Source organism: Musca domestica, unplaced genomic scaffold (genome assembly GCF_030504385.1).
Source record: "Musca domestica strain aabys unplaced genomic scaffold, Musca_domestica.polishedcontigs.V.1.1 55, whole genome shotgun sequence".
In the NCBI taxonomy this organism is placed as follows: Eukaryota; Metazoa; Arthropoda; class Insecta; order Diptera; family Muscidae; genus Musca; species Musca domestica.
The window spans coordinates 4209067-4492488 of record NW_026712355.1 but is presented as its reverse complement, the minus strand read 5'-3'; the positions used below and the strand labels follow the sequence as shown (position 1 = coordinate 4492488).

The following is a 283422-nucleotide window of genomic DNA, read 5'->3' as shown; positions in this document are numbered from 1 at the left end:
AAGAGAATTTTTGGGACTCGAGTGTTTTAGTCTTGGAAGAAATTGATAATCCCATAAAGACTAGAGACCTGCTAAGAATTATAACCTGGACAACAGGATGCCAAATCAAATGAATATTGCAAACTTTTATTTTTACTCCTAGTAGTATTGGCAAGGATACTGAAGTCTTACATAAGTATTAAGGCAAGGGCTTACTCCAAAGGTTCCTACGGAAAATGATAGGAAAGATTGTTATGACTAGAGGCCTTAATCAGTACGTAATTGCGACAATACTTGACATGTACCAGAAGAAGTGCACCAATATATCCCGTCTTCACACCAGACCTTGTGCTAATAAAAATAATTTGAAGAGAACCGGATATTTATTTTGGATTTTATGATGGTTTTGGTTATTAAAAATTGTAAACCTCTTCGGAAGGAATTGTCCAATCTTCACCATCTTCTTTTTGTGTTGATGGAAATATTGAGATGTGCCAAGTCTGAATGGAATTGGATGTTAATTTCGCGTTTTATGAGCTTCGAGGATACTCAAAAATGTCGACCCTTTGGCGGGGAGGTACCAGGAAGAGTGGGCCGATATATTCCATCTGTACATCAGACCTTGAATAAATAAAAATGTTATAATGTAGGTAATTAAAAGACAATCGAACTCTCACATCACATTTTATAAAATTAATAATTCTTCCAAATGTTGACCCTTTGTGGCGGAGATACTTGATGAAGTGGACCGATATTTTCCATTTTCGCACCTGACCTAGAACTGATGGAAATATTTGGATTTGCAGAGTTAGAGCAAAATCAGATTTTGAAAATTTCTACTTATTGTGGGGGAGGCACCAGTAGCAGTGCATCGATATTGCCCATTTTCGAACTCGATGTAAGTTTGATAATAATATTACGGTGTACCTAGTTTGGGCCAAATCGTATACGAACTTACGGACACCCCTAAATCGACTCCAAAGCGTATTTGTCCTGAATCGGATTTGGTCCACAGAGAACTAGGGTCTAAAATCGTTCTCTCGATAAGGCACGTTTTGGTCCTATCAAATGATATATACCCTCTCAAATGATATAGACCATCTCTTTGGCTGAGGGTATAAAAAACTTCGAATTGCCCCCCACCTACTCCTTAACACCTATCTACATTCCAAATTTTGTCTATGTATTTTCTGAAGTAGGAAAAACTTAGACCTATTTATTTTTACACCACACTGTGGTCATGAGGATTTTTTTGTAACATAGAGAAGGAAGCGAATTGGACCCATAGTTTCTTTTGTCCGTCCGTCTGTCCATGTATTTTTGTTAACAAAAATTTATTGCTCGATTAAGATGAAACTTTGCACAAAACATTTCTTTGGTCCAAGGACGAATCCTATTGAAATTGGAGATAATCGGTGAAAATTAACATAAATTTCCCATATATATCATCGGCCGATTTGCCTTTTATTGTGCACCAAATATGTAATATTAGCCCAAATTGGATGGAATTTGGCACATTTAACGACGTTGAGCACAGAAACAGGTGTTCCAAAATTTGTGGAAATTAGTTATTAAATTCGGTTGTTCAATTTTTCCTCCATAGCCGTAATATGCACTCCGTAACAACGATTTTCGGAGAAATATTTTAAATGTAGCTCAGAAATACCTTTGCCAAATTTTATTGAGATCGGTTCAGATTTGGATATAGCACCCTTATATACCTTCATTCGATTCCAAGTTTATTGTGAACAAATGGTTAATAAAAGCCCGAATTGAATGGATTTTGGAAAATACCAACGAATTTAGACGGTAGTGTATGTGATTTGGTGAATATCGGTTATGATATAGCTATAGGTCCCACATATAAGTTTCATCCGATTTTGTATTATACTCCTTCACAACCGTAATATACTCTGCACAACAACGATATTTGGTGCCAACTACCAGATACAGCATAGAAATGTGTCGCTTCAGATTTGGATATAGCTCTCATATATATCTTCATCCGATTTCACGTATAATATCAGCTCAAATATGATGGATTTTGATGTCTATCGGTTTAGGTACAAATTCCTCCGTCAAATTTAGTAGAATACGATAGAAGCCTGCCATACATTAGTGCCTTTTAGCTTTAAATTATAACTGTTTTAACGATCATAGTTGGTACGTTTTAATTCTCATAAATTCCTCAAAAAATGTATTCGTTATATGTAGCTTTAATGGTGTGGGGTAGCAAAGGGGTATAGGGTATCATAAAGTCGGTCGCGCCCGACTTTGTAGTTTCTTAGTTTCAAAATGATCGCTATCGAATTTCATATAGAAATAAGAAATCGGAGATGACAAACATTATCGTTTGGTTCAAATAGAAGTTTTGGCGGTTCAAGCTAATTTTCCTGATCGAAACCCCACATTTAGAAATTGCTTCTATTATTTTTATACCCTCCACCATTCTTTGTCGTTCCGTTTGTAACTCCTCGAAATATTAATAATAGACCCTACAAAGTATATATATATATTCTGGATCAGCGTAAAATTCTATGTCGATTTAGCGATTTCCGTCTATCTGTCCGTCTGTGGAAATCACTCTAGCTTCCGAACGAAAGGAAGTAGGTTGATAAAATTTTACTTAAATGTATATTAGATCTGCAGATCTGGGCCATGTAGATCCACGTTTTTGGTGTGGCCCCCATATAATGATACCTCCCTATTTTCGGTATTTTGGTGATTTAAGCGACATTATTCACCGGAATTTTTTCAAATTTGGTATTTGAAGTTCGTAATGGACTCTACAGTCTATGACAGAAAATTGCCTGTGCAGTTCGAAGTCTTCGTATAGTCCTTATATAACGGTATCTCCCGATATTCGGTATTTTGATTATTTTAACGACTTCCTTTGCCGGAATTATTTCAAATTTGGTACTGGAAGTTCGTAATGGATACTACAGTCTAAGACAGAAAATTGTCTGTACAGGTCAACGTCTTCGTGTAGACCCCATATAACGGTACCTCCCGATATTCTGTATTTTGATTATTTTAGAGACATTTTTCACCCGAATTATTTCAAATTTGGTAGTTGAAGTTCGTATTGGCCACTGCAACCTATGACAGAAAATTGTCTGTGCAGGTCCACGTTTGGTATAGCTATAGCTACATTATTCACCGATTTTTTTCGTTCTAAATGGTGGAGGGTATTCAAAGTTCTTGCCGGCCGAATTTACAGCTTTTTTACTTGTTAATATTTGATATGATTCTGATGCTTATGTATATCACTGATAAAATATTTATTTATTTGAATTTGCCATTATATGCACCTTTTCCAAACAAAATTTCCCACAACACTTCATATCATTTGGAAGGCATTCAGATTCTATATGAATTTGGCCTATAGATAAAATTGCAATCATAATGCCCACATGTATTTCGATACAAAAGTAATAAAAACATTTTTTTATTTTCCAAAATAACAAACGTAACAACAACAACATATTTTATGACTGTTTTTTTATTTTTAGTATTATTTTGAATATTTAAATCTATGCTGCGTGCCGATCATTATCATCAGTTGGTCGTGAGTGTTCGAATGGGAGTGGGTGGGTGTTTCTGAATTTTCCCTAGACCAAATTAATAACAAAAACAACAATAATAATAATGTTTCCAAGTGCAAGCAATATTTTTTTTTTTTTTTTTTTTTTTTTAAGTGTTTGTTTTCTCTTTCGAGACGAGCTTACTGATCTGAAATTTGCAGTGAAAAGGAAAGCCAGATAGACACTATCACACACTCACCACTATGCGACGCGTTTCGCCGTTGGTTAAGCGGCTCATCAGGCATATTTGATGTGGATGATGGCTTACAAGGGCCGTTCTCTGGAAAGTAGTATATATTTCGAACTTATTGCAAATTAGCATATGCGAATTATACACTAGAAATTCTCCAGGTTCGACTCAAGTTCTATTGGCAGATCTTTTTCACAGCAACGTTTTGTTTTTTTTTTTTGTAGTGATGGATTTTTTGTCCACAACAACTACATTGCTTCCAATGCATACACTTGTTTTAGTGCTGCTTTAGGAAGACGGGTTAATGGCTCTGAACGTAGAGACGGCAACTTCCTTAATAAGGCAAAACTCAAAAATTCAGCCGAGCCTAGCTGTGGGATTTGAACCGCGGACCTCTGTGTGCAGCCAACTAGAAGTTGCCGTCTCTACGTTCAGAGCCATTAACCCGTCTTCCTAAAGCAGCACTAAAACAAGTGTATGCATTGGAAGCAATGTAGTTGTTGTGGACAAAAAATCCATCACTACAAAAACAAAACTTTGCTGTGAAAAAGATCTGCCAATAGAACTTGAGTCGAACCTGGAGAGTTTCTAGTGTATAATTCGCATATGCTAATTTGCAATAAGTTCGAAATATATACTACTTTCCAGAGAACGGCCCTTGTAAGCCATCATCCACACCAAATATGCCTGATGAGCCGCTTAACCAACGGCGAAACGCGTCGCATAGTGGTGAGTGTGTGATAGTGTCTATCTGGCTTTCCTTTTCACTGCAAATTTCAGATCATTAAGCTCGTCTCGAAAGAGAAAACAAACACTTAAATCATAAAACACATGATCTTCGCCTTAATAAGGCAAAACTCAATATTTTTTTTTGTTTTAAAAACACACAAAAAAGTTTATGTTCTTTTACATTTGGTGGAAAAGTTTGTCAATAAATAATAGCTAATGGGCAAGAGCAAATGTGTCTTATTGCCTCCAAGTGTGATTGATTATTGGCAAAAAGTTTAGTATGGACTTTGGACAATTTATTGAGATACATTGGAAGTTTTTTTTTTTCAAACAGTGATGAGTCAGATGATTAGCGTATTCGGGGACGATATTGTTCTGACTTTTTTTTTAATATTTATCCAAACGTATAAAGTGTAACTATATTATTAATTATCTAATAATATTAATAATAATTTTCAAATACCCGCATTCATTTTTGCATACCAATTAATATTCTTTTTGAAAGCCAGACATGAGTGCAGTGACTGCTCAATTAACATTGTTGTAGAAATATTAAAACACAATGTTGTGGATTTTATTTAAAAAAAAGAAACAATTATATATGTGGTACGGACCATGGTATATCCCATTGTCGCAATAATCGAGTTTTTCAAACCGTCTGTAAAAAAGTGAAAGACATTTTTTCGTGATGACATTGAATTCAGAATAAAGTTATAAAGAATACTCTTTTAAACCTTTTCTAAACCTTGTGAAGAAAAATCGACTAGAATTAATGCCAAAAAAGAGTGTTTATGGGCAATCGACAATGTGCATTTTAAGAAAAAGGATTAATGGTGCCTGGCTAAAATCTTTGTGAATATTCCTTGTGCAGATTTTAAATATAAAAAATCGTGTAAAAATGCGCATATTATGTTGTTCCTACGAAAATTGTTTTTTTTCTTATTATACATATTTGCGGATTATCAAATATTATGAAGTAAAATGTAAAATATAATAAATATAAAATATAACCCAATTTCACAAAAATAATGCACATCGCTGAGTTCAATCCAACTAGTACCTCCAACACAAACAGTTCAATATTCCAAAATTTACAAATCATATAAAAAAAAAAACAAGTAAAAAGTCGAACTTTGAATACTCTCCACCATTTGGAACGAATTTGGCAATTTTTAAATATAAAAAAAAAATAAATAAATAAAAAAGCCTTAAAAATACCGAATGTAGCCGTTATATTAGGGTCTATACGACGACGTGGACCTGCATTGGCATCTTTTGTTATAAGCCATAACAATATTCAAATGCGAAACTTGAAAAAAATCGGTGAAGAATGTTGCTAAAATCACCAAAGTACCGAATATCGGGAGGTACCGTTATAGTAGTACCCATTACGAACTTCAAATACCAAATTTGAAACACTTCCGGTGAATAAAACAACCAAAATATCAATTATCGGGAGGTATAAATGGGCAATACCAAAACCTGGACCTACATCACCCATTTTCAATACCGAAAGTCCTGCAGACATAATACACATTTGAGTAAAATTTCATCAACCTTCTTCATTTCGTTCGGAAACTAGAGTGATTTCCAGAGACGGACATCGCTGAATCGACATAGAATTTTATGCTGATGAAGAATATATATACTTTGTGGGATATAAAATGTATATTTCGAAGTGTTACAAACGGAATGACAAGCTTAATATACCGTCCATACTATGGTGGAGGATATAAAAAAAAATTGAAACATTTTGTTAATAAGTAAAAAATAAGCTAAGTTCGGCCGGGCTGAACTTGTAATACCCTTCACCATTTGGAAGGAACTTGAAAAATTTCAAAAAAAGGCTGAAAACTACCACTTAGTTGAAAACCATTAAATGGGGACCATACGAAGACGTTACGAAATTTTTGGTAAGGGGCTGTAGTACCCATTACGAACTTCAAATATGAACTTTGAAATAATTCTGGTAAATAAGGTCGAAAATCCCGAATACCGGGATGTACCATTATATGGGGGCTATACGAAGACGTGGACCTGCATACGAAATTTTTTGTCATAGGTAGTAGTATCTATTAAAATCTTCCAAACCGAAGTTTGGAACTATTCCGGTGAATAATGTTGCTGAAATCATCAAAATACCGAATATCGGGAGGTACCGTTATATGGGGGCTATACGAAGACGCATACAAAAATGTTTGTTATAGGCTGTAATACCCATTGCGAACTTCAAATACGAAGTTTGAAGTAACTCCGATAAATAATGTGGCTATAATCATGAGAATACCGAATATCGGGAGGTACCGTTATGTGGCGGCTATACGAAAACGTGGACCGACATGGCCCATTTACTTAACCTGCATATTTCGGGGAGTTAAAAACGGAATGACAAAGCTAATATACTCTCCATAGAATGGTGGAGGGTATAAAAATCATAAAAATACGAATATAGGGAGTTATCGTTATATTGGTGGCTATGCGAAGACTTGGACTTGCATAACCAATTTTTTTCACAGGCTATAGTACCCATTAGGAACTTCAAATACGAAACTTGAAACAATTTCAGTGGATTTCATGAAGATAGGGAGGTACTATTATGTGGGGGCTATACGAAGACATGGGCATGAATAGGCAATTTTCTGTCACAGGTTGTAGAACCCATTACGAGGTTCAAATATGAAACTTGAAACCATTTCGGTGAATTATGTAGCTAAAATCAATAAAATGAGGTATCAATATTTGGGGCTATACAAAGACCTGGGACTGGATTCTTGTTCTATGAAAATTTGAAATGAAAAAGAATTTCCTTTATACTTTTTTCATTTGAAATTTCTTTTCTTTATAAAAGTTTTCACTTCACATTTTCATAGAACGAGAATTGAGGCCCTGAACCTAAATAAGCAATTTTCTGTCACAGGCTGCAGTAGCCGTTAAGAACTGCAAACACGAAATTTGTAACCATTCCGGTGAATAATGTCGCTAAAACCATGAAAATATCCTATATAGAGAGAACAGTTTTATGGGGGCTATACCAAAACGTGGACCTACATAGCTCATTTTAAATATTAAAAGTCCTGCAGAAAAACACACATCTTAGTAAAATTTTGTCAACCTATTTTAATTTGTTCGGAAGCTAGATTTATTTCCGGATAGACAGAAAGACTATTTCATTCATGTATATTTCAAGGAGTTACAAACTGAATGACAAACTATGGTGGAGGGTATAACCATAATAAAAATTCACTCCATACATAGTTCATTTTTATACCCTCAGCCAAACTAAACTTGGTACGTCGTAATATTATTATCAAACATAGATTAAATTCGAAGATGGGCAATATTAGTCCACTCCTTCTGGTATATTTTACTGCTCTAACTTTTCAAAACCTAATAGCTGCATCAAGTACCTTCCCCACAAAGGGTTAACACTTTGAATATTTATAACTCTTATAAAATGTGATGCAAGATACCAATGGTCTTATTACACGCAGTACAATTTTTTTATTAACCCAAGGTTTGGTGTGAAGATGGAATATATCGGTCACTTCTTCTTGTACCTCCCCCACAAAGGATACAAATTTTGAATATCCAAAAAGTTCATTAAACGGAAAGTTAAAGTGATTCGCACATCTTATTATTTCTATCAATACAAGATCTGTTATAAAGATGGTAAAAATTGGACCGAAAAATGGCTCCTGAGCTGAACATATCGTAATATTCCATTCGGCAAATATTGAAAAATGTTTCCAGGCTACACATGAACAGCGACCATAATGCCTAATTTCAGATTTCAAGCACTACCTGTTCACCCAATACCAAATAAACTACTTTTCGTGCACATGTTGTACACATTTCCAAAATCAGCTCTTTATCACAACAGAGACCCCAATACAACATTTTGAAATTTCAGCTTAATCGGTTCACCTTAATACCAATTGTTACAAATTTATTGCCATTTAGTACAGTTCGCATTTTAGCATTTTAGAAGTTTAGTACCATTTAAGAACTTTTTGTAACTTTTAAGTTTTCATTTCCAAGAACTCTTTAGTACTTCATCCGGGACTCTCATTCCAAATTTTAGAACTTTAGCTCATTCCGTATGTCCAATATAAAGTATTGAATTTTTAGTACATTTTAGTACTTTTCATACCCTTTTAGTGCGAATTTCCAAAAACCAAGCTTAATCGACCGCCTACGCACCCCTGTGCAAAATTTCTAAGTCAGTCAGTCACATAGAAAACGAAATTTGTTCCCGATTTCTCTCAATCTTGAACATCTCAGTATTTCTACCGAATATTAATCATTTTTCTGCTTCCTCCCCTATTTAAGTTAAGTATTGAATATTCAAGAATCTCATATATTGTGAATAAGATCTCCGAATCGATTCAATAATATTAGGTCCGTTAATACAAGGTCCGATTAGTACCATCTTACTCCAAAATTTTAAAGAAATTGGATTTTAAGAGATTTTGCTTAGAATATATCTAAGATTTACTGGTCAAAAAAAAAAAAAAAAAAAAAAAATGTGCAATTTCAAAATATAAATAAAGAAATAAATTAAACTATAAATAAATAATGAATTACAAAAAAATAATTAAAAAGTTCAATAGGCAATTCAGCCGAATTTGTGTTTACATAAAACATTTACTTCCCTTTACAGAAGACAGTCAAATTAAAATTAAATTCCCGCCATCAGTAAATCCTATGAAATTTTTTGTGAACAAATCATAAATTGCCGACAAGCACTATGGCCAGTGCCATCACCTTACTACCCTCTTCCTCGTCTGCAAAACAAAATGTAGCCGATATAACTTCTTCCCTACGCCACTTCGGCATCGTTGATTATTGTGTTTTTGTCCTGATGTTAATTATTTGTTCCGCCATTGGATTCTATTTTGGTTTCATCGAAAAGAAACAGAAAAACAGAGGCCAATGGAATGTTGGCGATGAACAGCCCCGAGACTCAGAGGCCTTGGATTATTTGGTCGGTGGTCGAAGAATGAAGGTTTTTCCGGTTTCGATGTCACTGATAGCCAGGTTAGTATTGAGGACATAAGAAGTTTCATTTTAATCTATCAGAAAATAAGAGAAGTCCTTGTGTATTTCAAGTCATCACAAGTCATAATACATCCTCACAGAGATCTTAATAAACCAGGCAAGGCTTGATTATCAATTAGCCAAGGTTTGATAAAACAATTCTATTTAAGGCTAGTTTCACATCAAGTTAGATCCACATTTTAAATGATATTTTCAAACTAATATGTGTATTTTCATAGCATACTTTTCAGAGCTTTCGATAACTTTTAAACTTAAAAGAAACTATATAATCAAGTTTTAAATATATTTATTTTCAGTAGCTTTAAAACGTTAGGTAGCGCCTAAAAGTATGTTACATTAAGCTCAAGATTCATTCGAAAAAAACTCTACACATATGATCTGTTAAGAACCACCTGGAATCTTTTGCAATTTTTTCGATATCATAAAGGAAAAGTCGGTTAGCGTAGTAAACAGTTTTACATTCTCGTTCCAGTTTTGTTTCGGGCATAGCCCTCTTGGGTACCTCAACCGAAATCTATGTTTATGGTACACAATATGCCTTTATTGTGATTGCAATGGCCTTAGCTGGCCTTATTTCATGGTTTGTCTTCTTGCCAGTCCTCTGTAATCTTCAATTGACTTCCACCTATGAGGTAAATGTATTTTTTTTTTTCAATTCGAGATTTTCTTCAAAACTATTTTTCCTTTGAATGCTTTTTTCAGTACTTTGAAATGCGTTTCGGCAAAGGAATGCGTTTGTTCGGTTCAATTCTATTTTCATTGGGTATGGTAAGTATCGACTTGGAGTAGCAAATTCTTCCTCTTTCCACATTTTTCTTTTGTCTTTTTTGGATTTTTTTACAAAACCATGCCAATCAATCTTTTTCTATTTCCATGATGTTGATGCTCTTTTTGGGTTCACATATCTTCATATATCTGTTTAGGTTGCATGGTTACCTATGGTCATTTATGTTCCAGCATTGGCTTTCAACCAAGGTAATATAACATTTCTGGCTTATCGATTTTGGAATTTTGTCTTTATTCACTTGTTTGAAATATATACCCATGACTTTTGGAAAATTCTTAAATATTTAGCTCCCTATAGATTCCATAATTCTGTTCTTCATTTTAGTAACTGGAGTCAATGTCCATATTATAACGCCGGTAGTATGCTTGGTCTGCATATTTTATACATGTGTGGTAAGTTTTGAAACGTAAATTGTACAATTCTCGGGGAAAAGAGAAGTGGGGATAGTGTGAATTACGAAATCGAGAGAGAGAGAGAGAGAGAGGGAGAGAGAGATGTATATTTGGGGATAGCAAATAATAACCATAATTTTTGAAAAAAGTGTACCTTCTCTCGGATCGAACTTTTAATGCCCTCCCTTTTTGGAAGAAATATGCACATTTTCAAAAAAAAAAAAAAAAAAAAAACCGTAAAGAAAGTTTTAAAGTCGGGCGGGCCGACTTTATGATACCCTACACCACTTTGCTAACTTAGTAGAGCTCCACATAACAATTACAAGTTTTTATGGGAGAATTCAATCTTACACGCTATGATTATAATTGTAATTTAAAACTCAAAGGACTAAATATGCCGACGCATTGGTATCTTTTCTATTCGGACTTGTATTACCCATTTGATATATATGGGAGCTATATCCAAATCGGAACGGATCTCGATAAAATTTGGCAAAGATATTTCTGAGCTGTATTTGATGTATTTTCCTGAATATCGTCGTTACGGAGTTCATATTACAGCTGTGGGTAACAAATATAACAAATCGGATGAACAGTATATATGGGAGCTATTGCTATATCTAAACCGTTCTTCACCAAATTTGACATACTAGCTTCTAGACTCAATTCAGTCGTAAGTGCTAAATTCCATCCCATTTGGACAAATATTAGACGTTTGGTGCACAATAAAAGGTAAATCGGACGGAGTTATATATGGGAGATATATCCAAATCCGAACCGATCTCGATAAAATTTAGCAAAGGTATTTCTGATATGCATTTGATATATTTCCCCAAATATTGTTGTTACAGAGTGCATATTACGGCTGCGAAGGACAAAAATAACCAATCGGATGAACAATATATGTGGGAGCTATAGCTATATCTGAACCGATTTCAGGCCTAATTTGGTTGTATGTGCGAAATTTTATACTATTCGTGCTGTGTTACAGGTTTGGTGTACAGTAAAAGGCAAATCGGACGAAGATATATATGGGAGCTATATCTAAATTTTTACCGATTATCTCCAATTTCAATAGGGTTCGTCCCTGGGCCAAACAAATGATTTGTGCAAAATTTCATCTGGATCGGGTAATAAATGCGAACTGTTGTTGTAGTTCACAAAAATACATGGACAGACGGACGGACATGCATAAGTCGACTCAGAATGTGATTCTGTGTAGATCTATAGGAACTATGGGTATATCTCGTTTCCTTTGGCTGTTACAAACAAATTCACAAAAACATAATACCCTGACCACCTTGTGGTGTAGGGTATAAAAATCCGTTGAAAAATACTGCAAAATACTGGTGCTTATACGAAGAAGAGAACCTGTAAATGCCATTTTTGTCACAGGCCATAACGATATTCAAATACGAAATTTGAAGTAATTCCGGTAAATAATGTCGCGAAAGTCATCAAAATACCGAATATTGGGAGATACCGTTATGTGGGGGCTATTGGAACCTAGGACCTAGATAAATATGACATAAATATTGCGACGTGCCAAGTTTGGTCTATATTGGTTACTTCCTTCAATTTATATGAGATATGTGATAATTTTTAGAAAATGTTAAAATATGCGTGAGGTACCAGATATAATCGACCGAAATATTCCATTTTCATCCTTCATATACTGCAGATAAAAATATCGGTATGGGCAAAATTACAAGAAAATCGAGAAGTTTTATCCAATATTATGCGAAATCATAAATTCCAGGCTTCTGGTTGAGAGAAATATTTAGCTATACCAAATGTTCCGAAAGTTGAGGCAGATAAAGGTATTGAAAATTGTGACCCTTTGTGGATGAGGTGCCAGAAGCGGTTCGCAGATATATATTATCTTTACAACAGATCTTGTATTAGTGAAAACGTTTGTGGGTGTGAAATTTGAAGAGAGTGGGATGCTTATTTCACCTTCTTTGAGCGGTTTGTTTCTCAAAATCTTGAACCCTATGTGGTGGAGGTACCAGGAGAAATAGTCCAATCTCTACCACCTTTATAACAGATCTTGTGTTGATGGAAATATTGAGATGTACTGGGAACTAGATGCTTGTTTTATAATCGTTTTGGTTAATCACAACTTTGAACCTTTGTGGGAGATACCAGAAAAAATGGTCCGATTTCTACCATCTTTAAAACAGACCTTGAGTTGGTGGAAATATTGAGATGCGCCAAGTCTGAATGGAATCGAATGTAAACTTTGTGTTTTATGAGCTTCATTAATATTCAAAATTTTGCCCCTTTGCTGTGGAGGTACCAGAAGGAGTTTCGCGTTTTATGATCTTCACGGATATTTAAAATTTTGACCCTTTGTGTAGCAGGTACCTGACGGAGTGAACCGATATATCCCATTTTACACCGGACCTTGGGTTAATAAAAATATTTTAATGTGTGAAGTATGAAAATAACCGAAAGCTTATTTCAGATTTTATATCCATTGTGGAGGAGTTCTGGTACCTCCGATGGTTCAGAATGGTCCGACCTCTACCATTTTTATAACAGATAGAAAAATTGAAATGTGCCAAGTCTGAATGGAATCGGATGTTAATTTCGCGTTTTCAAAACTTTGACTCTTTGTGGGGGAGGTAGCAGAAAGAGTGGATCGATATATTCCATCTTCACACCAGACCTTGTTTTTATAAAATTATTGTGATGTGTGTAATTTGAAGATATAGGGGTTATACTTATTCAAAATGTTGACCTTTTGTAGGGGAGATACTTGATGGAGTAGACCGATATTGTCCATTTTCAGACCTCGCCTAGCATTGATGGAAATATTAGGATTTGTAAAGTTGGAGCAAAATCGGGTTATCCTTTTTCTTTCTGTGCTCTAAAATATTTATTTGAAAATGTTGACCTTTCGTGGAGAGATGGACAGAAGGAGTAGACCGATGTAGCCCATCTCCGAACTCGATCTGTTTTATTATAATATTACAATGTACCAAGTTTGGAACAAATGGGATACTTCCTTCGAGAGTTATTGTGCTCACCAGCCAGTCAGACAGACAGACGGACGGCCGGACATCGCTAGATCGACTCCAAATGTCCTAAATCGGATTTGGTCCAAAGAAAGGCTGAACTCCGTCGGAAGTGCCAACATTCAGTCGATTTGGGCTGATGTTAGCCATTTGGCACACAAGAAATCTGAAATTTGATAAAGGTATATGGTAGCTATATCCAAATTTGAACCGATCTTGACAAAATATTAAACACGTATCTCTGAGCTGTATCTGATATCTGGTACCAAAGTTGCTTTTGCTGTGGAGTGCATATTACGCATGTGAGGGAATTTAACACCAAATCGGATAAAACATATATATGGGATCTATCGCTATATCTGAACTGATTTTCACTAATAATTTGAAGAACTTGTTTTTAGGCTGAATTCCGTCGGAAGTGCCAAAATGCAGTCAATTTGGACATATATTGGCCATTTGGTGAACAATTAACTCGAAATCGGTTGAAAATATATATGGGAGCTATATCTAAGTTTGAACAAATCTTGAACCATCTATGAAACACTTATTTCTGAGCTGTATCTGATATCTGGTAGCAAAGATCATTGTTGCAGAGTGTATCGAATAATACATATATATGAGAGCTATAGCTATATCTGAACCGCTTTTCACCAAACTTGAAGTACTTGCTTCTATACTGAATTCGATCGCATGTGTCTATATTCTAAACTAAACCGATTTCAATAAAATTTGACAGAGGTCTTTTCTGATGTCCGGTACCAAATACCATTCTTCTCTGTAGTGCATATTACGCAGGTGAGGGATTTGAACCCCCAAATCGGATGAAAAATATATATGGGAGCTATGGGTATATCTGAACCATATTTGATTTACTTGCTTCTAAACTGAATTCGGTTGGGTGTGCCGAATTTCAGGTCATTTGGACTGATATTGGCCATTTGGTGAACAATTAACCCGAAATTGTTTGAAGATATACTTTGAGCTATATCTAAATTTGAACAGACTCTCACCAATTTCAATAGGCTTCGTCCTTGTACCAAGCAATTGATTTATAGAAAATTTCATCTCAATCGGATAATAAATGTGATCTGCATTACGGACGGACGGACGGATAGACGGACTGCAATACATAAATCGACTCAGAAAGTGATTCTATGAATATTATCTGTGTGGAGATAACTGTGAGTCTACCTCGCTTCCTTTTCCATGTTACAAACCAATGTACAAAGACAAACCAGGTCTAGGGTATAAAAAGAAAAATTTTATGGTGTCCTACATTTAAGGAAAGCAGGTGTGTAGTACTCATTCTCTAAAGAAAGCAAGATCTTTTTAGTAACCTTTTTAAAACATTTTACTTTTTAAAGGAAGGGAACGCCTTTATAACCTCCCTCGAATGAAGTGAATTTAAGAATAATTTCTAAAAATTGAATCAGATATTTTTTAGAAAATCAACTTTTAGGTGTTTTAAGTATATTTCGTCGAGGGAGAGTGCTAATTGGTAGCATTCCTCAAAGGATGTGGTCTTGAGTATCAGTTATCAGAGAAGAAGAGAAGAACCATGACTCAGAGACTTTAGACTTGGTTCAAAAATTCACGTTTATGGCCATTTAAGGGCCTTTCAATATTCTTAAAGACATATGTTTAAAGCTCTCATTTTCCAAAAATCTTTAAATAATCCACATTTGTGGTCATGAAGTGGGATATCTAAAAAATTCTAAAATAGATTTTTAAATTTCCTCAAAATATCCTGGAAAATCCACATTTGAGAGTGTGTTGCTCAAAATATCTTAGAAATCGAAGCTCATAGCTCTGAATGTGTTTACTTAAATAGTCCTCCAACTATGCTTAAAAAATCCTCGTTTGCAGATTCCTTCCAGTTATCCATTAAAAAACACCCGTTTGTAGCTCTAAACATGAGAAAAATCCTTTAACATCCAGGTAAGTGGGCCTGAAGTAGGTCCTCTCAATATCGTCAAGAAATCTACGTTTATGACTCGGAATGTGTTTTCTCAAAAAATGTCCTCCAATTATCGTTACCAAAGGACTGTGGTCCACATGAAGGTGGGTTCATTAAAAATTCTAAAAATTTTGAATTTATACGTCTGAATGTGTGTATTCCAAATGGGTTTCAAATATCCTAAAAAATCGAGGTTTGTAGTCCAAAAAGTGTGTCCTCGAAAAATCAGCGTTTGTACCTCCTTGAAAAATCCGTGTCTCCAGCTCTCAATGTGAGACATAAATTTTTTTTCACGTTCACGTTTATGTTCTAAATTTCATACCATTACCCCTGGATCCTCAAAATGTCTGCTTTTAATTTACTTTGCTCTACCTCTCCGTATTTTTTACCTTCTTTCTTTTTCTGCATTTTCTTCAATTTCAGGGTGGTCTAAAAGCAGTCATTTGGACAGATGTCATACAAACGGTTATTATGGTGGGTGCCATTATCTTTGTGATTGTCAAGGGGACAATAGATGTGGGCGGCTTTGGAGTGGTGTGGGAACGTAATTCGGCTACGGGAAGAATTGAAATTCCTGAGTATGACTAATCCCTCAAAAGTTTATAAAACTTCCTTTTAATTAATTTTATTTTTTTTTATAAATTTTATTTCAGACTTACCCTGGATCCCACGGTACGCATCTCCATGTTTTCGATATTATTCGGTTCCACTCTCTGGTATACCCAGGTGAATTGTGCCAGCCAGCATATTGTACAACGTTATCTTTCGCTGCCATCACTGAAGGATGCCAAGGTAGCCTGTGTTTACTTTACCCTGGGAATTGTTATCATCAATATCCTGACCATGTATAATGGTCTTGTGATGTTTGCCAATTATCATGACTGTGATCCGTTGAGCACAAAATTGGCCAAAAACAAGGATCAAATGGTCCCGTTGATGATAATGGAAACCTTGAGATTTTTACCCGGAATGGCTGGTCTCTTTGTGGCGGCAGTTTTTAGTGCGGCGCTCAGTTCCATGTCGACGGTTTTGAATTCATTGGCTGCCGTTTGCTTGGAGGATTATATAAAGCCATTTGTAAAGACACCTTTGAGTGAAAGGCAAACGGCTTGGATAATGCGTTCCACGGTGGTGGCAATTGGTCTGCTAAGCGTGGCCTTGGTTTTGGTGATCGAGTTTATGGGTCATGCGGTGTTACAATTGAATACCACATTGACTTCGGTTACTGGCGGCCCATTGTTGAGTTTGTTTTTAATGGGTCTGCTAATGCCCTGGATTAATTCGAAGGTGACAAAAATATTATTAAAAATGTTTTTGAAATTATTTTCAAAATTTGATTTAAATATTTTTTTTGTGGATTTTTTGTAGAGTGCCATAAGTGGTTGTGTGGTATCATTTGTTACCATGACCTGGATATGTGTTAAATGCCAAATGGCCTTGGCCTCGAAAGAGTTGGTTTATCCTGAGAAACCCTTTTCAACGGAAGGATGTTCCTATGATTTTGAGCCACAAATGACACCAGCCAATTCCACCATTCATGATGCCAGGTAAGGAAGTGGATTTTTGGGGAGCAAGTTCTTTATACCAAAGGGCCTGATAGGGAGCCATAAGCTGTGGGTTAGTTTGGGCACCATGTTAAAGGTATGTCTAAGCTGACTTTAAATTTACTTTTTCGACAAGAAACCTGTAAGGAAAGCTTCGTCGGGCGTCGTCGACTATATGATATCCTACACCTGTTTAGTAGAGTTCCCGTAACAAAAGAGGTATATATTGGAAATTTTTGCGAAGTGGTCATACCAACCATGAAACTTTTTTTTGTGAATGCATATCATGGCTTTAGAGCAGTTACAATTTGAGAACTATATCCAACTCTGAATCGATTTACAATAAATTTGAGGGAGGTCTTTGTGCCTCTAGTTCCGAATTACATTGCTGGACAAATTTGGTTGAATATAAAACAAGTAAAAAAGAAGCTAATTTCGGCCGGGCCGTACATTTAATACCCTCCACCGTTTGGAAAGAACTTGGAATTAAAAAAAAATCCGGAAACTTCCACTTAATTGAAAACCGGTATATGGGGACCATACGAATGTTTTTGTAATATGCGGCAGCATCCATTACGAACTGCAAATACGAAATTTGAAACAGTTCCAGTGAATAATGTCGCTAAAATCATTAAAATATCGAATATAGGGAGGTACCGTAATATGGGGGCTTTACGAAGACATGGATCTGCACATGAAATTTTTTGCCATAGGTTGTAGTACCCATTAATATCTTCCAAAACGAAGTTTGAAATAGTTTCAGTGAATAATGTCGCTAAAATCATTAAAATATCGAATATCGGGAGGTACCGTTATATGGCGGCTATAAGAAAAGGGGGACCGACATGGCCCACTTACCAACTTAACCTGCTTACTGGTAAATGTATTCAAAATTGTAGCATCCTGTCTTAATTCATTCGAAAGATTACAACAGACATACGACAGGCATCGCTAGATCGTCTTCGAATTTTACGTTGATCCAGAATATATATACTTTGTAGGGTCTATTATGAATATTTCGAGGAGTTACAAAAGCTAATGTACCCTCCATAGAATGGTGGAGGGTATAAAAATCTATCCAATTTGGGCTGATCGGATGAAGATTTATATTGAAGGTATATAAAAATCTAAACCGATCTCTATACAATTTGGCAGAGGTATTTTCGTGCTGTATCTGATGTCGGGAATCAAATATTATTGTTGTGTAGTGCGTATTATGCATGTGAGGGACCTTAAAACCAAATTGATGACACATATATATTGGAGCTCTATGCATATATGCACCGATTTTCACCGATATTTGAAGTACTTGCTTCTGGGCTGAATTCCGTCGGAAGTGCCAAAATTCAGTCCATCTGGGCTGATATTAGCTATTTGGTGTACAAGTAAACCTCAAGTCGGATAAAAATATATATGGAAGCTATATCCAAATCTGAACCGATTTCAATAAAATTTGACAGAGGTATTTTGGAGCAGTATCTGATGTTCGGTACCAAATATCATTCTTCTTTGAAGTGCATATTACGCAGGTTAGGGATTGATCGCCCAAATCGGATGAAACATATGTATATATGGGAGCTATAGCTATATCTGAACCAAATTTGATTTACTTGCTTCTAGACTGAATCCGATCGGGTGTGCCGAATTTCAGGTCATTTCGATTGATATTGTCCATTTGGTTCACAATTAACCCGAATTCGGTTGAAGATATATATGGGAGCTTCATCTTAATATGAACCGATTCTCTCCGGTTTCAATAGGGTTCATCCTTGGGCCACACAAATATCTCAATCAGATAATAAATGCGACCTGCATTTCGTTCACAAAAATACGTGGACAGACGGACGGAGACTGACATGCATAAATCGACTCATAAAGTGATTCTATGAAAATCCTCAAAAGTATCAATGGGTCTATCTCGCTTCCTTCAAAGGCATAATACCCTTCCACTATATGGTGCAGGGTATAAAAAAATTAAACAAATGATTGCTTGGAGATACCTTCTTAATTCTACCATGATGCCAACATTAATGCTCCGTTGCAGAAACTGTAAGAATCTACTAGTTTTGTATTTTTTTCCGATTTCATAAAGGGAAAATCAGTTATCGTAGCTAAAAAGGGTATATATCAGGGCAGTTCCAGAACCTGCAAAAATCTCATAGTTTTGCTATTTTTTCAATATCATAAAGGGAAAATCGGTGTTCATTGTAAAAACTTTTACATTCTTGCAGTTCTGGAACAGACCAATCACTTGATACGGCCAAAACGTACTAGTCGAAATAACGGCTTTAGACCCTAGGTCTCTTTGGACCACATCCGTTACATGACATTTGCAGTCGATCTAGCCATGTCCTTCCGTCTCGAAGGGAGTATCCGATTTGGTCCAAACTTGGTACATCGTTATATTTTTGTCAAACTTAGATCGAGTTCGGAGATGGGCAATATCGGTTCACTCCTTCTGTTACCTCGCCCACAAAATGTCAATATTTTCAAAGGAAATAATTTACTACACAGAAAGAGGAACGATAATCCGATTTTGCTCCAAGTTTACAAATCCAAATATTTGCGTCAGTGCTAGGTCAGGTGCGAAAATGGACAATATCGGTCCTCTCTATCATGTACCTCCCCCACAAAGCTTCAAAATTTTTAATAAAACGCAAAATAAACATCCGATTCCATTAAGACTTGACACACCTGAGTATTTCTATCAACACAGGATTTGTTATAAAGGTGGTAGAGATCGGACCATTCCATCTGGCACCTCCCCCACAAAGGGTCAAAGTTTTGAATAACCAAAACATTTATAAAATACGAAATAAGCATCACGTTTTCTTTATATTTCACATATTTCTTTATTTCTACTAACACAAGATCTGTTGTGAATACGGGATATATCATTCCTCTTCTTCTGGTACCTCACCTACAAAGGGTCAACATTTTGAATATCCATGAAGCTCATAAAACGCGAAATTAACATCCGATTCCATTCAGACTTGGCACATCTCACTATTTCCATCCACCTGAGATCTGTTATAAAGATGGTAGAGTTCGGACCATTTCTTTTAAGCCTGCCCCACATAGGATCAAGATTTTGAAAAACAAAATGCTTAAAGAAAGCGAAATATGCATTCAAAACTCTTTTAATTTCACACATACAAACATTTTTGCTAACACGAGATCTGTTGTGAAGATGATATATATCTGTGAACCCCTTCTGGTACCTCACTCATAAAGGAACCCACTTCATAGAGGGGCAAGTGTTTAAATAATCATAACAGAAGTCAAAGTATGTTTAAATAATCGAACAATGGCTGAGGGAATACGTTTGTCGGCAGAACCGATTGATTCTTTATACCCTACGCCACAAGGTGTTCAGGGTATTATGTCTTTGTGCATTTGTTTGTAACAGGCAAAAGGAAACGAGATAGACCCATAGTTCCTTTTGATGATCTGCATAGAATCACTTTCTGAGTTGATTTATGCATGTCAGTCCGTCCGTCTGTCCTTGTACTCTTGTGAACAAAATGCGACCTTTATTATCCGATTGAGATGAAATTTTTCAAACAACATTTGTTTGGCTCTTAGTCCGATTTGCCTTTTATTGTGCACCAAACGTATAATATCAGCCCGAATAGTACGGAATTTCGCACATACAATCAAATAAGGCCTGAAAATAAGTATGCCAAATTTGATAGAAATCGGTTCAGATATAGCGGTAGCTTCCATATATATTTTTCATCCGACTTGTTATTTTTGTCCTCCGCAGCCGTAATATGCACTCTGTAACAACTATATTTGGGGAAATATATCAAATACAGATCAGAAAAATAACTTTGATAAATTTTATCGAGGTAGGTTCAGATTTGGATATATCTCCCATATATATCTTCGTCCGAATTACTTTTGATTGTGCACCAAACGTCTAATATTTGTCCAAATTGGATGAAATTTGGCACTTACGACCGAATTGAGTCTAGAAGCTACTGTTCATCTGATTTGCCATATTTGTTACCCACAGCCGTAATATGCACTCCGTAACATCAATATTCAGGGAAATATGTGAAATACAGCTCAGAAATATCTTTATTAGCTCCCATATATATCTTTATTTGATTTCAAATTAATTGTTCGCCAAATGGGCAAGTCCGAATTTAAAAGATACAAATGCTCCGGCATATTTAGCCCTTTGAACTTTAAATTCTAATTATAATCATAGCGTGTATGATTGAATTCTCCCACAAAAACTTTTAATTGTTATGCGCAGCTCTACTAAATTAGCAAAGTGATGTAGGGTATCATAAAGTCGGCCTCGCCCGACTTTAAGACTTTCTTTACTGGTTTTTATCTATAATTTTACAAGGTACAATATACCTTAAGTCTACGGATCCCAAGGAATCTTGATCCAAAAAATCTAAAATAAAAATGTGAAATGGGTGTGTTACTTGCTCCCTCTATTTCGTCTATTTTTCGTTGTAAACTTTCAAAACACCGATAGTCTACTGAACTTTTCCCATTCTCATTTTCTCATTTGGTGTTGCCCAGTGTAATATTCATTGTCTATATTCTTAATCTATGAAATGTTCTTAATTGTTTTTTACTTTTTTATTTTAATTTCCAGTTCCAAAACCTTTGCCCAGTACATTTATCAAATGTCATTTTTCTTTTATGCCGCCTTTGGTTGTCTCGTTTCCATTGTGGTTGCCCAGTTGTCAACATTTATTTTTGGTCGTAACAATCCTTCGGCTATGAATTGCCAACTTTTCCCACCGTTCATAAGGAGATTTATTAAAAGGAGAAGCAATGTGGATGTGGAGGATGAAGAGGAGAAGATGACACTGGCCATGGTATCAGCTGAGCAGATGAAGATAAGCTAGCCGAGTTCAATGGAGAAATGGGTTGCATCATTGATAAAAATAGGAAAATATCAAGACTGTTTAAGTTAAGGAATGCTAAAATTAAATAAAAGTAATTAAAAAATAAAATTAAAAAATAAAATAAATTTTGTTTGGCGTATAGAAGGTTTAAAAATAATCCATTATTTCCCCTACCTAAGGGTAATGGAAAATATAGGTTGTTTATATTACCTTGTAATGAATTATTCGTATCATTTTGATCCGCCTTTGTATCAGCCATCTAAAGTAATCGATTAAATGCTGCAATATTTGAATATGTTATGACTGTTTATTGTGAGGCAAAATTATTCAGAATTTATTATGTATTAAAAATCAGCTACTATTCTTAATTTCTTCATTACCCCCTTCATCTTTTTCCTCAAATTCTTGGTGTTGTTCATTATTCTCCGCCTTAGCTGCACGCTTCTTGCAAACTTCACATTCCCGTTTATCCAATGGTGGACGACAGTCACACCAATAGATTTTATTTAACAGGATACGTTTCGGCCGATCTCTTATTTCATAATTCGGCACGAACTTCTCACAACAGCAGCAACAAGGCGAATTGCAGCACGGACAACAAGGGGTGCCTGTGGGATCCATGATAAGGCGGAAGATGTTTTTTTTTTTGTAATACCTCAAATTTCTCACTTGGTGGCCATCAAATTTTGTTCTTCGAAAATTAAATTGTATTTAGCGTTTAATTTACAACATATTTGTTGATAATTTTGAAAAGGTTTCGAAATAGTTTTGAGGTTTAGCGATTTGTTTAAAAAAAAACAAAATGAAAATTTTATGAATTTTTTTTTTTTTTTTGACGTGACATGGTATGCCAATTTAATTAGGAATAGCTTACATATCATAGCTCTGTTTCAGACCCTGCAAGAATCTACTGTTTTTGCAATTTTTCTCAATTTCATGATGGGAAAATCGTTTATCGTAGTAAATTTTTTTACGTTTTTGCATTTCTGGAACGGGCCACATGTTGGAAACACAGACTGCCTATTGGAGAGTGAAATGTAAGAAAAATGCTAAACTTGTCGAATATATAAAAATAGGTTTTATACCATAATTGATGATATTTTTGTGTGGTATATATTAAGTTTACACACATGGTACAATGAAGAGAAGGTAGGCCAACTTTGAAAAAATTGCAAATATAGAGGTCTTCCTGTTTGGCTGGTAGTGTCAGAATTAGTATCAAAACAATAAAAAATCAAACAACTTGTTGCAATTGATTTGAATAAATAATTGAAAACCACGAAAACTGAATGAAAGGTCAAAATTACTTTTCAAAATCATGTTCTATATATCTCTAAAGGTTCATTTCGCTACAAAAACTGTAGATTCTGTCGATGCATACGTTGAAATAAACATTTTGAAAACTCCGAATTTTAATATTTTCTGAACAATTTTTTTGTTATTGAAAAGAAAACACATACATAGACAAATAAAGTTGACATATTAAGCCAAGAAAATAAAAAAATTAAAGTCATATGTTATCATAGCCCTACCTTGATTTTATTGTACCATGTGTGGTATATATTAACCATGGTAGAATTACAAGGTAGCCCTATCAGGCCAGCTGGTGGCAACTTGATATGCCAAACAAATTGTTGTAATTTGAATTCGCCACAAATATGCACATAAAGAAATTTTTGAGCGATTTGAAAATTTAGATAAGGCAACTGAGAGATAATCGAGAAAATTGGTGTAAGTCTGCCTTTTTACGCTCTATGAGATCAGAGCACGGATAATGTTAAACATTTTCCATGATTCTGCTGAAAATACGACTAAAACGTTAGCTGAAACGTAGCTACACCAAAATGACCCTTAGTTTACATTATTTTAAGACATGTGAATCTAACTCCCAGATGTCCTCATAAAACAATAAACATTATTTGGCTTGAATATTTTAAATAAATGACCGGAGTGAAATCGAAGTACGATTTTATTTAGGATTCCATATCCATTAGCCACACACAAGCGTCAATGTATACACCACATTTTAAGACATAGCCTGTTTCTACTAATACAAAGACCCTAGAATCCCGGATAGAATTCAATAATCTCCAAAGACTTTCTTTGCATTTTTATGTGAATCGCACAAATCGAGTTGAGTAGTTTGCCAAAATTGTGATTGCACCAAATATGCCTTATTTGGAGGGTAACTAGCCGCAATTAAAATTGAATTTGTCCGGGCGGCCAGAATTTTGTCACAAAACCAAATTTCACAACACACATCACAACGACCGTAGATAACTGATCTGCAAGAGAGATATGTAAAATAAGTTTACAATGAACTTATGATCCATGCACATTAGTACCTGGGAAAGTCGAAGAACATTTTACCAATGGTACAATGATATCAAGGTAGGGTAGAACTACCATATGATTTAAATTTTTTCATTTTCTTGGCCTAATATGTCATCTTTATTTGTTTTTTCAATTATTTATTCAAAATCAATGCAACAAGTTGTTTGATTTTTTATTGTTTTGATACTAATTCTGACATTACAAGCCAAACAGGAAGACCTCTATACTTGCAATTTTTTCTAAGTTGACCTACCTTCTCTTCATTGTACCATGCCCATTTCCTATCGGATCCAAAAATATGATATAAATATTGCGACAGATGTGCCAAGTCAAATATTAGGATGTGTGAAATTTGAAGACAATCGGACTTTTACATCACATTTAATGAGATTGTAATTATTCAAAATTTTGACCATTTGTGGGGAAGGTACTTGATGTAGTGGGCCGATATTGTCCATTTTCACACCTGATCTAGTACTGACGCAAATATTAGGATTTGGAAAGTTAGAGCAAAATCGGATTATCTTTTCTCTTTCTGTGCAAAAAATATATTTTGAGCCGAAAATATATAGGAGTGAGCCGATTTTGCCCATCTCCGAACTCGATCTAAGTTTGACAAAAATATTACGATGTACCCAATTTGGACCAAATCGGATAATCCCTTCGAGAGTTATCGTGCGCACCAGCCAGACAGACAGACGGACGGACGGACGGGCGGACATCGCTAGATCGACTCCAAATGTTCTGAAACGGATGTGGTCCAAAGAGACCTCGGGTCTAAAACCGTTATTTCGACTAAGCACATTTTGGCTGTATCAAATGATATATACCCTCTATAGCCACATGGCTGAGGGTATAAAAATAGGTTTTATACCATTATTGATGATATTTTTGTGTGGTATATATAAGGTTTACACATCTTTTTTGTTCGGAAGCTCATAATGAAATTTGATTCGGAATATTTCACTATTTCACACATTTCCCAAAAATGAAATATTAAGGGAGATTTTGACTTTGAATGGAAGCGCATTAAATGTGCAGTAAGAACGTAAACACACAGATTTCACTTGTGATACATTAAATTCTTAAAACTACAGGGTGAGATAAAACAAGTTAAAAAACAGTAAGTTCGGCCGGGCCGAATTTTCTGTCAAAGGCTGTAGTATCCATTTCGAACTTCAAATGCCAAATTTGAAACAATTTCGGTGAATAATGTCGCTAAAATCATAAAAATACCGAATATCGGGAGATATCGTTATATGGGGGCTATATGATAACGTGGACCTACATGGCCCATTTACGGACTTAACCTGCCTATTGGCAAAATATACATGTGTGCGAAATTTTAGCCTTCTATCTCAATTCGTTGGAAAGATAGCGTGATTACAACAGACAGACAGACGGACAGACAGACGGACGGATATGGCTAAATTGTCTTAGAATTTTACGCTGATCAAGAATATATATACTTTGTTGGGTCTAAAATGATTATTTCGATGAGTTACAAACGGAATGACGAACTTAATATACCCTCCATTCTATGTATGGTGGAGGGTATAAAAATGGTGAGGATCGAGATTTTGCCGCTTCTATTCTGGTTATTTTCCGACATATACTTTCATGCGCCGATACAAATGCCTTAAGGTGTGGGTACATAAGCAGCTTGAAGTCTTCGCATATTTTGTGGCATATCATAAAGCCGCACTCGAATTCTGCCACTGTTTCGCCTTATAATTTGATATTAATATGCCTAACCATACCTAACCTTCATAATCTGCTAAATTTTTCCCCATTTTTCTGGACAAGCTTTAGTTTGACCACAGCTTTCTTCTTAACATCCTAACTTATTTAGGATGTTGACTGACCTGAGACCCTATTCTGTCGGAGTTAAGGTGGGAATACATAAAGCGCATATTTGGCTGGCTTAAGTCTTTGGCTTGCTTTTTCGTAGAGGAACAAAGGAATTGAAGGTGGACTTAGTTTGATTTTGGCCCTAGGTCCATTTTTATTTCCGAAAAAGCCAGCTGATGACTTAAGCCAGCCAAACTAATGCTTTATGTATTCCCACCTTCAACTCACTCTAGTCGAGCACATCTAAACCTTTCTCTTCGAAATTTAACCTGAAATTTTTTTTTTCAATTCCAGTGTACGAAAAAGTCATTATGTTTTTTAAATTAATCAAAATTATTAGTAATGTTTTGAAAAAATAAAAAAATAAAAAATAAGAAGAAAATAGTTAAAATTTAAAAAAAAATAAAGTTAACTTCTTGCGGTAATGGTTAATTTAGCAATGCCATTTCTGTCACCAAAACGTTCGAGAAGCTGTCCGCCACGCCTCAGTTGCAGGGAGCTGCAATGGGTGAAAATGGGTTATCAATTGGGTCATCCCGTAATACCTCAACCACCTGAACCTATGATGGACTGTTGCTGGGATGCCGATAATTTCGAAGGATCCTTTCAACCCTATCGAGAATGGCATCGTCCAACCCGGGATAAGGAACACTTGTGGCCCCAACCAAGTGTGTGGTGTAACTGTCGTCCACCAAGAGAGAAAAAACTTTGTGATATCTGTTTGAAGGCTCAAGAAAGGTTCGAAAATACAAGTGGAGAGGCTGGGGATAAAAGGAAAGGACATTTCAACAATGCAGACAGGGAATTAAGGAAAAGAATTCAAATTTCTTCCAAAGAAGAAAATGAAGATGAGGAGGATATATTTCAGGATATTGATGATGAGGAAAATCTTAATTCGAATAATCCTCAGAATGGAGGTGCATCTGATATTAATGGCGCCAAGAAATCCCAGAAAGAAATTTTGATAATTTATCCCAAGGACTCGTTTTATGAATCTGTGGAACGGACCAATCAATGTGGTTCTAACATCATTAAAATCCACACTTTTGTTAATTATGAGCCATCGTCCTGGGGAGAGCTCAAGCTCAACAAGGAAAGTCCTTTGATGAACCCATGTCCGTGCTCTTCAAATTTCTCTAGGGAGGAGCTGGAGAATCAAAGAGAGGATCTCATTTCGGTTGTTTCCTATGATGGAAAGGCTAAATTCTGTCTAGAGCCAGGAAGGCGTAGTGCAATAAACATATCAAGCCAAGGATCCTTTGCGACCGCTACGACAAAATGTGAGGATGAACATTTTATTTACGGTTCTGACCCTACGCATCAAAATCAGCCTTGTCCGGTACAAAAATGCCCTATTGATTCATGTGGTCTGGAGTCCTCACAGTTTCCTTCGAGACTCTTATGTGACTGTCAGGCTCCCCTCTCGAATTGTTGCCACAAAGAAACCCAGACCATTTGGAAAATTCTTGATCCCCAATTTCGCCGAACCTGTTATTGTTGTAACAACAAAGGAGAGGAAAGATCTACAACTCAAAATCGTATTAGACCCGAAACCACCACTCCTCCTCAAGTTCTTCCAAAAATGTCGAATCAATCTAAAATATCAAAACTTGACAGTTATTGTCGGGAGAGGGAGATTTGGGAAAATCCCTTCAAGGAGGGTGTAGCTTCAAGGGATCATGGGGATAAATCTCAAACCCAAATACAAAATCATAACAAATTTCAGAATCTCTCCAAGGTGCCAAATTTTGATGTACAGAAATCAAGAATCCCCAACGAGAATTTCAAACTTCTTTCAGCCAACAGTCTTCAAATGCCTCAAAGTGACACCCCGAAATCGCGGGATTTTCTCAAGCTCTATCGGTCCTATCAAAATCCAAGTTGTCCCCCCAGTGTTAATTTTCAATTTTCCATGAAACCTCGCCTAATATCCAACACAAAAAACCATTTAACTCCATCATCGCCATCAAAAGTAGTAGAACAATGCACCAAAAATCTGGATTTTTCTGAATGCAATCACATCCCCCGAAAATCCTCCCATGTCACTCGAAGATCTCAAAAGTATGAAACACCCTATACTACCAATGACCCCAACTTTGATGATAATAATAGAGAAATTTCTTTTCGTTCAAAACAAGATTCAAAAAACCTCATCAACAGCACAGGCATTGCTCATGTCGACCACACCTCCAGTAAAGATTCCCAGAAGTCCTTTCTCGACTGTCTCAAATCCCAACCTCTTTTAACAAAAATCCGAAGCTTCTTACAAGACTCTTTGGAAAAGTTCATTTGCTGCTGTTCACAAGCCTTTAATATTCACAACAACTATTTAAAGGCCTGTGATGAAGAAGTTCGAAGTGATGTCATTCCGAAATCCTTACACCTGCAAGGAACCACAATCAATTCCACAAGTACCGATGATGATCCCCGGTCACGCTCAACATCTACTGTGGGCAATTCTAGGTATTTGGAAGATTTTTGTTCAAGTGAGAAATTTATGACATGTTGTAAATTCCGAAATGACTCCACCTCCACGGTGCGCCAAAAGTCTTCAACGAAATCAAGACTAAATCAGTCTTCAAGTCCAGTGATCTGTTGCCAATGCTGTTGCAAGAAATCGGAAAATATCAGATCAAGGCATAATAGCACAAATATATGTCGTCAGTCCAATGAAACTAATTCTAACGAGAATCAAATCAAACAAAAATCGGAAGAGGATTTTCCGGGTTCTAATATGGCACGGAATTCGCAGGATGCTACCAATATCACATCAAATTTCAAGGAACTTAAATGTTTACTGGAACCAAATGAAAAATCGTATGCTCATGAAAATGGTAAGCTCATTTAAAAGACTAGCTGTATTTGTATAAACTACACCTCGGAAAGGAGGGTATATTAAATTTGTCATTCCGTTTGTAACATCCCTAAATATTCGTCGTAGACCCCATAAGGTATATATAATTCATAATCAGCATAAAAATCTAAGTCGATTTAACGAAGTCCGTCTGTCCGTCTGTCCGTCGGTCTGTCAGTCTGTCCTTATGTCTATTGAAATCACGATACAGCCCACATTATTTGACATAGAGCGTCAAAATTTAGCAAACCAATTTGTATTGTATCTGGGATGGTTGGTATTGAAAATGAGATATATCGGTCCACGTTTTAGTATAGTCCCCATATAACAGTACCTCCCGATTTTGGGTATTTTGATGATTTTTGCCACATTTTTTCACGGATTTGTCTGAAAATTGGTATTTGTAGGTTATAAGGGGTTTTAGCTCGGGTGGCGAAATATTGTATGTATGGCTCCACGCTTTGGTATAGCCCCCATATAACGGTACCTCCCGATTTTTGGTATTTTGATGATTTTTGCCATATTTTTTCGCGGATTTGTCTAAAAATTGGTCATCGTGGGTTCTAGCTCCGGTGGCAAGAACATTGCATGTATAGGTCCACGTTTTGGTATAGCCCCCATAATACGGTACCTCCCGATATTCCATATTTTGATAAAAAAAAATGGTATTCCCAGTTCATAATGGGTTCTATCCAGGTGGCAAAACATTGAATATTTAGTTCTACGTTTTCCTAAAGAGCACATATAACTATACCCACCGATATTCGGTATTTTGATAATCCTAGTCACATTTACCTACGAAATTGTTTCAAATTTCGTATTTTAGAAGATTTGATAGATGACAATCCACGAAGTATAAAATTGCCTATAGAGGTTCTCGTTATACCCTACACCACATAGTGGTAAGGGTATTGTGTCTTTGTGCATTTGTTTGTAACATGAAGAAGGAAGCGAGTTACTTTTGAGGGTCTCCATAGAATCACTTTCTGAGTTGATTTATGCATGTCAGTCCGTCCGTCAGTCCGTCTGTCCGTCTGTGCGTCTGTCCATATATTTTTGTGAACAAAATGCAGGTCGCATTTATTATCCGATTGAGATGAAAAATTCCAAACAACATTTGTTTGGCCCAAGGACGAACCCTATTGAAATTGGAGATAATCGGTCAAAATTTAGATATTGCTCCCATATATATCTTCGTCCGATTTGCCTTTTATTGTGCACCAAACGTGTAATATCAGCCCGAATAGTATAGAATTTTGCACATACAACCAAATTAGGCCTAAAAATAAGTATGCCAAATTTGATCGAAATCGGTTCACATATATGTAGCTATAGCTCCCATATATATTGTTCATCCGATTTGATGCTTTTGTCCTCCGCAGCCGTAATATGCACTCTGTAACAACAATATTTGAGGAAATATATCAAATGCAGCTCAGAAATACCTTTGCTAAATTTTATCGAGATCGGTTCAGATTTGTATATAGCTCCCATATATAACTTCGTCCGATTTACCTTTTATTGTGCACCAAACGTCTAATATTTGCCTAAATGGGATGCAATTTGGTACATACGACCGAATTGAGTCTAGAAGCTAGTAAGTCAAATTTGGTGAAGATCGGTTCAGATATAGCTATAGCTTCCATATATATTATTCATCCGATTTGTTATATTTGTCACCCACAGCCGTAATATGCACTCCGTAACAACGATATTCAGGGAAATATATCAAATTAGGCCTGAAAATAAGTATGCCAAATTTGATCGAAATCGGTTCAGATATAGCTATAGCTCCCATATATATGGTTCATCCTATTTGTTATTTTTGTCCTCCGCAGCCGTATTATGCACTCTGTAACAACAATATTTGAGGAAATATATCAAATGCAGATCAGAAATATCTTTGCTAAATTTTATCGAGATCGTTTCAGATTTGGATATAGCTCCCATATATATTTTTATCCGATTTCAAATTAATTGTGCACCAAATGGGCAATACAATTCCGAATTTAAAAGATACAAATGCTTCGGCATATTTAGTCCTTTGAACTTTAAATTATAATTATAATCATAGCGTGTATGATTGAATTCTCCCATAAAAACTTTTAATTGTTATGCGGAGCTCTACTAAATTAGCAAAGTGGTGTAGGGTATCATAAAGTCGGCCCCGTCCGACTTTAAGACTTTCTCTACTGGTTTTACTTTTTCTTTTTTACCCCCCATTATATATAGCATGGAGGGTATATTAAGTTCTGTTTGTAACTCATTGAAATAATAATATTAGACCCTACAAAGTATGTATATTCTTGATCGGCGTAAAATTCTAAGAAGTTTAGCCCTATCCGTCCGTCCGTCTGTCCGTCGATTGTAATCACACTACAGTCAAAACAAATTAAGATAGGAAGCTAAAATTTTGCACAAATCTGTCTTTCGTCTGCAGGCAGGTCAAGTTCGAAGATGGGCTATATCAATCCACGATATCGTATAGGCCCGACATTCAGTATTTTGATGATTTTAGGCACATTTTTCAACGGAATTTTCTGAAAATTCACCAAAGGAGTTCTTTGTGAGTACTTTATCCCCTGAAAAAGAACATTATCTATGGGTCCACGATATAATTTCGTATATAAACTTCGGAACAGTTACTACAGCCTATAACACAAATTACTTAACCAGGACCATTTCTTCGTATAGCTTCATATAACGGTTTTCATTTGAACGGTATTTTCCGACAGATTTTTTTTGAAAATTTTCAAGTTTCTTCCAAATGGTAGATGGTATAAAAAGTTCGGCCGAACTTAGAACTTACCTTAACTTACATTATGGTTATTCAAAATAATTTATTTAATAATTAATAATTTATTATTTTAATAATATTTAATAATTTATTTTTTAAAATAATTTTATCCCCATCTATTCTAATATAACACTGATATACAGGGTGAGATGAAAAATTTCAACCAATTTCAGACTGCTGTCATGTCTAAGCCACTCGTCCGACAGCTTATAAAATTATTCCGGTGACAGCTCATTATATTGTTTACAAGCGTACAAAAGAATTTTGGTGAGAATTTTCCAGAAAAAAAAGTTATTCGTTATGGAACTCAAGCGCGATAGTGTGATTTCTTTATATTTGGCTGGAAAACCACAAGTGGCTATCGTTAGGGAACTCCAGCATTTAAATGTGAATAAATCTTTTGTGTCTCGCTCCATCGCTCGATTCCGTGGTACTGGTAGCGTGGCCCGTCGTCAAGGAAGTTGACGGAAGAAAACAGCAACATCAACAGAAATAGTTCGAAAAGTAAAGAAGCGTCTTGATCGAAACCCGCGTCGCAGTGGCCGAAAAATGGCTCGTGAGCAGAACATATCGCAATATTACATTCGCCAAATATTGAAAAATGAGCTCGGGGTAAAACCATTGAAATTACAAAAAGTGCAAGAACTTACACCGCAACAAAAAGAAACCAGTAAAGAAAGTCTTAAAGTCGGGCGGGGCCGACTTTATGATTCCCTACACCACTTTGCTAATTTAGTAGAGCTACACATAACAATTAAAAGTTTTTATGGGAGAATTCAATCATACACGCTATGATTATAATTATAACTTAAAGTTCAAAAGACTAAATATGCCGAAGCATATGTATCTTTTAAATTCGGAATTGTACTGCCATTTGGATAAAGATATATATGGGAGCTATATCCAAATCTGAACCGATCTCGATAAAATTTGGCAAAGATATTTCTGAGCTGTATTTGATATATTTCCCTGAATATCGTTGTTACGGAGTGCATATTACGGCGGCAGTGGACAAAAATAACAAATCGGATGAACAATATATATGGGAGCTATAGCTATATCTGAACCGATTTCCATCAAATTTGGCATACTAGCTTCTAGACTCAATTCGGTCGTAAGTGCCAAATTCCATCCCATTTGGACAAATATTAGACGTTTGGTGCACAATAAAAAGTAAATCGGACGAAGTTATATATGAGAGCTATATCCAAATCTGAACCGATCTCGATAAAATTTAGCAAATGTATTTCTGAGCTGTATTTGATATATTTCCCCAAATATTGTTGTTGCAGAGTGCATATTACGGCGGCGGTGGACAAAAATAGCAAATCGGATGAACAATATATATGGGAGCTATAGCTTTATCTGAACCGATTTCGATCAAATTTGGCATACATATTTTCAGGCCTAATTTGGGTGTATATGCAAAATTCCATAAAATTCGGGCTGATATTACACGTTTGGTGCACAATAAAAGGCAAATCGGACGAAAATATATATGGGAGCTATATCTAAATTTTGACCGATTATCTCCAATTTCAATAGGGTTCGTCCTTGGGCCAAACAAATGATCTGTGCAAAATTTCATCTGGATCGGGCAATAAATACGACCTGTACTTTGTTTACAAAAATACATGGACAGACGGACGGACGGACGGACGGACGGACGGTCAGACGGACGGACGGACGGACGGACATGCATAAATCGACTCAGAATGTGATTCTATGCAGATCATCAAAAGGAACTATGGGTCTATCTCGTTTCCTTCTGCCTGTTACAAACAAATGCACAAAGACATAATACCCTGACCACCTTGTGGTGTAGGGTATAAATAGACTCAAAAGAGCTAAAGAGTTGCTTCGCTCGGCCGAAAATGGTGAACTGCCGAATTTGGTTTTCTCCGTCTCCGATGAGAAAACATTCGTTGTCCAGCAGTTTGTAAACAAACAAAATGATCGTGTTTACTTGCCAAAGAGGTCAGCTGGAAATGTGCACCTTCGGTTGGCCACCAGAACTCAAGCGCCGGCCATTGTGATGGTGTGGGCCACTATAACAGCCGATGGTCGCTCTTCGCTCGAATTAATCGAGCGTCCCATCAGAATAAATGCCGAATATTATCGCGAAAATATTCTGGAGGGTGCATTAAAGCCTTGGGCACGCAAACATTTTGGCCGCAGACCTTGGACATTCCAACAGGACTCATCACGCTCCACCCAAAAATGGTTACTAAATGAGGTTCCTCGCTTCATTTCCAACGCACAATGGCCACCAAAATCTCCGTTTACCAATCCGTTGGACTATTGTGTCTGGAGTATTTTGGAAATCAAGCTTGGCACTAAAAATACCAAAGTGTAGATCACCTCAAGCAAGCGCTTCGCCGGGAATGGGCCAAAATACCGCAGAGCAACATTCGGGCAGTGTGTGATTTTTTCATTGGCCGTTTGAAGGCCATAATTCGTGCCAAAGGTGATCAATTCGAACAAATCTAAACTTATTCCAAAATTTGAAGCTATTTCCGATTTTTTTTGCTTTCAATCAATGAAATTTAAAAAAATTGTAAAAATTATGGTGTTTGACTTTGTTGCAGTTTTTTTTATCTCACCCTGTATAGTTTTGAATATAAGAATATACTCCCCGTTTTTAAAGAATATTTTTAAAATGTATTTTTGTACGAAAAATATGACAGGACCATCTGAGTAGAAACCTTGTAGTGCTCACGAATATTTTGAAGGATGCCCTAACCATACTTTTACGTACATTTTTAAGGGCCTCCTGAGTGAATATTATGGTTTTTTTAGGAATAACATTTCTTGGCAGAAAATAGAGGATTATTTTTAAGAACTTTATGCCATTTAAAATGTCGATTTTCCATTTCCATTTTTACTAACAGTTTTTTTCGAGTGTAGAAAAATTGTTTTGACATTTAATAAATATTTTGAAAATTTACAAATTCTTCATTTCTCTCTTTTATCGAAATTCTCCCGCCTTCAAATCGGAACCGCAAAAGTCAGGATCGACAAGAATTATCCTTGTGCCAACGAAACCAAATTCCAACCGCAACCAAACGAAGGCTTTGCCAGCAAATGTATTCCGATTATGGTGGGAATCGGTCATTCTGCAGTTCTCCTGAATGTTATGACTTCACTGGTGGCAATGATGTGGTGAATGCTACAAATGTGCCCTGTGCGCATGGTCAGTGTGCCACAACATGTGATGCCTGCAATGAGGCGGTTCATGAAGCTCCATCTTTCATTAAATTCTCCAATATGCCATTACCCATGGCTTCGCCACCAACTCCAACTTCGTCCAGTACCAAACTGCAAAAGAAATCTTCGAAGAAGAATGAGAAAATTTCCATGAGCTGTGAGGTCAAGGAGGCAAATGTGGGATGTAAAGTCAATGCAAAGGAACTACGAACGAAAAAAGATGTGACCAAGGGTAAAGGGGCGTGTGAAGGATCATCGAGGTTGGAAAATGCTAATACTTCGAAGAAGAAAATAAATAGTGATATCGGATCCAGCAAATGTGATGGGAAATTGCATAGGACCCAGTGTGGCTCCGATCATGATGTTGGAGGAACAATGTCGAAAACTTCATGTTCCTCCAATAAAATGGATCGGGGTCCGGACAAGTTGGCTAAAAGAAAAGAGAAACCGAGTAACATGAAAAATGGAGTGAAGTGTGATGCGAAACCTTCCGATATGGATGTTAGAGGAACCATTTCGAAATCCTCGTGTTCCTCCAACAAAATGGATGGTAAACTCAATTCCAAATTTCAGACTCAGAATTTGTCGGAATCAAATAAATGTGGTGGCAAATCTCACAGCGCTAAGAGCGGCGCACCACTTGAGATTAAGGAACGTCCCTCCAAAAGTTCCTGCACCTCGAAGAAACTGGATGAAAATATTGATCCGAATGATGAGATTTTTGACCTCATCACAGATGATAATGTCGTTGTACGCTGCCAATGTAAATGTAATGACCATAACTGTCCAAATATGGATCATTCCAAGGAAGGCAGATCATCTTCGCTTCGGAATAGAAATCAGCCAAAATGTTGTCCAGCTTCGGGTCCAAAATGTGAAAATGACAAGCCTCAAAAAACTGGGCCGAAAAATATTAACGAAAGAAAGCAAAATTCCCCGTTACTTTCAAAACGAACCACTCCAATCGGAGGCACCTCTCCCAGTTGCTCCCACAAACCTTCTGCCAATCTACGAAATACTCATCTCTTGGATTCCATTGAGGAGGAGTATGATTCCACTGAACCCTGCTCAAAATCTTGTTCTACAGCAAAGGCCAAACTCCAATCGAGGGAAACTGCTTGTCAACAGATTCCAATAAATTCCGCCAGGTCCAAGTTCAATTCCAATGGCTGTAAACCATTTGCTGATAATGCTCACACCTCGAGGTCTCATAAGCCCCTCGAAGAATCTTGTATCGATTTTTTAAACATCATCTCAGATAATGTTATGGAATCGGTAGAGAATTCTTTGAACGAGGTGTTGTGTGAATTTTCCCAGCGAATCTCTGAGAAAATCGAGCTAATGCGGGAGAAATTGGAAAGAAATGAATCGATGATGTCGGGGTTGTATTGCGCCATAATGGAAAGTGAGTATTTGGTATTGAAATTGAATTCTTGATTAAAATTGGAAGGAGGCTGTGTACGGTGGATGTACCAATGGCGAAGTACCGAAAAGTACTAAATGGTAGTTGATTTGAAAAAAATCTTCATTTGGAGGAACCGATAGATAGAGCTAGAATACGGAAATTTTAAATTACGATTGAAATGTAGGATTCTAGGTATTTAGATAGTTTTGTGCTACATGGTACTAATTGGGTACAATTTGTGTTTGGACGAATCGAGAATGGTAAATGGTGGAATCCTGAAATTTTGTTTTGGATTTCTGTGGGAGTATATGATTGGGGTATGTGGGAAGCTTTGGAAATTCGTACTTATGTGTACTAAATTCGGTACAATATAGATTTGTGTGAACCGATGGGGCAGGACGAAACGGGTCACTCTTTGTCCAAAGTGGTCAGATAAAGCTGGATTTTTGGAAATCCGTATTATAAACGGTCTAAAAAGTAATAAAAGGTACTAAATATGGTACCCTTTGAATTTAAGGAAGCAGTAGAGCTAGAACGCTTAAATTTGGAATGAGGGTCACTGATGGAGTGTATGTTAGATGTACCAAAAGAGTGTCGGAAATTTGTACTATAAGTGTACGAAAAGTACTACATTTGTTACCAATACGTATCATGTGAAAGGTTAGAGGAAGAAAATTGAACTTTGGATTCTGAATCGATGTTGAGGAGGAGTTGAGGATGTAGGGAAGTTGTTTTGGACGTGTGTGAGTACACCAATACCACTCATGTATACCAAAAATACTAAACGGTACTAAATTTAGTACAATCTGAAATCGGAGGAACGGATGGAGCTGGAATCCTAAAATTTGAAATTATCATTACTGGCGAAGAGTAGGATTGGGATATGGAAGAGGTTTTCAAAATTTGTAGTTATATGTACGAAAAGTACTAAATGATACAAAATTTGGTACAACTTCGATTTAGGTGAACCGATAGAGTTGAAATCTTGAAATTTAGAAATTTTAGAACTGAAGTATGTAGGTAGTTTTGGAAATTCGTACTTGTGTAGTAAATTTTACTAAATTTGGACAATTTAAATATTGGACAATTTATGTATAAGAGTGCGGTGTGTACAAAATTGTGTAAATTCGTACTTATGTGTAGAAAAATGGTACTACATTTGGTACAATTTAAATTTTGGGAGAACTGGAAGAGATGGACTCCTGAAATTTGGATATAATGTTACTACTGCATTGTTGGACGGAGGAATGTAGGTAATTTATTTGTACTTATCTGTACTAAATGGTACTAAATTTGATACAATTTTCATTTTGGGAGAATATATAGAGTTTGAATCTTGAAATTTGGAAATAAGATTGCTATTGCATTTTAGGATTGGGGTGTAATAGAAATTTTGGAAATTTATACGTTTGTACGCTAAATGGTAATGAATTCAGTTCAATTTAAAATTAGGCAGAATCGATAGAGTTGGAATCCTGAAACTTGAAAATAAAACCAGTAAAGAAAGTCTTAAAGTAAAGCGGGGCGACTTTATGATACCCTACACCACTTTGCTAATTTAGCTGAGCTGCAATTAAAAGTTTTTATGGGAAATTCAATCATACACGCTATGATTATAATTATAATTTAAAGTTCAAAGGGCTAAATATGCCGATGCATTTGTATCTTTTAAATTCGGACTTGTGTTGCCCATTTGGTGCACAATTAATTTAAAATCGAATGAAAATATATATGGGAGCTATATCAAATCTGAACCGATCTCGATAAAATTTGGCCAAGATATTCCTGAGCTGTATTTGATATAGTTCCCTGAATATCGTTGTTACGGAGTGCATATTACGGCTGTGGGTAACAAATATAACAAATCGAATGAACAGTATATATGGGAGCTATAGCTATATCTGAACCGATCTTCACCAAATTGACATACTAGCTTTTAGACTCAATTCGGTCGTAAGTGCCAAATTTCATCTCATTTGGGCAAATATTAGACGTTTGGTGCACAATAAAAGGTAAATCGGACGAAGTTATATATGGGAGCTATATCCAAATCTGAACCGATCTCGATAAAATTTAGCAAATGTATTTCTGAGCTGTATTTGATATATGTCCCTAAATATTGTTGTTACAGAGTGCATATTACGTCTGCGGAGGACAAAAATAACAAATCGGTTGAACAATATATATGGGAGCTATAGCTATATCTTAACCGATTTCGATCAAATTTGGCATACTTATTTTCAGGTCCAATCTGATCGTACGTGCAAAAGTCCATATTATTCGGATTGATATTACACGTTTGGTGTACAATAAAAAGCAAATCGGACGAAGATATATATGGGAGCTATATCGGATTATCAGACGGTTTATCTCCAATTTCAATAGGGTTCGTCCTTGGGCCAAACAAATGATTTGTGCAAAATTTCATCTGGATAGGGCAATAAATGCGAACTGTACTTTGTTTACAAAAATGCATGGACAGACGGACGGACGGACAGTCGGGCGGACATGCATAAATCGACTCAGAATGTGATTCTATGCAGATGATCAAAAGGAACTATGGGTCTATCTCGTTTCCTTTTGCCTGTTACAAACAAATGCACAAAGACATAATACCCTGACAACCTTGTGGTGTAGGGTATAATTACTATTATATTGTAGGCTTGAGGTATGTAAGTAGTTTTGGAAATTCGAACTTATGTGTACTAAATTTGAGAGTTGGAATCCTGAAATCTGGAAATAAGATTGCTATTGCATTTTATGGTTGGGGGGGGGGGGGGGGGGGGGGGGGGTATGAAGGAAGTTTCGAAAATCGTTACATATGTGTACAATATGGTACAACATTTGGAACAATTGGGACCTGGAATCCTGGAATTCCAAATAAAGATTACTGTTGGAGTGTAGGATTGTGTGTAGAATTTGTATTTGAATGAACCACGGGGGGTGGAGTTCTGAAAATTTGAATTGGATTTATTGTGGGAGTATATGATTGGGGTAAAATTTGGATTTGGATGGATTTGGGTAAAACTATGGGGTTGCAATCCTGAAATTGTGAAATAAGATATTTATTGGATTGCGAAACGGCTGGAGCTAGAATCCTGAAATTTTGCAAGCGGGTCAATATTGGTGGGGGAGATAAGGATATGTTTTTTTCAAATTCGGATTAAAAGTTTTAAAATGTATAAGTATATATAAGTTGGGATTGCAAATACGCTCTTCAAGCGTTCGAAAGGTACTAAATGGTACTTGAACTCTGAAATTTGGCACTGAGATTTAGAGGCGGTTCTTGGAAATACGTACTGAAAAGTACTAAATTGTACTTAAATTGGTATTTGTGTAAGGGATTGACTTGGAAGTAAAAAAAAAAAAAAATTGTTACGAGGATAAATGGTTATCCTCGTAGCAATTTTTTTGTTACTTCCCAGTCAATGCGGTTTGATTGACTCATAGCGGGGAATTTGGAAATACGTACTTAAAGGTACGAAAAGTACTCAACATTATTATCTTTGGTATTTGGAGAAGCATGGAGCTAGAAATCTGAAATTTGGAATGAGAGTCGTTGATGTTGTATAGAACAGACAAACTAAAGGGTTTTTCGAAATTCTAACCATACGTGTATCAAAAGTACTAAAATGCACTAAATTCAGTACTATTTGGAATAATGTGAACGGATAGTGGTAAAATCCTGAAATGTTCATATGCAGCCTACATATATGGAGGTCGTTTCGGAAATATGTATTATAATTGTACGAAAAGTACTAAATGGTACTAACTTTGGAATGGGGTGAAGGAATTGAGAAAAAAGTCAGAAATTTGATGTTCAGATGGTACTATGTTTGATTTGTACGAAAAGTACCAAGTGGTGCTAAATTTGGTACCATTTGGATTTATGTGAACGAATAGTGGAAAATTCTTGAAATTTGTTACTAGAATCAATTTTCGGAAATGGGTTTGATGTAAGGAGTTGAGGTCTGGAAATGTGTACTAAGGGTATAAATTGTATTAAATTGTACTAAATTTGGTACAATTCCGTTTTGGATGAACGGAAGAAAATGGTTATTTAAAATCTTGATATTTTTTTTTTGTGATGGTTTTGCAGATGTATACTACAAATGTACGAAAAGTACTAAATAGAACTATATTTCATACAATTTGGTATTGGGTGAACAGATAGAGCTTGAAATCTGAAATTGGGTAATAGGATCGCCATTCACGTGTAGCCGGAACATGTGGAGGTGCTTTCGGAAAAGTGCAATATAATGGCACGAAAAGTACTGAATGGTACTGAAGTTGGTATTGGGTGAAGGAATATGGATAAAATTCGGAAATTTGATATTGATTGTATCTGTGTTTGAGATTTGGCAGTGGTTTGAAAATGGATCCTAAATTTGTACGTAAAGTGCTAAAGAGTACTAAATTTGGTTTTGTGTGAAGGGATAGAGCTGAATAGAATCCCGAGATTTGATATTTAGATCACAGTTAGTATCTGGAATTGAGATTTGGCGGTGGCTTGGAAATGTGTAGTTTAATTGTACGAAAAGTACTAAATGGTACTTAATTCTGCATTGATTGAGAAAATAGAGTTTAAATCCTAAAATTTGGTATTGAGATCTCTGTTAGTATTTGGAATTGAGATTTGGTGGTGGCTTGGAAATAGGTTTTATATTTGTACGAAAAGTACTAAATGGTACTTAATTCGGTGTTGTGTGAGGGGATATGGCTGGAATCGTCAAATTTAATATTCAGGTCTATGTTGGTATCTGGAATTGAGACATGGAGGTGGTTTTGGAAAAGTATGCTTTAATTGTACGAAAAGTACTAAATGGTACTAAATTTGGTATTGGGTGATGGAATAGAATTAAAATATTAAAATTTGATTTTGAGGTCTGTGTTAGTATCTGGAATTGAGTTTTGTCGTTGGCTTGAAAATAGGTCCTGTATTTCTACGAAAAGTACTAAATGGTACTAAATTTGGTATTGGGTCAAGTGATAGGGCTCGAATACTCAAATTTGATTAAGAGGTCTCTTTCAAATTGAGATATGGAGTTTTGGATTGAGATATGGTTTTGAAAATGTGTAGTTTAATTGTACGAAAAGTACTAAATGGTACTTAATTCGGGATTGAGTGAGGGGATAAGGCTGGAATCTTAAAATTTGATATTGAGGTCGGTATCTGGAATTGTGAAATGGAGCTGGTTTGGAAATGTGTGCTGTAATTGTACAAAAAGTTCGGAATTTGGTGTTGGGTGATGGAATGGAGCTGATAGTCTGAAATTTTATATGGATGTCATTTTTGGTATTTGTGGTTGAGAGAAGGAGGTGGTTTTTAATATGCGTACTATAATTGTACTAAATGGTACTAAATTTTGGTAATGGGGCAAAAGAGCTGAAATCCTGAAATTTAATATTTAGGTCACTGTTGGTATTTGATGTTGGGAAGAATTATATATGTGGTCTATTGTGAAATGGTTTTACTAATATCCTCCTCGATTAATTTCAAAATAAAAGATTTTAAAGATTTCTTGGCTAAAAAGGTAAACATTTTCCTAATATTCTTTCTGAAAAAGAAAGTACCTTAAGAGTCTAAAAATTTATGAATGAAGTTTTGATTAAATATTTTGTCAACCTGAATAAAGTGTGATTTTTGAGTATCCAAATGACCTAAAACGAACTCTTGGGATGAATCTGAAATATTAAGGTGAATTCTTTGCTGACGAAGTAGCGGGCACTTGCTAGAGTGATATAAACGGATGAAGTCCTGAAATGTTTTTAATCTCTCTTCAGAATTGAATGTTTTTGGAGGGTAGAAGGCGCATAGTCAATTGGGCGCCACTTACAATTGATCCACTTTTATTTTTATTTGGCCTATTTGCTACAAAGAAATTGAATTGATCATCCATTTTTGTGCAAATCCTAATATTTGTATTGACATATAGACAATATCGGGTCATTCCTTCAATTCGAAGGGGCAACATTTGGGATAATGATTATTACTCTTATAAAAAATGATTCTTTCCAAACCATTGTCATTTTATAACCATTTTTTTTTAAATTATCTCATTTTCATTAGTTTTTTTGCCGTTTAAATATTTGCTTCAAAATTCCTACACAATCACATTGAATTCGTTTAAATTATCCATTAAATATCCATAGAGATTTCACTCGAATAAAAAAAATAAAACAACCAAAAATCATTTTAAAAATTATCAATTTTGTTTGAATTTACTTTCCGCAGAATTTGGCCAACAAAACGATGACATGTGCTGTCAATTTCGTGCATTATTGGAATTTCTGATGGAAAATGAAGCAAAAAAAGTACAACAAGGACGACATGGCAGCAGCGATGGTGGATGCTCGAACAAGGAATGCCAATGCGATTTATACACGGATAGATTGTTCTCAGGAAATGATAATTCGGCAAAAGCTAACAACAGATATCGTAGTGTGCCATTTCGATTTTCGGAAAATGAAAAAATTCCACAAAGTGCCTCTAATGCAATCAATGAAAATCGATATCACAAATGTTGCGGCTCTTGTCAAGGTCATGTGCCGCAGGATAATTCCGCGAATAATAGTCAAAGTGGCGGTAATTGGTATTCGAGACAAAGGCAATGTAAACGAAGTATGGGTGGTGGTGGAAATTCGAATGAATCTCATTGCCCTGGAAGAGATCATTGTAAATGTGATGAAAAGCATTTAATCGATTGGCATAATCCACAAATTTATGATGCCATTGTGAAGAGACAAACGACAACGCAGTTAAGTTATCAGCTTCCGTATCGCCTGGAATCTTCAAATTCTTTAGAAAGGAACACTGCAAAAAGAGATCATAGAAATTACGGTGGAATACATAACTTTAAAGATGGCAGGAAAGACAACTTCTTATGTAAATCTAATGAGGACCAGGAAACAAGTGGCTATATCAGCGAACCAGAAGATAATTCGGAAAATCCAATGAATGATTCGACTTAATGCTGTTATCTACAACAATAATAACCAAATTTGTAGTATCTCGAATGTCTGACACAGATAAGATGAACAAAAATTGCCAAAGTGGTTAACAATTGCTGTTTGAGGGTTAATATTAATGATTCATTTCAATAATTCCACTTGATAATGAAGCAAAATACAAAAGAGCAAATTTAAAGCATACTTTTAGGCGCTATATGAAAATGTATTTTACTTGCTTTTATTTTGATGTTAAGAGAACGAAAGACATTGAATTTGGAGAATCACAGAAAATTCTTTAAGGATTTTAGTTCCTTAGAATAACAATGATCCTTCGAATATGTCAGAAAGGACAAAGGAAATGTCTCTGAAAGTTCAATCCGGTTTTATACCCTCCACCATAAAATGGATTTAGATCTAAACAACTATTCCTAGGAAATAAAGTAATGTTTATACCCTTCACCATACTATATGTCATTCCGTCTGCAAATACTTCGAAATATTTGTCGGAGACCCCTAAAAGTATATATATATTCCTGATCCGAATGAAATTATAATGCGATTTAGCAATGTCCGCTTGTCTGTCATTATTTTATCTAAAGCTTTGAAATTTGATGCAAAGGTTTAGATTTTATGCAGGCTGATTGGTATTTAAAATCGACTTTTTTGGTCCACATTTAGGTATAGATCCAATACGGCAGTACCTTCCGATTGTCCGTATTTTGAAGGTTTCTGCCACAATTTCCAACCAAATTAGATGAAACTAGGCAATTGGGGTTCTGGGGACGTCTGTTCTTTCCTTGCAAAAAATGTTCGCAACAGTCGGACTAATTGGTATAGCCACCATACAAGGGTACCTCTAGATTTGCGGAATTTTGAAGGCGTCTGACACAATTTCCAACTAAATTTGGTGAAACTTCACATTTGGGGTTCTTGAGAGGTCTGTTCTTTCCTTGCAAAAACAACTTCGCAAAAGTTCGACTAATTGGTATAGCCAACATACAAGGGTACCTCACGATTTTCCGTATTTTAAAGGTTTCTGCAACAATTTCCAAACAAATTAGGTGAAACTTCACATTTGGTGTTCTTGGGAGTTCCGTTCTTTCCTTGCAAAAAATGTTTGATTCAGGACCACAAATGGGTATAGCCTCCATGCTACAATACTTCCCGATGTTCCGTATTTTGAAGGTTTCTTCCACAAATTCCAACCGAATTAGAAGAAAATAGGCAATTGGGATTCTTGGGAGGTCTGTTCTTTCCTTGCAAAAACAACTTCACAACAGTTCGACTAATTGGTATAGCCAACATACAAGAGTACCTCCCGATTTTCCGTATTTTGACGGTTTCTGCAACGATTTCCAAATAAATAAGGTGAAACTTGAGAATTAGGGTTCTCGGCAGGTCTATTCTCTACTTGCATTAAATAGTCTCTACAGGCCCTCTAAGTGGTATAGACACCATTCAAGGGTACTTCCCGATTTTCAATATTTTGAAGTCGTCTGCCACATTATCCAACCAAGTTAACTGAAACTTCACATTTGGGGTTCTTGAGAGGTATGTTCTTTTCTTGCAAAAGCAACTTACCAACAATTTGACTAATTGGTATAGCCACCATACAAGGGTACCTCCCGATTTGCGGAATTTTGAAGGCGTCTGCCACAATTTCCAACTAAATTTGGAGAAACTTGACAATTGGGGTTCTCGGTAGGTTTTTTCTCTCCTTCCGAAAAATGTTCGATTCAGATCCACTCATTGGTATAGCCCCCATATAACGGTATCTCCCGATTTTCAGTATTTTAAAGGTTTCTTCAACAATTTCCGATAAAATTAGATGAAACTGGACAATTTGGAGTTCTCGGTAGGTTTGTTCTCTCCTGGCAACAAATGTTCGTTCAGTTTCATTATTTGGTATACCCCTCATAGAACGGTACCTCCCGATTTTCCGTATTTTGGAGGTTTCTTCCACAATTGCCAACCAAAACAGCTGAAACTTGACAATGGGGGTCCTCGGTAGATCTGTTCCCTTCTTGTAAGAAATGTTCAATTTTGGTCCACTAATTGGTATAGCCCCCATATAAAGGTACCTCCCGATGTTCGGTGTTTTGAAGGTTTTCTCTAAAATTTCCAACCAAATCAACTAAAACTTTTCATTTGGAGTTCTTACAGGTCTGCTCTTTATCTCTCTCTTTCTATTTAATTTTTCGATTCAGATTCACTAATTGGTATCCCCCGTATCTCCAGATTTTCGGTACCTCCTGTTTCTGCCACAGTTTCCTTCTCTGTATATCTGACTTGTCTTTTTTATATCTGTATTTCATTTAAAATTTAAAAATTTCGTTCTCGTTGGCACACCCTTTTATGTGGGTGCTATACTCTTATTTGGATCGATTATCCGTCTGATTTTTGGAAAATTGCATCTATACTCTTATTTGGACCGATTATCCGTCTGATTTTTGGAAAATTGCATCTCAATCCGACAATAAATGCAATCTGTTCTTTGTTTGTTACAAAAATGCATGGACGGACTTGCATAAATCGACGAAGAATGTGTTTCTATGGAGATCATTAAAAGGAACTAAGGGTCTATTTCGGTCCCTTCTGTGTGTAACAAACAAATAAACAAAGCCACGATAGCCTGTACCACAGTGTGGAGCGCCTAAAACTACGCCATAAAAAATGCAAACTAAATATGTGAAAAACTCACTTTACACATGACTCTAACGCCATGTGTGGACACTAGCCTGTGTAGACCTGAGTCTGCAATGAATTTCTTTGAGCAACACATTCGTTCTTGGAAAAACTCGGAATGCCATCTTGCTTATTTCAAAAAGACCTTGATCAGTACTCAAATGTTATTGGCTATTAGCTTAAGAATGTCAAGCAAACAACATAAAGGTTATCTGCGGATTGTGTCCTTCTGAACATAACATTGTGAGACCGGAAATAATAATATTGTTCTCACAATATGAGAATTTTTAAATATTTTAAAAAATCTAAAGAAAATGCTATCAGAATTCAAGATTTTAAATAATGTTGTGGGAGGTAATAGAAGGAGGGGATCGATATTCCGTCTTAACAGCAGAAATTAGGTCAATAAAAATATTGTATTGTGTAATTTGTAGACAGTCGGGCTCGTACATCACATTTTATTAAAATTTAAACGTTCCAAATTTTGACCCTTTGTGGGGGAGCTACTTGATGGAGTGGACTGATTTTGTCCATTTTCGCACCTGATCTAGCACTGATGCAATTATTAGGATTTGCAAAGTTGAATCAAATGCGGATTATTCTTTCTCTTTATGTACAGTCATTTTTTTTAATATTTCGACCTTTTGTGGGGGAGGTACCAGAAGGAGTGAACCGAAATTGCCAATCTCCGAACTCGATCTAAGTTTGATAATAATATTACGATGTACCAAGTTTGGACCAAATCGGACCAAACATTCGACCTACGTCCTATTGAGTTTTCAGCGTATTTAGCTATTATTTGTGATCACTTTTTTCAGAGTGAATTAATGAAAACTTTAAAATGGCCATAACTCCTTAAATATTGAGTTTTCAGCGTTTTTAGCTATTATTTGTGATCACTTTTTTAAGCACGAATTAATGAAAACTTTAAAATTGCCATAACTCCTTAAATATTGAGTTTTCAGCGTTTTTAGCTATTATTTCTGATCATTTTTTTAGGAGTGAATTAATGATAACTTTAAAATGGCCATAACTCCTTAAATATTGAGTTTTCTGCGTTTTTAGCTATTATTTGTGATCACTTTTTTAAGAGTGAATTAATGAAAACTTTAAAATGACCATAACTCCTTAAATATTGAGTTTTCAGCGTTTTTAGCTATTATTTGTGATTACTTTTTTATTGATATTGAGCTTTCAGCGTTTTTAGCTATTATTTGTGATCACTTTTTTAAGCACGAATTAATGAAAACTTTAAAATGGCCATAACTCCTTAAATATTGAGTTTTCAGCGTTTTTAGCTATTATTTGTGATCACTTTTTTATTGATATTGAGCTTTCAGCGTTTTTAGCTATTATTTGTGATCACTTTTTTAAGCACGAATTAATGAAAACTTTAAAATGACCATAACTCCTTAAATATTGAGTTTTCAGCGTTTTTAGCTATTATTTGTGATCACTTTTTTAAGCACGAATTAATGAAAACTTTAAAATGGCCATAACTCCTTAAATATTGAGTTTTCAGCGTTTTTAGCTATTATTTGTGATCACTTTTTTAAGAGTGAATTAATGAAAACTTTAAAATGGCCATAACTCCTTACATATTGAGTTTTCAGCGTTTTTAGCTATTATTTGTGATCACTTTTTTAAGACTGAATTAATGAAAACTTTAAAATGGCCATAACTCCCTAAATATTGAGTTTTCAGCGTTTTTAGCTATTATTTGTGATCACTTTTTTAGGAGTGAATTAACGAAAACTTTAAAATGGCCATAACTCCTTAAATATTGAGTTTTCAGCGTTTTTAGCTATTATTTGTGATCGCTTTTTTAGGAGTGAATTAACGAAAACTTTAAAATGGCCATAACTCCTTAAATATTGAGTTTTCAGCGTTTTTAGCTTTTATTTGTGATCACTTTTTTAAGAGTGAATTAATAAAAACTTTAAAATGGCCATAACTCCTTAAATATTGAGTTTTCAGCGTTTTTAGCTATTATTTGTGATCACTTTTTTAGGAGTGAATTAACGAAAACTTTAAAATGGCCATAACTCCTTAAATATTGAGTTTTCAGCGTTTTTAGCTTTTATTTGTGATCACTTTTTTAAGAGTGAATTAATAAAAACTTTAAAATGGCCATAACTCCTTAAATATTGAGTTTTCAGCGTTTTTAGCTATTATTTGTGATCACTTTTTTAAGAGTGAATTTATGAAAACTTTAAAATGGCCATAACTCCTTACATATTGAGTTTTCAGCGTTTTTAGCTATTATTTGTGATCACTTTTTTAAGAGTGAATTAATAAAAACTTTAAAATGGCCATAACTCCTTAAATATTGAGTTTTCAGCGTTTTTAGCTATTATTTGTGATCACTTTTTTAAGAGTGAATTAATGAAAACTTTAAAATGGCCATAACTCCTTAAATATTGAGTTTTCAGCGTTTTTAGCTATTATTTGTGATCACTTTTTTAAGAGTGAATTAATAAAAACTTTAAAATGGCCATAACTCCTTAAATATTGAGTTTTCAGCGTTTTTAGCTATTATTTGTGATCACTTTTTTAAGAGTGAATTAATGAAAACTTTAAAATGGCCATAACTCCTTAAATATTGAGTTTTCAGCGTTTTTAGCTATTATTTGTGATCACTTTTTTAAGAGTGAATTAATGAAAACTTTAAAATGGCCATAACTCCTTAAATATTGAGTTTTCAGCGTTTTTAGCTATTATTTGTGATCACTTTTTTAAGAGTGAATTAATGAAAACTTTAAAATGGCCATAACTCCTTAAATATTGAGTTTTCAGCGTTTTTAGCTATTATTTGTGATCACTTTTTTAAGAGTGAATTAATAAAAACTTTAAAATGGCCATAACTCCTTAAATATTGAGTTTTCAGCGTTTTTAGCTATTATTTGTGATCACTTTTTTAAGAGTGAATTAATAAAAACTTTAAAATGGCCATAACTCCTTAAATATTGAGTTTTCAGCGTTTTTAGCTATTATTTGTGATCACTTTTTTAAGAGTGAATTAATGAAAACTTTAAAATGGCCATAACTCCTTAAATATTGAGTTTTCAGCGTTTTTAGCTATTATTTGTGATCACTTTTTTAAGAGTGAATTAATGAAAACTTTAAAATGGCCATAACTCCTTAAATATTGAGTTTTCAGCGTTTTTAGCTATTATTTGTGATCACTTTTTTAAGAGTGAATTAATGAAAACTTTAAAATGGCCATAACTCCTTAAATATTGAGTTTTCAGCGTTTTTAGCTATTATTTGTGATCACTTTTTTAAGAGTGAATTAATGAAAACTTTAAAATGGCCATAACTCCTTAAATATTGAGTTTTCAGCGTTTTTAGCTATTATTTGTGATCACTTTTTTAAGAGTGAATTAATAAAAACTTTAAAATGGCCATAACTCCTTAAATATTGAGTTTTCAGCGTTTTTAGCTATTATTTGTGATCACTTTTTTAAGAGTGAATTAATAAAAACTTTAAAATGGCCATAACTCCTTAAATATTGAGTTTTCAGCGTTTTTAGCTATTATTTGTGATCACTTTTTTAAGAGTGAATTAATGAAAACTTTAAAATGGCCATAACTCCTTAAATATTGAGTTTTCAGCGTTTTTAGCTATTATTTGTGATCACTTTTTTAAGAGTGAATTAATGAAAACTTTAAAATGGCCATAACTCCTTAAATATTGAGTTTTCAGCGTTTTTAGCTATTATTTGTGATCACTTTTTTAAGAGTGAATTAATGAAAACTTTAAAATGGCCATAACTCCTTAAATATTGAGTTTTCAGCGTTTTTAGCTATTATTTGTGATCACTTTTTTAAGAGTGAATTAATAAAAACTTTAAAATGGCCATAACTCCTTAAATATTGAGTTTTCAGCGTTTTTAGCTATTATTTGTGATCACTTTTTTAAGAGTGAATTAATAAAAACTTTAAAATGGCCATAACTCCTTAAATATTGAGTTTTCAGCGTTTTTAGCTATTATTTGTGATCACTTTTTTAAGAGTGAATTAATGAAAACTTTAAAATGGCCATAACTCCTTACATATTGAGTTTTCAGCGTTTTTAGCTATTATTTGTGATCACTTTTTTAGGAGTGAATTAACGAAAACTTTAAAATGGCCATAACTCCTTAAATATTGAGTTTTCAGCGTTTTTAGCTATTATTTGTGATCACTTTTTTAAGAGTGAATTAATGAAAACTTTAAAATGGCCATAACTCCTTAAATATTGAGTTTTCAGCGTTTTTAGCTATTATTTGTGATCACTTTTTTAAGAGTGAATTAATGAAAACTTTAAAATGGCCATAACTCCTTAAATATTGAGTTTTCAGCGTTTTTAGCTATTATTTGTGATCACTTTTTAAGAGTGAATTAATAAAAACTTTAAAATGGCCATAACTCCTTAAATATTGAGTTTTCAGCGTTTTTAGCTATTATTTGTGATCACTTTTTTAAGAGTGAATTAATAAAAACTTTAAAATGGCCATAACTCCTTAAATATTGAGTTTTCAGCGTTTTTAGCTATTATTTGTGATCACTTTTTTAAGAGTGAATTAATAAAAACTTTAAAATGGCCATAACTCCTTAAATATTGAGTTTTCAGCGTTTTTAGCTATTATTTGTGATCACTTTTTTAGGAGTGAATTAACGAAAACTTTAAAATGGCCATAACTCCTTAAATATTGAGTTTTCAGCGTTTTTAGCTATTATTTGTGATCACTTTTTTAAGAGTGAATTAATAAAAACTTTAAAATGGCCATAACTCCTTAAATATTGAGTTTTCAGCGTTTTTAGCTATTATTTGTGATCACTTTTTTAAGAGTGAATTAATAAAAACTTTAAAATGGCCATAACTCCTTAAATATTGAGTTTTCAGCGTTTTTAGCTATTATTTGTGATCACTTTTTTAGGAGTGAATTAACGAAAACTTTAAAATGGCCATAACTCCTTAAATATTGAGTTTTCAGCGTTTTTAGCTATTATTTGTGATCACTTTTTTAAGAGTGAATTAATAAAAACTTTAAAATGGCCATAACTCCTTAAATATTGAGTTTTCAGCGTTTTTAGCTATTATTTGTGATCACTTTTTTAAGAGTGAATTAATAAAAACTTTAAAATGGCCATAACTCCTTAAATATTGAGTTTTCAGCGTTTTTAGCTATTATTTGTGATCACTTTTTTAGGAGTGAATTAACGAAAACTTTAAAATGGCCATAACTCCTTAAATATTGAGTTTTCAGCGTTTTTAGCTATTATTTGTGATCTCTTTTTTAAGAGTGAATTAATAAAAACTTTAAAATGGCCATAACTCCTTAAATATTGAGTTTTCAGCGTTTTTAGCTATTATTTGTGATCACTTTTTTAAGAGTGAATTAATAAAAACTTTAAAATGGCCATAACTCCTTAAATATTGAGTTTTCAGCGTTTTTAGCTATTATTTGTGATCACTTTTTTAGGAGTGAATTAACGAAAACTTTAAAATGGCCATAACTCCTTAAATATTGAGTTTTCAGCGTTTTTAGCTATTATTTGTGATCACTTTTTTAAGAGTGAATTAATAAAAACTTTAAAATGGCCATAACTCCTTAAATATTGAGTTTTCAGCGTTTTTAGCTATTATTTGTGATCACTTTTTTAAGAGTGAATTAATAAAAACTTTAAAATGGCCATAACTCCTTAAATATTGAGTTTTCAGCGTTTTTAGCTATTATTTGTGATCACTTTTTTAGGAGTGAATTAACGAAAACTTTAAAATGGCCATAACTCCTTAAATATTGAGTTTTCAGCGTTTTTAGCTATTATTTGTGATCACTTTTTTAAGAGTGAATTAATGAAAACTTTAAAATGGCCATAACTCCTTAAATATTGAGTTTTCAGCGTTTTTAGCTATTATTTGTGATCACTTTTTTAAGAGTGAATTAATGAAAACTTTAAAATGGCCATAACTCCTTAAATATTGAGTTTTCAGCGTTTTTAGCTATTATTTGTGATCACTTTTTTAAGAGTGAATTAATGAAAACTTTAAAATGGCCATAACTCCTTAAATATTGAGTTTTCAGCGTTTTTAGCTATTATTTGTGATCACTTTTTTAAGAGTGAATTAATGAAAACTTTAAAATGGCCATAACTCCTTAAATATTGAGTTTTCAGCGTTTTTAGCTATTATTTGTGATCACTTTTTTAAGAGTGAATTAATGAACTTAAATGGCCATAACCTAATTGAGTTTTCAGCGTTTTTAGCTATTATTTGTGATCACTTTTTTAAGAGTGAATTAATGAAAACTTTTAAAATGGCCATAACTCCTTAAATATTGAGTTTTCAGCGTTTTTAGCTATTATTTGTGATCACTTTTTTAAGAGTGAATTAATGAAAACTTTAAAATGGCCATAACTCCTTAAATATTGAGTTTTACAGCGTTTTTAGCTATTATTTGTGATCACTTTTTTAAGAGTGAATTAATGAAAACTTTAAAATGGCCATAACTCCTTAAATATTGAGTTTTCAGCGTTTTTAGCTATTATTTGTGATCACTTTTTTAAGAGTGAATTAATGAAAACTTTAAAATGGCCATAACTCCTTACATATTGAGTTTTCAGCGTTTTTAGCTATTATTTGTGATCACTTTTTTAGGAGTGAATTAACGAAAACTTTAAAATGGCCATAACTCCTTAAATATTGAGTTTTCAGCGTTTTTAGCTATTATTTGTGATCACTTTTTTAAGAGTGAATTAATAAAAACTTTAAAATGGCCATAACTCCTTAAATATTGAGTTTTCAGCGTTTTTAGCTATTATTTGTGATCACTTTTTTAAGAGTGAATTAATGAAAACTTTAAAATGGCCATAACTCCTTAAATATTGAGTTTTCAGCGTTTTTAGCTATTATTTGTGATCACTTTTTTAAGAGTGAATTAATAAAAACTTTAAAATGGCCATAACTCCTTAAATATTGAGTTTTCAGCGTTTTTAGCTATTATTTGTGATCACTTTTTTAGGAGTGAATTAACGAGAACTTTAAAATGGCCATAACTCCTTAAATATTGAGTTTTCAGCGTTTTTAGCTATTATTTGTGATCACTTTTTTAAGAGTGAATTAATGAAAACTTTAAAATGGCCATAACTCCTTAAATATTGAGTTTTCAGCGTTTTTAGCTATTATTTGTGATCACTTTTTTAAGAGTGAATTAATGAAAACTTTAAAATGGCCATAACTCCTTAAATATTGAGTTTTCAGCGTTTTTAGCTATTATTTGTGATCACTTTTTTAAGAGTGAATTAATAAAAACTTTAAAATGGCCATAACTCCTTAAATATTGAGTTTTCAGCGTTTTTAGCTATTATTTGTGATCACTTTTTTAGGAGTGAATTAACGAAAACTTTAAAATGGCCATAACTCCTTAAATATTGAGTTTTCAGCGTTTTTAGCTATTATTTGTGATCACTTTTTTAAGAGTGAATTAATGAAAACTTTAAAATGGCCATAACTCCTTAAATATTGAGTTTTCAGCGTTTTTAGCTATTATTTGTGATCACTTTTTAAGAGTGAATTAATGAAAACTTTAAAATGGCCATAACTCCTTAAATATTGAGTTTTCAGCGTTTTTAGCTATTATTTGTGATCACTTTTTTAAGAGTGAATTAATGAAAACTTTAAAATGGCCATAACTCCTTAAATATTGAGTTTTCAGCGTTTTTAGCTATTATTTGTGATCACTTTTTTAAGAGTGAATTAATGAAAACTTTAAAATGGCCATAACTCCTTAAATATTGAGTTTTCAGCGTTTTTAGCTATTATTTGTGATCACTTTTTTAAGAGTGAATTAATGAAAACTTTAAAATGGCCATAACTCCTTACATATTGAGTTTTCAGCGTTTTTAGCTATTATTTGTGATCACTTTTTTAGGAGTGAATTAACGAAAACTTTAAAATGGCCATAACTCCTTAAATATTGAGTTTTCAGCGTTTTTAGCTATTATTTGTGATCACTTTTTTAAGAGTGAATTAATGAAAACTTTAAAATGGCCATAACTCCTTAAATATTGAGTTTTCAGCGTTTTTAGCTATTATTTGTGATCACTTTTTTAAGAGTGAATTAATGAAAACTTTAAAATGGCCATAACTCCTTAAATATTGAGTTTTCAGCGTTTTTAGCTATTATTTGTGATCACTTTTTTAAGAGTGAATTAATGAAAACTTTAAAATGGCCATAACTCCTTAAATATTGAGTTTTCAGCGTTTTTAGCTATTATTTGTGATCACTTTTTAAGAGTGAATTAATGAAAACTTTAAAATGGCCATAACTCCTTAAATATTGAGTTTTCAGCGTTTTTAGCTATTATTTGTGATCACTTTTTTAAGAGTGAATTAATGAAAACTTTAAAATGGCCATAACTCCTTAAATATTGAGTTTTCAGCGTTTTTAGCTATTATTTGTGATCACTTTTTTAAGAGTGAATTAATGAAAACTTTAAAATGGCCATAACTCCTTAAATATTGAGTTTTCAGCGTTTTTAGCTATTATTTGTGATCACTTTTTTAAGAGTGAATTAATGAAAACTTTAAAATGGCCATAACTCCTTAAATATTGAGTTTTCAGCGTTTTTAGCTATTATTTGTGATCACTTTTTTAAGAGTGAATTAATGAAAACTTTAAAATGGCCATAACTCCTTAAATATTGAGTTTTCAGCGTTTTTAGCTATTATTTGTGATCACTTTTTTAAGAGTGAATTAATGAAACTTTAAAATGGCCATAACTCCTTAAATATTGAGTTTTCATGCGTTTTTAGCTATTATTTGTGATCACTTTTTTAAGAGTGAATTAATGAAAACTTTAAAATGGCCATAACTCCTTAAATATTGAGTTTTCAGCGTTTTTAGCTATTATTTGTGATCACTTTTTTAAGAGTGAATTAATAAAAACTTTAAAATGGCCATAACTCCTTAAATATTGAGTTTTCAGCGTTTTTAGCTATTATTTGTGATCACTTTTTTAAGAGTGAATTAATAAAACTTTAAAATGGCCATAACTCCTTAAATATTGAGTTTTCAGCGTTTTTAGCTATTATTTGTGATCACTTTTTAAGAGTGAATTATTGAAAACTTTAAAATGGCCATAACTCCTTACATATTGAGTTTTCAGCGTTTTTAGCTATTATTTGTGATCACTTTTTTAGGAGTGAATTAACGAAAACTTTAAAATGGCCATAACTCCTTAAATATTGAGTTTTCAGCGTTTTTAGCTATTATTTGTGATCACTTTTTTAGGAGTGAATTAACGAAAACTTTAAAATGGCCATAACTCCTTAAATATTGAGTTTTCAGCGTTTTTAGCTATTATTTGTGATCACTTTTTTAAGAGTGAATTAATGAAAACTTTAAAATGGCCATAACTATTGCATATTGAGTTTTCAGCGTTTTTAGCTATTATTTGTGATCACTTTTTTAGGAGTGAATTAACGAAAACTTTAAAATGGCCATAACTCCTTAAATATTGAGTTTTCAGCGTTTTTAGCTATTATTTGTGATCACTTTTTTAAGAGTGAATTATTGAAAACTTTAAAATGGCCATAACTCCTTAAATATTGAGTTTTCAGCGTTTTTAGCTATTATTTGTGATCACTTTTTTAAGAGTGAATTAATGAAAACTTTAAAATGGCCATAACTCCTTAAATATTGAGTTTTCAGCGTTTTTAGCTATTATTTGTGATCACTTTTTTAGGAGTGAATTAACGAAAACTTTAAAATGGCCATAACTCCTTAAATATTGAGTTTTCAGCGTTTTTAGCTATTATTTGTGATCACTTTTTTAAGAGTGAATTAATGAAAACTTTAAAATGGCCATAACTCCTTAAATATTGAGTTTTCAGCGTTTTTAGCTATTATTTGTGATCACTTTTTTAGGAGTGAATTAACGAAAACTTTAAAATGGCCATAACTCCTTAAATATTGAGTTTTCAGCGTTTTTAGCTATTATTTGTGATCACTTTTTGAAGAGTAAATTAATGAAAGCTTTAAAATGGCCATAACTCCTTAAATATTGAGTTTTCAGCGTTTTTAGCTATTATTTGTGATCACTTTTTTAAGAGTGAATTAATGAAAACTTTAAAATGGCCATAACTCCTTAAATATTGAGTTTTCAGCGTTTTTAGCTATTATTTGTGATCACTTTTTTAAGAGTGAATTAATGAAAACTTTAAAATGGCCATAACTCCTTAAATATTGAGTTTTCAGCGTTTTTAGCTATTATTTGTGATCACTTTTTTAAGAGTGAATTAATAAAAACTTTAAAATGGCCATAACTCCTTAAATATTGAGTTTTCAGCGTTTTTAGCTATTATTTGTGATCACTTTTTTAAGAGTGAATTAATGAAAACTTTAAAATGGCCATAACTCCTTACATATTGAGTTTTCAGCGTTTTTAGCTATTATTTGTGATCACTTTTTTAAGAGTGAATTAATAAAAACTTTAAAATGGCCATAACTCCTTAAATATAGAGTTTTCAGCGTTTTTAGCTATTATTTGTGATCACTTTTATAAGAGTGAATTAATTAAAACTTTAAAATGGCCATAACTCCTTAAATATTGCGTTTTCAGCGTTTTTAGCTATTATTTGTGATCACTTTTTTAAGAGTGAATTAATGAAAACTTTAAAATGGCCATAACTCCTTACATATTGAGTTTTCAGCGTTTTTAGCTATTTTTTGTGATCACTTTTTTAGGAGTGAATTAACGAAAACTTTAAAATGGCCATAACTCCTTAAATATTGAGTTTTCAGCGTTTTTAGCTATTATTTGTGATCACTTTTTTAAGAGTGAATTAATGAAAACTTTAAAATGGCCATAACTCCTTAAATATTGAGTTTTCAGCGTTTTTAGCTATTATTTGTGATCACTTTTTTAAGAGTGAATTAATAAAAACTTTAAAATGGCCATAACTCCTTAAATATTGAGTTTTCAGCGTTTTTAGCTATTATTTGTGATCACTTTTTTAAGAGTGAATTAATGAAAACTTTAAAATGGCCATAACTATTTGCATATTGAGTTTTCAGCGTTTTTAGCTATTATTTGTGATCACTTTTTTAGGAGTGAATTAACGAAAACTTTAAAATGGCCATAACTCCTTAAATATTGAGTTTTCAGCGTTTTTAGCTATTATTTGTGACCACTTTTTTAAGAGTGAATTAATGAAAACTTTAAAATGGCCATAACTCCTTAAATATTGAGTTTTCAGCGTTTTTAGCTATTATTTGTGATCACTTTTTTAAGAGTGAATTAATAAAACTTTAAAATGGCCATAACTCCTTAAATATTGAGTTTTCAGCGTTTTTAGCTATTATTTGTGATCACTTTTTTAAGAGTGAATTAATAAAACTTTAAAATGGCCATAACTCCTTAAATATTGAGTTTTCAGCGTTTTTAGCTATTATTTGTGATCACTTTTTTAAGAGTGAATTAATGAAAACTTTAAAATGGCCATAACTCCTTAAATATTGAGTTTTCAGCGTTTTTAGCTATTATTTGTGATCACTTTTTAAGAGTGAATTAATGAAAACTTTAAAATGGCCATAACTCCTTAAATATTGAGTTTTCAGCGTTTTTAGCTATTATTTGTGATCACTTTTTTAAGAGTGAATTAATGAAAACTTTAAAATGGCCATAACTCCTTAAATATTGAGTTTTCAGCGTTTTTAGCTATTATTTGTGATCACTTTTTTAAGAGTGAATTAATGAAAACTTTAAAATGGCCATAACTCCTTAAATATTGAGTTTTCAGCGTTTTTAGCTATTATTTGTGATCACTTTTTTAAGAGTGAATTAATGAAAACTTTAAAATGGCCATAACTCCTTAAATATTGAGTTTTCAGCGTTTTTAGCTATTATTTGTGATCACTTTTTTAAGAGTGAATTAATAAAAACTTTAAAATGGCCATAACTCCTTAAATATTGAGTTTTCAGCGTTTTTAGCTATTATTTATGATCACTTTTTTAAGAGTGAATTAATGAAAACTTTAAAATGGCCATAACTCCTTAAATATTGAGTTTTCAGCGTTTTTAGCTATTATTTGTGATCACTTTTATAAGAGTGAATTAATTAAAACTTTAAAATGGCCATAACTCCTTAAATATTGAGTTTTCAGCGTTTTTAGCTATTATTTGTGATCACTTTTTTAAGAGTGAATTAATGAAAACTTTAAAATGGCCATAACTCCTTACATATTGAGTTTTCAGCGTTTTTAGCTATTTTTTGTGATCACTTTTTTAGGAGTGAATTAACGAAAACTTTAAAATGGCCATAACTCCTTAAATATTGAGTTTTCAGCGTTTTTAGCTATTATTTGTGATCACTTTTTTAAGAGTGAATTAATGAAAACTTTAAAATGGCCATAACTCCTTAAATATTGAGTTTTCAGCGTTTTTAGCTATTATTTGTGATCACTTTTTTAAGAGTGAATTAATAAAAACTTTAAAATGGCCATAACTCCTTAAATATTGAGTTTTCAGCGTTTTTAGCTATTATTTGTGATCACTTTTTTAAGAGTGAATTAATGAAAACTTTAAAATGGCCATAACTATTTGCATATTGAGTTTTCAGCGTTTTTAGCTATTATTTGTGATCACTTTTTTAGGAGTGAATTAACGAAAACTTTAAAATGGCCATAACTCCTTAAATATTGAGTTTTCAGCGTTTTTAGCTATTATTTGTGACCACTTTTTAAAAATGAATTAATGAAAACTTTAAAATGGCCATAACTCCTTAAATATTGAGTTTTCAGCGTTTTTAGCTATTATTTGTGATCACTTTTTTAAGAGTGAATTAATAAAAACTTTAAAATGGCCATAACTCCTTAAATATTGAGTTTTCAGCGTTTTTAGCTATTATTTGTGATCACTTTTTTAAGAGTGAATTAATAAAAACTTTAAAATGGCCATAACTCCTTAAATATTGAGTTTTCAGCGTTTTTAGCTATTATTTGTGATCACTTTTTTAAGAGTGAATTAATGAAAACTTTAAAATGGCCATAACTCCTTAAATATTGAGTTTTCAGCGTTTTTAGCTATTATTTGTGATCACTTTTTTAAGAGTGAATTAATGAAAACTTTAAAATGGCCATAACTCCTTAAATATTGAGTTTTCAGCGTTTTTAGCTATTATTTGTGATCACTTTTTTAAGAGTGAATTAATGAAAACTTTAAAATGGCCATAACTCCTTAAATATTGAGTTTTCAGCGTTTTTAGCTATTATTTGTGATCACTTTTTTAAGAGTGAATTAATGAAAACTTTAAAATGGCCATAACTCCTTAAATATTGAGTTTTCAGCGTTTTTAGCTATTATTTGTGATCACTTTTTTAAGAGTGAATTAATGAAAACTTTAAAATGGCCATAACTCCTTAAATATTGAGTTTTCAGCGTTTTTAGCTATTATTTGTGATCACTTTTTTAAGAGTGAATTAATGAAAACTTTAAAATGGCCATAACTCCTTAAATATTGAGTTTTCAGCGTTTTTAGCTATTATTTGTGATCACTTTTTTAAGAGTGAATTAATAAAAACTTTAAAATGGCCATAACTCCTTAAATATTGAGTTTTCAGCGTTTTTAGCTATTATTTATGATCACTTTTTTAAGAGTGAATTAATGAAAACTTTAAAATGGCCATAACTCCTTAAATATTGAGTTTTCAGCGTTTTTAGCTTTTATTTGTGATCACTTTTTTAAGAGTGAATTGATGAAAACTTTAAAATGGCCATAACTCCTTAAATATTGAGTTTTTAGCGTTTTTAGCTATTATTTGTGATCACTTTTTTAAGAGTGAATTAATAAAAACTTTAAAATGGCCATAACTCCTTAAATATTGAGTTTTCAGCGTTTTTAGCTATTATTTGTGATCACTTTTTAAGAGTGAATTAATAAAAACTTTAAAATGGCCATAACTCCTTAAATATTGAGTTTTCAGCGTTTTTAGCTATTATTTGTGATCACTTTTTTAAGAGTGAATTAATAAAAACTTTAAAATGGCCATAACTCCTTAAATATTGAGTTTTCAGCGTTTTTAGCTATTATTTGTGATCACTTTTTTAAGAGTGAATTAATGAAAACTTTAAAATGGCCATAACTCCTTAAATATTGAGTTTTCAGCGTTTTTAGCTATTATTTGTGATCACTTTTTTAAGAGTGAATTAATGAAAACTTTAAAATGGCCATAACTCCTTAAATATTGAGTTTTCAGCGTTTTTAGCTATTATTTGTGATCACTTTTTTAAGAGTGAATTAATGAAAACTTTAAAATGGCCATAACTCCTTAAATATTGAGTTTTCAGCGTTTTTAGCTATTATTTGTGATCACTTTTTTAAGAGTGAATTAATGAAAACTTTAAAATGGCCATAACTCCTTAAATATTGAGTTTTCAGCGTTTTTAGCTATTATTTGTGATCACTTTTTTAAGAGTGAATTAATAAAAACTTTAAAATGGCCATAACTCCTTAAATATTGAGTTTTCAGCGTTTTTAGCTATTATTTGTGATCACTTTTTTAAGAGTGAATTAATGAAAACTTTAAAATGGCCATAACTCCTTAAATATTGAGTTTTCAGCGTTTTTAGCTTTTATTTGTGATCACTTTTTTAAGAGTGAATTAATGAAAACTTTAAAATGGCCATAACTCCTTAAATATTGAGTTTTTAGCGTTTTTAGCTATTATTTGTGATCACTTTTTTAAGAGTGAATTAATAAAAACTTTAAAATGGCCATAACTCCTTAAATATTGAGTTTTCAGCGTTTTTAGCTATTATTTGTGATCACTTTTTTAAGAGTGAATTAATGAAAACTTTAAAATGGCCATAACTCCTTAAATATTGAGTTTTCAGCGTTTTTAGCTATTATTTGTGATCACTTTTTTAAGAGTGAATTAATGAAAACTTTAAAATGGCCATAACTCCTTAAATATTGAGTTTTCAGCGTTTTTAGCTATTATTTGTGATCACTTTTTTAAGAGTGAATTAATGAAAACTTTAAAATGGCCATAACTCCTTAAATATTGAGTTTTCAGCGTTTTTAGCTATTATTTGTGATCACTTTTTTAAGAGTGAATTAATAAAAACTTTAAAATGGCCATAACTCCTTAAATATTGAGTTTTCAGCGTTTTTAGCTATTATTTGTGATCACTTTTTTAAGAGTGAATTAATGAAAACTTTAAAATGGCCATAACTCCTTAAATATTGAGTTTTCAGCGTTTTTAGCTTTTATTTGTGATCACTTTTTTAAGAGTGAATTAATGAAAACTTTAAAATGGCCATAACTCCTTAAATATTGAGTTTTCAGCGTTTTTAGCTTTTATTTGTGATCACTTTTTTAAGAGTGAATTAATGAAAACTTTAAAATGGCCATAACTCCTTAAATATTGAGTTTTCAGCGTTTTTAGCTATTATTTGTGATCACTTTTTTAAGAGTGAATTAATGAAAACTTTAAAATGGCCATAACTCCTTAAATATTGAGTTTTCAGCGTTTTTAGCTTTTATTTGTGATCACTTTTTTAAGAGTGAATTAATGAAAACTTTAAAATGGCCATAACTCCTTAAATATTGAGTTTTCAGCGTTTTTAGCTTTTATTTGTGATCACTTTTTTAAGAGTGAATTAATGAAAACTTTAAAATGGCCATAACTCCTTAAATATTGAGTTTTCAGCTATTATTTGTGATCACTTTTTTAAGAGTGAATTAATGAAAACTTTAAAATGGCCATAACTCCTTAAATATTGAGTTTTCAGCGTTTTTAGCTTTTATTTGTGATCACTTTTTTAAGAGTGAATTAATGAAAACTTTAAAATGGCCATAACTCCTTAAATATTGAGTTTTCAGCGTTTTTAGCTATTATTTGTGATCACTTTTTTAAGAGTGAATTAATGAAAACTTTAAAATGGCCATAACTCCTTAAATATTGAGTTTTCAGCGTTTTTAGCTTTTATTTGTGATCACTTTTTTAAGAGTGAATTAATGAAAACTTTAAAATGGCCATAACTCCTTAAATATTGAGTTTTCAGCGTTTTTAGCTATTATTTGTGATCACTTTTTTAGGAGTGAATTAACGAAAACTTTAAAATGGCCATAACTCCTTAAATATTGAGTTTTCAGCGTTTTTAGCTATTATTTGTGATCACTTTTTTAAGAGTGAATTAATGAAAACTTTAAAATGGCCATAACTTCTTAAATATTGAGTTTTCAGCGTTTTTAGCTATTATTTGTGATCACTTTTTTAAGAGTGAATTAATGAAAACTTTAAAATGGCCATAACTCCTTAAATATTGAGTTTTCAGCGTTTTTAGCTATTATTTGTGATCACTTTTTTAGGAGTGAATTAACGAAAACTTTAAAATGGCCATAACTCCTTAAATATTGAGTTTTCAGCGTTTTTAGCTATTATTTGTGATCACTTTTTTAAGAGTGAATTAATGAAAACTTTAAAATGGCCATAACTCCTTAAATATTGAGTTTTCAGCGTTTTTAGCTATTATTTGTGATCACTTTTTTAAGAGTGAATTAATGAAAACTTTAAAATGGCCATAACTCCTTAAATATTGAGTTTTCAGCGTTTTTAGCTTTTATTTGTGATCACTTTTTTAAGAGTGAATTAATGAAAACTTTAAAATGGCCATAACTCCTTAAATATTGAGTTTTCAGCGTTTTTAGCTATTATTTGTGATCACTTTTTTAGGAGTGAATTAACGAAAACTTTAAAATGGCCATAACTCCTTAAATATTGAGTTTTCAGCGTTTTTAGCTATTATTTGTGATCACTTTTTTAAGAGTGAATTAATGAAAACTTTAAAATGGCCATAACTTCTTAAATATTGAGTTTTCAGCGTTTTTAGCTATTATTTGTGATCACTTTTTTAAGAGTGAATTAATGAAAACTTTAAAATGGCCATAACTCCTTAAATATTGAGTTTTCAGCGTTTTTAGCTATTATTTGTGATCACTTTTTTAAGAGTGAATTAATGAAAACTTTAAAATGGCCATAACTCCTTAAATATTGAGTTTTCAGCGTTTTTAGCTTTTATTTGTGATCACTTTTTTAAGAGTGAATTAATGAAAACTTTAAAATGGCCATAACTCCTTAAATATTGAGTTTTCAGCGTTTTTAGCTATTATTTGTGATCACTTTTTTAAGAGTGAATTAATGAAAACTTTAAAATGGCCATAACTCCTTAAATATTGAGTTTTCAGCGTTTTTAGCTTTTATTTGTGATCACTTTTTTAAGAGTGAATTAATGAAAACTTTAAAATGGCCATAACTCCTTAAATATTGAGTTTTCAGCGTTTTTAGCTATTATTTGTGATCACTTTTTTAAGAGTGAATTAATGAAAACTTTAAAATGGCCATAACTCCTTAAATATTGAGTTTTCAGCGTTTTTAGCTTTTATTTGTGATCACTTTTTTAAGAGTGAATTAATGAAAACTTTAAAATGGCCATAACTCCTTAAATATTGAGTTTTCAGCGTTTTTAGCTATTATTTGTGATCACTTTTTTAGGAGTGAATTAACGAAAACTTTAAAATGGCCATAACTCCTTAAATATTGAGTTTTCAGCGTTTTTAGCTATTATTTGTGATCACTTTTTTAAGAGTGAATTAATGAAAACTTTAAAATGGCCATAACTTCTTAAATATTGAGTTTTCAGCGTTTTTAGCTATTATTTGTGATCACTTTTTTAAGAGTGAATTAATGAAAACTTTAAAATGGCCATAACTCCTTAAATATTGAGTTTTCAGCGTTTTTAGCTATTATTTGTGATCACTTTTTTAAGAGTGAATTAATGAAAACTTTAAAATGGCCATAACTCCTTAAATATTGAGTTTTCAGCGTTTTTAGCTTTTATTTGTGATCACTTTTTTAAGAGTGAATTAATGAAAACTTTAAAATGGCCATAACTCCTTAAATATTGAGTTTTCAGCGTTTTTAGCTATTATTTGTGATCACTTTTTTAAGAGTGAAGTAATGAAAACTTTAAAATGGCCATAACTCCTTAAATATTGAGTTTTCAGCGTTTTTAGCTTTTATTTGTGATCACTTTTTTAAGAGTGAATTAATGAAAACTTTAAAATGGCCATAACTCCTTAAATATTGAGTTTTCAGCGTTTTTAGCTATTATTTGTGATCACTTTTTTAAGAGTGAATTAATGAAAACTTTAAAATGGCCATAACTCCTTAAATATTGAGTTTTCAGCGTTTTTAGCTTTTATTTGTGATCACTTTTTTAAGAGTGAATTAATGAAAACTTTAAAATGGCCATAACTCCTTAAATATTGAGTTTTCAGCGTTTTTAGCTATTATTTGTGATCACTTTTTTAAGAGTGAATTAATGAAAACTTTAAAATGGCCATAACTCCTTACATATTGAGTTTTCAGCGTTTTTAGCTATTATTTGTGATCACTTTTTTAGGAGTGAATTAACGAAAACTTTAAAATGGCCATAACTCCTTAAATATTGAGTTTTCAGCGTTTTTAGCTATTATTTGTGATCACTTTTTTAAGAGTGAATTAATGAAAACTTTAAAATGGCCATAACTCCTTAAATATTGAGTTTTCAGCGTTTTTAGCTATTATTTGTGATCACTTTTTTAAGAGTGAATTAATAAAAACTTTAAAATGGCCATAACTCCTTAAATATTGAGTTTTCAGCGTTTTTAGCTATTATTTGTGATCACTTTTTTAAGAGTGAATTAATGAAAACTTTAAAATGGCCATAACTCCTTAAATATTGAGTTTTCAGCGTTTTTAGCTATTATTTGTGATCACTTTTTTAAGAGTGAATTAATGAAAACTTTAAAATGGCCATAACTCCTTAAATATTGAGTTTTCAGCGTTTTTAGCTATTATTTGTGATCACTTTTTTAAGAGTGAATTAATAAAAACTTTAAAATGGCCATAACTCCTTAAATATTGAGTTTTCAGCGTTTTTAGCTATTATTTGTGATCACTTTTTTAAGAGTGAATTAATGAAAACTTTAAAATGGCCATAACTCCTTAAATATTGAGTTTTCAGCGTTTTTAGCTTTTATTTGTGATCACTTTTTTAAGAGTGAATTAATGAAAACTTTAAAATGGCCATAACTCCTTAAATATTGAGTTTTCAGCGTTTTTAGCTATTATTTGTGATCACGTTTTTAAGAGTGAATTAATGAAAACTTTAAAATGGCCATAACTCCTTAAATATTGAGTTTTCAGCGTTTTTAGCTTTTATTTGTGATCACTTTTTTAAGAGTGAATTAATGAAAACTTTAAAATGGCCATATCTCCTTAAATATTGAGTTTTCAGCGTTTTTAGCTATTATTTGTGATCACTTTTTTAAGAGTGAATTAATGAAAACTTTAAAATGGCCATAACTCCTTAAATATTGAGTTTTCAGCGTTTTTAGCTTTTATTTGTGATCACTTTTTTAAGAGTGAATTAATGAAAACTTCAAAATGGCCATAACTCCTTAAATATTGAGTTTTCAGCGTTTTTAGCTATTATTTGTGATCACTTTTTTAAGAGTGAATTAATGAAAACTTTAAAATGGCCATAACTCCTTAAATATTGAGTTTTCAGCGTTTTTAGCTTTTATTTGTGATCACTTTTTTAAGAGTGAATTAATGAAAACTTTAAAATGGCCATAACTCCTTAAATATTGAGTTTTCAGCGTTTTTAGCTATTATTTGTGATCACTTTTTTAAGAGTGAATTAATGAAAACTTTAAAATGGCCATAACTCCTTAAATATTGAGTTTTCAGCGTTTTTAGCTTTTATTTGTGATCACTTTTTTAAGAGTGAATTAATGAAAACTTTAAAATGGCCATAACTCCTTAAATATTGAGTTTTCAGCGTTTTTAGCTATTATTTGTGATCACTTTTTTAAGAGTGAATTAATGAAAACTTTAAAATGGCCATAACTCCTTAAATATTGAGTTTTCAGCGTTTTTAGCTTTTATTTGTGATCACTTTTTTAAGAGTGAATTAATGAAAACTTTAAAATGGCCATAACTCCTTAAATATTGAGTTTTCAGCGTTTTTAGCTATTATTTGTGATCACTTTTTTAGGAGTGAATTAACGAAAACTTTAAAATGGCCATAACTCCTTAAATATTGAGTTTTCAGCGTTTTTAGCTATTATTTGTGATCACTTTTTTAAGAGTGAATTAATGAAAACTTTAAAATGGCCATAACTTCTTAAATATTGAGTTTTCAGCGTTTTTAGCTATTATTTGTGATCACTTTTTTAAGAGTGAATTAATGAAAACTTTAAAATGGCCATAACTCCTTAAATATTGAGTTTTCAGCGTTTTTAGCTATTATTTGTGATCACTTTTTTAAGAGTGAATTAATGAAAACTTTAAAATGGCCATAACTCCTTAAATATTGAGTTTTCAGCGTTTTTAGCTTTTATTTGTGATCACTTTTTTAAGAGTGAATTAATGAAAACTTTAAAATGGCCATAACTCCTTAAATATTGAGTTTTCAGCGTTTTTAGCTATTATTTGTGATCACTTTTTTAAGAGTGAATTAATGAAAACTTTAAAATGGCCATAACTCCTTACATATTGAGTTTTCAGCGTTTTTAGCTATTATTTGTGATCACTTTTTTAGGAGTGAATTAACGAAAACTTTAAAATGGCCATAACTCCTTAAATATTGAGTTTTCAGCGTTTTTAGCTATTATTTGTGATCACTTTTTTAAGAGTGAATTAATGAAAACTTTAAAATGGCCATAACTCCTTAAATATTGAGTTTTCAGCGTTTTTAGCTATTATTTGTGATCACTTTTTTAAGAGTGAATTAATAAAAACTTTAAAATGGCCATAACTCCTTAAATATTGAGTTTTCAGCGTTTTTAGCTATTATTTGTGATCACTTTTTTAAGAGTGAATTAATGAAAACTTTAAAATGGCCATAACTCCTTAAATATTGAGTTTTCAGCGTTTTTAGCTATTATTTGTGATCACTTTTTTAAGAGTGAATTAATAAAAACTTTAAAATGGCCATAACTCCTTAAATATTGAGTTTTCAGCGTTTTTAGCTATTATTTGTGATCACTTTTTTAAGAGTGAATTAATTAAAACTTTAAAATGGCCATAACTCCTTACATATTGAGTTTTCAGCGTTTTTAGCTATTATTTGTGATCACTTTTTTAGGAGTGAATTAACGAAAACTTTAAAATGGCCATAACTCCTTAAATATTGAGTTTTCAGCGTTTTTAGCTATTATTTGTGATCACTTTTTTAAGAGTGAATTAATGAAAACTTTAAAATGGCCATAACTCCTTAAATATTGAGTTTTCAGCGTTTTTAGCTATTATTTGTGATCACTTTTTTAAGAGTGAATTAATGAAAACTTTAAAATGGCCATAACTCCTTAAATATTGAGTTTTCAGCGTTTTTAGCTATTATTTGTGATCACTTTTTTAAGAGTGAATTAATGAAAACTTTAAAATGGCCATAACTCCTTAAATATTTAGTTTTCAGCGTTTTTAGCTATTATTTGTGATCACTTTTTATACCCTCAGCCATATGGCTACAGAGGGTATATATCATTTGATACGGTCAAAACGTGCCTAGCCGAAATAACGGTTTTAGACCCTAGGTCTCTTTGGACCAAATCCGTTTCAGAACATTTGGAGTCGATCTAGCGATGTCCGTCCGTCCGTCTGTCTGTCTGTCTGTCTGTCTGGCTGGCTGGTGCGCACGATAACTCTCGAAGGGAGTATCCAATTTGGTCCAAACTTGGTACATCGTAATATTTTTGTCAAACTTAGATCGAGTTCGGAGATGGGCAATATCGGTCCGCTCCTTCTGGTACCTCCCCCACAAAAGTTCGAAATTTTCAAAAAATGTATTTTTTGCACAGAAAGATAAATTATAGTCCGATTTTGCTCCAACTTTGCAAATCCTAATATTAGCGTCAGTGTGAGGTCGGGTGTGAAAATGGAAAATATCGGACCACTCCATCAAGTACCTCCCCCACAAATGGTAAAAATTTTCAATAATTACAACTCTCATAGAATGTGATGTAAGTGTCCGATTGTCTTAAAATTTTGCACATCCCAATATTTATATTAACCCAAGGTCTGGTGATAAGATGGAATATATCGGTCCACTCCTTCTGGTACATCCCCCACAAAAGGTCGAAATTTTCAAAAAAAAATATTTTTTTTTTGCACAGAAAGAGAAAGAATAATCCGATTTTGGTCCAACTTTGCAAATCCTAATATTTGCATCATTGCTAGGTCTGGTGCGAAAATGGAGAATATCGGTTCACTCATTCTGGTACCTCCCCCACAAAGGGTCAAAACTTTAAATAATCACAACTCTCATAAAATGTGATGTAAGAGTCTGATTGTCTTGAAATTTCACACATCCCAATATTTATATTAACCCAAGATCTGATGTTAAGATGGAATATATCGGTCCACTCCTTCTGGTACCTCCCCCACAAAAAGTCGAAATTTTCAAAAAAAAATATTTTTTTTTGCACAGAAAGAGAAAGAATAATCCGATTATTCTCCAACTTTGCAAATCCTAATATTTGCATCATTGCTAGGTCTGGTGCGAAAATGGAGAATATCGGTTCACTCCTTCAAGTACCTCCCCCACAAATGGTCAAAATTTTGAATAATTACAACTCTCATAAAATGTGATGTATGAGTCCGATTGTCTTCGAATGGCGCACATCCCACTATTTATATTAACCCAAGCTCTGGTGTTAAGATGAAGTATATCGGTCCACATCTTATGGTACCTCCCCCACAAATGGTCGAAATTTTGAGATATATATTTTCTGCACAGAAAGGATGCAATAATCTAATTTTGAAAAACATAACGCTCAAAGAAAGCGAAATAAGGATTAAACTCTTTTCAAATTTCACACATACAAATTATTTTTGCTAACACCAGATCTGTTTTGAAGATGATCCTATATATCTGCGAACACCTTCTGGTACCTCACCCACAAAGGGACACATTTTTCAATATTTTTATCTGTCATAAATTGCGAAACAACTCAGTGATTCTTTACAATTGCTATATCCATCTGCTATAATAATATTTATATAGGTCCTATACGAAATTGACAATATTGACCCATTCTTTAAAAACCCACTCCATAGAGGGTGAAGAGGGCTGAGGGTATACATCTGTCGGCAAAGCCGACCGATACTTTTTTACTTGTTTAAGAGTGAATTAATGAAAACTTTAAAATGGCCATAACTCCTTAAATATTGAGTTTTCAGCGTTTTTAGCTATTATTTGTGATCACTTTTTTAAGAGTGAATTAATAAAAACTTTAAAATGGCCATAACTCCTTACATATTGAGTTTTCAGCGTTTTTAGCTATTATTTGTGATCACTTTTTTAAGAGTGAATTAATGAAAACTTTAAAATGGCCATAACTCCTTAAATATTGAGTTTTCAGCGTTTTTAGCTATTATTTGTGATCACTTTTTTAAGAGTGAATTAATGAAAACTTTAAAATGGCCATAACTCCTTAAATATTGAGTTTTCAGCGTTTTTAGCTATTATTTGTGATCACTTTTTTAAGAGTGAATTAATGAAAACTTTAAAATGGCCATAACTCCTTAAATATTGAGTTTTCAGCGTTTTTAGCTATTATTTGTGATCACTTTTTTAAGAGTGAATTAATGAAAACTTTAAAATGGCCATAACTCCTTACATATTGAGTTTTCAGTGTTTTTAGCTATTATTTGTGATCACTTTTTTAAGAGTGAATTAATGAAAACTTTAAAATGGCCATAACTCTTTAAATATTGAGTTTTCAGCGTTTTTAGCTATTATTTGTGATCACTTTTTTAAGAGTGAATTAATGAAAACTTTAAAATGGCCATAACTCTTTAAATATTGAGTTTTCAGCGTTTTTAGCTATTATTTGTGATCACTTTTTTAAGAGTGAAATAATGAAAACTTTAAAATGGCCATAACTCCTTAAATATTGAGTTTTCAGCGTTTTTAGCTATTATTTGTGATCACATTTTTAAGAGTGAATTAATGAAAAATTTAAAATGGCCATAACTCTTTAAATATTGAGTTTTCAGCGTTTTTAGCTATTATTTGTGATCACTTTTTTAAGAGTGAAATAATGAAAACTTTAAAATGGCCATAACTCCTTAAATATTGAGTTTTCAGCGTTTTTAGCTATTATTTGTGATCACTTTTTTAAGAGTGAATTAATGAAAACTTTAAAATGGCCATAACTCTTTAAATATTGAGTTTTCAGCGTTTTTAGCTGTTATTTGTGATCACTTTTTTAAGAGTGAATTAATGAAAACTTTAAAATGGCCATAACTCTTTAAATATTGAGTTTTCAGCGTTTTTAGCTATTATTTGTGATCACTTTTTTAAGAGTGAAATAATGAAAACTTAAAAATGGCCATAACTCCTTAAATATTGAGTTTTCAGCGTTTTTAGCTATTATTTGTGATCACTTTTTTAAGAGTGAATTAATGAAAACTTTAAAATGGCCATAACTCTTTAAATATTGAGTTTTCAGCGTTTTTAGCTATTATTTGTGATCACTTTTTTAAGAGTGAATTAATGAAAACTTTAAAATGGCCATAACTCCTTAAATATTGAGTTTTCAGCGTTTTTAGCTATTATTTGTGATCACTTTTTTAGGAGTGAATTAACGAAAACTTTAAAATGGCCGTAACTCCTTAAATATTGAGTTTTCAGCGTTTTTAGCTATTATTTGTGATCACTTTTTTAAGAGTGAATTAATGAAAACTTTAAAATGGCCATTGTTTTTAACTTTACCTTTGACCTTTTTTCCTTTTTTTTGTATAATTTATTAGATATTTAATTTGTAATTGTATTTCATGTGTTGTTTTATTGTAATTCAAATCTTTGTTGTTTGTGTGTATGTACAAATGTTTGATTCGTTTAATGTATAATTTTGTTTGTTGTAACTTAATTTGTTTAATTTAGAATTTGTTTTATGTTAATTGTGTACAATGTTGTAATTCAATTTTTTTGGTGTTTGTACAGTGTTAATGTTGTTCTTTATAATGTAATGCTGTGTAATGTAATTTTAAATTTAATTTTTAACTAGTTTGCTTCACGATTCGATTTGATGATTTTCGCGGGCACTTGACGATTCACGGGGCACTCGATTTGTATGTTGTCGCTCTCAAGATGTTTGACGAACTGACCGGGAATATTCTGGCTTTGGGCTGCCAGAGCTGTTGAATATTCCAGGATTTATTGGAAAGTGCTTGGCTAGCGGCAGCACGTATGCATGTATTTGTTAATATGCACCAATGTACATATTGTGTACCGCTAGCCGAAAAATTTAAAATTCAAACGCACAGTAGCGACCAAAAGTATGGTCACTGACCATACATTCTCCGCCCCCATGACTCCGTGCTAATATGCGTCTTTTCACATCGATGGCATGTTCCTAATTGGTCCAGCGATGACATATCCCAGGTTAGTGTTGTACGCCTGAACATCACCCACTCCAGCCGCGGTACATCCATCTTTTCTTATGGCAGAATACGTGTCTGCGCCTAATTCCAAGTCTATGGGTACATTGCTTCTAGGGTCTGGGTCCGCAAGTGCTTGCTCTGTAAAATATGAGGTTGGGTCATCTAGTATGGGGTCTGAATAAATTCGTCTCGGCAGCTCATCTGTCACAAGAGCATTGACCTTCAGCGCCCATGTTGAATTAGATCGCCGGCTCATTATTTTGAAGGTCGTAAAACGACGATCTTGGTATAAAAATGACCTCAGACCCATCCGTTGGAAGGTAGAGTACCCTATGCGGGACATTACAGCTGATTTACTCAGCAACGCCCGTATCGTATAGTGGGTGTCTATATCTTCGGTGGTAACTCGCAGCATGACAGTGGGTACAAAGACGAGATCCCACGAAAAAGGCGGCTCGTTTATTTGAGCGGGCTGTAGGCTATCCTCGAGCTGTGGCGCCCCATGTAGCATGGTGTGGTGTCGATAATCGCATCGTCGGCAACCCGTAATGCATGGACAATCGGGGGCCAAATGCGATCGTGCCAGACAGTTTCGACAGTATCCCCGCCGCTCAGTGGTTTCGTATCTCTGATACGGAGTTTGGTCTTTAAACCGCTGGCACGAGCTCAGAGCATGGTCCTGCTGACACAGTCCGCAGGAGTATTGCCAATGGCCTGGCCGTGCTCCTCTAGCTCTGGGGGCTGGTCTATTTTCAGAACGGCTACGGTGACTGCGATCAGGACTCGGGCGGCGTTCGAAGTGTCGGGCTGGGTTGCTTCTATTGGGTACTGGTGCTGGTTCGCGGGCTGGGTGGGCTTCTGGTGGATGTGGGTTGCGGTCGGGGCGTTGCGGGCTTCTTTCTGAAATTAAGCGACGGGATTCTCTCCTTTCAGGGCGTCTTGGGCTCTCTTCGTCTCTCCAATTCTGGACTGATAAATATGCTGCCATCTGTGAAAAAGAGAAGAAGGAGTACTAATTCTTTTGAAAGGAGGGGTCCGACTAATTAGTCGGAAAATAACTTGACAACCTTCGTTATGGGTCGGCTGATGTTGCCACCAGCAGTTTTTATGTCTACTACTCTAACATTTTGATCTGTTCCCTGATGGGTCTTGATAATTCTCCCGAGTTTCCACTCATTTGGTGCCAAACGTTCGTCTTTAATCACAACTAAGTCACCTTCTTTAAGGTTATCCTTTTGATATTTCCATTTCGTACGTCGATGAAGCTCATGTAAATATTCAACCTTCCATCGATTACACAAATATTGGGAGATTATTTTTAACCTTTTCCATCTATTAACCAGACTAATATCTTGATCAGAAACGTCGGGTTCGGGCGGAGCTAAAATCGCGGTACCGATTAAGAAATGGCCTGGGATTAAAGGCGCCAAATCGTTAGGATCTTCGCTAGCTGGGCTCAAGGGTCTAGAGTTAAGACATGCCTCTATGCGGGTTAAAATTGTAGTGAATTCTTCGAAAGTAAAGTTCATTTTTGGCATGCTTTTTCTTAAATGATTTTTAAAGGATTTAACCCCGGCCTCCCACAAGCCACCCATGTGCGGAGCGCCAGGCGGGATAAATTTCCAACTAATATTTTGATGAAAATTGTTTTGAACTGTACTATTTTGTATATTTTTCATGAAGGCTAGTCGATCCCGCTTTAACAGATCAACTGCTCCCACAAAATTGGTCCCGTTATCGGAGTAGATACACGACGGACAGCCCCGTCGGCTAATAAATCTAGAAAAAGCGGCAAGAAAGGCATATGTCGACAAGTCACTTGTGGGTTCCAAATGAATGGCTTTGGTAGCGAAGCAAACAAACAAACAGACATAACCTCTCGTAATGAAGCAGGCTCTGCCAGAATAACTTTTAATATTGAAGGGTCCCGCAAAATCTACGACTGTATTCATAAAGGGTCTTGCCAAGAGAGTTCGTTCAGGAGGTAGTGATGACATTATTTGATTCTGTGTGCGTTTCTTGTAAATTAAGCATATTTTGCAATTACGTATTGTTTGTTTAACCAACGATTTTAGTCCGAATATCCAGAACTCGGACCTTAATAATCTGGTCACCAACTGATTACCGCCGTGCAATGTGATCTTGTGAGCAAAATCTACTAATAGTTTGCTTAATATTGCTCCATGTGGGAGTATTATTGGATGCCGTTCATTGTAAGTTAGCGCAGGCGATTGTACTAATCGGCCATTAGATCTCATGATCCCTTTTGAGTCCAAAAAAGGATTGAGTGTCAGTAATGAACTAGAAGACGATATTCGAACTTTCCTTCCAAGTGATTCATAGTCGGCTGCGTAAAAGAATTTCTGGGTATGAATTATGCAAGCACGTTTACCATCCTGAATTTCTTCAGCGGTGAGTTCCATTGAAGAGGTTCTAAGATTTCGTCTATTTATTCCAGTGTTTTTCCAAAATCTTAACGCATATGCATATGATCTGTAAACCCTTGTCAAAGATGAGTAATTTTTTAGAGGGTCACTTTCTTCTTCGAATAGAGTCAGTGCTTTTAGTGTTTTTGCTTCTAAGTTTGTATCATCGGGAATTTTATGTGCTGGCCAACGAACTTTAGGAATTTTGAGCCATTGCGGTCCATGCCACCAGAGTGTGTTGTTTATAAGTTCGCTGGGTGGGCATCCGCGACTGGCAATGTCTGCGGGGTTATCCTCAGAGTCTACGTGATTCCATTGTTCGGCTCCACTATTTTCTAAGATATCAGATGTACGATTTCCCACAAAGGCTGACCAATGGCAAGGTGGTTTTTTCAACCAAGCCAGCACGATTGTTGAGTCTGTCCAGTAATGAACCGAAAAGTTTGATATCTGGAGATTGTTCAATATTGTTGATGCTAACTTCGCCAATAGGACGGCTCCACAAAGTTCTAATCTGGGAAGTGAAATTTTTTTGATTGGAGCAACTCTTGTTTTTGCAGTAAGCAATGACGTTTTGATTTCGTTGTCTTCATTCTGTAGTCGGATATATAATGCTGCTGCATATGCTTTTTCCGAGGCATCGCAGAATCCATGAATTTCTACAACACTATTTTTGGAGTAATTTATCCACCTTGGGACTTTTAAATGCTTAATATCTGCGCTATGTTTAACAAAGTTTTGCCAGTTCAGAAGTGTCATTGTTTTCAGAGTGTCATCCCAGTTTATCTTATCAAGCCAAATCTGTTGCATAACTAGTTTGGCGGTTACTACAACGGGAGCAAGCCACCCACATGGGTCGAATAATTTGGCAATTGTTGAGAGAACTTCCCTTTTTGTATAAGCTCTTTTAATGTCCATTGAGGGTGGAGTGAAATTGAAAAAGTCTCCAGCAATGTTCCAACGTATTCCAAGTGTTTTTGTCGAGGCGTCATCGGAAATATCCAGAGAATTCACTGGGCTAAGCTTTTCTTTGGGCAGGTCATTTATTAATTTTGGATCATTAGCAGTCCACTTCATTAGCTCAAATCCAGCGGATTCCATAGCAGCTGCTAATTCCTTGCGAGATTTTATGGTCTCTTCGATCGAATGACCTCCCGCTAAGACGTCATCAACATAAAGGTTTTCCAAAATTACTTTCGATGCTAGTGGATAAGTGTCTTTTATGTCTTCAGCTAATTGAATGAGAGTTCGAAGAGCCAGGAAAGGTGCACAATTAACCCCAAATGTTACCGTTAACAATTCATAATCTTGTATAGGGTCAGACGAAGATTTTCTGAATAATATTCGTTGAAACTTTGTTTGACTAGGGTCCAATAAAATTTGCCTGTACATCTTTGTAACGTCAGCATTATAAACGTGTCTGAAAAATCTCCACTTTAGTACTTGTAATACAATATCTTGCTGTAAAACCGGACCTGCATATAGGTTGTCATTGAGACTTCGCTTGTTTGACGTTGGACTTGATGCATTGAAAACAACTCGTAATTTTGATGTAATCTTTTCAGGTCTTATGACTGCGTGGTGTGGCAGATAATAGTTTGGAGTCTTGTTTATGTCATTTGAAGATATTTTTCTCATATGCCCGAGTTCTAGATATTCAAGGATCGTGCTATCGTATAATTCCTTTATCTCCGGACTTTTCATAAGCTTTCTTTCCATTCTATAAAATTGGGCTAAAGCAATATTTCTTGATTCTCCAATTTCTTCGCATTTTTTGAATGGGAGGGTCACAATATATCGCCCTTCTGAATTCCTTTTGGTAGTTTTCAAGTAATTTTGTTCACATAATACGTCTTCATCTGATCTCAAAACCTGTTTTGGGGTCTCTTCCACCTCCCAAAAACGTGTTAATATTTTTTCCATCGATGTAGTATTGCAAAGTGATATTTGTCTCTTCTTTTGTGATTCATCCTGTAAGGGTCCGCCAATTATCCATCCAAACACAGTTTTTTGAGCTAATAAGGTACCAATCGATTTCATAGGTGTTCCAACTGTAAAGATGAGTGGGCCTATGTCCATCCCTATTAGGAGATCAACTGGTTGGCTGATGTAGAACTTCGGGTCGGCTAATTCCAAGTTCGTAGCGTCATGCATCTGTGTTCTTTCAAGGGTATATGATGGCAAGTTTGACGGAAGTGATTTCAAAACAGGTGCCCAAACTTCTAACTTGAAATTTGTGTCAAGTCTGGAACGTAATTTAAATACGCAAGCTTTAGCCGAAGTTTCAGAAATGAGTCGATTAATTCCTGTAACATGCACTAGGTTTCGTTTAGTGGGCAACCTTAAACGATTCTTTAATTTCTCAGTAACAAAGGTAGATTGTGATCCAGAGTCGATTATAGCTCGTGCGTCGTAATAATGACCATTCGCTTCGATTTGAACCATGGCTGTAAAAAGTAGGGTGTCTCCTGGACGAGGATTAACTTTACCGTCATCCTGTAGTGTCAAAGTTGTTATATTCGCTGTTTCTTCATTTGATGTGGACTGTATTAGTGTTGTGAGAGCGGCAGCACTGGTGCTAGGGCGTGCTTCCTCTTGTGTTGTAGTTCCCTTATGTAACATAGTATGGTGCTTCAAATTACATGTTCTGCATCCAAAACGACTTTTGCAATCTTTCACGCCATGGTTAGACGATAAACAATTGTAGCACAGGTGTGCCATTTTGACCACATGAATCCGGTCATTTACGTTTTTAGCGATAAATTGTGGACAATCTCGTATGAAATGATTAGATTTGCAAATTTGGCACGTATTTTGGTACTGAGTCTGGGATTGCTGCTGAATGTTTGCATTTTTACCCTTGTAATTTTGGGCTTTCTGGTTAATATTCGCTTGAAAACTGCTTGTAAATCTCATTTTCTTTGTATAATCGTTTCTGCTCTGAGTCTGCTGATTTGGTTTTGACAAGTTTGGTTTTATGTTCCCTACTGATTCAAGCGTTTTGAATTTGTGGGTCAAAAAATTGTTAAAAGCTTTCCACGATGGTAGAGTCTTGCAATCTTCTATAGTATTTTCGAATTCTTCTAAAAAAGTTCTTGGAAGTTTGCTGGAACAAAGATATATTAATATAGGATCCCAGCCTGCTACTTCAACATTTTGTGTCTCCAAAATTTGAATGCAGCTATTTACTGTTCGCTGTAATTTCTGTATGCTGTAACTCGAATCAGTTGAAACGTTTGGTAAATTAAATAGTATTTTTAATTGCTCGTTCACCTGCATTCTCTTATTCTCGTACCTGTCGGTTAAATTCCTCCAGGCTAACTCAAATCCCTCGTTTGTTAGAGGAACATGGCTTATAACTTCTCTGGCTTCACCAGTTGTTTTCTGAGTCAAATGAAAAAGTTTTTCAACATTGCTCAATTTGGAGTTCTGGATGTAAATGGCGGTAAATAAATCCCGAAAAGTTGGCCAAGTATTGTAACTTCCTTCGAAAGTATCCGTGTCGCAGGGTGGTAATCTCGAAGGTGGGGTAAATTCAGTTTCCTTTTGAGAAAATTGGGTCTCGATTCTGAGTTTTTCCTTTGCTTCATTTTCTTTGAGATTTTGGATTTGTCCATTGATTATTCCTATCGCCTTTTTGTAAGTGTCGATTGCCTCTAAGTAGTGGGTCCTCAGTTTAGTTTTATCAACCGGCTTTTCTCCTTCCTCTGGAATAAAATCTCGGCATTCTAAATACGCCTTTTTTACTTGGTCATAAAATGAATTTAGCTCCACTCTCGATGCCTCCAATGTGTGTATGTCGTCATCTGTGCCTGCGATGCTCACAATTGATGCGTAATCCTTCAGATCATTCACGCAATTTGCAAATTTCTCACGGTTGAGTTTAGACATCTTTGTTGTATCAAGGGCCAGACTTTAGAACAAATTTTTGTATGACAAGAATTTGACAAAATTGGCCGATTAAGGACAGATCTTTCTTGTATTTGGATACAAACAAATCAATGATTTTTCTTGGCAAAACCTTGAATGTTACTTTCCAAATATAATTTTAACGACAAGTGATTTTTAATGGGGAATCGCGCTTTCGAATGCGGAAATTTTACAATACTTGCTAGCAAATACGTTTCAAGAGGTCAGAAGAATATTAAAAATTTCGACGAAATAAATTGAGAACCCAAGTTCGGCAAATCAATAAGCATTTATATTATTATTTCTGAAAATAGCAAGTATTGCGTAGAAGGGTCAGTCAAATCGACGATATAATGGCCAGATTCAAACAAAATATCCGTTTTGACTATTTAAAATTTTTCAAAAAATAATCGCAGAAAAAATGTGTGCTGGGTTGCCACGAAAAAGTACCAATTTTCAAAGAGAAAAATCAAAAAATTTACAATAAAATCGCTGAATTCCAATTCTAGGAAGATTTTATTGTGTAGAAACAAATTTTTTTTTAATAAAAGAGTTAACAAAAAGGAATTTACATGTATTGGAGTTTCCCAGCAAACTGTTTGACAACAAAAAAATTTGGGTCAAAAAATTTAATTTTTTTGCAAGCGAGGGTTCACTTTTTCAGCAAATTCAATTGGAAATTATCCAAATATAAAAAACTTTTGAATATTTGTCTGAGTCAACAAATACTCTATAAACGCTAGATTTGGATAAATAATTTTTTTTGCAATTTCTTCTTCCAAGTTTCTTCAAAAATTGTAATTCCACAGAATTGTGATATATTTAGTAATTTATGCGGCAAATAGGTTTCCAAATTGTTTAAAATTTTAGATATATTTTTTCTTTCATAAAAAGAAATATTGTGGGTCGCAGATTAGATTATCGCAGCACCGATTTTTTAGAATATTATAGAGAATCAGCAAATATTTTTGGGTCAAGTGCCAGCCGTTCACCAGAATAAAAATTCCAAAACGTTTCCAAAAATATTTAAAAAATTGTTTAAAAAATATATTTTTTTGAGACTTCGACAAAAATGACTTATTCGTAAAAACTGTTGAGTCAGAAATCGTATCTTAAGTTTTCAAATTTGTTCATTCAATCAAAATTCCAAAAAGTAGATAATTTTGTCGAAAATCCAAAAAAATACGCATAAATGTAAAAGTGTCTCTCCAGAAATTTTTCTATGTACCCCAAGATGAAATGTATGATTTAAAAGTGATATGGATTTTTTTTTCCAAAAATTTTGAGAAAAAATACCAGAAAAGATAAGACGATGTATTCACAGCCTCATAAGTAATTATGTTCATATGTAAGATTAAAAAATTTGACTTTGCAATTTTTAAGGTTAGTTAACCTTAAAAATGTTGGTGCTTTTCCGCCAAAAGAAGTTTATGATAACTTCTTGTATGTTTAAAAGACAGGTCTTATTTCCAAGAATTTCCAAAATAACTTTTTCTCAAAATGGCGTTTATAATTATTTAGTGATATTCCGATGTGTCTGTGTTGATGCAAAATATTTCTTGTGGATGTATGTATGTGTCAGGGGGTAACCAGCAATTTTTCAAAAGAAAATTTCCACACAAAATATGTACGATAGCAAGGTTATTTGTATTGGTAAATTATGACGCCAAAAAATTGCGCCATAATATTCCACGTAGATTTCGTGTTGTTTTTGGTATGTAAAATATTTAGCAAAATGTCTGATAATTTTTCTAAGTTGTTGTACCGCAATTATGACGCCATAATTTGCGCCAAAATTGGTTTCCAAAGATCGCAAGTTAAATGTAAATGGATTATTCCACAAAACGAGAGGGCAAGTTTCCAAAAACAAGCATTGATTTTTCCAAAACATGTAAATAAATAAGTTTTTTTTTTTTTTTTTTTCAAAATGGCACAAAAATTTTATATTTAATAAGGGTGTGTTGATTTGTCAAAGGTCCCACTGTAAACGGACAGACAAATAAGTTTCAAAAGAGAGTCTTAACTTTCCAGCTTTCCACAAAACGACGGAGAGAAATTCCAAATTTTCCATAAAATGTTCTCAATTTAACAATTTACGGGTTAGTTTCCATAATTTGGAAACTATTTTCCACAATTTCCAACTATTTTTTGAAAGAAATCTAGATGTTTGTGTGTATGTGTAAATAAGGACGTATTTGTGTATTCCCCAGGTCTAAATAAAGGGTCAACATCAGTCCAAGATCCCAAATAACGCTGAGTTTGGGTCAATTGTGTCAATGGGTGTCAAATTATATGTAGAAAACAGCGTTTCTATCATCTAAAGGCACAGTGTCGGTGTCAAATTTAGCCGCACACTGCAATCCTTTCTCGATTTCACGCTCAAAAGCACAAAAAAATGTCATTCGTACTCACTTTGCCTCTCTTTGTAAAGTTGGGAATGTGTTGTGTTACCCCTCGGTTCTTCTTCTTCCTTCTGTTGAGTCTGGGTTGTTTTGTTGGTTTTTGTTTGTTATACCCGAACCGTTGTGTCTTTTTAATTGTCGTTTTGCTTGCTGCTTGTTATTTTTCTGTGGATATAATAAATTTATTATTCACTATTTTTATTATTATTATTATTTTTTTAATTATAAAATTAATAAATTTTAAAAATTTTTTTCTGTTTGGACCCACTGTGGTTTACTTTTTTTTTTCTTTTTAATTTTTCCACTGGTCTCTCATTCGTATATTGTTGCTTTATCACTATTGCTTTCCACTGATCACTGTTCTGTATTCGTATGCATGTGTGTGTGTTTTGCCAGGGTCTACTGTTTTGTTGAAACACTTATTTTTTGTTCTTTTTTGGATGTCTTTTTTTTCCACTTTGTTTTTTGTTATAACACTTTTGTTGAATGTATTTTCATTTTTTGATTTATTGTTCACTCACTGTTTGCTTTGGTTTCTTTTTGTTGTTCAATTTTTATTGTTCACTTATGAGTACCGTTCACTTATGAGTCAGTTCACTTATTATGAAATTTTTTATATTGTATCTTACAGCCTGTTCCACGATCTCGAAAGAAAATTTGTGCGAACGAAGGCTACTCACTCACTTTCGTATAAGAATGCGTTCCACTAACTTTCGTTCTTTCTTTCGCATAGCCTTACGTGATTCAGTGTTGCTAAATATTTTTTTGGAAAAATTAATCGCGAAATAAAGCAAAAAAAGCGTCAAATGTCTAATTTAAACGCGAAAAAGCAGCAGTGGCTCTGTCTCAACTGACATTTCAGTTGTAAACAAACAAATTGTAAATAAACAAACAAAATAAAATTTCTAGTGATTGTGTTCAAACTATTTGAGCTCTTAGAAAATAAAAAAAAGAATATTTCCGTAGCCCTATTTTTTATGGAGGAGGTTCGAAATGTGCCACGGAGGCATTTAAGAGATGCTTCGAATTTATTTGAAGTACCTAACAACCAGTAAGTATGATTGTATTTTTACATTTTTGAAATAATAAAAAATGATTTTTTCTAGGTTTGTGGCCAACTTTCGTGTGTCGAAGGAAGTTTTCGGGCTCTTTTGGATATGATGGAAGAGAAGTGGGTGCCCGGTTGCAGAACTACCCAAATCCGCCCCGATTTAAAACTTCTTCTGCTGCTTCCAAAAATTGGCATTCCTCTGGCGAACACAGGATTCTCCTCCATTCACTCAACTAGTGCCCGCGGCTGTGTAGTTGATGATTTTTTCGTGCTGGAATTGAGAGAATAAAAAAAATATATATTTGTTGTTCACATATTAAATTGCATTTATTATTTTTACTTACATTTTTGTTTCCATTTTCAATCAAGCAATGTTTATGTTAAAACAATTTTCCTTAATTGTTATTATACGATAGCAAACACACAAGTGACTGATTTTGACATTTGTGTTCGCATGCGTACGAAAGAAAAAAGATAGTGGAACGCAAAATTACACTGAAATGCTTACGTTTTCGTTCGCTTTGATTTTCGTGCAAATTTTCGTTCTGATAGATTTTAGTGGAACGGAAATCAGCTGTTTGTCGTGTAAAAGTTGTGCGAACGTGTTCTTTCGATATCGTGGAACTGGCTGTTAATTTCACTTCACTTGCACTTTTTTTAATTTATTTATTAAAAAACACAATCTGGCTCGTCAAGGACCAAATGTTTTTAACTTTACCTTTGACCTTTTTTCCTTTTTTTTGTATAATTTATTAGATATTTAATTTGTAATTGTATTTCATGTGTTGTTTTATTGTAATTCAAATCTTTGTTGTTTGTGTGTATGTACAAATGTTTGATTCGTTTAATGTATAATTTTGTTTGTTGTAACTTAATTTGTTTAATTTAGAATTTGTTTTATGTTAATTGTGTACAATGTTGTAATTCAATTTTTTTGGTGTTTGTACAGTGTTAATGTTGTTCTTTATAATGTAATGCTGTGTAATGTAATTTTAAATTTAATTTTTAACTAGTTTGCTTCACGATTCGATTTGATGATTTTCGCGGGCACTTGACGATTCACGGGGCACTCGATTTGTATGTTGTCGCTCTCAAGATGTTTGACGAACTGACCGGGAATATTCTGGCTTTGGGCTGCCAGAGCTGTTGAATATTCCAGGATTTATTGGAAAGTGCTTGGCTAGCGGCAGCACGTATGCATGTATTTGTTAATATGCACCAATGTACATATTGTGTACCGCTAGCCGAAAAATTTAAAATTCAAACGCACAGTAGCGACCAAAAGTATGGTCACTGACCATACAGCCATAACTCCTTAAATATTGAGTTTTCAGCGTTTTTAGCTATTATTTGTGATCACTTTTTTAAGAGTGAATTAATGAAAACTTTAAAATGGCCATAACTCCTTAAATATTGAGTTTTCAGCGTTTTTAGCTATAATTTGTGATCACTTTTTAAAGAGTGAATTAATGAAAACTTTTAAATGGCCATAACTCTTTAAATATTGAGTTTTCAGCGTTTTTAGCTATTATTTGTGATCACTTTTTTAAGCACGAATTAATGAAAACTTTAAAATGGCCATAACTCCTTAAATATTGAGTTTTCAGCGTTTTTAGCTATAATTTGTGATCACTTTTTAAAGAGTGAATTAATGAAAACTTTTAAATGGCCATAACTCTTTAAATATTGAGTTTTCAGCATTTTTAGCTATTATTTGTGATCACTTTTTTAAGAGTGAATTAATGAAAACTTTAAAATGGCCATAACTCCTTAAATATTGAGTTTTCAGCGTTTTTAGCTATAATTTGTGATCACTTTTTTAAGAGTGAATTAATGAAAACTTTAAAATGGCCATAACTCCTTAAATATTGAGTTTTCAGCGTTTTTAGCTATTATTTGTGATCACTTTTTTAAGAGTGAATTAATGAAAACTTTAAAATGGCCATAACTCCTTAAATATTAAATATTATTATGGAGGTTAACAAAATCGATGCCAAATTATAGCTGTCACTCTTACCTTTCCAAATTGCTACAATTTGTGCTAATACCTTTTCTGGGTCCAGAGATATTCTTTTCTGGGTATGCTCAACCGGCTACGCGAACTAAAGTTTTCTAAATTTAACAGTTGTAAGTACCCGGCCTTCGGTCCCATAATGTGAATAGGTATTTTCATAAGCAATATAGGTATAGCCTATATCGGGTAAGTATATCCGGGTCTAGCCCGGGTCTTGAATCCGGACTTTTGAGTCAAAAATCTGCGGAATTATATTAATAGTTTCCCGGAATCAAAATACCTACCTCTGGAAAAAATTAAAAAAAAACCGAAGAGATTTTACTAGTGTCGGAAATGGCTTCAATATTTCCAATTTTTTTTTGCTGTTGTTATTTTCATGGTTCCGACATTTTTCATAGTTTTGATAAAATACACCAAAATAAAGTCAAAGCTATATAAACATTAGAAAGTGTTCTTTAAATCAAATAATGTTCAAATATCAAAACAGATTTCCTACCAAAAGATTTCACTTAATTATACTCGCATTAACCCTGTCATTGAAACCTCCGTCAGCCAGCCATCCAAGCATAAGTTTCTATTTTTCCGCACTTTTGGTCCCCTTGTAATTTTCTTAATTACTTAGCAATGAAATTCCGGAAGAAGGAGAAGCACCAATACCAAATAGTTTCAGTTTTTTCGGATACGTCATTGTCTTTATTAAAAAAGTATTCTTTGTTGTTTTTGGTACTTCCGATCATGGTGGAACGGGTGAGGGTGGTGGCGGCAATGATGCGGTAAAAAAATCTTGGAAAATACTGTCATCATCTGCTGCTGATGCTGCTGTCGTCGTCCCCGTCACAACACTGAGTCCTTATGTTGAGAACTTGGGAGCAACGTCAATCTTCGTTTTGTTGTTCATAAACTTTTTTCCTTGTTTTGGTTTTATTTTACGAGCAGTTGTTGTTGTCCTTTTAGTTGTTGTAACATAAGCATTTAATAAAGCATCCTTGAAACGGCAGCAGCAACAGCATCAGCTCCAGCATCAGTACAATGTCAGCAGTGCTCTACTTTAGATTGTTCAAGGAGAGAAATTTCCTTGAATGAATATTGAAATAAATATGTTTTTTTTGGAATTTCCACTACGGTTGGGGGTTGTCTGATGATAAATTTTTGGTGATGGGGGAGGGGGGAAGATGGTGAAAGGAAACTAAAATACTTTCCTGTCTGCTGATGAAATTCAATGCAATTTGTCATGTTTATGTTCTTGATGTTGTAGAGTTTTTTTGGAGGTAATCGATCAAGGAAATTAATTTATTGATAAATAGTGTAAGAAGGAGAGAGGGGGAGGGGAGAGGAGGGGGAGGTAATTTGTTCTAAGGAAATTGGTGACGAACACTTCAAATGTTGAGAATAGGGGGATAGTTGGATGTTGGCAGTGTGGATACTGTGGGACAGGGATAATAATTATGACGAATACAAATGTCAGCAAGGTTGAGGTTATTTTATTAAAAATACATTGAGAGAGGGATTTGATAGCCTTCCAGGGAAGACCCACAAAATTTTATAATTCTTATTCCATGATAGGTTAGTAGACGTGAGAAGAAAAGCTACTACATTTCGACGTCTGCAATAAGGAAAGTAAACATTATTATATTTTTTTTCAACATGTGACCAGGATCTTACTGAAAACGGCTGACACCACTATTGACATATAATCCTTCAAAGTACCGAAAATAGAAGGTACGGTAATATGGGGAACGAGAAATTTTACCATCAGGAATTACAAGTTGTAGATGATTCATTTCAAAATTAAAACATTGTCGAAAATCGGAAGAAACATTTAAAAATTACTGAAAATGCTTGAAAATAACACCGAGAAACGTAACCAAGTAAAAAAGCCGGGCCGAACTTTGAATACCCTCCACCATTTGGAAACAAATTTGGTAATTTTCAAAAAAAATAAAATCCATTAAAAATGCTGTTAAAATCTTAAAAATACTAAATGTAGCCGTATATTAGGGTCTATACGAGGACGTGGACCTGCATAGGCAACTTTTGTCATAAGCTATTACAATATTCAAATGCGAGACTTGAAAAAAAATCTGTTTATAATGCAGCTAAAATCATGAAAATACCGAATATAGGGAGGTACCACAGGAGTTATAAAACGTGGACCAGCACAGACAATTTTCCGTTTTAGGCTGTAGTATCCATTACGAACTTCAAATACCAAATTTAAAAAAAATTCTGGTGAATAATGTCGCTAAGATCATCAAAATACCGAATATCGGGAGGTAACGTTATATGGAGGCTTTTCGAAGACGTGGACCTGCACAGACAATTTTCTGTCTAAGGCTGTAGTATCCATTACGAACTTCAAATACCAAATTTGAAACAATTCCGGTAAATAATATCGCTAAAATTATCAAAATACCGAATATCTGGGGGTACCGTTATATGGGGGCAATACGACGACGAGGACTTGCACAGACAATTTTCTGTCTTAGGCTGTAGTATCCACTATGAACATCAAATACCAGATTTGAAAGAATAATGCTTTTACTATCATCAAAATACCGAATATCGGGAGGTACCGTTATATGGGGGCTATACGACGACGTGGACCTGCGCAGACAATTTTCTGTCTTTGGCTGTAGTACCGTTGTATTGTGGCTATACCAAAACGTGGGACTACATGACCTATTTTCAATACCAAAAGTACTGCAGATATTATATACATTTGAGTAAATTTTATTAATCTACTTCAATTCGTTCGGAAGCTAGAGTGATTTCCACAGACGAACAGACGGACGGACATCGCCAAATCGACATAGAATTTTATGCTAATCAAGAATATATACTTTGTGGGTCTAAAATGTATATTTCGAGGAGTTACAAACGGAATGACAAACTTAATATACTCTCCATACAATGTTGGAGGGTATAAAAATAGTTATAGGAAAATCTCAGTAGGTTATGAAAGTAGAGCCAATATAGAAAGCACGAGTATCGGCGAAGTGAAAGTTTACATCACAAAGTAACCTAAATTGAGGAGGAAGATTACCCTCGCTCCCAGAAAATTTAAAAAGCATTCGGACTAAGATTTGTTGAAAACATTACATTATAGATATATACCCTCAGCTTATGTCGGATAACAAAACGTTTTGTGGGACAAGTTGATAATCAAAATTTTTATTTTGTGGGGTAGATACCAGAAGGAGTGGACCGACACATTCCATATTTACATTACATCTATGGCTTACATAAATATTATTATTTTACCCTTTAGGAAGGAGGTACCAGAAAGAATGGGCCGATGAGTTCCGTATTCACACTAGAACCAAAGTCGATGAATTTTGCTATAAGTAACTAATTGGGTTAAAAGTAAGGAAAATGTCGATCCTTTTTGGGAGCAGTGCCAGAAGGAATAGTCCGATATATTTCATATTTATACCAGATCTTGTGATGATAAAAATATTGAGATTTGCAAACTTCGACGACAATCGGTCGTTTTACTTCACATTTCATAAGAGTTAGAATTATTCAAAATTTTAACCATTTATGGGGGATGGAGTGGTCCAATATATTTTTACCATCTTCACATTAGATCTTGTGTAAGTAAAAATATTAAGTTGTGTGAAGTTTACATAGCACCAACTGAGAATCTAATACAAAATTTTCACCCTTAACCAAGCAGTACTAAACTTAGTACCATTTATTTAACAACTTTTTATGTAATAAAAAAATGAAGTTTAGAATGAATCGGATTCTTATTTCGCATTTTAAAAGTGTTTGGGTTATTCCAAATTTTGACCCGTTTGTGTGGGAAGGTACTTGATGGAGTGGACCGATATTGTCAATTTTCGCACCTAACCTAGCAGTGACAAAAATTTTGGGATTTGCAAGGTTTGCAACAAACCGAATGATTTATTTTCTTTGAAAATGTTGACATTTTGTGAGGGAGGTACCTGAAGGAATGGACCGATATAGCCCATCTCCGAATTCGATTTAAATTTGGCAATAATATTACGATGTACCAAGTTTGGATCAAATCGGATACTGTCTTCGAGAGACGAACATTACTAGATTACCAGCAGACGGACATTACTAGATCGACTCCAAATGCCCTGAAACGGAATTGGTCCAAAGAGACTTAGGGTCTTAAACCGTTTATCGATGAGGCATGTTTTGGCCCTTAGAAATGATATATACCCTCTGTAGCCATATGGTTAAGGGTGTAAAAACATATATATATATATCGGAGCAGAGTTCCACCAAATGAAAGCGTATGTATACTAGCCATTGTTTGCATAATAAACCTGAAATTGGGAAGCTATATTCAAATCTGAACCGATCTGATATCTGGTACCAAAGATCAATCATATTAAGCATGTGAGGGACCAGAGCACCAAATCGTATGAAACATATATATGTGAGCTATAGCCGATTTTCACCAAATTTGTAGTACCTGTTTCTATAATAAATTCAGTCGGAATTGCTAATATTGTCGGAGTTATATCCTAATCCTATCTCGATAAAATTTGACAGAGGCGTTTTCGAGATGCATAAGTTATATAGTACCAAATACCATTCTCTTGGAGTGCATATTACGCGTGTCGGATGAAACATATATATGGGAGATATACATAGCTATTTCTGCTCCGCTTTCCACCAAATTTAATGTACTTGCTTCTAGACTGAATTCGGTAGGATATGCCAAAATTCAGGTCATTTGGACTGATATTGGCCATTTGGTGCACAATTAACCGGAAATCGGTTGAAAATTTATATGGAGCTATATCCAAATCTGAACCGATTTTGGCCAAACAAATATTATTTGGAAAATTCCATCTTAATCGGGTAAAAAATGCGACCTGCATTTTGTCTACAAAAATACATGGACAGATGACTGACAGACGGACTGACATGCATAAATCGACTCAAAAATTGATTCTATGAATATCCTCAAAAGTAACTATGAGTCTATCTCGCTTCCTTCTCCATGTTACAAACAAATGCACAAAGACATAATACCCTTACCACTATTTGGTGAAGGGCATAATAAGAAAGATTTGTATTCTTTATAGCCCCTTTTGGAACTTAAGGACTACCAATATTTCAGTGTAGAAAATAAATAAAAATCAAGAACATTAAAAAAACCAGTAAAGAAAGTCTTAAAGTCGGGCGGGACGACTTTAAGATATTTCTGAGCTGTATTTGATATATCTCCCTGAATATCTTTGTTACGGAGTGCATATTACGGCTGTGGGCAACAAATATGACAAATCGGATGAACAGTATATATGGGAGCTATAGCTATGTCTGAACCGATCTTCACCAAATTTGACATACTAGCTTCTAGACTCAATTCTGTCGTAAGTGTCAAATTTCATCCAATTTGGGCAAATATTAGACGTTTGGTGCACAATCCAAGGTAAATCGGACGAAGTTATATATGGGAGCTATATCCAAATCTGAACCGATCTCGACAAAATTTAGCAAAGGTATTTCTGATCTGCATTTGATATATTTCCCCAAATATTGTTGTTACAGAGTGTATATTACGGCTGCGGAGGACAAAAATAACAAATAGGATGAGCAATATATATGGGAGCTATAGCTATATCTGAACCGATTTCGATCAAATTTGGCATACTTATTTTCAGGTCTAATCTGATTGTACGTGCAAAATTCCATACCATTCTGACTGATATTACACGTTTTGTGCACAATAAAAGGCAAATCGGACGAAGATATATATGGGAGCTATATCTAAATTTTGACCGATTATCTCCAATTTCAATAGGGTTCGTCCTTGGGCCAAACAAATGATCTGTGCAAAATTTCATTTGGATAGGACGATAAATGCGATCTGTACTTTGTTTACAAAAATACATGGACAGACGGACGGACGGACGGATGGACGAACAGACGGACGGACATGCATAAATCGACTCAGAATGTGATTCTATGCAGATCATCAAAAGGAACTATGGGTCTATCTCGTTTCCTTTTGCCTGTTACAAACAAATTCACAAAGACATAATACCCTGACCACCTTGTGGTGTAGGGTATAAAAACGCAAAAAATATAAAAAATAAATTTTAATTTTAAACAAAACAATCTCAAAATTAAGACGGTTCCTTATGTTGAAAAGTTGCAAACTTTTGGCAAATAAAAAAAATTCTCTTCCACTGTTGCCACATTTTAAGATAGCACACCTTTATTTTATAAGATAACCATCCTTCTGTTGCTAAATATTCTCTTCGTTTGTTGATGAATACTTTCCCCTACGCCATCTCTCTAAGGTTGAAATTTATTTTACAAAAATTCGTCTCTATACCTCTTCAGAGAACTACTGTTGCCACATCTTTGGCAATAATTTTGCCGATATAACAATTTTGTGTCATCATTGAAACATTCTCAAAAGGAAAAAATAAAATGCCTTTCAAAATAAACATTCTTTGCAAATTTATTTTTAAATAGGGTCACAATCTACAGAAATTTTTATTCATGATTACATTTGGAAAATATTTGCCATCTTCTATTGGCCAAGTGGTCTGTCTGTCGGTCGGTCGGTCGGTCATAAGGCACAGATAGACACAGAGATTGTTATGATGGTAATTTGAAAACACTTTCAAGATGCTCAATATTTTTGTGAATGATTTTAAATTGTGCAAAAATGGAGAGGCTGCAGGGTAAATGAAAACTATAAAAGATGGACAAATATTTAATAATATATTACAAAATATTATTCAAGTGAAAGTTATTGTTGATAAGTAGACTCAAGAATAGAAATATTTAATTAAGATTTCTTCTGAGAAAAAAAAAAAATTTTTAAGTTCTCTGATTAAGCATATCAACTTAAAGTTACAATAAATTTCTGCATTTCTCCCTCAAAAAAAAAAAAAAAAAAAAAAAAAAACAAAAAAAAAGTAGTTTGATGTTACATTTACGAAATTTTTTTGGCGATTTTCTGCTTGGGAAAAATCAGCGAAAATGTTATAGAGTTATGTCCGTAATTGGAATTAATTGTTTAGAGCAATTTTCTTCTAGAAATTTTTTAATTGCAATGTGTGCTCATTTCAATATTGCTGGTCCAGTATCTATTATAATATTTTTCCCAAATGTTATTCTGTTCTCTATCTGGAACATACCTTTGAACCCTTCCAAAAAAAGAAAAAATGTTTAATAATAATGGATCTCATATACAGCCGTCAGGATTTCCAATTTAGTCCAAATTTTGAGCTAAATTACGATATTATGATAATATATGATCGTGGGACATTTGTTGAAGCATGTCAATTTAGATATTGCTCATGATGACCTTTGTCCGCCTAGAGGATATTATCTTTCAATAACATTCATATTTTTATATTTTATATCATTTGATCGACATAACGATTGTAGACCCTATGTCTCTTTGGCCCAAATCCGTTTCAGGACATTTGGAGTGGATCTAGCGATATCCTTCCGTCCGCCCGACGGTCTGTCGGGATGAGTGGATGGATGGACTCTCGAAGGGAGTATTCGATTTGGTCCAAATTTGGTACATCGTCATATTATTAGCAAACTTAGATTGAATTCGGAGGTGGGCAATATCGGTCCACTTCTTCGGGTATCTCCATTACAAAAAATTCGGAATTTTCCAAAAAAAATAGGAATAGGAAATATTTTTATATCAACGTATCTGACAGCCATAAGGGGTGTTCCACTTTAAACTTCATATACCTGTAATACCGTTTGGATAATGAAGTTAAACTTATCAAACAAAGTAAGTGAGGTTATACCAAAACGTGGACCTATACATACAATGTTTCGACACACATGCTACAACCCATTACGAACTACAAATACCAATCTTTAGACAAATCCGTGAAAAAATATGGCAAAAATCATCAAAATACCGAATATCGGGAGGTACCGTTATATAGGGGCTATACGTAAAATGTGGACCTATACATAAAATGTTTCGCCGCACGAGGAAGAACCCATTATGACTTACAAATAGCAATTTTTAGACAAATCCGTGAAAAAATATGGCAAAAATCATCAAAATGCCGAATATCGGGAGGTACCGTTATGTGGGGACTATACGAAAACGTGGACCGATACTTCTCATTTTCAATACCATCCATCCTCGACATTAATATAAATTGTTCTGGCTTTACGTCAAATAATGTGGGCTATATTGTGATTTCAACAGGCAGACAGACGGAGAGACAGACAGATTATGATGCAGATTATGACGTTTACGACGAATATTTAGAAATGTTACAAACGGATCGCTAAAGTTAATATACCATCCTTTCCAAGGTGGAGGGTATAATAAATAGTACTTTGCATATTCAGGATTTTTTACAACAGCTAAAATTCGTTAATTTAAGCCATGTTAACTTCCTTAGTTGCACTTAGTCAGAAAAATCTACCTTCGAATTGAGAGAATCAACCCCATTGTCCTCTTGGGCTATTGATGGAACAAGTTAAAAAGTATCACACGGTTTTGACGACAACTTTATACTCTCAACCAATGTTCGATTATTTAAATATTTTTTGACTTCAATTATGATTATCCAAATTGTTGACCCTCTATGGAGTAGGAAGTGATGAGCCAATATTGTCCATTTCATATTGAACCTACAAATAATTCAACGTGACAGGTTTTAAAAATATCGAATACTTGGCTAGGTACCACAAGGGTTTGGCAGAAATATCTGGATTTGTGAAATCTGAAGGGAGTTAGATGCTCATTTAGCTTTCTTTGAGCGTTTTGTTTTCCAAAATCTTGAACCATATGTTGGGGAGGTACCAGAAGGAATGGTCCAATCTCTACCATCTTTATAAGAGATCTTGTGTTAATGAAAATATTGAAATGTCGCACGTCTGAATGGAATCGGATGTAAATTTTGCGTTATATGAGCTCCATGGATATTCAAAATTTTTGTATCCTTTTTAGGGGAAGGTACCAGAAGAAATGAACCGATATATCCCATATTCATAGCAGATCTTGTGATAGTAGAAATAATGGGATGTGTGAAATATGAAGAGAACCAGATGCTTATTTCGGATTTTATAAACGTTTTGGTTATTAAAACTTTGACCCTTAGTGAAGGAATGGGCCGATCTCCACCACCCTTATAACAGATCTTGTGTTGATTAAGATATTGAAATGTGCTATTGGAATTTATTGGAATCGGATGTTGATTTCGCGTTATATGAGCTGCATGGATATTCAAAATTTTGACCCGTTGTGGGAGAGGTATTAGAAAGAGTGCGCCTATCTATCCCATCTTCACAGAAAATCTTGAGTTAGTATAAATAATGGGATGTGTGAAATTTGAAGAGAACCTGGTGATTATTTCGATTTTTTTATCGTTTTGATTTTTAAAATCTTTTTGGGTGGGGGATAGGGGATGGATAACAGAAGCAGTAGTCTCCATCTCTACCATCTTTATAGCAGATCTTGCGTTAATGGAAAAATTGAGATGTACCTAGTCTGAATGGAATCGTAGGTATTCAAAATTTTTACCCTTTGTGGGTGAGGTACCAGAAGGAGTGGTCTGATATATTCCATCTTTACACCAGACCTTGTGTTTATAAAAAATATTGTGATGTGCGTAATTTGAAGACAAGCGGACTCTTACATCACATTTTATAAGAGAGTTATAATTATTCAAAATGTTTAACCTTTGTGGGGGAGGTACTTGTTGGGGTGGACCTACATTGTCCATTTTCACACCTGACGTGGCACTGAAGTAAATATTAGGAATTGCAAAGTTAGAGCAAGATCGGATGCATTAAAATATTTTCTTTGAATATTCCGAAATGAGGGAGGTGCCCTCCTTCTGGTGCGTCCCCCACAAATGGTCGGAATTTTCAAAAAAAAAAAAAAATATTTTAATGCACAAAAAAGAAGGGATCATCCGATTTTGCTGGACAGATATTGCCCATCTCCGAACTCGATCTAAGTTTGACATTAATATTACCATGTACCAAGTTTGGACAAAATCGTATACTCCCTTCACGAGTTATCGTTCGCTTCAGCCAGCCAGAGGGACGGGCGAACATCCATAGAACGACTCCAAATATGCTGAAACGAATTTGGTCCAAAGAGACCTAGGGTCTAAAATTGTTTTTTTTTTTCGATGAGGCGCGTTTTGGCCATATCAAAAGATATATATCCTCTCTGATATAAAAATAGAGATTTTATTCCCGTGATCATTACAATCTTGGTATATGGTAAAGTAGTGGGGATTCCATTTACAGATTTCACTATGCCTATAATATTCCGTCTGCTTTAAGAATCATATTCTTCCTTTTTTTTCAATGACCTCAAAGTTCACAAGAGGCTACCACCACAAATTGTAGCCAGAATATTGCCCAGCTAAAGTCCTGATAAACTTTCCAAACAACATACTTGTGGCCTTCCTCAAGACACTTGCCGCAATTTGCATGGCTCAGCTGGCAAATAACATTAATCTTGACTATTTAAAACCATAAAAATGCCAGCTGTAAATGGTCTGACCACTAATGCTCTTTAGGCTCTACCTTGAAATTGTAATCTTCTTCATTCCAAATGGCTTGGGCTTTTTCCGTATTAAAGGTGCTTTAAGTTTTCTTACATTTCTTACTTTTCCCACACACACACATACATGCACCACGCACTCTCACACTAACACATATACAGATGTTTACAAGACGCTATTTCCACGAAGAAGGTTAAATGTTATTACATTTCTCTTTCATTATTTGAAAATAACAACAAACGTGAATTGTTGTTGTAGTAACACCGTGTGGAAGTTAGGGCCTCCAGACCACTGCGCCCAAAAAAGAGGGGAAGAAACAATGTCTGGGATGCTGTTTAATACAGCATTACTTAAGAGACATTAACATTCCAATCTGCTTGGCGGTGAGTTGGAATATTCTTTCTTTTTTTTGGGCCAGTGGGTCTTGTCTTGTTCGAAGGAGCAACCGGGAGAAACACTAATGCCAGGATATTATTTGTTGGCACCGTTTGCAGGTAACGACCAAGTTCAACTTGAGAGAGAGAGTCGAAAGTCGTATTGAAAGTGATAAAAGTTTATTTTGACATTATTCGAGTTATGACACAAGAGAAGGGGAGAAATCGGAGAGGGATACCAAAGAGCAAAACACAAAATTGTTTAAGTTGATATTAACTGAAGTTGTAGTTATTGGAAGAGAGGAAACAGAGGCGCAACACCATAAGCGGGAAAATGCCATTGATTGGGCGCCACGTTGAAAGGTGAAGGCTTATCATGCATTAAGCATGGATTTTTTTAAGGGTTTTCATCAAAAATTATCAGAAGTATTAGAGTGGATTTTTCAGAGTTTTTTTTTTCAAGGATTATCAAAGCCAAAAAAGTGGTTTTATGGAATTTTGTATAAAGGATTAACGTTGATTTGCTAAAGACTTCTTGTCGAAGGAGTTTTTAAGATTTTTTTTTTTTTCAAATCATAAAAGTAAATTGTTTAGGGATTTTTTTATGGCTTCCAAGATCCATTAATGTGGTATTCTTAAAGATTTTCCGATAAGGATTATCAGACCTATAATCGACTTTTCTGTCAAGGATTATCACAGACATATACGTGGACTTTTTGTTTGGTATTATCAGATACATACAAATTTTGATTTTTTGTCTAGGATTATCAGAACCATAAACGCGGACTTTTCTTAAAGACTTTCTGTCGAATATACACAAAGCCATAATTTTTTTCAATATTTTTATGGCAAATCCAGCAGATTTTGAAATTAATGCTAACAAGTAAAAAAACATTAAGTTCGGCCGGCCCAAACTTTTAATACCCTACACCTTAGGGTAAAGGAAACATTAGAAACCATTGTGTCCCACAAATGTCAATTTTTAGACATCTTCGTGGGAAAATGTCGCTAAATAATCAAAATAATGAATAGCGGGAGGTACCGCTATATGGGACTATACAAAAACGTGAACCTATACATACAATATTTCGGCAACGGAGCTAGAACCAATTAGGACACAAAAGTACAAATTTTTAGACAAATCCGCGAAGAAATGTGGCAAAAATCATCAAAATACCGAATATCTGGAGGTACCGTTATATGGGGACTATATCAAAACGTGGATAGATATATCTAATTTTCAATACCAACCATTATAGACACAATAGATGCTCTACGTCAAATAATATGGGCTGTATCCTGATTTCAACAGACAGACGGACATCGTTAAATCGACTTAGAATATTATGCTGATTATGAATACATATACTTTATGGGGTCTACGACGAATATTTAGGGATATTACAAACGGAATGACAAAGTTAATATACCTTCCAAGGTGGAGGGTATAAAAATAGAAGACACATGTATCGGCGAAGATACAGGCATCAAGTTCCCCCTTGTTCCACACTTTTGGACATTTTCGGATTAAGATTCCTTGAAATCCTTACATTTTAGTTATATGGTGTCTTAGGTAATACTTCAGATACAAATACGGTGATTATTGAGGTGGAAATTTTTAAACCTCAAGTGAGTGACGAAATGGGGTATTTTTTGGAACAACATTTGGTATTGGGTTAAAAAATTGAGTTAAAATTCCGAAATTTGATATGAATGCCACTCTTGGTGTCTGTTGTTGAGAGACGGAGCTGGTTTTGCATATGCGTACTACAATTGAAAGAATGGGAAAACTAAACCATGAAATTTGATACTAGGGCCGTTGTTGGCGTTTGAGGTTGAGATATTTGAATTGTTTTGAGAATGTCTACTATAATTGTCAGAAAAGTACTAAATGCTATTAAAATTTAGCATTGGATGAAGTAATAGAGTTGGAATCCCGAAATTTATTCTTTCCAAAAATGGGAAGAACTGGAATAATATTTAAAACCTTGACGAAGTAGCAGACACTTGCCAGTATACAGGGTGAGATGAAAGAAATGCAACCAATTCAGACAGCTGTTATTTCTAAGCCACTCGTCCGACAGCTGTTAAAATTATTCCAGTGACAGCTCATTATATTGTTTACAAGCGTACAAAAGCATTTTGGTGAGAATTTTCCAGAAAAAGAGCTATTCGTGATGGAATTCAAGCGTGATAGATTGATTTCTTTATATTTGGCTGGAAAACCAAAAGTGACTATCGTTAGAGCACTCCAGCGCTTAAATGTGAATAAATCTTTTGTGTCTCGTGCCATTGCTCGTTACCGCGATACTGGTACTGGTAACGTAGCCCGACGTCAAGGAAGTGGACGGAAGAAAACAGCAACATCAGCAGAAATGGTTCGAAAAGTAAAGAAGCGAGTTGATCGAAACCCGCGTCGCAGTGGCCGAAAAATGTGATTGTGAGCTTAACATATGCCATTCGGCAAATGGACCTGTGCAGGTCCACGTCTTCGTATAGCCCCTTCTTCCTGATATACGGTATTCTGATGATTTAATCGAAATTATTTACCGGAATTATTTCAATTTTTGTATTTGAAGACCATAATGGATACTACAGCCTATGGCAAGAAATTATCTGTGCAGGTCCACGTTTATAACCCCATGGTACTTCCCTATATTCGGTATTTTGATGATTTCAGCTACATTATAAGCTGATTTTTTTTTAAGTTTTTTATTTGAATATTGTAATAGCTTATGACAAAAGTTGCTTATGCAGGCCCACGTCGTCATACATAATACACGGCTACTTTCGGCATTTTTAAGATTTAAACAGAACTTTTAACGTATTTTTTTTTTTTTGAAAATTGTAGGAGGTATTCAAAGATCGGCCCGGCCGAACATACAGCTTTTTTACTTGTTTAGGGATTAGCTCAGTAAGCTTTTCGTAGAATTTTAAAGATTTTTTTGTCATGGATTATTAGAGAGATCAAATTATTTTTTAAGGGTTTCCCCCAATGATTATCAGAATAATCAATGCGTTTTTTAACATTTGCCTTAAACAATTATCAGAACTTTCAGGATTGGTTCTTTTTTAAAGGGATTTGGTTTCAAGGATTATCAACACTGCGCCTCTGCATATCTTGCATTAAGTAAAGGTGTTGTTTTTTTTTGTTTCAAAGATTTATGGGATTATATTTACAAAAGTTCAGCGTTTTTAAATGAAATGCTTCACCAAACAAATACGTACATATTAAATTTTATACACTAAAGTTTTGTGCAATTTTCCACCGTTTCTTTTTCACTTTTGTTTTAGCTGGTGTGTAATCTTCCCCCCTGCAAAAAAACATACCTTCCCACTTAATAGCTTTGGTAAAAAAGTATATTCTTGGAATGCTAGTGGCAAACAATAACTGACTTCAGGTTAGGGGAATTAGTAGCTCAGCTCTGTTTTGATTCTTGGAAATACATCATTATTAACACCCGTAATGGAACTCTATTAGCAGTTCAGTTCAGTTCTTTTGTTACGTCTTCTTTTTAGTTCTTTCGATTCAATTCTTTGTCAAATCGAATCATCATTAATTGTAAAAGGAAAATTTGTCATTGGCTATGAATTTACTCTTCTAATCTCTTGAAGTTTGTCTTCCTTTCGATGATAATGGAGATTGATTGCATTCCTAAATCGCTTGATGTATGGCGTATATATATCGATATGTTCATTATAGTGCTAATGGAGCGAATGCCAAAAAGTGAAACAAAAAGAAAAAAATCCAAAGGAAAAATTATGACAAAAATACGAAAGTAATCAAAAAAAAAAAAAAAAAAAAAAAAAAACAAGTAAAGAGCTGTAATTTCGGCCGGGCCGAACTTTGTATACCCTCCACCATTTGGTACAAATTTGGCAATTTTCAAAAAAAATTAAATCCTCTTAAAATCTTTAAAATACCGAATGTGGCCGTATATTAGGGTCTATATGACGACGTGGACCTGCATAGGCAACTTTTGTCATAAGCTTTTACAATATTCAAATGCGAAACTCGAAAAAAATCTGTTTATAATGTAGCTAAAATCATCTAAATACCGATTATAGGGAGGTACCATGCACATTATAAAACGTGGACCTGCACAGACAATTTTCTGAATACAAAATTTGCAATAATGTCGGTAAATAATGTCGCTAAAAACATAAAAACACCGAATATCGGGGGCTACCGTTATATGGGGGCTATACGAAGACGTGGACCTGCACGGACAATTTTCTGTCACAGGCTGTGGTATTTACTACGAACTTCAAGTACCAAATTTGGCATAGTTCCGGTAAATAATGTCGCTAAAATCATCAAAATACCGAATACCGGGAGGTACCGTTATATGGGGGCTATACGAAGACGTGGCCCTGCACAGACAATTTTCTGTCACAGGCTGTGGTATTCACTACGAACTTCAAATACCAAATTTGAAACAATTCCGGTGAAGAGTGTCGCTAAAATCATCAAAATACCGAATATCGGGATGCACCGTTATATGGGGACTATACGAAGACGGGTACCTGCACAGACAATTTTCTGTCATAGGCTATAGTATTCACTACGAACTTCAAATACCAATTTTTAAATAGCTCCTGTAAATAATGTCGCTAAAATCATCTAAATACCGAATATCGGGGGCTACCGTTATATGGGGGCTATACGAAGACGTGGACCTGCACAGACAATTTTCTGGCATAGGCTGTAGTATCCGTTACGAACTTTAAATACCAAATTTGAAACAATTCCGGTAAATAATGCAGCTAAAATCACCAAAATACCGAATATCGGGAAGTTCCGTTATAAGGGGTCTATACGAAGACGTAGACCTACATGGTCCATTTCCTGTCTGAGGCTGTAGTATTCATTACGAACTTCAAATACCAAATTTGAAACAATTCCTGTAAATAATGTCGCTAAAATAATCAAAATACCGAATATCGGAAGGTACCGTTATATGGGGGGCTATAGGAAGACGTGGATCTACATGGCCCATTTTCAATACCAAAAGTCCTGCAGACATAACACACATATGAGTAATTTTTTTATCAATTTATTTTATTTCGTTCGGAAGCTAGAGTGATTTCCATAGACGGACAGGCGGATAGACGGACAGACGGACGGATATCGCTAAATCGACATAGAATTTTATGCTGATCAAGAAAATACTTTGTGGGGTCTAAAATGTATATTTCGAGGTTTTACAAACGGAATGACAAACTTAATACCCTCCATACTATCTTGATATGAATTTATGTAATTAAATATGGCCTCAGAATTCCAAGTAGTATCCGATTGATTGAATTCGAAAAGGTTGGGTATTTTGATACATCAATAATTCACTTAGAATATGGAGATCCATGGAACATTTTGGAGATACATGCACTGATGCTTGTTTCAGTTTGTCAACATATACTTTAAGATGAGCAGCTTGGATATTAAATATACCCGGGATAAGACCTCCTTGGGGATGCTTTGTGGTTCACTCAACAGGGTTTTATTTTAGAATTTCGGATGAAGATACCGTTCACATATCTACGAGAATATTGATAAAAGAGTAACGTATTTGACTGACTAACTGACTAAAGGATTCATTTACGCCCAGGCGAAACGGCTGATGCTAGTACCTCGAAATTTAAATTGAAATGCTTGCGGGTCACTCTTGGTCCGAAGGTGTTAGATAAGGCTGCGTTTTTCGATATTTCCATAGTATAATATGGAGGTAGAACAGCTTCGTAAAAGTACAAAAATACAGCCCTGAGGCTATGCCCGCTTCCTGTCAAATTTGAATGAAACAAGTTGTTTCCATTTATTCGATATTTTCCCTCATTTTTAAAGTAAGTTAAACAGCGGGAAAAATGTATGAAATGCCTGAATTTTCTTTCAAAAATATGATCTAATCAGTTCTATCTTTCAATTCTATGGAAAAACTTGCGAATAGCTTTAATGCGCGTCTCGCAATTTACGCGTCTTCCAATAATTGATTTTGAAAATATTCTGTTTTTATTTTTCAAAACAATAAATACATACACAAAATTGGCAGAAGTCGGGCACACATAGAAAAAAAAAATTGTAATCAGCTGGTAGCTCTACCTTACCTTTTTATTGTACCATGGTTATTTCTATTAGAATAGTACAAAAAGTGATAAAATGTACTGTATATTGTACCCTTTGCATTCAACGAACCAGTACATCTAGATTTCTCTAGTTTGGAATGAGTCTATGATAGAGTTTATGATGCATATACCAGAGGATTTTTGGAAATTCTCGCTATAAGTGTACGAAAAGTACTAAAATGTACTACATTTGATATCATTTCGTATCATACAATCGGTTAGTGCTAAAAACTTGAAATTTGGAATAGGAATCAAGGTTGAGGACTAGGGTCGATGTAAGGGGTTTATTTTAGAAACGAATACCCATGTATACGAAAAGTATTAAATGGTACTATGTTTGGTACAATTTGAAGGAAGGGTTCATCCCTTCTGGATTCCGGAAATTTAAAATTAACATTATGGTGGTGTGTTGGATTGGGATATGGAGGAAGTTTTACTAATTTCTACTCATGTGCACAAAAAATGCTAATGGTACTAAATTTGGTACAATTTCGATTTTGGGTCTACCGATAGAGCTGGAATTCTGAATTAAGATTGCTATTACATTCTAGGTCTAATAAATATTGGTAGTTTTGGAAATTCGTACTTATGAGTACTAAATGGTACTAAATTCGGAACAATTTCAATTTTAGGTGAAACGGTAATATAATTAGTTTTGCATTGTATGTCTTAGGTATGTAGGTAGCTTTGGAAATTCGTACTTATGTGGACTAATTGGTCCTAAATTTGGTACAATTTGAAGAAAGGGATGTAACTGTAATCCTAAAATTTTAATTAACATTCCTGGCGGTATTAAGGATTGGGATATGGAGGTGGTTTGGTGCAATTTTAATTTTGGGAGGACCTGGAGGACTCTCCAGCATTTAAATGTGAATAAATCTTTTGTGTCTCGTACCATCGCTCGTTACCGTGATACTGGTAGCGTAGCCCGACGACAAGGAAGTGGACGGAAGAAAACAGCAAAATCAGCAGAAATGGTTCGAAAAGTAAAGAAGCGACTTGATCGAAACCCGACTCTGCCATATCGCTGAACATATCGCAATATTCCATTCGGCAAATATTGCAAAATGAGCTCGGGGTAAATCCATTAAAATTCCAAAAAGTGCAAGAACTTACACCACAACAGAAAGAAAATAGACTCAAAAGGGCTAAAGAGTTACTTCGCTTGGCCGAAAGATGGCTAGTGAGCTGAACATATCGCAATACTCCATTCGGCAAATATTTAAAAAGTGAGCTCGGGGTAAACCTATTGAAATTCCAAAAAGCGCAAGAACTTACATCACTAAACAGAAAGAAAATAGACTCAAAAGAGCTAAAGAGTTGCTTCGCTTGGCCGAAAGTGATGAACTGCCGAATTTGGTTTTCTCCGATGAGAAAACATTCGTTGTCCAACAGGTTGTAAACAAACAAAATAATCGTGTTTACTTGCCAAAGAGGTCTGCTAAAAATGTGCACCTTCGGTTGGCCACCAGAACTCAAACGCCGGCCATTGGGATGGTTTGGGTCGCCATAACCGTGGTATGAGAAAAAATGCCAAATATTATCGCGAATATATTCTGGAGAGCGTATCAAAGTCTTGGGCACGCAAAAATTTTGGCCGCAGATCTTGGACATTCCAACGGGACTCATCACGCACCACCCAAGAATGGTTACAAAATGAGGTTCCTCGCTTCATTTCCAGCGGATAAAAATCCGTTGGACTATTGTGTCTGGAGTATTTTGGAAAGCAAGGTTGTCACTAAAAAATACCAAAGTGTCGATCACCTCAAACAAGCGCTTCGCCGGGAATGGGCCAAAATACCAAAGAGCAACATTCGGGTAGCGTATGACGTTTATCCGGTGGCCGTTTGAAGGCCATAATTTGTGCCAAAAGTAATCAATTCGACGAAATCTAAACTTATTCTAAAATTTGATGCTATTTCCGACATTTTTTGCGTTCATTCAATAACATTTAAAAAAGTAAAAATGTAAAAATTATGGCGTTTGACTTTGTTGCAGTTTTTTTATCACACCCTATATGTAGAACCATGTTAAACTTTTCGTACCATAATAATATGAAATGCTAAAAATGGGGCTGTGCAATGGAGGCCAGTCAGCAACTCCTTTTTGTGAACAATTGTGTTTGTCACAGACCAGGTCACATAAAATTAAGAAATATGGCTCTTTCTGGTTGCTTAGAGTCAGTGGTTACGATATTAAGTCCCTTTTTGTAATTTTAGTACCTTTTGGTGGTACACGAAAATGTACATTTTTGTACTTTTCAAAACCTTTTAGTTCGAAATTTGCCAGCACCTTTTGGTGGACGATTAAGTTTATAACATTTTGAGCCACGTGTAATTCAAGTATCTATTCCTTTACTATTGCTAAGAATCAGTGAAAACAATATTTAGTGTCTTTTTGTACAATTCGTACCGTTGTAGAACCAAATTTCAATATCTTGTTGAACATATCCTTATAGCAGCCAACCAAACAAAGAAATCCAGGCATTGGCTCCTTTCAAGGGTAAATACAAATTAAACGAAAATTTGTATTTTCAGTACAGTTTTGGGACGAATTAGATAATTCTTAGACTACTTCATATCAATGATAAAATATTTTGTACCTTCTTGTACTTTTCCTCCAAAATTTCAAGTCTCCACCCTCTTTCGTTTCGCCCAGGCATTGATTATCAGCCAGTCACTCATCATCATCTTACTCTTTTTATCAATAGAGATTTAGTACATTTTTTCATTGTCTCCTTCACATCAAGAAAATAAAATAAAATCTTGAAATTACTTTTCATATTTTTTGTCATTCATAATTTTTTTTTCCACTCCACATTATTTCACATCTGTGCTCTGGGCCATAAAAGTGATGTCTGCTTTCAGCACACATATCCAGGCATTCATAAATATCATTATTATTACAATAAAACAAATAACAACAAATCACTTTTCTCTCCCACTCTCCCCATCTCTCTCCCTATCACTCTCTTACATACGCACACACACATTCCTTTGTTTTATTATAAATGTGTTATTTTGTCAAAATTTATTATCTTTTGCCACATCATTATTTTTGCTACGCCAAAGGAGTTGCCTGGGTAAACAGCCAACAATGAGGCTTAAACAGTTTTTTTTTTGTGGAGGTAAATGGCTTAAAACTGATTTGACTTTCGCAGCCACCTGTCTGTTTGTATGGCTGTCGACTTGGCGAGGCAAAAATGTCATTTAATGTCCTGGCACAGAGAGAGACGACGTCAACATTTGTTGTTGAGATGTCTATCAAATGGCATGTGTCTGTCTGACAGACCACCCACTCGTCCCTACATCGGACTCTCTCCCTCTCTCTCTCTTTGCCACCTCATGATATTAAGAAAATAAAGGTAATTTATTTATTTGTTTTGTTCTCGCCGTGTCAGAGTTGTTGGCATTGTTTTGTTTTGCCATTTTGGCCAGACTAATATTTAATTTTGTTTACGAATGTCATTTATATGCCTCGGTTATTTATATTTACACACAAATGTATGTAAGTAGATATAAATATCTTTGGAGATTTCAGAAAATCAACAATGTGTGATATATTTTTAGTTGGGAATAATTGTTTGTTTTGAAAGAAAACCAGATTTGGTTAAGCTACTTGAGGTGGTGTTTGTTTTGACTGGGATTTAGTTTCGTATCCATCACCTTGGATAATTGGCGAAGAAAATAGTGTATAGTTTTTTAAGGGATATTTTTCAAGGACCAAAGGACATCAAACGTGGATTTTTTAAAGAATATTTTTTCTAGGACCTATCAAACGTGGATTTTTTAAAGAACATTTTTTCTAGGACCCATCAAACATGGATTTTTTAAAGATTTTTTTTTCAAGGTCCAATCAAACGTGGATTCTTAAAGAATATTTTTTCTAGGACCCATCAAACGTGGATTTTTTAAAGAATATTTTTTTCAAGGACCTAAGGATCATCAAACGTGGATTTTTTAAAAAATATGTATTTTTTAAAGAATATTTTTTTCAAGGACCTAAGGATCACCAAACGTGAATTTTTTAAAGAATATTTTTTTTAAGGACCTAAGGATCATCAAACGTGGATTTTTTAAAGAATATGTATTTTTTAAAGAATATTTTTTTCAAGGACCTAAGGATCATCAAACGTGGATTTTTTAAAAAATATGTATTTTTTAAAGAATATTTTTTTCAAGGACCTAAGGATCATCAAACGTGGATTTTTTAAAGAATATTTTTTTCAAGGACCTAAGGATCATCAAACGTGGATTTTTTAAAGAATATTTTTTTCAAGGACCTAAGGATCATCAAACGTGGATTTTTTAAAGAATATTTTTTTCAAGGACCTAAGGATCATCAATCGTGGATTTTTTAAAGTATTGAAGCAACCCGTTTTATTCTTGTACATTTATATTTAATCCCAAATCATGCAACCTTGTATTCTATTAAATTATTACTAATATATACAACTTAGCCATTACGTTATTAAATAACTGCGTTCTAGACGACAGTTTCGCTTCTCAAACATAGAACCTAAGTCAGAATAAATTTGAATAAACCACTCATACAACGATCTCCATTCTAACATGTTACATTGTAACCATCAGATAAGATTGTTGTGAGCAAAAATAAAGAAGTACTCATACAGCGATCTCCATTCTTACATGTTACATCGTAACCATCAGATAAGATTGCTGTGAGCATTAACAAAGAAAATAATTGAAGCTTGGTGTGTCTTTATTTATGTACAATTTGCGAAGCAAATCTGTTTCACTGACGCCCAACGCAGAAACAGCGTCGAAAAACACAAATAAAATTGTTTCAGAATGTATTTTCAAGGTCCAATCAAACGTGGATTTTTTAAATAATATTTTTTCAAGGACCTAAGGATCATTAAACGTGGATTTTTTAAAGAATATTTTTTTCAAGGACCTAAGGATCATTAAACGTGGATTTTTTAAAGAATATTTTTTTCAAGGACCTAAGGATCATCAAACGTGGATTTTTTAAAAAATATGGATTTTTTAAAGAATATTTTTTTCAAGGACCTAAGGATCATCAAACGTGGATTTTTTTAAAGAATGTGGATTTTTTAAAGAATATCATCAAACGTGGATTTTTTAAAGAATATGGATTTTTTAAAGAATATTTTTGTCAAGGACCTAAGGATCATCAAACGTGGATTTTTTAAAGAATATGGATTTTTTAAAGAATATTTTTTTCAAGGACCTAAGGATCATCAAACGTGGATTTTTTAAAGAATATGGATTTTTAAAGAATATTTTTTTAAGATCACCAAACGTGGATTTTTTCAAGGTCCAATCAAACGTGGATTTTTTAAAGAATATTTTATTCAAGGACCTAAAGATCATTAAACGTGGATTTTTTAAAGAATATTTTTTCAAGGACCTAATGATCATTAAACATGGATTTTTTAAAGAATATTTTTTCAAGGATCTAAGGATCATTAAACGTGGATTTTTTAAAGAATATTTTTTTCAAGGATCTAAGGATCATTAAACGTGGATCTTTTAAATAATAGTTTTTTCAAGGACCTAAGGATCATTAAACTTGGATTTTTTAAAGATTTTTTTTTTTTCAAGGACGAAAGCCGTAAAATGTGGATTTTTAAAAAAATATTTTCTCAAGGACGAAAACCGTTCAACGTGGATTTTTAAAAAAAAAAATATTTTCTCAAGGACGAAAGACGTCAAACGTGGATTTTTAAAAAAATATTTTCTCAAGGACGAAAGCCGTTCAACGTGGATTTTTAAAAAAATATTTTCTCAAGGACGAAAGCCGTTCAACGTGGATTTTTAAAAAAATATTTTCTCAAGGACGTGGATTTTTAAAAAAATATTTTCTCAAGGACGTGGATTTTTAAAAAAATATTTTCTCAATGACGAAAGCCGTTCAACGTGGATTTTTAAAAAAATATTTTCTCAAGGACGTGGATTTTTAAAAAAATATTTTCTCAAGGACGTGGATTTTTAAAAAAATATTTTCTCAAGGACGTGGATTTTTAAAAAAATATTTTCTCAAGGACGTGGATTTTTAAAAAAATATTTTCTCAAGGACGTGGATTTTTAAAAAAATATTTTCTCAAGGACGTGGATTTTTAAAAAAATATTTTCTCAAGGACGTGGATTTTTAAAAAAATATTTTCTCAAGGACGTGGATTTTTAAAAAAATATTTTCTCAAGGACGTGGATTTTTAAAAAAATATTTTCTCAAGGACGTGGATTTTTAAAAAAATATTTTCTCAAGGACGTGGATTTTTAAAAAAATATATTCTCAAGGACGTGGATTTTTAAAAAAATATTTTCTCAAGGACGAAGTAACTATAAAGGGTGGATTTTTTAAAGAATATTTTTTCAATTTAAAAAAAAATATTTTTTTGCAGACGCACCAAAGAGTATTTGAAAAGTCGAACTTTAAAATTACGAAAAGTTCAAAAATGGCACAAGATTTAAAAAAATGGTACCATTTGGTATTATCTGAGCGCGTAAAGATAAAAACTTGAAGTGTCGTATGAGAATCAAAGTTTGGAATATATGAAGGTGGTTTTGGAAATTTATTGTGCGAACTGTACTAAATGGTACTATCTATGTACCGTTTGTTTAAGGTGAATAAATGAGTCGCCCTAGCCGTCGCTTCGATTCAAAAATTGTATTACGGTAAGGCATAGAAGCGACATCGACAGTTTAAAAACCAGTAAAGAAAGTCTTAAAGTCGGTCGGGGCCGACTTTATGATACCCTACACCACTTTGCTAATTTAGTAGAGCTGCACATAACAATTAAAAGTTTTTATGAGAGAATTCAATCATACACGCTATGATTATAATTTTAATTTAAAGTTCAAAGGGCTAAATATGCCAAAGCATTTGTAGCTATATCCAAATCGGAACCGATCTCGATAAAATTTGGCAAAGATATTTCGTAGCTGTATTTGATATATTTCCTTAAATATCGTTGTTACGGAGTGCATATTACGGCTGTGGGTAACAAATATGACAAATCGGATGAACAGTATATATGGGAGCTATAGCTATATCTGAACCGATTTCGATCAAATTTGGCATACTTATTTTCAGGTCCAATTTGATCGTACGTGCAAAATTCCACACTATTCGGACTGATATTACACGTTTGGTGCACAATAAAAGGCAAATCGGACGAAGATATATATGGGAGCTATATGTAAATTTTGACCGATTATCTCCAATTTCAATAGGGTTCGTCCTTGGGCCAAACAAATGTTTGTGCAAAATTTCATCTGGAAAGGGCAATAAATGCGAACTGTACTTTGTTTACAAAAATACATGGGCAGACGGACGAACGGACATGCATAAATCGACTCACAATGTGATTCTATGCAGATCATCAAAAGGAACTATGGGTCTATCTCGTTTCCTTTTGCCTGTTACAATCAAATGCACAAAGACATAATACCCTGACCACCTTGTGGTGTAGGCTATAATTACTTCAGAATTAACAAGGACTGCTTTCAGAATGTACTAAAAGAAATTTCATCATCATTGGCTCTTAGGCCTGAAATTACATTAGCCGGCTTAACTCCACTTTGGTAAAAACTTTTCAATTTTTTTTTTTAAATTTTTTCCAGTGGTAGGTATTTTAACCTGAAAGGTATTTTCATAAGCAATATAGGTATAGCCTATATCGGGGAAGTAGATCCGCATCAAGCCCGGACTTTTGAATCAAAAATCTGTAGAATTATATTAATAGTTTCCCGGAATAAAAATACCTATCTCTGGAAAAAATGTCGAAAAAATCGAAGAGTTTTTACTAGTCGGAAATTACTTCTATATTTCCAAATTGTTTTGCTGTTGTTATTTTCATGGTCAAATGTCAAATACAAAATGGTTAAAATATCAACGTCGACTAAAAAGTGCTATGTCGTCACAATTTTTTACGGCGATAGATATTCCCTAAAAATGACTTCAAGTCGACTGTTGTATCGACAATGATAATAGCAATCATTCATCGCTATCGACAAAAAACGACAACTCAAATACCATTATTGTCGCCTCAACTTCATTTTGCGACGACGACAACCGTAATAGGGCCGAATATCTGGGCAGTGTTCCGTGACTTAATATCAAAAGCAAAATCTTCCAAAATGGATTTGGACATAAGAGGGCTTATAACATATTGTAGTGTTGAAGGGTATCATATGGTCAGCCCCGCACGACTATAGTCTTTGCTTATTTGTTATGATTTCACTTTACTTACTTATCCTCTACTTTTTGTCTTTTTAATCAATCCAAAAATGAAAACATCTACTTTTTTTGTTTTTAAATTTTTATACAACATTTACTTTATTTACATTCTTAGAAAATAATTCATTAAATAATAATAATATTTTACATTGGCTTTTTAAATCATTCAGTTTTGTTTTGAACAGAAAAGCAGTTTTATAATTTATACAATTGAAATTGTTTTTCGTTTTTGGAAAAAAGCACAACACTTTGAATAATTGTATTTAAATTGAAAACCATTTTAATTGCCTTTGGAATAACGAATTTGCGAATGAATAGTTTTTTTTTATTTTGGAAATTTTATTATTTTTTATCGTTAGATTCATTTTGGTTGTTATAAATGCTTATAAATTCCTGTACAATATTTTAAATCTGCTTAGATATTTCATTTTTTTCTTTTGTATTTATATCATATGTATGTATGTACAAATATTCATTTATTTTACCACAGACATTTAAACAACAGCACTTACAATCGTTTCATTGGGAATAGAAAGGGGAATATTGTTTACAACGACAATGTATTCAACGAATATCGGAAAAAAGAAAAACACATCAATTACAGCTTAAAAGGCATTTTCTTCGAACGAAAAGACAATATAAACAATACGAGGCAAAAAACAATAACAGCCACAACAAAATATTTAATTAATTACAAAAAAAAAAAAAAAAATGAAATAAAATAATAATTTTGTAAATGTATTTTTAATTGAAAATAAATGTTTATTATTTATTGATTTATTTATTTGCAAGTCATTCAGTGAATTTCCGTTGCGAAAAAATGTATTTTGTTTTCGAAAATTTTAATTAAATATTGGATTTAAATAATATTTGAAATTTATATTTATTTATAAGAAAAATATTATTTTTTATTTTATTACAACAAAATATTAAATATGTATAGGAAAAATTATAATTTTGGAATTTTTTCAATTTACAAGATTCGTACATTTTATCTGCATGACTAGAATATACTGAGGTTCGTTTTGTTTATATATTGAAGGAGGTAAGTATATAAGGCACAAGATGAAGTTAAGGGAACTTGAGTTGGTCTTCATGTTGAATTGATTGAAAACCCCCTTTCCGATTGCCAATTGCGTACGAATCTACCAACGCTTATTTTTTATCACGGCATTTTTATACCCTCCACCATATAGAAGGTATATTAAGTTCGTCATTTAGTTTGTAACCCCTAGAATTTGTAACCCCACAAAGTATATATATTTTTGATCATCATAAAATTCTATGTCGATTTAGCGATGTCCATCCGTCTGTTGAAGTCACTCTAGCTTCCGAATGAATTGAAGTAGATTGATAAAATTCTACTCAAATGTATATTATGTCCGCAGGACTTTTGGTATTGAAAATGGTTCTACGTTTTGGTATAGCCAGCATATAACCGTACCTCCAGATATTTGGTATTTTGATGATTTTAGCGACAATATTCATAGGAATTGTTTCAAATGTGGTATTTTAAGAACCTAAAACAGAAAATTGTCTGTGCAGGTCCACGTCTTCGTATAGCCCCCATATAACGACCATTATTTGCGTACTTACAAAAATCTAAACCAATTACTATTTTCTTGTGGAAATCGCGAACCAAGAGCCAATACCGCTGGAACACAGGTCCAAGATCTTCAAGACACCTCAAGCGGTATCGTTATAGGGGGATTTATATTGGACGAAAACGCGAACAAACTACTATATTTTAGTTAATTTCACTGAAAGTATGGTAAAGACCTTCGAAATACCTTAAGTAAGACGGTGCATTTAGCTATACGTAATATAATAATAATATTTGCATCAGTGCTAGGTCAGGTACTAAAATTGACAATGTCGGTCCACTCCACCAACTTGGCGTGTTGCCCATTGAAAATCTTGGCAAATTTTGCCTATTTGTGCTTGAATATCTGGCCTATTGGTCCTTGAAAAACTTGTTCTGTTCGTCCTTCAAAAAATTTGAAATTTTAAAGTGTTGCTCCTGGAAGAACTTGTGCTTGAATACCTGGACCTTTAAAAATGTGGCTATTTGTCCACGACAAATGTTACGTGTTGGTCCTTGAAAAAATTGTGAAAAATATGTTTGAAATCCACGTGGGTCCTTGAAAATTTAATATGCTGGCCCTTGAAAAACATGACAAATTTGACCCATTTGTCCTTGAAAAAAGTCACGTTTGGTCCTTTAAAAATTGCAATTTTAGCCCATATTTCTATCAACACAATATGGTAGAATTGGACCATTTCCTCTGGTACCTCCCCACAAAGGGTTAAATTTTTTGAATTCCATGAAGCTCCTAAAACGCGAAATTAACATCGGATTCCAGACCAGATTTGGTACATCTCGATATTTCCATCAACACAAGATCTATTATAAAGATGTTAGAGATTGGACCACTCCTTCTGGTATCACCCTCACAAAGGGTCAAAATTTTGAATAAACAAAACGATCATAAAATTCGAAACAAAAACATCCGTTTCTCTTCAAATTTTACACACCCCATTATTTCTTATAACACAAGATCTGCTGTGAAGATGATATATATCGGTCCATTTCCTCTGGTACCTCCCCTACAAAGGGTCAAAATATTTATATCATATTTAGGTCCGATACGAAATGGTAAATATTGGCCCATTCCTTCGGAACCTACTCCATAGAGGGTCAACAATTTGAATAATCATAACAGAAGTCAGAATATATTTAAATAATCGAACGTTGGATGAGTGTATACATCTGTCGGCAAAACCGATTGATTCTTTTTAACTTTTTAACTCGGACATATACCAATGTCCGATACGCAGGTGCAACCCAATTTTAACTGGGCAACACAAAATATAAAATATATTATATCACATCACATAAATACATAATAAGAACATCCTACCACACCATATTATGCTCATTGTGATGACAGAAATCCTTCCAGTCATTTTGCCTACACAGTTTATAAAAATAATCATTGCAGGTGAACCGTTATCGCAACAACAGACCAGTGTCCACTCATCACGTCCATCGGCGGTATGTGATGTTGTTGTGATAACCAAATTTTTGTAAACAAGTTCCCGTTACTTCACAGCGGCCAAGTGGTGGAGCCGGGTATAAAAGGACCGTCGATGGCAGAATCGAGACAGTAAGTGTCAGACCTTGAACGTGACAACACCAGCTTCGGTAAGTGACAATCGCACTTAGAGTACTTTTCTCTAATCTAATCCTTGAGTCCAGGTGGTATCCTTGAATATCCTTGTAGCCCTAGTATACTAGATCCGTGTAGTCTGCTGAAGTACTTATTAAGGTCTCTGAAACCCGTATCCTTGAAAATCCTGAAGTGATGGAATACTTATTAAGGTCTCTTGGAACCATATACTGGAATACCCCATAGTGCTTGAGTACTTATTAAGGTCTCTTGCAACAGTATTCTTGAATATCCTGTAGTGCTTTAGTATTTATTAAGGTCTTTTGCAACCGTATCCTTGAATATCCTGTAGTGCTTGAGTACTTATTAAGGTCTCTGCAATCATATCCTACAGTGCTTGAGACCTTAATAAGTAGGACTCTTGCAACCGAATCCTTGTATATCCTGTAGCCTTCTTGAGAACTTATTAAGGTCTCTTGCAACCGTATCCTAGATCCTTGTAGGTCTGGAGTACTTATTAAGGTCTCTTAACGCCTTATCCTTAAATATCATGTAGTACTTGAGTACTTATTTAGGTCTCTTGCAGCCATATCCTTAAATATCCTGTAGTGCTTGAGTACTAATTAAGGTCTTTTGCAACCGTATCCTTGAACATCCTGTAGTGCTGGAGTTTTTATTAAGTTCTCTTGCAACCGTATCCTAGATCCTTGTAGTGCTTGAATACTTATTAAAGTCCCCTGCAACCGTATCCTTTAATATCATGTAGAGCTTGAATACTTATTAAGGTCTTTTGCTGCTTGCTGCTGCTTGAGTACTTATCCAGGTCTCTCGCACTGAATCCATCTCGAATCCTGAACACCCAAATTCTGTGTCCTTGTCCCGTTTCTCGAGTACTTATCCAGGTCTCGAGTTGAAGAACCACTTCCAATCCCGGACCGAAGACGATTAGGATAATTTTCGTCGTTTCGGTTGGAGGATCAGGCTCTCTGCAACAGAAAGCTTATTAAGGGGCATGTGGTGAGTTCAAAATTATTTACTGCCCTCCTTCTGACAGAAACTGTGAGCGGAATATCATTTCTGGCTGGCTATCATTAATTTGAGTGGCCGGTAACACATTGACAAAGGAGGTTCGGGCTCGCAGTTCAAATCTAGAGTAGTAACCCTAGAGTTGTAACCCGAACATCGTGATCCTTGATGACCAGACTTCCCAAATATCTTCAAATCGCCTTCAATCCGAAGATCATCATCGTAATGCCTGGACACCTAACGTTCATACATCATTGTTCCGAATCGTTAAGAAACCGAAAACCGACCGTCGTAAATATCTGATTAGTAATAGCACTTAAACAGATATAAATTGAATTCCCGAGTCGATGCCAACATACCTATATTTAGCCCCGAGTAGATTTTATGTTAGTATTTAAGTCCATAAAATAGCAGATTTTTAGCCCCAGGAAAGAAAGAATTCTACTTTTTCATTTTAAAAGTTTTAGATGGTCCTTATGGAGTCCCTGGCATATTTTTGTAGGTTTTGAAAAACAACTTTATCTTGTGCCTTATATTCCCTCGTTCTTCATATTTGTTATTTTACCACAGAAGCATTTTACTTACAAAAACAAGAAGAAGTGTATCAACTAAAACTTAACAACTAATCGAATCTCTCTCCTTTCACTTAAAGATATTCCATGGGAGTGAAGCGCGTCGAGCGATACAAAATGACACTGGAGCAACGCGCACAATGCTGCTGCTATCATACCTCCGACATGGCGTTGTGATGGATCGAATTCGATTTGGGTCTCTCGCAGATGACCACCCTGGTGGTGCCCTTGTTGGAGCGCCTCGAAACCGTCAACGAGGTGGTTAGGGTGCGCATTGAATCACAGCTATTATGCAAACGCCTACCAACCGTGTTGCAACGATTCGTTGTGGAGTTGTGGCGATATGACTTACAACAGCAGGTGAACCATTTGAAGGGAGGATAACGGCTGTAAGGAGAGCGCGAGAAAAAGATAAGAAGAATATTAAATGGCGCATTTACGCTTTTTATTGCCAAAATGCTGTCGTTTTTTTGTGGTGGCAACCCATCTTACCTTAATGTCCTAAACACCGTCGACGAGAAGAGACAATAAATCAGGGGATTTGCTGCCGAATTGAGCGGTGCCAAACTCTGTATGAATGTGGCTATGGCAATGTTCGTCTGTGTCTGTGGGATGTGGCCAAAGACTTGCAGCAAATCGAAGATAATGTACGGCGACCAGCAAACAATGAAAACGATGACAATGACGAATGTCATTTTAACTGTTTTCACCTTGGCCCGAGGTATAATGCCACGGCTGCTGGCCCTCCTCGTCGTTGTATTGCTGCCAAAGCCAGCCCTTTCGGCAGGCACAAAAATCGAACCCTTGGCCCATATCGTCTTGACGATAATGGCATAGCAGGCCGAAATAATGAGGGCGGGAAAGGCAAAAAGGGTAGCCGACACCAGGCCCATGTAGATTTGCCACGACAGCGGTGAGCCCAATTCAATCCAACATTGAGTTTGTCCTTGGACGTTTTTCTCTTCGTACAGCATCAGAATGGGCAGGGAGAATAAGGCAGAGACAATCCAGGCACCGGCCACCAGATGGCGGGCTCGTTTCCCTGTTGGTTCAGAGAGAGGGAGGGAGAGAGGGAGATAATGATGAGAATATTACACTAAATTTTGGGAGGAACTTATTTGCTTTCTATAAAGTTGGAAATCCTAGGCTTGGTAGAGAACGTAGCATTCGTACTTACATGATTTGGAAAAATTCATTGGATGCGTAATGGCATCATACCTGTCGATGCTCATGGCCACCAGGACATATGTCGACGAATACGTCACACACACCTGAGAGAACCGTATTATTTTACAGGCTATATTTCCGGCTCGCCAGGATATCGTTATGCGCCATATAATATCGGTCAGGACATTCAGCAGGCCCACACATAAATCTGAAATAATAAAAAAGAAATTTCGAAATGAAGTAAAATGTCATCTTGGTCCTTGGAAAAATCCAATTTCGTCATTGAAAAAATGTGTTTCAAAAATCTACTTTTAATCCTTAAAAAATCCAATTTTAGTCCTTGAAAAATCCTCTTTTAGTCCTTGAAAAAAAATATTTTAAAAATCCACGTTTAGTCCTTGATAAATCCTCTTTTGGTCCTTGAAAAAAAATATATTTTAAAAATCCACGTTTAGTCTTTGAGAAATCCTCTTTTGGTCCTTAAAAAAATACATTTCAAAAATCCACGTTTAGTCCATGAAAAACCCTCTTTTGGTCCTTAAAAAAATATATATTTTAAAAATCCACGTTAAGACCTTGAAAAATCCTCTTTTGGTCCTTGAAAAAATTGTTTAAAAAATCCACGCTTATTGTCCTGTTGGTCCTTGAAAAAAATTGTTTAAAAAATCCACGCTTATTGTCCTGTTGGTCCTTGAAAAAAATTGTTTAAAAAATCCACGCTTATTGTCCTGTTGGTCCTTGAAAAAAATTGTTTAAAAAATCCACGCTTATTGTCCTGTTGGTCCTTGAAAAAAATTGTTTAAAAAATCCACGCTTATTGTCCTGTTGGTCCTTGAAAAAATATGTTTAAAAAATCCACGCTTATTGTCCTGTTGGTCCTTGAAAATATATGTTTAAAAAATCCAAGCTTGTTGTCCTATTGGTCCTTTAGAAAATATGTTTAAAAAATCCACGCTTATTGTCCTGTTGGTCCTTTAGAAAATATGTTTAAAAAATCCACGCTTATTGTCCTGTTGGTCCTTTAGAAAATATGTTTAAAAAATCCACGCTTATTGTCCTGTTGGTCCTTTAGAAAATATGTTTAAAAAATCCACGCTTATTGTCCTGTTGGTCCTTTAGAAAATATGTTTAAAAAATCCACGCTTATTGTCCTGTTGGTCCTTTAGAAAATATGTTTAAAAAATCCACGCTTATTGTCCTGTTGGTCCTTTAGAAAATATGTTTAAAAAATCCACGCTTATTGTCCTGTTGGTCCTTTAGAAAATATGTTTAAAAAATCCACGCTTATTGTCCTGTTGGTCCTTTAGAAAATATGTTTAAAAAATCCACGCTTATTGTCCTGTTGGTCCTTTAGAAAATATGTTTAAAAAATCCACGCTTATTGTCCTGTTGGTCCTTTAGAAAATATGTTTAAAAAATCCACGCTTATTGTCCTGTTGGTCCTTTAGAAAATATGTTTAAAAAATCCACGCTTATTGTCCTGTTGGTCCTTTAGAAAATATGTTTAAAAAATCCACGCTTATTGTCCTGTTGGTCCTTTAGAAAATATGTTTAAAAAATCCACGCTTATTGTCCTGTTGGTCCTTTAGAAAATATGTTTAAAAAATCCACGCTTATTGTCCTGTTGGTCCTTTAGAAAATATGTTTAAAAAATCCACGCTTATTGTCCTGTTGGTCCTTTAGAAATATGTTTAAAAAATCCACGCTTATTGTCCTGTTGGTCCTTTAGAAAATATGTTTAAAAATCCACGCTTATTGTCCTGTTGGTCCTTTAGAAAATATGTTTAAAAAATCCACGCTTATTGTCCTGTTGGTCCTTTAGAAAATATGTTTAAAAAATCCACGCTTATTGTCCTGTTGGTCCTTGAAAACATATGTTTAAAAATCCACGCTTATTGTCCTGTTGGTCCTTTAGAAAATATGTTTAAAAAATCCACGCTTATTGTCCTGTTTGTCCTTTAGAAAATATGTTTAAAAAATCCACGCTTATTGTCCTGTTGGTCCTTTAGAAAATATGTTTAAAAAATCCACGCTTATTGTCCTGTTGGTCCTTTAGAAAATATGTTTAAAAAATCCACGCTTATTGTCCTGTTGGTCCTTTAGAAAATATGTTTAAAAAATCCACGCTTATTGTCCTCTTGGTCCTTGAAAAAATATGTTTAAAAAATTCACGTTTATTGTCCTGTTGGTCCTTGAAAAAATATGTTTAAAAAATCCACGCTTATTGTCCTGTTGGTCCTTGAAAAAATATGTTTAAAAAATCCACGCTTATTGTCCTGTTGGTCCTTGAAAAAATATGTTTAAAAAATCCACGCTTATTGTCCTGTTGGTCCTTGAAAAAATATGTTTAAAAAATCCACGCTTATTGTCCTTTTGGTCCTTGAAAAAATATGTTTAAAAAATCCACGCTTATTGTCCTGTTGGTCCTTGAAAAAATATGTTTAAAAAATCCACGCTTATTGTCCTGTTGGTCCTTGAAAAAATATGTTTAAAAAATCCACGCTTATTGTCCTGTTGGTCCTTGAAAAAATATGTTTAAAAGATCCACGCTTATTGTCCTGGTGGTCCTTGAAAAAAAATGTTTAAAAAATCCACGCTTATTGTCCTGTTGGTCCTTGAAAAAATATGTTTAAAAACTCTACGCTTATTGTCCTGTTGGTCCTTGAAAAAATATGTTTAAAAAATCCCCGCTTATTGTCCTGTTGGTCCATAAAAAAATATGTTTAAAAAATCCACGCTTATTGTCCTGTTGGTCCTTGAAAAAATATTTCCAAAAAATCCACGCTTATTGCCCTGTTGGTCCTTGAAAAAATATGTTTACAAAATCGACGCTTATTGTCCTGTTGGTCCTTGAAAAAAATGTTTAAAAAATCCACGCTTATTGTCCTGTTAGTCCTTGAAAAAATATGTTTAAAAAATCTACGCTTATTGTCCTGTTGGTCCTTGCAAAAAATATGTTTAAAAAAATCCTCATTTGGTCCTGGAGAAAATATATATGAATAATCCACGTTAAAGGATCCTATCGTCCTTAGAAAAATCTATTTCGAATTTTCAATATATTTCCCTTAAATCCATTTTCCTAACATTAAAGTCACCTACATATCGAATAGAAAAAAAAGGAGAAAAAAACACATTTTATCGTTCAACTTGACTTACCTGCCAGCGCCAATTGTTTTATAAAATAATTCATGCGTGACTTGCGATTTTTATTCATGAACATGACAAACAATACCGCCGAGTTGCCCAGGACAATGATGGTGAATAGAATCCATAGAACGGCAAATTGTTCTGTCTGCAACGAAAGAAAGAAAAAACAAAAGAAAATGTTAGAAGTAGAAGAAAAGCAAATCAGAAGTGAAACCCAAGAAACAATGGCAAAAATTGCTCAACTGTAAGGAAAACAAAAAACAACAGCAACAACGACAAAGAAGTTGTAGAACAGAAAAAAAGACAAAGCGTTTAGTAGAGCTGGAACATTATCCAGACACAAACAATTCGTTGGAAAATTAGTTCATTTGAATTGTAATTCAATGCGAAATACATATTTCGCTCATAGGCCATGTTATTATTTGGTAATGAAGTTAATTACAGAGTCATTGTAACATATGCCGAGCCTCCACTCTCTCTCGCTCTCTCTAATGAGGTTGGTAGTCATGGCTATTGGTTTGGTAGCTGGGAGATGGCATAATGAATGGCATGGTTTGAAGTGAGTGGTGGTTAAATAACCTGTTTAGACAGTAGATTCTAAAAATTAAAAATGATAGTCTGATGAATGGCCAAGAAGCTTTGATGAAAAACTCAGCCGCATATTTTAGAATTCAATAAAATCCGTCCTTTTTATTTTGATGGTCATCGGGTAATATTTAGTGGGTGAAATAGGCCACAACATTCGTGTTAAATAAAAGTCAAATTTTCCATTAAACCGCGAATATTTTTAATCTCGGCGAAATCACAAATAGACGAACAGGTCAATTGTGACCGTTACGTAGATGTCGATAGTACATATATCGGTTATATATAGCGAAATATATACAATGTGTATATACAAAGGAAGGGGATTTTAGTTAGAATGCTTATATCTCAAGAATGGCTGGACCGATTTTGACAAATTTTGTCCATTCAGAATGCACTCTTTACATAAAAGTATAAAATCTAAAAAAATCCCAGAAAAATATTCCAATAATGATGTTAATAAAGATCTTGTAATATTTCTGACATTTTTTTAATTTTTTTCATATTTTTTATCGCATGCGATTTTTTCAATTTGACTTATAATATTGAAGTGTATATTTTGTAAAACTTTTTCACCTTACAACACAGGTTGGAGATATTATATAAGTATTGCAAATATCGTCCAATCCTCACGTAAATTTTCACAAGGGTAGGGTTGGGCTCAGAAGGTCTAGGTATTTTGTTTTCAAAGATGTCCGCAATATATTTAGGGGTTAAAATGGACCAACAACTAGAAATTTTCCTAATTTTGCAGCCGTTGTAAAGGTCACAAATAGAAACCAAAGGACACGAAATCTCGCATAAAGTTTGAGTTTAGGACAGCGGGTACAATGGACCACTAATTTTGTGTGAAGAAATACCGGCATTACTTACAGGCGATATCCGAAATACACAAAAGGCGAACTTCTGGCTTTTTTATGCTGATTTCGTTGACGAATTTAGCCAAATATCGTAGACAAGCAAATCATATAGATGAGTCTAAATTTGAAGGTACGGAAGGGCTTCTTACTTTTGGAGATGATTGCAAAATATTTAGGGGTTCAAATTAACCAAAAACAGAAATGTTTTTCCGATCACACAATTGAAGCTAATCGACACGCCTGTGAAAAGACTTAAGGACAGGGAAGAATTCTAACATTTTGGATGACCTTTGGATTACATTTAGCTGTAAAATCGACTACAACAACTAACAGCAAGACGGAGTTCAAAAATATTGGGCAAATGACGTGGGACATTCCAAATCGTAATTTCAAAAATTTCCTAATTTCAAAAGCGAATTCTTCCAATATGGATTTGAACATAAGGGGGCTTCTAACATATTGTAGTGTTGTAGGGTAAAACATAGTCGGCCTCGCACGACTATAGCTTACTTGTTGTATTTAGAATTCGTATTGGGTACTACAGCTTATGACAATAAAATGTCTATGCAGGTTCAGGTCTTTGTATAGCCCCCACCTATCGGCACCTCCCTATATTCTGTATTTTGATTTTGGCTATAATATTCACTAAAATTGTTTCTAAATTTCGTATTTGAAATTCCAAATAGGTACTACAACCTGTGACAGAAAATTGTCTATGCAGGTGGTGGGTATTTCTAGTTCGGCTTGGGTGAACTTATTGCTTTTTTACTTGTTGTTTATACTTTTGGACGATAAAATTTTAGAAATATAAGAAACGTTTTGCGGTTTGCCATAAGTTAATCTATTTTTGTTATATACGTATGCTATAATTGTGGTATAAGTATCAAGTGAAAAAGCAGCTAAGATCGTCAACCATTTGAAAAGAACTTGAAAACTTTTAAAAAATTGCGAAAAATGCCATTATACCTTTATGCGGAGGCTGAAGTGCCCATTAAAATATTCAAATACGAAATCTGAAACAATTCTGGTGAATAATTTTGCTAAAATCATCAAGATACCAAATATCGGGAGGTAGCGTTATATGGGTGCTATACGAAGACGTAGACCTGCATACGAATTTATTAGGCATAGGTTCTAGTACCCACTACAAATTTCGAATACGAAATTTGAAATAATTCGGGGGAATAATATAGCTAAAATCATCAAAATACCGAGTACTAGGAGCTACGAAAACGTGTACCGACATGGCTATTTTACCTACTGGCAAAACACATATGTGTGCGAAATTTTAGCCTTCTTTGACAATCCATTCGAAAGATAAATCGTCTTAGAATGTTATGGTGACTCAGAATATATATACTTTTTAGAGTCTATCACGAATATTTCGAGGAGTTACAAACGGAATGACAAAGCTCATATACCCTTCATAGAACGGTGAAGAGTATAAAAATGTTGGAAGTGCTTAAATATTTGCTGTAAAATTTCTAACTAAAATTTTGTTAAAAAGTCACTTTTCTATAGATTTGATATCTGATAAAGGTATTTTATACATCAAACCCTTTCTTAGGGATTTCTAACGACTTAAAAACTACTAATCCTATTAATGCGGTTTTTTTCGACAAATTAAACCTCCAACGTCCTTTCCTTAACAATCAGCTCTATATTTTTTGTGCAACAACACTCTATTTAAATCCCAAATGCCTAAAGGAAGTTCAGGCATTTTGTTCTCTCCAATTTAGTACACATAATGAAATTGACACAAAATGTCGCACCCCCAATTACCAAACTTTAAAGATGTTGGTCATTTTTGTTGCTTAACAACAATAACAAAAAAAAACCGGCTTTAAAGCCTACCCTAAAAAATCCTGGCTAAACAAAAACAAAAAGGTCAGGTGAAAATGTCATTTAGGGTTCGTTAAAATTGACTTGCCAACGATAATTTGACAATCCGAAAAGAAGACGAATGCCGAAAACCAGTCACGTTTGCAAAAAGCTTTCTCTCCTAATGAGAAAAACACTACGTCTAAATGCGAAGATAGGCCTAACAATGGCCTTGTCACAGATTGTCCTTCTGCCAAAAAAAAAAAAAAAAATATTTAATTTGGTTTTGGTCCCTTTTTGAGTTTGCCAAACGGACAGATGAAGTGCGTGTGGCTTTGCGTGTTTGTGTGTGCGTGCGTTTGAATGTTTGCTGTTAACAAATAAATTTAGTTTCCTTAACTCGCACACTAACACACACTCACGTACTTTGAGTTTTCTCAATTTGTCTTAACTTTTTTTAAATTCAATCAAAGGTCAAAGCAATTTTCTGGCAAACGAGGCAAGTCAATGGGTGGGGAAAAGAAGAGGGGGGACTTCATTCCAGTGGATAGTTTCATTTTTCACCATTTGTATGCATTCGGTGTAGGTAGTCATTAGCAATAAATAGTTATTGAGTCTTTTCAGGTTTTGAACTACCTTTAGGCAGAGGATGGACTTTATTGGAGAGATTCATAGTTGCATATTTAACATACCAGTAAGGAAAGACAAATGTCGGGAAATTCGAAATCGGATGAATATTAAATATCGGAAACTTCAGATTTTAATACCTTCAGCCATATGGCTACAGAGGGTATGTATTATTTGATATGACAAAAATGTGCCTAAGCGAAATAAGGGTTTTAGACAATAGGTCTGGTCACTTTGGACCAAATCCGTGTTAGCACATTTGGAGTTAATCTAGAGGTGTCCGTTCGTCCGCCTGTCTGTCTGGATGGCTCGTGCGCACGGTAACTCTCAAAGGCAGTATCCAATTTGGTTCACACTTGATAATATAATATTATTATCAAACTTAGATCAGGTGCGAAAATGGACACTATCTGTCCTCTCTATCAAGTACCTCCCCCAAAAAAGGGTCAAAATTTTGAATGTCCACAAAACGCGAAATTAATATCGGATTCCATTCATTCTTGGCACATATCATTATTTCTATCAACACAGCATCTTTTATAAAGATCGGATCATTCCTTTTGATACCTCCCTCACAAAGGATCAACATTTTCAGTAACCAAAACGATCCTAAATTCCGAAATAAGCACCCAGTTTTCTTCATATTTCAAACAAGATCTGCTATGATGATAGGATAATTTGGTCCAATCTTTTTAATACCTCCGCCACAAAAATTCTAAATTTTCAAAGAAAAAAATATTTTACTGCACAGAAAGAGAAAGGATAATCCAAGTTTGCTCCAACTTTGAAAATTCTAATAATTGAATCAGTGCTAGGTGCAGAAACTGTCCACTCAAATTACACACATCCGATATTTTTATATACCCAAGATCTGGTATGAAGATGGGATATATCGATTCACTGCTTCTGGTTCCTCCCCCATATCTATGAAACTTAAAAATGTGAAATTAACATCCGATTCCATTCAAACTTGGCATATTTCAATTTTTTCATCAACACTAGATATGATATAAAGATAGTAGAGATTGGTCCACCCTTTCCGGCACCTCCCCCACCAAGGGTCAAAATTTTGAATATCTATGAAGAATAGAACGCGAAATTAACATCTGATTCCTTTCAGACTGGGTACATCTCATTATATCCATCAACGCAAGATTTGTTGTAAAGATGGTAGAGATCGGACCATTCCTTCTTGTACCTCCCCCCCAAAGCGTTATTGTTTTGAATAACCAATACGATCCTAAACTTCGCCACCGCGAATACGTAGTGGAGCCGGGTATCCTGGCGACGTCCTTGAAGGATCCTGTGGGAGTCCTTAGAATCCTTTGTGAGTCCTTTTATTATCCTCGAACATCTTGCAGCGCCTAAGTACTTATTAAGGTCTCTTGCAACCGAAACCTGGAATATCCGATAGGGCTTGAGTACTTATTAAGGTCTCTCGCAACCGTATCCAAGATCCTTGTAGTATTTGAGTACCTATTCAGGCATCTTACAACCGTATCTTAGATCCTCGTAGCGCTTGAGTACTTATTAAGGTTTCTTTCAACTGCATCCTTGAATATCCTGCACTGCTTGAGTATTTATTAAGGTCTCTTGCAAACGTATCCTAGATCCTCGTAGTGCTTGAGTGCTCATTAAAGTATATTGCAACTGCATCCTTGAATATCCTGCAGTGCTTGTGTATTTATTTAGGTCTCTCGCAATCGTATCCTTGAATATCCTGCAGTGCTTGGGTACTTACTAACATCTCTTGCAACCGTAACCTAGATCCTTGTACTTATTAAGGTCTCCTGCAACCGTATCCTTAAATATCCTGCAGTGCTTGAGTACTTATTTAGGTCTCTCGTAACTGTATCCTTGAATATCCTGTAGTGTTTGGGTACTTACAAAGGTCTCCTGCAACCGTATCCTAGATCCTTGTAGTATTTGAGACCTATTCAGGCATCCTGCAACCGTATTCTAGATCCTCGTAGTGCTTAAGTACTTATTAAGGTCTCTTGCAACTGCATTCTTGAATATCCTGCAGTGCTTGAGTACTTATTTAGGTCTCTCACAAACGTATTCTGGAATATCCTGTAGTGCTTGGGTACTTACTAAGGTCTCTTGCAGCCGTGACCTAAATCCTTGTACTTATTAAGATCTCTTGCAACCCAACCCTAGATACTTGTAGTATTTGAGTGGTTATTCAGGCATCTGGCAACCGTATCCTAGATCCTCGTAGTATTAGACTACCTATTCAGGCATCAGGCAACCGTATCCTAGATCCTCGTAGTGCTTGGGTACTTACTAAGGTCTCTTGCAACCTTATCCTTGAATATCCTGAAGTGTTTTAGTACTAATTAAGGCCTCTTGCAAACGTATATTAGATTCTTGTACTTATTAAGGTCTCTTGCAACCGTATCCTTGAATATCCTACAGTGCTTGAGAACTTATTTAGGTCTCTCGCAACCGTATCCTTGAATATCCTGTAGTGTTTGGGTACTTACTAAGGTCTCTTGCAACCGTAACCTAGATCCTTGTAGTATTTGAATACCTATTCAGGCATCTTGCAACCGTATCCTAGATCCTCGTAGTGCTTGAGTACTTATTAAGGTCTCTTCAACTACATCCGTGAATATCCTGCAGTGCTTAAGTACTTATTTAGATCTCTCGCAACCATATCCTTGAATATCCTGTAGTGTTTGAGTACTAATTAAGGCCTCTTGCAACCATAACCTATATTTTTGTAGTCTGCTTGAGTTCTTATCCAGATCTCTAGCACTGAATCCATCCCGAATTCTGAGCATCCAAATCCCCTTTCTCGAGTACTTATCTAGATCTCGAGTTGAAAAACCACTTCTAATTCCGGACCGAATACGATTGGGATCATGTTTATTTACTGTAAAATAAACATAGCACAAGTTTCTCTTGCAATAAAAATGTAATGTCAAAATCAAACCACTCTCGGTTCTCACCCTGTGCCGCAGTTACGCAGTACTGGCTAGTGAAGAAAATAAGGTCTTTGCTTTGTAATTTTTCAGGAGTATCCCAATTTTTTACTTGCTGGTAATACAGAAGGTGGTTTGTTTACATTATCATGTAATGGATTATTCGGCTTATGCAACTGGCAATCTTTAGCTGGTTTTCTCTTGGCTTAATTTCTTAATTCCCCCAACTAGTTTTTTCATCTGGACCACATCTCCCTGCTATATAACATTCCTCTTCCACTCTCCATTTGCCAACGTCATGAGGAACATGAAAATGACATTTCCAACACAGAAATAAACATTTTTCTGCAAAAGTTTCATGCATGGCTAGCAGTGTCAGCAGCACTGGTCCATCATCCCCCACCACTATCACCCCCATCAACAAAACAATTTGGATAACGATTTTTTTTTTTTTTTTTGGGGAGAATTTGTTAACCTTGTTTTGTGGCTATTTGTTGGAGATTGCGATGATGATGACGATGTTGCTGCTGCTTTTGTTGTTGTTGGCAGTTTTTCTACATTTCGTCATTGTTTTTCTAACAAATTGACTGTGTCGTCTATTTTGTTAGCTTTTCTAGTTCGGGGTTTTTTGTTTGTTGCTGTTGTTTGTAACAATTTGCTAATGTTATTCCCATTTCAAATTTCGTTTTTGTTTGTTTGTATATTTTCGTTACTTTTTTCTTTTTGAGGTTAACTTCTTAAGTTGCAGACAAAAAGTTAATCTTTCCATATGTTCGGAATAACATTTACGTCTGGTTTTTTTTTTCTTTGAAACGAAAAAAAGGTTTCAGCCATGTGAGCTTATTTTCGAAGAAAACGAAACTTTGAGTTTATTTGTTTAGTTAATCAATGAGAAATTAATTTTTGGATTGATCTCTATTTTCAGCTCCAGCAAGGGGAGGGAAAAAAGACGGGATATGTATTTAGGGAATCAAGAAAAAATAAATATTTCTTCTTTAGTTTCAAGCTGGGGCATTTCGCTATTTTTATCTAGAAGAGAAAATTTGGTCTTCAGGGCTATACAGATAAAAAAAACTGCAACAAAGTCAAACACCATAATTTTTAAATTTTTTTTTAAATTTTGTTGAATGAAATCAAAAAATGTCGAAAATATCATCAAATTTTAGAATAAGTTCAGATTTGTTCGAATTGGTCACCTTTGGCATGAATTATGGCCTTCAAACGGCCAATGAAATCGTAACATGCTTCACCAATGTTGCTCTGCAGTATTTTGGCCCATTCCCGGCGGAGCGCTTGCTTGAGGTGATCGACACGTTGGTATTTTTTAGTGCCAACCTTGCTTTCCAAAATACTCCAGACACAATAGTCCAACGGAGTGATATCGGGAGATTTTGGTGGCCGTTGTGCACTGGAAATGAAGCGAGGAACCTCATTTTGTAACCATTCTTGAGTGGTGCGGATTGGTATCCAGAGATTTCGGTGGCCGTTGTGTGTTGGAAATGAAGTGAGGAACCTGATTTTGTAACCATTCTTGGGTGGCGAGTGCTGAGTCCTGTTGGAATGTCCAAGATCTGGAGCCACAATGTTTGCGTGCCTAATACACCTTCCAGAATATTTTCGCAATAATATTCAGCATTTATTCTGATGCCACGGTCGATTAATACGAGCGGAGGGCGACCATCCACAGTTATGGCGCCCATACCATCACAATGGCCGGCGCATGAGTTCTGGTGGCCAACAGAAGGTTCACATTTCCACCTGACCTCTTTGGCATGTAAACACGATTATTTCGTTTGTTTACAAACTGCTGGACAACGAATGTTTTCTCATCGGATAAAACCAAATTCGGCAGTTCACCACTTTCAGCCAAGCGAAGCACCTCTATAGCTCTTTTGAATCTATTTTATGTTCTTTCTGTTGCGGTTTAAGTTCTTGCACTTTTTGGAATTTCAATGGCTTTACCCCGAGCTCATTTGCCGAATGGAATATGGCGATATGTTCAGCTTACGAGCCATTTTTCGGCCACTGCGACATGGGTTCCGATCAAGTCGCTTCTTTACTTTTCGAACCATTTCTGCTGATGTTGCTGTTTTCTTCCGTCCACTTCCACTTGACGTCGGGCTTCGCTACCAGTATCACTGTAACAAGCGATGGTGCAAGACACAAAATATTTATTCACATTTAAATGCTGGAGTGCTCTAAAAATAGCCACTTAAGGTTTTCCAGCCAAATATAAAGAGATCACAATATCACCCTTTAATTCAATCACGCTTTTGTACACTTGTAAACAATATAATGAGCTCTCACTGGACTGTTTTTAACAGCTGTCGGACGAGTGACTTGGAAATGACAGCAGTCTGATGTTGGTTGCAGTTTTTTCATCTTACCCCGCATATTAACATTAAGCTGAGCTATTGAGCTGTTTTTATCGAGAATAAAAAAAGATTTGGTCTATAGGGCTGTGCCTGTCTCTTAAATTGTCTGGAGTTCCACTTTTCTTAGTCTCTGGCAAATTTTCCTTATTCAGTCATAAACTGAGATGTTATGACTGAATAATCTATCGTAAAACAACAAAACGTTGCTCCAGATCACTGCAACAGTAAACTGAAATAGCGTAAACGTTTCTACTATTTTAGTTAATATCCCTCCTTGGGCACGTAATTGTTAAGTGCCTTGCTTATGTTGGCAAAGTAGGCCATAAAAAAACTTTGCAACACACACGATTTGTGTAGGTGTAATAAAACGATTTGTATGATATATTTAAGGGGTCATTGACCCACAAGCCGGAGGATAATCGTACAATTCTTTTTTATGATTAATAAATTTTTGCTGAATAAGGAAATTCGGGTTTTATAATCGTAGACGTATGATGAATGATATTAAGTATACGTAAGATTATATTTCAGGGTGCATAATATATATGTTTCTCAACTAGGTAATATTGACCGAAAATTTTCATAATTAAATAGTGGAATTCCTAACCAATTTTAGCAGTCAGTACTACTTCTAAATCTATTTACTAATCCATCATTTTTAGAAGAGTATGCCACCCGAAATAATCATTTATGCTTAGACCTCTCAAGAAGTAATAAATAGAAAAATACATGTTCTCTTTTTATACCCTCGACCATACATGGTGTGGAGGGTATATTAAGTTCGCCATTCCGGTTGTAACCCATTGAAATAATAATTTTAGATCTTACAAAGTATATATATTCTAAAATTCAGAGTAAAATTCTAAGACGATTTAGAAGATGGTCTATATCGGTCCGTTTGATGGTTAAAGGAAGTTCTTTTAAATATGCATAGTGGTGTGGGGTATAATATAGTCGGTCTGTCCGACCTTTGGCCTTTCTTTACTGGTTTTTACATTGTTTTCGTTTTTATACCCTCAACCATAGTATGGAGGATATATTAAGTTTGTCTTTTCGTTTGTAACACCTCGAAATATACATTTTACACCCCACAAGGTATGTATACTTTGATCAGGATAAAATTCTATGTCGATTTAACAATATCTATTCGTCTGTCCGCCTGTGGAAATCACTATAACTTCTGAACGAAATGAAGTAGGTTGATAAAATTTTACTCAAATGTATGTTATGTCTGCAGGACCTTTGGTATTGAAAATGGGCCATGTAGGTTCAAGTTTTGGCATAGCTCCCATATAACGGTACCTTTCGATATTCGGTACTTTGATGATTTTAGCGACATTGTTCACCGGAATTGTTTCATATTTGGTAATTGAAGTACGTAATGGATACTACAGCCTATGACAGAAAATCGTTTGTCCAGGTCCACGTCTTCGTATAACCCCCATATAACAGTACCTCCGGGTATTTTGATTACTTTAACGACATTATTTATCGGAATTGTTTAAAATTTGGTATTTAAAGCTCGTAATGGGTATTACAGTCTGTGGCAGAAAACTGTGTATGTAGGTCCACGTCTTCGTATAGCCCCTATATATAATGGTCCCTTCCGGTATTCGGTATTTTGGTAATTTTAGCGACATTAATCACCGGAATTAGATGTTCGTAATGGATGCTACAGTCTATGACAGAAAATTGCCTGTGCGGGTCCACGTTTTGGTTTAGCCCCCATATATTAGTACCTCCCTATGTTCGGTATTTTGATGCTTTTAGCTACATTATTTACAGATTTCTTTCGCATTTGAATATTGTAATGGCTTATGACAAAAGTTGCCTATGCAGGTCCACAACCTCACATAGTCCCTAAAATAACGGCTACATTCGGTATTTTTAAGATTTTAACAGAATTTTTAACGGATTTTATTTTTTTGAAAATTGCAAAATTAGTTCCAAAAGGTGGGTATTAAAAGATCGGAACGACCGAAATTACATCTCTTTTACTTGTTCTCTTTCAATTTCGCCAAATTTTATATTTTGAGCCTTAATATGTTGAAACGCTACTAGCTTAAATTACCAATCAATCATACTTTGGTACAGTCCTTATCCTTATCCGAGGCATTTGTATCTTTCAATTCGGGTATGTATTACATTTTTTATGCCCAATTAACTTAAATCGGATAAAGATATATATGGGAGCTAAATTTAAATTAAACCCGATCTCGATAAAATTTGTCAAAGATATTTCTGAGCTGTATTTGATATATTTTCATGAATATCGTTCTTACTTAGGGTATATTACGGCTGTGTGGAACAAATACGATAAATCGGAATCGGACCGATCTTGTTTGAAATACTAGTTAGACTCAATTTGGTCCTAAGTGCCAAAGTCCATCCCATTTGGGCTAATATTACTCGTTTGGTGCACAACAAAGGGCAAATCGGTCGAAGTTATATATGGGAGCTATATCCGAATCTGAGCCGATCTCGATAAAATTTACAAAAGGTATTTCTGAGCTGATATATTTCCCTAAATATCATTGTTACAGGGTGTATTTTACGGCTGCGGAGCACAAAAATGACAAATCGGGTGAACAATATATATGGGAGCTATAGCTATGTCTGAACCGATTTCTACCAAATGTGACAAATTTATTTTTAGGCTCGATGTGGTTATATTCTGTCCTATTTGGACTATAATTACAAATTTGGTGCCCAATAAAAGGCAAATCGGACGAAGATATATGTTGGAGCTATGCCTAAATTTTGACCAATTATCCCCAATTTCAATAGAAATTTCAATAAGGTTTGTCCTTGGTGCAAACAAATGATTTTGCAAAATTTTCTTCTGAATCGGGTAAGAAATGCGACCTATACTTTGTTTACAAAAATACGACAGATGGACAGGTGGACCGACATGCATAAATCGACTCAGAATGAGATTCTATGAAGTTTATTAAAGGGAACTATGGGTCTATCTCGTTTCCTTTTGCCTGTTACCAGCAAATACACAAAGACATAATACCCTGACCACCTAGTGGTGTAGGGTATTAAAATGGTACCAAATGTGCTAAGTATGATGGAGTGAAACTAGATTTCTGAAATTTCGAATGGAGGACACTGCCGATTTCAAGTGGGTGAAAATCGTTGCCGTTTCCGAAATTAAGAAATTAAAATTATGTGAATATAGGCCCATTTTTTACACCAATTTCGTAAAACTGCCCAGCTTAGTCAGACTTTCTGCAATCTCAAAACTGAACTTGTAATGTCAACTTTTCTCCACAATTTATTCCCAACTGCATTGATTTTTATTTTTACCGTTAAAAAGAAAGAATATGTATCTCATTCAAATAATCACACTCTGTATCGCTTCCATTAAAATAATTAAAATATTTATTTGTACAAATTTCTTTTCATCCTGTGGGTAATTAAAATCGACTGTTTTAATTTCCGCTCAATACTCAACACGCATTTTTGCAGTTAATATGTTTTCACCTCAGTAAACAACTAAATTAAAATCGCCCTGGAGCCATTCCATACCCCCTATTCCCAATCGTCCATATTAATGAACAACAAACAAATCCTTTTGCCATTTTGGGAAACAATGTTTTAATGTTCTCCAACCACAGAAAGGGTCCTATTTTTAAACACTTAACATAAATTGTTTGTTTGTTGTTGTTGGTTTTTTGTTGTTGTTATTTTCATAATATTTTATAAGCCATAATTTGGCACGAAAACGTTTAAAATTAAAATGGTGCGAATTATCACTTGGCAATGTAATTAAAATTAAAATTGCGCAAAACATAAATTTCACTCAACCAAACAAAATAAATCTCTTCGGCGGGGGAGGAGGAGGTGGTGATGTGGTTGTAAAAAAAAAAAAAGTAAAGGGTATTTAAGCAAGTGGCCTTTTGGGAGCCCTGGATATCAAGGGAGGAGAAAGCGACGAAAAAAATTTAATGAATGGCAAATGTTGTCTGAGCGCTAAAGGATATGGCAAACCAACAATGCGCCTATATTTAAATAGCCATAAAATTTATTCGTAAAAATAAGCCTTTCGAAGGCGAAAAAGGCATAATTTTTGGCATTTACACAATATGTTTGCCTTTTCGGGATTATCAGTTTTTTATTTTCTTTACATTTCGTGTGTCATGGTCATGGGAGGTATGCTGAGAGCGATTACTACAGAAGATTCCAGTGGACTCTTTGTTTGTGCATTAAGGGAGTTAATTTCAATATGAAGAAGTGATCGAAAGCACGTTTTTGGTTAAAAAGCCTTGTGATAGTCCATGAATGAGATTGAGCTGAGGTTGAAGTTTTTTTTTTATTTATTTTATTATTATTATTATTATTATTATTTTTTTATTTTTTTTTTTTTTTTTTTTTGAAGAATACTGTTAACAATTTTTAATGTGGCCTGACAAATGGATCCAGAATATGCATCTGAATATGGAATTATGGACGAAGGCTATAACAATCAAGGCTCTAGCTTGCGAACGAAATGAGGTAGGTTGATATAATTTTACTCCCATGTGTGTTATGTCAGCAGGACTTTTATTATTGAAAATGGGCTGTATAGGTCCACGTTCTGGTATAGCCCCAAATATCTCCACCGACAGATTTAAGGTTTTGGTTTTTTTTTGGCACAATTTTGATCCGAATTTGTTGTAAATTGGCAGCATGGCTTCCCATTAGGTAAGAAACATCCTTGATTAGAGCTGTCAATATAGCTCTAAATTTTGCTATAGTCCCCATATAACTATACCTCCAGATATTCAGTATTTTAATAATTTGTGTCCCACTTTTCACCGGAATTCTTTAAAATTTAGAATTTGAAGTTCCTAATGGGTACTACAGTCTATGGCACAAAATTGCATATGCAGGTTAACGTCTTCGTATAGGTCCCTATATTCGGTATTTTGATGAAATTGATGACATTATTCATCGGAATTATTTCAAATTTGGCATTTGAAGTTCGCAATGGAAACTACAGCCTATGACAGAAAATTGCCTGCGCAGCTGCACGTCTTCGTATGGGTCCCATTTAATTGTTCCTTCCGATATTCGCTATTTTGATGATTTTAGCGGCATTATTCACCGAAATTGTTTCAAATTTGGTATTTGATGTTCGTAATGCATACTATAGCCTATGACAGAAAACTGTCTGTGCCACGTCTTCGTATAGCCCCATATAAAAGTATCTCCCGATATTCGGTACTTTGATAATTTTAGCTACATAATTGATCCAAATTATATTAAAATTCGTATTTGAAGTTCCTAATTGGTGCTACAGCCTATCACTAAAAATTGTCTATGCAGGTCTATGTCTCGGTATAGGTCCCATATAATTGTCCCTCCCCATATTCGGTATTTTTGATGATTTTAGCCACATAATACATCGGAATTATATCAAATTTTGTATTTAAAGTTCCTAATAGGTACTACAGTATGTGACAGAAAATTACATTTACAGGTAGAGGTCTTCGCAGCGGCCAAAATAAAACGGTAAGTCCCGATATTTGGTATTTTTTATGATTTCTGTTGTATTTTTTTTTTTTTTTCAAAAATTCAGATTTTGTTCAAAAATGGAAATTTGGATGGTATTTAAAGTTCGGTACTCAAAATTTACAAGTGTTCAGTTTGACAATATTTTAGAATCAAAGCTTCATACATTTTACTAATCTAACTAATTTAAACCATTTACTCAAAATTCAGTACAATTTTTGTACGCACATCCAAAACAAGCTCCTTCCACAGAGACCAAAAGTGACCTTAACCAATAATTTCAGAATATTTTAGAACAATTTTATTACCCATTTTCAATACTGCCTCCACATCTTAACCACAGACACCAACAGTGAGACCTATATCAAATTTCAGGATTTCAGTTCTATTTATTCAGTCAATACCAAAAATAGAACTTTTCTTACAATTACAGTACAGATTTCCTAAACTTTAAAGATATTTGCATACTTATTTCGATTTCTTTGAGCGTTTTGTTTTTCAATATCTTGAACTCTATATGGGGGAGGTACCAAAAGAAATGGTCCAATCTCTATCATCTTTATAAAAGATCTTGTATTGATGGAATTATTGAGGTGTACAAAGTCAGAATGAAATCGGATATTAATTTCGCGTTTTATGAGCTTAAAAATGTTGACCCTTTGTGGCGGAGGTACTTGATGGACCCACAACTGATGCAAATATGAGGATTTGCAATGTTGGAGCAAAATCGGAATATCCTTTCTCTTTCTGTGCAGTAAAATATTTTTTTATACCCTCAGCCATATGGCTAGGGAGGGTATATATCATTTGCTATGGCCAAAACGTGCCTCATCAAAATTACGGATTTGGTCCAAACTTGGTACATTGTAATATTATTATAAAAATTAGATCGTATTCGGTGATGGACAATATCGGTCAATTCGTCTGCTACCATTCCCACCAAAGGTCGAAATTTTCAAAAAATATGCACAGAAAGAGAAAGGATAATCCAAATTTGCTCCACTTTGCAAATTTTTATATTTGCATCGGTGTTAGGTTAGGTGCGAAAATGGGCATTATAGTCCACTTCATCAAATTTGGTATAAAATGTGAAATAAGAGTCCGATTTTCTTCGAAATACACACATCACAATATTTTTGTTAACCCATGGTCTGGCGTGAAGATAGAATATGTAGGTCCACTCTTTTTGGTACCTCCCCTACAAAAGGTAAAAATTTTGAACATTGATGAAGCTCATAAAACTCGATTTGCCGATCCCATTCAGACTTCGCACATTTCTATATTTCTATCAATACACAATCCGTTATAGAGATGGTATAAATCAGACTATTCCTTCTAGTACCTCCCCCACATATGGTTAAAATTTTGAATATCCAAAACGATCAAAAAATCCGAAGTAAGCATCCGGTTCTTTTCAAATAACACACATAACAATATTTTATAAACCCAAGTTCTGGTGTGAAATTGCTATATATCGGTCTACTCCTTTGAGTATCAATGAAGCTCATAAAACGCGAAATTATCATCCGATTCCAATCAGACTTGTACATCTCAATATTTCCATCCACACAAGATCTGTAGCAAAGGTGGTAGAGATACCTTGTGGTACCTCCCCACAAAGGGTTAAAATTTTGAATAACCAAAACGATTATAAAATCCGAATTAAGCAGCCGGTTCTCTTCATATTTCACAACACAAGATTTGCTGTGGAGATGGGATATATTGGCTCACTCCTAATGGTACCTTCCCCACAAAGGATAAAAATAAATATCTATGAAATAAATATTAAAAACAAGTAAGCGAATGCTACAGTCGAGCGGGGCCGACCGTTGAATACCCTACAACACTATAATAACCGATACTGCTTATATAGGCGAGATACTCAAAAGAATTCCACAAGATATTGTGACAAATTATAAAAGAAAACCATCAGGTTTCGTTCTCTAATTTTCGAATAATAGCAACTTAAACTAATTTGCTTATTTCCAATTTATTGGTAGATGATGCACGTAAATGGTCTTCCTAGATCTGGAACCAATATTTCCCAAAGACCTATAATCTCTCAGAAGTGGTAAAAGATTAACATTTATTATTGGTTTTGACTGAAACGCATCTATATGAGATACAGACATTTGACTATATTCTTCCACAAAATCAGCGTTAACGATATAGTCAGAAGTGCGTCCTTCCTGTATTTGTGAATTCTCCAGAGTCACTGGAATGGACATTTTCGTATTTTGTCTACAAATACTGGCAAACTATTTCACACATTGAATATTTTTGAATGGCCATCCAAAACTGCTTGGCTTTTGCAATGTCCGGTAACCCCCATTCAAATGTGCGTGAGGATCGGGCGATAATTACGACCTGCTGATAATTTTGCAGTTTTTTGTTCCATTTCAACCCCTAAATATATGGCGATCATCTCCAAAAAGAGTAGGCTTCTATTCTGACCCTCATCTTATCCCCATGCAAAATTTCGTAAGGATCGGGACATAAATGCGATCTTTATATGATATCCTAATTTCCTAACTATTTAGTTTTGTTAGCTGTAGAAATATTACCAAATGTTTAATTCAAAATGAAAATATGCCAAAAATGTGACAAAATTGAAAAAATATGAGAAAATGTTACAAAATCAATATTTTCATCTTTAGAGAGATATTTTTATGCGATGTTTTTAGACGTTTTTTGTTTCCTGCCAAGAGGCCATTCTGAATTAATTAGAACTGTCGAAATCAGTTCAGCCGTTCTCGACATATAAGAGATCTTTCAAGCATATCCTCTTTGATAGACATATATATCGCACATATTTTGCTATATATCCGATTTGTTGGATGTTAACATCAATGTAAAGGTCAGAAGTAACACAAAAGATATGGTCTATTTTACCCGCTAAATATTATCCGATGACCATCCTAATTGGTAGGCTTCTTCCCCGCCCTAAACTCTAGCTACATACGAAATTCCGCGTCGATTGGTCTATAATTGCGACTTGTATAGCTACTGCAAAATCCGATATTTTTTCAGTATTTGGTCCATTTCAACCCCTAAACATTTGGCGATCATCTCCAAAAGAAATAGGCTTCTATTCTGACCCTAACCCCACCTCCGTGCAAAATTTCGTTAGGATCGGGCCATAATTGCGACCTGTAGCGTGATTAAAAATTAACATGGACAGACGGACGGACGGACATACATAGCTAGATCGACTCAGCTCAGAGAGCTAGGAAGATCCATATATACTTTCCTATATGGGAAACCAATATTTCGAGGTGTTACATAAATTCTGGCCCAATCAAACTTATAATACCCCCAACACATAGTGTTGTAGGGTATGAATATATAAAAATAAATATCTATGATATCTATGAAACTCATGAAACGCGGAATTAGCATCCGATTCCACTCGGACTCTCAACCGGAAACCTGAGAGATTTGGAATTTACAATTCGATATTCGATTTTCTTGTAATTTTGCACATTCCAATATTTTTATCTGTATTAGACGAAGTATGGAAATGGAATGATTCGGTCGACTATCACTCGTGCACATTTTGAAATTTTCTGAAAATTATCATATAAAGTAAAGGAAGCAGTCGATATAGTCCAAACCTGACACGTCGTAATATTTATATCATATTGTTTTATGTCCGATACGAAATGGACAATATTGGCCCATTCTTTTGAAACCTACTTCATAGAGGATCAAAAATTTGAGTAATCGTAAAAGAAGTTTGAATAATCGAACATTGGCTGAGGGATAAATCTATCGGCTAAACCGACTGATACTGATTTTAACTTTTTCTATTTTATTTCCGGTCACGATTTGTATACCTAGGAGAGCCTTTAATTCTCACACGTAGATAAACGTTTGTCCCAATTGAGCCGAGTTCTTACTAGCTCTCAAACATAGATTGATAGACGAACATACCTTTTTCGATTACTAATGTCCTGAAACGGATTTCGTCCAAAGGGCCCTACGTTCTAAGATCATTACACTTAAAGCTAACGGTACGAGAAATAGTTGGATTTTGACCTTGTAACCACTAAAACCATTATGATGCTATTAAGCTTGAAGAAAAGTCCAACTTGTTAACTGTCCTAAAAATTGTTTAAATATCCCTCTTCCGTCTATATTTTCCGTTCCCGTTTTACTTGCTTTAATTGTGTATATGTTCCCTTATGCTTCTCACAAGATTTATTTCAAATTTTAATTTCCCCTTAATATTCCCGAAAACATTAGCATTTCATTCTCAAAATACCACAGCCTATTAAAATCCTAATCCAGACTTACTCAACCCAAAATTACTGTCACAAATGTCACTTAACACACCACCCAATCTGCCACACATTCTCTTAATGCTTCATTTATTGCCAATGCATTTTTACTCTCCGCACAACTGCCTTGGGAGAGATTTTATGTGTGGTTGATTAAGTCAGTCAACCAGCCATTGAGTCAGCCAGTCGCTCAGTTGATGGCTGCATGTTGTTGCCGACTCTGTGTGGCCTGCTGTTGTTAATTTTTATTGCGGTTTAAGTGATTTTATGGCTATGAAATGTCAGACCATCCAATGCAGTTCCATTTATCATCCGTTGTGGGGATATGATGAAGTCCCCATCATTGCCGGGCCAAAAGGGCAAATGACGTTTTCGAACAATTGCGTGCATTCCATTTTTAAACCACGTCTGGGGGATCATATTCGTATTAAATGTGCGGCAGTGAGTGCATAAAACGAATTGAAAATGTGCTATGAATTTTAATCGCGTTTATGAGGCAAATAGCAATTGAGGGTATTGAAGGCGACTTTGTCTTCTAATGTAGATGGAAGCTTGCTGACTCGTTGTCATAAAATTTATGTAGCGATATATTTAACTCTGGGCTGTGGGTGTACCCGAAAGGAGCAATGAATCGATATTTTGTAATTATGCCGTGGTGATTGCTAATTGTAAAAATAGCTCCAAGCCAGAGTGTCGTATACGCAATATTTCAACGAAATAAACAACATGCATATGTCACCAACTATACAAGCGTACATATATAGCGAAAGCTATTAAAAATGAAAAAAAAAAATTTTTTTAAATTATATAATCATACTCATTTACAATATTTATTTTCTGCAACCCATAATTAATTCCTGGAAATCAGCGTAACTAGTTTTGCAATGATTTCCAGACTCAAACACATCCTAAAAATATAACAGCAAGGACCCACGCAAAAGTGATGGAAGGCAAATAGCGATAATCAAAATGAATAGATAATTGGCAATAATTAATGGAGCACATCCTCATTATATCCTCTGTGCGGCACCAATGTTATTTATAGTAAATTTAAAATTTGTCATTGGTGACGTATGATTGTTGTATTGATATAAATTATAAATCATACGTCCCATAGTCCAGTGGTCGTAGTTGTCACATTATAATCACTCAAACGCCATTAAAATCGTGGTAATTGAGTTTATCTCTCAACTTTTGAAAATGAAAAATTATTTTGTGCTGTCTACTTATCTAGAAAATATGAAGCCATTTGACAAATGGGATTTTTTAATAAATCATAGGTCAAAGATAAAAATAGTATATGAGGAGTTGTTCACAACACGTGTTACTGTTGTAAAATATTAGGGCACATCAAGAGAGAGAGTAGGCAAGTTTTCCTTGCCATGAAAATATTATGCAGACAAACAATCGTTAAAATATACACAAAAAAGATAACAACCAGGTGGAAGATATCAGTCCGACAGCTAAACACCCTCAGCACAAGTCTATTACAGGTCTCACAAGAAGTGATTTTATGAAAATGTTACCCAATTCATAGATAAATATTACATCATCCTTATTATTTGATGCTGTGAAAATATAGGTTTTAGTATGTTTCGAAGAAATTTGTGTGTTTAAGGTACCAGAAGGGGTTCTCAGATATATATCTTCATCACAACAGATCTTGTGTTAGCAAAAATGTTTGTATGTGTGAAATATAAGGAGAACCGGATGCTTATTCCGAATTTTATAAACGTTTTGGTTATTCAAAACTTTGACCCTTTGCAGGGTAAGTACCAGAAGGAATATTCCGATCTCTACCGTCTTTATAACAGATCCTATGCTGATAGAAATATTGAGAAGTGCCAAGTCTATATGGAATCGGATGTTAATTTCGCTTTTTATGAGCTTAATGGATATTAAAATTTCGTTTTTTGGGGGGTGGGGTACCAGAAGTAGTGGACCGATATATTCCGTCTTAATGCCAGACCTTGGATTAATAAAAATATTGTCATGTGTGCAATTTGAAGACAATCTGGCTCTTATATCACATTTTATAAGAGTTATTATTATTCAAAATGTTGACCCTTTGTGGGAGAGGTACCTGATAGAGTGGACCGATATCGTCCATTTTCGAACCTGACCAAGTACTGATGGAAATAGGATTTGCAAAGTTGGAGCACAATCGGATTTGGTGTACAATATTTCTTCTTTTGCACCTTCGATATTAACCGAAATCTGATATTTCTTTCCGGCGAGTCGGAGGAAAGATTGATAAAAATTATGTAAATATTTTCAATTTTTTGGAAACTGTGATGCGTATACAGTGGATAAAGAGATGTATTTTCTTTAGCAACATGAAGAAAAAATTAATGAAGAATAATTTTCTCTTTGGCGTCATGCTTCTAGAATGATGTCGTATTGTAGAGTTTTGCCCAAATTCACACAAAATATGACTTTAACCCTCAAATGATAATTTATATAAATTCCTGTCGATTTTGATTCTTCTTGTCTTCTAGGACCTACAGTAGAATTTCATGACAAGTAATTTTGTGGAATATTATGACTTGCTGCGATCCCGTATAAAGGGAGTTTTTAGCCATGTTTTACAAAAATTACCGAAAACTCATTCATTGCCACGCTTGAGAGTTAAAAAATTCGATCAATTATATATTATTTTTATCTGCAATATTGCCGAAGACGCTTTACATCTAAAATGATATCATCATCGGATTATGATAATTAGAAATTTTCCAAAAGTGTAGGCGAAGGGGATCTTTCCCCCTCCATTAAAAGTGCGTTTCGATGTAAAATACACGCCGATACACCTGTCCTCCTACTTTCATAATCTGCTAGATTTTCGCCGAACTCGAGCTAAGTTTCATAATAATTTTATGTCGAGGGTATAAAAATGAACTTTGGATCAAAATATAATTGGCCTTAAAAAATATTCTAATTAAATCCACTATTGTGCTTTAAAAAAAACCTTATTAGAAAATTGCGCAATGGACAGTCGTTAAAAAATAATTTTCAAAAAATTTACGTTACGTTGTTTAAAAAAAAAAAACAAATATATATTTTTATACCCTCAACCATATGGCTCAAGAGGGTATATATCATTTAATACGGCCAAAACGTGCCTAGTCGAAACAACGGTTTTAGACCCTAGGTCTCTTTGGACAAAATCCGTTTTAGAAAATTTGGAATCGATCAAGTGATGTTCGTCCGTCTGTCTGTCTGTCTGTCTGGCTGACTGGTGCGCACGATAACTCTCGAAAGGAGTATCCGATTTGGTCGAAACTGGGTACATCGTAATATTTTTGTCAAACTTAGATCGAATTCGGAGATAGGCAATATCGGTCCACTTCTTCTGGTACCTCCCCCTCAAAAGGACGGAATTTTTAAAAAATATATTTTTCTGCACAGAAAGAGAAAGGATAATTCGATTCTGCTCCAACTTTGCATATCCTAATATTTGCGTCAGTGCTAGGTCAGGTGTGAAAATGGACAATATCGGTCTACTGCATGAATGGTCAAAATTTAGAAAAATTACAACTCTCATAAAAAGTGATTTAAGAGTCCGTTTTTCTTCAAATTTCCCACATCCCAATAATTTCATAAACCCAAGCTCTTGTGGTCGGTCCACTTCTTCTGCTACCTTCCCCAAAAATGGTCGAAATTCCCCAAAAAAATTTTTTTCTGCACAGAAAGAGAAACGATAATCCGATTTTGCTTCAACTTTGCATATCCGAATATTTGCATCAGTGCTATACAATATCGATCCATTCCTTCTGGTACCTCCCCCACAAAAGGGTCATAATTTTAAATAATTACAACTCTCATAAAATGTGATTCCGATTGTCTTGAAATTTAACACATCTCAATATTTATATTAACCCTAGGTCTGCTGTTAAGATGGAACATATCGGTCCACTCCTTCTGGTACCTACCCCACAAAAGGTCGACATTTTTAATATCCATTAAACTCATAAAACGCGAAATTAACATCGGATTCCATTTATACTTGGCACATCTCAATATCTATCTATCTATATCTATCATTACAAGATGTTTTATAAAGATGGTGGAGATCGGACCATTTCTTTTGGTACCTACCCCACAGAGGGTCAACGTTTTGAATAACCAAAACGTTCAAAAAATTCGAAATAAGCATCAGGTTCTCTTTATATTTCACACATCCCATTATTTCCACTAACAAAAGATCCGTTGTGAAGATGGGATATAACGATCCACTCCTTCTGCTACCTCCCCCACAAAGGCTCAAAATTTTGAATATCCATGTAGCTCATAAAATGCGAAATTTACATCCGATTCCATTCAAGGCTTGGCATATCACAATATTTCTATTAAAACAAGATTTGTTATAAGGATGGTAGAGATTGGACCATTTTCCAATCTCACCATTCCTTCTGGTACCTCCGGCACAAGGTGTCAAAATTTTGAATAACTAAAACAATTATAAAATCCGAAAAAAGCATCCGGCGCCCTTCATATTTCAAACATCACAATATTGTTGTTTATTTACTGAAGGTCTGGTGTAATAATATCGGTCAAGTCCTTGTGGTACCTCCCCCAGAATGTCCATGAAAAATTTGAACGTCCATGAAGCTCATAAAAAGCGAAATTGACATCCGATTCCATTCAAGACTTGGTACATCCCTATATTTCCATCAACACCGTCCAAACCTAGCATGTCGCCATATTCATATCGTATTTATTTAGATCTGATACGAATTGGCCAATATTGGCACATTCCTTCGGAATCTATTGCATAAGGGGTTAAACATTTTAATAATCATAACAGAAGTCAAAATGTTTTTAAATAATCGAACATTGGCTGAGGTGTATAATCTGTAGGCAAAACCGACCAATACCTTTTTTACTTTTTTTTTTAATTCAATCTTGGATGATGGTCTATTTACGTTTGAAAATATTCCTTAAACACAAAATAAAACAAGATTTATAACCTAGCTCCAAAAAGTTCTGTTGATGCTCGGTATCCCTAGGAAATTCTAGAATCCATTGTCTCGAGACTCTAGTTAAGGGCTATTAATTGATTGAAAGAGTACATCAAGGTCAACATATCAACCTGAGGCTACCAAGTATGTCTTTCAAATAAAAATACCGACCTTGGAGAGATAGAAAATATTCAGATTATTCCTTTGAGTAAATTTGGTTGAAAATATTTTAGGTTTTCCACACATTTTACATATGTTTGATCACACATTTTGTTTCACATATGCCATGCGAAATGCCCTTTCTCCTCCCGCAACAAAAAATGTCAATAGCCTTAAAAATGTGCCACGAAAATTAAATAAACATTTATTTGGATTTATTCTCTCTGGCATTGATGTTCAAACACAGGCAACATAAATCCACATCAAACAAATGTTGGGTGAGTTTTTTGTTTTTTTTGGCACTCTTGGGATGTTTTTCATTTGAGGTGAGGTTTTTTGGCTGCCACACTTATGCATGTAGACGGGGAGACAGACTGACAGACAGACGGGCATGAGATCAGAATCTTAGACGGGACAACAGAATTTCAGATGGAAGACAGATGAAAGAAAAAACAATTCAGCAAAACATCTGATGATAAAATGTTAAATGATGTGATGCGACGACAATATGTCAGTCAATCAACTAGGCAGTTAGTTAGTCAGTCACTTAATCAACAATGTGGAATTTTTTTGTTTGTCTCAGGACGATTATATTTTGTTAGCAGTGTCCCAAAGACTTGGGGAGATAAAAAAAGGATTAACCCTTTGAAGGTGTTGAAAAGAGAGAACGTAAACAAAACAAAACATAAGTGTGTTTAAATAAATTACTCCCCCAATTTTTAATTTCCGAGAAGGTCCCTATTAAACAGAAGTCCTGTGTAATTCGTTTAAGCCAAAAACACACACACAAATTGTCCCTATCAACCCCTGGAGACTATAAATAGGAGAATTCGGAGAATGAAATTACACACGCCAAGGAATTGCCAGAAAAACACATCACATTTAACGGTTCGTTGAGATCAAAATGATGGCAGCGGGAGGGGCCAAAAAAAAACGTAATCCACCATTTATCTAACTTAGCCCAAAGGAGGTGCTGGAAATGCGGCATTACATATTTTTATTTTCATTGGCATGCCACAATGATGGCAAAATAAAAACGACAAATAAATAGAATAGGCCTGCCAAAACATATGTTTGCAAATCAACAAGACCCCCATCTCCTCAAAAAAAAAAAGTTTTGGTAGGAGGCCCCACAAATTCAATAACATTCCAGAGTATCGATGGAAATGAACACCAGGGTGATAAGTGGGTGTAAATGTGCGAATGTGTAGGTTCTCTTACATATTTTTCTCTAGCCTAGAAATGATGTAGATTTTCATTGCAAAACAAGAACATTTAATATTTAAATATGGATATCACAGAAAAAGAAGGGAATATAAAGAGATAATCATAAATTATTATATGTTGAAATAATCAGGCCATAATATATTGAAAAATATGTCCATGAGAACAAGATTATGGAAAATATATGGAAATTAAATTGAAACATTTACTGAACCTTGAAAATATATTTCAAAACATTTATTAGATTCCAATGTCAATACTTGCAGTAAAACTTATAAAAGTTAAAAAATGCTATATATTCAAAAGTATAAGACTTCCTCCTTCCTCCGAAACGGTGATTATCTCCTTAATATATTTCTATCAAGTAAGCCAACACTCAGGCTCATTTCAACGAATGAACAACACTTGCAAATTATAAAATTTTATTGTCTGTTTAAGAAAAAAAAACATCGCACCCTTCTTTCAATTTATGGTCAGTTTAATCGACACACTATATAGGCTAATCGGACTATTGAGACTAAATTTGGCACCAAATGTACATTGATGGACATTTAACAACAACATCAATTGAGGAAAATATCGCAACTGTATCGGCCAGTGTTAACGATGATACATGGTAATCTTGTTGTCAAACTTAGATCGAGTTCGGAGATGGGCAATATCGGTCCACTCCTCCTGGTACCTTCCCCACAAACTGTCAATATTTTCAAATAAAGAGAAACGATAATCCGATTTTGCTCAAACTTTGCATATCCTAATATTTGCATCAATGCTACGTCAAGTGCGAAAATGGACAATATCGGTCAACTCCATCAAATAACTCCCTCAAAAACGGTAAAAATTTTGAATGATTACAACTCTCATAAAATGTGATGTAAGAGTCCGATTGTCTTCAAATGTCCATATTCCATTCATTCATCCATTGTTTACATCAATTTTTGAATATGATATCTCTCAAATGGCCGCCTCTGGCGTTGATGACGTATTGCGCCCTTTTTGCTGCACATTCCATCGTTTTTGCCAACATTTCGGCCGGAATAGCGGCTATTTCTTCACGAATGTTGTCCTTGAGCTCTTCTACGGTCCTTGGCTTGTTAACGTAAAACTTTGACTTCAAATATCCCCACAAGAAGAAGTCAGGCGGTGTTAAATCGAGCGAACGCGGTGGCCAGTTCAAATCACCACTTTTCGACATCAAACGGCCCGGAAACAAATTCTTCAGAAAATCGATTGTTATGCGACTTGTGTGCGGTAGAGCGCCGTCTTGTTGAAACCAGAACAAAATTGGTCATCATGTCGCGATAACGCTCCTGATTGATGGCAACAGCATGGCCATTTTCATTTTGGAAGAAAAACGGCCCAATGACCGTTTTTGCACTAACGCCGCACCAAACTGTGACTTTTTCGTCATGAAGAGACACTTCTTGAATCTCCTGAGGATTTTCAGTGGCGTAAAAACGGTAATTTTGCTTATTTACGGTCTCATTCAATGTGAAATGGGCTTCATCGGACATGATAATTTTGTTCCAAAATTGCTCGTCATCTTCGGCCATTTCGATGACTCTTTTGGCCCATTCCAATCGACGAGGCTTGTCCGCAGGCAACATTCTTTGCGTCAATTGAATTTTGTACGGGAACAAATGCAAATCAATGCGAATAATCCGTTGTAAAGTGGACCGAGCCATACCCAACTGCTGAGAACGACGTTTTTGGGATTTCCTTGGTCGACTTTTATATGGCCTCTTCGGATTAGAAAGAGTCTTACCAGTCGAAAATTTTTCGAATAAACGCTTAATGGTATTCTTAGAAGGCGCACTTCTCACATTTTTTGATGTTTTAAAAACACGTTGAGTTTTCACAATTGACTTCTTCTGTTGAATGTAAATTTCAACTAGTTCAGAGCGCTCGCGTGGCGTATATTGGTTCATGGTAAAAATCTGCTTGGACTGACGCTTCAAACGCGGTATGTCGTTAAGCAATGTGACATCTCTGTCAAAAGTTATGGCGTTGCCAGATGGGTCCGTCGAATATGGGCAACCCTGTATCTACCCAAAGTCTGGCGTTAAGATGGAATATACCAGTACGCTCCTTCTGGTACCTCCCCCACAAAAAGGTAGACATTTTCAAAAAATATATTTTCTGCACAGAAGGAGAAAGGATGATCCGATTATGCTCCAACTTTGCAAATCCTAATATTTGCGTCAATGCTAGGACAATATCGGTCCACTCCATCAAGTACCTTCTCCACAAAGGGTCAACATTTTGAATAATTACAAGTCTTATAAAATTTGATGTAAGAGACCGATTGTCTTCAAATTTCACACATCCCAATACTTTTATTAACCCAAGATCTGGTACCAAGATGAAATACATCGGTTCACCCCTTCTGGTACCTACCCCATAAAAGGTCAAAATTTTCAAAAAAAGAAAAATATTTTCTGCACATAAAAAGAAGCAATAATTCGATTTTGCTCCAACTTTGCAAATTCTAATATTTGCATCAGTTCTAGGTCAGGTACAAAAATGGATAATATCGGTCCAACCCATCAAGTGCCTCCCCCACAAAGGGTAAAAATTTTGAATAAATATAACCCTTATAAAATATGATGTAAAAATCCGATTGTCTTAAAATGTCACACATCCCAATATTTTTATAAACACAAGATCTGGTGGTAAGAGAGATTAAATCTGTCCACTCCTTATCTTCGTATCGTATCTCCCCACAAAAGGAGAATATCCCTTAAACTCATAAGACGCAAAATTACCATCCGATTCCATTTTGACTTGGCACATCTGAATATTTCCATAAACCCAAAGATGTGTGATAATGATGGCATAGATCGGAATACTACTTCTTGTAGCTCCCCATAAAAGTTTAAAGTTTTGAGTAAACAAAACGATCATAAAATCCAAAAAAGCATCCGGTTCTCTTCAAATTATACATATTACAATATTTTTATTAGCCCAAGGTCTGGTGTAAAGATGGTATATATCGGTACCTGGTACCTCCTCCACAAAGGGTCAACATTTTTAATATCGGTGAAGATCATAAAACGCGAAATGAACATCTGATTCCATTCAGTTTTGCTACATCGCAATATTTCCATCAACATAAGATATATTATAAAGATAGAAGAGATCGGATGATTTCGTCTGGTACCTCCCCCACATATGGTTCAATATTTTGAAAATTTTACACAGACAAATATTTTTGTTAACAAAAGATCTATTGTGAATATGACATATATCTGGTGCCTCACCCACAAAGGAGCACAATTTTCAATACTTTCATCTTTACAACTTGCTATGACTAAATATTGCTTTCAACCAGAAACCTGAGATGAATATGGAATTTATGAATCGCATAAAATTAAATATAAAGATTCGATTTACTTGTATTTGTTACTCCGATATATTTATCTGTATTACATGAGGTATGAAAAATAAAATTTGGCAAGAAGGTATTCCTATTATGTATCTTATGTCCTGTATGTCCTGTATGTATTTGTCTTCTAGGGATTTAGTGCCAGAGATATGGAGTATATCAATTTCAAATATTCACATTGTTCAATGGATTATTCTGCATGGATAAGGCTATTCTAAGCGGATCTTCATATTTTGCGGATTTTAAAATATAACTAAAATGTTATTTCAATATTCACCCCTTGTTAGCTGTAACTAGAAATATTTAATAAAATTCAATTCAAATTAGATTTTTCAATTTCACATTTCCAATTCATATTCAGAAGATAACCGAATTCAAAATTTTGCATATTCTTCTCAAAATGTGTCCTCCATGGATGCTTTAAAAATGCAATAACATATGTTTTCATTCTTTATTGTTTTATTTCATTTGTTTTTTTTGTTTTTGTTTTCCGTTTCGTTTTTGTCAAAAAAAACTGACAAAAGAAATGAAATGCTTTGGATCCGAAATTGGTTACTCCCATGGAGATGTAATGTCAATTTCTTGGAGCAAACAAAGAAACGAAAAATAAAACAACAACAACGAGTAACCCGTTTGGCAATGGCAAATATTCATGGTTATTGCTAATGCGTTTGGGTAATGGGTACCAACGAGAGCACAAGGAGTAACAGTGACATATGCGTGCATGAGTGTGTATGCGTGTGTGGCAATCCTTTTGCGTTATCATTCATGCACCAGTTCATGCCTAACGGGTTACACACACACACATACGTACCCACTACGATTGCCTCCAGCAAAATGGAGTTATAAAGATAAAAAACACTCACACACACACATGCATACGTTTACATAGCTACACATCTGTGGCGGGTATACATATGTACATATTATCCTGCTGATATCTGCATAATTTCATATGAATGTACAATTCTCAAGGATAATTTTCCAAAATGGAATAAAAGAAAAATGATGCTGTTGGACGGTGAGTAGAGGGATCAGGGATGACCGTTTTGGAGGTTTAAGACAAAAGAGGCACAGCCAAAAAATCAACAAAAATTTTAAAAAATATTAAACCAGTGAAGAAAGTTTGAAAGTCGGGCGGGGCCGACTCTATGATACCCTACACCACTTTGCTAATTTAGTAGAGCTGCGCATAACAATTAAAATTAAAATTATAATTATAATTTAAAATTTAAAGGGCTAAATATGCCGAAGCATTTGTATCTTTTAAATTCGGACTTGTATTGCTCATTTGAGATATATCCAAATCTGAACCGATCTCGATAAAATTTGGCAAATATATTTCTGAGCCGTATTTCATATATTTCCCTGAATATCGTTGTTACGGAGTGCATAACAATTGTGGTAACAAATATGACAAATCGGATGAACATTATATATGGGAGCTTTAGCTATATCTGAACCGATCTTCACCAAATTTGACATACTAGCTTCTAGACTCAATTCGGTCATAAGTGCCAAATTTCATCCAATTTGAGCAAATATTAGATGATTGGTGCACAATCAAAAGTAAATCGGACGAAGTTATATATGGGTGACTTATCCAAATCCGAACTGATCTCGATAAAATTTAGCAAAGGTATTTCTGAGCTGTATATCGACAGACCCATCTGGCAACGCCATAAATTTTGACAGTGATGTCACATCGCTTAATGACATACCGCGTTTGAAGCGTCAGTCCAAGCAGATTTTTACCATGAACCAATATACGCCACGCGAGCGCTCTGAAATAGTTGAAATTTACATTCAACAGAAGAAGTCAATTGTGAAAACTCAACGTGCTTTTAAAACATTAAAAAATGTGAGAAGTGCGCCTTCTAAGAACACCATTAAAACATTTTAAACATTTTCGACTGGTAAGGCTCTTTCTAATCCGAAGAGGCCATATAAAAGTCGACCAAGGCGATCGGCCGAGAATATCGCTGCCGTACGAGCCAGTGTTGAGAGGTCCCCAAGAACATCCCAAAAACGCCGTTCTCAGCAGTTGGGCATGGCTCTATCCACTTTACAACGGATTATTTGCATTGATTTGCATTTGTTCCCATACAAAATTCAATTGACGCAAAGAATGTTGCCTGCGGACAAGCCTCGTCGATTGGAATGGGCCCAAAGGTCCGTCGATTATGGGCAACCCTGTATTTCCCCAAATATTGTTGTTACAGAGCGCATATTACGGCTGCGGAGGACAAAAATAACAAATCGGATGAAAAATATATATGGGAGCTACAGCTATATCTGAACCGATTTCGATCATACTTATTTTCAGGTTTAAACTGATCGTACGTGCAAAATTCCATACTATTCGGACTGATATTACACGTGTGGTGCACAATAAAAGGCAAATCGGATGAAGATATATATGGGAGCTATATCTAAATTTTTACCGATTATCTCCAATTTCAATAGGGTTCTTCCTTGGGCCAAACAAATGATTTGTGCAAAATTTCATCTGAATAGGGCAATAAATGCGAACTGTACTTTGTTTACAAAAATATATGGACAGACGGACGGACGGACGGACATGCATAAATCGACTCAGAGTGTGATTCTATGCAGATCATCTATCTCGTTTCCTTTTGCCTGTTTCAAATTTGGAGTTTGAAGTTCGTAATGGATACTACAGCCTAGGACCGAAAATGAGCCATGTAGGACTAAAAAATGAGCCACGTCTTCGTATAGTCCACGAATAACGGTACCTCCCGATATTCGGTATTTAGATGATTTTAGCGATATTTTTTACAGAAATTGTTTAGAATTTGGCATTTGAAATTCGTAACGAATACTACAGCCTAAGACAGAAAATGGGCTGTGTAGGTTCACGTCTTCGTAGAACGGTACCTCCCGATATTCGGTATTTTGATGCTTTTAGAGACATTAATTACCAGAATTGTTTCAAATTTGGTATGTGAAGTTTTTGATAGATACTACAGCATAAGACAGAAAATGGGCTATGTAGGTCGATGTCTTCGTATACCCGCCATATAACAATACCTCCCGATATTCGGTATTTTAATGCTTTTACGGACATTATTTACCGGAATTGTTTCAAATTTGGTATTTGAAGTTCGTAATGGATACTACAGCATATGAAAGAAAATTGTCTGTGCCGGTCCACGTCTTAGCCCCCATATAACGGTACCTCTCGATATTCGGTATTTTGATGCTTTAAGCGACAAAATTGTTTCAAATTTGGTATTTGAAGTTTTTGATAGATACTACAGCATACGACAGAAAATGGGTCATGTAGGTCCACGTCTTCGTATAGCCCACATATAACGGTACCTCCCGATATTCGGTATTTTGATGATTTTAGAGACATTATTTACTTGAAGTTCGTAATGAATACTACAGCCAATGACAGAAAATGAGCCATATGGGTCCAGATCTTCGTATAGCCCCCATATAACGGTTGCCCCCTAAATTCGGTAATTTGATGATTTTAGCGACATTATTTATAGAAATTGTTTCAAATTTGGCATTTGAAGTTCGTAATGGATACTGCAGCCTATGAGAGAAAATTGGCTGTGCAGGTCCATGTTTTATAACCCCCATGATACCTCCCTATATATTCGGTATTTTGATGATTTTAGCTACATTATAAACAGATTTTTTTTCAAGTTTCGCATTTGAATATTGTAATAGCTTATGACAAAAGTTGCTTATGCAGGTCCACGTCGTCGTATAGACCCTAATACACGGCTACATTCGGTATTTTTAAGATTTTAACAGGATTTTTTACGGATTTTGTTTATTTGAAAATTGCCAAATTTGTAGCAAATTGTGGAGGATATACAAAGTTCGGCCCGGCCCGCAGTTACAGTTTTATTACTTGTTCTTTTTTATAACATATTTTTCGGAGAATTTCCCAAGGACTTCAATGCTGAATATTAAATTTAATATATTATTTTTAGGTACCAAACAGCATCTAACTACGGCAACCCTATTCTGGACGTAAAACACTTGCAATGATGTTGTTGACATGGCGATAGTGTCAGAATCCACTGACTCTGGCAAGGGGCTGCTGTTGACTATATGTAGTCGCCCCTAATGCGGATGATCGTCCTCATCATCATCGTCGTCTTTATTATCATAGGAGTCCGGGGGAACCCGTAGCTGCTGGCTTAGATAGCTAACATGTATCATGTCGTTGGTAGTTGCGATGCAAATAAATGTTTGCATAAAAATGTGACAACTGCATGTGTGTGTGTGCGCATGTGTGTGTGTGACTCACTTCATTGTGTCAAAAAAACTGACATGTGCTGCTGTTGTTGTTACTTTTTTTCTGTCATTTCGCTTTATTGTTCACTTTGTACTATTTGCCTTTATGGAATAGCTTGACGTTTGCTTTGGAACCTCCAAGGTATCCGTAAAGTAAGTACATAATAAATACTTTGATGCGCGGCGTTACCATGGATTTATGATGGGTCCGTGAGTGTATATGTTGTGCGCTACGCTGTAGGGGGAGTCAAGTGTTGTTCTACATATAAAAGAATACCTCAGCAAATAGAAGACCTCCAGGTCTTCTATGGACATTAGAAGACCTCCAGGTCTTCTATGGACACCAGAAGACCTCCATGTCTTCTATGGACACTAGAAGACCTCCAGGTCTTCTATGGACACTAGAAGACCTCCAGGTCTTCTATGGACACTAGAAGACCTCCAGGTCTTCTATGGACACTAGAAGACCTCCAGGTCTTCTATGGACACTAGAAGACATCCAGGTCTTCTATGGACACTAGAAGACCTCCAGGTCTTCTACGGACACTAGAAGACCTCCAGGCCTACTATGGACACTAGAAGACCTCCAGGTCTTCTATGGACACTAGAAGACCTCCAGGTCTTCTAAAGAGCCTAAAAGAACTCCAGGTTTTCTATAGAGTCTACAATACCTCCAGGTTTTCTATAGAGTCTAAAAGACCTCGAGGTCTTCTATAGAGCCTAGAAGACCTACAGGTCTTTTATAGAGTCTAGAAGACTAGAAGGCTTGCAGGTCTTATATAGAGTCTAGAAGACTTGAAGGTCTTCTATAGAGTCTAGAAGACTTGCAGGTCTTCTATAGAGTCTAGAAGACTTGCAGGTCTTCTATAGAGTCTAGAAGACTTGCAGGTCTTCTATAGAGTCTAGAAGACTTGCAGGTCTTCTATGGACTCTAGAAGACCTCCAGGTCTTCTATGGACTATAGAAGACCTCCAGGTCTTCTATGGACTCTAGAAGACCTCCAGGTTTTCTATGGACTCTAGAAGACCTCCAGGTCTTCTATGGACCCTAGAAGACCTCCAGGTCTTCTACGGTCACTAGAAGACCTCCAGGTCTTCTATGGGCACTAGAAGACCTCCAGGTCTTCTAAGGACACTAGAAGACCTCCAGGTCTTCTAAGGACACTAGAAGACCTCCTGGTCTTCTAAGGAAACTAGAAGACCTCCTGGTCTTCTAAGGACACTAGAAGACCTTCAGGTCTTCTAAGGACACTAGAAGACCTCCAGGTCTTCTAAGGACACTAGAAGACCTCCAGGTCTTCTAAGGACACTAGAAGACCTCCAGGTCTTCTAAGGACACTAGAAGACCTCCAGGTATTCTAGGGACACTAGAAAACCTCCAGGTCTTCTAAGGACACTAGAAGACCTCCAGGTCTTCTAAGGACACTAGAAGAACTCCAGGTCTTCTAAGGACACTAGAAGACCTCCAGGTCTTCTAAGGACACTAGAAGACCACCAGGTCTTCTAAGGACACTAGAAGACCTCCAGGTCTTCTGTGGACACTAGTAGACCTCCAGGTCTTCTATGGACACTAGAAGACCTCCAGATCTTCTATGGACACTAGTAGACCTTCAGGCCTTCTATGGACACTAGTAGACCTCCAGGCCTTCTATGGACACTAGAAGACCTCCAGGTCTTCTATGGACACTAGAAGACCTCCAGGTCTTCTAAGGACACTAGAAAACCTCCAGGCCTTCTATGGACACTAGTAGACCTCCAGGCCTTCTATGGACACTAGAAGACCTCCAGGTCTTCTATGGACACTAGAAGACCACCAGGTCTTCTATGGACACTAGAAGACCTACAAGTGAAAGAAGAAGACCTCCAGCTCTTCTGTGGAGTATAGAAGGCCTTAAGGTTTTCCATTTGGTTAGGTGACCTCAAGGTCTACTTTATCGGCAGTTCCGTTTTTTATTTTTTTATTTCAGTAGCGATTTTTTATCCATTTGCTTATGTCTTTGCCATTTTCTATTAGTATTCCAAGAATATTTATATACATAAAGAGTGTTATATGCAGCAAAAAAATCTGCATTTGTTTCCGCTACTTTACTTGCAGTTTCATAACGTATATGGTGCAATAATTTGGCATATAAAAGTTATTTTCAACTTATATTCCGTCGAATACGTGACTTATGGAGAAAATTGAATTTGCCATGCATTTTTTATGACAGCAAATATAACCGGTTATATTGAAATGTTAAGATTATGATACGGAGTGCACTTTTAAAGAAAGGCAAACATGAAGCATTTCCCATATTCCACCTCAAATAAAAATAATATTGAAATATTGAAGAAGAACTTGTGTATTAAATCTCAAAGCCGTCATAAAAGCGACGAATTCGTTCTAAACCAAATTTCTTAAATTTTAAAATGAATTCAGTCAAAATCAGCAATTACTGTTTAATTTGCGAATTGAATCATTTCCATAAATCGAGGAAAAAATTGTTTCGTTGTTGTTTAGACGTTGATTACCGTTAATTTTCAATTCGCTTTGTTGTTAAACAAGCGAATCCAAATAAACCGAAATAAAGTGAAAACCAATTAATTAAATTTAATTATGAAACGGTGAATGACCCGATGCGCCAAGGACTCAACTCCTAAGAGCATCGACTTCCTTGCTTTTTTTGCAGTTTCTCTTTGTTTTCTGGTAGATGATGAAGACAAAACCCAAATAAATGTCAATCATTAGGGACGCAAAAAAATTCGAGTGGTGTCGTTGAAATTTAAAAATGTTTTGAAGAAATAAATATTGTTTCAATAGCAACATAAATGTCAGCAGCAGGTGTGTGTATGTCATTGGAGGTGGAACAATGAGAAAGAAATGATATTAAAAACTGCTCAGTTTTTCGTTCATGGGGCTGGGAGGTGAGAAAATTAAGACATTTACGTCCCCTATTGAGCAGAAGACCTCAAGGTCTTCTACAGACAGTAGAGGACCTTAAGGTCTTCTATGGACAGTAGGAGACCTCTAGGTCTTCTATAGACAGTAGAAAACCTCATGGTCTTCTATGGACAGAGGACGAATTCAAGGTCTTCTATGGACGGTAGAAAGCCTCAAGGTCTTCTAAGGACAGTAGAAGACCTCAAAGTCTTCTATGGACAGTAGAAGACCTCTAGGTCTTCTAAGGACAGTAGAAGACCTCAAGGTCTTCTAAGGACCTTGCACAGTAGAAGACCTTAAGGTCTTCTATAGGCATTAGAAGACCTTTAAATAAAGCGAAATGACAGAAAAAAAGTAACAACAACAGCAGCACATGTCAGTTTTTTTGACACATTGAAGTGAGTCACACACACACATGCGCACACACACATGCAGTTGTCACATTTTTATGCAAACATTTATTTGCATCGCAACTACCAACGACATGATACATGTTAGCTATCTAAGCCAGCAGCTACGGGTTCCCCCGGACTCCTATGATAATAAAGACGACGATGATGATGAGGACGATCATCCGCATTAGGGGCGACTACATATAGTCAACAGCAGCCCCTTGCCAGAGTCAGTGGATTCTGACACTATCGCCATGTCAACAACATCATTGCAAGTGTTTTACGTCCAGAATAGGGTTGCCGTAGTTAGATGCTGTTTGGTACCTAAAAATAATATATTAAATTTAATATTCAGCATTGAAGTCCTTGGGAAATTCTCCGAAAAATATGTTATAAAAAAGAACAAGTAATAAAACTGTAACTGCGGGCCGGGCCGAACTTTGTATATCCTCCACAATTTGCTACAAATTTGGCAATTTTCAAATAAACAAAATCCGTAAAAAATCCTGTTAAAATCTTAAAAATACCGAATGTAGCCGTGTATTAGGGTCTATACGACGACGTGGACCTGCATAAGCAACTTTTGTCATAAGCTATTACAATATTCAAATGCGAAACTTGAAAAAAAATCTGTTTATAATGTAGCTAAAATCATCAAAATACCGAATATATAGGGAGGTATCATGGGGGTTATAAAACGTGGACCTGCACAGCCAATTTTCTCTCATAGGCTGCAGTATCCATTACGAACTTCAAATGCCAAATTTGAAACAATTTCTATAAATAATGTCGCTAAAATCATCAAATTACCGAATTTAGGGGGCAACCGTTATATGGGGGCTATACGAAGATCTGGACCCATATGGCTCATTTTCTGTCATTGGCTGTAGTATTCATTACGAACTTCAAGTAAATAATGTCTCTAAAATCATCAAAATACCGAATATCGGGAGGTACCGTTATATGTGGGCTATACGAAGACGTGGACCTACATTTAGACATTTACGTCCTATCAAGGTCTTCTATGGACAGTAGAAGACCTCAAGGTCTTCTATGGACAGTGGACGACCTCAAGATCTTCTATGGACAGTAGAAGACCTCAAGATCTTCTATGGACAGTAGAAGACCTCAAGATCTTCTATAGACAGTACCAGACCTCAGGGTCTTCTATAGACAGTACCAGACCTCAAGGTCTTCTATAGACAGTAACAGACACCAAGGTCTTCTATAGATAGTAACAGACCTCAAGGTCTTCTATAGACAGTAGAAGACCTCAAGATCTTCTATAGACAGTAGAAGACCTCAAGGTCCTCTATGGACAGCAGAAGACCTCAAGGTCTTCTATAGACAGTAGAAGACCTCAAGGTCTTCTATAGACAGTAGAAGACCTCAAGGTCTATGGACAGCTTCTATGGACAGTAGAAGACCTCACGGTCATCTATGGATAGTAGAAGACCTCAAGGTCTTCTATAGACAGTAGAAGACCTCAAGGTCTTCTATTAACAGTATAATACATCAATGTCTTCTATGGCCAGTGGGAGATCTAATTTACGTAGTTATTAGCTCTAATTGTTACATTACATAACAGAATTTCCATGAGCTGCATAGAGGCAAACACATTTTAAAATGTTATTGCCCACAATGCTGTGGAAAATAATTTCTCCCTCGCATTCGAATAACATTCAAAACTATGAAAATTCGCCAGGAAAATATTTCAAATTTTATTATTAAATACATAACATTGAAGCCATTAAACTGTAAATTGTTGGCTTCCTTGAATATTTCTGAGTACTAAAAATACATTGTCATCAAGGATACTCTTAACAATTTTTAATTAAACGTGAATTGTTTCAATTTTTTTTTTATTAAAAAACATTTTTCAGGGAAACAATATTGGAGGAAACTACCATGTATAACAGCGTCATTGTGAACAACAACTTGATGGATGGTCATTGAACTTGAGATAGATGTTAGTACAAATTGTAAAATAAGTTTATAACACAATGCCGTGCGGGCGTATCGTTGAAAAAATAATTAGTTGGAAATGCGTATTACAAGTGCACGAAAAGTACTAACTAGTACTATGTTTGATACAACTTTGTATTGGGTGAACAGATAATGCTTGAAATCTGAAATTTGGTATTAGGGCCGTTGTTCATGTGTAACCTGAATATATGGAGGTGGTTTCGGATATATGTACTAAATTGTACGAAAATTAGTGAATGGTACTAAATTTGGTATTATGTAACGGATAGGGCTGGAATCCTGAAATTTGATATTTAGATTCATGATGCTTTTGAGATTTGGTTGTGGTTTAGAAATGCGTCTCATATTTGTACGAAAAGTACTAGATTTGGTACTGGGTGAAGGGATTTGGCTGGACTACTCAAATTTAATATTGAGGTCTCTGTTGGGAAATGTAAATGTACGAAAAGTACTAAAAAGTGTTAAATTAGGTTTTGGGTGAACGGATAGGGCTGGAATCCTGAAATATGATATGGATGTCACTGTTTGTTTCTATAGTTGAATGATACAGCTGGTTTTGAGTATGCGAACTATAATTGTTCTAAACGGTACGGTTTAGTCTATTTCTTCCCCAAATTTAATATCATTTAGTACTTGTCGTATGTACTAAACCATACTTCCAAATCTACCTTCAAATATCAACCCCAGCGCTAAAAAAGTGATCCAAATATTTAATTTTAGATACACATTTCTATTCGTTTACGAATTACCTAAGTTTGTACCATTTAGTACATTTCGCATACCTGTAGTACACTTGTCCAGAACCTTCTTACGCTTAGTACCTATTTCCAAATGCACCTTCTTATATCAAGTTCACTTTCCAAGCTAAATTCCAATATAAAACGACAAGATTTTAGATAAACCCCTTAATATAATACCAAATGGTACCAAATTTATTTATTTCAAATATTATTAATAAGCATTATCCTACACCCTATCAGAGTCCTTAATTCTAAACCTCAGAAATCTAGCTTTATACCTTCCCCAAAGAGCAAATTTAATACCACTCAGTAGTTTGCGTGGTTATTTAGCACCTCTTTCCAAATCTACCTCCATATAGCAAACCCACTTCTCAAAAACTAATATCAATACTAAATCCACCTCTAATACAATATAGTAAATTTCGTACTTTATTGTACGTATTTTCAAATTCACTTGCAAATTTCAACCATACACACTAACTGTAACCATAATGCCAAATTTTACATTTCCATCACTATCCGTTCATTCAATATCAAATTTAGTACCATTTAGTACTTTTCGTATACTTTTAGTAGGCATATTTATTTTAACCCTGTCACAAAACCACCTATTTTATTTAACTCTGTATTATATGTTTAGAATATGATATCCATCTCCTTGTTTATTTAGAATAGCTTTGCGTCTTCATACCCTCAGCCATTTGGCTACAGAGAGTTTATAAATAACGGTTTAAGACCCTAGGTCTCTTTGGACCAAATCCGTTTTGGGTCATTTGGAGTCGATCTAGCGATCAACCATAACTCTCTAAGGGAGTATCCGATTTGGTCCAAATTTGGTACAATATAATATTATTGTCAAGCTTAGATCGAGTTCAGAGATGGGTAATATCGGTTCACTTCTTTTGGTACCACCCCCGCACAAAAAAAAAAAAAAAAAAAAAAACTGAAATTTTCCAAAAAATATTTTACTGCACGGAAAGAAAAAGGATAATCTGATTTTGCTCCAACTTTGGAAATACTAATATTTGCATCAATGCTAGGTCAGATGCACAATGGGTCAAAATTTCGAATAATTGTCTTCAAACTACACACCTCACAATATTTTTATTAACCCAAGGTTTGGTCTGAAGATGGAATATATCGGTCCACTACCTCCCCCACAAAGGGTCAAAATTTTGAACAACAAAAATGTTCATAAAGTCCGAAATAAGCATCCGGTTCTCTTCGTGAAGATGAGTGCCTCCCACACAAAGTGTCAACATTTTGAATAACCATGAAGCTCATGAAACGCGAAATTAACATCCGATTCCATTTGGACTTGGTACATCTCAATATTTCTATCACCACAAGATCTGTTATAAAGACGGGGGGATCGGAACATTTCTTTTGGTACTTCCCTCACATAGAGTTAAAGATTTTGAAAAACAAAACGCTCAAAGAAAGCGAAATAAGCATTCAACTCTCTTCAAATTTCGCACATACAAACATTTTTGCTAACAAAAGATCTATTGTGAAGATGATACATATCTGCGAACCCCTTCTGCTACGTCACCCACAAAGGGTCACAATTTGCAATACTTTTGTCTGACATAACTTGTGAAACACGTCAGCGATTCTTTACAACCTGCTTTATCTAAATATTTCTTTCAACTAGAAACTTGAGATGAATATGGAATTTATGATTTCACATAAGATTAGAAATAAGTTCGGTTTTCTTGTAATTTTATCCATACTTATATTTTTATCTGTATTAGTGAATTATTAAAATGGAATACTTCGGCCGACTATATCCGACACCTCACGCACATTATAACATTTTTTAAAAATTCTCAAATATCTTTCAAGGAAGTAACCAATATAGTCCAAATTTGGCACGTCGCAATATTTATTTCATATATATTTAAGTTTGATACGAAATGGACAATATTCTTTGGAATCTAGTCCATAGAGGGTCAACTGTTTAAGCAATCATAACAAAAGGAAAAATGTATTGAAATAATGAAACCTACTCTGAGGGTACACATCTGTCGACAAAACCGGCGGATATTTTTTAACTTGTTATAATACCTTTTAACCGATTTTCCAAAAACCAAGCCTTGTCCCCCCACACACATACTTTGAATTGTATGACAAACTTTAAAATTCTAGCTTCAGCCATTTCGCCTGGGCATTCAATCAGTCGGCCACTCACCTATATATCTTCGATATACATGTATCAAAATAAATGCGTTAAAATGGCTATAACTCATGAATCAACACACACCGGTTATACATATAAACCTTGGAATTGATGTCAACTTTCATATGAAGCTTGAATAAATAAAAATTGGTTCGAGAATTCCACAGAATATCAATGACTAACACAATGCAACTAATTTATTTGTATTTAGAAGATGACATCTCCATAGTATGGAGGGTATATTAAGTTTGTCATTCCGTTCGTAACACCTCGAAATGTTCATTTTAGACCCAATAAAATATTTATCATCATCAGGAGATCATCATAAAATTCTATGTCGATTTAACGATGCCCATCCATTTGTTTGTCCGTCTGTGTGTCACTCTAGTTTCCGAACGAAAAGAAGTAGGTTGATACAATTTTACTTAGATGTGTGTTTGGTCTGCAGGACTTTTGGTATTGATGTTTTGGTATAGCCCCCATATAACGCTACCTCCCTATTTTCGGTATTTTGATGTTTTAGCGGCATCATTCACCGGAGTTGTTTTAAGTTTCGTATTTGAATATTGTAATGGCCTATGACAAAACTTGCCTATGCAGATCCACGTCTTTGTATGGTTTTATCCGACGAAAAAACATTCGTTGTCCAGCAGTTTGTAAACAAACAAAATTATCGTATTTACTTGTCAAAGGGTCAGCTGAAAATGTGCACCTACGTTTGGCTACCAGAACTCAAGTGCCGGCCATGGCGATGGTGTGGGCCGCCATAACAGACGATTGTTGCTCTCCGCTCGTATTAATCGACCGTGGCATCAGAATAAATGCCGAATATTATCGCGAAAATATTCTGGAGGGTGTATTAAAGCCTTCTGGAGGGTGTATTAAAGCCTTCCAACAGGACTCAGCACCATCGCACTGAGCACAGCCCACCCAAGAATGGTTACAAAATGAGGTTCCTCGCTTCATTTCCAGGGAACAATGACCACCAAAATTTCCGAATACCAATTCGTTGAACTATTGTGTCTGGAGTATTTCGGAAAGCAACGTTGGAAATAAAAAAATACCAAAGTGTCGATCACCTCATGCAAGCGCTTCGCCGGGGATGGGCAAAAATACTGCAAAGCAACAATCGGGCAGCTTGTGACGGTTTCATTGGCCGTTTGAAGGCCATAATTCGTGTCAAAGGTGACCAATTTGAACAAATCTAAACTTATTCTGAAATTTGATGTCATTTCAGGCATTTTTGCTTTCATTCAAAAAATTAAAAAAAAACAAGTAAGCAAAGGCTACAGTCGAGCGGGGCCGACCGTTGAATACCCTACAACACTATAATAAATGATACAGTTTATATAGGCCAGATACTCGAAAGAATTCCCCAAGATATTGTGACAAATAATAAAAGAAAACCACCAGGTTTCGTTCTCTAATTTTCGAATAATAGCAACTTAAACTAATTTGCTCATTTCCAATTTATAGGTAGATGTTGCACGTAAATGGTCTTCCTAGATCTGGAACCAATATTTCCCAAAGACCTATAATCTCTCAGAAGTGGCAAAAGATTAACATGTATTATTGGTTTTTGACTGAAACGCATCTATATGAGATACAGACATTTGATTATATTCTTCAACGAAATCAGCCTTAAAAAATAGTCAGAAGTGCGTCTTTCCTGTATTTCGTATTTTGTCTACAAAAGTTTGTAAACTATTTCACACATTGAATATTTTTGGATGGCCATCCAAAACTATTTGGCTTTTGCTATGTCCGGTAACCTCCATTCAAATGCGCGTGAGGATCGGGCGATAATTACGACTTGCTGACAATTTTGCAGTTTTTTTGTCCATTTCAACCCCTAAATATATGGCGATTATCTCCAAAAAGAGTAGGCTTCTATTCTGACCCTCATCTTATCCCCATGCAAAATTTAATAAGAATCGGGCCATAAATGCGATCTGTATATGATATCCTGATATCCTAACTACTTAGTTTTGTTAGCTGTAAAAATATTACCAAATGTTTAATTCAAAATAAAAATATGCCAAAAATATGACAAAATTGAAAAAATATGAGAAAATTTTAGAAAATCAATATTTTCATCTTTAGAGAGATATTTTTATGCAATTTTTTAGACGTTTTTTCTTTCCGGCCAAGAGGCCATTTTGAATTAATGAGAACTGTGGAAATCAGTTCAGCCGTTTTCGACATATAAAAGATTTTTCAAGCATATCTTCTTTGATAAACGTATATATCGCACATATTTTGCTATATATCCGTTTTGTTGGATGTTAACATCAATGTAAAGATCAGAAGTAACCTTGTCATGGCTTTGTGATTTCGCCGGGATTTAAAATATTCGCGGTTTAATGAAAAATTTTGAATTTTTTTGAACACAAAAGATATGGTCTATTTTACCCGCTAAATATTATCCGATAACCACCCAAATTGGTAGGCCTCTTCCCCGCCCTAAACTCTAGCTACATGCGAAATTCCGCGTCGATTGGTCTATAATTGCGACCTGTATAGCTACTGCAAAATCCTACATTTTTTCAGTATTTGGTCCATTTCAACCCCTAAACATTTGGCGATCATCTCCAAAAGAAATAGGGTTCTATTCTGACCCCAGACCCACCTCCATTCTAAATTTCGTGAAGATCGGGCCATAATTGCGACCTGTAGAGTGATTACAAATTAACATGGACAGACGGACAGACGGACAGACGGACGGACGGACATACATAGCTAGATCGACTCAGCTCGGCGAGCTAGGAAGATCCATATATACTTTCCTATGTGGGAAACCAATATTTCGAGGTGTTACATAATTTTTGGGCCAATCAAACTTATAATACCCCCAACACATAGTGTTGTAGGGTATAAAAATTAAAAATGATGGCTTTTGACTTTGTTGCAGTTTGTTTTATCTCACCCTGTAAAGTGAAGGAAGTAACTCATACAGTCTTAAGGCTGGCACGTTGAAATATTTATATCATATGTGTTAAAATCCGATACTAAATGGACAATATTGGTTCATTCCTTCTAACCTACTCCACAGAGTGTCAATAATTTGAATAATCATAACAGAAGTCAAAATTAATTTAAATAATCGACATTGGCTGAGGGTATACATCAGTCGGCAAAACCGACTAATGTTTTTTTTTTTTAATTTCTTTCGAATTTTGAAAATTACGTTATTTTATGCCCATATACCATTTGTGATCCAAATTCGCAAATTCTAATTTTATCCATTTTCATTTTCAGGCTTTTCCGAACCTCTAACATCTCTTGTACTTGCACCTGACAACGCTTCCACCTTCGCCGTCCATTTTCCAAATTCAATTTATGCAACAAACACTCGAAATCGAAAACAAAACAAAACAAATTAATTTTTCCCACTTCCACCTACTGGACGGTTTCATATTTCAATTTTCGCCGTTGTTATTGTTATTATTATTATTTTTCTGTTATTTATATAACAAACATTCAACACAACACAATTCAGATTGATATTAACAATGTTGTTGCACAGTTCGGTTGCATGCAGCAGCAGCAGCAGTTTGGTTGCATGCATGGTACAATGAAGAGAAGGTAGGTCAACTTTGAAAAAATTGCAAGTGTAGAGGTCTACCTGTTTGGCTTGTAATGTCAGAAATAGTATCAAAACAATAACAAAATCTAACAACTTGTTGCATTTATTTGGAATAAATAATTGAAAACCGCGAAAACTGAATGAAAGGTCAACACTTCTTTTCAAAACCAGGTTCTATATATCTCTAAAGGATTATTTCGCTACAAAAACTCTAGATTTTTTCGATGCATACGATGAAATAAACATTTTGAAAACATCCGAATTTGAATGTTTTCTGAACAATTTATTTGTTATTGAAAAGAAAACACATATGTAAACAAATAAAGATGACATATTAAGCCAAGAAAATAAAAAAATTGAAATCATATGGTATCATAGCCCTACCTTGATATCATTGTACCATGGTTGCATGCAAATTTATGCCAAGCAAACGAAGGCGTGTGAGTTTAAAAATAAATAAAAGTTGGGAGAAAACTTTTCCCAAAAATTTGAAACATTCCCAACATACCAAATTGACTTGAGAATAATATTTTAATAAGCTTTCAAACATAAGCTTTACGCTTGAGAAAATCTTGAGAATGTATTGAGAAATGCTTGTTTAACAATTGTAGAATAATCGAAAGGGAACCCTTATTCATAAGCTTATTCTTGTAATTGCAGAATAAGCTTACGAAAGTAATATTATATCAAGCTTATTTTTTCAATGGTATAAAATATTTATTTTTTAATTATTTTACACATTTCATTCATTGATCGCCATCCCAGCTGTCGCTGCCTCCTGTTGCATTGATACCTAGATGCTTTCTTTCCCCTTATTTGAGCTTCCGCATCTCCTCCACTAATTCTTCAAATCTCTTGAATTCTTGCAACTTTTTGACGCCTCTATTCTGAAATGAGATTGGAAAAATATACACTACAGATTCCCAGATTTATTATTCATCATGACCTTAGAGTTTCGTCCAGAAATGGGTCTTAAATTCGCGTGATTTTGATTTTAACCAAAGAAAATATTTTTTTTGTCGACAATTTTCACAAAAAAAAAAAAAAAAAAAAAAACAAATCAAAACAAATTTGTCAACAAAGGACAGATTTGAGAAAAGTTTGTGCAAAAAAGTTTTTCTCTAGCAATGTTGAGGAATTCCTACGATAAACTATTTTCATAATATTATTCTCAAGCTGTATTGTATTTTTGGTATGTTGGGTTGGATTTCCATAAACAAGAACGTGTGTGTGTGTGCGTGTCAATGAAATTCTAGTGAATGCCGTTTGGCGGAAAACAAAACAAAAGTTAACAAATTTCCACATTCGCACCGTAAGTGTGGAGCCTTAAATGCTGTTCGAACAGGAGCTGTTTAAGCATACACTGTGGCAAATTGCCACTTTGGGAGGGGGTGTGGGAGGCTAGGATCAAATTAGAATAAGCGTCAGTCACGTGTCATGCCGTAAAAAAATAGAGGAAAATAAAAAATTAAAGCGAATTAAATTGAATGACAACCAGAACAAATGGAAAAGTGTCTAAAAGTGCTAAGCGCAGAGGCACGTTACATCTCTTAAATGTCGGTTTCTAATTTAAAATTAAGTGGAAGGTGATTAAGAGCGCGTTCAAGTGGTAAATGTATCCGATCATTGATTTACGGCATTTAAAATTAATTGGAATATTTTGCCAGGAAGTTAGGCAGTAAGGCAGGCTACATACATTAAGAAAGTAGATAAATCTAGATCTCTAGAATTTGGATCACAGTCGATGTACAGGGATGAAATAAAGCATTACTTTTTTTATACCCTCCACCATAGTATGGCGGGTATATCATATTGATCAGCATAAAATTCTATGTCGATTTTGCGATGTCTGTTCGTCTGTACGTCAGTGGAAATCACTCTAGCTTCCAAACGAAACGAAGTATATTGATAAAATTTTACTCAAACGAAGATTATGTCTGGTTTGACTTTTGGTAATGAAAATGGAGCATGTAGGTCCACGTTTTGGTATAGCCCCCATATAACGGTACCTCCCGATATTCGGTATTTTGATGATTTTAGCAACGTTATTCACCGGAATTGTTTGAAATTTGGTATTTGAAAAATGGATGCTACAGCCTAAGACAGAAAATTGTCTATGCAGGTCCACGTCTGCGTATAGCCCCCATATAACGGTACCTCCCAATATTCGGTACTTTGTTGAATTTAGTGACATTATTCTCCTAATTCTAATTAGAAGAGAGTTGGATGCTTATTTCGCCTTCTTTAAGCATTTGGTTTTTCGAAATCTTGAACCTTGTGAAATGATCCGATCTCAACCGTCATAATAACAGATCTTGTGTTGATGGAAATATTGAGTTGTAGCATGTCCGAAAGGAATCGGATCTTAATTTGGCGTTTTATGAGCTTCATGGATATTCCAAATTTTGACCCTCTGTGGGGGAGGTATATAATGAACCGATATATCCTATCTTCACAGCAAACCTTGTGTTAGTAGAAATAATGGGATGTGTTAAATATGAAGAGAACCGGATGCATATTTTGGATTTTATAATTGCTTTGGGTATTCAAAAATTTGGCCTTTTGCGGTGATGCCTGGCACCAAGTAAAATATTGGGTTGATGGAAATATTGGGACGTCTCAAGTCTGAATGGTAACGGATTTTAATTTCCCATCTTATGAGTTTCATGGATGCTCAAAAGTTTGACCCTTCGTGGGGGAGGTACCAGAAGAGGCACGTAAGACCATAGGTTAATAAAAATATTGTGATGCGTGTAATATAAAGGCAATCGGAAGAGTTATAATTATTCAAAATTTTGAATGCGGGGGAGGTACTTGATGGAGTGGACCGATTCTGGCCATTTTCGCACCTGATCTTAAACTGATGCAAGTATTAAGATTTGCAACGTTGGAGCAAAATCGGATCACTCTTTCTCTTTCTGTGCAGTAATACAGGATGAAATGAAAAAACTGCAACCAATTCAGACTGTTGCCATTTCAAAGCCACTCGTCCGACAGCTGTTAAAATTATTCCAGTGACAGCTCATTATATTGTTTACAAGCGTACAAAAGCATTTTGGTGAGAATTTTCCAGAAAAAAAAGTTATTCGTGATGGAATTCCAGCGCGATAGTATCATTTCTTTATATTTGGCTGGAAAACCACAAGTGGCTATCGTTAGAGCACTCCAGCATTTAAATGTGAATAAGTCTTTTGTGTCTCGTATCATCGCTTGTCACCGTGATACTGGTACTGGTAGCGTAGCCCGACGTCAAGGAAGTGGATGGAAGAAGACAGCAACATCAGCAGAAATGGTTCGAAAAGTGAAAAAGCGACTTGATCGAAATCCGCGTCGCAATGGCTGAAAAATGGCTCGTGAGCTGAACATATCGCAATATTCCATTCGCCAAATATTGAAAAATGAACTTGGAGTAAAGCCATTGAAATTCCAAAAAGTGCAAGAAATTACACCGCAACAGAAAGAACAGAAAATAGACTCGAAAGAGCTAAAAGGTTGCTTCGCTTGGCCGAAAGTGTTGAACTGCCGAATTTGGTTTTCTCCGATGAGAAAAAATTCTTTGTCCAGCTGTTTGTAAACAAACGAAATAATCGTGTTTACTTGCCAAAGAGGTCAGCTGAAAATGTGCACCTTCGATTGGCCACCAGAAATCAAGCACCGGCCATTGTGATGGTGTGGGCCGCCATAACAGCCGATGGTCGCTCTCCACTCGTATTAATCGACCGTGGCATCAGAATAAATGCTTAATATTATCGCGAAAATATTCTGAAGGGTGTATAAGGGCCTTGGGCAAGCAAACATTTGGCCGGAGGGTATAAAAATCGATGCGATATCCCAAAGTTAGAAATGTAATTCCCATTCTATTCCCATTCAAAATTAGGGCACTAATCAGCTGAGGCAGAAATAATCACGTTATTAGTTACGCTTCGTATATCCTTAAATTAACTCTTGAGAAAACTTCACGGTAAGTTCCGATTAATTTTTTATAGTTTGAAAGATCTTTAAATGTTAAGTACTCTCCAATAAATTAATTACCTTTTCCAAGTACCACTTCTGTAACGTAAAATTAAGCGTAACTTGTTTTCAAGAAAAAAAAAAAATTTCCTTGGAAGAGAAGAATTTCTAATTCACTCTTCATTGCCACAGTTTTCAAAGTTCACACCAACTGCCAACGAATATATCATTGTTAGGGCAAATAAATGTGTCTGCTTTTTTTATCATTCATTACTTCAACTTTATTTTCTTCATTTTCTTCTTCTACGTCCTTACATGTGTCTGTAATGTGAACATAGGTGAGTATGTGTGTCTCCATGATTGAGGGTGAACTCGTATGTATGTGTGATACATTGCAGAGGAAAAAGTTTATTTGCACTTAATTTCTTTGTACTTCTCGCAGTGTGTATATGTGTGTATTTGTGTGAGTGTGTGTGATTTCCATCTTCCATCTGAAAGTGATAACACGTCAGTCAGTTCAGTTTGTCTGGATTTTGCAAACGTTGTAACAAAACAAGTGCATAATTTATTGACTAATAAAAAAGTTTTTTTCGTTCTTTTGTAACTTTATTTTTATACATTTTTCGATTTGTTCATATCTTTTGACATAGGTTATGGAAAAAGAAATTAGTAAAGAGTTTTGATGGGAAAATAAGCCTAGATAATGAAAGATAAATTATTATGAGGCCAAATTTATTTTGAGAGTTATAATTTCCAAGCCACAAGATTTTATTAACAAGAAATCTAGTCTTTGAAAAATATTTTTGTATTGAAAGATAACCGGTTCTTATCAGTAAAGTGCTTTAAAACAATTAAGCCTTTTTAGCATGTATTAAAGGCATTTTTAAAACTCTTCAATATTAGGTCGTACATTTTCCAAAAAAAAAAAAGAAAAAATGTAAAAGGTGCCATATATAACATTTAAAAGAACCAATCTTTTTTAATAAAAAATTATGTTGGATTTCTTTGATTTTTAGAACTTTTACAAAAAAGGGTTTTTTTAGATTTTTTATTTTTTATTTTTTTTAAGAAAATTCCTTATGGATTTTTAAGAATGTTTTTAATATGGGCTTCTAAAACTTCTTTGCTTTTTAAAGACTATCTGGCCAAAATACTAGAATATTTTACTAAAAATACTATTTTATAGACTTTGTGGCAAAAAATTAAAAAAAAAAACAAGTAAAAAAACTTTAAGTTCGGCCGGGCCAAACTTTTAATACCCTCCACCTTAGGGTAAAGGAAACATTAGAAGAAACGTGCCAAAAGCCATTAGAATGCCGAATATCGGGAGGTAGCATTATATGGGGGCTATACCAAATCGTGGACCTACACATGCAATGTTTCGCCAACGGAGCTAGAACCCATTATGACCTACATATACCAATTTTCAGACAAATACGTGAAAAAATGTCGCAAAAATCATCAAATTACCGAATATCGGGAGGGACCGTTATATGGCGGTTATACCAAAACGCGGACCTATAATTACAATGATTCGCCACACGAACTGGGACCCATTATGATCTACAACTACCAATTTTTAGATAAATCAGTGAAAAAATGTGGCAAAAATAATAAAAATACCTAATATCGGGAGGTACCGTTATATGGGGGCTATACCAAATCGTGGACCCATACATGCAATGTTTCGCTACCTATGTTGGAAACCATTATGACCAACAAATAACAATTTTCAGACAAATACGCGACAAAATGTGGCAAAAATCATCAATTTACCGAATATCGGGAGGTACCGTTATATGGGGACTATACCAAAACGTGGACCTATACATACAATGTTTCGCCACACGAACTAGGACCCATTATGACCTACAAATACCAATTTTTAGACAAATCCGTGAAAAAATGTGGCAAAAATAATCAAAATACCGAATATCGGGAGGTACCTTTATATGGGGGCTATACCAAAACTTGGACTTATACAATGTTTTGACATACGTACAGAGACCCGTTGTGACCTACAAATATCAATTTTCAGACAAATCCGTGAAAAAATGTGGCAATAACCATCAAAATACCGAATATCGGGAGGTACCGTTATATGGGGACTATACCAGAACGTGGACCGAAATATCTCATTTACCAACCATCCTAGACACAATACAAATTGCTCTGCTAAATTTTGGCGCTCTACGTCAAATAATGTGGGCTGTATCGTGATTTCAACAGACGGACAGACAGACAGACGGACATCGTTAAATCGACTTAGAATTTTATGCTGATTATGAATATATATACTTTATGGGGTCTACGACGAATATTTAAGGATGTTACAAACGGAATGACAAAGTTAATATACCCTCCTTTCCAAGGTGGAGGATATACAAAAATAATTAATAAGAAATAAAATAAATAACTCAAAGAATACATCTTTTTAGATTTTTACTTGTTATACCCTACAACACTATGTGTTGGGGGTATTATAAGTTTGATTGGGCCAGAATTTATGTAACACCTCGAAATATTGGTTTCCCATATAGGAAAGTATATATGGATCTTCCTAGCTCGCCGAGCTGAGTCGATCTAGCTATGTATGTCCGTCCGTCCATCTGTCCGTCTGTCCGTCTGTCCATGTTAATTTGTAATCACTCTACAGGTCGCAATTATGGTCCGATCATCACGAAATGGAGGTGGGGCTTAGGTCAGAATAGAACCCTATTTCTTTTGGAGATGATCGCATAATATTTAGGGGTTGAAATGGACCAAATACTGAAAAAATGTCGGATTTTGCAGTAACTATACAGGTAGCAATTATAGACCAATCGACGCGGAATTTCGCATGTAGCTAGAGTTTAGGGCGGAGAAGAAGCCTACCAATTTGGGTGGTCATCGGATAATATTTAGCGGGTAAAATAGACCATATCTTTTGTGTTGAAAAAATTCAAAATTTTTCATGAAACCGCGAATATTTTAAATACCGGCGAAATCCCAAAGACATGACAAGGTTACTTCTGACCTTTACATTGATGTTAACATCCAACAAATCGGATGTATAGCGAAATATGTGCGATATATATGTCTATAAAAGAAGATATGCTTGAAAGATCTCTTATATGTCGAGAACGGCTGAACTGATTTCGACAGTTCTCATTAATTCAGAATGGCCTCTTGGCAGGAAAGAAAAAACGTCTAAAAAATCGCATAAAAATATCTCTATGAAGATGAAAATATTGATTTTTTAAAATTTTCTCATATTTTTTCAATTTTGTCATATTTTTGGCATATTTTCATTTTGAATTAAACATTTGGTAATATTTCTACAGCTAACAAAACTAAGTAGTTAGGATATCAGGATATCATATACAGATCGCATTTATGGCCCGATCCTTATGAAATTTTGCATGGGGATAAGATGAGGGTCAGAATAGAAGCCTACTCTTTTTGGAGATAATCGCCATATATTTAGGGGTTGAAATGGACCAAAAAACTGCAAAATTGTAAGCAGGTTGTAATTATCAACCGATCCTCACGCACATTTGAATGGGGGTTACCGGAAATTGCAAAAGCCAAGCAGTTTTGGATGGCCATCCAAAAATATTCAATGTGTGAAGGAGTTTGCCAACTTTTGTAGACAAAATACGAAAATGTCCATTCCAGTGACTTTTTGGAGAATTCACAAATACAGGAAAGACGCACTTCTGACTATTTCGTTAACGCTGATTTCGTTGAAGAATATAGTCAAATGTCTGTATCTCATATAGATGCGTTTCAGTCAAAAACCAATAATAAATGTTAATCTTTTGCCACTTCTGAGAGATTATAGGTCTTTGGGAAATATTGGTTCCAGATCTAGGAAGACCATTTAAATTAGTTTAAGTTGCCATTATTCGAAAATTAGAGAACGAAACCTGATGGTTTTCTTTTATTATATGTCACAATATCTTGTGGAATTCTTTCGAGTATCTCGCCTATATAAACTGTATCGTTTATTATAGTGTTGTAGGGTATTCAATGGTCGGCCCCGCTCGACTGTAGCCTTTGCTTACTTGTTTTTTTTTTTGTTTGAAAACTAGGATTTTTGCTGAAGGTCAATGAAAAAAATATTTTAATAAAATATTCAAGATTTTTGGCCAGAAAGTCTTTAAAAAAACAAGAAAGCTTTCGAAGCTCATATTTTATATATACTTTCTTTAAAAAAAAAAAAAAACCCTAAAAAACTCAAAAAATTACCTTTAAACTCTTTCTCATAAAAAATTTGGGAATGGGAATTTTTCCAAAAAATCCGAAATTTTAACTAGGGCATTTTTTAGACATAAAGAAGTCTTGCCAGAATATATTAAAACACATTAATTCCATATTTTCGTCACCATATTTTTATAACCTCTACCATACAATGGGAGGGATATCAAATTTGTCATTCTGTTTGCAACACCTCGTAAAATTCGTCAGAGACCCAAAAAAAAAAAAAATATAATTACATATATATATTCCTGATCAAAATAAAACTATAAGCCGATTTTGCGAAGTCCGTCTGTCTGTTGAAATCACGACAGAGTCCACGTTATTTAATGCAGGAAACTTAGCACAAAGGTTTATATTATATGCAAGCTGGTTTGTACGGAAAAGGAGATATATTGGTCCACGTTTAACTATAGCTCTCCATATAATGGTGCCTCCCGATTTTTGGGTATTTTGCAAATTTCTGTCACAATTTCCTACCATATTAATTCTGTTCTCGTCATGCCAAAAATTGTCGAATCAGGTCAACTAATGGATATGGCCCCCATATAGCGGTTCCTCCTGATTTTAGATGTTTTTGCAATTTGTATTTGAAGTTCGTAATAGGTTTTAGCTAGGGTGGAGGAACATAGTATTTATAGGTTGATGTTTTCCTGTAACCCCCATGTAACGGCATCTTCCGATGTTTGATAATTCTATAATTTCAGCCACATTCTTCAAGTTTTTTTGGGCTTATGGTAGAGGGTATTTGAAAAATCTTAAAAATTACACAATTTTTATTAAATATGAAAATATGAAATGTTTCGCATGAAGTCTATAAAATCAGAAGCTATATTAGAAGGACTTTCATCAAAAAATCTTAAAGAACGCTTCAAAACCCACAAATTTAAAATATGTCCCATATATATGGGAGCTATAGCTACAACTGAACCTATTTTTAGCAAATTTGATGTACATGCATCTGGGCTGCATTCGCTCTGATGTGCCGAAATCCAATTCATTTCGACGAATATTTGGACATGTGGCACACAATAAAACTGCAGTCGGACAAACATACAAGGTGAGATAAAAAAAAAACTGCAAAAAAGTCAAACGCCATAATTTCTACATTATTTTTTTAATTTCATTGAATATTAGCAAGAAATGTCGGAAATATCATAAAAATTTTAGAATAAGTTTAGATTTGTTCGAATTGGCCACCTTTGGCTCGAATTATGACCTTCAAACGGCCAATGAAACCGTCACACGCTGCCCGAATGTTGCTCTGCGGTATTTTGGTCATTTCGAAGCGCTTGCTTAAGGTAATCGACACTTTGGTATTTTTTAGTACCAACTGTGCTTTCCAAAATGCTCCAGACACAATAGTCTAACTGATTGGTATCCGGAGTTTTTGGTGGCCATTGTGCGCTGGAAATGAAGCGAAGAACATAATTTTGTTGCCATTCTTGGGTGGCGTGTGCTGAGTGCGATGGTGCTGAGTCCTGTTGGAATGTCCAAGGTCTGCGGCTAAAATGTTTTCGTGTCCAAACTTTAATAAACCCTCCAGAATATTTTCGACATTATTTTCGGCATTTCTTCTGATGCCATGGTCGCTAAATACCAGCGGAGAGCGACCATCTGCTGATATGGCGGCCCACACCATTACCATGGCTGGCGCTTGAGTTCTGGTATAACCGAAAGAGCATATTTTCAGCTGACCTCTTTGGCAAGTAAACACGATAATTTTTCATTGTTTACAAACTGCTGGGCTACGAATGTTTTCTCATCGGAGAATGGAGAAAACCAAATTCGGCAGTTCACCACTTTCGGCCAAGCGAAGCAACTCTGTAGCTCTTTTGAGTCTATTCTCTTTCTGTTGTTGTAGAAGTAGGTTGATAAAATTTTACTCAGATGTGTGTTTGTTCTGCAGGACTTTTGTTATTGAAATTGGGAAACATAGGCCCATGTTTTGTTATAGCACCCATATAACTGGGGGGATACATTATTCACAGGAATAGTTTTAAATTTTGAGTTCGTAATGGGTACTACAGCCTATGACAAATAATTGCATAAGAAAGTCCAAGTCATCGTATAGCCCCCATATAACGGTACCTCCCTATATTCGGTATTTTTATGAATTTAAATCAATTCTTTCAAATTTCGTATTTGGTCCACGTCTTCGTATTGATCAAAACAACGGCAAATGCTATATTCGGTGCTTTTTACAGAACGGAATTTTTAACGGATTCTAATTCAATTTTTTTTTTTTTTTTTTTTTTTGAAAATTTCCAATTTAGTTCCAAATTGTAGCGGGGATTCAAAATTCGGCCCGGCCAAAATTGTTATTTTTAATTTTTTTTGTTTTTGAATATTTTCAAATTCGTTCCACATGGTGGAGGGTGTTCAAAGTTCGATCCGGCCGAAATTATTAATTTTTAACTAAGATTTCTTTTCTTTGGTGGCTTTATAAACTTTGATGAAGAATATTCTTGTTTTTGGCGTCATTCTTCGAAAATAATGCTATGTAGGGGATTTCTGATTGAATCCGGACTCCATTAAAGTTTGTGGGGCGAAGCTATTGCTGCTGCCTTTTATATAGGAAAAACATCAAATCAATAATTTGAAAGGCCATACTCCCTGGGAAGTTTGAAGCAAAAGGAAAAAGAATCGTAATGTTTGGATATTGATTAGTATTTAAAGCTTGTAGGATATACGAGAAAAAATTCAAGAATGTTGTGAAAAGGCGGGACGCTTTATCTTTGGTGAAATTAAAACAGAAGGAAAATTGCAAGAAGAAAAATCCGGAAATTTTATGTGCCATCGAAAAATGTTGAATCCCAGGAATCTAAGGAAAATGGAGACATAGAAGAAACGAAGAAGCAAGAAAATCTTGAGGCAGCAGATATTGGAAGAGGCGAGGAGGACTTAAGATTATAAAAAAGGGTAAACCTTGTCGCCCTGAAAATCATCTATTATCAATAAGGTTCGTCCTCGGGCCAAACAGTTGACTTGTGGTAAGTTTCATCTTAGTCGCACAATAAATGTGATCTGAACTTGGCTACCAAAAATACGTGGACAGAAGGACAGAATTGCTTAAATCGACATAAAGTTGTGTATATTACAAACCAAGGTTTAGGTTTTATTAATCTACGATTTACAATTGACTAAAATTTTTCCGGTCTAGTTCTTTGTGTAGTTCTACGGACACCGGTCGTTTGTATGAATACTCTGCGTATGAGTGATATAAACTTTATGAAATCACTGATACTTTTAGGAAAAACTGTACTTAACTATAAACCGGAATGCACAACTCGACAATGGACTGAGAAATCCTCTCTCATTCATTTTTTATGACATGCATGAAATTGACCTGAAACTCTTTTTTATTCTGAGTATAGGCCGCCTGCAGTCTTTTTGTGTTAAGTATCTGGAATTGAGCCTCTTTAGAAGTACTAATATTTGTCTAATTAAAAAAAATATTTCTTTAAAATCTCTTAAAACAAATTCTTCATTAAAGCCTTTTCCCCTCCGTTTGTCCATTGACATTGTTTTATATTTATTTATTTTTATTGAAATAATTTTAATTGCAAAAGTTATTGCAATTTTATTTTGTCGGCATTATCCTTGTACCATGTGGCCTTCCTGCCCTTCCTTGTTTATATAAAGTGTGTGTGTGTGTGTATTGGTGTTTGTGTACGCCAAGAAACCGTAAGTTTTCCGTCTCCGTTCGCAATTTTTTAATTATTCTATTTTTATCAAATTGTCCTTAGGCTCCAATGTCTAGTTTCAAGATGCGTATTTGCATAATGTCGTTGCTGTTTTGTAGTCTTCTTCGTACAAATATATGTAGGTATATCTGTTTATGTTATTGCTTGTGCAAAAGTTACTGACAGGAAGTTAATAGGTTGTAGTCTGTGGGTCATTCAAATGCATTTTAATAGTGTTTTTTAAAAATAAATTTAAAACACACATGCCTAAAAGTATGCTGTATTTTAAATTAAAATTTCAAGCATACATTTTTTCATTTTTAAACCAGTAAGGAAAGGTCAAAAGTCGGGTGGGGCCGACTATATGATACCCTAACCACTATGCGTCTTAAGTAGAGCTCCCGTAACAAAGAAAAGTTTATATTGGGAATTTATTTGAAGCAGATCATACCAACTATGATCCTTTTTTAAATGCATATCTTCGCTTTAGAGAAGTCAAAATTTGGAAACTATATCCAACTCTGAATCGATTTTCAATAAATTTGACGGAGACTTTTGTACCTCAAGAACCAAATAACATTGCCATAGTAGTTCATGGTATGACTTCGATAAGGATTATATTAAAAAAAATAAATGGAAAAATTCGGTTGAATATGAAAAAATCTGTCCTTTGAGCTGATATTATATATATGGTAGAGAATAACCGTAAAATAGGATGTATATCAAAGGTTTATAAAAATCTGGATAAATCGATAAAATTAGGCAAAGGTATTTTCGAGCTGTATCTGATATCTGATATCCGGTATCAAATATCCTTGTATATTAGGCATGTGAGCGACTTAAACACATAATCGGATGAAATATATATACGGGAGCTATAGCTATATCTGAAACGAAAAATTGAAGTACTTGCTTCTGAATTCTGTTAGAAATGCCAAATTTAAGTCCATTTGGGCTGATATTAGCCATTTTGTGCACAATAAACCTGATAACGAATAAAGATATATATGGGAGCTATATCCAAAATCGGATAAAACATATGACAAAATTTGGCAGAGGTATTTTTGGATTGTATCCGATAACTGGCACTAAATATCATTGTTGTCGAATGCATATTACGAATTTGAGGGACTTAAACATCTAAATAGATAAAACACATATATGGGAGCTATAGCTATATCTGAAACGATTTTTAAATTAAATGTACTTGTTTCTAGATCGAATTCGGTCGGATATGCCTAAATTCAGGTCATTTGGGCTGATATTGGCTATTTGGTGCACAACTAACCCGAAATCGGTTGAGGATATATGTGTGGGAGCAATATCCAAATCTGAACCGATCTTGGCAACATTTTAGGCACTTATTTCTGAGCTGTATCTGCTATCTGGTACCAAAGATCATTGTTGTGGAATGCATATTACGCATGTGATCGACTTAAACACTTAATCGGATGAAACATACATATGGGATCTATAGCTATATCAGAACCGATTTTCTGCACATTTGATTTACTTGCTTCTAGACTGAATTTGGTTAGATGTACCAAAATACAGACCACTTGGGCTGATATTGGCCATTTGGAGCATTATCAACCCGAAATCTGTTGGAGATATACAGGGTGAGATGAAAAAACGGTAACCAACTTCAGACTGCTGTCATTTCTAAGCCACTCGTCCGACAACTGTTAAAATTATTCCAGTGGTAGCTCATTATATTGTTTACAAGCGTGCAAAAGAATTTTGGTGAGAATTTTCCAGAAAAAAAGTTATTCGTGATGGAAGTCAAGCGTGATAGTGTGATTTTTTTATAGTTGGCTGGTAAACCACAAGTGGCTATCGTTAGAGCACTCCAGCATTCAAATGTGTATAAATCTCTTGTGTCTCGTACCATCGCTCGTTACCGTGATACTGGTAGCGTAGCCCGACGTCAAGGAAGTGGACGGAAGAAAACAGCAACATCAACAGAAATGGTTCGAAAAGTAAAGAAGCGACTTGATCGAAACTCGCGTCGCAGTGGCCGAAAATGGCTCGAGAGCTGAACATATCGCAATATTCCATTCGGCAAATATTGAAAAATGAGCTCGGGGTAAAGCCATTGAAATTCCAAAAAGTGCAAGAACTTACACCACCAGAAAATAGACTTAAAAGAGATAAAGAGTTGCTTTGCTTGGCCGAATGTGGTGAACTGCCGAATTTGGTTTTCTCCGATGACAAAACATTCGTTGTCTAGCATTTTGTAAAGAAACAAAATGATCGTGTTTACTTGCCAAAGAGGTTAGCTGAAAATATGCACCTTCGGTTGGCCACCAGAACTCAACCACCGGCCATGGTGATGGTATGGGCCGCCACAACAGCCTATGGTCACTCTCCGCTCGTATTAATCGACCGTGGCATCAAAAAAAATTCAGAATATTATCGCGAAAATATTCTGGAGGGTGTATTAAAGCCGTGGACATGCAAACATTTTTTTGGACGCAGACCTAGGACATTCCAACAGGACACAGCACCATCGCACTCAGCACACACCATCCAAGAATGGTTACAAAATGAGGTTCTTTGCTTCATTTTCAGCTCATAATGGCCACCAAAATCTCCGGATACCGATCCGTTATACTATTGTGTCTGGAGTATGGAGTTTTGGAAAGCAAGGTTGGCACTAAAAAATACCAAAGTGTCGATCACCTCTAGCAAGCGAATGGGCCAAAATACCGCAGAGCAACACTCAGGCAGCATGTGACGGTTTCATTGCCCGTTTAAAGGTCATAATTTGTGAAAAATGTGACCAATTCGAAAAAATCTAAACTTATTCTAAAACTTGATGCTATTTCCGACATTTTTTGCTTTCATTTAATAAAATTAAAAAAAATGCAAAAATTATGGCGTTTGACTTTGTTGTAGTTTTTTTATCTCACCCTGTATAGGTCTATGATATCGTTTATCACTCATATTAACGGCACCTTGATGATTTTAGCGACATTTTCAATGGAATTGTCTGAAAACCCACACAAGAAATTTTTTCTGAGTACTTTACCTCGTGGAAGAGATTTGTCTATATAACTTCGTAATGGGTACTACAGTCTATGTATGCAGGCCCAGGTCCTCGCATAGCCTCCATATAACGGTACCTCGCAGTAGTCGGCATTTCGATGATTTTAGCGACATTATTCGCCAGAGTGGTTTCAATTTTCGTATTTAGAGTTCGTAATGGAAATTGTCTATGCAGGGCCAGGTCTTCGTATGCCCTCCTTATAACAGTACCTCCCTATATTCGGTAATTTGACAATTATAGGTACAATATTCACCGGATTTTTATTTCAAATTTCGTATTTAGAGTTCGTAATGGGAGCTACAGACTATGAAAGAAAATTGTCTATGCAGATCCAGGTCTTCGTATAGCCCCCATATATATTAGTACCTCCCTATATTCGGTATTTTAGGTACAATATTCACCGAAATTGTTTGAAATTTCGTATTTGAAGTTCCTACTAGGTACTACAGCCTGGAACAGAAAATTGTCTATGCAGGTCCAGGTCTTCGTATTGATCCCATGTAACGGTACCTCGCAGTATTCGGCATTTTGATGATTTTAGCGACATTATTCGGCGGAATTGTTTCAAATTTCGTATTTGAAGTTCCTAATAGGTACTACAGCCTGTGAAAGAAAATTGTTTATGCAGGTCTAGGCCTTTCATAGCCCCGGTATAGATGTACCTCCCTATATTCGGTATTTTGACTATTTTAAATACAATATTCATCGGAATTGCTTCAAATTCCGTTTTCTTTGCCGTATTTAGAGTTCGTAATGGAAACTACAGTCCATGAAAGAAAATTGTTCATGAGGGTTCATGTATAGCCCCCTATGTGTCGGTACCTCCATATATTCGGTATGATGAGAATTCTAAGTACAACATTCACCGGAATTGATCAAATTTTGTTTTTGAAGTTCCTAATAGGTAATACAGCCTGTGACAGAAAATTGTCTATGCAGGTGCAGGTCTTCGTATAGGCCTTATGTATATTAGTACCTCCCTATATTCGGTATTTTGAAGATTTTAGGTACAATATTCACCGAAATTGTTTGAAATTTCGTATTTGGCGTTCCCACTTGGTACTACAGCCTGCGACAGAAATTTGTCTATGCAGGTCCACGTCTTCGTATAAACCCCATCACAACGGCTATATTAGGTATTTTTAAGATTTTAACAGAATTTTTAACGGATTTTATTTTTTTGAAAATTTCCAAATTCGTTCCAAATTGTGGAGGGTATTCGAAGTACGGCCCGGTCGAAATTATTGGCTTTTTTCTTGTTTTAATTAAAAATCCAAATTTACATTAATATCTTTGAACCTCTTAATGATAAAGGATTAATTTTTTATGTTGTTGCATCGGTAGAATTGTTATGTTACCGTAACGTTTAACGTAACGATACTATAAGGAGTGAACCGTTTTTTTTCTATATTTGCCACTGATATAAATAATATATTTTAAAAAGAAAAACCTGCCAAGTAAACAGTTTTCAATAAGACATTTTTTTCTTTTGACTGGGTCTATAAATAATATGCCGAAAAAAACTCAGACGAAATTCAATCCTTTACAAAAAATTCCTTTCACGCCATGGTATTCCCATCACAACCATCAATGTTGTTTTCACAACATTTTATGTGCCGAACGTGTTTATATTCGGAACAAAACATGAAAATTATTTTCATTTTTCTTCATTTAACTTGGTTGGGAAAAACAAACAAACACCCACACACACACAACTGCTCCTTTCGATGACATTTCTTTATCACGCTCATCATTTGGTCTCATTGTTCTCATGGGAACTGAGCAGGCACAAAAATATGCCTGGCTGACTATCGATGTCTGGGCCGAAAGTTTGTTGTCTGTTTTGTTTTCCACACACACACACATGAGCATAAATCATAAAATAACGAAAGATTTATATTCAATAAGAATTAAAAAACGGCAGAATACGCCGATTGTCATCGAAGATGAAGAAGAAGGCAGAAAAGTTGCTAACTTGACAGGAGACAGAGAGGCCCACCACACAAGGATCATTGAAATTTATGACATACGTTTGATTTTTTTCTTTTTTATATCTTCCCCCCTTTTTACATCTCCTCCGTACTGGAAACTCAATACGAAACTCAGATTGAATGGGCCTTGGAAAAGCGATTGGTTAACAACAAATATTTATGAATGATTTCCTTATTTTTCCTATTTTTTATGATTTTTTCCTGTTTGCTGAAATCAAATGACACGATGTTGTGTTGGAAGAAAGCATCCATGGATCTGAATGAATTCCCTCCCACCCCGAAACCAATAAATAATTCAATCATGAAGTTGAGCATAAAATGTTTGTAGAAAACAACACTCCTCCTTCATCCAAATGGTTTTCTCACAGAGGGCGCTAAAGGGGATTTGTATAGAAGCAGAGCTGAAGGGGATTTGTGTCGAAGCCACATCTCATTGACAAAACGTCATTAAATTTTATAGACAAATTCTTAAAATGGCGTGAAATGAAAGTTCTTGCATATTTTTAGTTATTTAACAAGCTGTACAAAGTATTGCCTATGTTAGGGCGCCCAATGGCATCCTCAATAAGAAATGTGGTGGAAAGAGATTTAAACAGATTTAAATTTAAATCCTTAAAGAAACTTAAAAAATCAAGATTTTTCTATGGATTTGTTTTAAAGGAACCAAAAACATGGATTTTTTTAAAAAATATTTTTTCAAGGACCAATCAAACTTGGATTTTTTACAGAATATTTTTTCAAGGACCAATCAAACGTGGATTTTCAAAGAATATTTTTTCCAAGACCAATTAAACGTGGATTTTTTAAAGAATATTTATTCAAGGACCAATAAAACGTGGATTTTGTAAAGAATATTTTTTCAAGGACCAATCAAACGTGGATTTTTTAAAAGAATATTTTTTCAAGGACCAATCAAATGTGGATTTTTAAAAGAATGTTTTTACAAGGACCAATCAAATGTGGATTTTTTAAATAATATTTTTTCAAGGACCAATCAAATGTGGATTTTTTAAAGAATATTTTTTCAAGGACCAATTAAAAGTGGATTTTTTAAAAGAATATTTTTTCAAGGACCAAAGGACCATAAAACGTGGATTTTTTAAAGGATATTTTTTCAAGGACCTATCAAACGTGGATTCTATAAAGAATATTTTTTTTCAAAAACCAATCAAACGTGGATTTTTTGAAGAATATTTTTTCAAGGACCAATAAACGTGGATTTTTTAAAGAATATTTTTTTAAGGGCCAATCAAACGTGGATTTTTTAAAGAATATTTTTTTAAGGGCCAATCAAACGTGGATTTTTTAAAGAATATTTTTTCAAGGACCAATCAAACACGGATTTTTTAAAGAATATTTTTTCAAGAACCAATCAAACGTGGATTTTTTAAAAGAGTATTTTTTCTCAAGGACCAATCAAACGTGGATTTTTTAAAGAATATTTTTTCAAGGACCAAAGGACGAATCAAACGTGGATTTCTTAAAGAATATTTTTCCCAGGAGCAAAGGACAACCCAACGTGGATTTCTTAAAGAATATTTTTCCAAGGACCAAAGAGCAACCCAACGTGGATTTCTTAAAGAATATTTTTCGAAGGACCAAAGGACAACCCAACGTGGATTTCTTAAGGAATATTTTTCATAGGACCAAAGGACAGCCCAACGTGGATTTCTTAAAGAATATTTTTCAACGACCAATGGACCATAATAAATTAATTTTTTAAACAATATTTTTCAACGACCAATGGACCATAATAAATCAATTTTTTAAACAATATTTTTCAAGGACCAAAAGCCGTGAAACGCGATTTTTTGAAGAATATTTTCGAACGGCCAATGGACCATAATAATTTATTTTTTTAATAATATTTATTCAAGGACCAACAAAAGCAATTTTTAAGAATATTTTTAAGGACCAGCAGACCGTTAAACATGTATTTTTTTTTTAAATTTTTTTTTATGAAATATTATATAACATATTTCTATATTCTGAGGTTTCTGTATTTTTCCTAAATCCAAAACTATTATTATTTCATATTAAACCCAAACCATATTAAACACTTCCGCTTTAATTTTACCTCCTCAACTTTAATCGACTCACAAAGAATCACCAAACCGACTTCATCCTTTATTGAACAAAGCATCAATATTGATTCAAAAGATTCAAGGATATTCAAGTAGTGTTAACTTTATGTGGCCAAACAATTTATATTGGCCAAACACGTACCAGGCAATATTCTATGCCCAAAGGCTTAAGGGGAAGGAAGAGAGGGGATACTCTTAAACAACATTGTGATACACCCACCCTCCTACACCCACACACAATGCTAAATATGCACATTCTAAGGAGCTCTAACACATTTATGTTACAAGGGTAATAAAGGAACCTTTTTTGTTTAACACTCTGCAGTTGGTAAATTTTAAGTGGATTTTTTGTTTTGTTTCGTTTAGTTTGGCAAAAGGATATTTGATTTCTGAAATGAAAGTTTTAGTTACACAAACGAAGCCAACTATGGAGATGAAAATCGAAGTGGGTACTTTTTCGGTGCTAGAGTCTATGGTCAGTATTTAAATGTTGGTTTTATTGTGGTCATGGAGAATTTTATGAACCCGTAAGAGAGACAAATTTATTACTTGGTGGATTTATAGAAGTTTTGGAATTTTTGTCCGCATTTGATTTAAAAATCTGTGTTTCTTGGCAATATATATTGCTTTAAAAATCCACGTTTTATACTCTGTGGTTCCTTGATAAAATATTCCTTATGAATTTAACGCCAACTAATGCGGATGAATTTTTTTTAAATGTATGTTTTCGAGCCCTTGAAGGAATATTCTAAAAAATAGAAGTTTTAAAGTCCTTTTATGTTCTGTTTGTCCTTAAAAAACCTTTGTTTAAAAGTCCACGTTTGAGTTACTGTTGGTCCTTGAAAAACTCATCTTTAAGCATCCACGTTTCGAGGCCTGTGTGTTCTGAATAAACTTGTCCAGAAACATCCACGTTTGAGGTTCGGTTGTTATTTAAAATAGTTATTTAAAAATCTAAACTTGGGGTAAATTTTGTCCTTGAAAACCCCTTCCTTGAAATTCCACGTTATAGGCCCAGTTTGTTCTTGTCCCTTCTTCAAAAATCCACGTTTGAGGACTCGTCTTTGAAAATCGCATTTGAGGTCATCCATGAAAATATTGTTTAAAAATCCATGTTTGAGACTTAGGAGGTCCTTGATTTTTGTTTTTTATTTTTTTTTAATAAATTTCCAAAAAAGTCACGGTGTATTGTATTGTAAATCCAAGTTTTATGGTCCTTGAAAAAATATTCCTTAAAAAAATCCACATTTTAAGGTCCTTTGTTCCTTGAAAAAATATTTTTTAAAAAATCCAAGTTTTATGGTCCTTTAGTCCTTGAAAAAATATTCCTTAAAAATCCACATTTTAAGGTCCTTTGTTCCTTGAAAAAATATTTTTTAAAAAATTCACGTTTTATGGTCTTTGAAAAAATATTCTTTAAAAAATCCACGTCTTATGGCCCTTTGTTCCTTGAAAATATATTCTTTAGAAAATCCACGTTTTATGGTAATTTGTTCCTTGAAAAAATATTCTTTAAAACAATCCACGTTTTATGGTCCTCTGGTCCTGGAAATCTCTTTAAAAAATCCACGTATGATGGTCCTTTGGTTCTTGAAAGAATATTCTTTAAAAATCCACGTTTGATGGTCCTTTGGTCGTTGCAAAAATATTCTTTAAAATCCCACTATTCATGGTCATTTGGTCCTTGAAAAAATATCTTTTAAACAAATCCACGTTTGATGGTCCTTTGGTCCTTGCAAAAATATTCTTTAAAATCCCACTATTTATGGTCCTCTGGTCCTTGAAAAAATATCTTTTAAAAAAATCCACGTTTTATGGTCATTTGGTCCATGAAAAAATATTTTTTAAAAAATTCACTTTTGATGGTCCTTGAAAAAATATTCTTTAAAAAATCTACGTTTGATGGTCTTTTTGCCCTTGAAAAAAATTTCTTTCAAAAATCCACGTTTGATGGTCTTTTGGTTCTTGAAAAAATATTCTTTATAAAATCCACTTTTGATGGTCCTTTGGTTCTTGAAAAATATTCATTAAAAATCTACGTTTGACGGTCCCTCGGTCCTTAAAAACGTATTCCTTAAAAAATTCTCGTTTATGGGTCCTATAGTCATTGTAAAAATATTCTTTAAAATATCCACGTTTTACGCGTCCTAAAAATATTCTTTAAAATATCCACGTTTTACGCGTCCTAAAAATATTCTTTAAAAAATCCACGTTTTACGCGTCCTTCTAAAAATATTCTTAAAAAAATCCACGTTTTACGCGTCCTTCTAAAAATATTCTTAAAAAAATCCACGTTTTACGCGTCCTTCTAAAAATATTCTTTAAAAAATCCACGTTTTACGCGTCCTTCTAAAAATATTCTTTAAAAAATCCACGTTTTACGCGTCCTTCTAAAAATATTATTTAAAAAATCCACGTTTTACGCGTCCTTCTAAAAATATTATTTAAAAAATCCACGTTTGATTTTGATAAAAAATCCAAGTTTTATGGGTCCCACAGTCCTTCTAAAAATATTATTTAAAAAATCCACGTTTTATGCGTCCTTCTAAAAATATTATTTAAAAAATCCACGTTTTATGCGTCCTTCTAAAAATATTATTTAAAAAATCCACGTTTTATGCGTCCTTCTAAAAATATTATTTAAAAAATCCACGTTTTATGCGTCCTTCTAAAAATATTATTTAAAAAATCCACGTTTTATGCGTCCTTCTAAAAATATTATTTAAAAATCCACGCCTCTGATGGTCCTTGAAAAATCATTCTTTAAAAAATCCGCCTTTGATGGTCCTTAAGAAAATATTCTTTAAAAAATCCAATTTTGATTGTCCTTGAAAAAATATTCTTTAAAAAATCCGAGTTTTATAGTCCTTTGGTCCTTGAAAAAATATTGTTTAAAAAATCCACGTCCAATGATCCTTTTGGTCCTTGATAAAATATACTTTAATATGTTGGTCCTCGAAAAATTGTAGGGTTTAAAAACTGTGTCCGTCATCTGCCATGTAAAGGATTTCATAAATATTTTATTTCACCAAAACGATTATCCTTTCCCGAGTTTTTTCTGTACTCCCATCATAAATTGTTCACTTTGTTTTTCAATCAAAAAAGTTTTATTGAAACCAATTAAAAAATATCAGCAGCTTTCATACTATCCTTCATAGTTTGTTTTTCATTCTTTTTTTGTGTACTATTCTAATACTTCCATGATTTGTGTAAAACAACAACACCAACAAATATTGTTGTACTGTGAAATAAAAATTAATATTTGTCGATTTACCCACACACAGTTGATAGGCAGTGGATCGTGGCCAGTAGAACATGTGTTATTTACATCCTTTCATCTACGGCATGTTATTGTAAATGTAAAACTATGCAGTTTTCCATTTACCACGGAAACATCAAACAAAGTTTTGAAAAATTCGTTTCCAAATAAAAAAATGTATTACAAGGCTATTTTACATGAAAATCTAATTCCATGCACACAATTTTTCTTTGGTGGCGCACATGCATAAATGGCCACATATTTTCAAGCATACCCTAGGGCGTTTCATTGATATTGCCAGCATATGTTTTTGATGGCCAACCAAAAATTCCCAGAATTACAATTAGATAGAATTTTTATTATGAGCCAGGTACGCATTTTCCAACAAATAAGAGGAGGTTCATTATAAACCAATGCATGCAGAGAACTCTTCTTCATTTAGCTGTTGTAGCCAGAAAATCATGTGTCTAGACATTAGCTGCATGAGCTCGGGGTTGTGAAATCGATATGAGTGGTTAGGGGGGTGTTTCTTTCATCCTTACACATTTTTTATGCAAAGAAGATCAAACGACCTGGGGGCACATGTCACATGTGATATGCCGTATAAAGTTTCACCTTCCCGAAATTATGGCAGGCAGACTTAAGTGTTATTGTGTGACGAGAAAAAAAAATATATCAGATTATTTTCCACAAAGAATAAACATTTTATATTCATAATAAACACAATTTACATTATATTATGAGAAATTGTAATTTTACACAATTTACAAGTAAGAAAATTGTAACATTTATTTATTTATTTTATTTATTTATTTAATCTATTAGTCTATGGATAATTCCTTACAGACTATATATGTACATAACTAATAATTGTATAATTAAAATTAAGAATTTAAAAACATTATTATTTTACTTTTTATAGTATTAATATCCATTGTAAAATCGATAAAATTATAAAACGCGTTAAAATCTTTTGAAATTCTTGTTAAAGGATCAGCGTTTGCATAGCTCATCCTGGAGAATTGAATTGCTAGTGGTGCATAGTGGCGGGTAGTACGTTGAGGAACATTGAAATTTATGTTGTTAACAAGAAAGCCAGCAGAAATATCACCCATAATCACATTATAAAGAAATGAGACATTTAGCATTTTTCTACGGCTTTCCAGAGTTGGCAGCTTGATCAGTGAGAGTCTATCAGTGTATGGTGGAAGATTATCATATGAAAAGTTCAAACTTCGTAGACAGAAAAGTAGGAATTGTTTTTGAACAGACTCGATGCGGTCGCTGTGTGTTTTATAAATTGGATCCCATATGACCGAAGAGTATTCCAAAATTGGGCGAACAATTGACATGTATAAATTTTTTGAAACATAAGGATCCTTAAACTCTTTACTCCAACGTTTCACAAAACCAAGAACTGATTTTGCTTTGTTTATAGAAACAGAAATATGAGATTTAAAGTTAAGTTTACAATCCAATACAACTCCAAGATCAACGAATGTATCAACTTTTTCCAGAGAATAATCACCGAGGGTGTAACAAGTATCCAATAATTTTTTTCTTGTGAATCTCATAAGTTTGCATTTCGAATAATTAATTTCCATAAGATTAATGTTGCACCAGTTAACAAACGAATTCAAATCATTTTGAAGCAGCTGATTCTTACATATCTCCGAAATGCTAAGAAATATTTTCACATCGTCGGCATACATCAAAATATTTGAAAATTTTATAGATGAAGGTAGATCATTTATAAATAAAGAAAATAGGATTGGTCCTAGATGACTTCCTTGTGGGACTCCAGAAGAAACCATAATACTCTTCGAAATGGCGTTTTTAAAACATACTTTTTGTGTTCTATTTTGTAGATATGAAAAAATCCATTCGGAACTTCTATTTGTAAATCCAATGTTTTTAAGTTTTAATCGTAATAATTTATGATTAACTTTATCGAATGCCTTGCTGAAATCTGTGTAAATTACATCAGTTTGCTTTCCTTGAAGAAATCCTCGATTTATAACTGTAGTGAACTGAATGAGGTTTGTTGTTGTAGAACACTTCCTCTGAAATCCGTGCTGATAGGGTGAAACAATAGAACTAATGCAATGGATAAGGTTTTCAGTAATCAGTTTTTCGAAAAGCTTTGGAATCACGCTTAATTTTGCTATTCCTCGGTAATTGGCCACATCAGATTTATTTCCGTTTTTAAAGAGTGGAATGATATACGATGTTTTCCAAACCTCAGGAAAAACAGCTTGAGTTATGGAAGCATTGAACAATATGGTAAGAGGATAAACAAAAGCATCGGCGCACTTCCTTAGGATGCAACTCGGGATATTATCTGGACCAAAATCATAGCTATACTTTAAAGTTTTCAATCCATTTAAAACCATAGAGCTGTTTAATAGTGAAATATATATTGATTGATTAGTATTAATTTCGAAGGGGTAGTTGTTGCCGCTAAATGTTTTAGTAGAATATGTTGTACTGAAGAAGTCTGCAAACATGTTAGATATAACATTTATATCACAGGATTCAGCATCATCGTACTTTAAATTTGGTGGAAAATCGGTGGATTTGCGCTTCGAATTGACAAATTTGAAGAAAGACTTCGGATTCTGTTTAAAGTTGTTTTTGAGTTTTGTCAGATAATTTGAATAGCAAATATTATTCATAGTAGTATATTCAGACCGTGCTACAGAATATCTTCCGTAGTCAATGGAAGATCCTGTCTTTTTATATTTCTTATATTGTTTATTTTTCACATTTTTAGCCTTTGCCAAAGCTGTAGAGTTCCATGGTGGCCCAGAAAGCTTCTTAATTACATATTTCGGTACGCTGATATCAATAAAATCGTATAGCTTTTTGTAAAAAATATCGATAGCACCATTTAAATCGTAAGTGCTAGACAAAAGGATATCCCAGTCTGTGTTATGCATAAGTTCACGTAACTGCTTAAAGTTTGTTTTCGAAAAACATAAGGATTTCTCACTTTGAGTCACGGGTATGATTTGGTTTCCAGTAGGAAACGAAACATTAATTTTGATAGTTGGATGGTGCTGGTCTTCGGGAAATGTTAACGGATCAATTCGTTGAATGTAACAATCATCCACTTGATTTACAAATATCAGGTCCAATAACTTATTATAGGTGTTACGGATACAATTTATTTGAAAAATACCAAGATCAAAAAGTGTATCGAAGAATAATTCATAAAATTTGTGTATATTTTCGGGCAGCAGGTATTTATCCCCAGGTAAAAAATTCCACAACATGTTTGGTATATTAAAATCGCCAAGTATACAAATTAGATCCTCTGGCTTAGTTTTTTGTAAAACTGCTTTTAATGCATGGCTATGCTTTTCATAAATTATTTGCGGTGATGATGGAGGAATATATGAGCATGTTATAAACATTTTTTTCAAATTGTTTTTTACTTCGACAGCAATGAACTCAATATCAAGGGAAGAATCAAGATCCAGTAATTGGCAAGAAAATATATTGGAGACAGCTATGAGCACTCCACCGCCGTTGCTTACACGGTCACGTCTAAAGATATTGTATTTATTTGACAGAATTTCCGAGTTTAAAATACGTTCATTTAACCAGGTCTCAGTCATTACTAAGATATGATGTTCAAAGGTAAAACTGTCAACATACAATTTCGATATTTTAGATCGAATACCGCGGACGTTTTGATAGGCAATAGATAATGTATCATTACAAAAAGTGCTTAGTTTTTTGAAAAGTTAACAGAGTTTTGATGAATGTAACCATTATTATCAGGCATTTGTCTTTCTCTATATACGTATTCACGAACTATAGTATGTTTCGGCCAGAACTCAGGATCAATAAGACGAGTATACATTTCATCAGAGGTTGTAATTTTGAATGATGCAATTGAACGTTGTTGCGAAAAATTGAATTTATGTATGTTAATATCATTAAATTTTCCAATTTTAGATATGATGTAACGGTCAATTGTCTCAGTAGTGGTATCCGCTGGAAGTCTTGAAATGAAAATGCTTCTTTTTGGCGGGACGGCAGTAAGGATAACCTCAACAGGGGTTACGTTATAAGGAGAAGAAGGATTGACGACTGATTCAGGATCATGGTTTGTTAGGCGTTCAAGCCTGGTAGGAGGTACATCATTAACGGAAGTACTGTATGAACTAATTGGATTATTTGACGTAGAAGGATTGGATGAAGGAAGATTAGGTATAGGTGATGAGTTGTTGGAAGTAGAATCAAGCATTGGCACGGAAGGGGTGTTTGATAATGATGTACTATAGTTATTTTCAGAGCGTTTTTCTTTGTTTGCATTCCTAGCTGATTTTCGACGCTTCGGAGATGATTGTGGTGAATTCATATTCTCTAACAGCTTATAATTTTCAAATAATTTACCGTAATCACTTATTCGATTAGAGAGTTTAGCTGAATCTTCTAGAATCTGCAGAAAAGTTTGTTTTTGAGATTGGAAAAATCGGTAAAAGCTCACTCCAATTTTTCTGCAATCCACACAGCACCAGTGAAGTCCCTTGTTGTTCGAAATTGCATCCGCAACAAGTCCAGAAATGTCACTACATTTAAGATGGCAATTTTCGTGACATAACCAGCATGTTATCATTCTTTCGTCTGATTTTATTTTGCAATTTTTATTTAAACACGCCATTACAGTAATATATTTTTACAATATGACGTACAGAAAAAAGTTGTAAAATTTGAAGCAACGTAAAATTTATTTGCGATGGAAACGGTGTAACAGGGTTTTAATCAGGTTGATACAGCAAAAACAGGGTGTTGTAGTGAAACAGGGTGATGTAGTTGATGTAGTGAAACAGGGTGATGTAAACAGGTTAGTCAATCCAGGACACACACCGCAACGATAGCAGGGAACATAACAGGTTCACAAGTTCAAGCCAGTGAACAGGTACGATCAACGAAAAAACAGAATGCGAGATGACGTACGTACTTGTGTATGAACAGGTAGGTTCAACAGCAACTAAAGATAACGAGAGCACTTCTATTTATGTTATTTACGAATGATAGCATAAAAGGAAATGGTAAAATTTATCAATGTTGGTTTTTGTTTTGTATTTCTAACTGCTTAACATCACAAAGAAATGCGAATACTCGATAGCACACAATGTTGGCGAAACTGTGAGAGATCAATGGCTCAGATTATATGATGATTTTGCTGCGACGAGGCGAAAAAATTGTAAATTTATAGGAGCGAAACACAAACACGACCGTACAGTACAGTGTCGAACTTGAACCGACACTGTACGGACAAATTGAGCCACAGACGTGTCGTTTTTAATTTTTTCAGGGACCCACGTCGACTTTTATTTTTTCAAGGACTGCTAGACCATCAAAAGTTGATTTTTAAAAGAATATTTTTTTAAGGAGCAAAGAACCAACAAACGTGGATTTTTAAAATAATATTTTTCAAGGACCCACATACCATCCAACGAGGATTTTTAAAGAATATATTTTCAAGGACCAAAGGACCATCAAACGTCGATTTTAAACAAATATTTTAATTTTTATATTTTTTGAAATTTTTAAAGAATATTTTTCAAGGATTTATAGGCCATTAAACGTGGATTTTTAAAATAATATTTTTTAATGACCAAAGGACAATTAAACGTGGATTTTTAAAATAATATTTTTTAATGACCAAAGGACAATTAAACGTGGATTTTTAAAATAATATTTTTTAATGACCAAAGGACAATTAAACGTGGATTTTTAAAAGAATGTTTTTTCAAGGACTAAAGGATAAACAAACTTGGATTTTTAAAAGAATTTTTTTTCAAGGACTAAAGGATCAACAAACGTGGATTTTTAAAAGAATATTTTTTTAAGGACTAAAGGATCAATAAACGTGGATTTTTAAAAGAATATTTTTTCAAAGACTAAAGGATCAACAAACGTGAATTTTTAAAAGAATATTTTTTCAAGGACTAAAGGATCAACAAACTTGGATTTTTAAAAGAATTTTTTTTCAAGGACTAAAGGATCAACAAACGTGGATTTTTAAAAGAATATTTTTTTAAGGACTAAAGGATCAATAAACGTGGATTTTTAAAAGAATATTTTTTCAAAGACTAAAGGATCAACAAACGTGAATTTTTAAAAGAATATTTTTTCAAGGACTAAAGGATCAACAAACTTGGATTTTTAAAAGAATTTTTTTTCAAGGACTAAAGGATCAACAAACGTGGATTTTTTAAAGAATAATTTTTCAAGGACCCAAGTATCATAAAACATGGATTTTTTAAAGACTATTTTTTAGGAACCAAAGGACCATCAAACGTGGATTTTTTAAAAAAATATTTTTTTAAAAACGAAAGGACCATCAAACGTGGATTTTTTAAAAAATATTTTTTTAAGGACAAAAGGACCAACAAACGTCGATTTTTTGAAGAATATTTTTTTAAGGACTAGATTTTTTAGAGAACGTTTTAAAGAATATTAGAATGTAAAATTTTAAAGGAATATTTTTAAGGACATTAAACGTGGAATTTTTAAAGAATATTTTTCATGGACTCACAGACTATCAACCGCCGAAAAATAATATTTTTTCCAAGGACCCACACCGTCGACTTTTATTTATTGTAGGGCCCCGCAAACTTTTTTTCAAGGACCTACAGACCATCCACCGTTGGCTTTTGTTTTTTTTTTTCAAGGACCCATGGGTCTTCAACCATCGACTTTAAAGAGAATATTTTTTTAGGATCAACAGACCATCAATTTTTTTTAAGGACCCACAGGCCCTAGACTTTTTGAATAATATTTTTTCAAGGATCAACGGACCATCAAAAGTCAACTTTAATTTTTTCAAGCACCGCTGACACGTAGACTTTTTAAAGAATATTTATTTAGGACCCACAGGCCGTCAACCGTCGGCGTTTATTTTTTAGGGACCACGGACCATCGACCTTCGATTTTAAAGATAATTTTTAAGGACCTATTATTGATTGAATTTGAGTTTTTTTCAAGGACCCAATGCCCGTCATCTTGTCGAGTTTTAAGAGAATATTTTTTAAGAATTTTTTAAGTCACTAATGGAATGCAGTATAGCTGTACCAAAAATTTGAAATTTAACGTTACAAAAAATTCCAAAATGGTACATAACATCTAAAATGGTGTCATTTCGTATTATGTGAACGGATAGAGTACAAAACATGAAATTTGGTATGAAAATAATAGTTGGAAAGTAGGTCTGATAAGAGGTTTTAGAAAGTAGTACTAGGTGTGCGAACGACTTGGTTTAGGATGAACCGATAAAGCTGAAATTTGAAAAATTGTTATTGGAGTCCCTGATGGTGGTAGATTTGTGATAAAAGGTGGTTTCGTAAATGTGTACTACAATTGCACGAAAAGCACTAAATGGTATTTGGTACAATTTGATACTGAATGAAGAGATAGTGCTTGAATTCTAAACTTTGAAATTTGGTTAGTACATTTGGCCGTGGTTTCAAAAAGTGTCCTATATTTATACGAAAAGTAGGGAATGGTACAATATGATATTGAGGTCCACAAACCATGTGTTTAGCTCATTCACGAACCCAATTGAAATTGGAGTTATTCTAGCTTTACCAAATATGCATTGTGGTGCAGAGTATCATATAGTCGGTACCGTACTTTTGACCTTTCTCTATCGGTTTAATTTATTTCTCTCCAATGTCCAACTATTAAATATATCCAAAATACAATTTCCCTATTCGTAATCACTACTACATTCTTTTGTGTAACCACATTCAATGAAAATTACTGCCTACTTTCAGGCTTTCAATTCAAATGCTAACATCTTGTGTTTATCTCAACTAATCTTAAAGTGCGTGGGCTTTAAATAGCGATTTTATAAAACAGATAGACAGTCTAGACAGACATATGTTCTCCAAGAAGAAGAAGAAGATGCTAGTCGTCATATTACATAAGTTAATTAAATGTGAGAAGATTTCAAAATATGATAACATTATGATGTTGTGCTTAATAGTTGTTCTGACTACTTTTTGTAAATGAAGGAAAATAAAAAATAATTCATAAAAAAACAAAACAGACTTCTTTAATGACATTAACGTTCTTATCGCATCTTCAAATTTAATTCCAAATTTGATGTTATTAAAATTAATTTATTGCTACGTATTTTGCTGGAAGACAACTGTGAAGAACTTAAGCCCAGACAGTTGTTAGGTTGGCATTTTGAGCCGTCATGGCTGTGAAAGAAGAAGGCCATGAAATTTGTTTTGCAAATGGGTTTTTGAGGTGTGGGTGCGTCTGTGTGGTGTTTTGTGGTTTAAAATTGTCAGTTATTAATTGTTTTTATATTCAATGAAAATAATGTTTATAAATATATGTAAGATTCAATACAAAACCTAGGGCAGAGAACTCAAACTCATCCACATCTACTTGGAATTGAACGATTTCCAAACTATCACTCCGAAAGGTCGGCTTTTGGAAAATAAGATTTTTGCCTAAAATTTGGGTCTTGGTAATATTATGATAAAATGATGAATCTTATTTCATTCAAGTACGGTTGTGGTTGATTTTTGAATACCAATTATTTAAGGCATTATTGGGACCATATTAAAATTTTTGCAAGGGTGAGTCCTTGAGAAAATATTCAATCCAGTTTGGAGCCCTGTAGATCCTTGAAAAAAATATTCTTTTAAAACTTCACGTTACATGGTCATTGAGAAATCCCCTTGAAGCCAGTTTGTTCTTAAATAACATTGTGCGACATAATTCAATTAGTTCAATAGTTACATAGTTAAGATTAATTGGAATCCGTCGATTTGGAAAAATAAATGTATACTGGTGCTTGAAAAAATATTCTTCAAAAAACCACGTTTAATAGTCCTTAAAAAAATATTCTTCAAAAAACCACGTTTAATAGTCCTTAAAAAAATATTCTTCAAAAAACCACGTTTAATAGTCCTTAAAAAAATATTCTTCAAAAAAACCACGTTTATAGTCCTTAAAAAAATATTCATAAAAAACCACGTTTAATAGTCCTTGAAAAAATATTTTTTAAAAAATCCACGTTTAATAGTCCCTAAAAAATATTCTTTAAAAAAATCCACGTTTGATAGTCCTTTGGTCCTTAAAAAAAAATTCTTAAAAAAACCAAGTTTGATGGTCCTTTGGTCCTTGAAAAAGATTTCTTTAAAAAATCCACTTTTGATTGGCCCTTAAGAAAAATTTCTTTAAAAAATCCACGTTTGATGGTCCTTGAAAAAATTTCTTTAAAAAGTACACGTTTGATGGTCCTTTGTTCCTTGAAAAAAATTTCTTTAAAAATCCATTCAAGGACCAAAGGACCATCAAACTTTGGTCCTTGAAAAAATATTTATTAAAAAGTCCACGTTTATTGGTCCTTGAGAAAATATTATTTTAAAAATCCACGTTTGATTTGTCCTTGAAAAAATATTCTTTAAAAAGTCCACGTTTATTGGTCCTTGAAAAAATATTCTTTTAAAAATCCACGTTTGATTCGTCCTTGAAAAAATATTATTTTAAAAATCCACGTTTGATTGGTCCTTGAAGAAATATTCTTTAAAAAATCCACGTTTGATTGGTCCTTGAAAAAATATTCTTTTAAAAATCCGCGTTTGATTGGTCCTTGAAAAAATATTCTTTAAAAAAACCCACGTTTGATTGGTCCTTAAAAAAATATTCTTTAAAAAATCCACGTGTGATTGGTACTTGAAAAATATTCTTTAAAAAATCCACGTTTAATTGGTCCTTGAAAAAATATTCTTTAAAAAATCCACGTTTGATGGTCCTTTGGTCCTTAAAAAAATATTCTTTAAAAAATCCACGTTTGATTGATCCATAAAAAAATATTCATTAAAAAATAAATGTATGTGGATCCTTGAAAAAATATTCTTTAACAAATCCACGTTTGATTGGTCCTTAAAAAAATATTCTTTAACAAATCCACGTTTGATTGGTCCTTAAAAAAATATTCTTTAAAAAATCCACGTTTGATGGTCCTTTGGTCCTTACAAAAATATTCTTTAAAAAATCCACGTTTGATTGGTCCTTAAAAAAATATTCTTTAAAAAATCCGCGTTTGATTGGTCCTTAAAAAAATATTCTTTAAAAAATCCACGTTTGATGGTCCTTTGGTCCTTAAAAAAATATTCTTTAAAAAATCCACGTTTGATTGATCCATAAAAAAATATTCATTAAAAAATAAATGTATGTGGATAGTTGAAAAAATATTCTTTAAAAAATGCACGTTTGATTGGTCCTTGAAAAAATATTCTTTAAAAAATGCACGTTTGATTGGTCCTTGAAAAAATATTCTTTAAAAAATCCACGTTTGATTGGTCCTTGAAAAAATATTCTTTAAAAAATCCACGTTTGATTGGTCCTTGAAAAAATATTCTTTAAAAAATCCACGTTTGATTTTCTGGGGATCCTTGAAAATTGTCCCTTAAAAATCCAAGTTTGATTTTGTGGGGATTCTCCAAAATTATCCCTAAAATCCCCAGGTTTGATTCTCTGAGGATCCTCGAAAAACTATCCTAAAAAATCCAGGTTTGATTTTCTGAGAATCCTTGAAAAATTGACCCTTAAAAAATGTACGTTTGATTTTCTGAGTATCCTTGAAAAATTATCCGTTAAAAATCCGCGTTTGATGGATTAAAGGTCCTAAAAAATTATCTTTCAAAAATCGACTATCGATGGCCCGAAGGTCACTTAGAAATGATCCTTTAAAAATCCAAGTTTGATATATGAAAATTATTGATTAAAAACCCACGTTTGATCCTTGAAAATAATAATTTAAAAATCCACATTAGAAGGTCTTATAATCCTTGATGAGTTATACTTCCCGATTGGTGGTCTGAAGGTCCCTGAAAAAAATATTAATTCACCTTTGCACCTCTGTGGGTCTCTAACAAAAATTTCATTAAAATATATAAAGTTATTTTAGTGCATTTCTTGGCAGAATTTGTTCAATAAAAAATATATTGCATTTTATTATTTTAATAAAATCCAAATTCATTTCCAATAATCTCTACACAATATTTTCCACTCGATGCCTTTTGCTAGCAACTAATCTTAATTATGCTAATTTAACAATTCTAATTAAAATCATTCATCGAAGTGAAAATAATAGAGAGAATCAAATAGAATGCTTTTTTTGTTGGTGTGCATATTTTTAGTTTGCTTTGCACAAAATTTCGAATAGAATTGAATCCACATAATAAAAATGTTATTCCATATTTAATGGATGGAAAGCTCACGTCCACATGTTATCATTATGGCATGCACCCACAAACTTACCACCCCACTCCCTCCTTCTTACCACTCCCATTGTTATTGATTCTGTAAATTTGGCAAAACATAATGAAAATTGTGTTTTTTTGGGAAAAGCAAGTGATGAAAACAGTGGCGGCAGCGATAACCATGGATATGATAAGAATACCGAAGCAGAGAATCGGCAAAATGAGTAAACGAAACCATAGATGCAATACAATAGCTAGCAAATATTCATGGGAATTAGGAAAGAAAAGTTAAAGGATAGGGAAATGGCAAAAACACAACTGATTTAATATTCCATGCATTGTCTAGAATATCACACACTTGACTATGAAAAAGTTATACCGAAATTGAAATCTCTTGCAATCATCGATACCATAAAAATAAAAGACTCGACCAAGATATGAAAAGAATCAAATCAAATATCAAAACTGGAATTTGTTTTTGCCAATGGATGGCATGTGGACACATTTTTGTTGAGAAGAAAATATTGTATTTTAGTGAAATAATTGGAGCTAATTTGAATACTTTAATAACGTCTGATATATTATAACTCTTAAAGTATATGAAAAAAAAAAATATCGAGAAATTCAATATAATGGCTCTGATAGATTTGGCTGTCGCATCTACTTCAAAAAAAAAATCGTTCATTCAGAACTTTATCTCCCTTTAAAAAACAATTTTTGTGATGATACACCCTAAAAAAATTATATGAAACTCCAGGACTGTGCTTCTAGTCCTTATAAAATGTTTCTGTAAAAACCCCGATTATGCTCCCATAATCTTTGAAAAAATTCTTTCAAAAAAATCGACTTTTGTTTAACTGCAGGTCTATGAAAAATTATTATTAAAAATCCAATTATTCTTTAAAAATCCACCTATGATTGTCTGAGATTGTCCTTTAAAAATCCACATTCGATGGCGTGAAGGCCCTTATAAAATTATCCTTTAAAAATCCAAGTTTTATGGCCTGAAATTACCCTTTAAAAATTCATTTTTGATGGCATGAAAGTCCTTATAAAATTATCCTTTAAAAATACATGTTTGATGGCGTGAAGGCCCTTATAAAATTATCCTTTAAAAATCCAATTTTTATGGCCTGAAATTATCCTTTTAAAATGCATTTTTTGTGGCATAAAATTATCCTTTAAAAATACACGTTTGATGGTCTAAAAGTCCTTATAAAATTATCCTTTAAAAATCCATGTTTGATGGTCTGAAATTATCCTTTAAAAAATCCAGGTTTTATGGTCTGAGATTATCCTTTAAAAAATCCACGTTTTATGGTCTGAGATTATCCTTTAAAAAATCCACGTTTTATGGTCTGAGATTATCCTTTAAAAAATCCACGTTTTATGGTCTGAGATTATCCTTTAAAAAATCCACGTTTTATGGTCTGAGATTATCCTTTAAAAAATCCACGTTTTATGGTCTGAGATTATCCTTTAAAAAATCCACGTTTTATGGTCTGAGATTATCCTTTAAAAAATCCACGTTTTATGGTCTGAGATTATCCTTTAAAAAATCCACGTTTTATGGTCTGACATTATCCTTTAAAAAATCCACGTTTTATGGTCTGAGATTATCCTTTAAAAAATCCACGTTTTATGGTCTGAGATTATCCTTTAAAAAATCCACGTTTTATGGTCTGAGATTATCCTTTAAAAAATCAACGTTTTATGGTCTGAGATTATCCTTTAAAAAATCCACGTTTTATGGTCTGAGATTATCCTTTAAAAATCCATGTTTGATGGTCTGAATTTTTTTTTTAAAAAATCCACGTTTGATGGTCTGAAATTATAGTTTAAAAATCCACGTTTGATGGCCTGAAAGTCCTTGTAAAATTATCCTTTAAAAATCCACGTTTGATGACCTGAAAGTCCTTGTAAAATTATCCTTTAAAAATCTACGTTTGGTGGGCTAAATGTCCTTGGAAAAATATCCTTTTAAAATCCACGTTGTATGGTCCGATTGTTTCTTAAAAAAGTATTCTTTTAAAAATCCATGTTTGATGCTATGAAGGTCCTTGAAAGTTCTTTAATAATATTAACTTTTGTCATTAAAAATACAGATATGTGTGATTTTCTGTAAAAATTACCGATTATGCTCTTTTTATAATCCTTGAAAAAATCCTTGAAATTATTTATAACATATAATGTTTTAAAAATTATAAAATATATATATAATGTTTTAAAAAGCCTATCTATATATATATATATATATATATATATATATATATATATATATATATATATATATATATATATATATATATATATATATATATACATATATATATATATAAAAAAAATCTAACTTAAGAACGACTTCGTGATTTTAACAATTCACACGCCTATGGGTTACATGCAGAATCATTTTTACAAAATATGGTTCATATCGGTACAGGTTTTCATATGGCCCCTCAGATAAGAGCATGCCTTGACTTCAAGTACTTTTTTTTCATATTTTAAACATATTTTCAAACTAATTTCGACAACGTTTTGGTATAAGCCTCATATCAGGAGGTAGCTCCTGATTTCAGCTATTTCCGGGTTCTTGCCCACATTTTTTAATTGATTTGTTGTCAATGTTTTGGAATAAGCCTATAAAAACTACCTTCTGATTTCACCTATTTCATTAAAAACTCCACGTTTGTGGCTCTCTTTGTCGTTAAGAAAATTCCATATTTGTGGCTACTGCCATGTTGGTGATTCTGTTGTTTCTTTTATAATTGACGCTTGGATTTTCGAAAATCATATTAATTCTACAATTCTTATTGTGGGTTTGCGGAATTGCCAAAAGATAGTAATTATTGAGAATGACAGGTAAAAAAGCCGTAAGTTCGGTTGAGCCGAACTTTGAATACCCTCCACCATTTGGAACGAACTTGGCAATATTCAAAACCAGTAAAGAAAGTCTTAAATTCGGGGCCGACTTTATGATACCCTACCCCACTTTGCTAATTTAGTAGAGCTCCGTATGACAATTAAAAGTTTTTATGGGAGAATTCAATCATACACGCTATGATTACAATTATAATTTAAAGTTCAAAGGACTAAAAATGCAGAAGCATTTGTATCTTTTAAATTCGGGCTTGTATTGCCAATTGGTGCACAATTAATTTGAAATCGGATAAAGATATATATGGGAGCTATATCCAAATCGGAACCGATCTCAATAAAATTTGGCAAAGATATTTGTGAGCTGTATTTGATATATTTCCCTGAATATTGTGGGTATGCACTCGTTGGAGTGCATATTACGGCTGTGGGTAACAAATATGACAAATCGGATGAACAGTATATATGGGAGCTATAGCTATATCTGAACCGATCTTCACCAAATTTGGCATACTAGCTTCTAAACACAATTCCATCCCATTTGGACAAATATTAGACGTTTGGTGCACAATAAAATGCAAATCGGACGAAGTTATATATGGGAGATATATCCAAATCTGAATCGATCTCGATAAAATTTAGCACGTGTATTTCTGAGCTGTATTTGATACATTTCCCCAAATATTGTTGTTACAGAGTGCATATTACGGCTGGGGAGGACAAAAATAACAAATCGGATGAACAATATATATGGGAGGTATAGACATATCTGAACCGATTTCGATCAAATTTAACATACTTATTTTCAGGCCTAATTTGGTTGTATGTGAAAAATTCCATACTATTCGGGCTTATATTACACGTTTGGTGCACAATAAAAGGCAAATCGGACGAAGATATATATGGGAGCTATATCTAAATTTTTACCGATTATCTCCAATTTCCTTGGGCCAAACAAATGATTTGTGCAAAATTTCATCTGGATAGGACAATAAATGCGAACTGTACTTTGTTTACAAAAATACATGGACAGACGGACGGACGGACATGCATAAATCGACTCAGAATGTGATTCTATGCAGATCATCAAAAGGAACTATGGGTCTCTCTCGTTTCCTTTTGCCTGTTACAAACAAATGCACAAAGACATAATACCCTAACCACCTTGTTGTGTAGGGCTTTATGATACCCTACCCCACTTTGCTAATTTAGTAGAGCTCCGTATGACAATTAAAAGTTTTTATGGGAGAATTCAATCATACACGCTATGATTACAATTATAATTTAAAGTTCAAAGGACTAAAAATGCAGAAGCATTTGTATCTTTTAAATTCGGGCTTGTATTGCCAATTGGTGCACAATTAATTTGAAATCGGATAAAGATATATATGGGAGCTATATCCAAATCGGAACCGATCTCAATAAAATTTGGCAAAGATATTTGTGAGCTGTATTTGATATATTTCCCTGAATATTGTGGGTATGCACTCGTTGGAGTGCATATTACGGCTGTGGGTAACAAATATGACAAATCGGATGAACAGTATATATGGGAGCTATAGCTATATCTGAACCGATCTTCACCAAATTTGGCATACTAGCTTCTAAACACAATTCCATCCCATTTGGACAAATATTAGACGTTTGGTGCACAATAAAATGCAAATCGGACGAAGTTATATATGGGAGATATATCCAAATCTGAATCGATCTCGATAAAATTTAGCACGTGTATTTCTGAGCTGTATTTGATACATTTCCCCAAATATTGTTGTTACAGAGTGCATATTACGGCTGGGGAGGACAAAAATAACAAATCGGATGAACAATATATATGGGAGGTATAGATATATCTGAACCGATTTCGATCAAATTTAACATACTTATTTTCAGGCCTAATTTGGTTGTATGTGAAAAATTCCATACTATTCGGGCTTATATTACACGTTTGGTGCACAATAAAAGGCAAATCGGACGAAGATATATATGGGAGCTATATCTAAATTTTTACCGATTATCTCCAATTTCCTTGGGCCAAACAAATGATTTGTGCAAAATTTCATCTGGATAGGACAATAAATGCGAACTGTACTTTGTTTACAAAAATACATGGACAGACGGACGGACGGACATGCATAAATCGACTCAGAATGTGATTCTATGCAGATCATCAAAAGGAACTATGGGTCTCTCTCGTTTCCTTTTGCCTGTTACAAACAAATGCACAAAGACATAATACCCTAACCACCTTGTTGTGTAGGGTATAAAAATAAAGTCCGTTAAAAATTCAGTTAAAATCCATAAAATACCGAATATAGCCGTTATATTTGGGTCTATACGACGACGTAGACACGCATAGGCAACTTTTGTCATAAGCCATTAAAATATTCAAATTGAGAAAAAAAATCGGTGAATAACCAAATACCATTTTATGGGGGCTCTACCAAAACGTGGACCTACATGGCCCATTTTAAATACCAAAAGTCCTGCAGACATAATACACATTTGAGTAAAATTTAATCAACCTACTTCATTTCGTTCGGAAGCTAGAGTGATTTCCCCAGAAGGATAGACGGACGGACATTTATAAATCGATATAGAATTTTATACTGATCAATAGTACTTTGAGGGGCCTAAAATGTATGTTTCGAGGTGTTACAAACGGAATGACAAACTTAATATACTCTCCAATCCAATGTGATTTGTTGGTCTTTCAAAAAAATCCCTTGAATATGGAGTAGGGTAAAATATTAAATAAAAATATTTTTAGAAAATCCCCGTTTGTTGGCCATAACATTAGATAATTTTTCAATATTATGGAAAAATGCAAAATTTTTTGGAAGTTGAAAAAATGTTTGTTTACATCCGCTGATGTGGATAATACGTAATATTTGTTAAGTTATTGCAGAAGTCCTGGAAATTATTTTTTTTAGAAAAAAACAAGTAAGCAAAGGCTACAGTCGAGCGGGGCCGACCGTTGAATACCCTACAACACTATAATAAACGATACAGTTTATATAGGCGAGATACTTGAAAGAATTCCACAAGATATTGTGACAAATAATAAAAGAAAACCATCAGGTTCCGTTCTCTAATTTTCGAATAATAGCAACTTAAACTAATTTGCTCATTTCCAATTTATTGGTAATGGTCTTCCTAGATCTGGAACCAATATTTCCCAAAGACCTATAATCTCTCAGAAGTGGCAAAATTTTAACATTTATTATTGGTTTTTGACTGAAACGCGTCTATATGAGATACAGGCATTTGACTATATTCTTCAACGCAATCAGCGTTAACGAAATAGTCAGAAATGCGTCTTTCCTGTATTTGTGAATTCTCCAAAAAGTCACTGGAATGGACATTTTCGTATTTTGTCTACAAAAGTTGGCAAACTCCTTCACGCATTAAATATTTTTGGATGGCCATCCAAAACTGCTTGGCTTTTGCAATGTCCGGTAACCCCCATTCAAATGTGCGTGAGGTTCGGGCGATAATTACGACCTGCTGACAATTTTGCAGTTTTTTGGTCCATTTCAACCCCTAAATATATGGCGATCATCTCCAAAAAGAGTGGGCATCTATTCTGATCCTCATCTTAACTTCATGCAAAATTTCGTGAGGATCGGACCATAAATGCGATCTGTATATGATATCCTGATATCCTAACTACTTAGTTTTGTTAGCTGTAGAAATATTACCAAATGTTTAATTCAAAATGAAAATATGCCAAAAATATGACAAAATTGAAAAAATATGAGAAAATTTTAGAAAATCAATATTTTCATCTTTGGAGAGATATTTTAATGCGATTTTTTTAGACGTTTCATCTTTCCTGCCAAGAGGCCATTGTGAATTAATGAGAACTGTCGAAATCAGTTCAGCCGTTCTCGACATATAAGAGATCTTTCAAGCATATCTTCTTTGATAGACATATATATCGCACCTATTTTGCTATATATCCGGTTTGTTGGATGTTAACATCAATGTAAAGATCATAAGTAACCGTGTCATGGCCGGGATTTAAAATATGCGCGGTTTAATGAAAAATTTTGAATTTTTTCAACACAAAAGATATGGTCTATTTTACCCGCTAAATATTATCCGATGACAACCCGAATTGGTAGGCTTCTTCCCTGCCCTAAACTCTAGCTACATGCGAAATTCCGCGTCGATTGGTCTATAATTGCGACCTGTATAGCTACTGCAAAATCCGACATTTTTTCAGTATTTGGTCCATTTCAACCCCTAAAAATTAAGCGATCATCTCCAAAAGAAATAGGGTTCTATTCTGACCCTAGCCCCACCTCCATTCTAAATTTCGTGAAGATCGGGACATAATTGCGACCTGTAGAGTGATTACAAATTAACATGGACAGACGGACAGACGGACAGACGGACGGACGGACATACATAGCTAGATCGACTCAGCTCGGCGAGCTAGGAAGATCCATCTATACTTTCCTATATGGGAAACCAATATTTCGTGGTGTTACATAATTTTTGGCCCAATCAAACTTATAATACCCCCAACACATAGTGTTGTAGGGTATAAAAACCAATATGCTTTAAATTATCCCTTATAAATATGGTTTTTAAAAGCCTTTATCCCACCAAACTCCAACCATCACATTGTGTATTGCGGTTATTAAATTTCTCTCCAAATATTTTTTCAAATGCGATTTGCCGGCAACCAATATTTTCTTTCAAAAGAAATATATTATTTTTGATGTAGAATTTATTGTTTATTTAAATTTTCTTATTTCACCCAAGAGCCTCCAGCTAGCGACTGTGTAAACTAAACTTGAAAAAAAAAAAAAAACGCCCTGAAAATGCGACACTTGAAATTGTTTATTATCGTTCTCATTCTCTCTTCTTATTCCAATCTCTCTCGCCTTACGTCTTTCCAGGGATTTTCATTGCTAGCAGATTATAACGGTTATTTGCGCTAAATATTTGGCACAGGGATATCAGGATTTACGATTCACACCATAACCCGCCATCCATCATCCCTCACACATTTTCTTGAGAATGGAGAATTTAGAGCATCTGTGGCGTAGACCATAATATTTGGAAAATAAAAAAAAACAAACCCCAAGAAAATTCCCTATCAAAGGAATGGGATGGGAAAATGTCTCCATACTAAGAAAAAAAAATAAAAATAAAAGGCGACGAACCACGACAGAAATGAATTTCAAGAGCAAGTTTACTCGTTAGTGTTATTTGGCGGAGATATTCTTATCTGAAATTGTATATTGTTTTGACTGCTGCCGCTGTCGCTGCTGCTGCTCCACTTAACAACGGCAGCCGTCGTTCGAGGTATCAACGAAACCTCGGTTGTTTCAAATTTCATTGAAATTTGCATAAGAAATCACAAACGTGTCTCAATTTCGCAATGAATTTGCAATTAGATGTTGTCATAAAAGCGGCATCCTCCACAACCCCGAAGAATTCCATCGACCAACGAAGGAGGATGACGTCAAGTAAACTCTTTTTTGATTGGATGCAAGAAAAAACCTCAACTCTAAGTGTTCCCAACAATCTCTTGAATTTTAATTTGAATTGTTTTGGAATTTCGTTAAGAAGCGCGCGCCTAACGATAGGCAACAATTTCTTTCATTTCTCTACTAAGCCTTAAAACAAACAAACAATCAACGCGACTAACACAATTCTCCAATTCCAACAGCGTTGCTCTATTAAATTGAGACAACAATCTGTTTTCAAAGAAACATTTTGACAAATTACTAGGAATTGCAAATGGCCAAAGATAGACAAAAAATGCCAGGGGGCCATAGTCGAATTTATTTTTTTTTTTTGGAACATTTTTTTTTTTTTTTGTTTTAATGTAAGGGAGCGCCATAAAAGGTTTATAATAATTTTTATGTTAACATAAAAATTCATATTTTTAACGATTTGCATAAATACTGTAACAAATTGTCTTAAATTGTTTTATTTCTATGCAAAAATGTGCAAAAAAGCAAATTTTTTAAAAGCGTCGAACATAAATTTGAAGACGTTGGAAAAAAAAAACAATCAGGATTATAAACATAAAAATCTCATTAAACATAAAAATCTCATTTTCAGAACTAATCTGGAAAAATGGATTTTTTCAAATATAGTTATTAGGATTAAACAAACTATTCTTAGGGTCATAGTTTTTAATACAATTTTTTTTGGGAAATTCTTAAAAGTAAATTGTATAAAAATACTAACTTACCCAGTCCGCGACGCTGTTCAATTGTTTTGAAAAATCATGTCTCCGATGAAATGACATAAAAAACAGACAGTGGGCGTTTCTAAATAACAACCAGGGTTATCAATCATACCCCATTTTTTGTATCACTTTCTGTTCAACTGTTCAATTCTTGAGCTAAATAAAGTGAGTGGACTGTGGTGGCTCTTCCTCACATTAAACCCCCTCATTGCCGGCAATATTTCAACTTTTTCATTATAGGGATTTTAAAATATGAACGAGATCGATTATTATACTCATCAAACCCATTAGGATTACGTAGTCCACTGTCGTGGATTACTGTACCAAATAATATGAATACATCCTCGGCTTCATAACTGTACTTGTTTTTTGTTTAAACTGCGCGTCGTCGTTTACTGAACCAACCAAATGTGACTAGGATTATCAAAATACCGAATATCGTTGGGTATCGTTATATGTGCGCTAAAGGAAAACGTGGACCTAAATATTCAATGTTCTACCGCTGGAACTAAAGGTCCCATTATGTCGGGGCTATACGGAAACGTAAACCTACAGGGTGAGATGAAAAAACTGCAACCCATTTCAAACTGCTGTCATTTCTAAGCCACACGTCCGATAGCTGTTAAAATTATTCCAGTGACAGCTTATTATATTGTTTACAAGCGTACATTTGGTGGGAATTTTTTAGAAAAAAGTTATTTATGATGGAATTCTAGCGTGATAGTGTAATTTCTTTTTATTCAGCCGGAAAACCACAAGTGGCGATCGTGGGACATACACCACAATAGAAAGAAAAATAGACAAAAAAAAAGCTAAAGTGTTGCTTCGCTTGGCCGAAAGTGGTGAACTGCAGAATTTAGTTTTCTCCGATGAGAAAACATTCGTTGACCAGCAGTTTGTAAACAAACAAAATGATCATGTTTACTTGCCAAAGAGGTCAGCTGAAAATGGTAATGGTATGGGCCGCTCTCCGCTAGTATTAATCGACCGTGACATCAGAATAAATGTTGAATATTATAGCGAAAATATTATGGAGTGTGTATTAAAACATTGGGCACGCAAACATTTTGGCCGCAGACCTTGGGCACCACAACAGGACTAAGCACCATCGCACTCAACACGCGCCACCCAAGAATGGTTACAAAATGAGATTCCTCGCTTCATTTCCAGCCCACAATGGACTATTGTGTCTGGATTATTTTGGATAGCAAGGTTGGCACTAAAAAATACCAAAGTGTCGATCACCTCAAGCAATCGCTTCGCCGGGAATGGGCCAAAATACCGCAGAGCAACATTCGGGCAGCGTGTGACGGACAAATCTAAACTTATTCTAAAATTTGATGCTGTTTCCGACATTTTATTTCATTATATAAAATGTTAAAAGAAATGTTAAAATTATGGCGTTTAACTTTGTTGCATTTTTTTTTGCCTCTTCCTCTACGAGGAAGTGGACCTGCATAGAAATTAAAATAATGTCAAAAATCATCAAAATACCGAATATCGAGAGTTACTGTTATATGGGGAATATACCAAAACGTGGACTTATATAGCTCATATTCCACACATCTGGGTAAAATTTAATTAACATACTTGAGTTCTTTCAGACGCTAAAGTGATTTCCATGGACATCGCTAAATCGAGATAGAATATGTATATATATTTTGTGGGGTCTAAAATGTATATTTCAAGATGTTATAAACAGAATGGCAAACATAATTTACACTCCATACTATAGTGGAGATCGTTAGAAGTATTCCGGTCGAAAATATCTGGTACCTCAGACATATTTTTTTAAAAAGGAAGTAATCAATAAAGTCTAAACCTGGAACTTCACAATATTTTTATCATATTTAGTTCGACCCGATACCAATTGGCAATATTGACCCACTTCTTGGGAACCTACTCCATAGAGGATCAACAATTTAAATAATCATAACAGAAGTCAAAACATATTTAAATAATAATTGAATATTGGCTGAGGAAATATAGCTGTCGGCAAAACCGTCTGATACCCTTTAACTTGTTAGATCTAACTGTTCACATGATACGAAATAATACTTATTTTGTACTTTTCTTACACTTAGTGGACATAGCGCGAATTTTCCAAAAACCCTTTGATACATTCTTCATACACTTCATCATTAACCCTTATTCCAAATTTAAGAGTTCAAGCTCTACTGGTTCGTCAAATACAAAGGGCTCGATATTTAGCACCTTTTAGTACTTTTCGTACCATTTTAGTACTAATTTCTAAAAACCCAGCCTTATATGACACCTTCAGGTCAACTTGATAAGGTTTTACAGATATGTTTAAGGTCTTGAATTGTTTTTATAAAATTTGATTTAAGAACGCGAGTTTCTTTTAAAAATTCAATTTTTTCGACTTAGACCTCAAATTACGTTTTATAGGTCTTTGTAGATTCTGATCTCATTTTTCAACCAAATCTGAAGAAACATTTGGAACTTGATGCTAAGCATATCATAGTAACGTGAATTGGGTAACTTAAGATACCAATGATTTGATGTGAATGAGAATTATTCCCCCCTTAAAGTGAGAAGTACAGATTTTCAAACATTCTACTGTACCACCGAAATAAACCATTAACTTAAGTAGTCAGTGTGGGATTAGGTTGCTATTAACCCCTTTTGTTGGTCAAAAATCTCTGGGCTGGCCAAAAAGATAATCGTAATTCTTAACCAATATGAAATACTGTTATTACCTTACCTCCCTCCCTCCCCCAAGGATGCTCAAAGCAGCGTCTACAACTAGTAAGTTCTCTCTTCCCCTCTTCTGCCTTCCAAAAAAATCCATTATCATTACATTGGTATTTCTTGCACACACTTCGCCCCCATCTTCCCCCATTTAAAGACTAATACCCCATCATCAATCCCTCCGCCACTACCACCAAAGTAACGGACTTATCATCACTTCACTTCAAATCTTGACATCCGCACTATCCGGAAAGTCTTTGCTTTCAGTTAATTTGTTTACATAAGCAAGCAAATAAACGTTTTTGATTTGCTCGTTCCCAATTCCTTGTCTGTTTGTGTGTGTTTTTATACCCTTCACCACAGTATGGAGGGTATATTAAGTTTGTCATTCCATTTGTAACACCTCGAAATATACATTTTAGATCTCACAAAGTATATATATTCTTGATCAGCATAAAATTCTATGTCGATTTATCTATGTCCGTCCGTCTGTGGAAATCACTCTAGCTTCCGAACGAACTGAAGTAGGTTGATAAAATTTTACTCCAATGTGCATTATGTCTGCAGGACTTTTGGTATTGAAAATGGGCCATGTAGGTCCACGTCTTCGTATAGCCCCCATATAACGGTACCTCCAGATATTCGGTATTTTTATGATTTTGGCGACATTATTTACCGGAATTGTTTCAAATTTGGTATTTGAAGTTCGTAATGGATACTACAGCCTAAGACGGAAAATTGTCTGTGCAGGACCACCTCTTTGTAAAGCCCCCATATAACGTTACCTCCCGATATTCGGTGTTTTAATGATTTTATGGACATTTTTTCATCAGAATCGTTTTAAATTTGGTATTTGAAATTCGTAATGGATACTACAGCCTATGACAGAACATTGTCTGTGCAGGTCCACGTCTTCGTATTTTGATGACTTTAACGAATTTATTCACCGGAATTGTTTCAAAATTGGTATTTAAAGTTCGTAATGGATACTACAGCCTATGACAGAAAATTGTCTGTGCAGGTCCACGTCTTCGTATAGCCCCCATATAACGGTACCTCCCGATATTCGGTATTTTAATGATTTTAGGGACATTTTTCACCAGAATTATTTCAAATTTGATATTTGAAGTTCGTAATGGATACTACAGCCTACGACAGAAAATTGTCTGTGCAGGTCTTCGTCTTTGTATAGCCCGCATACAACGGTACCTCCCGATATTCGTTATTTTGATTTTATCGACATTATAAGCGATTTTTTTTAAGTTTCGCATTTAAATATTGTAATGGCTTATGACAAATGTTACCTACGCAGGTTCATGTCGTCGTATAGACCCTAATATAGCAGCTACATTCGGTATTTTTAAGATTTTAACAGAATTTTTAACGGATTATATTGTTTATGAGAATTGCCAAATTCGTTCCAAATTGTGGAGGGTATTCAAAGTTCGGCCCTGCCGAACTTACAGCTTTTTTACTTGTTTCTTCTTCTTTTGTTTGGCCTTTTCCTTATTAAATAATTATCTCAATTGTTATTACACAGCATGGCCCTCTTTCCTTCACCACCATCACCACCACCACCATGTTTCAGGGATATTTGATGAGAGTATTAATGGATATGGACACATAACGTCCAAAGGCGAAGAAAAAAAATCGAAGACACCCGGATAAGGCAGACAACGTTAAGAAGGAGACATACTTGGAAAGGATTAAAACGTTTATATAATGAACGTACGTACGGAGAAAAAATATACGTACGTATGTAATGGAATGGAATGAGAATAAAGATATAATAATAATTGTAAGGACTTCTTCGAAGCAGTTGGAAAAAATGACAGGATATGAAAGAAGGAGTATATCCTTGAGAAAAAGTAACGGGGAGGGATAAAAAAAATTGAATGAACCCAAGGCACGTTTACGAGCCATAAGTTGCAATTCAACATTGTGTGGTCATTATGGCTATTTAAAGTCCTTTTAAAGTAAGAAATATATTTCTAAGGACATTTATTGAAAAACATTGCTGTCCATTTCAATGGCCATGTTCCCATTTCATATAAATATTTGTCATTTATCCTTGTCAAGAGTTCTTTCAAGAGTGCTTCTCTTTTTTTTCAGTTCATGTGTTTGCATAAATATTTTAATATTTATTTGTGCCTTTTTCTATGCCATTGTTTCTTTGCAAAGCTTCTAATGGCCAGTCAATGGCAGTGGATAAATATGAAGAGTACATTTTGAAGATATTTACATTACGAATATTACTTACGCAAATAAGAGGAAATTGTTCGAAAAGAAAAAAATATTCAATGGTATTGTATTTCAAACTTCTACATAATATTGGAAAGGCAGTGGAGAGCCTTTGTATTTAGGGAGGGAAAAAATTAAGTAACATTCAAACAAAATTTGGAAATAAAATCATAAGAATAAAGAATTTTTGGGGCGGTACAAGTTTTCTGTCAGAAGGATTCGTATCTACAGGGTGACATAAAAAACTGCAACAAAGTCAAATGCCAAAATTTTTATTTTTTTTTTTTTAATTTTATTGAGTCAAAGCAAAAAAATTTCGGAAATAGCATCAAATTTTAGAATAAATTTTTAATAAGTTGCTCTGCGGTATTTTGGCCCATACCCGGCGAAGCGCTTGCTTGAGGTAATCGACACTTTGGTATTTTTTAGAGCCAACCTTGCTTTCCAAAATATTCTAGACACAATAGTCTAACGGATTGGTATACGGAGATTTTGGTGACCATTGTGTGCTGAAAAATGAAGCGAGGAACAACTGAGTGCGATGGTGCTGAGTCCTATTGTAATTTCCAAGGTCTGCGGCCAAAATATATGTGTGGTCAATTCTTAAATATACTCTCAAGAATATTTTCCGAATAATATTCGGCTTTTAATCTGATGCCACGGTCGATTAATACGAGCGGAGAGCGACTGTCGGCTGTTATGGCGGGCCACACCAACACCATGGCCTACGCTTGAGTGTATATTTTCAGCCGACCTCTTTGGCCAGTAAACACGATCATTTTGTTTGTTCACAAACTGCTGGACAACGAAAGAGAAAACAAACACATAAATCATAAAACATATGATCTTCGCCTTAACAAGGCAAAACTCAAAAATTCAGCCGAGCCTGGCTGTGGGATTTGAACCGCGGAACTCGGTGTGCAGCCAACTAGAAGTTGCCGTCTCTACGTTCAGAGCCATTAACCCGTCTTCCTAAAGCAGCACTAAAAAACAAGTGTATGCATTGGAAGCAATGTAGTTGTTGTGGACAAAAAATCCATCACTACAAAAACAAAACTTTGCTGTGAAAAAGATCTGCCAATAGAACTTGAGTCGAACCTGGAGAGTTTCTAGTGTATAATTCGCATATGCTAATTTGCAATAAGTTCGAAATATATACTACTTTCCAGAGAACGGCCCTTGTAAGCCATCATCCACACCAAATATGCCTGATGAGCCGCTTAACCAACGGCGAAACGCGTCGCATAGTGGTGAGCGTGTGATAGTGTCTATCTGGCTTTCCTTTTCACTGCAAATTCCTGATCATTAAGCTCGTCTCGAAAGAGAAAACAAACACATAAATCATAAAACATATGATCTTCGCCTTAACAAGGCAAAACTCAACAAATGTTTTCTCCGATGAGAAAACGTTTCGGTCAAGCGAAGCAACTCTTAAGCTCTTCTGAGTCTATTTTCTTTCTGTTGCGGTGTAAGTTCTTGCTCTTTTTTGGAATTTCAATGGCTTTACCCCGCGCCCATTTTTCAATATTTGCCGAATGGAATATTGTGATATGTTCAGCTCACGAACCATTTTTTGGCCACTGCGAAGCGGTGAATACTACAGCCTATGACATAAAATTGGAGGTGCAGGTCCACGTTTTATAACCCCCATGGTACTTCCCAATATTCGGTATTTTTATGATTTTAGCTGCATTATAAACAGATTTTTTTCAAGTTTCGCATTTGAATATTGTAATAGCTTGTGACAAAATTTGCCTATGCAGGTCCACGTCGTCGTATAGACCCTAATATACGACCAAATTAGGTATTTTTAAGATTTTAACAGAATTGAGTTTGGCTTGCTTGTTTATGATACCATAGTATTTTGTTGTTGCAAAATCGTCAGGCGAAATCCCATTATTGTTGTTTTTATAAAAACAACGTTTGTTTATGAGTGGAGAACGATGGTAATGTTTACCAGGGGGTAAGGCAGGGAATACCTAGGTTTCGGAAAGAGCCACCAATCCTCATCAGTTCCCTTGTTTCTTGTCTGGGATATTCTCCCCAGAAGTTATTTAAAAAATAACTTCTATGACAAAAAACATTTTTTTACCCAAGTGACGAGATCGTAAGCTCAATAGAAGAGGAACAAAAGAATTACATAAAACTAAAATTCTTTTGGAAAATCTTCTAAATCTTACAACCGCACTTATAAACATTTACATCTTTCTCCACTTTGTTATGCTTTCGTTCAACCTGAACGAAGTAACATAACCATGTAAGTTTGTTTTGTCTGTTACAACAAAAACCCCTTCGTCGACCGTGCCTGTGTCTATTAATAGAACAGAGTTTGGCTTGCTTGTTTAGGATACCATAGTATTTTGTTGTTGCAAAATCGTCAGGCGAAATCCCATTATTGTTGTTTTTATAAAAACAACGTTTGTTTATGAGTGGAGAACGATGGTAATGTTTACCAGGAAAGCATAACAAAGTGGAGAAAGATGTAAATGTTTATAAGTGCGGTTGTAAGATTTAGAAGATTTTCCAAAAGAATTTTAGTTTTATGTAATTCTTTTGTTCCTCTTCTATTGAGCTTACGATCTCGTCACTTGGGTAAAAAAATGTTTTTTGTCATAGAAGTTATTTTTTAAATAACTTCTGGGGAGAATATCCCAGACAAGAAACAAGGGAACTGATGAGGATTGGTGGCTCTTTCCGAAACCTAGGTATTCCCTGCCTTACCCCCTGGTAAACATTACCATCGTTCTCCACTCATAAACAAACGTTGTTTTTATAAAAACAACAATAATGGGATTTCGCCTGACGATTTTGCAACAACAAAATTTTAACAGAATTTTTAAAGGTTTTTATTGTTTTTGAGAATTGGCAAATTCGTTCCCAATGGTGGTGGGTAGTCAAAGTTCGGCCCGGCCGAACTTACAGCTTTTTTAGTTGTTTAAGATTTAAACGGATTTTTGATTTTTTATTATGTCTTTGTGCATTTGTTTGTAACAGGCAAAAGGAAACGAGATAGACCCATAGTTCATTTTGATGATCTGCATAGAATCACATTCTTAGTCGATTTATGCATGCCCGTCCGTCTGTCCATGTACAGTACAAGTACATTCCGCATTTATTGCCCTATCCAGATAAAATTTTGCACAAATCATTTGTTTGGCCCAAGGACAAACCCTATTGAAATTGGAGATAATCGGTCAAAATTTAGATATTGCTCCCATATATATCTTCGTCCGATTTGCTTTTATTATCCACCAAACGTGTAATATCAACCCGAATAATATGGAATTTTGCACGTACAACCAAATTAGGCCTGAAAATAAGAATGCCAAAATTGATCGAAATCTGTTCAGATATAGCTATAGCTCCCATATATATTTTGTTCATCCTATTTGTTATTTTTGGTAAAATCCGATTTGTTATTTTTGCCGTAATATGCACTCTGTAACAATAGTATTTGAGGAAATATATCAAATACAGCTTAGAAATACCTTTGCTAAATTTTATCGAGTTCGGTTCACATTTGGATATAGCTCCCATATATAACTTCGTCCGATTTACTTTTTATTGTGCACCAAAGGTCTAATATTTGCCCAAATGGGATGGAATTTGGCACTTACGACCGAATTGAGTCTAGAAGCTAGTATGGCAAATTTGCTGAAGATTGTTCATCCGATATTGGTTATATTTGTTACCCACAGCCGTAATATGCACTCCGTAACAACGATATTCAGGGAAATATATCAAATACAGCTCACAAATATCTTTGCCAAATTTTATCGAGATCGGTTCCGATTTTGGTATAGCTCCCATATATATCTTTATTTGATTTCAAATTAATTTTACACCAAATGGGCAATACAAGTCCGAATTTAAAAGATACAAATGCTTCGGCATATTTAGTCCTTTGAACTTTAAATTATAATTATAATCATAGGGTGTATGATTGAATTCTCCCATAAAAACTATTAATTGTTATGCGGAGCGCTACTAAATTAGCAAATTGATGTAGGGTATCACAAATTCGGCCCCGCTTGACTTTAAGACTTTCTTTACTTGTTAAGATTTTAACAGATTTTATTGTTTTTGAGAATTGCCAAATTCGTTCCAAATTGTGGAGGGTATTCAAAGTTCCGTCCCGGCCGAACTTACAGCTTTTTTACTTGTTTGTAATTAACTTTTATGAAGTCATGGTTATTAGGACCACTTCTTTGTTATCGAAAATCAACTATTATTAAATATTTTTCCAATATTCTTATCATTTACAAGGATTCCTATTTTCTTGCGACAATGATTTAATAAACATTCATCGCCTACATTCAACATTTCCCTTTTACGCAATTGATATGACTCAATAAAACGACACATAATAGAAAATGCGACAAAAGGGAAATGTGGAAAATACTTGAAATGATGTTAAGTACACGTGTATTTACATATGTACGTACGTATGTATTATGTGTTTTGTAGGATGGTATCAGATTTCTTTCTCAATGACGTCGTCAAGAACAAAAAAAAGTTATTTGACCACAACTAGCACGCCTCACGTACTACGCACATAAAGTGAATCCGAAAGGCAAACACACACACACACACCCATGCACACACACACATATGTTAATATGCGAAGAAATCAAATACGAATATTTAATGTTCACTTCATTCCATTCATATCCGTCATAACGGATCAAGTATCTACTTAACATTTGTACATGACAAATAGTTGGTAAAAGAAAGGAAATGGAGCGTGGCAAGGGGAAGTGGAAGATGGACAATGGAAAGTGGGATTTAAGGACACTTTTCCTGAATGCAAGGTTTCTTTAACTTAAGTCGGTAAAACGTTTAAAAATTTTCGGAAGAAGATGTACAGGCGTTCTAAAATGGATCAGTACGGCTCGGGTTACATAGTTTAGTGTTGATATGTTCGGAATCTTGGCGATTTTAAGGTAATCGGAAATATTGATTTATGGCTGTCGCTTGTCGACAGGTTAAAGATTTACATTGTAGATGATTGAGATGTTGACCTAGAGGTCTCCGAATATGGGTTGGGGACTCGTAGTAAAATCGTTAGAGGAGGTCAGTTCACTGTAGAAATACTCGGAAGAAGATGCCCAGGTCGTCTTGAGTTATTTGGGTTCCACAGCTTATTGTCGGTAAGTCCGGGAGCAGCTAACTACGTTTTCTCTCATGGGTCGTTCGGATTCGGCAGCTAATTGTCATCAACTAATTGCAAGTGAAATAATGATCCGAAGACTCCTGTGTAACAATGAGCCGAAGCTCCTATGGAACAATGAGCCGAGCTCGTGTGGGAAGACTTACCACAGACTCCTGTGGAACAAAGGATCGAAGACTCCTGTGGAACAATGAGCCGAAGACCCTGTGGAACAACGAGCCGAAGCTCCTATGGAACAATGAGCCGAGCTCCTGTGGGAAGTTCTGCCAAAAACTCCTGTGAGACAACGATTCAAGGACTCCTGTGGTACAATGGGCCAAAGTCTCCCGTGGGACAGCAAGACAAAGACTTTTTTGAAACAACGTGTCGAAGCTCCTGTAGAAAAATAAGCCAGAGACTCCTGAGGAACAGCGGACCAAAGTTCATGTCGGACCACAAGACAAAGACTCCTGAGGAACAACGTACAGAATATCCTGTCGGAAAACCTGTCAAAAACTCCTGAGAAACAGCGAGCCGAAGCTCCTGTTAAATATTGATCCCAAGACACCTATAAATAACCTAACGAAGCTCCTGCGAGAAAACTACCCAAATACCGAAGCTGTTGTATGACAACGAGCCAACAACTCCTGTGGAACAATGTGCCAAATCTCCTGTAAGACAACGAGCCAAAGATACAATTGAAACAACCTGACGAAACTTCTGTTGAACAACAAGCCAAAGAATTCTTTGAGAAAACTACCGAAAGACATCTATGAAAACAACTTTAAAGCAACCTGCCGAAGCTCCAGTAGGATATCAAGCCGAATACTCCTGTAAAAAAACGAGTCGCAACTCCTGTGGAACAAGAAACCGAAGCTCTTGTGGGACAACAAACCGAAGACCCTGTCTAAATTAATTACTGGCCAATCAACCTAGTAAGAGTCAGTCTTGGAAAAGGCATTCCTAGCTAACGATTCCGTTAGTTGGAGGACAGAGAATGATTCAGAAAATCACTAACTAACCTTCGGCAAGCCACCTGCCAAAACATGCTTCCCTCATCATAACGCAAACTGAACACTATATGTGGAATTACCGGAATTACCGGAACAAAATTTTTGTTGGTACTTTAAAAGATCTCTTCTTTAAATATGACACTTAAAATTTCAACTTCCTGTAATTCATAAATCTACCTATCTTTTAATAATTTTTCTGATGTGGAAATCCCAACAATAAATCATTTTGCATTTTCTCATTGGCTTTAATTGGTATTTACATTGAAGTAATTATCATCATCTCCTCATTAAGTTCTGGTCAGCATTTTGTTGTGTGGCTATCCGAGGCATGTGGTTATCTAAGGGATTAATAATGTATAATCATAATGTCATATTGAGGCATAATTATGTGATTTAGGTATTCATTATTTTATGACTAGAGAAGGATCTTATTAAGGACGTTTTCCATGATAAAATAAATATAAATGTGTGTATGTAATAGGAAAAATAACGTTTATTACAAAAATGCTTTATGAATACATAATATCATAGAATCACTGGCGTGGGGTGGGGAAGGATACAATATACCAAAAAAAACAGAAAGGAAAAGTCAAAAGTCGGGCGGGGCTGACATTATGATACTCTATCCCACTATGCATATTTAGTAGAGCGCCCATACTAAAAGAATTTATTTGAAGTAGATCATACCTCCTATCAACCTTTGGCTTTAGTTCAATTAGAATTTGGTTCAAGAGGGAACGAATATATGGGAGGCATATCCAATTCTGAATCGATTTTCACTAAATTAGACGGAGAAATTTTAATCTGTTATACAAAATAACATTGCTATTAAGTGCATGATATCACTTTGAGGAGGATTACATTAAAAAAATATGTATCGGAGCATATTACGAAAGTGAGGAACCTAAACACCAAATCGGATGAAACATATATATGGAAGCTATACCTATGTCTAAACCGATTTTCACCAAATTTGATGTACTTGCTTCTAGATTGAATTCGGTTGGATGTGCCAAAAATTCAGGTCATTTGGATTGATATTGGCCATTTGGTGCACAATTAACCCGAAATCGGTTGAAGATATATATAAGAGCTATACGCAAATCTGAACCAATCTTGATAACATTTGGCACAGATATTTCTGAGATGTATCTGATATCTGGTACCAAATACCATTGTTGTCGAATGCATATTTGGAATGTGAGGCACTTTAACACCGAATCGGATGAAACATATATATGGGAGCTATAGCTATATCTATACTTGTTTCTAGGCTGAATTCGGTTGGATGTGCCAAAAAATCAGGTGATTTGGACTTATATTGTTCATTTGTTGCACAATAAACCTGAAATCGGTTGAAGATATATATTGGAGCTATATCAAAATCTTATCCGATTATCACCAATTTCAATAGGGTTCAAATGAAATTTCTCAAAAGTAACTATGGGCCTATCTCACTTCCCTCTCCATGTTACAAAAAATGCACAATTCATATTACCCTTACCACTATGTGGTGTAGGGTATAACAATTAATTGAAAGAGAAATCTTAATTCTTTGTAAAATTAATTGTTTTAAAATTCCAATTTTTTTGGGTTTGGTCAAATGTCAGAACACAAGATGATTATTGTTTATTAAAAATGTAAAATATTTCAAGAAACCCATCAAAATACCAATATGCTGTCTAAATTCATCAAAAAGTCGAATGTGGAAGGGGGAACCATTATGTAGAGATGGTGTCATATTTGGGCCTATATAGACAATTTTTGGCTAGGGGAAGACAATTACATAAAAAATTTGACCAAATGAAATTACCCAATATCTGGGGGTAATTTTATATGGGGGCTATGTGCAATCGTATATCGATTTACACAATTTTTTGTCAGATTGATAAGTGTATATTAAGAACTTATAGCATCAGATTCCAGTCAAATCCATTTAAAATGTGGCTTTAATTATAAAAATACCGAATATCGGAAGATACTGTTATATGGGGACTATACGATATCGTGAATCGATATAGTCAATCTTCGAACTTGACCTACCTGCATACCGAAGACTGATTAGGAGTTGCAAACGAAATGGCAAACTTAATATACCCTCTATACTATTGTGGAGGGTATAAAAATGAAAGACATGTATATCGGCGTTTTGAAAGCAAATTGGCAAATTTTTTGAAATTTTCGGATTTAGATTCCTGGGTATTTCTAAACTTTAGGTATAGGTATATAAGGGGACAAATTTTAATCCTCAAGTGAGTCACTCCTTTGGTTCCTTTTTATGCCCTCCTCCATAGCATGGGGGTATAATAATTTTGTCATTCCGTTTGTAACACCTTAAAATATACATTTTAGACCCCACAAACTACAAATATTCTTGATCGCCATAAAATTCTATGTCGATTTAGCTGTCTGTCAGTCCGTCTGTGGAAATCACTTTAGCTTCCGAACGAATTGAATTAGGTTGATAAAATTTAACTCAGATGTGTGTTTGCTCTGCAGGACTTTTGGTATGGAAAATGAGGTGCATAGGTCCACGTCTTCGTATAACTGTAGCGGTATTTTGATAATTTTAGGATGTTGATTCAACGGAATTGTTTCAAATTTCTTGTTTGCAATTCGTAACGGGTACTATAGCCTGTGACGCGAAAATTGTGTAGGTATCCGTATAGACCCCATATGACGGTACCTTCCTATATTCGGTATTTTGATATTTTACGACATTATTTACCGGAATTTTTTCAAGTAATGGCCTGTGACAAAATTTGGTAAGGAAACTCCTTATAATCGTTATTTTAATGATTTTATTTTTCCACTTTTTTGTTGTTGCAAATAGCCAGGTGTAATCCCATTAATGTTGTTTTTCATAAAAACAACGTTTGTTTATAAGTTAAGAAAGACTGTCATGTATACCAGTTTTGTTTTTGAAAATGTTCTATTTTTTCCAATTGGTGGAGGACCGATCTTACCGTTTTTTTATTTGTTAATTTTACCGATTTTTGTCAGTAACTCGAAAAATAAGTTAGACGGATGAAAATAGCAACAAAAACAGAAATGGTTCGAAAAATAAAGAAGCGACTTGATCGACACCTACGACGCAGTTCCTGAAAAATGGCCCATGAGTTGAATATATGGCAATATTCCATTCGGCAAATATTGAAAAATGAGTAGAACCAAAAAGAGTAAGAACTTACATCGCAACTGAAAGAAAATAGACTCAAAAGAGCTAAAGCTTTGCTTCGCTTGGTCAAAAGTGGTGACCTGCCGAATTTGGTTTTCTTCGATGAGAAAACATTCGTTTTCCAGCAGTTTGTAAAAAAAACATGATGATCGTGTTACTTGCCAAAGAGGTCAGCTGAAAATGTACACCTTCGGTTGGCCACCAGATGTCGGCCATTGTGATGGTGTGGCCTGCCATAACAGCCGATTATCGCTCTCCGCTCGTATTAATCGACCGTGATATCAGAATAAATGCCGAATATTATCACGAAAATATTCTGGAGGGTGTATTAAAGCCTTGGGCACGCAAACATTTTGACCTTGGACATTCAAACAGGACTCAGCACCATCGCACTTCATTTCCAGCGCACAATGGCCATCAAAATCTCCGTTGGAATATGGTGTCTGGAGTATTTTAGAAAGCAAGGTCGGCACTAAAAAATACCAAAGTGTCGATCACCTCAAACAAGCGCTTCGCAGGGAATGGGCCAAAATACCGCAGAGCAACATTAGGACAGAGTGTGACGGTTTCATTGGCCGTTTGAAGACCATAATTCGTGCCAAAGGTGACCAATTCGAACAAATCTAAACTTATTCTAAAATTTGATGCTATTTCCGACATTTTCTGTTCAATTCAATAAAATTTAAAAAAAAAATGTAAAAATTATGGCGTTTGACTTTGTGGCAGTTTTTTCATCTCACCCTGTATATACAACGGAACTTCCAAAATTTCCATATTTTGGGAAACTCTCCCTACTAAATTTTGTGACGGTAAGTCCATTATTATGTATAGGCCCGATATAATGATACTTCCTAATTTAAGGTATATTGAGGGTTATTGGGGGAGTTTTATTACAGACCTATCATTTTTTAGCCACATGGCTAGAGAGGATATATATTATTTGATACAGCCAAGACGTGCCTCATCGAAATAACGGCGATGTCCGTCCTAAGTCTGTCTGTCTGTCTGTCTGTCTGGCTGGATTGTGCGCATGATAACTCTCGAAGGGAGTATCCAATTTGATCCAAACTTTGTTCATTGGAATATTGGTCTACTCCACCAAGTACCTCCCCCAAAAAGGGTCAAAATATGGAATACCTATGAAGCTCATAGCTCATAACATCCGCTTCCATTCAAACTTGGCACATCTCAGTATTTCTATTAACACAATTTGTGTTAAAAGATGGTAGAAATACGACTATATTTTCTGGTACCTACCCCACAAAGGGTCAAAGTTTTAAACAAAAACGATCACAAAATCCGAAATAAGCATCCGGTTCTCTTCACATTCCACAATATTTTTTTTAACCCAAGATCTGCTGTGAAGTTGGGATATATCGGTTTACTCCTTCTGGTATCTTCCCCCCAACGGGTCAAAATTTTGATTATCCATGAAGCTCATAAAACGCGAAACTAACATCCGATTCCATTCACACAATTTGCAATACTTTTATCTGTCATAACCGCACCTGACCTAGCACTGATGCAAATATTAGAATTTGCAAGGATGGAGCAAAATCGAATTGTGCTTTCTCTTTCTTTGCAGTTAAAGATTTTTTTTAATTCGACCTTTCTTGGCGGAGGTACCAGAAGGAGTGGACCGACATCGCCCATCGCAGAACTCGATCTTAGTTTGATAATAATATTATGATGTACCAAGTTTGGACGAGTTTTTCCAAAGAGACCTAGGGTCTAAAACCATTATTTCGATTAGACCCGTTTTTACCGTATCACTACATGGGTAGTGCTTGTATGTGTGAAATACAGCGGGACTTTGAAAAATCCATACCAAGTGGTACTAAATGTGTACTTCTGAGGGAATTAGATCGAAGAGTGTTGAAATTTCGCATTGAGGTGAAGAGTAGGAGTTTTGAAATTTCCCACTTAAACAGTTTTAAGAGTCGTAAATGGTCCTACATTTCTATCAGTACACGTGATACTTTGATTTTTAGAATGAAGGTAACTCTTTTTTTTAGAGGGACTAGATATTCGCAACTTCGTATTAAAAAGGGTATGAACATTGCTAACAGATTCTAAATATGAGATTTAATGAATGAATAGAATTAGAAATCTGCTATTGGGTATTATAGAGTTTAAGGATGATATGCGATAGAGTGGTTGGAAATTCAAATTTTTTAGGGTTGCAGTTAAGTAGTAATACTAAGAAGAACAAGTTTGGATCATATCGGAAACTCCCTTATACGACGACGGACACTGCTACATCGACTCTAAATGTCATGAAACGTTAGTTCGTAAATGTACTTTTTGGCCGTACCAAATAATATAGTATAACGTCTGTAGCCACATGTCTGAGGTAATAAAAATTTTGTCAATCCAGAAAATTTAATTTTAAAACAAGTATAACGCTTGCTGACGAGGTAACAGATAGTTGCTAGTATAAATATATAATTTCTTTATGTTCTATTTTAAGTCAGAAAAATATTTAAAAATCCTTCCTTGCTACGGAATAGCCTTACCACGCCAATGGCCACACCAAAGACAAGTTTCTTGGTCTCATAACAATGAAATGTCCTCGTGGAATAAATATCTTATAATTTTTTCCTTCACCTCACACCCCCCGACAAGTGAAAGTGTCCGTATCATAGCTTCAGGTAGAGGACATTCTCAAGAAATACCAAAACAAATAAAAATAGAAAACTTTTTCTGTAACATTTTTCATATTATCATTGTTATACTCAGTAGCTTCTATCGTCTTATGAACTAAACTAAAGGAAGAAGGACAAGGAGCAGCAGAAAATGTATAAGTGTAGGAAATGTAAAAGAAAGATTGTTTGTTTTACGGAAAAAAATGGAAAAGAGATTATAAAACAAATAGTAACAAGATTTATCTACGTACACCGGCAACTAGACAAGGACCACACCGAGCTGACTTATTTATGTATGGGCACACCACTTTCTTTCTCTGTGTGCGGTCTGATATCCTTATTAAGGATGCTAAACACATTCTGCAGAGATTTCCTTCCGTCCGTAAGTGCTGGATTAAATTTTATGAGATCTTGGAATTATGTTCTTGTAAAATTGTTGTGCGTGCATTTTAAATCAATGGAGGTTAAAGGCTTATTAGTACTACGATATTTATTGAATTTTGAAAAAAATGATAAGCATTATTTTCCGACGGAAATATCATTTTCTATACTATTTTTATACCCTACACCACAAGGTGGTCAGGGTATTATGTCTTTGTGCATTTGTTTGTAACAGGCAGAAGGAAACTAGATAGACCCATAGTTCCTTTTGATGATCTGCATAGAATCACATTCTGAGTCGATTTATGCATGTCCGTCCGTCCGTCTGTCCGTCTGTCCATGTATTTTTGTAAACAAAGTACAGGTCGCATTTATTGTCCGATCCAGATGAAATTTTGCAACGATCTTTTGTTTGGCCCAAGGACGAACCCTATTGAAATTGGAGATATTCGGTCAAAATTTAGATATAGCTCCCATATATATCTTCGTCCGATTTGCCTTTTATTGTGCACCAAACGTGTAATATCATCCCGAATTTTATGGAATTTTGCATACACACCCAAATTAGGCCTGAAAATATGTATGCCAAATTTGATCGAAATCGGTTCAGATATAGCTATAGCTCCCATATATATTGTTCATCCGATTTGTTATTTTTGTCCACCGCCGCCGTAATATGCACTATGCGACAACAATATTTGGGGAAATATATCAAATACAGCTCAGAAATACATTTGCTAAATTTTATCGAGATCGGTTCAGATTTGGATATAGCTCCCATATATAACTTCGTCCGATTTACCTTTGATTGTGCACCAAACGTCTAATATTTGTCCAAATTGGATGAAATTTGGCACTTACGACCAAATTGAGTCTAGAAACTAGTATGTCAAATTTGGTGAAGATCGGTTCAGATATAGCTATAGCACCCATATATACTCTAAATCCGATTTGTCATATTTTTTACCCACAGCAGTAATATACGCTCCGTAACAACGATTGTACAAAATACTTTGTACATACTTTTGAGTGCGATTGAGGCGCTGGGAAAATTCAGCAATAAAAAATAAATCTTCTAAAATTAAATATTTCCCAGCCGCCATAAAATATCACATGTGAACAATTCGGTGATCTTGTGCGCTAACGCATACGATAATGTGTCAGATAATAAAGGTTATGACCCACACGCACAGATATCGATGCGCTCAGTAGATGCACAAGATCACTTGAATGAAATGTAAAGCAGCCCTGCAATGTTCTCCATTCAATATTAGAATAGATAAGAACAATCGTGTGGTTGCGACTAGGTTAAGTTAGATTAGTTTCAGTAGTACGTAAGGAACAAATATTTTAAATAAAAACAGAATTGAATCAACAGCCAAACCGTTCGGTTGCTTTCTCTTCTCATTCATTGGTCCTTCGAAAAATAAAGAATCGACGACCTAGAATAAAATTGGTTTGAGTTATCCCCCACCAGTGGTAAGAAACTCAGAAAAGCCAAAAAGAAGTAGCTGTTCTTCAAAAAGGAGGAGAACTGCTACCAAAAAGTCCGCTGAGACATTTTAAATGTAAGACCGTAGGGCATTTTAAAAGATAGTCGAAGGGACAAAATTATATGAAAAAGCCATAGTGCAAAAATAAAAAAGCCATAAAGGCAAAAATAAAAAAAGACCCAACGGGCAAAAATTACAAAATACACCATAGGAGCAAGAAAAAAAAAATACAAAAAAGACCCACGGGGCAAATTAAAAAAAAAAAAATAACTAAAGGAGGACAATAAAGTCCAAAAAAAGAAAAAAAAAAGATGCAATTTTGAAAAGAGGACATCAAAAGTCCCAATTAAAAAAGAAGTAAATTAAAAAAAAAATAATAATAAATAAATGAAAGAAAAGAAGTAAAAAAACGAAGAAGCAAAATATACAAAAAAAAATATATATATATATATAAAAGCAAAAAATGGAAACGGAGTTTCAAGAAGAGGAGCGAGAAAATACAACAGCGTCAGGAGATATTGAGCTCGAAAATCCTGGGGCATTGAATATATCCGAGTTCGATATGGAAAAAATGGTACGAGAGTTTCGGGCGTTCCAGAATGTGATTATCCAGCAGCACCAGGAGCAAATAAAGTCAATTATGGAAGAATTTGAGCAGATGTTCCTATCGCAGCAATTCAGCAACAATCAAAAAGGGGACAAGGAACAAAAGGAAAGGCAAGTCGTCGAAGCTGGGAAAGATGACCTGTCCACACAACTAGCAAGTGCAAGAGAGGGACATAATGCTGTTGAACGAAAACAGATTCCAGTCTTGGAAGGTATTTCTGGGAATTTTTTCCCGCCGGCAAGTCCTCATTTTGAGGAACGGAAAGAAGAAGAAGAAAATTCCGCCCTGACCAACGAAGAACCCGAAAAACATAATGATATTGGGGAAAAGGAAAAAGAAATGAAGGCGATAAGCACAGAAGGTCACATCATTTCCAACGAATATGGGAAAGAATTAATCGAAGAAATGGGAAAAGACAAACAAAATTCTCTGGTTCCGGTTCCTGAAGAGTATTCCAACGAGTATGGAAATGAATTTATCAAAGAAGTGGGAAAAGCCAAACAAAATTCTCTGGTCCCGGTTCCTGAAGGTCTTAGCGAAATTCATAGCAAATCATCAAGGGCCGTGAAAACAGAAGACGACGAATCGGAGCTTACAATAAAGCCAACGGCAATCTTTTGCTACATGGGTGATGACGGTCTGCAGCGATGGACTACTAATTCGGTAGCATGGAAAATGAAGCCGGCAGATAAAGGTGGTGGTATCGGCAAGAGAGGCTGGATGAAACGTTGGAGTCGTTTCCTGGAAGCGGTTACCTGATATTATTTCAACATATATAGATAGTTACGCATAAATTTTCTTTTCAAATCTTTCATATCTTTATATTTAAATATTCCGTATTATCCATGTGTTAACTTTATAAAAAATACAGTCCACTATAAACATGCACATTTAAGCCGCCCGGGAGAATGTACAAAATACTTTGTACATACTTTTGAGTGCGATTGAGGCGCTGGGAAAATTCAGCAATAAAAAATAAATCTTCTAAAATTAAATATTTCCCAGCCGCCATAAAATATCACATGTGAACAATTCGGTGATCTTGTGCGCTAACGCATACGATAATGTGTCAGATAATAAAGGTTATGACCCACACGCACAGATATCGATGCGCTCAGTAGATGCACAAGATCACTTGAATGAAATGTAAAGCAGCCCTGCAATGTTCTCCATTCAATATTAGAATAGATAAGAACAATCGTGTGGTTGCGACTAGGTTAAGTTAGATTAGTTTCAGTAGTACGTAAGGAACAAATATTTTAAATAAAAACAGAATTGAATCAACAGCCAAACCGTTCGGTTGCTTTCTCTTCTCATTCAACGATATTCAGGGAAATATATCAAATACAGCTCAGAAATTTATTTGCCAAATTTTATCGAGATCGGTTCAGATTTAGATATAGCTCTCATATATATCTTTATCCGATTTCAAATTAATTGTGCACCAAATGGGCAATACAATTCCGAATTTAAAAGATACAAATGCTTCGGCATATTTAGTCCTTTGAACTTTAAATTATAATTATAATCATAGCGTGTATGATTGAATTCTCCCCTTTTAATTGTTATGTGGAGCTCTACTTAATTAGCAATGTGGTGTAGGGTATCATAAAGTTGGCCCCGCCCGACTTTAAGACTTTCTTTACTGGTTTTATTTTGAAATATTTCCTCAGAGCAAGGAGGACATAAATTCTATTTTAGAAATCTGAGGAAAATTCCTATAAAAAGTTAAAACATTTTTATCTGTTTACAGAGAGCAGTTTTCAATTCAAAAAATATTTACCTTAGGACTAAATTAAATATTTTCTATAGAAAATTTTCGCTTCAAAATTTGATTGAAAAATTAGCCTCCAAATCTTAAAAGTTAATTTTGCAAAAAAAAAATTATATTATATTATAACAAACTAGCAAATGCCCGCTATTTCGATAGCGAAAAGTCCACCTAAATCCATCCTTCATACTAGACACCAATAGTGATCCAAAATGAGTACCATTTAGTGCATTTCCAACAGTTATAGCACACAGTTCCGAATACCAACAAAGACCTCAATATCAATTTTCGAGATTCTAGCCTTATCTCTTAATGCAATAACCAATTTTGTACCACTTAGTACTTTTCGTAGAATAATCATATCTCCGATACCTACTTAATGTCAAGTTTGAGGATTCCAATCCTATCCCTTCACCCAACACCAAATTTAGAACTTTTCGAACGATTACAGTACGCATTTTCAAAATTATCTCCATATCTCGACCTCAGATACCAACAGTTACCTTAATATACAATTTAAGGATTTCAGCACTGTAATTTCCCCCGTTGCCGAATTTAGTACAACTATATTATATATACCTCAATTCCAGACATAAAAAAAAAAACAGAATATCAAATTTGAGGATTCCAACCCAACACAAAATGTTTCACCCAAAACAAAATTTAGTAACATTTAGTGCTTTTCGTACAAATATAGGACACCAACAGTGACAAACATTAAATTTTTTTTTTGCTTTATTGCTTCCACCCAATGTCAAATTTAGTACCATTTAGTACTTTTCATAACATTTCCAAAACAACCACCATATCTCAAGCGCAGACGCCAACAGTGACCTCAATATCAAATTTCGAGATTCCAACTCCCTATCACTTCACCGACTACCAAATTTGGTACCATTTAGTATTTTTCGTACAAATTTAGGATGAATTTCCAAACCACTACCAAATCTCAAACACAAATACCATCAATAATCTAATTATCAAATTTCTGAATTTTGTATCTATGCCTTCATCCGGTACCAACTGTTGTACCATTCACTTCTTTTCGTGCAATTAAAGTACACCTTTCCAAAATCACTTCCATGTGGCCAGCCTACCCACAAACAGCGATTAATGCCAGATTTCAGATTTTAACCACTATCTTTTCACCCAATATCAAATATTGTACCATTTAGTACTTTTCATACGATTACAGTGCTCATTTCCAATGCCACCTGCATATCATAACCACAGACAGAAACAGAGACATCCATATCAAATTTCGGGATTTAAGCTCTATTTTTCATTAAGTATCAAATTTAGTACTATTTAGTACTTTTCGTATAATTATAGTACTTATATACGCAGACACTTCCATATTTCCAGGCTAAACATAAACAGCGACCCTAATACCAAATTTCAGATTTCAAACAATATCTGTTCATCCAGAGCCAATTTGTACTAAATGCAGTACCATTTAGTACTTTTCGTGCACTTGTCGGGGCACATTTCTAAAACCACTCTCATATATCAAATTTAATTTCCAACCTTAATTCTCGTACAAAATTTCAAGTTTTTAGAAATGGTACCATTTGCTATTATGCGTTCACATAATAGCAAATGGTACCATTTTAGAAGTTTGGTAACATTTTAGAACATTTTCTATATTTAAAGTTTAAATTTCCAACAAATTTTGTTGCATCTCTCTTACACTCCATCAGTGAATCTCATTCCAAATTTGAGAATTACCACTCCATCGTTTCATCACAAATCCAATTTGTACCAAATTTGGTTCCATTTAGTACACATAAGTACGAACTTTCAAGATAACTCAATCCTATACTCCAACCTTCATTTCGATTTTCGGGATTCCACCTCTACTGGTTCACTTAAATACAAATTGCACCAAATTTGGTACATTTTAGTACAAAGTACAATTTCCAAAACCAAATCGAAATTGTACTAAATTTAGTACAGGGTTGGCCATATTCGACGGACACATCTGGCAACGCCATAACTTTTGACAGAGATGTCACATCGCTTAATGACATACCGCGTTTGAAGCGTCAGTTGAAGCAGATTTTTACCATGAACCAATACACGCCACGCGAGCGCTCTGAAATAGTTGAAATTTTGCATTCAACAGAAGAAGTCAATTGTGAAAAAAATTGAGAAGTGCGCCTTCTAAGAACACCATTAAGCGTTTACACGAAAAATTTTCGACTGGTAAGGCTCTTTCTAATCCGAAGAGGCCATATAAAAGTCGACCAAGGCGATCAGCCGAGAATATCACTGCCGTACGAGCCAGTGTTGAGAGGTCCCCAAGAATATCCCAAAAACGCCGTTCTCAGCAGTTGGGCATGGCTCGGTCCACTTTACAACGGATTATTCGCATTGATTTGCATTTGTTCCCGTACAAAATTCAATTGACGCAAAGAATGTTGCCTGGGGACAAGCCTCGTCGATTGGAATGGGCACAAAGAGTCATCGAAATGGCCGAAGATGACGAGCAATTTTGGAACAAAATTATCATGTCCGATTAAGCCCATTTCACATTGAATGGGACCGTAAATAAGCAAAATTGCCGTTTTTACGCCACTGAAAATCCTCAGGAGATTCAAGAAGTGCCTCTTCATGACGAAAAAGTCACAGTTTGGTGCGGCGTTAGTGCGAAAACGGTCATTGGGCCGTTTTTCTTCCAAAATGAAAATGGCCATGCTGTTACCATCAATCAGGAGCGTTATCGCGACGTGATGGCCAATTTTGTGATGCCAATTATTCGTCGAAAGCATATGAGGCAGTTCTGGTTTCAAGAAGACGGCGCTCCACCGCACACAAGTCGCAATCGATTTTCTGAAGAATTTGTTTCCGGGCCGTTTGATGTCGAAAAGTGGTGATTTGGACTGACCACCGCGTTCGCCCAATTTGACGTCGCCAGACTTCTTCTTCTGGGGATATTTGAAGTCAAAGGTTTACGTTAACAAGTCAAGGACCGTAGAAGAGCTCAAGGACAACATTCGTAAAGAAATAGCCGCTATTCCGGCCGAAATGTTGGCAAAAACGATGGAAAATGCAGCAAAAAGGGCACAATACGTCATCAACGCCAGAGGCGGCCATTTGAGAGATATCATATTCAAAAATTGATGTAAACAAATCTATTTGGAACAAATTAACCGCCCAACCGCCAAATTTTTATTTTTTTTTGTGATTTAAAAAAAAAACAAGTAAAAAAGCAGTAAGTTCGGCTGGGCCGAACTTTGAATACCCTCCACCATTTGGAACGAATTAGAAAATTTTCAAAAAAATAAAATCCAATAAAAATTCTTTTAAAATCTTTAAAATATCTAATATAGGAAGGTGCCGATATATGGGGGGATATACGATATTGTGGACTTATAAAGACAAATCTATATCTGCGTGTAAAGTACTCACAAGGAACTCCGTGTGTGGATTTTCAGACAATACGATTGGAAAATGTGGCTAAAATTATCAAAATACCGAATATCGCGGGGTACCGTTATATGGGAGCCATACGTTATCGTTAACCTATATAGAGAATTCTCTGTCGGTGGGTAAAGTGCTCACAAAGAACCCCTTGTGTACAAAGAACCCCTTGTGACCATTCCGTTGAAAAATATGGCTAAAAATATCAAAATACCGAACATCGGGGGTACCGTTATATGAGGGCTATACAATATCGTGGATCTATATAAATAATTCTCTGCCGGGGTATCAAGTACCCACAAGGAACTCCTTGTGTGGATTTTCAGACAATTCCGATGAAAAATGTGGGTCAAATCATAAAATACCGAATATCGGGAGGTACCGTTATATGGGGGATATACAATATCGTGGACCTGTATAGACAATTCTCTCTCAGGGGGTGAAGTACTCACAAGGAACTACTTGTGTTGATTTTAAGACAATTCCATTGAAAAGCGTGGCTAACATCATCAAAATACCGAATATCGGAGGTTACAGTTATATGGGGGATATACGATATCGTGGACCTATATAGACACTTCATTTTGAGGAGGTAAAATGCCCACAAGGGACTCCTTTTGTGGATTTTCAGACAATTCCGTTGAAAAATGTGGGTAAAATCATCAAAAACCAAATATCGGGGGGTACCGTTATATGGGGGCTATACGATATTGTGGACCTATATAGATAATTCTCTGCCGAGGTATAAAGTACCCACAAGGAACTCTTTGTGTGGATTTTCAGACAATTCCGTTGAAAAATGTGGGTAAAATCTTCAAAATACCGAATATCGGGGAGTACCGTTATATGGGGGCTATACGATATTGTAGACCTATATAGATAATTCTCTGCCGAGGTATAAAGTACCCACAAGGAACTCCTTGTGTGGATTTTCAGACATTTCCGTTCAAAAATGTGGGTAAAATCATCAAAATACCGAATATCGGGGGGTACCGTTATATGGGGGCTATACGATATCGTGGACCGATATAGCCCATCTTCGAACTTGACCTGCCTGCAGACAAAAGAGAGATCTGTGCAAAATTTTAGCTTCCTATCTTAATTCGTTTAGACTGTAGCGTGATTACAACAGACGGACAGACGGACGGACAGGGCTAAATCGTCTTAGAATTTTACGCTGATCAAGAATATATATACTTTGTTGGGTCTAAAATGATTATTTCGATGAGTTACAAACGGAATGACATAGTTAATATACCCTCCATACCTTTTTTGGTGGAGGGTATAAAAAAACACATGGATCCGTCGAATATGGGCAACCCTGTACCTTTCGTGCACATAAGTACAGATTTTGAAAACTTCATCCATATCCAAATTTTACACTCCGCCAGTAAAGTTAATTTCAAATTTCGAGAATCCAGCTCCTTTCGTTCCTCAAAATTTAAATTGTACTAAATTTTGTACTGTTTAGTACTTTTCGTATACCAGTGTACACACATCCAAAACTAACTCCTTAGATCGACTCTACTCATTAATCTTGATTCCCATTCCCGTTCCAAATTTCAAGTTTTTTTAGCTTTAACTGTACACATGATACGAAATGGCACTAAATGTAGTACATTTTCGTACTTATCGTATACTTATTTTGCGAATTTCCAAAAATCCCTTGGTGCATCTATCATACACTCCATTAGTGACCCTCATTCTAAATTAAGGAGTTTTAGCTCTACTGCTGCAAAGGGTACCATATACTACAAATGCAAAGGGTACCATATTTAGTACCTTTTAATACTTTTCGTATTGTTCTATTACGAATTTCCAAAACACCAGCCTTATCTGACCCTTTTGGACCAAGAGTTAACCTCACTCAAAATATAGTAACCCATACCTTTTTTAATTCTGGCGACAATCATCCAAAATTTAAATTCACAAGATTCTAGCTCTGGCCGTTTCGTCTGGGCGTTGATGAATCGTTAAGTCAGATTTCTTTTAAATATAAATATAATGTTCCAATTCCATATATCTCATTTTTGTAATGTTTTCCATTACTTCTTGCTAAGGTGTTTTTACCTGTCCCATGGATAATCCGTTTGACATACTTGAACATAATCCATCAAAGCTAAAAGAAAAAAAAATGTCATTCCAACATAAAATCTAGTATTATGTTGTTGTTATTACAAAGAGATTTACTTTCAGATGACAGATGTTCTTCAACTACTGCCAACGACATGTCAGTTGCAAACAACAGACAAACAAAAAACAACTTGTCTTTCATACAACTTTTTCCATATCAGTTAAGTCGTCACATGTCCCATTGCATGGTCTTCCTTTCTCTTTCTCTCTCTGCGAATTGTAGTTTTTCTCTTTGAGCAAACAACTTGTTCTTCCCTCCCAAACTTTAAATCTTCTTCTGTGAAAGTTTTATAACAAAAATATGTGCGGAGAAAAATAATTAAATATAATTTGAGACATGATTAGAATGTTGGATGGTGAGTGTTGGGCGTAGAGAGAAATAGATTATCTTAAGGGAATCTGTTAAGGCTATGTGTGTTTGATGTGTGTGTGCGCTCTCTCTCTTAAGAATAACATAATGTGTTAGTATGTGGCACTTCATTAGGAAATGTAACACTTATAAGCAACTCACACCTGAAATAAGGGGTGATACACTGGGAGAAAATTATGGGCATTTAAGTAGGAAGAAGCAAGTTAAGAAGTATCAGAGATGTATATCCTCAGCCAATGTTCAATTTTTTGAATATATTTTGACTTCTGTTATCATTATACAAACTGTTGACCCTGTATGGAGTAGGTCCCAAAGAAATAAGCCAATATTGTCCATTTCGTATTGAAGCTAAATAAATATGATATAAATATTGCAAGATGCCAGGTTAGGACTATATCGGTTGCTTCCTTTACTTTATATGAGATATGTGATAATTTTTAGAAAATGTTAAAATGTGCGTGATATATGCTCTGCAGAAGTCTAATAGTTTTGCAACATTCTTCGATATCATAAAAGGGAAAATCGGTTATCATAGCAAAAAAGCACTTACATTCTTGCAGTTCTGAAACAGACCTATAGACCATATATAGTATGGAGGGTATATTAAGTTCCGTTTGTATCTCATCGAAATAATAATTTTAGACCAAACAATGTGTACCTATCTTGATCAGCGTAAAATTCTAAGACGATGTAGCCCTGTCCGTCTGTTGTAATCACGCTAGAGTGACATGATAGGAAGCTAATACTTTTCATAGAATTTTCTATTGTCTGCCGTCAGTTCAAGTTCGAAGATGTCAGGTCAAGATCGGTCCACGATATCAAATAGCCCCCATATAACGGTACCTCCGATATTTGGTATTTGGAGGATTTTACATAAGTTTTTCGATGAAATTGAAAATTCAAACAAAAAGTACTTTCGAAGTACTTTACCCCCTGGAAGAGAATTGTCCCTATGGGTCCACGATATTGTATAGCCCCCATAAACGGTACCTCCCCTATTCGGCATTTTGATGATTTTAGCGACATTATTCACCGGAATTATTTCAAACTTTATATTTATTATTCTAATGGGTACTACAGCCTATAACTATTGCGTATACAAGTCCACGTCTTCGTATATCCCCATATATCGGTACCCCACGATATTTGGTATTTTGATGATTTTAGCGACATTATTTACCGGAATTATTTAAATTTTGGTATTTGAAGTACGTAATGGATACTACATCCTAAGACAGAAAATGAGCCATGTAGGTCCACGTCTTCGTATAGCCCCATATAACGGTACCTGCCGAAATTGGGTATTCTGATCATTTTAGAGACATTATTTACCGGAATTGTTTCAAATTTGGTATTTGAAGTTCGTAGTGGATTGTCTGTGCAGGTCCACGTCTTCGTATAGCCTCCATATAATGGAAACCCCTATATTCGGTATTTTGATGATTTTAGCGACATTATTCACCGCACTTATTTCAAACTTTATATTTATTTTTCTAACGGGTACTACAGCCTATAACCATTGCGTATACATGTCCACGTCTTCGTATAGCCTCCATATATCGGTACCTCCCAATGTTCTGTATTTGGATTTACGGTACAATATTCACCGGAATTGTTTTAAATACTATAGCCTCTGACAGAAAATTGTCTATGACAGAAATGTAGGTCTTCGCATAGTCCCCATACACCGGTGCCTTACTATATTCCGTATTTTGATTACTTTAGCGACATTATTCACCGGAATTGTTACAAATTTCATATTTGAATATTGTAATGACCTATGAAAAAGGTTACCCTTGCAAGACCACGTCTTCAAATACACTCCAATATAACGGCGACTTCCTACATTCGGTTTTTTAAGATTATAACGGATTTTATTTTTTGAAAACTTCCAAATCTGTTCCAGATGGCGGAGGTTATGAAAGATAAAAGTATTGGAAATTGTGACCCCTTGTGAGTGATGTACCAAAAGGCGTTCCCAGATATTTATCATCTTCACGATAGATTTAGCGTAAGCAAAAATGTTTAGATGTGTGAAATTTTCAAAATTGAAATTATTCAAAACTTTGACCCTTTGTGGGCGAGGTACCAGATGAAATAGTCCGATCTCTACCGTCTTTATAACAAATCTTCTGTTGATGAAAATATTGAGATGTGCCAAGTCTGAATGGAATGGGATGTTAATTTCGCGTTTTATGATCTTCAGGGACATCAAAATGTTGACCCTTTGTGGAGAAGGAATCGTTCGATCTCTACCATCTTTATAACAGATCTAGTGTTAATGTAACTATTAAGATGAACCGAGTCTGAAGGGAATCGGATGTTAATTTCCCGTTTTAGGAGCTTCATGGATATTGTAAATTTTTAACCCTTTGTGGTGGAGTTACCAGAAGGTATGTACCGATATATTTCATCTTTACGGCAGATATTGTGTTAGTAAAAAAGTTGGATGTGTGAAATATGAAGAAACCGAGTGTTAATTTCGGATTTTATGATAGTTTTGGTTCTTCAAAACTTTGACACTTTGTGGGGGAGGTGCCAAAAGGAATGATCTGATATCTACCATCTTTATGAAAGATCTTATGTTGATGACAATATAGAGATGTGTCAAATTCGAATGGAATCGGATGTTAATTTCGTGTTTTATGAGCTTCATGGATATTTAAAATTATGACCCTTTGGGGGCTAGGTATCAGAAGGAGTGGGCCGATATATTCCATTTTCACACCAGAACTTGGGATAATAAAAATATTGTGATGTGGGTAATTTGAAGACAATCGGATATTTACGCCACATTTCACAAGAGTTATAGTTATACTTATTCATAATTTTGACACTTTGAGGGGTAGGTACTTGAGGAAGTGGACCGATATTGCCCATTTCCGCACCTAGCCTAGCACTGTTGCAAGTATTAGGATTTGCAAATTTGGAGCCAAATGGGATCATCCTTTCTCTTTCTGTGCAGATTTTTTTTTTTAATTTCGATCTTTTCTGTGGGCTGTACCGGAAGAAGTGGACCGACATTTTTCATCTCTGAACGCGATCTAAGTTTGACAATAATATTATGATTTACCAAGTTTAGATCAAATCGGATACTCCATTCGAGAGTTATCGTACGCAAGAGTCAGCCAGCTTGCCAGACAGACGAGCGGACAAATGTCCCAATGTTCTGCAACGGATTTGGTCCAAGGAGGCCTAGGGTCTGAAACCATTATTTCGATGAGGCACGTTTTGGCCCTATCAAATGATATATTTAACCTCTCTAGCCATATGACAGGGTAAAAAAAAAACTAATAAGTGCCCACTAATTTGTCAGCGAAAAGTCCACCTTAATTCATCCTCTATCCAGACATCAACAGTGATCCAAAATTATTATCATTTAAAACAACATTTCAAACAATTATAGTACTCAGTTCCAGAACTACCCCCATATATCACCACCAGATACCAAGATAGACCTCAATATCAAATTTCGAGATTCCAGTTCTATCCCTTAACCCAGTACTCAATTTTGTACCACGTAGTACTTTTCGTACAATTATAATAGCCCAGATATCAAGAGAGATCTCATTATCAAATTTGAGGATTACATGCCTATTCCTTCACCCAATGCCAAATTTAGTACTTTTCGAACGATTATAGTACGCATTTTTAAAATAATCTCCATATCTCGACCTCGGATTCCAACAGTTACCTTAATGTCAAATTTCAGGATTTCAGCTCTGCAATTTCGCCCGTTGCCATATTTAGTACAATTAGTACAGGGTTGCCCATATTCGACGGACCCATCTGGCAACGCCATAACTTTTGACAGAGATGTCACATCGCTTAATGATATACCGCGTTTGAAGCGTCAGTCCAAGCAGATTATTACCATGAACCAATACACGCCACGCGAGCGCTCTAAAATAGTTGAAATTTACATTCAATAGAAGAAGTCAATTGTGAAAAAAAAAATGTGAGAAGTGCGCCTTCTAAGAACACCATTAAGCGTTTATACGAAAAATTTTCGACTGGTAAGGCTCTTTCTAATCCGAAGAGGCCATATAAAAGTCGACCAAGGCGATCGCCCGAGAATATCGCTGCCGTACGAACCAGTGTTGAGAGGTCCCCAAGAACATCCCAAAAACGCCGTTCTCAACAGTTGGGCATGGCTCGGTCCACTTTACAACGGATTATTCGAATTGATTTGCATTTGTTCCCGTACAAAATTCAATTGACGCAAAGAATGTTGCCTGCGGACAAGCCTCGTCGATTGGAAAGTTCCGTCGAATATGGGCAACCCTGTATATATATATCTCAATTCCAGATATCAAAAAAATTTTCTCAATATCAAATTTGAGGATTCCAGCCCTATTCTTTCACCCAATACCAAATTTATTACCATTTAGTACAATTCGTACAAATATAGGACCCCAAGAGTGGCATCCATACAAAATTTAGTTTTTAAAACCCTCAGCCATATGGCTACAGAGGGTATATATCATTTGATACGGCCAAAACGTGCCTAGTCGAAATAACGGTTTTAGACCCTAGGTCTCTTTGGACCAAATCCGTTTCAGAACATTTGGAGTCGATCTAGCGATGTCCGTCCGTCCGTCCGTCCGTCCGTCTGTCTGTCTGGCTGGTGCGCACGATAACTCTCGAAGGGAGTATCCGATTTGGTCCAAATTGGCTACATAGTAATATTTTTGTCAAACTTAGATCGAGTTCGGAGATGGGCAATATCGGTCCACTCCTTCTGGTACCTCCCCCACAAAAGGTCGAAATTTTCAAAAATATATTTTTTGCACAGGAAGAGAAAGGATAATCCGAATTTGCTCCAACTTTGCAAATCCTAATATTTACGTCAGTGCTAGGTCAGGTGTGAAAATGGGCAATATCGGTCCACTCCATCAAGTACCTCCCCCACAAATGGTCAAAATTTTGAATAATTACAACTCTCATAAAATGTTATGTAAGAGTCCGATTGTCTTCAAATTTCACACATCCCAATATTTATATTAACCCAAGGTCTGGTGTTGAGATGAACAATATCGGCCCACTCCTTCTGGTACCTCCCCCACAAAAGGTCGAAATTTAAAAAAAAAAAAAAACATATTTTTTGCACAGAAAGAGAAAGGCTAATCCGAATTTGCTCCGACTTTGCGAATCCTAATATTTGCGTCAGTGCTAGGACAGGTGTGAAAATGGACAATATCGGTCCACTCCATCAAGTACCTCCCCCACAAATGGTCAAAATTTTGAATAATTACAATCTCATTAAATGTGATGTAAAAGTCCGATTGTCTTCAAATTTCACACATCCTAATATTTGTATTAGCCCATGGTCTGGTGTGAAGGGGGAATACATCGGTCCACTCCTTCTGGTACCTCCCCCACAAAATATTGAAATTTTGAGTACCCATGAAGCTCATCCGATTCCATTTAGACTTGGCACATCTGGCGAAATATTTATATCATATATTGGGTCCGATAGGAAATGGGCAATATTGGCCCATTCAAACGTTTGAATAACCTTAACACTAGTCAAAATATATTTAGATAATCGAACATAGGCTGAGGGTATATCTCTGGCGGCAATACCGACTGATACTTTTTAACTTGTTTACTCTATTTTTTCACCCAATGTAAACTTAGTACTTTTCGTAAAATTTTAGCATATTTCCAGAACCACCATCATATCTCAATCGCAGATACCAACAGCGACCTAAATATCGAATTTCTGAATTTTATCGCTATCCCTTTACCCAATAACAATTGTTGCACCATTCAGTACTCTTCGTTCAATGAAAGTACACATTTCCGCAATCACTTCCATATGTCCAGGCTACACATGGACAGTGACTCTATTGCCAAATTTCCGAACTGAAGCCCTTTCTGTTTGCCCAAAGCCAAATTGTACCAAATGTACAATTTTACTTGTAGTACATATTTCTAAAACCAATTCTTTATTACGAACCTACTGCAAACAGGGACCCCAACACAAAATTTCACAATTTCAACATTATTTATTCACACGACACTTAACATTTTCAAATTTAGTACCATTTAGTACAGTTCCCCCACTTAGGGCACATTTCTAAAATCAACTTATATCAAAGTTCCAAGTTTTAAGATTAGGCCTTCACATAATAGCAAATGGTACCATTTTAGAAGTTCGGTATCATTTTAGATCATTTCTAATATTTAAATTTTAAATTTCCAATAATCCTTTGGTGCATCTATCCTGCACTCCATCAGCGACTCTTACTCCAAATTGCAATATACGTTCTTCTATTTATTATGATTCAAAATCTATATCGCTTTTCACAATTTTCTCAATGTACTCCTTGGCACCTCATGGAGAATGCAAGCAAACAGTCCTAAAGTATCCTCCAGCTTAGTTACATAAGTTTTGTTTGTTTGTTCGATGTTGTTCTCGTTTTCTTCTACTTTGTAGGGGTAGCTAGCTCCGAGATAAATGTCGTCGCTGTCATTTTGCTTAATTAATATAAGACGACGTGGAACTCAAACACTCCACTCATATGGAGAGAGTGCTTACACATGCAATGCTGGCGAAGATGAATTCATATTTCAATAATATCCTTTTAATGTTGTGTACGTGAGAGGGTGTGTTCGAGTACGAGTGTGTGTGTGAGTGTGAATGCATGAATATTAAATGTGTAAATAAAATGCTTAGTTAAATGTTTATGGCTAAGAATGTTGTATGGCTAAGACGTGATGAATATAAATGTGTGTAGTTTCAATGTGCAGGAATATCTAAATAAATCTGTGATTAGATGTGGAGGGAATTTTCTGGTTGAAGGGTAAATTCTTAACTGTGAAAGGGAAGTATTCGTTAGAAGTATTTTTTTTTTTTTTTTTTTGTAGGAAAACAAGATTAAAATATATTATTTCATAACCTTTACAAAAATACTTTTCCCAACAGCTCATTATTTTCCTGTAGATTATTGTTCCTTAGAAGCTGTAGAAAAAAATTCTTGGAGTTTAACGGAGTAAATATTTTTTGTTAAAAAAAAAATATACCAAAAATTCTCAATTAATGTAGAAACAGCTGAGAAGCAGTACGATGGAATTATCTTTCTTATAAAAATTAAGGTTTCTTAATGGAACGAAAACTCCTCATGAACACATTAGAAATCCAAAATCAATGGACAGTTCTTTTTTTTTATCAACTCAACTCAACTTGTCTGGAATTTTGAATTATTTTAGTAGAGCACCAGTGGGGGTCCCTGCAAATAATCACCATAAGATTTTTTTTATGCACATCAATTTCCACAGGGGCTCAGTAACTTTAAAAAAATAGAAAAAATATTTTTGAAAATATGTAGAGAAAAAGTTTCACTAAAATACTAAAAATCCAATTTTTCAGGAACGAAGTTATTTTTCAATAGAAAAATAATATTCATATTCTGCAACAGATGATAATTTTCTTCAGAGAATTTGTTATTGAACACAGGAATTTTTCTGGAGTTGAAATCCGTTTTTATAATATTCCATAAAATCCTCGCCATTAACTTTGATTAAGAATTTAATCGACTTTTGGCACTGAAAAGCATAAAAATAACCAGTAAAGAAAGTCTTAAAGTCGGGCGGGGCCGACGACTTTGCTAATTTAGTAGAGCTCCACATAACAATTAAAAGCTTTTCATTCAATCATACACGCTATGATTATAATTATAATTTAAAGTTCAAAGGACTAAATATGGCGAAACATTTGTATCTTTTAAATTCGGACTTGTATTGCCCATTTGGTGCACAATTAATTTGAAATCGGATAAAGATATATATGGGAGCTATATCCAAATCGGAAACGATCTCCATAAAATTTTGCAAAGATATTTCTAAACTGTATTTGATTTATTTCCCTGAATATCGGTGTTACGGAGTGCATATTACGGCTGTGGGTAAGAAATCGCATAAACAATATATATGGGAGCTATGGCTATATCAGAACCGATTTCGATCAAATTTGGCAAAGACACTTCTGAGCTGCATTTTATATATATTTCCCTGAATATCGTTGTTACGGAGTGCATATTACGGCTGTGGGTAACAAATACAACAAATCGGATAAACAATATATATGGGAGCTATAGCTATATCTGAAGCGATCTTCACCAAATTTGACATACTAGCTTCTAGACTCAATTCGGACGTAAGTGCCAAATTTCATCCCATTTGGACAAATATTAGACGTTTGGTGCACAATAAAAGGTAAATCGGACGAAGTTATATATGGGAGCTATATCCAAATCTGAACCGATCTTGATAAAATTTGGCAAAGATATTTCTGAGCCATATTTGATATGTTTCCCCAAATATTGTTGTTACAGAGTGCATATTACAGCTGTGGAGGACTAAAATAACAAATCGGATGAACAATATATATGGGAACTATAGCTATATCTGAACCGATTTCCATCAAATTTGGCATACTTATTTTCAGGCCTATTTCCATACTATTCGGGCTGATATTACACGTTTGGTGCACAATAAAAGGCAAATAAAACGAAGATATATATGGGAGCTATATCTAAATTTTTACCGATTATCTCCAATTTCAATAGAGTTCGTTCTTGGGCCAAACAAATGATTTGTGCAAAATTTCATCGGGAGCGGGTAATAAATGAGAACTGCAATTTGTTCACAAAATTACATGGACAGACGGACGGACGGACAGACGGATGGACACGCATAAATCGACTCAGAATGTGATTCTATGCAGATCATCAAAAGGAACTATGGGTCTATCTCGTTTCCTTTTGCCTGTTACAAACAAATGTACAAAGACATAATACCCTGAACACCTTGTGGTGTAGGGTATAAAAATTGACTACTGTCATTTGAGAAATCGATGTTTCACTTATTTTTCTTAGTGGGTTTTTATACCCTCCACCATAGTATGGAGGGTATATAAAGTTTGTCATTCCATGTGTAACACCTGGAAACATACATTTTTGACCTCCAAAGTACATATATTCTGAATCAGCATATAATTCTATGTCGATTTAGCGATATCCGTCCGTCTGTCCGTCTGTGGAAATCACTCTAGCTTCCGAACGAAATGAAGTAGATTGATAACATTTTACTCAATTGTATATTATGTCTGCAGGACTTTTGGTATTGAAAATTGTCCGTGTAGGTCCACGTTTTGGTATAGCCCCCATATAATGGTACCTCCATATATTCGATATTTTGATGATTTTAGCTTCATTATTCACCGATTTTTTCAAGTTTCGCATTTTAATATTCTAATGGCTTATGCCTACGCAGGTCCACATCTACGTATAGACGCCATTATATAACGGCTACATTCGGTATTTTTAAGATCTTAATAGAATTTTTTATTTATTTATTTCTTAAAAAAATTGCAAAATTAGTTCCAAATGGTGGAGGATATTCAAAGATCGGCCCTGCCGAACTTACAGCTTTTTTACTTGTTTAATGATTATATTAAGTCGGTTTTCTTTTTTTGCTTGAAAATGCGAAAATGCGAGAATATGTATCCTTATGTACATATAAGCCTAGCTGCAGAGGGTATATATTATTTGGAATAGCCAAAATGAGTTCTATGGATATGACGATTATAAATTCGGTATCTTTGGACAAAATCCACTTCAGAATATTTGGCGTCGACCTAATCATGACCGTCCCTCAATCTGACCGATTTGTGTACACCTTCAGGGAGGAGTTCTCTTTCTAATAAACCAGTAAGGAAACGTCAAAAATCGGACAGGGCTGACTATATGATACACTACACCTCTATGCATATTTATTAGAGCTTCTTATGGGAGATATATCCGATTCTGAATCGAATTTCATCAAATTTGACCGACGCATTTTTACCTCTCATACCGAATAACATTTATATAGAGTGCATGATATCACTTCGAGAAGTATTATATTAAAGAAGTAAAAAATCAGCAAAGTTCGCCCGGGCCGAACTTTTAATACCCTCCACCATTTTGCAAGAACTTGAAAATTTTCAAAAAATTCCGCAGAAAATACTTCCTAAATAAAAGCCCCTATATAGGGGATATACGAAGATGCGGTCCTTCAAAAGTAATATTTGATCATAGACTGTAGTACCGATTCCGAACATCAAATACGAAATTTGAAACAATTTCCGTGAATAACGCCACTAAAATCATAAAAAAGGCAATTTTCAATCATAGGCTGTAGTACCCATTAAGAACTTCAAATACAAAATTTTAAACAATTCCTATGAAAAATTCCCCAAAAATTTATCAAGATATTGAATATCAGGTGGTTCTGTGGTCTGAGGGTTATACAAAGGCGTAGATCTGCACACGCAATTTTTTGTGACAGGCTGCAGAACCCTTTGCAAACTTTAAATACGAAATTTGAAGTAATTCCGGTGAATAATGTCGCTTATATAATCAAAATATCGAATAAAGGGAGGTATATGGGCTATACGAAGACCTGGACCTGCATGAGCAATTTTCTGTCACATGTAGTAGTATTCGTTATGAAGTGAAAATACGAAATTTGAAACAATTCCAGTGAATAATGTAGCTAAAATCATCAAAATACTAAATAAAGGGAGGTACAGATATCGGGGGGCTATGCAAAGACGTGGACATGTGTAGACTATTTTATGTCACAGGCTGTAGCACATACTACTTATTGGAAGATTCCGGTGAATAACGTCGTTGAAATATCGAATATAGGGAGGTACCGATAGACAGACTTAACCCATTACGAAGTGCAAGTACGAAATTTGAAACAATTCCTGCGGATAAAGTATCTAAAATCATCAAAATACCGAATATAGCGAAGCACCCTTATATGGGGGCTATACGAAGACCTAGACCTGCATGGGCAATTTTCTGTCACAGGTTGTAGTACCTATTAGGAACTTCAAATTTGAAAAAAATTCCGGTGAATAATGTCGCTAAAATCGTCAAAATACCGAACATAGGGAGATACAGTTACATTGGGGGCTATACGGATACCTGGCCTTACATAGCCCATTTTCAATACCAAAAGTCCCCACAGACCATACGCACATTTGAATAAAATTTTATCAACCTACTTCAATTTGTTCGGAAGCTTGAGTGATTTCCACAGACGGACAGACACATATACGGACATCCTTAAATATACATCGAATTTTATGCAGATCAAGAATATATATCTTTTGTGGGGTCTAAAATTTATATTTCGTGGTGTTACAAACTGAGTGACAAAATTTTAACCCCTTGTGGAGGAGGTACTTGATGGAGTGGACCGACATTGCCCATTTCCGCACCTGACCTTGCACTGATGCAAGTATTAGGATTTACAAAGTAGGAGAAAAATCGGATTATCCTTTCTCTTCCTGAGCATTGTTTTTTTTTTTTTTTTTTTGAAAATTTCGATGTCACGAGCCTAAAAAATGTAAAAGCTTTGGTTGGTGTCTGAGGAGCACTACAAAGCTCAGTAGGAGTCTAAAAAATTCATCAGCCTTAATACGAGTCTAAATAAACGATCAACCTTGGTCTGAGTTATGCTTGAAGTCCTATTTGCTGGAGTCTAACAAATCAGAATAACAGATCTCCTATCTGTAAAAAAGCTTTAAGAGGCCTACAGTGACCTCCATTGCCAGCTACGTTACAGTAGAGGCCAGCTACCCTACAGCAGAGGCCTCTTAGGCGAGCTACTTTACAGAAGAGGGTAGATACCAGAAGGAGTGGACCAATGTATTCCACTTTAACACCAGACCTTGGTTAATAAAATTATTGGGATATGTGAAATTTGAAGACAATCAGACTCGTACAGCCCATTTTATAAGAGTTGTAATTATTCAAAATTTTGACCCTTTGCGAGGAAGGTACTTGATGGAGTGGACCGACATTGCCAATTTTCGCACCTAGCACTGATGCAAATATTAGGATTTGCAAAGTTGGAGGAAAATCGGATTATTCTTTCTCTTCCTGTGTAGTTTATTTATTTATTTATTTTTTTTTTTTTTGGAAATTTTCTAGCTTTTTGGAGGAGGTACCAGTAGGAGTGGACCAATGTATTTCACCTTAACACCAGACCTTGGGGTAATAAAATGATTGGGATGTGTGGAATTCGAAGACAATCATACTTTTACAGGTCAGTTTATAAGAGTTGTAATTATTCAAAATTTTGACCCTTTGTGGGGGAGGTACTTGATGGAGTGGACCTATATTATCCATTTTTGCACCTCACCTAGAACTGACGTAAATATCAGGATTTGCAAAGTTGGAACAAAATCGGATTATCGATTCTCTTTCTGTGCAGAAAATATTTTTTTTTATATATTTTATTTTTTTGAAAATCTTGATCATTTGTGTGGGAGGTACCAGAAGGAGTGGACCGATATATCCCATCTTAACACCAGACCTTGGGTTAATATAAATATTGAGATGTGTGAAATTTGAAGATAATCAGACTCTTACATCACATTTTATGAGAGTTGTAATTATTTAAAATTTCGACCCTTTGTGGGGGAGGTACCAGAAGGAGTTGACCGATATTGTCCATTTTTACAATTGACCTAGCACTTACGCAAATATTAAGATTTGCAAAGTTTGAGCAAAATTGGATTATCGTTTCTCTTTCTGTGCAAAAAATATATATTTGTTAAAATTTCGACCATTTGTGGGGGAGGTACCAGAAGGAATAGACCGATATATTCCATCTTAACATCAGACCTTGGGCTAACATAAATATTAGCATGTGTGAAATTTGAAGACAATCGGAGTCTTACATCACATATTATGAGAGTTGTAATTATTCAAAATTTTGACCATTTGTGGGGGAGGTACTTGATGGAGTGGACCGATATTGTCCATTTTCACACTTGACCTAACACTGACGCAAATATTAAGATTTGCAAAGTTGGGGCAAAATCGGTTTATCGCTTCTCTTTCTGTGCAAAAAATAATTTTTTTGAAAATTTCGACCTTTTGTGGGGGAGGTACCAGAAGGAGTGGACCGATATTGCCCATCTCCGAACTCGATCTAAGTTTGACAAAAATATTACGATGTATCAAGTTTGGACCAAATCGGATACTCCCTTCAAGAGTTATCGTGCGCACCAGCCAGCCAGACAGACAGACGGACGGACGGACATCGCTAGATCGACTCCAAATGTTCTGAAACGGATTTGGTCCAAAGAGTCCTAGGGTCTAAAACCGTTATTTCGACTAGGCACGTTTTGACCGTATCAAATGATATATACCCTCTCTAGCCATATGACTGAGGGTTTAAAAAAATTAGCATAAGAAATATATTCGCGCTTTTATATCCTCAGTCATATGTCTAGAGAGGGTACGGCCAAAAAAAGTTCCGGTCCGAAACAAAGGATTTTTTTTTTTTTGTATTTTTACCGAGCCGTTTTTTTTTTCTGGGCATCATGAATATTTTTTTTTTTTTTTTTTTTTTTTTTTTGGCGTAACCCCCATTCCATTAAGGGGTTTGTGACCCAAAAAAGGTCATAGTCCACATAATTGTAACGGGGATTATATCTATTTTTTTTTTTCGAAATAATTAATTAATTTTTCGAAATAATTAATAAAAAATAGTTCTGTAGTGAGGAAACGATTCTTATAAAACCTGTTGTGTATTCAGTTTAAGGAAAATCATAATTTTTTAGAATATCTGAATAATGTTCCAAAAAATATTTAAAATTATTTTTTTTTTTTTTCATTTCAATTTAATTTCCCCAACCCACAGACCACAAACTTACCTCATAGAAGTAGAACGAATTCAAATTGTCATCGTCGTCCATGCCCGCAACCGTTGTTGTGTTATTCCTGCTGTTCCCATTGCCATTGCCAGTGACGAATACCGTTGGCAGGAGATCACCTTCAAAGAACACGGATCCTGTTGAGGGTGTAATGGTTGTGGCTGGGGTGGACGATGCTACGGCTGCAACAGCAGCGGCGGCGGCGGTTGGCGAGGTCATTGCAAAACTGATGTTTAGCGAGGAGGACGAGGGTGGTGATGGAGCAATCATGGCTATCGCACCACTCGCACCCACACCCGCACCATCGACCCTGCTACTATTGACCAATGTTGAGGTTACAGCTGTTACGGCTGACGTTGTCAGCAGCATGTAGGGGGAGCGTGTTGAGGTAATGGCATTGCTGGCAGCTGTTGCTGATGTTTTCATTGGCGTTGCAAGAATCTGTGAAATGACCGGTGTAATGGGACCGAATGTCGATGGGAATGTCGTTGCTGTTGCATTTTTACTGCTGCCATTGATGTTGTTGTTGTTTGCGATGTGGTTGTTGTCATTGTTCAGTTGAGTGGCAAAATTTTGCTGAACATTGTCATCCGCCACCATTTTGAATTGTTTATCGCGTGTTGCACGTCGTTGTCGTAGTCGCTGTTCGTGTTGCTGCTGTTGTTGTGGTTGCGGGTTGCTTGTGTGGCCAAGTGTGTGATAAAAGTCTGATGTTACTGGTGGTCGTGATGTTGTTGTCGATTTCAACCACTGGCCATTGTACTGCAGTTTGGGTGCCAGCAGAGCCTCGACATAGTTAAACATGGTAGTTTGCATTGAGTGGTTATTCGGTATCCTAGTTGTGTGCCACGAAATCAAGTGCCCATATAATGTTGTGTAAAAGGATATTAGTTCGAGATTTTCCAATGTTTGGGTTTTATTCAAATATTTTTCTTCGCAAGAGGAGTTGCGGTAATCGTTGTTGTGACTAATTATTGGACGTATATATATATATTGTTGTTGTTGTTGTTGTTAGGCTCAGCAAAAGGCAGTTTTGTTGCACATCAAGCATTGTGTCATTCTTTTGCTTTGGCAAATTCCATTGAGCTGGAAAAATCTGTAAGAAAATGCAAGAAGAAAAGGGTTCAGATACATATTTACAACATATATTTTCTACTGTAGAGCCTGCAAGAATATCCTATTTTCGAAAATTTTAGAGTTCTGGAAAAGTTCAATAAAGAACGCTTGAAGTTGTAAGTTTTCTTAAAATAAAAAAAATGAGGCTTGGTAATAAATAACATCAAAACCCTAAAAATATAACGAAATGCAGTATATTTAGGCGAAAAATATAGCGAGGACCATAAAAAGTACCTTCGCATAGGTCTACATTGAAAAAATTTTGAGAGGATATTTTCCACTACAAATTCGACCAAGGCCCTACTCCACTAAACAATTGCTTTTATAGTTATACCCCCAGTTATATGGCTACAGAGGGCATATATCACTTGATACGGCCAAACCCACACAGAATCGGATTGTCTTCAAATTTCACTCATCCCAATATATTTATAAACCAAAAGTATGGTGGTAAGATGAAATATATCGGTCCTTCTGGTAAGTGCCCCACAAAAGGTCGAAATTTTCAAAAAGAAAAATAAATAAATAAATATTTTACTGCAGAGAATGAGAATGGATAATCCGATTTTGTTGCGAATCCTAATAATTGCATCTGTGCTAGGTCAGGTGCAAAAATGGACAGTATCGGTCCACTCCATCAAGTACCTTCTTCAAAAAGGGTTTACCAGGGGGAAAGGCAGGGAATACCTAGGTTTCGGAAAGAGCCACCAATCCTCATCAGTTCCCTTGTTTTTTGCCTGGGATATTCTCCCCAGAAGTTATTTTAAAATAACTCCTATGACAAAAACCTTTTTTACCCAAGTGACGAGATCGTAACCTCAAAAGAAGAGGAACCAGAGAATTATATAAAACTAAAATTCTTTTAGAAAATCTTTTAAATCTTACAACCGCACTTATAAACATTTACATCTTTCTCCACTTGTTATGCTTTCGTTTTACCTCAACGAAAAAAAAATGTGTTTGATTTCTCTTTCGAGACGAGCTTAATGATCTGAAATTCGCAGTGAAAAGAAAAGCCAGATAGACACTATCACACACTCACCACTATGCGACGCGTTTCGCCGTTGGTTAAGCGGCTCATCAGGCATATTTGGTGTGGATGATGGCTTACAAGGGCCGTTCTCTGGAAAGTTGTATATATTTCGAACTTATTGCAAATTAGCATATGCGAATTATACACTAGAAACTCTCCAGGTTCGACTCAAGTTCTATTGGCAGATCTTTTTCACAGCAAATTTTTTTTTTTTTTGTTGTGGTGGATTTTTTGTCCACAACAACTACATTGCTTCCAATGCATACACTTGTTTTTGTGCTACTTTAAAAAGACGGGTTAATGGAACGTAGAGACGGCAGCTTCTAGTTGGCTGCACACCGAGGTCCGCGGTTCAAATCCCACAGCCAGGCTCGGCTGAATTTTTGAGTTTTGCCTTATTAAGGCGAAGATCATATGTTTTATGATTTATGTGTTTGATTTCTCTTTCGAGACGAGCTAATTTGCAATAAGTTCGAAATATATACTACTTTCCAGAGAACGGCCCTTGTAAGCCATCATCCACACCAAATATGCCTGATGAGCCGCTTAACCAACGGCGAAACGCGTCGCATAGTGGTGAGTGTGTGATAGTGTCTATCTGGCTTTCCTTTTCACTGCGAATTTCAGATCATTAAGCTCGTCTCGAAAGAGAAATCAAACACATAATTCATTAAACATATGATCTTCGCCTTAATAAGGCAAAACTCGAAAAAAAAAATAGCCATGTAAGTTGATTTTGTCTGTTACAATAAAAAACTGCAACAAAGTCAAAGGCCATAATTTTTAATTTCATTGAACGAAAGCAAAAAATATCAGAAATAGCATAAAATTTAAGAATTAGTTTCTATTTGTTCGAATTGGCCAATTAAACCGTCACACTCGGCTCGGATGTTGCTCTGCGGTATTTTGGCCCATTCCCGGCGAAGCGCTTGCTTGAGGTGATCGACACTTTGTTATTTTTCAGTGACAACCTTGCTTTCAAAAATACTAAAGACACAATAGCCCAACTGATTGGTATCTGGAGATTTTGGTGGCCATTGTGGCTGGAAATGAAGCGAGAAACCTAATTTTGTTACCATTCTTGGGTGGAGCGTGCTGAGTGCGCGTATTGAGGTGCTGAGTCCTGTTGGAATGTCCAAGATCTGCAGCCAAAAAGTTTGTTGTGCCCAAGGCTTTAATACACCATCCAGAATATTTTCGCGATAATATTTGGCATTTATTCTGATGCCACGGATGATTAATACGAACGGAGAGCGACCATCGGCTGTTATGGCGGCCCACACTATCACCATGACCGGCACTTGAGTTCTGCTGGCCAACCGAAGGTGCACATTTTCAGCTGACCTCTTTGGCAAGTAAAGACGATCCTTTTTTTTACAAACTGCTGGACAACGAATGTTTTCTCATCGGATAAAAACAAATTCGGCAGTTTACCACTTTCGTCCAAGCGAAGCAACTCTTTAGCTCTTTTGTCTATTTTCTTTCTTTTGCGGTGTAAGTTCTTGCACTTTTTGGAATTTCAATGGCTTTACCCTGAGCTAATTTTTCAATATTTTCCAAATAGAATATTGCGATATGTTCAGCTCACGAGCCATTTTTCGGCCACTGCAACGCAGGTTTCGATCAAGTCGCTTCTTTACTTTTCCAACCATTTCTGCTGATGTTGCTGTTTTCTTCCGTCCACTAATATAAAGAAATCACACTATCTCGCTTGATTTCCATCACGAATAATATTTTTTCTGGAAAATTCTCACCAAAATGCTTTTGTATGCTTGTAAGCAATATAATGAGCTGTCACTGGAATAATTTTAACAGCTGTCGGACGAGTGGCTTAGAGATGACAGCAGTCTGAAGTTGCAGTTTTTCCATCTCACGCTGTAAATAATCGAACAGTGGGTGATGGTAAAAACGCCTGATACTTTTTAACTTGATATAAAAATCCGAAAAATTTGGTCGGCTTGTTAACACACCAACAAACTTTCGGAGCAACGTAACTCAGACGATTAACCTAAAATTTTTTTAACATATGTGTGTTTTAAAATATTGTGTTTTTAGTTAACTGAGTTCACTGCAGCGTATACGTGTGGAGAGTACGTATACGCACGGGCTTATTTGTGAATGTTCAAACACTTCTAAGCTTGCGAGGAATTACGTCACACACAAAACAGCTAAAGACGAAAATATGAACTGGGTATTATATTTTTTCAGGCAAATTGAAAATGTTTTAAGGTTTATGGAAAAATATTAATAGGGCGGTATTAGAATCTTGTTATTCAGAATATTTTTTGAAAATTGGTAATTCAGCTTTTTGAGGATTTTGAAAAAAATCAGAATTTTGAAGGGATGTAATTTCAAAAAAAAAAAAAAAAAATCATGTCAAATTCGGGATTTTCACGATTAAAAAAAAAACAATTGTGCAAAAAATTTGAAGCTTTTTAAGGACATCTTTCGATAAAAACCATGCGTTACAATATTCTTCTCAAGGATTTTGAAAAAAATATAGAATTTTTATATCCTCCACAATAGTATGGAGGGTATATTAGGTTTGTCATTCTGTTGCAACACCTCGAAGTAGACCCCACAAAGTATTTATATTCTTGATCAGCATGAAATTCTATGTCGATTTAGCGATGTCCGTCCGTCTATCCGTCTGTGGAAATCACTCTAGCTTCCGAACGAAATAAAGTAGATTAATAAAATTTTATTATGTGTATATTGTGTCTGCAGGACTTTTGGTATGGTATGGTATGGGCCATGTAGATCCACGTTTTGGTATAGCCCCCATCTTCGGTACTTTGATGATTTTAACAACATTATTCACCGATTTTTTTCAAGATTCGCATTTAAATATTGTAATGGCTTATGACAAAAGTTGCCTATGCCGGTTCACGTCGTCGTATAGACCCTAATATACCGGCTATGCTCGTTATTATGCCCTACAACACTATGTGTTGGGGCTATTATAAGGGTTGGGGGTACTTAAGCCACAATTATGAACCAATAGACGCGAAAATCTACCAGCAGTTAGAGTTTAGGAGTGGGCAGAAAACTACCATCGGACAATAATTAGCGGATAAAATAGACCCTAACTTTCATGTAAGAAAATAGGAAAATTTCCACTAAGTCGCGAATATTTTCAATCCCAGCCAAATCACATATACAATTAAAGATCACTTCTGATCATTATAGTGATGCTAATACCAAGAAATCGGATATATAGCAAAATAGGTACTATATATATATAAAATAATTGATCTTATTTATTCTGCTTATAAATCAATAACCACTGGGCCGATTTTCAGAGTTCCTATCAATTCGGAATGGTCTCTTGCCAGAAAAACATAAAATCTAAGAAAATCGCGGAAAATATACCAATAAAAAAGTGAATACCATTTGTCGATTTTTTTCAATTTTTGTCATATTTTTTATCGCATGCGATTTTTTCAATATGACATACAAGTTTGAATTGTAAATTTTCTAAATTTTTACACCCCCAATACTACGTTTTGAGGGTATTATATGCATATCGCAAATTTCGCCGATCCTTACGAAATTTTGCATGGGGGTATGGTTAGGACCAGAATTAAAGCCTATTGTTCTTAAGATGTACATTTAGAGGTGCAAATGGACTAAAAAAATTATTGTTTTCTAATTTTGTAGTCGCTCTATAGGCCACAATTGAAAGTAATCGACACGGAATATCGCATCAGAAGAGAGTTAAAGTCAGGGAAAAAGTCTTGCATTTTGTATGACTGTAAAATGGACCACAACTTTCGTGTGAAATTGTTTTGATTACTGAACAACACTACGGAGTGCGTGAATATTGGCCAAATTCTCCGGGTCAAAAAACTAAGGGTATCTTCAGGGCTGGGCTCTTTGACATTATTTCAAAAATGAAATCTTCCAAAATGTATTTGGATATAAGGGGATTTCGAACATATTGTAGTGTTGTAGGGTATCACATGGTCGGTCCCGCACGCCTTTGCTTATTTGTTTTTCTTATTTTAAAATAAATTTTAACTATCTTTGTTTTTTTTTTTTTTTTGGAAAATTGCCAAATTCGTTCCAAATGGTGGTGGGTATTCAAAGTTCAGCCCGGCCGAACTTACAGCTTTTTTACTTGTTATAACCATAAACTTAAAAAAATTTAATGTTAAAATCCAAAATTTTCAAGATAATTTTTAATAACTTCTTTTTCAAAAAATCGTTTATTCCATAATCGGTGTCATATTCGGTTTCTTAACTTGTTTTATATGCTCTTATTAATATCCTTAATATTAAATCCCCAACAAATAAAAATATACATTTCTCTCAATTGATTGTCAACTTGTTGCTCAAAGGTTTGACGTCAATTACAATGCCATTACTTAGATTAAAACGATAGCTATTTTTTTATTTTTCAAAATAGCCCTCAAAAGGACATTATTTGTGCTTCTGATTTCACAAAAAACAAAAACAAAACAATAAAGGCAAACAGGCGTAGAACATTTCAATGATATTCAATTACAGACAACAGAGATTATTAACCTCTCATTCTACAACTCAAATCCATTCAATATTTATTTTCTTTTGTGAGCCCTCAAATCCATTGAGATAATTCGATATTATTGGTCCTTTGTGATTGTGTCACACAATATCGGCCATAATGAGACTTGGCCATTAGAAATGTTTGAAAAAATGCGGGTATTTAAGCAGAGGCGAGAAAAAAAAAAACAAAACAAAAACAAAAATCTCAAAGCAATAAGTAGGCGTTGTTATTTGCTTGTAATAGATATTGAAAATATTATCTCGATGTCTTTGACAATTCTTGTTTGTGTTCGCAGATTATTGCAATTGCTATAAAATGGAATGATAAAAATTATTGAATGGAGACCAAATGGCCACTTAAATGTGCACAAAATGGGATTTATTTTTGGATTATCGAGATTATAATGAATTTCGAACAAAGCATGTATTTTTAGAAATATTTTTTAAGAGAATATTTTGAAAATATGAATATTGTTTTGTAGTTCAATACCCCCCACAAAGGTAGGTAAATTTGAAAAGGAAAAAAAGGATAAATGAAAATGTTGATCCCCCCAGGAGATTAATATGAGCTGTAGTTGAGTGCATTGTTAAGATGAGCGCGTGTGGAATGGATAACCTGTTAAGATGAGCGCGTGTGGAATGGATAACCTGGGGCAATAACACTGATAATGTGCAGATGAATATTTATTTTAAGAACAATAAGGAATGACTTTATTGTTGCAGAAAAAGAGAGAACTTCAATAGACCATACAGCTTCTGCAGACCTTACATAGACAAAATACAAACAAAAACAGGCCTTCTGTAGACAAAAATTTAGTCTAAAGCCCTTCGAAGGACGGTAGACCATATGTGGAAGTTGGCATTCTACAATTCAGCTATGTAATAGGTCTTCTGTCAAATGAAGACCTTCAAAAGGCCATATATGGATTAAATGTGGATAATGTCTTCTAAAGAATAACAATATATCGGAAGAAATTTAATTGATAGAAGGGCCTTTAAAAATTATATTCTTGAACGCAGTGCATAAAAAATACCTTCAGGAAGACCTTCAGATATTTTTTAAAGTCTTACGTATATAGATACTTCTTGTAGGTCTTCTATGGGTAAAAGATTGAAAGGTTTTAAAAAGACAGAAGAAATATTCCCAGATCCTTTTATAAACATATCCGAACGAGAAGGGTTCTAAAAGTACTAAAAATCACTAAATTTCCTACCATATGGCATTTGGTGAAAGGATACAGCTAAAATCTTGACATTTGGTATAAAACTTAAGTTTAAGAATTAGTGTTGATATAAGCAGGAGTTTTTGGAAATGTGTACTAAGTATAAGAAATTTACTAAATGGTACATAATTCGGTACAATTTGTTTTTGATTGAAAGGATTGATCTGAAAATTTGAAATGTATGTATTGGGGTCTGTGCTGGTGAGTAGGGATAAGAGTAGGGCTTGGAAGTGCATTGAGCAGGTGTACGAAAGTTACTAAACTTGGTATTGAGTGAACAGATTGTGCTTGAAATCTGGTTTGGTATTAAGGTCGCTGTTCAAATATAGGCTGGACATATGGAAGTAATTTGGGATATGTACTAAAATTGTACAAAAAATACTTAATTCGGCTTTGATTGAAGGGATAGATATAAAATTTTGAATTTTTTTATTTAGATAACTGAAAACTGATAATAGTTATTTAAATATAAAATTTGGGATTGATATTTGGAGGTGGGTTTGGAAATTCGTACTATAGTTGTACGAAAAATGTTAAATAGTGCTAAATTTGGTATTGGGTGAAGGAATAGAGCTGAACTCCCGAAATTTAATATAGAAGTCGCTGTTGGAATCTGTGGTTAGGATATGGAAGTGGTTTTCGAAATTTACATTATAATTGTACGAAAAGTACTAAATAGTACTATATTTGCAGGTTTAGAGATACAATTCTGAAATTTGATATTTAGATTACTGATAGCATCCGAGTTTGAGTTTTGCGTTCTATATTTGTACGAAAAGTACTAAATGTTGGTATTTGGTAAAAGGTTAAGAATGGAATCTATAAATTTGGAATCTTGATTTAAGATCTGGAGGCGGTTTTGAAAATGTATACTATAATTGTACGAAAATTACATTTACATGTGATATTGGGTGGATGCACAGATTTGGAATTTGGAATTGTGTGAGGTTTGCCCTCAGCTGAAATTTTGAAATTTTCTATTTTTTTTGTCTCTAGGGCTTACACTTTTAGTTTTTTTATTATTTTTTCTGAAAAAAGAAAGAAAAACCTTATAAAGCATGATGTATGAAGTTTTGGGGGGCTATAAGAAAACGTGAAAATATAGGCTATGATTTGCCACAGGAGACAGAAGCCATAATGATCACTGAGTACTGACATTTTAAACTGTGTATGAAAATGAGTATTAAATCATCAGAACACCGAATATTAGGAAGTACCGTTACATGGGGGCTATAAGAAAACGTGAACCTATATAGAAGATGCTCTGCCATAGGAAATTCGTTACAAACTCTAACTACTGAATTTTAAACAATCCATTTAAAAATGTGGCTTAGATCATCCAAATACCAAATATCTGGAAGCACCGTTATATGGGGGCTACAGAAAAACGTTTTATTTCACAAGAGGTAGAACAATTCCGTTTTAAAATGTGGTTCGAATTCCTAAAATGTCGGATATGGAGAGGTAGCATTGTATAGGGTCTGTATAGGGTGACATAAAAAACTGCAACAAAGTCAAACGCCATAATTTTATTTTTATACCCTACAACACTATGTGTTGGGGGTATTATAAGTTTGATTGGGCCAAAAATTATGTAACACCACGAAATATTGATTTCCCACATAGGAAAGTATATATGGATCTTCCTATCTCGCCGAGCTGAGTCGGTCTAGCTATGTATGTCCGTCCGTCCGTCTGTCCGTCTGTCCATGTTAATTTGTAATCACTCTACAGGTCGCAATTATGGTCCGATCTTCATGAAATTTAAAATGGAGGTGGGGCTAGGGTCAGAATAGAACCCTATTTCTTTTGGTGATGATCGCATAATATTTAGGGGTTGAAATGGACCAAAAACTGAAAAAATTCCTGATTTTGCATTTGCTCTAAAGGTCGCAATTATAGACCAATCGACGCGGAATTTCGCATGTAGCTAGAGTTTAGGGCTGGCAAGAAGCCTACCCATTTGGGTGGTCATCGGATAATATTTAGCGGGTAAATAGACCATATCTTTTGTGTTGAAAAAATTCAAAATTTTTTATTAAACCGTGAATATTTTAAATCCCGGCGAAATCACAAAGCCATCACAAGGTTACTTCTGACCTTTACATTGATGTTAACATCCAACAAATCGGATATATAGCAAAATATGTGCGATATATATGTCTATCAAAGAAGATATGCTTGAAAGATCTCTTATATGTCGAGAACGGCTGAACTGATTTCGACAGTTCTCATTAATTCAGAATGGCCTCTTTATAGGAAAGAAAAAACGTCTAAAAAATCGCATAAAAATATCTCTCTAAAGATGAAAATATTGATTTTCTAAAATTTTCTCATATTTTTTCAATTTTGTCATATTTTTGGCATATTTTCATTTTGAATTAAACATTTGGTAATATTTCTACAGCTAACAAAACTAAGTAGTTGGGATATCAGGATATCATATACAGATCGCATTTATGGCCCGATCCTTACGAAATTTTGCATGGAGATAAGATGAGGGTCAGAATAGAAGCCTACTCATTTTGGAGATGATCGCCATATATATATAGGGGTTTAAATGGACCAAAAAACTGCAAAATTGTCGGCAGGTCGTAATTATCGCCCGATCCTCACGCACATTTGAATGGGGGTGTGATGCAAAGAGAACGAAACCTGATGGTTTTCTTTAATTATTTGTCACAATATCTTGTGGAATTCTGTCGAGTACTTCGCCTATATAAACTATATGGTTTATTATAGTGTTGTAGGGTATTCAACGGTCGGCCCCGCTCGACTGTAGCCTTTGCTTACTTGTTTTAAATTTTATTGAATGAAAGCAAAAATTGTCGGAAATAGCATCAAATTCTAGAATAAGTTTATATATGTTTGAATTGGTCACTTTTGGCACGAATTATGGGCTTCAAACGGCCCTTCAAACCGTCACACGCTGCCAGAATGTTGCTCTGCGGTATTTTGGCCCATTCCCGGCGAAGCGCTTGCTTGAGGTGATCGACACTTTGGTATTTTTTAGTGCCAACCTTGCTTTCCAAAATACTCTAGACACAATTGTCCAACGGATTGGTATCCGGAGTTTTTGGTGGTCATTGTGCGCTGGAAATGAAGCGAGGAACCTCATTTTTCGTCGAGTAATACGAGCGGAGAGCGACCATCGACTATTATGGCGCCCCAAACCATCACCATGGCCGGTGCTTGATTTCTGGCGGCCAACCGAAGATGTACATTTTCAGCTGACCTCTTGCGCAAGTAAACACGATCATTTTGTTTCTTTACAAACTGTTGGACAACGAATGTTTTCTCATCGGAGGCGGAGAAAACCAAATTCGGCTGCTCACCACTTTCGGCCAAGCGAAGCAACTCTTTAGCTCTTTTGCGTCTATTTTATTTCTGTTGCGGTTCGTGTATTTTGGAATTTCAATGGCTTTACCCCGAGCTAATTTTTCAATATTTGCCGAATGGAATATTGCGATATGTTCAGCTCACAATCCATTTTTCGGGCACTGCGACGCGGGTTTCGATCAAGTCGCTTCTTTACTTTTCGAACCATTTCTACTGATGTTGCTGTTTTCTTTCGAGCGATGATACGAGACACAAAAGATTTATTCACATTTAAATGCTGGAGTACTCTATCGATATCCACTTGTGGTTTTCCAGCAAAATATAAAGAAATCACACTCACACTATCACGCTTGAATTCCATCACGAATAACTGTTTTTCTGGAAAGTTCTCACCAAAATGCTTTTGTACGCTTGTAAACCATATAATGAGCTGTCACTGAAATAATTTTAACAGATGTCGGATGAGTGGCTTAGAAATGACAGAAGTCTGAAATTGGATGCAGGTTTTTCATTTCGCCCTGTATAGACAAAGCTCCGTCATAGGAGTTAGAACCCGTTACAGAAAATGTAAAATCTCAATGGTAAAAATACCCAATTTTGAGAGACAACGTTATATGGGGGCCATACGAAATCATGGACCGACATTTCATAACTTAACTTGTCTACTGAAAAATTACACATGTGTGCATAATTTTAGCCTTCTATCTCAATCTATTCGAAAGATTGCGCCATTACAACAGACGGACGACCATCGCTAAATTGGCTTAAAATTTTACACTGATCAACAACATACTTTTTTGGGTTTAATATGAGTATTTCGAGGAGTTACAAAATGAATGACAAAGTTTTTATACCCTCTATAGAAAGGCTTTTCGCTGACGGCAAACACTAACTTTTAAACAATTTCGGCGAAAAATGAGTGTGAGGTGCAATCATGAAATGCAGTAATTATACCCTCAGATATATGGCTACAGAGGGTATATATCTTTGACAGGGCCCAAACGTGCCTTGTCGAAATAAAGGTTTTAGACCGTAGGTCTCTTTGGACCAAATCCATTACAGAACATTTGGAATCGATCTAGCGATGTCCGTCCGTCCGTCTGTCTGGCTGGCTGATGCACACAATAACTCTCGAAGGTAGTATCCAATTTGGTCCAAACTTCGTACATGGGCAATATCGGTCTACTCCTTCAGATACCTCCCCCACAAATGGTCGATATTAAATGGACAATATCGGTCCACTCCATCAAGTACCTCCCCCACAAAAGGTCAAAATTTTGAATAATTACAACTCTCATAAAATGTGATATAAGAATCCGATTGTCTTAAGACTTCACACATCCCAATATTTTCATAAACCAAAGATCTGGTGTTAAGGTGGAATATGTCGGACCACTCCTTCTGGTACCTGCCCTACAAATGGTCGATATTTTCAAAAAATATATTTATTTTTTGAAAAGATAGAGAAACTATAATCCGATTTTGCTCCAACTTTGCAAATCCTAATACGTGCTAAGACAGTTGTGAAAATGGACAATATCGGTCCACTCCATCAAGTACCTCCCCCTCAAAGGGCCAACATTTTTAATAATTACAACTTTCATAAAATTTGATATAAGAATCCGATTGTCTTAAAACTTCACGCATCCCAATATTTTCATAAACCCAAGATCTAGTGTTAAGATGGAATATGCCGGACCACTCCTTCTGGTACCTGCCCCACAAAAGGTCGAAATTTTGAATATCCATTAATCTCATAAAACGCGAAATTAACATCGGCTTCCATTTAGATTTGGCACATCTGAATATTTCTGTCAACACAGGACCTGTTAAAAAACGGTAGAGGTCGGTTCCTCCTGGAACCTCCCCCACAAAAGCTTAACATTTTAAATAACCAAAACGTTTATAAAATGCAAAATAAGCATCAAGTTCTCTTTATATTTCACACATCCCATTATTTCCACTAACAAAAGATCAGTTGTGAAGATGGGATATATCGGTCCACTCCTTCTGGTACCTCACCCACAAAGGCTCAAAATTTTGAATATCCATAAGGCTCATAAAAAGCGAAATTGACATCCGATTCTATTCTAGACTTGGTAAATTCCAAAATTTTCATTGACCCAACGCAGTCCAAACCTAGCACGTCGCAATATTTGTATCATATTTATTTAAGTCCGATTAGAAAAAGCCAATATTGTCCCATTCCTTCGGAACCTACTGCATAAGGGGTTAGACATTGGAATAATCATAACAGAAGTCAAAATATTTTTAAATAATCGAACATTGGCTGAGGGTATACATCTGTCGGCAAACCCGACCGATACGTTTTTACTTATTTTACTAATTTATCAGACCCACTTATATGATTACAAAAATCCGTCAATGCTTATATATTTTTCTTGTCATCAATTCTGGGAATTTGCCTAATATTTTTAAATCTTGCTCTCAGACACTGTCATGTACTCCACGAAGGCTCATTAAAATTATTTTTTTTTAAACTCAGCTCCTCAGGAGTCCTTGTAGGGGAAAAAATATTTACAGAAGCCCATAATTGCCAATTACAAAACAATTAATTGTTGTAATAAAATTATCCACAGACTTAAGCTTCATTAATCCAGCCAATAGACACTTTAAAGACAAAAAAAAAAAAAAAAATAAAACTCATCAATTATTAATTTTCATAAGTGTCCTTTGTAAATATTTAAAATGACTCATCATCCTCCGAGTGCCATCATAATTTTTGTTTAATTGAAGGTTGTCTACTTTGGAGATTATCACATACAAAATGCATGTGAATTTTTATTGACTAAAAACCCCTTAAAAGCTCAACAGCATTTTCAAAACTCAACACGTTTCACAAAAACAAAAATAAACACATGAATAAGTCAGCAGGAGCAGCAGCAGCATCGGCATCCCCACAATTTGGCAAATTGCCAAATCTTTTCACAAATCACGCTCAACTTAAATCAACATTTACTAAACCACCACCACATGAATGACTGAATGTTGGAATAAAAAAAAAAACCAATTTCAATTTCTTTACTGATCCCAAAACGTCATTAAACCATATTTGCCAAGAAGTTAAGCCACAATACAAGATTTTTGCGGCTTTGCCACTTAAAATGAAAAAAATGAGCAATAATAACATCAAATCAGAGCAGGGCAAAAATATGAAAAAAGTAAAAAAAAAAAAAAAATAAAACAAAATATTGAACAGCCAAATCCCCAAATCACTTAAAACTTTTTAAGGTGTTTTTTAATGCCTTGGGGCTTTTGAAAAGTTTTTTTTTCTGTTTTTTTTTTTTTTTTTGTTTTTCAAAAGGAGCCAAATCTGCAGGGATAAAAAATAATACGATTTGATTTGAGCTGGATGAAACTACATACTTTAAATTTAGGAATTGTTTTGCAAAGTAAGACAGGTCGTCAAGAAAATTTGGCAAATTATTGCAAAATAACTTTTTTTGAACAGTGTTTGGCTTGCTTGTTTGGGATACCATAGTATTTTGTTGTTGCAAAAATCGTCAGGCAAAATCCCATTATTGTTGTTTTTATATTTTTGCAACAACAAAATACTATGGTATCCCAAACAAGCAAGCCAAACACTGTTCTATTAATAGACACAGGCACGGTCGACTAAGGGGTTTTTGTTGTAACAGACAAAACAAACTTACATGGTTATGTTACTTCGTTCAGGTTGAACGAAAACATAACAAGTGGAGAAAGATGTAAATGTTTATAAGTGCGGTTGTAAGATTTAGAAGATTTTCCAAAAGAATTTTAGTTTTATGTAATTCTTTTGTTCCTCTTCTATTGAGCTTACGATCTCGTCACTTGGGTAAAAAAATGTTTTTTGTCATAGAAGTTATTTTTTAAATAACTTCTGGGGAGAATATCCCAGACAAGAAACAAGGGAACTGATGAGGATTGGTGGCTCTTTCCGAAACCTAGGTATTCCCTGCCTTACCCCCTGGTAAACATTACCATCGTTCTCCACTCATAAACAAACGTTGTTTTTATAAAAACAACAATAATGGGATTTCGCCTGACGATTTTGCAACAACAAAATAACTTTTTTTGTTAAAAAAAAAAAAACATTAGACTTGTCTTGTGTCAACAAACCCAGGCAATGGGGAGTGTTTGTTTGAACATTAGTGCGTATGATTATTGTCGTGAAGTATACGCAACACAGGGCAATTATGTGCCAATCTCTCAAGGGATTTATTGTTAATGTTGGGAAATTTTAGCGATTTGCGGTTGGATTTTTTATAATCTCCACCATCGTCATCCCATTTGTAACTACGCAATAATAATTTAAGACATAACAAAGTTTATATACATGGTGAAATGAAAAAACTGCAATTAATTTCAGACTGCTGTCATTTCTAAGCCACTCGTCAGGAAGCTGCTAAAATTAATCCAGCGACAGCTCATTATATTGTTTACAAGCGTACAAAAGCATTTTTGTGAGAATTTTTCAGAAAAAAAGTTATTCGTGATGGAATTCAAGCGTGATAGTGTGATTTATTTATATTTGGCTGGAAAACCACAAATGGCTACTCAATGGCAGAACTCAAGCGCCAGCCATGGTGATGGTGTGGGCCGCCATAACAGCCGATCGTCGCTCTCCGCTCGTATTAATCGACCGTGGCATCAGAATAAATGCCGAATATTATCGCGAAAATATTCTGCAGGGTGTATTAGAGCCTTGGGCATGCAAACATTTTGGCCGCATACCTTGGGAATTTTAACAGGACTCAGCACCATCGCACTCAGCACGTGCCACCCAAGAATGGTTACAAAATGAGGTTCCTCGCTTTATTTCCAGCGCGCAATGGCCACAAAAATCTCCGGATACTAATCCTTTGGACTATTGTGCCTAGAGTATTTTAGAGAGCAAGGTTGGCACTAAAAAGTACCAAAGTGTCGATCACCTCAAGCAAGCGCTTCGCCGGGAATGGGCCAAAATGCCGCAGAGCAACATTCGGGCAGCGTGTGACGGTTTTATTTGCCGTTTGAAGGCCATAATTCGTGCCAAAGGTGACCAATTCGAACAAATCTAAACTTATTTTAAAATTTGATGCTATTTCCGAATTTTTTGCTTTCATTCAAAAAAATTTAAAAAAAATGTAAAAATTATGGCGTTTGACTTTGTTGCAATTTTGTTTATCTCACCCTGTAATAATTTTAAACATAACAAAGTATATATATTCTTGATCAGCGTAAAATTCCAAGACGTCTGTTCGTCTGTTGTAATCGCGCTAGAGTCAAAACGAATAAAGGTAGGAAGCTACAATTTTGCAAAGATTAGTCTTTTGTCTGTACGATATCGTTTAGCCCCCATATAATGGTACCCCCGATATTCGGTATTTTGATGATTGTAGCCAAATTGTCGGGAAATCCACAGAAGGCGTTCCTTCTCAGTACGTTACCCCCTGGAAGAGTATTCTCTATATCGTACGATATGGTATCGTATGTTCCCCGATATTCGGAATTTTGATGATTGTAGCCAAATTGTTCAATGAAATTGTCTGAAAATTCACACAAGGAGATCCTTCTCAGTATTTTATCTCCTGGACAAGAATTGTCAATATAGGTCCACGATATCGTTAACCCCATGCAACGGTACCCCCGATATTCTGAACATTGATGATTTCAGCGACATCCATTTACAGGAATTGTTTAAAAATTCGTATTAAAAGTTCGTAATGGGTACTACAGCCTACAGTATATGCAGGACTACGCCAGCGTATAGCCGCCTTATAATGGGTTCCTATTGAGCTGTATTTTTTTCAACGGAATTTTTGGAAATTTTTCCAGTTCCCTCAAAATGATGGAGGGCATTAAAAGTTCGGCCTTGCTTTTTTCATGCTCTGTTTTCGTCCGGAAATTTGTAAAAAAAAAGACAAGTTAGAAAGTATCAGTCGTTTTTACCGACAGATGTATACCCTCAGCCAATGTTCGATTATTTAAATATATTTTGACTTCTGTTGTGATTATTCAAATTGTTGATCCTCTGTATAATAGGTTGCGAACTAATGGGAAAATATTGTCCATTTCGTATCGGTTCTAAATAAATATGATTTAAATATTGCAACGTGCCAGGTTTGGACTATATTGATTACTACATTCACTTTTTATGCGATATGTGATAATTTTTAGAAAATGTAAAAAATGTGAGTGAGATACCAGATAAAGTCGACTGAAGTATTAAATTTTCATATCTCATCATATACAGATAAAAATATTGGTATGAGTAAAATTGCAAGAAAATCGAACGTTTATATACAACTTTATGCGAAATCATAAATCCCATATTCATCTCAGGTTTCAGGTTGACATAAATATTAATGTATAGCAAGTTGTTAAGAATTGCAGACTTGTTGACCCTTTGTGTGTGAGGTACCAGAAGGAGTTCGCAGATGCATATCATCTTCACATCAGATCATGTATTAGAAAATTGTTGGTATGTGTGATATTTGAAGAGAATTGGGTGCTTATTTCACTTTCTTTGAGCGTTTTGTTTTTCAAAATCTTGAACCCTTTGTGGGATAGTTACCAGAATAAATAGTCCGATCTCTACCATCTTTATAACATATCTTGTGTTGATTGAAATATTGAAATGTACCAAGTCTTAATGGAATCCGATGTAAATTTTCCCTTTTTATGATCTTCGTGGATATTCAAAATTTTGACACTTTGTGAGGGAGGTACCAGTAGGGGTGGACCGATATATCCCATTTTCACACCAGATCTTGGGTTAATAGAAATATTGTGATGTGTATAATGCGAGAGTACCGAATGCTTTTGTCGGATTTTATGTTCGTTTTTATACCCTCCACCAAAAAAAGTATGGAGGGTATATTAAGTTCGTCATTCCGTTTGTAACTCATCGAAATAATCATTTTAGACCCAACAAAGTATATATATTCTTGATCAGCGTAAAATTCTAAGACGATTTAGTCCTGTCCGTCCGTCTGTTGTAATCACGCTACAGTCTAAACGAATTAAGGTAGGAAGCTAAAATTTTGCACAGATCTCTCTTTTGTCTGCAGGCAGGTCAAGTTCGAAGATGGGCTATATCGGTCCACGATATCGAATAGCCCCCATATAACGGTACCCCCGATATTCGGTATTTTGATGATTTTAGCCACATTTTTCAATGGAATTGTCTGAAAATCGACACAAGTAGTTCCTTGTGGGTACTTTATACCTCGGAAGAGAATTATCTATATAGGTCCACGAATATCGTTACGGTACCCCCGATGTTCGTTATTTTGATGTTTTTAGCCATATTTTTCAATGGAATGGTCACAAGGGGTTCTTTGTATACAAGGGGTTCTTTGTGAGCACTTTACCCCCTGACAGAGAATTCTCTATATAGGTTAAGGATAACGTATATCTCCCATATAACGATACCCCGCGATATTCGGTATTTTGAAAATCCACACAAGGAGTTCCTTGTGAGTACACGCAGACATAGATTTGTCTTTATAGGTCCACAATATCGTATATCCCCCCATATCGGCACCTTCCTATATTAGATATTTTAAAGATTTTAAAAGAATTTTTAATGGATTTTATTTTATTATTTTTTTTTTTTTTTTTTTTTTTTGAAAATTTTCTAATTCATTCCAAATGGTGGAGGGTATTCAAAGTTCGGCCCGGCCGAACTTACTGCTTTTTTACTTGTTGTTATTCAAAACTTTGACCCTTTGTGGGAGAGGAACCAAAAGGAATGGTCCGATTTCTACCATCTTTAAAACAGATCTTGTGTTAATTGAAATAGTGAAATGTGGCAAGTCTGAATGGAATCGGATGTTCATTTGACGTTTTATGAGTTTCATGGACATTTTGTTGGGGAGGTACCAGAAAGGGTTAGTGTAACTAATGGGATGTATAAAAAAAAATGAAGAGTATCGGATGTTTATTTCGGATTTTATAATCGTTTTGGTTATTTAAAATTTTGACTCTTAGTGGGGGAGGTACCAGAGGAAATGGTCCGAACTCTATCATCTTTATAAGAGATCTTTTGTTGATCGGATTATAATTTCTCGTTTAATGAGCTCCATGAATATTCAAAATATTGACGACTTATGGTGGGAGTTACCAGAAAGAATAAATCGATATACTCCATCTTTACCCCAGACCTCTGGTTAATAAAAATAACGGATTTGGTCCAAAGTGACCTAGGGTCTAAAACCGTTAATTCGGTGAAGCACATTTTGGCCATATCAAATGATATATACCCTCTCTAGCCATATGGCTAAGGATATAAAAATACAAAGACGTGGACCTGCTTAAGTAATTTTCTGTCATTACAAACTTCAAGTGCGTAATTTGAATGAATTCCGGTGAGCAATGTCGCTAAAATCATCAAAAATACCGAATAAAGGGACGCATGGTATGTGAGCTATACGAAAACGTGGACCTGCATAGTCAATGCTGCCATAGACGGTAGTATCTATTTAGACATTCAAGTACGAAATTTAAAGCAGTTTCGGTGACAAGTGGCGAAAACTTCAAACTACCGAGAATACGTTATGACTCTAGCGTGATTACAACAGACGGACGCACGAGCTAAATCGTCCTAGAGAATTGTAAGCTAAATAAAAAGATGGAATTGACATAATTTAGCTGTCTTTATATGATCTTATCAATACATACGTATCTAATATCATCATCTAAATTACATTTTTCATAGGAAATGCAAAATTCCAAAACATTTTATTAAAAAATCCGAACTCTTGTGTGTATGCGTGATGCCACAACGTATACGCCACACAATATTTATCCAATACTTTAATGGATATACAAAAACATATTCACCACCCACTTAAAAATAAAATATTTATTCAATTTAAACTCCTAATTTCTTTTGAAACATTACCCATTTGATGTTCTTCCGTTCCATAATTAATGTGCAAACTAATTATGTGGAATTCGTTATGCTCTGATATTTAAAATAATTTTCAAAATTTCTTCTCCAGTGGCAAACTTCTATATATGCTAATTATTTTCCCAAATTGAAAGGGAGATGGTGATAAGGTGAATGAATTTGCATGACAAAATAGCTTCAGAAATTGGCTAATTGCTGGAAAAATGCCTAACCGCCAAAGCTACCCATTGAAATGCTTTCAAGCGCCAAATGAGGGAAAATTATGAACATCTATTAGACAAAAGTAAATTGTCGGTATGGGTGTATAGGTGTGAGTGTGAGTGCGTGTCTCTTTCATGCACACAAACACACATGAGTGTTTACCGCATAATAGAACACTTACACGCTTATAATTTGGTAATTATTTATTGTCTTTGGTTGGAGCTCCTTTGTGTGGCGGGATTTTCATAATAAGATTTTCGTTGAAAAAAAACCCCAGATAAAAAGAAATTTTGTTAACATTTTTAATGATCCCCTTGGGGTCGCAGGAATAGAGAAAGAAAGAATAAGGCAAATCTTATGGAAAAAGTTCGTTACATTTTCCACGAATCGTTGTTTTTTATAACCACTTAATAAGTTTTTAAAAAATTACATTGAGTACACTTTTTTGATTTAAATATTAATATCGGTGTGGCTTGTTTTCAAATTGCCAACTTTATTAATGGGAATTTATGGTTGCTTATTTGGTTTCTCCTATTGGGGATATTGTGGAATATTTTTAAAATTGTCATGAGCGTAGTGTAGCTGATGGGTTTTTGGGGGGACTTCCAAGGCGAATATTCAGGAAAAAATAGAAAATATTGAATTTTGGATAAAGAAACTCGGGGCAATACAGGGTGAGGCAAAAACACAACTGCAACAAAGTTAAACGCCATAATTTTTATATATTTTTTTAAATTTTATTTTATTTATTTATTAAAAAGCAGGGCCGATCTTTGAATACCCTCCACCATTTGGAACGAGTTTGGAAATTTTCAAAAAATAAAATCCCTAAAAAAATTTTAAAATTTTTAAAATACCGAATATAGCCGTTATATTGGGGTCTATACGAAGTGGACCTACATAGGCATTGTATGCCATAAATCATTACGATATTAAACGGTGAATAATGTAGCTAAAATCATCAAAATATCGAATATAGGGAGGTACCGTTATATCGGAGCTGTGCGAAGACCTGGACCTGCATAGACAATTTACTATCACAGCCTGTAGCATCCAATTCGAACTTCAAATACGACATCCCAAACAATTTCGGTGGGTATTGTGCCTAAACTCGTCAACATACCGAATATATGGAAGTACTTAGACAATTTTCTGTCACAGACAGTAGTTCCCTTCACGAACTCTTAATACGTAATTTGATACAATTCCAGTGAATAATGAAGCTAAGATCTTCAAAATACCGAATATTGGGAGGTACCGTTATATATGTGGGCTATACGAAGACGTGGACCTGCACACACAATTTTCTGTCATAGACTGTAGTATCCACTACGAACTTCAAATACCAAACTTGAAACAATTCCGGTTAATAACGTCGCTGAAATCATCAAAATACCGAATATCGGGAGGTACTGTTGTATGGGGGCTATACGAAGACGTGGACCTGCACAGACAATTTTCTGTCTTAGGCGGTAGTATCCATTTCGAACTTCAAATGCCAAATTTGAAACAATTCCGGTTAGTAATGTCTATAAAATCATCAAAATACCGAACATAGGGAGGTATCGTTATATGGGGGCTATATGAAAACGTGGTCCAACATGGCCCATTTACGAACTTAACCTGCCTACTGTAAAAATAAACATGTGTGCAAAATTTTAGACTTCTATCTCACTCCGTTCGAAAGATAGCGTGATTACAACAGACAGACGACGGGCATGGCTAAATCGACTTTGAATTTTACGCTGATCAAGAATATATATACTTTAATGGGTCTAACATAAGTATTTCGATGAGTTACAAACGGAATGACAAATTTAATATACCCTCCATATAAAAGTGGAGGGTATAAAAATGTCGGAAATAGCATCAAATTTTAGAATAAGTTTAGATTTGTTCGAATTGGTCACCTTTGGCATGAATTATGGCCTTCAAACGGCCAATGAAACCGCCACACGCTACCCGAATGTTGTTCTGCGGTAATTTGGCCTATTCCCTGCGAAGCGCTTGCTTAAGGTGGTATTTTTTAGTGTTAACCTTGCTTTCCAAAATAATCCAGACACAATAGTCCAACGGATTCGTATACGGAGATTTTAGTGGCCATTGTGCGCTTGGGTGCTGTGTGCGATGGTGCTGAGTCCTGTTGGAATGCCCAAGGTCTGCGGCCAAAAGTTTTGGGTGCCCAAGGCATTAATAACCCTCCACAACATTTTCGCCATAATAATTTATTCTGCTCCCACGGTCGATTAATACGAGCGGAGAGCAACCATCGGCTGTTACGGCGGCCCACACCATCACCGGTGCTTGAGTTCTGCTGGCCAACCGAAGGTGCACATTCTGACCTCTTTGGCAAGTAAACACGATCATTTTGTTTGTTTAAAAACTGCTGGACAACGAATGTTTTCTTATCGGAAAAAACCAAAATCATCAGATCAAAACTTTCGGCCAAGCGAAGCAACCCTTTAGCTCTTTTGAGTCTATTTTCTTTCTGTTGCGGTGTAGGTTCTCGTACTTTTTGGAATATCAATGGCTGTACCCCGAGCTCATGTTGTCAATATTTGCCGAATGGAATATTTCTATATGTTTAGCTCACGAGTCATTTTTCGATCACCGCGACGTGGGTTTCGATCAAGTCGCTTCTTTACTTTTCGAACAATTTCTGCTGATCTTGCTGTTTTCTTCCAACCACTTCCTTGATGTCGGGCTATGCTACCAGTACCAGTATCACGGTAACGAACGATGGTACGAGACACAAAAGATATTTTCACTTTTAAATGCTAGCCACATGTAGTTTTCCAGCCAAATATAAAGAAATCACACCATCACGCTTGAATTCCTTCACGAATAGATTTTTTTTCTAGAAAATTCTCACCAAAATGCTTTTGTACGCTTGTAAATATAATAAACTTTCACTGGAATAATATTAACAGCGGTCGGACGAGTGGCTTGTAAATGACAGCAGTCTGAAATTTGTTGCAGTTTTTTCATCTTACCCTGTATATTCAAAAATTTTAGGATAGATATCAACCTGTGGAAAAATACAAAATTTCAGACCCCTGTTTATTCCCTCCGATTATATCACAAATAAATTTTCCAGCAACAAATTACCAGTTATTCTTTAGGAATTTAATGTTAGTCGATTTTTACTGTTCCAAAATGTTTCTGTTCCAAAAAATGTTGCCCCTCTTAGAGCCATTTATTCCTACGTCCCTGTCTTTGCAAACATTCTTTGCTCCAAAGCAGTTGAACAACAAACTTTTCAATTTAATTTAATTAAATTTGTCACATATGCAGTTTTGTGTGTCTGGCTTTTTTATTTTTTTTTTGTTTGCCACTTGATAACTTAAAACACAAGTACTTGAATTGTTTTATTTTTTTGAGAATTTCAGTTCATTTCAATTTTTTTGTTCGGTTTTTGAAACCAAAGCATGAATTGTTTTTATTACATTTTCTGTTTTTTCAATAGGGCAAAAAATGTCATTGTTTGACTTCTTCGCTTGAAATTAAATGGAATTGAAAGTTTATAATATATTACTTCAGTGAAATGAAGAATACAATTAAAAAAATAATAAATAAATAAAAATTAAATAAATAAATAATAAAATATATATACATATATATGTCTGACTTGTCGAGAATCAAGGCTTGGACGTAACGGTAGAAGCTAGAATCTTGAAGCAGGGTTTTTGGAAATTCGCATTTAAAAAAAATAGTACAAAGAGTAAATGTACTAAAAATTGAATACCTTGCATTGGAAAAAGAGTTTTTTGAAATACAAACTTTAAGGTTTCGCAACATTCTGAAATGGTACCATTCGGTATTATGAAAACGGATGGAGGTATAAACTTGAAATTTGGAATGAGAATTGGAATGTAAGTTTGATATGTGAATATGGTTTATGAAAATGTGAACTAAGTGTGCGAAATGTACTAAATGATACCAAGTTTGGTTTGAGGTGAAGGAATGAAACTAGATTTTTGAAATTTTGTATTAGAGCCCCTGTTGGTGGTTGGATTGTGATAAGAAGATAGTTTTAGAAATATTTACTAAAAGTGCACGAAAGTACAAAATAGAACTAGATTTAGTATAATTTGGTATTAGGTGAAAAAATATTGCTTAAAATCTGAAAATTAGTGGCTGTTCATGTGTAGCCTGGACATATAGAAGTGCTTCGGAAATGTGTACTATAATTGTATGAGAACTACTGAATGCTTTATACTTGGTATTAGGAGAAGAGATAACATTCTGAAATATGATATTTAGATTACTAACGGTATCTGTGTTTGAGTTTTGGCAGTGGTTTGAAAATGTGTCCTATATTTGTAAGAAAAATACTAGATTTGCCGAGGCATTTGCGCCTTTTCAATTCAGGCTTGTATTATTCAATTGAACCGATCCTGATAAAATTTTGCAGATATATTTCTGAGCTGTATTTGATATATTTCCCCGAATATCATTACTAAGGAGTCCATATTACGGCTGCGGAGGACAAAAATAACAAATCGGATGAACAATATATATGAGAGCTATATCTATATCTGAACCGATTTCGATCCAATTTGGCATACTTATTTTCAGGTCCAATCTGGTCGTACGTGCAAAATGTCATACTATTTGGGCTGATCTTACATGTTTGGTGCACAATATAAAGCAAATTTCAATAGGGTTCGTATAATTTCAATAGTGTTCGTCCTTGGGTCAAACTAGTTATTTGTGCAAAATTTCATCTTAATCGGGCAATAAATACGACGTGATTATATGTAGATCTTCTAAAGGAACTATGAGTCTATCTCGTTTTCTTTTACCTGTTACAAACAAATGTACAAATACATAATACCCTGACCACCTTGTGCAGTAGGGTAGAAAAAACTATAAAGTGGTTGAGGCCGTTAACTGGGGGCAATTTTAGACTTCAAGGATTGTCATCAACCAAATCTTCTTAGATACCATATTTGAAATAATTTCGATGGTAAATGTGACTAGCATTTTCAAAATACCGAATGTCGGTGGGTATCGTTATATCGACCTACACATACACTGTTGCGCCACCGAAGCTAGAACCCATTATGACCTACAAATACCATTTTTTAGACAAGTCAGTGGAAAAATGTGGCAAAAAATATTAAATATGGAGAGGTACCTTTATATGGGGGTTATACAATACAATGATCCGCCACCGGAGCTAGAACCCACTATTACCTACTAATACCAATGTTTAGACAAATCTGTGAAAAAAATGGAGAAAATCATCGAAATACCGAATATTGTTAACAGTTATCATAGCAGAAGAATACAGGTCGTTGCATCAACGCTTGGGGATATTGATATGTCAAAAATTTATTTTTTTTTGTTTTCAAAAATAAGTAAATTTTAAGACTTCTTATGCGACACCAATCGAAGGTTGTAATGTTATGCATTTTTCAAATTTTTTACAGATTTTAATAATCTTTCATTTAAAATGTTCAATTTGACAGTTCATTATCCCAGCAGCTGCGTCGATGCGACTATCTGTGTTCTTCTACCACTACAAAGCCGTAGAAAAAAGTGTGGCAAAAATCATCAAAATACCGAATATCGGGAGGTACCGTACTCTGGGAATGGTTTCATTGTGTCGAGAAACATTTTTTGCACCAAAAACAGTTCTTATATTAGTTGTATTTTAATTAAATTAGTTGTAGATACAGCATATGGCGGCTATACCAAAATGCGGACTATTTTCAGGTCTACCTTCATAATCTACCGTGACCAAAAGCCATAATTTTTTCACAAATTACCAATGGCTTTTAAATTTATGATTAAAAAAACGGTAGTTTCCCCACATTTACATTGGAAACATAATTTGGATTAAGGCATTAGATGTTACCTCAACCAGCAAGTTACATTCTGAAACTACCTTTATTCGATTATGAGTTACAGTTACAGCATTTTAACGAACAATTGTCATAATCTCTTTGCAATATTTTTTGAAACAAATCAGAATAATTTGGATAAAAATATGCAACCCCAATTGTCGATAACGCATACCCAACATACCAAAAATACAATACAGCTTGAGAATAATATTATGAAAATAGTTTATCATAAGAATTTTTCAACAATGCTTGAGAAACACTTTTTTGCACAAACTTTTCTCAAATCTGTCCTTTGTTGACAAATTTGTTTTGATTTTTTTTGTGAAAATTGTCAACAAAAAATTATTTTCTTTGGTTAAAATCAAAATCCCGCGAATTTAGGACCCATTTCCGGACGAAACTCTAAGGTAATGATGAATAATAAATCTGGGAATCTGTAGTATAAATTATTTCAATCTCATTTCAGAATGGAGGCGTCAAAAAGTTGCAGGAATTCAACAGAAGTGAAGAATAAGTGGAGGAGATACAGAAGCTCAAATAAGGGGAAAGAAAGCATCTAGGTATCAAGGCAACAGGATGCAGTGACAGCTGGGATGGCAATCAATGAATGAAATGTGTAAAATAATTAAAAAATGAATAAATAAATATTTTTTACCATTGAAAAAATAAGCTTTATAAAATATTACTTTCGTAAGCTTATTCTGCAATTACAAGAATAAGCTTATGAATAAGGGTTCCTTTTCGATTATTCTATAATTGTTAAACAAACATTTCTCAATACATTCTCAAGATTTTCTCAAGCTTTAGGCTTATGTTTGTAAGCTTATAAAAATATTATTCTCAAGTCAATTTGGTATGTTGGGTAGAGCTTCCATTTTATCTTTACCAATATTAATCAAACATGGCACAGGTAACATATTTGATTTTTATTAAAAAACACAAAAAACGTTACAAAAGTTGCAATGTGACAATTGTAATGCCATTTGTTAAACATTGAAAAAACAAAAATCTAAAAAAAATTCAAGCAAACAAAACTAAAACAATAGAATATCAAATAATACACAAATTCAAAATAAAGGTCACTTTGAAGAAAAAAAAACTCTGCTCTTTCTCAGATAAAATCTGGGTATTGTATGTTTTTTTCCTTTTTTGCAATAACTATTTTTTGATGCAGATAGTTCTTGTCATCTTTTGGCATTTTTCCAAAGCAATATCAACGACAGTTGGATGCACTAAAACAAAGATGAATTGAAAATCAAAAAAAAAAAAAAAAACAAAAAAAAAATAGGAGAGAAGAGAAGGAAAACATTTTCTGTGGAGGGGAAGTGCTGGCCAGGATTACAAAGAGATGCTGTTAATAATGACTTCTCCCACTGCCAACCGAATTGAATTAAATCAAAGCAAAAGAAGAAAACAATGCAGAACTACTGAAATATTCATTTGTATTGCGTCAGTGGAAAATGAAATGTTAGGATGTGAAAATTCATTGTGATTGTTTCCAATGCGGATTTGAAAATATGAAAAGAGGACGAAGGAAGAAACATGCACTAATCTCAATTCACTTTTATATGAAAAAAAAACTTACAATTTTGAGCCAATACCAATCAAACTGTATTGCTAGAGGTAGGGCAGGTCAAAAGGATTATGATTTACCATAACTTGGCTATAAATAACCATTTGTGTGAGGTTTAAGTCAATAAAAATAGTGGAGATAATTGTTATAAGGCAAGTTCCTTTTAAACTCGGATTATGTTTATATTCCAGCATTTGTGTATGAACCTTAAATATCTCTGCAACTTTCAGTTTTTACACCCTCATGCATATGGCTACAGAGGGTTTATATCATTTGCTACGGCAAAAACGTGCCGCATCATAATAACGGTTGGTCTCTTTGAACGAAATCCGTTTCAGGACATTCGGAGTCGATCTAGCGATGTCCCTCCGTCCGTCGGTCTGGATGGCTGGTGCGCAAGATAACTCTCGAAGGGAGTATCCGATGGGTCCACACATGGAATATCGTAATATTATTGTCAAACTTAGACTGAGTTCGGAGATGGCAAATATCGGTCCACTCCTTCTTGTATCTCCCCAACAATAGGTCGAAATCTTAAAAAAAAATATTCTACTGCACAGAGGTAATCCTATTTTGCTGCAACTTTTCCAATCCTAATATTTGCTTCTGTGCTAGGTTAGTTGTGAAAATGGACAATATCGGTCCTCTTCATCCACTCTTATAAAATGTGATATAAGAGTCCCATTGTCTTCAAATTTCACACGTCCCAATAATTTTATTATCCCAAGTTCTGGTGCCAAGATGGAATACATCGGCCCACTCAAATTTGGCATACTTATTTTCAGGTCCAATCTGATCGTACGTGCAAAATTCCATACTATTCGGACTGATGTTACACGTTTGGTGCACAATAAAAGGCAAATCGGACGAAGATATGTATGGGAGCTATATCTAAATTTTGACCGATTATCTCCAATTTCAATAGGGTTCGTCCTAGGACCAAACAAATGATTTGTGCAAAATTTCGTTTGGATAGGGCAATAAATGCGAACTGTACTTTATTTACAAAAATACATGGACAGACGGACGGACGGACATGCATAAATCGACTCAGAATGTGATTCTATGCAGATCATCAGAAGGAACTATGTGTCTATCTCGTTTTCATTTGCCTGTTACAAACAAATGCACAAAGACATAATACCCTGACCACCTTGTGGTGTAGGGTATAAAGATAAGCAATAATCCAATTTTGCTCCAACTTTGCAAATCCTAAAATTTGCTACAGTGCTAGGCAAGGTACGAAAATAGATAATATCGGTCCACCCCGTAAAGTACCTCCTTCACATAGGGTCAAAATTTGAAATAAATATAACTCTTGTAAAATGTGATATAAGTGTCCGATTGTCCTCAAATTACCCACATCACAATATTTTTATTAACCCAAGGTCTGGTGGGAAAATGGAATATATCTGTCCACCCCTTTCGGTACTTCCCCCACAAATCTATGAAGCTCATAGAATGCGAAATTAGCATCCGATTCCTTTTAGACTGGGTACGTCCAAATATTTCCATCGACGCAAGATCTGTTGTAAAGATTGTAAAGTTCGGACAATTCCTTCTGGTACCTCCCCCACAAAGGGTCAGAGCTTTGAATTACAAAAACGATGATAAAATCCGAAATCATATTTTACACATCCCGTTATTTCAACTCACACAACATCTGCTGTGGAAACGGGGTACATCGGTTCACTCCCTTTGGCACCTCCCCCATAAAGGCTCGAAATTTTGAATGTCCATTAAGCTCATAAAACGCGAAATTAGCAACCGATTCCATTCCAGACCTGGTACATCTCAATATTTCCATCAACACAAGATCTGCTGTGAAGATGGTAGTGATCGGAACATTTCTTCTGCTACCTCTCCAAAAAAGGGTCTAAGTTTTCAATAAACAAAACGATTATAAAATCCGATATAAACATTTGAATACCTTCCTACCTCAAGACTGATCTTAATGGGACCTATCGGACCACTCCTTCTGGTACCTCCCCCACAAAGGCTAACATTTTTGAATATCCATGAAGCTCATAAAAAGCGAAATTGACATCCGATTCCATTCGGTCTTGGCACATCTCAATATTTCTATCAACACAAGATCTGTGAAAAAGATAGTAGAGATCGGATCATTCCCTCTGGTACATCTCTCACAAAGGGTCAGAACTTTGAATTACCAAAACGATGATAAAATCCGAAAAAAGCATCCGATTCTCTTCATATTTCGCACATCCTATTATTTCTACTAACACAAGACCTGCTGTGAAGATGGAATATATCGGTACACTCCTTCTGGTATCCACCCCTCAAAGGCTCAATATTTTGAATATCCATGAAGCTCGTAAAACCGCGAAATTAACATCAGATTCCATTCTGTCTTGGCACATCTAAATATTTCTATCAAATCAAGATCTGTTATAAAGATTGCAGAGATCAGACCATTCCTTATGGTACCCCCTACAGAGGATAAAATTCTTGAATAATCACAACGATTGTAAAACGATAAAGTTCGCTTCATATTTCACACAGCCCATTATTTCTACTAACACAATATCTGCTGTGAAGATGGGGTATATCGGTCCACTCCTTGTGGCTCATAACCCCCCTCCCCCCAAAAGGTTCAACATTAAAAAAAAAAATCAGCTAATTAAACGCGAAATTAACATCTGATTCCATTCAGGCTTGGTACATCTTTATATTTCCGTCAACACAAGATTTACTATAAAAATGGTAAAGATCGGACCATTCCGTCTGGTACCTCACCCACAACGTGTTCAAGTTTTGAATAAAAAAAATACGAAATAACTATTGGGTTATCTTCATATTTCAAACATTCCATTATTTCAACTCACACAACGTCTGCTGTAGAAACGGGGCGCATAGGTTCACTGCCTTTGGTACCTCCCACCACAAAGGGTCAAAATTTCGAGTATCCATGAAGCTCATAAAAAGCGAAATTAAAATCCGATTCCATTCAAACTTAATATTCGTCCGTCAACACAAGATCTGTTATAAAGATGATAGTGAACGGAACATTTCTTCTGGTTCCTTCCCCACATTAGGTTCAAGATTTTGAAAAACAAAACGTCTAAAGGAAGCGAAATAAGCATCCAACGCTCTTGAAATTTCACACAAGCGAACATTTTTGCTACCAAAAGGTATGTTGTGAATATGATATATATCTGCGAACCCCTTTTACCAACAAAGGTTCACAATTTCCAATACTTTAATCTGTCGTAACTTGCGAAACAACGATTCTTTACAGCTTGGTATATCTAAATATTTAACTCAACCAGAATCCTGAGATGAATATGGAATTTATAATTTCACATAAAATTGGATATAAATATCCGATTTTCTTGTAATTTTGTCCATATCAATAATTTTATCTGTGTCAGATAACGTATGAAAATATAATACTTCGGTCGGATAGATATACCTCGCGCATTTTTCAATATTTTCCAAAAATTTTCACATATCTCATATTAAGTATAGGAAATAGTCGATATAGTCTAGATTTGGCACGTTGTAATATTTTTATCAGTCTTAGGTGAGATACGAATTGGTCAAATTTGGCCAACTGTTTCGGAACCTCCCCCATAAAGGGTCAATACTTTGAATAATCATAGCTCAAGGTTGGGGGTATACATGTGTCGGAAAAACCTACTGATACTATTTTACTTGTAATTTATGATTTCGCATAAAATTGGATATAAATGTTCCATTTTTTTGTAATTTTGCCCATACCAATATTTTTATCTGTATTAGTTGACGTGTGAAAATGGAATACTTCCTAACATTTTAACATATTTTAAAAATTCAATATAGTCCAAGCATGTCACGTCGAAATATTTATATCATATTTATTTATGTCCGACATGAAATGGACAATATTGACGCATTCCTTTGGAACCTACCCCATAGAGGATCAACAATTTGAATAATCATTTTAGAAGTCAAAATATATTTAAATAATCGAACATTGGCTGAGGGTATACATCTGTCGGCAAAACCGACTGATACTTTTTAACTTGTTTTATTGCCAACAAAGATTCTTCCCCTCAATCACTAAGTATGTCACAATACATTTAAACATTTGCTTAAAATTTCAAAAATACATTCAAACATCTCTCAAGCAACCACTACAAATTCCAAAAGCAAATAATACAGAACTATTTAAAAATCACTACAACCAGCGTTGGCAAATGTCATTGCTAAACTGACAATTCATTTATTTTTGTTTGCTTTTTTTTCTGTTTAACTAGAATATCGCATTACTCAAGGCTCTTTGCTCATACTTCACTGCTCACGGATTTTTGTTTTTTCGAAGTCCAGCTAAATAGTTTTTTATGAGGGTCTCTTTACAGATTTTGTCTGTTTTTTGATCTGACAAGATAAATGATGCAGTAGTGCTAGAGTATTTTTGTTAATGGAAATAGAATTGATGTCGCTGTAAAGTGACAAGAAGAAAATAATGATTTTAGTTTGTGATAATTTTTTGCGGATATCGCTGGGGGTTATGGCATGAAAAAGATGCAGTGGTAAAATTGAAATAAATGGACGGAATGTAAAATTTTCATAGGACTTAAAATATATAAAATATTCTTCAATAATATTCCTAGATGGAAGATTTATTATAAATGGAAGATATATCAGTGGTTTATATTAGATAGAAGTCCTTTCACGGGTCTTTTGTAAATAAAATATCTATTACACGTTCTTTATGGATGTCAAACCTTCCATAGGACTTCTATAAAAGACAAAAATGCACATACCTTTTTTAGAGAATAGATTTTTCATAAATCTTTCGTAGATAAAAATTTTAGACAAAAGACCATTCAAGAGGGTCTATAGACAGAGAGCCTTCTACTGGCTGCCTTTAATTGTTATACCTTCATGTCATTTGGGGCTAAAATGCTTTTTAAATAACGCGTGTTGTTAGGCCTCTTTTGATACATTGTTTACATGTCATTCTTTACACATATTACTTTTTCTACTGATAAAATACCTTTAATACACCTTCATAAGACTTTTAGAGGTCTAAGGCATTTCATAGGTCCCATATTTTAAGATTAGATTTCAAACGGTTGTAGAAGATCGTTCACAAATATTTTAAAGGTATTAGGCCTTTCACAGGTATTTTAAGATTTAATAACCTTCATAGCTTTTAAACGAGTAGATGCAGTTTCAGAGGCCTAAACTTTTTACAGGAAACTGCAAACATTTCGATGATCTTCTAAAGATATAATACCATCCACATATCTTTCTCTGAAGGAAGCCCTCTCACATGGCTGTTTTTATACCCTCCACCAAAAAAGGTATGGAGGGTATATTAAGTTCGTCATTCCGTTTGTAACTCATCGAAATAATCACTTTAGACCCAACAAAGTATATATATTCTTGATCAGCGTAAAATTCTAAGACGAATTAGCCCTGTCCGTCCGTCTGTCCGTCTGTTGTAATCACGCTACAGTCAAAACGAATTAAGATAGGAAGCTAAAATTTTGCATAGATCTCTCTTCTGTCTGCAGGCAGGTCAAGTTCGAATATGGGCTATATCGGTCCACGATATCGTATAGCCTCCATATAACAGTACCCCCGATATTCGGTATTTTGATGATTTTAGCCACATTTTTCAATGGAATTGTCTGAAATTCCACAAAAGGAGTCCCTTGTGGACATTTTTCCCCCTCAAAAAGAATTGTCTATATAGGTCCACGATATCGTATATCCCCATATAACTGTACCCACCGATATTCGGTATTTTGATGATGTTAGCCACATTTTTCAATGGAATTGTCTTAAAATCCACACAAGTAATTCCTTGTGAGTACTTTACTAGATACCCCCGATATTCGGTATTTTTGATGTAGCCCATATTACTTGATATACAGCAACATATCGTATTTTAACGAATTAAGTTGCTCTTCTTAATACTGAAGGGATGAATTTCAGCCCCTGAAAATATCAACACACGTCCGATTTTTTATTTTTTTTATGACATTTCAAACTCCACATTTGTTTAAAAGAGTTTTTATACACCATTTAAAAATATATGTCTTTTGAAGTTATTTTTTCGATAATTCCTTTAAGAATCTACAACAACCCCTAAGGATTTAGGTGTCTTTAGGTCCTTCAAAAATTCACGTCTTTTCGAAGGATTTCTTGCAATATTTTTTCACGTAGGTCTCTTAAGTTCGACTACAAACACGGCTTTTCCGAATATTATTTTTTTAAGATCACTCTAAAATTGGCGACATCACCAGGCCTAATACATGTTTCTCTTCAAATAGGTCGTTTACAAATATTCGACTCGAAAATCAGCAACTAATCCACGCCAAATTAAAATATTGAAAATAGTGACCAGACGGGGTTCGAAAATATATATCACATTCACAAGAGATCTTGTGTTAGCAAAAATGTTTGTATATGTGAAATTTGCAGAGACTTGGACGCCTATTTCGCTTTGTTTGGGCGTTGGAATGGAATGGAATCGGAAGTTAATTTTTCTTTCTATGAGCACCATTGATATTCAACATTTTGACCCTTGGTGGGGGAGTTACCAGAAGGAGTGGACCGATTTATCCCACTTTTACAGCAGATCTTGTGTTAATAGAAATGGGATGTGTGAAATGTGAAGAGAACTGGATGCTTATTTCGGATTTTGTAATAGTTTTGGTTATTCAAAACTTTGACCCTTTGTGGGGTAGGTACAAGAACAAACGATCCCATCCTTACCATCTTTATAACAGATCTTGTGTTGATAGAAATATTGAGATGTGCCAAATATGAACGGAATCGGATGTAAATTTCCAGTTTTAAGAGCTGCATGGTATTCAAAATTTTGACCCATTGTGGTGAAATACAAGAAGGGGTGGAACGATATGTGCCATCCTCACATCAGACCTTGGGTTATTAAAAATATTGTTGGAGCAAAATCGGATTATGCTTTCTCTTTCTGTACAGTATTTTATTTTTATTTATTTATTTATTTTTTTTTTTTTGATGAAGTGGCCGATATTGCTTATCTGCAATATCGATCTAAGAGTTGTCATGCGCACCGGCCAGATAGACAGACGGCCAGATAGACGGACGGATATCGCTGGATCGACTACAAATGTCCAGAAACGGATATGGTTCAATGAGACCTATGGTCTAAAGCCGTTATTTCGATGAGGCACCTTTTGGCCGTATATATACCCTCGGTAGCCATCCCTACACACCCTTTAAAAACTGGCCTTTTTTAATACTTTAGTACATGTTATTGTACAAATTTACAAATCGAGCTCCTCATCAAACAGCTACACATTCATAGTGAACCTAATACCAAAATTTATATATCCAGCTTTTCCGATAGTTACCCTCGTAAAAAAAAATAGTTCATTCAAGTTCAGCTCTATACCTGCTTTTATATTAAAATTGATACCATTTAGTCCTTTTCGTACGGTGCGCATTTCAAAATTCGCTTCCAAAATCTATAAATTCAGTTATGTTTCTAAACTATATGCCAAATCCTGTACCATTCAGTACCTATTGTACACGTATTGCACTCATTTTCAGAACGACATAGTTCTATACTAAACTTCAACATTTCAACTTTCATATCACCCAAAACTATATTAAACCCAATTTAGTATCGTTGAGTACAGTTCTTAAATTTCTAAAAAATATATCTTTATACCAAACCTTAAACTAACCAAAATTTTAAATATCTACCCCTATCCCTTCACATTATTCAAAATGTTATCAAATTTAGTTTATTTTTAAATATATTGTTCGAATTTCAAGAAAACCTTTGTTTCGTCTATCCTACCTAACATCAACGGTTTTCATTCAAAGTTTCCAATTTATGTTTGACCTTTTCGAACTTTTTTTTAGTACATATATACAAAACCTTCTTCAAATCTTAGCCAAACACACTATCAATATCAACATTTCAAAATTTCAACTCAAACAAATTTCAACAATTTAGAACTATTTAAGTACAGTACTGGCCCCTAATATACATTTCCAATCCACTTTCATATATAAACGCTTCTTATTATATCAAAAAATCTGTATGTTTGTATAATGCCAATTTAGACTTATAGTTCGAATTTCAAAACAAAAAAAAAAAAAAAAACTTTGTTGCAGCTATCCTATACCCCATTAGCGACGCTAATTCTAAATTTAAGATTTCCAGCTATTGACCTTCCCCTAACACAAAATCAGTCCCATTTAGGTACCTTTCATATCATTTTAGTACATATTTAAAAAACCTCAAACCAAGTCACTAACTATGGTCCCAATACCAACATTTTATGATTTCAGCTATATCCGTTTACTTAATATTTATCCGTTTACCAATATTTAGTACTATTCACCCCTGCAGATTCTTTATAGAAGTTGTTTAATGACGTTCATATCATGAATATTCTTTAAAAGTTGAAGTTGATTAGTGGTAGGTATCGGAAGATTATAGCTTTGGAAATCTAACAACAATATCCTTATATCCTTAAAAGATCCTCGAAGAAAGTCAAGAAAGTTTGATTTAAAAAATTCCGCAATTTAAATATTAATATGTCATAAAAAAATTAAAAATCAAGAAAATATTAGTAGTTTACCATCAAATCTTTGAATAATTAAACTTAACAATTAAACTTAACAAATCTAAAGGACATCCTTGTTTTTGTGAAAGGAAATCCTTTCATGGTAACTGATTTGCAATTAAAAATGCTAATGCTCACCTTAAAATTGTAGAACTTTTCAGTAAAGATATTTCTTAAATTAAAAGTTAAATATTCAATATCTTTGTCACAATTTTGAGCATCAAACTTTCTTCGGATACTTGTTAACACCTGCAATAAAATGGAAATCTTTGGGAAAACTTTTTGCTGGTTAAGTCCACATAGACCACCAACACCTTTTCATGATTTCGGCTAATGATGACAAAGTGAAAGCTGTTTGAGAAATTATAGAAAAAAAAACACACATAGGGACACAGTGGGGCGACTAAAGAAAAATAACCTAATTTTCTGGGGGTCAATTTATGGTTGAAAGTGAAATTTATGAAATTTCGAGTTTTGCCTAGTTAAGGCGAAGATCATATGTTTTATGATTTATGTGTTTGTTTTCTCTTTCGAGACGAGCTTAATGATCTGAAATTTGCAGTGAAAAGGAAAGCCAGATAGACACTGTCACACACTCACCACTATGCGACGCGTTTCGCCGTTGGTTAAGCGGCTCATCAGGCATATTTGGTGTGGATGATGGCTTACAAGGGCCGTTCTCTGGAAAGTAGTATATATTTCGAACTTATTGCAAATTAGCATATGCGAATTATACACTAGAAACTCTCCAGGTTCGACTCAAGTTCTATTGGCAGATCTTTTTCACAGCAAAGTTTTCATTTTTAATTTTCACAACACAAGGACCGAGACCCTGATATATTTCGGTTTTCATAAAATTATTAAAAAAAAGAAATTTGTCCAAAAATGAAATACCCACTGTGTTACATTAAACCTTCCATATGGTTCAGCTTTCTTTTTTTTTTTTCTTTTTTTTTTTGACAACAAACGAACGGCTTCTGTTAAGGGACGCAAATATTTATTCAAATCTTTCACACTCAAATCCCATTTTAATATAAATTTTGCCTTTTAGCATAACACTTCAGTTCTTG

The 283422-nt window shown here is 34.6% G+C and overlaps 3 protein-coding genes and 5 long non-coding RNA genes across 11 annotated transcripts; 3 read left to right on the top strand and 5 right to left on the bottom strand.

Annotated features, from left to right (window-relative positions):
- Nucleotides 1-9274: 9274 nt before the first annotated feature.
- On the top strand, nt 9275-22187 carry LOC101896654 (sodium-coupled monocarboxylate transporter 1). Its single transcript, XM_005188037.4, has 9 exons — nt 9275-9519; nt 10013-10172; nt 10243-10308; nt 10464-10515; nt 10652-10719; nt 16120-16274; nt 16350-16983; nt 17065-17243; nt 21859-22187. The coding sequence occupies exons 1-9, from the start codon at nt 9344-9346 to the stop codon at nt 22112-22114; spliced, it is 1746 nt and encodes a 581-aa protein (XP_005188094.2). The 5' UTR covers nt 9275-9343; the 3' UTR covers nt 22115-22187.
- LOC131805387 (uncharacterized) lies at nt 22101-22955 on the bottom strand. Of its 2 annotated transcripts, none has more exons than XR_009343670.1 (3): nt 22495-22955; nt 22325-22417; nt 22101-22189 (listed from the first exon to the last, which is right to left on the bottom strand). It is a non-coding gene; the product is annotated as an uncharacterized LOC131805387 (long non-coding RNA). The 2 variants fall into 2 exon arrangements; XR_009343669.1 differs by having other exon boundaries at nt 22325-22393; nt 22495-22953.
- A 1110-nt stretch (nt 22956-24065) lies between these two features.
- On the bottom strand, nt 24066-24562 carry LOC131805441 (uncharacterized). Its single transcript, XR_009343686.1, has 2 exons — nt 24460-24562; nt 24066-24399 (listed from the first exon to the last, which is right to left on the bottom strand). It is a non-coding gene; the product is annotated as an uncharacterized LOC131805441 (long non-coding RNA).
- Nucleotides 24563-26635: 2073 nt separating this feature from the next.
- LOC101896473 (uncharacterized) lies at nt 26636-43739 on the top strand. Of its 3 annotated transcripts, XM_005188036.4 has the most exons (3): nt 29044-29133; nt 34959-36562; nt 42798-43739. In XM_005188036.4, exons 2-3 carry the CDS (start codon nt 35035-35037, stop codon nt 43532-43534), a joined length of 2265 nt encoding a protein of 754 aa, XP_005188093.2. In that variant the 5' UTR covers nt 29044-29133; nt 34959-35034; the 3' UTR covers nt 43535-43739. The 3 variants fall into 3 exon arrangements, with proteins under 3 accessions (XP_058984555.1, XP_058984556.1, XP_005188093.2); XM_059128572.1 differs by lacking the exon at nt 42798-43739 and having other exon boundaries at nt 26636-29133; nt 34959-35235; XM_059128573.1 differs by lacking the exon at nt 42798-43739 and having other exon boundaries at nt 26636-29133; nt 34963-35176.
- A 37308-nt stretch (nt 43740-81047) lies between these two features.
- LOC131805430 (uncharacterized) lies at nt 81048-81712 on the top strand. The gene is made up of 3 exons (XR_009343683.1): nt 81048-81299; nt 81360-81471; nt 81527-81712. It is a non-coding gene; the product is annotated as an uncharacterized LOC131805430 (long non-coding RNA).
- On the bottom strand, nt 81430-82105 carry LOC131805431 (uncharacterized). The gene is made up of 2 exons (XR_009343684.1): nt 81816-82105; nt 81430-81742 (listed from the first exon to the last, which is right to left on the bottom strand). It is a non-coding gene; the product is annotated as an uncharacterized LOC131805431 (long non-coding RNA).
- Nucleotides 82106-113396: 31291 nt separating this feature from the next.
- LOC101898141 (cardioacceleratory peptide receptor) lies at nt 113397-247015 on the bottom strand. Its single transcript, XM_005182925.4, has 5 exons — nt 246008-247015; nt 117802-117937; nt 114656-114853; nt 113971-114520; nt 113397-113865 (listed from the first exon to the last, which is right to left on the bottom strand). Exons 1-5 carry the CDS (start codon nt 246821-246823, stop codon nt 113631-113633), a joined length of 1935 nt encoding a protein of 644 aa, XP_005182982.3. The 5' UTR covers nt 246824-247015; the 3' UTR covers nt 113397-113630.
- On the bottom strand, nt 163265-163767 carry LOC109612474 (uncharacterized). Its single transcript, XR_002194552.2, has 2 exons — nt 163519-163767; nt 163265-163459 (listed from the first exon to the last, which is right to left on the bottom strand). It is a non-coding gene; the product is annotated as an uncharacterized LOC109612474 (long non-coding RNA).
- Nucleotides 247016-283422: the final 36407 nt, after the last annotated feature.

Bases quoted from the DNA above. Each gene is read 5' to 3' on its own strand.
- LOC101896654 (XM_005188037.4), top strand. From the start codon at position 9,344: ATGTTAATTATTTGTTCCGCCATTGGATTCTATTTTGGTTTCATCGAA. The intron at 9,520-10,012 runs GTTAGTATTGAG...TTCTCGTTCCAG, and splicing joins TCGATGTCACTGATAGCCAG to TTTTGTTTCGGGCATAGCCC. The intron at 10,516-10,651 runs GTAATATAACAT...TCTTCATTTTAG, and splicing joins AGCATTGGCTTTCAACCAAG to TAACTGGAGTCAATGTCCAT.
- LOC101896473 (XM_059128572.1), top strand. From the start codon at position 26,724: ATGGTTAATTTAGCAATGCCATTTCTGTCACCAAAACGTTCGAGAAGC. The intron at 29,134-34,958 runs GTAAGCTCATTT...GAACCGCAAAAG, and splicing joins ATCGTATGCTCATGAAAATG to TCAGGATCGACAAGAATTAT.
- LOC101898141 (XM_005182925.4), bottom strand. From the start codon at position 246,823: ATGCAAACTACCATGTTTAACTATGTCGAGGCTCTGCTGGCACCCAAA. The intron at 114,854-117,801 runs GTAAGTCAAGTT...TTATTATTTCAG, and splicing joins AAAACAATTGGCGCTGGCAG to ATTTATGTGTGGGCCTGCTG. The intron at 113,866-113,970 runs GTAAGATGGGTT...CTCTCCTTACAG, and splicing joins ACGGTGTTTAGGACATTAAG to CCGTTATCCTCCCTTCAAAT.